At 38.8% G+C, this 243,534-nt stretch overlaps 23 protein-coding genes and 2 long non-coding RNA genes across 66 annotated transcripts; 14 read left to right on the top strand and 11 right to left on the bottom strand.

Moving 5' to 3' along the window:
* The first annotated feature begins 5,466 nt into the window (after positions 1-5,466).
* tph1a (tryptophan hydroxylase 1 (tryptophan 5-monooxygenase) a) lies at positions 5,467-12,013 on the top strand. 3 transcript variants are annotated; one of them, XM_067500017.1, is made up of 11 exons: positions 6,019-6,218; positions 8,151-8,285; positions 8,453-8,636; positions 8,730-8,830; positions 8,925-8,992; positions 9,082-9,278; positions 9,387-9,522; positions 9,610-9,736; positions 9,827-9,922; positions 10,180-10,313; positions 10,472-12,010. In XM_067500017.1, exons 1-11 carry the CDS (start codon positions 6,129-6,131, stop codon positions 10,644-10,646), a joined length of 1,443 nt encoding a protein of 480 aa, XP_067356118.1. In that variant the 5' UTR covers positions 6,019-6,128; the 3' UTR covers positions 10,647-12,010. The 3 variants fall into 3 exon arrangements, with proteins under 3 accessions (XP_067356119.1, XP_067356117.1, XP_067356118.1); XM_067500018.1 differs by lacking the exon at positions 8,151-8,285 and having other exon boundaries at positions 5,467-6,218; positions 10,472-12,013; XM_067500016.1 differs by having other exon boundaries at positions 5,467-6,218; positions 8,453-8,830; positions 10,472-12,012.
* A 382-nt stretch (positions 12,014-12,395) lies between these two features.
* Positions 12,396-22,430, top strand: sergef (secretion regulating guanine nucleotide exchange factor). Of its 2 annotated transcripts, XM_067500027.1 has the most exons (11): positions 12,396-12,502; positions 12,817-12,955; positions 14,561-14,713; positions 15,958-16,052; positions 16,200-16,260; positions 16,339-16,452; positions 16,590-16,652; positions 17,197-17,355; positions 17,433-17,590; positions 18,830-18,866; positions 21,278-22,430. In XM_067500027.1, the coding sequence occupies exons 1-11, from the start codon at positions 12,461-12,463 to the stop codon at positions 21,469-21,471; spliced, it is 1,215 nt and encodes a 404-aa protein (XP_067356128.1). In that variant the 5' UTR covers positions 12,396-12,460; the 3' UTR covers positions 21,472-22,430. The 2 variants fall into 2 exon arrangements, with proteins under 2 accessions (XP_067356128.1, XP_067356129.1); XM_067500028.1 differs by lacking the exon at positions 16,590-16,652.
* On the bottom strand, positions 20,120-35,699 carry kcnc1b (potassium voltage-gated channel, Shaw-related subfamily, member 1b). 4 transcript variants are annotated; one of them, XM_067500007.1, is made up of 5 exons: positions 33,928-35,687; positions 29,384-30,299; positions 28,561-28,734; positions 24,832-24,868; positions 20,120-20,226 (listed from the first exon to the last, which is right to left on the bottom strand). In XM_067500007.1, exons 1-5 carry the CDS (start codon positions 34,489-34,491, stop codon positions 20,178-20,180), a joined length of 1,740 nt encoding a protein of 579 aa, XP_067356108.1. In that variant the 5' UTR covers positions 34,492-35,687; the 3' UTR covers positions 20,120-20,177. The 4 variants fall into 4 exon arrangements, with proteins under 4 accessions (XP_067356108.1, XP_067356107.1, XP_067356106.1 ...); XM_067500006.1 differs by lacking the exon at positions 20,120-20,226 and having other exon boundaries at positions 22,465-24,868; positions 33,928-35,685; XM_067500005.1 differs by lacking the exons at positions 20,120-20,226; positions 24,832-24,868 and adding an exon at positions 25,567-27,495 and having other exon boundaries at positions 33,928-35,682.
* Positions 35,700-36,073: 374 nt separating this feature from the next.
* On the top strand, positions 36,074-44,275 carry LOC137125090 (CD81 antigen-like). The gene is made up of 8 exons (XM_067500046.1): positions 36,074-36,256; positions 37,955-38,069; positions 42,206-42,303; positions 42,409-42,483; positions 42,632-42,745; positions 42,851-42,946; positions 43,467-43,550; positions 43,682-44,275. Exons 1-8 carry the CDS (start codon positions 36,191-36,193, stop codon positions 43,745-43,747), a joined length of 714 nt encoding a protein of 237 aa, XP_067356147.1. The 5' UTR covers positions 36,074-36,190; the 3' UTR covers positions 43,748-44,275.
* A 3,072-nt stretch (positions 44,276-47,347) lies between these two features.
* On the top strand, positions 47,348-63,777 carry pkp3a (plakophilin 3a). 3 transcript variants are annotated; one of them, XM_067499987.1, is made up of 14 exons: positions 47,348-47,579; positions 50,647-50,824; positions 54,717-54,808; positions 55,264-56,051; positions 57,165-57,288; positions 57,871-58,075; positions 59,298-59,472; positions 59,860-59,977; positions 60,066-60,230; positions 60,328-60,510; positions 60,594-60,747; positions 61,437-61,632; positions 61,797-61,884; positions 62,606-63,777. In XM_067499987.1, exons 1-14 carry the CDS (start codon positions 47,577-47,579, stop codon positions 62,645-62,647), a joined length of 2,511 nt encoding a protein of 836 aa, XP_067356088.1. In that variant the 5' UTR covers positions 47,348-47,576; the 3' UTR covers positions 62,648-63,777. The 3 variants fall into 3 exon arrangements, with proteins under 3 accessions (XP_067356088.1, XP_067356087.1, XP_067356086.1); XM_067499986.1 differs by having other exon boundaries at positions 47,348-47,585; XM_067499985.1 differs by lacking the exon at positions 47,348-47,579 and having other exon boundaries at positions 50,437-50,824.
* Positions 47,597-50,560, bottom strand: LOC137125099 (uncharacterized). The gene is made up of 3 exons (XR_010914086.1): positions 50,429-50,560; positions 48,752-48,803; positions 47,597-48,663 (listed from the first exon to the last, which is right to left on the bottom strand). It is a non-coding gene; the product is annotated as an uncharacterized lncRNA (long non-coding RNA).
* sigirr (single immunoglobulin and toll-interleukin 1 receptor (TIR) domain) lies at positions 63,306-70,962 on the bottom strand. Of its 2 annotated transcripts, XM_067500014.1 has the most exons (11): positions 70,792-70,962; positions 70,520-70,658; positions 69,016-69,294; positions 68,604-68,811; positions 68,390-68,517; positions 67,771-67,911; positions 67,540-67,683; positions 67,195-67,297; positions 66,895-67,045; positions 65,879-66,056; positions 63,306-64,703 (listed from the first exon to the last, which is right to left on the bottom strand). In XM_067500014.1, exons 2-11 carry the CDS (start codon positions 70,587-70,589, stop codon positions 64,534-64,536), a joined length of 1,572 nt encoding a protein of 523 aa, XP_067356115.1. In that variant the 5' UTR covers positions 70,590-70,658; positions 70,792-70,962; the 3' UTR covers positions 63,306-64,533. The 2 variants fall into 2 exon arrangements, with proteins under 2 accessions (XP_067356115.1, XP_067356116.1); XM_067500015.1 differs by lacking the exon at positions 70,792-70,962 and having other exon boundaries at positions 69,016-69,204; positions 70,520-70,777.
* Positions 70,963-71,248: 286 nt separating this feature from the next.
* Positions 71,249-72,184, top strand: LOC137125097 (uncharacterized). Its single transcript, XR_010914085.1, has 3 exons — positions 71,249-71,374; positions 71,564-71,742; positions 71,936-72,184. It is a non-coding gene; the product is annotated as an uncharacterized lncRNA (long non-coding RNA).
* Positions 72,185-73,513: 1,329 nt separating this feature from the next.
* Positions 73,514-87,301, bottom strand: LOC137125068 (anoctamin-9). Of its 4 annotated transcripts, none has more exons than XM_067499994.1 (26): positions 87,165-87,301; positions 83,847-83,962; positions 83,613-83,735; positions 82,900-82,974; positions 82,675-82,797; positions 82,466-82,602; positions 82,086-82,135; positions 81,912-81,970; positions 81,147-81,226; positions 80,188-80,322; positions 80,011-80,104; positions 79,874-79,934; positions 79,077-79,159; positions 78,883-78,987; positions 78,164-78,328; positions 78,046-78,082; positions 76,846-76,957; positions 76,675-76,732; positions 76,470-76,567; positions 76,193-76,389; positions 75,959-76,111; positions 75,700-75,847; positions 75,485-75,607; positions 75,088-75,181; positions 74,844-74,956; positions 73,514-74,001 (listed from the first exon to the last, which is right to left on the bottom strand). In XM_067499994.1, exons 3-26 carry the CDS (start codon positions 83,631-83,633, stop codon positions 73,986-73,988), a joined length of 2,337 nt encoding a protein of 778 aa, XP_067356095.1. In that variant the 5' UTR covers positions 83,634-83,735; positions 83,847-83,962; positions 87,165-87,301; the 3' UTR covers positions 73,514-73,985. The 4 variants fall into 4 exon arrangements, with proteins under 4 accessions (XP_067356095.1, XP_067356096.1, XP_067356092.1 ...); XM_067499995.1 differs by lacking the exon at positions 87,165-87,301 and adding an exon at positions 84,445-84,557 and having other exon boundaries at positions 83,617-83,735; positions 83,847-84,142; XM_067499991.1 differs by lacking the exon at positions 87,165-87,301 and adding an exon at positions 84,445-84,555 and having other exon boundaries at positions 83,847-84,142.
* Positions 87,288-106,033, top strand: ano5a (anoctamin 5a). Of its 8 annotated transcripts, XM_067499969.1 has the most exons (23): positions 87,288-87,529; positions 90,599-90,666; positions 91,791-91,928; positions 92,256-92,297; positions 95,201-95,308; positions 96,560-96,628; positions 96,789-97,073; positions 97,394-97,513; positions 97,781-97,896; positions 97,988-98,122; positions 98,230-98,335; positions 98,468-98,528; positions 99,422-99,573; positions 99,920-100,000; positions 100,377-100,451; positions 100,967-101,195; positions 101,355-101,533; positions 101,655-101,752; positions 101,863-101,993; positions 102,286-102,491; positions 102,698-102,897; positions 103,829-103,934; positions 104,154-106,033. In XM_067499969.1, the coding sequence occupies exons 1-23, from the start codon at positions 87,460-87,462 to the stop codon at positions 104,382-104,384; spliced, it is 3,006 nt and encodes a 1,001-aa protein (XP_067356070.1). In that variant the 5' UTR covers positions 87,288-87,459; the 3' UTR covers positions 104,385-106,033. The 8 variants fall into 8 exon arrangements, with proteins under 8 accessions (XP_067356070.1, XP_067356072.1, XP_067356071.1 ...); XM_067499971.1 differs by lacking the exon at positions 100,377-100,451; XM_067499970.1 differs by lacking the exon at positions 92,256-92,297 and having other exon boundaries at positions 87,289-87,529.
* A 107-nt stretch (positions 106,034-106,140) lies between these two features.
* On the top strand, positions 106,141-107,763 carry LOC137125083 (P2Y purinoceptor 3-like). The gene is made up of 2 exons (XM_067500030.1): positions 106,141-106,254; positions 106,536-107,763. Exons 1-2 carry the CDS (start codon positions 106,234-106,236, stop codon positions 107,595-107,597), a joined length of 1,083 nt encoding a protein of 360 aa, XP_067356131.1. The 5' UTR covers positions 106,141-106,233; the 3' UTR covers positions 107,598-107,763.
* A 117-nt stretch (positions 107,764-107,880) lies between these two features.
* On the top strand, positions 107,881-117,289 carry slc17a6a (solute carrier family 17 member 6a). Of its 2 annotated transcripts, none has more exons than XM_067500009.1 (12): positions 107,881-108,767; positions 110,121-110,376; positions 110,696-110,814; positions 111,697-111,811; positions 112,830-112,917; positions 113,141-113,227; positions 113,716-113,858; positions 113,942-114,091; positions 114,464-114,596; positions 114,693-114,803; positions 114,885-115,012; positions 115,484-117,289. In XM_067500009.1, the coding sequence occupies exons 1-12, from the start codon at positions 108,682-108,684 to the stop codon at positions 115,811-115,813; spliced, it is 1,746 nt and encodes a 581-aa protein (XP_067356110.1). In that variant the 5' UTR covers positions 107,881-108,681; the 3' UTR covers positions 115,814-117,289. The 2 variants fall into 2 exon arrangements, with proteins under 2 accessions (XP_067356110.1, XP_067356111.1); XM_067500010.1 differs by lacking the exon at positions 107,881-108,767 and adding an exon at positions 108,896-109,032.
* A 4,612-nt stretch (positions 117,290-121,901) lies between these two features.
* On the bottom strand, positions 121,902-125,260 carry fancf (FA complementation group F). Its single transcript, XM_067500039.1, has 2 exons — positions 125,139-125,260; positions 121,902-124,849 (listed from the first exon to the last, which is right to left on the bottom strand). Exon 2 carries the CDS (start codon positions 124,793-124,795, stop codon positions 123,767-123,769), a length of 1,029 nt encoding a protein of 342 aa, XP_067356140.1. The 5' UTR covers positions 124,796-124,849; positions 125,139-125,260; the 3' UTR covers positions 121,902-123,766.
* A 418-nt stretch (positions 125,261-125,678) lies between these two features.
* On the top strand, positions 125,679-141,761 carry LOC137125084 (growth arrest-specific protein 2). Of its 7 annotated transcripts, none has more exons than XM_067500033.1 (10): positions 125,679-125,995; positions 129,776-129,937; positions 131,983-132,113; positions 135,006-135,147; positions 135,969-135,989; positions 136,296-136,359; positions 136,453-136,657; positions 136,746-136,853; positions 139,410-139,615; positions 141,059-141,761. In XM_067500033.1, exons 2-10 carry the CDS (start codon positions 129,793-129,795, stop codon positions 141,108-141,110), a joined length of 1,074 nt encoding a protein of 357 aa, XP_067356134.1. In that variant the 5' UTR covers positions 125,679-125,995; positions 129,776-129,792; the 3' UTR covers positions 141,111-141,761. The 7 variants fall into 7 exon arrangements, with proteins under 7 accessions (XP_067356134.1, XP_067356137.1, XP_067356139.1 ...); XM_067500031.1 differs by having other exon boundaries at positions 125,692-125,995; positions 135,003-135,147; XM_067500034.1 differs by having other exon boundaries at positions 125,692-125,995; positions 135,003-135,147; positions 140,935-141,071.
* Positions 141,762-141,770: 9 nt separating this feature from the next.
* On the bottom strand, positions 141,771-146,761 carry svip (small VCP interacting protein). 2 transcript variants are annotated; one of them, XM_067500050.1, is made up of 4 exons: positions 145,714-146,411; positions 145,356-145,406; positions 144,414-144,527; positions 141,771-143,987 (listed from the first exon to the last, which is right to left on the bottom strand). In XM_067500050.1, exons 1-4 carry the CDS (start codon positions 145,774-145,776, stop codon positions 143,973-143,975), a joined length of 243 nt encoding a protein of 80 aa, XP_067356151.1. In that variant the 5' UTR covers positions 145,777-146,411; the 3' UTR covers positions 141,771-143,972. The 2 variants fall into 2 exon arrangements, with proteins under 2 accessions (XP_067356151.1, XP_067356152.1); XM_067500051.1 differs by lacking the exon at positions 141,771-143,987 and adding an exon at positions 144,932-144,978 and having other exon boundaries at positions 145,714-146,761.
* Positions 146,762-148,504: 1,743 nt separating this feature from the next.
* Positions 148,505-179,747, top strand: ano3 (anoctamin 3). 5 transcript variants are annotated; one of them, XM_067499962.1, is made up of 26 exons: positions 148,505-148,607; positions 151,437-151,586; positions 161,669-161,875; positions 163,693-163,823; positions 163,970-164,125; positions 164,216-164,316; positions 164,414-164,458; positions 166,548-166,679; positions 167,248-167,354; positions 168,404-168,459; positions 168,548-168,669; positions 169,059-169,193; positions 169,291-169,387; positions 170,092-170,152; positions 171,805-171,887; positions 172,057-172,197; positions 172,576-172,740; positions 172,922-172,958; positions 173,081-173,192; positions 173,479-173,536; positions 173,803-173,900; positions 174,171-174,325; positions 174,487-174,639; positions 175,448-175,598; positions 175,687-175,867; positions 176,336-179,747. In XM_067499962.1, exons 1-26 carry the CDS (start codon positions 148,568-148,570, stop codon positions 176,516-176,518), a joined length of 3,057 nt encoding a protein of 1,018 aa, XP_067356063.1. In that variant the 5' UTR covers positions 148,505-148,567; the 3' UTR covers positions 176,519-179,747. The 5 variants fall into 5 exon arrangements, with proteins under 5 accessions (XP_067356063.1, XP_067356062.1, XP_067356065.1 ...); XM_067499961.1 differs by having other exon boundaries at positions 148,507-148,607; positions 166,545-166,679; XM_067499964.1 differs by lacking the exons at positions 148,505-148,607; positions 151,437-151,586 and adding an exon at positions 153,859-154,103 and having other exon boundaries at positions 163,696-163,823; positions 166,545-166,679.
* A 6,787-nt stretch (positions 179,748-186,534) lies between these two features.
* Positions 186,535-188,457, top strand: fibina (fin bud initiation factor a). Its single transcript, XM_067500047.1, has one exon. It carries the CDS (start codon positions 186,711-186,713, stop codon positions 187,335-187,337), a length of 627 nt encoding a protein of 208 aa, XP_067356148.1. The 5' UTR covers positions 186,535-186,710; the 3' UTR covers positions 187,338-188,457.
* Positions 188,458-190,606: 2,149 nt separating this feature from the next.
* On the bottom strand, positions 190,607-194,256 carry tmem276a (transmembrane protein 276a). The gene is made up of 4 exons (XM_067500042.1): positions 193,354-194,256; positions 192,833-192,946; positions 192,595-192,732; positions 190,607-192,426 (listed from the first exon to the last, which is right to left on the bottom strand). Exons 1-4 carry the CDS (start codon positions 193,751-193,753, stop codon positions 192,179-192,181), a joined length of 900 nt encoding a protein of 299 aa, XP_067356143.1. The 5' UTR covers positions 193,754-194,256; the 3' UTR covers positions 190,607-192,178.
* Positions 194,257-195,314: 1,058 nt separating this feature from the next.
* On the top strand, positions 195,315-198,054 carry spi1a (Spi-1 proto-oncogene a). Of its 2 annotated transcripts, none has more exons than XM_067500044.1 (5): positions 195,315-195,472; positions 195,763-195,853; positions 196,002-196,111; positions 197,149-197,311; positions 197,449-198,054. In XM_067500044.1, the coding sequence occupies exons 1-5, from the start codon at positions 195,446-195,448 to the stop codon at positions 197,754-197,756; spliced, it is 699 nt and encodes a 232-aa protein (XP_067356145.1). In that variant the 5' UTR covers positions 195,315-195,445; the 3' UTR covers positions 197,757-198,054. The 2 variants fall into 2 exon arrangements, with proteins under 2 accessions (XP_067356145.1, XP_067356144.1); XM_067500043.1 differs by having other exon boundaries at positions 195,316-195,472; positions 195,927-196,111.
* Positions 198,055-198,934: 880 nt separating this feature from the next.
* Positions 198,935-204,361, top strand: LOC137125071 (protein regulator of cytokinesis 1-like). 2 transcript variants are annotated; one of them, XM_067500004.1, is made up of 15 exons: positions 198,935-199,098; positions 199,518-199,650; positions 199,747-199,869; positions 199,962-200,195; positions 200,283-200,453; positions 200,555-200,704; positions 200,811-200,958; positions 201,059-201,195; positions 201,283-201,378; positions 201,595-201,741; positions 201,839-201,949; positions 202,076-202,171; positions 202,515-202,688; positions 203,514-203,633; positions 204,166-204,361. In XM_067500004.1, exons 1-14 carry the CDS (start codon positions 199,088-199,090, stop codon positions 203,583-203,585), a joined length of 1,803 nt encoding a protein of 600 aa, XP_067356105.1. In that variant the 5' UTR covers positions 198,935-199,087; the 3' UTR covers positions 203,586-203,633; positions 204,166-204,361. The 2 variants fall into 2 exon arrangements, 1 of the variants encoding a protein (XP_067356105.1); XR_010914082.1 differs by having other exon boundaries at positions 198,937-199,098; positions 203,514-203,700.
* Positions 204,192-207,401, bottom strand: LOC137125086 (ubiquitin-associated protein 1-like). 2 transcript variants are annotated; one of them, XM_067500041.1, is made up of 7 exons: positions 207,265-207,401; positions 206,974-207,147; positions 206,770-206,901; positions 205,564-206,229; positions 205,298-205,468; positions 204,407-204,508; positions 204,192-204,326 (listed from the first exon to the last, which is right to left on the bottom strand). In XM_067500041.1, the coding sequence occupies exons 3-7, from the start codon at positions 206,881-206,883 to the stop codon at positions 204,192-204,194; spliced, it is 1,188 nt and encodes a 395-aa protein (XP_067356142.1). In that variant the 5' UTR covers positions 206,884-206,901; positions 206,974-207,147; positions 207,265-207,401. The 2 variants fall into 2 exon arrangements, with proteins under 2 accessions (XP_067356142.1, XP_067356141.1); XM_067500040.1 differs by lacking the exons at positions 206,974-207,147; positions 207,265-207,401 and having other exon boundaries at positions 205,564-206,224; positions 206,770-206,892.
* Positions 207,402-207,538: 137 nt separating this feature from the next.
* Positions 207,539-218,089, bottom strand: clpxb (caseinolytic mitochondrial matrix peptidase chaperone subunit Xb). 3 transcript variants are annotated; one of them, XM_067500001.1, is made up of 15 exons: positions 217,816-218,089; positions 217,100-217,177; positions 216,208-216,368; positions 215,992-216,106; positions 214,134-214,288; positions 213,859-214,018; positions 213,256-213,297; positions 212,456-212,632; positions 212,163-212,327; positions 211,330-211,418; positions 210,949-211,113; positions 210,543-210,842; positions 209,232-209,324; positions 209,038-209,144; positions 207,539-208,961 (listed from the first exon to the last, which is right to left on the bottom strand). In XM_067500001.1, the coding sequence occupies exons 2-15, from the start codon at positions 217,152-217,154 to the stop codon at positions 208,871-208,873; spliced, it is 1,875 nt and encodes a 624-aa protein (XP_067356102.1). In that variant the 5' UTR covers positions 217,155-217,177; positions 217,816-218,089; the 3' UTR covers positions 207,539-208,870. The 3 variants fall into 3 exon arrangements, with proteins under 3 accessions (XP_067356102.1, XP_067356101.1, XP_067356104.1); XM_067500000.1 differs by having other exon boundaries at positions 217,685-218,088; XM_067500003.1 differs by lacking the exon at positions 213,256-213,297 and having other exon boundaries at positions 217,685-218,089.
* Positions 218,090-219,145: 1,056 nt separating this feature from the next.
* LOC137125061 (uncharacterized) lies at positions 219,146-228,374 on the bottom strand. 2 transcript variants are annotated; one of them, XM_067499966.1, is made up of 25 exons: positions 227,903-228,374; positions 227,298-227,349; positions 227,168-227,185; positions 227,014-227,085; positions 226,601-226,669; positions 226,263-226,391; positions 225,459-225,542; positions 225,065-225,316; positions 224,858-224,938; positions 224,603-224,695; positions 223,882-223,962; positions 222,806-223,057; positions 222,593-222,673; positions 222,171-222,245; positions 221,908-221,973; positions 221,753-221,836; positions 221,556-221,648; positions 221,347-221,421; positions 220,906-220,995; positions 220,735-220,821; positions 220,534-220,614; positions 220,262-220,321; positions 220,030-220,155; positions 219,783-219,933; positions 219,146-219,662 (listed from the first exon to the last, which is right to left on the bottom strand). In XM_067499966.1, the coding sequence occupies exons 1-25, from the start codon at positions 228,224-228,226 to the stop codon at positions 219,200-219,202; spliced, it is 3,039 nt and encodes a 1,012-aa protein (XP_067356067.1). In that variant the 5' UTR covers positions 228,227-228,374; the 3' UTR covers positions 219,146-219,199. The 2 variants fall into 2 exon arrangements, with proteins under 2 accessions (XP_067356067.1, XP_067356068.1); XM_067499967.1 differs by lacking the exon at positions 221,347-221,421.
* A 167-nt stretch (positions 228,375-228,541) lies between these two features.
* Positions 228,542-232,960, top strand: cyp19a1b (cytochrome P450, family 19, subfamily A, polypeptide 1b). Of its 2 annotated transcripts, XM_067500019.1 has the most exons (10): positions 228,542-229,403; positions 230,046-230,349; positions 230,651-230,801; positions 230,886-231,040; positions 231,193-231,369; positions 231,502-231,616; positions 231,709-231,823; positions 231,892-232,054; positions 232,128-232,369; positions 232,448-232,960. In XM_067500019.1, exons 2-10 carry the CDS (start codon positions 230,253-230,255, stop codon positions 232,691-232,693), a joined length of 1,461 nt encoding a protein of 486 aa, XP_067356120.1. In that variant the 5' UTR covers positions 228,542-229,403; positions 230,046-230,252; the 3' UTR covers positions 232,694-232,960. The 2 variants fall into 2 exon arrangements, with proteins under 2 accessions (XP_067356120.1, XP_067356121.1); XM_067500020.1 differs by lacking the exon at positions 230,046-230,349.
* Positions 232,961-233,417: 457 nt separating this feature from the next.
* Positions 233,418-242,654, bottom strand: ap4e1 (adaptor related protein complex 4 subunit epsilon 1). Of its 4 annotated transcripts, XM_067499953.1 has the most exons (21): positions 242,317-242,654; positions 241,821-241,892; positions 241,596-241,719; positions 241,333-241,406; positions 241,132-241,253; positions 240,832-240,991; positions 240,588-240,754; positions 240,411-240,484; positions 240,192-240,314; positions 240,006-240,115; positions 239,784-239,923; positions 239,414-239,526; positions 239,177-239,295; positions 238,570-238,872; positions 237,945-238,056; positions 237,725-237,863; positions 237,381-237,636; positions 236,159-236,695; positions 235,894-236,084; positions 235,652-235,812; positions 233,418-234,856 (listed from the first exon to the last, which is right to left on the bottom strand). In XM_067499953.1, the coding sequence occupies exons 1-21, from the start codon at positions 242,455-242,457 to the stop codon at positions 234,696-234,698; spliced, it is 3,399 nt and encodes a 1,132-aa protein (XP_067356054.1). In that variant the 5' UTR covers positions 242,458-242,654; the 3' UTR covers positions 233,418-234,695. The 4 variants fall into 4 exon arrangements, with proteins under 4 accessions (XP_067356054.1, XP_067356057.1, XP_067356056.1 ...); XM_067499956.1 differs by lacking the exon at positions 238,570-238,872; XM_067499955.1 differs by lacking the exon at positions 241,821-241,892.
* Between the last annotated feature and the right edge of the window lie 880 nt (positions 242,655-243,534).

The raw sequence follows: 243,534 nt of genomic DNA, 5'->3' as shown, positions 1-243,534 counted from the left end.
AGGGCTGCATGTGGTCAGTGACTTGCACTTTGTTTGCTGTTGCATCCTCAGGCCTTGCCGTATCTCTTCTTAGAGATCAGGTTGAAGCCCAGATGCTTCCTGCTGCCCCGCCAAACTTAATTGACAGCCTGCCAGTCTTCACAGCAGGCTGATATGATCTGACGTGAACGCACAGCAGGCTGGTGGGTTAAACACATCAGTGACGCTAAGACATGCCATGCCTGTCTGATACTGATGCTGGATGTCAGTTATTTCTTTTTCTGTTGAAGCCCTTCTACACAACTACAGTGGCTCTGTATACATTTAAAGACCTGATAGTTTGCCCTACGGTAAAATGTGTTCTATTTTTGTCACACATTTGTGGGAAAATGTCCACTTGTGGATTCTTCATCAGAGGGATTAGGGGAGATTAACTACCCTCTCATGATGGAAGTTGGTCTGTTATAAGTGAAGCTCTTGTTTTTCTTGGAGTTTCTTAGAGCCATTTGTGTGTCATACTGTAAAAATTACACTGAAAATAATACAATAATTTGTAAGTCATAGATGTTTGTCAAGGCAGGATCTTCTGAATTTAGGACTCAATAGTGTGTAGTGTATAAAACACCACTGACAGTGGTGTAGTCCTTGTTACAGTCTGAGCAGGAGGCATAATGAATGGAGGAAGAATACGTGTTCAGCGTCATGTTCTCTCTCCTTTGATTCTAAGGCGAAGCCTATTCACAACCACCTGGTCAAGGCATGTTAATAAAGACACATGATGCTGTTGGGTGCAATCAAAGCCCTCTTCAGCTCATTTCCTGAGTTCCCTAGCTTTCTATCTCTTGTCAACAGAATCACAATGAAACTTTCCTCTTCATGATGCCTGAATATCAAAGAGGCTGATGTTTCCTGCCCACAAAAAGTGTGAAATGAATGTTTGCTTTTGCCTTAACTGCCTAACTGTTCTGCTCCTTCAACCATGTTATAGAATATTCTGAGGATAAACCAGTACAGAGTACAACAGACCTTTGGCTACAGCAGAGAAATAATAGCACAGTCTAATTTATGCAGAGTATGAAATGTGCCACACACTGTCAGTTCCAACAGAGAAGTTGAACGTCCCAAAATAATTGAATATTATTTTGATATTTTTGTCTATACACCAACAATTAAAACAACAATTCATTATTTTAAGGCAGGGCAACTTCAGGTAGGTCACACATTTCAAACACAGAAAAATTAAAATGTTTTACAAAGCACAAAAAAAGATTAAAAACTATCAGCAATTAAAACCACATTAAAATCAAGATGAAATGTAAAGTACGAACAGACTAAAATAATAATAGACCTGGAATGCAGTTATAGTACAGTTATAACTTTGCCTTTCAGAGCCTTACTGCTTTTCATTGACAGAAAAAGAAGTGAAGCAATATTGCATTTCTTGAATTTATGTACAAACTTACAACAACCCATAAGTGAACTAACAAACACCTTGACAATGTAGGTCTGTGATGTAAATAAAATGATGTTGATGTAAAGAGTGCTCTGTGTTGCTGTGACAGGTTGAATAATAGTGATCCAAGAATCAGAGGACTGGACCTAACAGGCTGATGAAAGCTAAACACAGCATTATATTTAGTGTTGTTTGAGTAAGTGTAACAGTAACATGAGTCAATGTATTATTTTTAAGGGTGACTCTACGCGTGTTTCTTATGAGTGTAAATTTGAATTTATCCATGTTTCGTTTTTTTAAATTCCTTTATTAGAGAAATTTGTCGTATTTTGATAATATACCTAGTGCAAAAAATGCACATGCATCCTTACATGAACATAAATTCAATATTCCCAGATCATTTGCACAATACTTTGAGTGATCCCCTTTTGATCACCATGTATATAGTTTCTATTTTGAATGTGGCAGGTGTTTATGGGTGCAGCTTTATCCTGTCCTGTCCTTGTGTACACCAATGCCTGTCACCAAGTGACATATGCTGCTGTTTGTTCTGCAAAGAAAGAGTTGGAGCTAATTAAAGACAGGTAGCCCTGCCACAGGAAGTGTACGTAAGCAGACCATTCACTGCTCTGATTAGTTAGTTATTTAAACAAGGCTGAGGATTAGGTGAAAGACTGGAATTCCATCCATGAAGTGATATTAGAAGACCTTGAATTCTCTGGAAATTCAAATAACACCAGTGTTGTAATCATGGGTGGAAAAGATACTTAAACGCCCTGCAAATGTAGAACCATTGTCATTTTGTTGTCAAGTAAATGCAAAACCTATACTCAGATTTAATAAAAATACATCTGTATCTGTTGTAACTACAAAGATACTTTAAAAAAAAATCTATATGTTTCTAAATTAAATGTCCTGTTTATTATAAAAATAATAAAAATGAATTGTTTCTTAAGTTATTAGTTCTAGCTTATGTTGCCAGACCAATGATCACAAGCAAATGTACAACAGCTTTATCACTATTTTAGAATAATATGCATATAACAATATGTTAACTGCAGTGCTTCTATGCATTAATATTCAACTTTAAAAAAATTCTGCAAAAAATTAGATTGGAATTTATCAAAGTACAATACTATTGTCTCTATCTCGGAGAAAACTGTTCATTTATATTTTGTTATCTTTGTTATTTATGAATTATACTTTCCTAATGAGTTTAGAAGATGTCATTATTTCCTACCACACAGTGTTGTAACATATAAAAAAGAAAAGGCCAGTACTTACAATGTTGTAACCCCCAGTTTGCACCTGGCAGATATATGTTAGGTGGTGTACAGTAACTTTTGCTTAGGAAAATTAAAATCAGCCATTTGAAATCATTTGAAAAAATATATGATTATATTAGCAAGTTTAAGATGTTATTAGCTAGTTTAATGACCTAGTAAAGTGTTTTCGAACCTGAGGTTTCTTTGAGCAAGACAAAGTTTATTTTAAAGAACCTTTGTGTGGAGATTGAAATAATACATTTGTAGTAGTATGATTTATCTTTCATATCTGTAAAGGGCTGTGGTGTAGTTTTATGCTTCATATTTCTTAGCACCATGGGTCAGATTAGCCAGTAAGATCTCTTGCAGCTTGATGCTCAGACAGAATAAATCCCTCTGATTAAAGTGAACAGAACTGGGACAGACTGGTCACGGTGCAGCTCTCACACACACTGACATGTCTGAACACAGCATTTGCTCTTCAAAAACCCACACAGAGTTATTGGAAATAACTTGTTCATTAATTTATAGATTAAATTACTTTTTTCACACAAATAAAAATTGTTCATTTCTTTAACACTTTTTGTGAACATTAGATACAGTTTGGTTTACTGGTTGATCTTTGAGTAGTGTTTCCATGGCTGGCTTTAAAAAAAAAAAGGTTTCCTTTCAGTAGTGAGATGTGTGAATGTACTGAGTACTCTCATTATCTAGGGCAGCACAAAGAACCTGATTAGGAGCTGCAAGAGATCAATATTAGTGCAACTGAGTATATTTGTTCAGGTAGTTTACAGTACATAAACATACATTTTGATTAAAACACCTTCCAATGTAACCTTCCAATTTTATGATATTTTGTCTCATTTTAACTATAAGTGAGTTCATTTGGCACGATTTAATGTGTTGTAGATGGACCACTAAAGTTAAAAAAAGACTCTTGAAGGTAATTATCCAGGGATTTACCTGTGGTGACTGTGTCACCAGGACAGCAAACGTCAGTGAACATCTTACTGCACTTTTGTCTAAAAACATGTTGGCTTAAAGCATCTCAAAAAACTCCCTTTGTTAGCTGCCTGCTGAATGGCAGGCGAGATGTGAAAAATGCATAATTTGTCAACTGACTGCAGAATGAAGCCTAATGAGCCTGTCACATTTGATAAAGGAGATCTCATCCAGGACCTGTCAAGACATGACGAGGTCAGACTTGGCCAGAGCATCTGCAGCATAAGAGTGGTGTTGTGAAAATGCATTTAGATGAGGATTTAGATTAGCTTCATCCTGTTCTGTTAGAGCCCACCACAATGTTTATGCTTTATGAAAGAAACAGTTAATTACCGAGCCCTGAAAATCAGACCGTGCCATTCAATCTTTCTTCCCTTTCCTCTTAAATGAAAAAGAAGAAGTCACAATAGCTATTCGTGGGGAAAATACCAACCTTCTCCTTTGAATTAGTCATAAAGTTAACAATGTTTGCTGATGTTCTCTATTTTGCTTTGGGCAGCAGCAGCAGCAGCATATTGACTCTACCTTTGACATTATCTGATGTGACCTGGTGCCAGTGGACTTCTGCAGGGAAGGAAGAGAGGAAGAAGGCTCCTTTCTTTCCCTGTCAGGTGTAGGTGGTGTAAACTGCATTTTGGCAAGCCAAACAAACTCTTTGCAAGCAGAGGATAGCTTTGATTCTCCTAATCAAAGCAGATAGTATTTTTAATGCTATGAGTCTGTGAAATGTAAGAAAAGTAAAAGTGAAAATCAGCGTTTCCTGAGTAGTGGTAAACTCAACTTCAGACATAATCTATCGGATTAACAGAACAAAACCTAGTTATTTTTAATTTACATTTAAACAACAAATTAGTAAATTGGCAAATTCCATTGAAAAAAGCCAAAGCCAAAAAATGGTTAATGGTATTTATTTAAACATGATCCTGTTTGTTTTAGATGGAAGTGTGGTTGCAAATTATCAACAATTTCTTTCAACTTATGAATACAGAATTATATCCATTTCAGTCTGACTCAATAAACAATTAAAAAGACCATCAGAAACAAGTCACTCCTGAGAGTTTCTGTAACCCAGGCTACGTCCTTGTATCATCAGCTTTGGGTAAAAATGTATAATATGTTTAGTGTGTTTATTGTTGCTTAATGTGACTAATACTGCTACTAATTCAGACTAAAATGGGGTTGTACCTTTGTTTTTGCTTCAGGCAGACAGATTGTGGTTCCACTTTTAAGAAGAAATAGTTGTCCTTCTATAAGTGGAGGTCATAGGGACACCATCAGATAAACATGTTTCATGCTGGGGTGGGGTTTCTGTCGCTGTAAACTTTATGAGCAACGCATGCTGGCAAATGTAATCACTGATGGAGAGACTGTGCAGGAGAGCACCAATTCCTCTGTGGTGTAACGAGATGGCTTTTAATGGACCACTAGGACCATAAGAACAGATCAGATGCCTGCATCATTAGAACTGAATTGTGTCTTTAAATTGCTTTCTTTTGCCATTTGCACCATAACTCAATAACGACAGCTCTGTTTTGCAGAGAAAAGGAAGTTCCCTTCACTTCCTTCTTGCTTGTGTAAGGCATCTCTCCATGTCACGAGCGACAAAGGCCAGGACCACCTGAGACAAGCAGCATGTGGATCAGCCACATGTACCACTGTGTTAGAGCTGCAAGGACCTAAAGGTAAAGGCTAATAAAGACATCTCACCTCTCCTGTTTGTAAGGTGACCAAAGCTTAGAAAAGAGTAGTGTTAGCTGTTTAAAGTAATGAGGTTGATTCTGCTTGCAGGGGCCTCTGAAGCCTTTCCCACTAATTGTCTTGATCTTATTAAAAGGCTCAAGGTTTTAAAGAAAGGAAAACATGCAGATTATTAACGTGGTGTGCACAAGAACCTAGAGTTGCTTACAGTGCAGAGACATGGATTTTGAAAGGGGGACACGTTTGGATCACAATGAAGACAGATGGACTACGACTGAATCCTGTTAAACCCTTACCTGCTCTTGATGTCAAGGTGTCAACAAACAAAAAGGAACGAGTGCACAGTAAATGATCAAGTCAGGATTCAGGTGAAATGTGTTCAATCTCAACGGGATGTCCAAATGTCCACATTTGGCTTTTTATTTTTAAATGATTCTAACATAACAAAATATATCAGATTCCGGTTTTATATTTTGTCCCAACAGTGCAAGCTGTTTCAGGCCGTTAGATGAAACAAAAGACACCCCTTCCTCTAATGACGTGAGCGCTGCTCTTTTTCCATTTGCTGCTGTGAGTGAGATTATTGCCCCCTCCTGTTTCTATCTGTGGTTAAATAGCAAAGCACGCTGCTTGTCGGGGTAGACAGCCCACTTTAGATAAACTGGGGTTATCTAGATAATTCACTGTGAGAGGTATCTATCGAGGCTTTAAAAAAACAGCAGCACTTTAACATGTACTCAAACAAAATCGAAGGACCACGTAGAGGAAGATCTTTTGACTCCATGAACATTGGCTTCGAAGAAAAACTGCTGAACAATGAGGTAGGAACTTTATTAGTACAGTAAATACGTTAATTTATAGTCACTGTTGTTTTGTCGTGTGACAAGAGTTTGACTGTGAGGTGAAGAGGTTTACTTATGTGTGATTTTAAAGACCAATACTTTTTTGACTATGGGGAGATCGATCAGGTCATCTTGATGAAGAAGCTTTCACTTTGGCGTCAGTGCAGATTAATTTAAGCCGTTTTGTTATAGTGTAATTTACGTCAAGGGGTTAAGAGGGTTAGAGGGGGATACCTCTGAGCTCCATGGCATAAAACAATAATTATTGCAATCATTAATGTCTACATCTTACTCTGGCTTCCGTAAAGGGCAGAAGAGATAGAAGATAAACCGCACGTGTGGTGTCTCCTTTAAGCCTATTAAGCCTATGGAAACGGATACTGAAAGGAGACAGGGTCCCTATGCGATAGGGGAAGGTTTAATGAGCTTTGTTGAGTGCACACGTTAAGGTATATTTCAAAATTTTGAAATATATTTTATCGCAAAATAAATTACTTTATAGTCTTTGAGCAAGCAGCGACACAGTCACTATCCACAAATGATGAAAAACGACAAAAGAATAATCCAAATGTCCAGGACAACATGTCAGGCAATCCGACTCTATCTGTGTCCAACACCTGAAACTTTTACACAGCTGAACGTGATCTTTATAGATTTTAGGCCTTTTCTGATCAGGATATTCATGAAATTTAAATTATGTTGAAACACGGTACACTTCTGTTTCACAGCAGTAAAAACAAAAATGACTGTAAAGCGTGTAAAAAGGTGTATGACTATATCTGACGTCATAAAAGAGAAAAATCTATTTTATGAGGAACAAGTCTACGTAAAGTCACCCCACGTTGCAGCCTGGACCCTGCACGCTGCAGTGATTAAATGCTGCCTAATGACTTGGTGGGATTTCAAAATGCAGGGAACTAATAATAGGCTTCCCCGCTGTCCAAATGAGATTTCAGTAAGGCGATTCTTTGAGACAGAGACAAGTTCATCTTCGCTAAATCTAGTCGCAAAGAGTTGACCCCGGACACCGTCCTGATCCATGCGTCCTGTCCCCACGCACTGATGTTTTCAGGGATATTACCAACAAGAGTCCACCGAAAACTAGTTTGCAGCGCGGTCTACACAATGTTTGAGGGACGAAATATGGTAAGATATAACTCCAGTGAAAAAAAAAACCTTGTTCTTGTCAGTGGACTGAACGAATCACGTCTATCTATTAGATTGTGTGTATTATTATTATTATTATTATTATTATTATTATTATTATTATTATTATTATTATTTATCTTTGAAGCAAATATAGCATAATGTCTTTGTGCATTACAGGAAAAAAAAAAAGATTACTTTTTCTGTGCTGCTGACAACTGTAGTCCTGCTTCTAAAACCTGGTGACGGATTATATGAATTTTCCTCTGGCGTATGCAGCGCGAACAGCCATGCGTCAACGTGAGAGCTCTGTCCGCGGTGCTGAAATGGACGGTCGTTCAGTCGCTAATCTCCAACCCGTCTCAGCTGCATTTTCATTACTTATTTTATCTACAGGCATATTTATGCCTGTCGCTTTATTTGTTTGGATTCTCGTACATTTCGGTCCTTAGTTATGGCTCAGTCACGAGGTAAATCCACTGTATGATCCTGACTGGTTTGGGTAGATATCAAGTGAACATGAGTTTTCACTTACAGAACTAATGCAGCAGAGAACACGGTCATTTGCACTTTTCCCACACTACGGCCACTACACTAACACTGACAGGGCAGGTAAAACGTCGTGAGGTCAAACGAGATCATATTAAAAATAGCTTAGTATCTCCTCTCATGGCCAGAGAAGAGCCAACACTGGTGGTAGAATGATACCACAAAAAAATAAAATCTTTTAAACAAAGTTGTTTAAAATGTTTTTATTATTTTCAGATAAACAAATCATCCTTTACCAAAATCGAAGAAAACACTGAGAAGAAGAATACATCAGAGAAAGGGAGAGCAACTGTCATCTTTTCTCTCAAGAATGAAGTGGGAGGACTTGTAAAGGCACTCAAACTCTTCCAAGTACGGACAAATTTAAACAGTTTACCTCCTAAATATTTGTCAGTACAGCAGCTATCTTTTGTTTGTTTTTTTGTTTTTTGTTAGGTTAGATTAGGTTAGGTTAGGTTAACTTGAATAATTACTGATCAAGTAAATAACTTAACATGAATTGTCATTGTTTCTTGCAGGAAAACCATGTAAACCTAGTGCACATAGAGTCCAGAAAATCCAAAAGACGCAACTCTGAGTTTGAGATATTTGTGGACTGCGACAGCAACCACGAACAACTGAACGAGATAATCCAGTTGCTCCAGAAGCATGTGAATGTGGTGGATATGGAGCCACCAGATAACTCCTGTCTGCATGAGGAAGGTAGGCTATCAGTCAGTGAAACACCACAGAGCGTCTTTTTAAACCTGATTAGTAGTTGTAATGTTTTTTTTTTTTTTTTTCTTGTCTTCTCAGATATGTATAATGTACCTTGGTTCCCAAAGAAAATTTCAGACTTGGACAAGTGTGCAAACCGTGTCCTGATGTATGGCTCTGAACTGGATGCTGACCATCCGGTATTTAAACACAAATAAAACCGTATAATTGACTTTAAAATGCAAACTCTTAATTTGAAGCACTGTCATATATTTGTATGTTCCTCTCAATCAGGGTTTCAAGGACAATGTGTACCGGAAAAGGAGAAAGTACTTTGCTGACCTTGCCATGGCCTACAAACAGTAAATTTTTGTTTTATATTTAAATTTCAAGATTGGAAATCAGCTTTTTTTTTTTTTATACTTAAAAGATTTTGTCCGTTTTGTTCCAGTGGGGACCCTATTCCTCGTATTGAGTTCACAGAGGAGGAAGTGAAGACTTGGGGGGTTGTGTACACAGAGCTTAACAAGTTGTACCCCAACCACGCCTGCCGGGAATACTTGAAGAACTTGCCACTGCTGTCCAAATACTGTGAATGTCGAGAGGACAACATCCCTCAACTGGAAGATGTTTCCCGCTTTCTAAAGGGTAGGTTGTAATTTCCTTAATAAAACATATTTCTTAGCTTTGAATTGAATTTTTTCAGTTTTTAAAATATTATCATGCACATGTGGTTAAAATATGATATCTTTTCAGAACGCACTGGATTCACTATCCGGCCTGTGGCAGGTTATCTGTCGCCACGTGACTTTCTTGCTGGTTTGGCCTTCCGTGTTTTCCACTGTACCCAGTATGTGCGGCACAGCTCCGACCCTTTATACACCCCTGAGCCGTGAGTAATATACAGAATAAATTGAGGAAATAAGAGTAAATTTTTAAACATGGTATTAGACCAATAATCTATGGTCTTTTATCATAGGGACACATGCCATGAGCTGCTGGGTCACGTCCCACTGCTAGCAGAGCCCAGCTTTGCCCAGTTTTCTCAGGAGATTGGTCTTGCTTCACTTGGGGCTTCTGATGACTCGGTTCAGAAACTAGCCACGGTAAGTAACACTCACACAGGTAAACATCTGTAAAATCCAAATTAATAACTCCATAATAACAATCACATTTTTTTTACTCCTGTGACACAGTGCTATTTTTTCACGGTTGAGTTTGGCCTATGCAAACAACAGGGGCAGCTGCGAGCATATGGGGCAGGACTGCTGTCATCTATCAGTGAGCTTAAGGTAAATACATTTTAACAAGGCCATACTGTGGCCATGTTTACGCAGTCTTACGTCTGATGCATGACACAATTGTGACAAATAAATCCTCCAAAGATAATTAAAATCTATGGATCATCTTTTCAAAAAAGCCCAAACCATTTCAAATATTTAAACCTCATATTAGACAGACAAGAACCTAATATATATTATTGCCACTTATTTCAATAACCAAACTGTGTGAGTACATTTTCTGCAACATCTGCATTTCTCTCTTACAGCATGCTCTCTCTGGTAATGCAAGGATAATGCCTTTTGACCCCAAAGTCACATCCAAACAAGAATGCATCATCACAACATTTCAGGATGTTTACTTTGTGTCAGACAGCTTTGAGGAGGCCAAAGTTAAGATGAGGTGAGCTTGAACACTAAGTATTTTAACATTAACATAATAATATTAATGTATACTGTATGGCGAACCTTACAATTATCTATAAACCAACATTTGCTGCTGTATTATATATACTAAATATTTTCCACTTACTATTAAACTTGATATTGTGTTAATTTCAGAGAGTTTGCCAAGACCATCAAGCGTCCCTTCACAGTCCGATACAACCCCTACACACAGAGCGTGGATGTGCTAAAGGATACTCCCAGCATCAACAGCGTTGTTGAGGAGCTTCGGCATGAGCTTGACATCGTCGGTGACGCCCTCAGCCGACTGAACAAGCACCTGGGTGTCTGACTGCCCATGTTCCAGTAGAAATTACCCACCTACAGCTCATCAACGGTTCCCACGTCATCCCCTAAGCAATGCTGTAGAGATGACTGCTTGTGTACCACCCTTCATCAGTTCAATGAATGTGCACTGCTTTGGCGAAATGTTCTGTGGTCCCCACTGCATGGTTCATGGTATATATGTTTTACAGAGGTACATTAGATATGTTTAGTCACTGACATCAGTACATTGCACAAACCCAAAGATCTGCTTATCCTGAGACACTGTTGTGCTTCAGTTATACTTGGCTGATTTAGCTTCTGTGTTGCAAGCAGTTGATACACTTTCTTTGTGATTTAGTTACCTTTTTAAAGCATCCTAAGCTGTTATAAACACAGGTATGTTGACCTCTACTGTTGTACATGACCATGTGAATTTATTTGTAATTTATTCCATTTGACCTTTTCTTCACATTTAGGCTTCCTCACTTAATGTGTGTGAAATGTACCTTGTTTGTATTCCGATGATGTTTGAATCATGTTCCTTATTTTGCTGAGCTTATGAAAGTGGAAACGGCTGTAAAAGAATGTTTTCATGAATGATTATGTCAGACTTGGCCCAACCCATTTTATTTTACAATGATATTTTTAAATACCTCCTCTTCAAGTGAAAGTAACTGTAGTGGTCTTGGAATCAAAACATTATTTTTCTACTGTAAAGAGACCTAGACATTATGAATAGGCTACATATCAAACTAATGAGAAAAATAAAAATAAAATAAATGTTTATTGTGTCTTAACAATGTTTCAGATGGTTTGTCAACTGTTAACTTATAGGGCATTTTATATCTTTCATCATGTCTTTCATCATGTCTTTCATCACGATCATGTGATTATCATAGTAATGTTTATGTTCAAATTTGTGTAACTTTAATTATATATTGTGAAGTAGCCTGTATGGTGTTGTGGAATTTTGTTTATTAATGTGTTGACCAACCCATTTACTGCAAATCAGAGTAAACAAGACTTTAGAAAACGTTATATAACAGGGTTATTTAAGTGACTGAACTAAACAGTCAAATAAATGTATTTTAGTGTCTTTACCACTATGCAAATGCAGTAAAAATGCAGACACAGGAGCACTATGACAAATAATAATTAATTTTTTGTATTTATTTTTATTTGATCACGTGAATCCCGCTCACAAAACGTTATGTGAAAATCGGGTTCTGCTCTCTGACAATGCACTAGTCATAAAGGAATTCTAATCTGCATGTGATTGTTTACTAATGTTTTAAAGATTTGGGTAAAGTCTTTGGGTCGACAGGTTGTTTAAACCTTTCTCCAGCATGATACTATATAGCACTTTATAACCACATTAGCACTAAATAAATAAATATTTAACAAGGGGTATCATTAATATAATTAACATCCTTATCATTATTAAAACATTATATATGTTTGTAAAGCATTAGTGCCTATAGATGACAGTAAAACATTTTTACAAATTCTACAATAATCCTATACTTATAAGTCAATGCGCTGTTTATGTGTAAACTTTGTTCTTGATATCCTGCAACCCTTTATAGAAGCTGAGGGTTCAAAAGGGTCTCCCTGATGTATGAGCTAAGAAGGCGTGCACAGGTGTCGTGTTAAAATAGAATTTTCTAAAAAAATTAAAAGATTTTAACCAGAAACGGAGTCACTGATTAACTTATAACTGGTTCAAAATATGCTTTAGGAGAGTGAAAGCCTGTATGTCGCAAAGCAAACGTGAATGGGTAGCTTGCTTTACGACAGTGTCGCAAATCGCACTGGACTCATCTGGAGCAAGGATTCTCTATGGAAACGGGTTCACGAGTGCGGTTTTGTTTACACTCTTGGGTAAGTTCGTTAACTTGTCCGTTAAAGTGTTTGTTAGTGTCCATACATTTCGTTTATTTAAATTAAAGCCGACAGCGAATTGAAATTTAGTTGGCAACGTTAATATTGCACTTTAGCTAACGTAGGAGTGACATCAAACTAGCTACGACATAACTTATAGCTAGCTTGGTTATAGGTACCGCTAAAACTAAAGCAGTTCAGATATGTTTACAGGTTTACGAAATATTAATAGCGTATATATATATCGCATATTAATAACCTAATTGGCTGTTTTGGTATCCCATACAGTTAGTAATTCATATCGTTTAACACAGGGAGCCAACAGCTACGGACAGCTAGGACTTGGACATGTGGAGGACCAGTCCTTGCCCCAGCTCTCTGACACCGCTGCTTTACAACACAAGACAGTCCGGACTCTCAGTGGCGGCGGCGGTCACTCCGTGGTTGTCACCGGTAGGTTACTGTAATATTGCATGTTTCCATTTGAGATACAAGCGTCTATCTCTGTTAGTACGTTAATATGAAACAAGCCTGAACCAGTAGTTAAGATGTCAGTTGGCTCCCCCTGCTGGTCAAAGGTGACTCTCCTAAATCAAATCCCCAAATCTACGCCAAGCAGCTTTGGCTGCTCTTTGAGCAGAAACTGGCAAAGGGTTTTGCAATTTTTATAAACTGATCATTTTAAAACCCCCTGAACACTGAATGTCTCTTATGGTTTTGAAAGTCCATGGTCCGTCATTGTAAACTAGAGAATTCAGGTTTCCACATCACTGTTGTGCACACCATGACTGACTTTCAAACTAGTTTTGATGTCACAAAATCCAACTCAATACAAGTCTTAAACTTAGATTACTGACTGTCTTCCTGTAGCAGATTAATATAAAAAACTTCTGTTTTTAAATATACACATACATCATTCTACATAATGCAACATCCTCCCACAGAAGAAGTTTACTTTTATTTTGTTCTCATGCCTCAACATTGAGCTCATCTTGTTTAGCATACTGTGCTTAGATTGCCAAACATAAAAAATATGCAGTAACACACATTGCTGAAAACACTATAGACCAAACACCTAAACACAAGAAGAGCAACGTAGTGTATGTAGTCCAGTGCAATGAAGAGTGTTCAGAGCTCTACATGGGAGAAACCAAACAGCCTCTCACAAGAGGATGGCCCAGCACAAGAGAAGAATCACCTCAGGACCAGAATCAGCAGTGTACCTACCTGAAGGACAAAGGACACTCATTTGAGGACGTCAATGTACACATTTTGAACAGAGAAGACAGATGGTATGAGAGGAGTACGTGAAGCCATTTATGTTCACATGGAGAATCCTTCTCAACAGAGGAGGAGGCCTCAGGCACAACCTGTCTCCCATTTTTCATGAAGCTCTTTCATCCATCCCCAGAAAGATTAAGACCACTTCACACATCCATCAATAGGGCCACACCTAATGACCCCCATCTTAGGGGGTTTAGTTTGGTAATCGTTACATCTTGATGACTCCACCCTGTTCCCACCTCCCACTTTAAAAAGCCTATTCAGGAAAGCCTACTCTGAAAGATATAACTGGGTTCTGTAGCCAATTTATTTAGACTGAGGAAGCTGCTTGGATAAGTGGCAAAATGTTTCTAACCAAGAAGAAAGAAGTCCAGTTGACATGATTCAATCTGTGGATAACCAAAGCTGGATGACTGAGAATCTTCACCATCATAGAACATCATATACAGATAGCATACACATCTACATAATTTTAAATAACATTTTTATATACATTTCCTAGAGAAATTTTACAAATCATATTAGAAAAAAAAATAGTAAATTTGTATACTGGGTACTTTTTTCCTCCTTTTTAAAGCAATATTTTTTTCTGGAAGGCAAAGTCTTCTTATAGTATGGACTCTTTTCAGGTGTTACTGTTAATTTCGATTCTTACTTGTCTTAATCTTTACTTAAGTAATGTTCTAACTTCGTTTTCAATCATTTCTGTTTTAGCTTACTAAGCACTTTAATAAATGATTTCCTAATGTTTGTGATGTATTTTGTGTTCAATAGATGGTGGAGAGGTGTTTGTGTGTGGACAGAATCACAAAGGCCAGCTGGGGCTTGGCTACAATGCAGACATCTTAACTTTTCAACTCTGTCCCTGCCCGAATAAGAGAGTCACAAATGTAGCCTGTGGTTGGGATTTTACTCTTCTTCTCACTGGTAAGCACTATTTGAGAAAGAGAAATGAAACCCAATTTTACACATGCAATAGATTCAGTAATAGATGCCATTTTTAAGAGAGGTTAATTTAACATTTTTCCAGGTTGTCCTTGGTAGGAATGATACATGGGCAGCATGACATGTATCCTTAAGGGAATAATTTGGAGGCAAAAGCACTTAGACAGGACGTAAATGGAAAGGCATTAGAACAGACTGATCCATCAATCCAAACAAACAGATAATATGTAAATAATAAGTAAGTGATGCAAAATTATTATGGAAGAATGTGAACAGAGGATAAATTACCTATAAATGGTCCATGTACAGTATATAAGAATGCTTACAACCAAATTATATTAGATGGCAGTAACTGAACAATGGGAGCTGTCCTCAGAGACCCTCGAGGCACATTCATGTCACACAGGAGTTACTTTAATTAAGATTTTTCAGACTTGTAAATTCCATTATGTTAATGTCCAGTTAGTAATTACGGCTGGAGAAGTTTTCTGGGATGACACTGACGCAAAGCAATGTACAAAACATACAGACAACTATCAATCTTGCTTTACATTGAAGACAGTTGACCTAAATTCTATATAGAGAGAGCTTTTGTTAGTATGCTGTGGTTTAAAGTCTCACTCCTTGCTTGAGAGAGTTACCCAGTTAAAAATGGCAACATATTGCTGTCTTCTACCCATCTATTCAATTCAATTAAACTTTATTTATATAGCGCCAATTCACAACAAAGTCATCTCAAGCCACTTTACATGATAAAGTCAAGACTATACAGATATGTAGAGAAAACCCAATAAGTCCCCAATAAGGAAGCCTATAGGCAACAGTGGAGAGGAAAAACTCTCTTTAACAGAAAAAACCTCCAGCAAAACTGGGCTAAGGGTAGGGTGAGTGGAAAGAGGAGAGAGAATAAAAAAGAGCAACAAGAAGCAACAACAAGCAGGTTGGCTGCACCTGTAGCTGCACACTGGAAACACACAGCTCCATAGCCAAGGACACCTGCAGAAAGGGACAGAGAGAGATAGGGTGTAGTTGAAGACTTGGTGAGACCTATGAGTAAAAAGCAGTCTAAGAGGGATTGGGGCCTTATTGATGATTCTAGCACGGTTGTACATGAAGATTTATCTTTAGGATTTGGGGAGAGGATCCGGTGGTAAAATCTTTGTTTTTGAGTTTTATGTTCTTTTATTTACAGGGTTTGTTTTTTTTTTTAATTGTTACACCAACAGATTGCGGTGAAGCGTTGGCATGTGGCTCTAATGCATTTGGGCAGCTGGGTGTTGGACCAACAGTCACACACTCTGCATATTTATTGTCTATTGAGGTGAGCAAACAATAAGGTATATCATTTACCTTAAATTCTGCCAGACTTTTATCTAATTAGTCATGAGTAATCAAAGGTGCTACAACCTACACAGTGTGTCTGAAGAGTTGCTTTTGCAGTGCATGTTGTTGGGCTGTTTGTTTACAGTGTCTGAGGGAGCAAGTGGTGAGTATATCAGCAGGACTTAGACACTCACTTGCTGTTACTGGTAAGTTTGGTCCATGCAACTCTCCTCTATACATATTCACTTCAATCGACAAATCATAATTTCCTCTCCTGCCTCCAGACACAGGCTGTGTTTATCAGTGGGGCACTGGTCTTTTCACTCAAGCTAAGAGAGCACTCAGCCCACATCCTATCCCATCATACCTCAGCTCAAAAGTGCCAATACTGGTACCAGGCAAGTGAAACTGTGCACTGAGCAGAAATTGTTTCAGAAAACAAAGTTTTTTTTTTTCTTTTTAGCTATATGTGATTTACTGTAAAGTGCCTCAGATTACTGATGCATGTGACCAGATATTTGTGCCAATATTGCAGGTCTAGATCAGAAAACAGCACGCCTGGTAACTGCAGGCTCAGCGCATTGTGTGTGCCTTACAGGTATGACATACTGTATCATGGACATTATGCTATCTTCATGGTACATTGGTTTTTTAACATAATGAAGAAAAAAACTGAGCCACTGATTTAAAAAATTCATTTGTTAGAAAATTGCCAATAAAACACGTTTAAAGTGTTCACATAGCAAAAAACTTAACATAGCAGCCCAAGGGGGAAAAAAATCATAGATTTTACTCCTGATTTTGGGTTTGGGTATTCCAATGAGTTATTTGTACCAGAAGAAAAACAAGAAATGGCTTCTAAAATGTCCAGAGGTTTTTGTAAAATCAAAGAGACTGGAAGTTCCTTGTTGAGAATTAGGTGTTTATTAAAGCCTTTAAAACATATAGGGTTGGTGTATTGTACACAGTAAAGAGCAGGACATAATCACTTTCAGATTGTACAAGATGTATTAAATCGTCTTCCATAAATATTTACAGGGCAACCTTCTGAGTTGACGAGTGCCATTTAGTTAGTACTGTCTTTCTCCTGCTTCTGTACCATTGCTGGATGAAGAGTAATATTTCAACTGTCTTGTGTGCAGGAGATGGTGATTTGCTTGTATGGGGAAGCAACAAGCATGGTCAGCTGACCACCACCGACCCATTTCTGTCCTCTCCCACTATTCTGAAGCGCTCTTCATTGAATGGAGAAAAAGTTATGAATGTGTGGAGCGGCTGGACACATATTGTTGCACAAACAGGTAAAACAAAAATTATTTCTGTGATGATGACTAGTCTTAACAGAGGTAAAGGGACAGTTGGGAATCATTCATTTCAGAGAGTGGGAGAGTGTTCACTTGGGGCAGAGGTGATTATGGGCAGTTGGGCCAACACAGAGCATCCAGACAAAAGCCAGCGCACCAGTCAGAGCCTGAAAGCAGAAATCGAGAGGTTTCCCTCCCTGAAGAGGTTAAAGTACTAAAAGGAGCAACACAGGTAATACCTCTTAATGTATGTATAAACATCTTATCATTGTTTGATGCTGCTGCATATAGCATTGTCTAGGAAACAAAAATCAATAACAATGAAGTGTTTATTAGATTTATCATTAGTATTGACGATTGAGTATATGGACTCTATTTATAGCGCGTGCCTTTGAAAGTATCAATACTGGTCCAGCAGGGGGCAGCAGACATCTGCAAGTAAAACAAGTAGCTGAAGCTTGTTTAGTGTGGTATGAATGAAAGTCAGGCCCACTAAGAGTAGGTTCTTAATGGTTGTTCCACTATATCTACCATGTAATGCGCACACACTCACCCAACCATTATCTTCCACTAGTGAGAGAACCACTCACATTTAGTAAAGGTGGAGGTGTCTTTTCTCATAATGGCGTAAGCATCATGGGATTGCTGCAGTTAACCTATAGTCTAAATGGCAGCTATATGATAGGGGATTGTTGCCAATAGCATAGATGACAGGGATGGCCAAGGGCAAGTACTGGATCATTCTTTCACCTTGCAACCAGTGCAGCAGCAGTAATGTATGTTAAAGTGAAATCACCTTGTATATGTGTAAAGCAAAAGGTAATATAGATTAGCTGAGTGGACTATGAATCTTAAAGCCCATTCTAGTTCCTCTGACACTGTACATATAGAGACAATTTATAGTAAACTGTCAATATTATAAGGATATAAATATAAGTAGAGTAATAAATTATAAACTGTTAGTGGTCCAGGAATCAGTGTGTGCATTTGAATTCATTGGTTAGCAAAAAGTATTACATAATCAATACAGTCTAACTGTTAAAAAAAGGGATATACCTCCTATTGAATGGCTTTTATTATTAGTAAACTATAGATAAAAAGCCATTAAACTGTAAAAGCCCTTGATCGGCAAAGGCAGAGCTGTGCAGCCATCCTGAAACGTGCATTAACTCCTCTGGACAGGCCATTAGTTTGGTTTAACTTTTGTGAATGAGCTACTATTTACTGTATGCCACAGTTTTTTCCTCTGCATTCTGATGATGCGTTGTGGAGTGAGTGATATTATATTGTGTTCATTTTTTAATAAAAGCTAGATGACATCATCTTGAAATTTGATATTTTATTTCATTTTAGATCAGGCGTGGTTATAGCGTACCTCAGGACCTGTGTTGCCATAATAGTTCTAATTACACTCTTAAATTGTCTATGTGCTCTGAACATGCATGAACACTAAAAATCTTATTCTCTACAGATTGCATGTGGATCTGAACACAACCTTGCCATTGTCGGTGAGTGTATTCCCAGAAAGAAATCAATACATTTTCTTATTTAGCTCATGTCATGCTTCTATTCTCATTTTCTTTATATGCAAATAAAAAAGATGTATTCACTAATTCCAAAATGTGTAATGTTGATGGAAGTTAGCATTAAGCATAAACATCAGATAACCTAATACAGTGCATTGGAATTTTACGTTGACAAATAGAGGTTTTAGATAAATTAGGCAGAAATAGAATTGATTAATTTTAGATATTGTTAGTGGTTAAGAGGAAGTAAACAATTTCTGAATTGTCCTGACTCTGGCTTTGCCTAAATAAAAGATTAGGGAATACACATAGGTATGGATAGACTACTTTGAAGTCATTCTCCCATGTCCACCCACAAATTAGTAAGAGAACTGTCTAATACATTGCAGTTAAACATCAGTGTGAAATATTAATCCTTCTGGTAATGCTGCAGAGGATTTCTGAGGTCAGCTCATTGCTCTGTGGCCTTTGCATCAGGAAGTAATTATACCATGGATAGATGGGTATCATTGACAGAAGCAATTACCCGAACAGGCCTGCAAAGGAGCTGAATTAACCACACACACATTTACAGGCATGTTTTTCCAGTTGAATGTTTGGAGATCAATCTCCCTTTATCCACGTAAGAGTAGAACGTACATATAGGCACTGTAGTCACACACATCCCTGAAAGAGTACTAAACAAACACCTGAGTGTTAGTGATCCCACATCAAATTTATGGAGCAATTAAAAGTGCTTCTTTTCTTTCCTGCTGTCCTGTAGCCACCAACAAGCAATATGAAACATTTTTTTAAAGGAAATCTTTTGCATTAAATTTTGAACACTGACCCAGTTTTCACAGCAGCCTGAATATGAACACCACAGATAAACACTGAAACACATGCAGGGTTCCATGCTGAACATTTGTGGTATTTCTACAAGAAGTTGGCCATCCAGTGTTAATGGTCTAACTACCTATACAGTTAACTGGACAGTTCCCACAAAGCACTGCTCTGTGTTCAGAAGTTCAGTGGTGTGATGAGAAAGCAGAACGAGTGAAGGGAGAGCTCTAATGAACCTCCTGCATCTCGATCCTCTTTTCCTTCTCCTGTCTTGACCACGGTGGCAGGAGCAATGAAATAGCAAAACACGATTGGAAGCAGAGACCTGAGTGCTGCTATTTCTAGTGCTGAAGTAGGTCAGGCGGAAAGGAACGAAGAGCATTGCATGCTGCTTATATCTGTTGCCTGCTCAGCTCTTGCCCATTTGCACCTGAGGAAGTGCTCTTCATGTATGAAATTCATCATCGGTGGTCAGAGGTGGGAGAGAGGCCAAAGACGCTGTGGGCACAGTTCATCCAATCTGAGGAAAGATGTTTGTTAATGTGGACATTTTTAACTTAAAAAATATGTAAGGAGAAACATCTTTGATCTTTCTATAGTATGATTTCATGCAAAAAAAAAAAAAAAAAATGTGGCTGCTGCAGATTGCGTCTCTGTGGTGCTGTTAATTAAGTGTGACTTTTTAAACTGAAGAATGTAAAACCACATGACAGGATTTGATTGCAAGGAAATGGCTTTTGGTTTGAGTGTCTTGAGTTGTATCCCTTTGTTACAGAATTTTGTGCATGCACTTTGTTGCCATGGAAACACTGATGTGCTGTACACCAGTCAGTGATTCCATAAATTAGGCACCAAAATAATGTTTTTTCCCTATTGAATTGCAGCAGATCAAGTTCAGTGATAAATAAAAACCACAATGTTTACTGAGTAATGTTAATTAAAGATACAATCCATTTATAAATACATGCAATATCTTAAAGATGGACTGTGTTCATAATGCATCAGCCACACTTGGCAAAATGTCACACAGACATAAGCTGCTGGCCTGATTTCCTAGTCTGTTAAATGCTGAATCCATAAGATTCTGTTGGCAAAACCTAATCTTTAAGGCCCCTGAATATTAGAGATGAGCTAAAAACACAAAAAGACAAAAACATTGATGAAATATGTGAAAAGATGGCATGAAAGACACACAACTGCAGGATGGGAGAAGCTTGAAGATGTGTTACCCTTGAGAAAGCAAGCTCGCTTCTGTTGCCATGACAATGGAGCCTATTAGGTAACTGTGTTGCCATGGCACGTGTCTCCTCAGTGATGCAGACCTGACCACACCCACTAACAAGCTCCCCAGCTGTGAAGATCAGGGAGGCTTTAGTGCTTGTTGAGAATCAGTGGAACAGAGTGTACGTGCGTATGTGTGAGAGAGAGATCATATGCTTTTTTGTGTGTTTTGTTTTTTTTGACTCAGCTATGTTTTTCCCAGCCTGCTAATTTTAGTTTGCGTGCTAATGTGCTGCACCTCTATCTCTTAACTGTCAGCTCCACTGACCCATGACCCCTCTCCTTTTCAGGGGGGCTTCTCCTCTCCTGGGGCTGGAACGAACATGGAATGTGTGGAGACGGCTCACAGACCAACATGTTTCAGCCTCAGGTCATATCTGGTCTCAGACCTCTTCTTGTTGGCTGTGGAGCTGGACACTCTGTGGCAGTGTGCGCAGCAACAACTGGTTCAAGATTAAACTCTGCACCATCTACATTTCAGTAACATCAGAACCATAACATTTATTCAGACAGCTTGAGACTAGAAAAGAAGAATGACTTTGTAAAGTTAGTGGCTGATTGTTGCTTTGCAGATTCCCCAGTTTATTAAAAGTGTGTGAATACACAGCAGCTTTCACTGTCTAAAATGCAATCGGGGTTCTTTGAACAGGCCGGCCTCAAACTGCAGATTTCATAAATACTGTTGCGTGGTTGTTGGACACTGCTTGAGTTATGCTTCATGTGGGCAGAGGCCATACTTTTTCTGACCAGCCTGTCACCTTGATGGACATGAGTGGGGACAATGGCTTTGCAGGACATGGCCATGCTTATGGCCCGTGGTCCTCCTGCCATGTTTATCTTCTTTAATATAATAGTTATGGATCATGTGAAGGATGGACTAGACTAGTGCTATACCTCCATCTTTCCATGTCAGTGGTTTTATTGCAGTAATCCTGAGTGTCAGGAGGCAGTCAATCTGCGCACCATACTGAAAATCTGTCCTCTCACGATTTACTGCGGACTCATATACGACTGTATTTTTCTTTGCTAGCTGTCAATCTCTCATTAATATTCTTTTCTGTCTTTGTAATATTGTTTAGTATTATGTTTCTCCTACTTACACCATTTCCATGCTTCATTAATCCTTCTTGGGAAAAACTCCACTGCATTTGACCCATATTTATAAGTTGTGGGCATCCACCGTGCAGTACCTGAGAAACAGCTGCTACAAGCCAGTGCCTTGGTCAAGAACAATGGCAGTATTCAGAATGGCTCAGGTATCATGTGACTGCATATTGTTTATTATTTATTTAAAAGATTTTATTTTATGATTATGGTTTATACAAATTAAATGTGGAAAACATCTGTATCACTGAAGTTCTGCATTAATGAAAGCTACATTATTGTGCTTTTACCTGGATTAGTTTGAAAAGTAAATAAATCAACACTCATTGAAAAAACATATTTTCTGTGTTTTTTATTTATTACTATTTATTGTACAAGCCTGAACTGTATTGGTCAAAAAAGACACAAAAAAGTCTCTAAAGAACAAACCAATCATAATGATCACTGAACACCTTATTTAGATCACTAACCACAAAATGCATGTGTTCAAAACACAAACTCTGAAGTCTCACTAAACGGCACACATTAGTTGCCTCTTGATAGTGTTATTAATATTATCAATGATAACTGTTGTTGTGGTTTTTTTTTGTTTGTTTGTTTTTTTTTTCCTGTGTGGGACAGTGATCAGCACACTGTGTCCCCATTTGTGCCCTACACTGTACCTGACTGCACACAGATCTCAGCAAGTTTTTGGCAGTGTGTTTGCAGTTGTTTGGTAAAAAAGTTGGTCCCTTTTTCACTAACTTTTCCACACAAACACTGAATCTGTTGTTCCATCCAACATCTGTTCTGGATGTTTTTTTTAAGTACAACCCCAATTCCAAAAAAGTTGGGACGATGTATAAAACGCAAATAAAAACTATGCAATGATTTGCAAATCTCATCAAAACAAATTTTACTCACAATAGAACATAGCATATCAGATGTTGGAACTGAGACATTTTAAAATATTAGCTCATTTTGAATTTGTTTACAGCAACAGATCTCAAAAAATTTGGAACAGGGCAATGTTGACCATTGTGTAGCATCCCCTCTTCTTTTAACTGTCTGTAAACCTCTGGCAAGTGACGAGACCAGTTGCTGGAGTTTAGGAGAGGAATGTTGTCCCCTTCTTGTCAGATGCAGGATTCTAGTTGGTTAACAGTCCTGGGCCTTTGTTGTCAGATTTTTTGTTTTCTAATATGCCAAATTTGTTTTCTATTGGTGAAAGGTCTGGACTGTAGGCAGGCCAGTTCAGCACCCAGACTCAAACTGTTGTGATGGATGCAGTATGCAGTTAAACATTGTCTTGCTGAAATCTTGCAAATTTGGGTTCATCTGACCACAGAACAGTTTGCCATTTTGCCTCCAACCATTTTAAATGAGTTTTGGCCCAGAGAGCACGGCAGCATTTCAGGATCCTGTTCACATATGGCTTCAGCAAATGGTCTCCTAACTTCCCGGACATTTACAGACAGTTCTTAAAAGAAGAGGGGATGCTACACAATGGTCAGTATTGCCCTAATATTTTCCATAAAATGGTAAAATGTCTCAGTTTCAACATTTGATATGTTGTTTTTGTTCTATTGTAAATAAAAAATGGGTTGATGTGATTTGTAAATAATTGCATTCTGTTTTTATTTACGTTTTACACATCGTCCCAACTTTTTTAATTGGGGTTGTAGGCATTCTCACATTTGCCTTTAGAGGCTGGTCTGCACAGGGATCCTTGTTGTATCTGTGTGCTTTCTGAAGTGAACTGAACTGGTGGGTATTTAAAATTGCTGGTGAATGATGGCTAATCTGAAATAAAATGTAGTTAGTGCATCATGTTGGTTAAATTACTCCTGAACAGTAAAAAGGATTTGCATAACAGAGGCACTTGTCTGGTATGATGTGTAAAAAGTTAGTAATAAAAATAATATACCTTTTGCACATGCAGAAAAAAGAATAATAATCCAATTCTACATGATTGTCAATTAAAATGTACTACAGAGTAATTATGAATGCTGTGATATGAGATCATGTATTTTATTTTTATATTTAAGTCTGTCATTCAGCTAATGCTGAATATTATTAATTTCTGAATAACATTAAAAAGATTTACCAACTGAATGTTTACCAACTCCTAACAGCACAGGTTGCCATTTTAATGCTTCATCGGTAGATTTTAGACTTTTTTTGACTTTTTTGTTTTCATTTTTTGTGTATGTTAGGTCTTTGATGATCTGGAAACTTATCAAGGGAATGTTAAAAGTCCACTAGTGCAAAAGAGTGTAAAAGTCTACATAGATGTGATCATGACAGTGCAAAGTTAACGTTTAGTTTTCAGTTGTTTAGCCTGGCAGGCATGTCAGGTTTTTGCTGAGGGATGTTGGGGGGGGGTCTATTAAATCGGAGCAACATTTTTTTTTCTTTTACCAGAAGAAGCACACAGATATTTGATGATCACTCAAAAACATTGGTACACACAACTTGAGCACACAAAAAAGCGTATTTACAGCACTGGCACACACCAAAAATAGGCACACAGATTACAACACAGTAACCAGTCACAGATACTGAGCTACATAAGGCTTGACAACAAAACTTCCTCTGTGCTACATCTATGCTGAGTTTGTGATGTACAAGTTCTCACTGTCACACCCATTTAAAAATACTAATACACACAACAATGTTACAGCACTATCAGGTGGGTGATGGGCCATTATGGGTCATACACATAGTGGTTGGTACACCATGGTTCATAACACAAACTGACTCTGTTGGTTGTCTGCTCCGGTGTTGTCGCTGGGTCTCTATAAACATATAAAAAACAATAATAAAAATAAATTATTACACAAATAATGTATAATGGTGGAAATGATGGCCATGATGGACACCTCACAGGTGCAGGGCGAGGTGAGAAATGACAATAGCTTGGAGAGTAAAGAAAATGTGCTCCGTTAGTGTCTCATGGTAAATGTCAAGTTTACCATGTATGTCCCATGCTTAGCCAAGGCATCAGACAACAATGTACTGTCTGTGTACAAAGGCTGGAATCTGAGTCGGTTAATAAAAACATGCCCGATCATGCTGCGTTTTACGAGTTGATGTACTGTAGTTCAGTCATTGTCATGCGTTTGTATACTTAGCGTCATGCTCTCACAGTCGCCCTTGTTTTTTATGCTCTTTTTGACCCGTAAACATGTAGACAGAGGGTCAATCAGCGGTTGAAAGTACTAGCCATAAGCTAGTCAGAAAGGCAAGATGTATGTATGCATGTGCTGTTGAATAAAAACGGAGTCTAAACGCTGATTGTGTATAAAATTTATTTCATGCAAGGACTTATATTTACATATTTTATTTGAATACTTTTCTGTTGCATAAATGTAAAACACATGCATTTACCTTTCCCCAAGTAGAACCACATCCCATACTGCTTCATTATTTTTCCCACTTGAATTGCATGAGCAAACAATTCACCTGCATCTCTTCATATCAAATCTTCACAAGGTTGTTTTTTTTTTATTTAATATATAACGTCCATTAATTACCACAAGAGACATGACTCAAAATGTAAAACTGCTCATTCAGAATAAAAACAAAATTTGATGAATTGCTATACTTAGATGTTCTAGAAATTAACATTTCTGATTGGTCAACATAGAATTTGTTAAAGTGCCCTGAATGATTGTGCATAATTATTGGGACAGTATCAATACATGTAACAGTAAAAGTATTGATGTTTTAAATTAATAGACAGACGTACTGCAGGAGTTATCACGATGGTTGAGCATAACTCAATATATTTTGGCTCTCTAAAGTTTCCTGGTCCCCTTAAATATTTTGTGCTTTATAATACAAAAATGTTCTTGTGTTGGAGACTTTTAAGTCAGAATTTTCTTTCTTTTTTTTCTTTTTTTTTTTCTTTGCTTGGAGTCATGTATCCTACCAAAGGCTAAATTCTAGTATAAGTTGGATGGTGTAAGAATAATATCCAAGAGGGCATTTTTATTGTTATTACACAAGGGTGGTGCAAAAGGTACAAAACGCACCTTATAAAATAAAGCTTTTGTTACACTGTTATGAGCATGTTATAAGGTGAATTGATGCTACACTGGGAGCACTTATGTAATATCACGTCAATTTATAACTCACTTATACTTTGCCTCACCAAGTATAAAGGCACCATTGTTTTATAATTCATGAGTCTCGCCTTAATTTAGGCATCATCATCAGCAGTATTAGAAGTTGCTGCAGACTACTGATACGGTTTAAAAACTAATAACTACCTGTAAATATAGTTGTATAAAAACTATTTATGCTCATAACAGCATTGGTTGGCTTTATAACAGATCGTTCAAGTTAAATCACACTATTTTAGTTGGAGGACCCTGTCAAATAAATGCAAGAAAATAAATATATGAATTTGGGGAAAGGCAAAGAATGGCAGCTACATAAAAATCTCTGCTATGACTGAGTCTCTTGTAAAGCTGTCTCAAAATGCATAAAAAATTACAAAGCTTCAGAAGCTTTTGAAATCAAACGTTTCTTACAGGTACTGCGATACATTTAGCTTCTTGTTGAACATAATTTCTCATGCAGTTCATGCAAATGAACAAACAGTTTTAGTTCTTTTGACATTAGATGTATTCATCACTAGTATCATAGGAATTGTCATCATCTCCATATTGCATTGGACATTATGAACGCCATGTTCAAATATTTTCAATGGCCACTCAGAAAACATTAAGTCTTGTCTGGATTGCACTTTCAGAATGGTAACGTCTCTACTTTGCAACGTACAAAGCACTTAAGAGGAGATACCTTAACAGCTGGCAATGGTTTAGAAGCAATGTATTGTTAATGTCCAGCATATTATTAGCAGGGGTTACATCTTATGAAAAATTCTTTCACAAAATTGTAAAAAGCAGATGAGATAAAAGTTATTGACAGAAGAATATGCGAGATCAAAAGCAACAGAGCAACAGGCAATGATGTAAACACAGGGAAAGAGTGGGGTTAGCCTGTGCTAGAAGAAAAACAGTGCTTTGTATGCAACTTAAGTGACCCATGCAGAGTGGCATGTGCCAATGTTTTCTAGTCTAGGATATGATGACACACCCAAGGATAACACTTGGGAAGCTTGGGTAGTAGCACAGGTAAGATACAGTTTTCCAGAAAAATAAAAACAAAAATTAAAATGAATAAAAGCAGGAGCGAAGGCAAGTGTAAAAGCAAAATCTGACAGGAAAGAGTGTGGACTGGCCATCCAATGGCATTGTGTCTGCTACTCAACCATGCTACATAATGGATGGGATGGGAGAATGTGAGTGCTGCATTAGACAGGGTGGGCTGCAGGGCAGGGCGGACACTGAGGACACTCCAGAGGCATCCCCGCTCATGCCAGACATGCTGTTAAGGCTCCAAGGCTTTTCATAACCTTCAGTTGAAAAACAGAGAACGTTCTGAGTACACTGCAGCACTGAATCCATGACAAAATGTTTTGGTGTTCCTCACTGATAATACTACACCTGTTGCTTTCTTGTTTTTGTCTCCAAAGAAACAGGTCAACACAGACTTGAGACACATTATTATTCTCCATGCATTGAGTGCATCAGGAGTACAACAGCATGCACCGGGTGGTACTGGAATGGTTCGGAGTATAACACTGTAAAAGATTCGAAAAGGTAGGCACCTCAGGTAGGGAATGTTTTCTCAGCTACAGGTAGAATTTCCTACCGTATGGCCTTTGGTGCTGATGTGCTGGCTGCACACACAGCTGGACACTAGCATGACTTTCTTAGGAATGTTTTAAACATTAATATTGAATGAAGTAAACGAGGATTCAAACTGCTCATTTAAGTGTAAAAATCTGTAAACCTAGAATTTGGCTTGTCACAATACTAATAATATTTAGCCTTCCTCCATTTGTGTTGTTCTCCTTCACCATACTGATAGCACCCATCAGCAAGACAGTTCATGCACCATTATGGTCAAGAGCAATGTACTCATAAGTCAGGATCCCGCATGGTAATTATAATTTAAACACATATACATACATAGTACACACATAGCACAGAAAAACTTTCTTAGGCATGTAAGACAACACATTCTAGATCATATAAATCTCGAAAATAGCTTTTTTTTTTTTTTACTAGTAAATAAATAGGGGTATTGCATTATGCATGGTATCAAAAAATATAATATGTAGATGTGGACAATTATTTTTGACATTTGTGGTGATTGTGCTTGGCCTTAAAAGATGTTGTTGTGAATATATACAATTCTCAATGGGATGATTGAGGAGAAGCAGCTGCTGTGAGTGTGTAAAGGTTGTAATATGAGGTTTTTCAATTGTTTGCGTGTGTGTTTGCGTGTGTGTGTTTGCATGTGTAAAACTGAGGCGTAACACTCAGCAAAGAGAGAAAAACGAGCTTGTCCTGTCTACGCTCTATAGGGTGTCAGTGTCTTACAGGGGCCTGTGATTGGCTATTACTGTACGTACCCCTCCTCACTCTGCCCCCTATGTGGTTGGGGCGTTCAGCAGTGGTAACCAGGAAGCAGGGCCGCTCTCTCTCGCTGGGGCTGAAGATTTCCTCTGGAGATATGGCCTGGTCTATATGAGGGCAATCTTCGTTGGCCAGAGCTGCATTAGCTGCCTCACCATTTAGCTTCGAATCTTATAGGAACACAAATATTTTTAAAAAGAGGAAAGTAAACACACACAACAATGGTTTCATATGCCAGCCATTTCAGGAGTACTATGTTTTTTTTTTAATATATCCTCTATTTTCTAGCTTTATGACCTGAATGGACAGGGAGTAACTCATACAATAATACTATATGTATAGTTGTGAATATTTGCAATGTGCCTGTCATTCTATATATTTATGAGCTAAAACTGTATCAGTGGTCAAAACGTCTTTGCACCTATAAGACCAAGAGTTCAGGAGGGAAGAGTTCTCCCCAGAGTCTTGTTACATGTTCCAATTACAAATAAATTAGAAATATATGACTGAAAACTCTCTTAGGAGAGAGGATGAATGAGTCACTGCATTAAGAAGTTCAAAATCAATAGCAAGATTACTCACGGTCTGCCTCAATTTCTATTCCTCTTTCCAGAGTCAGATATGCTTTTCATCACATATTTTACTGATTATGTTTGGTGGGAAACTCTTTTTTTTTTTATCTTATGCCTGAATCATCAGCTGATTGAAGTGTGGGAACAGACAAACAATGAAAAAGTTGACTGGTGATGTGGCTGCTTCACAAAGACAGAAATGATGAGACAACAGTATATCAGAATAGATATTAAGCTTGTTTCCTACCTTGAAACTTTATCTCGAAAACATCGTCATGGGCGATAGGGCTCGGGTGTTGGGAACTGATGCTTGTCTTACAGAAGTTAGGAGACCCTGGCTGGGGTGCCCGAGGGATATGCCTATTTTTTTTCTTTGGTAGTTTCTGTTTTGCCATGGCCAGCGAGTAATACATTCCAAAGTTGTTGACAATCACAGGAACAGGCATGGCGATGGTCAGCACACCTGCAAGGGCGCACAAGGCTCCAACCAGCATACCAGAGGTTGTTTGAGGGTACATGTCTCCGTAGCCCAGGGTCGTCATGGTCACCACAGCCCACCAGAATCCGATCGGGATATTCTTGAAGTGCGTGTGATCGCTGGCTCGAGGGTCGTTGGGGTTAGCTCCAATCCGTTCGGCGTAGTAGATCATAGTAGCAAAGATGAGGACACCGAGGGCGAGGAATATAATGAGGAGCAGGAACTCATTGGTGCTGGCCCTCAACGTGTGGCCCAGCACCCTCAGCCCTACAAAGTGACGTGTCAACTTGAAGATACGCAGGATCCGCACAAAACGGACCACTCTCAGGAAACCCAGAACATCCTTAGCTGCCTTGGAGGAGAGCCCGCTGAGGCCGACCTCCAGGTAGAAAGGCAGGATGGCCACAAAATCGATGATGTTCAGGGCGTTCCGAATGAAGTCAAATTTATTAGGGCAGAAAGTTATTCGCATTAAAAATTCAAAAGTGAACCACACCACACAAACGCCTTCAATGTAGGTGAGGTAGGCCGCAGTCTCAGGCTCCTGGTAGGTGTGCTCCACTGTGATGTTGCCCACCACCTCCGTTTCCGTGCGGTTGATGATGGGGTTGAAGGCCTCGTGGGTCTCCAGACAGAAGGTGGTGATGGACACCAGAATAAAGAACAGCGAGGCCAGAGCCACCCACTTAGCAGGAAACATATAGAGGGTGGGGGAGAAGAGAAGGACAGAGAGGAGAGTGAGCACAGTGATAGATGCCATGTAATCAAGCTTCACAGCCCAGGGGCCATTCTTAGCAAGACCCAATGCAATTCAATCTATTATCTGAGACAATGGAATCTTGTCAGTGACAGTGGCATTACCGCACTCCCACCCTCCGTCGCACCAATCTTAAGTCCCCCTGTGTCTTAATTCACATGTGCCATTGTAAAAGGGACTATCAATATGAGCTTTCCGTTCTTGCTTCCTGTCCCTCTATTGTGTCTCAAGGTCATAGCATTTTCAAGGGTATATGCTACATGCAGAAATACAAAGAGCCAGCGCACGCAGCAGCGGCAGCAACAGCAGCAGCAACCAGGACATTAGTGTCAACCCTCATGCTTAAATTTAGCTGGGGCTCTTCCCTTCAGCATCCTCACTACGCTGGGTCTTTCCTACACAAGGCCATACTGTCCAGGTGATCAGCTCTTTGGAACTGTAGGGAGCTGAGAAGTGAGCTAAGCTGAGGACAGACTTTTTGGAATAAACTGTATTTCCCTTAATAGCAAAAAAGCACTTTAGTCCTCATATAGTATTGATCGGACGATCACATTTCAACACATTTAGCCTTTAATATTTCTGCATGTTACATGGCTGTAACAGTATTCTCTCCTGGGTATTGACAGCTGTCAACCTTTGCTCGTGTTATCCTCCTCTGATCACACTGTACTGGTTTACGCTATGTGTTGCGCTCATGTACATTACTGGATTAAAGATAAAACAGCCATATCTTCAATCTGGAGTCACTACTGAGAGCTGTTGGACAGGCAGGCAGTAAGAGTGGATATCTACTTAATCATTCAATTAATGACAAAAGATGGATCGATAAGACATTAGTATAAACAAGAAAAGGCTCTGTGGTTTTTTCAGACTTATGCACAACATTGTTCATTAGCTGGGAGGAGTAATAAATGCCACTAGGGAGGAGTTAGGTTGGAATAGGGCGTGTCTGGACATGAGGAATCCTCATATATATGTTCCACTGAGCAGAGGAAACGTAGTGCTAGTCAGTCCTGTCCATTCACAGTGTGTCAGTGAGGGCGGGCATGTAGCACAGGACGGAAAACAGGCCTTCGTCATAACATCTCATCACTGGCATTTCATCACACTGTGTTTAGGAAATCATTACGGTTTATGAATGTCTGCTTCCCCTTCATTTTTGTGTGTGATAGTCCAGTGGGAAACTATGTGTTAGCGGTGGCTGCGGCACACTGACTTCTGTCATCGGGGCTTTGCTCATAAATCACATGGCGATAAATGTTCGCCATGTGAATCTCAGTTTCTGTGAGCAAAGGTGGGAAATTCTCTACCAATAAATGCAAAAGGTTTGTCGGGATTTTAAGTTGCTATCACATTCAGTTAAACAACTACAATGCTTTCTTGACATTTTAATGCAGACAGAAATGTTTTCCCTTTCAGTTTATTCGGAAACGAGATGTGTCCGTTGTTCAAGCATTAGTATGTGGTGTTGTTTTATCAGATTGCATAATAATGTTTTGTCCACCCCCTCTACAGTATGTGCTGTGTAAAATAACAAGTGCACCCTAGACTATGAAACAGTCTAATACAACCACACTGCAAACTATGAAGTCAAAGAATAACAATGAATGGAGTCGACACCAAAGGCTGGATTACTACCTGGGAAAAACACCAAATACTCTGTGGTCCCCAAACGACCAGGGGTCCAAGAACTAAAACACAGATTCCTTGTTAGTTTGTATGTGCCAGGTTTACACATTGCCTGCTCATCAATGCATTTGAGTTTAACTACACTGGTACTGAAAGAGGTCCAGAGTTTTTTTTTGTCATTGGCCACTAATGTGTTTAACCACACAGATGTCGTCTAAATATACGTGTTAGGGTTTTAAGCTTTACCGGAGCTTTGACATTTAACTAGTAACGTTTTTAAAAATTACATTTCTGAGCCAATCATTAAACAAAAAAGCTTTATTAGACATTCATTACTGGTTAGAGTTAGTTTGTTTTGGTATGTTGGACTTTTCGATATTGTGCTGTGCATTTCTACTAGTTTCTTTTATTGGCCAAATTGTATCAGAATAACCCTTAGTAGCTCCTATTGTTTTGTCCAGCTGTTCCACATCAATTAGTCAAAGAGAAAAAAGAAAAGAAACTCATAACTGCGGGCACCCTCCAGCATTATAAAACCAAATTCGCTGAATGCTACTTTCATGCCGACCACTGATGCTTCCTGACACACATGCTCACACAGCCCTGTGAGCACACCATCCTTCCAACTATTAAACAAACGCTGCATCTTATCAGACTGCCTCCTAAATTGTGTGTCTTTGTGACAGTTAGGAACAGTGTGGCCTGGAGGGAGGATGGCTGGCAAAGACTGTTTGTTCCTTATTGGCTAATTCTCACTGTTGCTGGCAAGCCCACAGTGATATGCAGTGACAATGGTGCACTGATGTATCCACTGTGAACAGAGTCTGTAATTAACTCTGAGGCTCACTTCTAATTAATCTTCTTGCCAGTCTTAATGGAGCTTTGTCACTCCTCACTCTGCTTTTGTCTTAAATGTAGGACACATCTGAGGAGTTTCCTGCTTTGGGAAATTTCCCCGTCTGCAGATGGTAAACTTTGAAAGAAGTATATCTGTGTCGGTGTGTTGGTTAAACTGCTTTCACTAATCCTTGCTGTAACAGTGTTAATGCAGTTTACTCTTGCTGGACAGAGCCTGATAAATCATTACACAAAGTATGCTACTACAGCTGTTAGAGCAGCATGCAGCACAGTGGTCTTTGTAGGGGGCACTGGTAAAAAAAACAAAAAACCGAACCGTGTAAAGTCACTCCATTGTCACCAATGAGAGGCATTGCGCCCAGATGGAAGAGTGCCCAAAACGAAGACCAAAAAATGTGGCCTCTAACAGCAACCCATTTTTGTCTGGAGGTCTGCCACTTAAATTCTGGTGGTGCCAAAGATCTGGCTTGCTAATGTGTAGCTGACCTATTTAACCAAGGAGCCAGCCTGCCCAGGGATCCCTGCGTCCTGGAAATATCAATCCAAAGACCTGTGATTGTGGAAACCAGTGTCATTTTCTTATGAGAGCAAGAGAAGGTTGTCACTAATGATTTTTTTTTAAATGTATACTTTTAATTATTTTAATCGTTTTGCTTTTATCTTTTTTATCATTGTTTTTATGCATTTGTGTTTTTGTTATTGCTAGCTTATATCTTGTTTATCTGTTATAAAGCACATTGGTCAACTAGTGGTTGATTTTAAAGCGCTACAGTATATAAATAAAGACTGAATTGAATTGAATGGATTTGCGTGGGGTCTTTTTTTCCCCTGCTTCACTGCTGTGGAGATCATGAGAGCAAAGTCAAGGTCATCTAAAGCCTCTGCAAAGACCCCATATCCGTAAGGTTCTGTTTCACACTACAGAGACAGACCAGTTTAGTAGCTTTTACTGTTTCCAACCAGTGAAGAGTTTTACCTCAGAATGCACCTGTAGAAATCAAGTTTTGTGTCCCATCAACTAAGTGTGTGATGTTTTAGCACACGCAAATATCTTTATCAATCAACTCACCCTTGCATATTTAGAGGAATAAGGGTCCTCAAACAGAGCCCACACACGTTTCTGCCACCGGCTCCACAGGGTCCCACTCCTGGCGTCAGGTGAGTCTCCCTGCGCCAGCCTCCTTGTCATTTCATCCACATCATCCTCAGTATGCTCCGGCTCTGGCTCCGGATCATCGCTCCCCAGGTCTAACAGGCCTCCCCCGCTGAAACTATCAAGGGCCTCCTCTGCCTCCCGGTGCTGGCGATAGGTCATCCAGCAGCACGGCTCCACGTCTGTCTCATCAATGCCCCAGAATGCCAGTTCCTCCTCATACAGGGGCCCGCAGACATCGGCCGGGCAGTGCAGTTTACCTGTCCTGTAATAATTAAGGATATGTGCAAAAACGCCAGGGTGGCGGTCGAAGAAAAATTCCTCGATCTTGGCATCATAGTCAAAGTGGTTGGGTGCATCAGGCTCGGCCAGCCAGGACAAGCGAGTGCCAGGTAGAGTGCGCAGGGTGCTGCGGTATGTCTGATGTCTGATCCCTCCCACGTTTATCACAATGCGATCCTTGTCGTCGCTCAGGCCCATTGCGTCCCCTAGGCATTTCTCCAATAAGTTCCCTTCATCGCAAAGGTAAGTCTAGTCTCACCGTGCAGCCATGCACGGCAGCGATCAGATTGAAGGGAAAACAATTACATAAGGAAAGCAGCGCGCAAAGCAACCTGTCGTTTCTCACCAACTAGGAAAAAAAATCAAGGCTGCTTGACACGCATCAGGCTACATCCCCTCTAAGCCCTGGGTGTTCTACATGCACATACAATGCAACTGGAGGACCATAAACGCTCGGAGCTGCCACGCTCACAGAATCGAAATACAAAACGATCGCAGTCAATGACATCACATTAGGAATGGACGTCACATCGTCGGTAAATCCAAGATGTCGAGATAAAAGTCCAAACGCTGGCCATTCTTCCTCCCGTCAACAGAATAAGTCCAGCTCGTTTGGACTCCACAGGTTGCGTCAATTGGTCAGATCAGTCCTGTGCAGGTTTATGACTTTCACAGCAAGGTGACTGCGGTGGTGCTGAGAGGACAGCGCCTGTCCGGCAGCTCCTGATGGAGACTCGGCTCTGCTTCAGTCCCTCCTCCGCTGCTGCCTACAGACTCACCTCCTTTACACCGACGCTCAGCTCTCTCGCTCTCTGCGTGTAACGACACCGTAGAGCAGGTCTTTGTCTCAGTCCGCAGATGCTCTCCAGCTCGGAGACTTTCGCTCACCCATGCATTGTTGGGAAGAGCACATCCACAACTACAGAGGAGGAAAATGTTCTCTGTGCTCCGCGATTACAGATCTCCTCCCCAAAGCGCTCAAACTGGTGCTATTCACACCGTATGCCCAGCTCCTCTGTCAGATTACATGGAGCATGCCCAGTGGAGGATCCTGCATTCGTTAAGTTCTCCAACTAAGGTTGCTCAAATTGTCGTCGCTGCAAAATGTTTCTTCTCCCTCTCAGGTTTACCGTCGGTCAGAGGCTGCCGGGGGGAGACTCATCATGTTCACGCACAACTGGTTGGAAAAGGTGTGACCCAGGAGCCATGAACGCGCAAATCCGCGTCAAACGCCATAGACCCTGATTATATAGGCAGTAGTTTCTCAGGGCTTCACGGTTTATGGAAGTAGATCTTCAGACTTAACGTGTATGTCTCTGTATTTCATTGAAAGTGGAAATAATTCGGATTATTTATGTTTACGCACCTTTAATGAGATTTGCATGATAATTAGGGATCATGCACTAGGGAGCGCTGTTGCTCTTTGCAAGGACGTTTACGTCAAACCCCCAACTGCAAATAACATTTAAAGTTTGTTAATTGTCGTGAGTTCTCCCAAACATATTAACACATTGCAGATATGAAAAATCTGTCAAAGATGTAAAGAACCAGTGTGCTTTATTTCCATTTTTTTTTCAATTTTCTTTGCTTTCAAACAAAACAAGGGAATGCTCCAGAGGTCGTCCTACATTTTATGTGACCAAAATAGATGTTTTAACTTGCAGAGGCAGAAAGTAGGGCTCCATTGCTAACCCCTACAGATGGGGAGCGTGTTGTTCCCTCTGCCTTCCTCTCCTTTTGTCCGCCTTTCTTGGTGGGCAGTACTTAGTCTCAGTTTAGACTTTTGACTTAAAAAAGGGGTGGGAGGTCCAGCATAGACGCACTTCTCTCAGACATTACACTACTCCACAAAGAGTCTGATTTAGGCAAAAGGACGAGCTGATACAAATCTGGAAACATGGCTGTGGCAGGCTGCACGAAATGCATTAAATATATGTTATTCTTCTTTAATTTTATTTTCTGGGTGAGTTTAATACCATTTTTTCTCAAGTAGCTTTTGCTTGTGTGAGTGTAATTCTACTTTTCCAAAATGTCATTTTATGTTTGTTTGGTTGGTTGGTTGGTTGGTTGATTAACAGACACGCCTTTGCACTTTTGTGTAGTTTGGGGCTTTTCATGACTCAAAATTCATAAAGAATAAATCAGGAGATACACAGTTTTCATTCTAGGGATTTTAATTGTGCTGCTAATTGTGCTATTTTAATTGAGGCTGATCTGTCTCTTAAAGAGTAGAACAGGAAGTGATCAGAAAACCTTGGTCAGGAAGAGATTAAAATGCTTTTACTCATCATCAATGGTTATCTGGCCAAGCACTGGTACAAACAAGCCAAAGAGTGAGGAGCCCTTAGAGGGTTTCAGTGTCCCCAGTCTTCTCATGTGATGGGACTGTTTTTTTAACCTTTAGTGATAATCATATTCATCCTACCCAAGATCCATCATTTTACTGAAATAACACATACTCGTATAAATCCAGCCAACTAGATCTCTTTTGGAAGAAAAAATGAACAAATTATACCTTATTGTTAATGGTTGCTTAAACAAATCAATCGGGTTCTCGCTAAATTAAAAACCCATAAGGAAAGAGATTTAATATCTGGGGTGGGGAAGATGTTGCCCTCTCACATTTCCTTTGTTCCTACCTGCTCACCAAAGTCTAGTACGTGCTGCTCTTGAACCTTTGAAATCTCAGGAAACAGCTGCAACAGCCTGCAAAATTACCTTGGTTAATTGTTTTATGAAATGTTATTTCAGCAATAAAAGACTTTGCACCGTGGTTTAGCAGCAGCTGTCTGCCTTTAATGCTTCATTACATCTCATCAGACTTACGCAGATGTGTCGTTCACTTTATGTCTTCTCTTTTTGCCTTGCACAGTCAAAATCTGTGTGCATTTCTCTTTGGTTTATCTCCCACACCCATCATTTTTAGCTAAGCACAGTTTGTTCTGGACACTCCATGCTTGATTAAGTGTTTCCTCTTTTGGCATTGCTCCATTGCATGTGATTGTGAAAACTCCAAACTGTCTCTTCCCCATTTTGCAGTTTTTCATGATGAGAACAATAGACGGTACTTAATCATTTCGTGTGCAGATATCGTGATATAAGCATTGTCTTACAGAAAAGGAATATCAGCATGTGAACAACAAAGTGAGCCTTATGCCTTATTAGCTTTTATAAGATAACACTTTAATCAAAATATTCTCTTTTATTAGACAAGTAATACAGGAGAGATAAGGGGAGATAACTTTAGAATTGTTGAGCTGGCTTTTACTAGTGCTAGGACACAGTTGTCCTGTAGGTCACTGCAGTGTCAGGATATCCTTTCATCACTTCTCTTAAAGAGCAATGGACAGATCACAGCCTCACGACAGAGCTGAAAGCACAGAGAGTAAAAATATCACTAAGGCATGGACACGGATTTGATCTTGGGAAAATTGGTCTTTGTGCCATGTCACTGCACCCATTGTTGCTGAGATATTAAAACACCTTGACGGGTCATTTTTTTAAAGTCTTAAAAATTGATAACTACGTGTTTGCTTTAATATTAATTCTAACAACTCTCCTGAATGTCAGAAAGTTGAAATGACTCTGATTCTCCTCAACTTTAGACCAAAGTAAAGAAACATGCAACAGAATATTTAAAACCTCTTTCTCTTTGGGACAGCTGGCCGGAGGTGTGATCTTAGGAGTGGCACTGTGGCTCCGCCATGACAGTCAGACCAGCAGTCTCCTCATACTGCAGTTTGAAGGCCAGCAGGCACCAAGCACTTTTTACATCAGTGAGTATACATAAAATTTCGCAAACACACCAGAGTTTAAATAAAAGATGCACTTTTGGAGTTGGTCGTTTCACATTTTAGAAAAGCAGCATCTTTCCATTGTTTAGATTTCCGTCTTTTAAAACTAACCCAGAAACCCTGAGTCAATGTTTTCACTACATCTTTAGATTTCTTTGTCGAGATTGAGAAATTTGCTATTTTACACTTCATGCTAAATGTCAGTGGAGTGCAAAGGGGATAATTATCTGCTCCGAAAATAACATAAGACTGGATTCATATCCTTGTTTTCACACTCTTTATTACGTCTGAGTGAGATCAGCCATTATCTTGTGTCCAACCTAGGTCCTTTTGGAGACATACCTCTATTCAGGAAGTTGGAGGGTAACAATGTGATGGAAGTTGACTAATTTATCGTGATACCAATCTTTCATTCTCGGCCAGGAGAATGTGAATAATATCCAGAAATAGTAAGAGCAGTGTAGTCTCAAAGAAAACGCCTGAGCACAAGCAGGACAATCGGCGTCTAAAGTGTTTTAACTCACAGTAGCTGGTAGCTTGAAACTGAGGACCACATACAGACCTCATACATGAACAAATCAGATGAATATACACCTTCACCTTTAAAAAGTTCAGGCTTTGAGCTTCTCTTAGGAGAGAGACCAGATGTTTCAAACAGATGTTCAGGCATATGTGGAGTCTGAGGAAACTAACAGTCTGTGAACAAGATGCAATAATAAACACACTGCACTATAACAACAAAAGAGTTTTTATCAGTGCATTTTCTCTCTATACTTTGAAAGTTATAAATCATCATCATGTATTTTTCACTGCTCCACAGATTGGCTCTGTAAGCTACAATACACGATGTGTTTTAAACATTTCAAAGGTCCATCGTCTCGGTTTGTTGTGGTGGTGAACTCTAGTGAGCCCATTAATTTACATTTGGGCTTCTGCTGCTCTTCCATATTTACCCCTCTGTAAGTATACAGAGTGAAGTCAAACCCATGCTTTTTATAGAGGAGAGGCCCTCTCATGATTTTAGGGGCAGGGCAGCAAGAGGGGCCCACACAAGTGAGATCAAGGGAATGTTTTTTTTCCTCCCTTGAACGTACGCCCTTGCATAATTCAAATAACCTTGTACATCTGCACATTACCCCTGAAATTAAAGTCTGGGGTGGTTGTTTTTAGCATGCTGGAACACAAACCGGTATTTACGTAAGGCCGAAAATACACATTCTCTTAGTAACCCAGCAGTCCGATGTGGTCAATGCTCTAGTCTTGCATACTGTAAGAAATAACAAGTGACAAATTTTGTAGAACAGTTTCAGGTGTTTTACACTGTATGTGTGTACAGTGTAACTGTACAGTCATTGTATTGTTTCATAACTGGAAAAAATAAACCTTAAAGTTATTTATTGAAGTTCAAACCAAAGCTTAACATTTGGGATTCAGTATAGCTCATGTTTTCTTTTTAAAATAGAAAATGTGCCGCACTTTTTTGCAGTTTTGGGGGAAAAGAGTAGAAGTATGCTTGTAAATATAAGTACTGACTTAATGAAGTTTTATAGCATGAATTGCATTTGGTTTTTTGTTGCTATTGATGACATCAATTTGAAACAAAAAGTCAAACCCCGAAGGAAAATAACACTCCAAGCAACTATGAGAAACATTTAATGAAAAGCACAAGTTATAGGGTGGATACAAGATCATTACAGAGTCACTGAATATCTCTCGCAACACAGTCATTAAGAAACGGAAGGAACTCAAGTATAAATCTGTCCAGAACAGACGTAACAAAGTAGATAATGCAAGAGGGAAACTAGTGCGGGAGATTTACCAAGATGCCTATGACTCCTCTGAAGAGCTACAAGTGTCAGCAGCTGAGATGGGAAAGACTGTACAACACCTCATGCAAAAAGGCAGAATGTTAGATGACCTCGGGGCTGGACACTGTCAAAAGGCATGTGGGAGACTCTGAAGTCAAGTTGAAGAAGGTTCTGGGGTTTGATGAGATTTGAAACAGTACTGTGTTAATCATTTTTTACATCGTCATAGCTGACGATGGATGAATGTAATATCAATATTCCTAATTACTTTATTTACTGCTGGTTTGCTTGAAAAGTTTACATCAGGGATCGACAAACCCTCCTGTTTCCAGTATGGTTGGATTCAGTGTGGACATGGCTTCACAGCTCCTGCCATTTTTTTAAATAATGTATGAGAAGAAAGTCCAATTGTGGCTTTAAGTGTTTACCTCCCCCCTTTTCCCTCTCTGGAGATTACGCTGGGAAACAAGAAATAAATGAACTTCCCTGGTGGCATAAAATTGCCTGTCTCCCTTAAAGTCTCAATAGCCTTCAAACCTCAAAGGGTGTTGTCATAGTAATGGAAGGCAGTGGAAATAATGCCTGCTCTGCCGGGTTACTGGCCCTAGGAGCCGTTTCCCACCACAACAAAATCATCACATGCAGAAAGACAAACAGAGAGGGGTTGTCGGGTTGAGACAGAGAGAGAAAGACCGAGTGTGGGTGTCAATATGTGAGGTACGGTGTGAGGTGTTGTGAGGTGCCTGCAGATACAAGAGTCAGAGAGTCAGAGGAAAGTAACTACTAACTCTAGAAATGCAGTTAAAATGTTTAAAGCAGCCAATGAAAATAATAAATGAATAAATAAATGTTAGTTTCACAGTTGAGTTGTATTGGTGAAAGATTTCCATTTCCAATAGCGTTTTAAGATAAATTTTTGATCTTTGATCAGTGTGGATCTTTATCTATCATAAACTTTATTTGTACAGATTATGTGTAGGTTTATAAATACATGTTGGAGCCGATCCAACCAACCGTTAAACTCTGCCACACCCCATCCTTCCTGTAACTACACTACATGTATTTTTATTTGGCCTCTTTATCATATAAGACAAAATTGTGTTTCAGTGATCACTTCTGAATTTTATTAAAAATAAATCGCTGTCCATTTTTTAACTCAAATACTTCTGGAGCATCCAGTCCCAACCGTTATGTAACGGTTTTGCCAGTTGCTGCAATAGTTTTTACCTCTCGTTAACACACAAACCATCGACAAAACATTGATAAAAGTGTTTTTTCGGTCCTTAGGGATTTTACAGACATGGACAAATTTGGTTTTACAGTAATATAAAATATTTAAGAATTTGGTTTTTGATTCAACAGAATATTTAAAATAATACAATAAATGAATATAACCCAGATAGGTTTGTTAAAAAACATGACAAATAATTCAATCATAGTGATATAATTCTTAATTGTGTAATTACAATCACTCATAAATAGATTTTTGATTTGGATTTTAAATACATTATTTAAATTTATAGTCTTCAAAGTATTTGTTAAAACAAAATTTTATGAGCAAAGTCGGATTTTTGTTTCCTTTTTAACTCTTCAACTATTATTTAATCATGAATTATGTCATGATACCTGTCTCTTCTTTCTCACTAGTACTACAGAGATTCTTTGTGCTTTTAACTGGTTATTTTTTGCAATTTTTGCAAAACATAAGCCAGGCCTCTGATGTCAGTGCCCCACCCCCCCCCCCCACACACACACACACACACACACACACACACCTTTTTTTATTTTGCTATTTGTTGAGTTGTTCTTGCTCCTAATCTGGTCTCCGTTGCACACTCTTGTTTGCCTGTTTGCCAAAAGTTGTATTTCCAACTTCACTATGGTTAATGGCCAAAAGCAGGTAAATATGGTATATTTTATAATAATGTCTTGAGCTGAAGTAGTACAGAAGTAGCCTTAGACTCATCATCTTCAGTTCAATCACAGAAGGATTTGTGTGTATATATATTCACATGCTGCCCGCCATTTCCTGAGGAAGGATATTTCTCAACGTCGGTGCAGAAAAGGTCAGAGGGGGACCGGGGGCTTCTAAAAGGCATTTCCTGCCCTGATGACTGAACAGTCAGCCACCACGCACTTACAGCCTGGAAGCTGTTTATCTCTAGGATGTCAATAATGTCGTGTCATCACATTGAGAAGGTCTGACACTGCTGCCCCCTAGTGCATTTGAGGACACAGTGGCGACGTGATGAACCACAGCTCTTCAAACTGTCTTTGACTGCCACTCGTATGTTGTATCTGCATTAACAGGTGTGTACATACTGATAGCTGTCGGGGCTGTGATGATGCTTGTGGGTTTCCTTGGATGTTACGGTGCCATTCAGGAATCTCAGTGTCTGCTGGGGACGGTGAGGGACCCTCTTTGTGACCATGCAGCTTAAAGACCTGTAAATCATTTCCTGCTCCAATTAAATCAAATAATTGAGATATATTTCCTCCTTTTCCTTCCTTAGTTTTTCTTCTTTTTAGTAATCCTGTTTGCCTGTGAAGTGGCTGGAGCCATCTGGGGTTTCATGAACAAAGACACAGTAAGCAAACACACACACACACACAGTATACAGTACACTTCCCTTCAACACTGTTTGATGTTTGCACTGACGTCCCACCTCTGCTCCAGTGGACCTACTCTGTTTGTTGTTGTCTTTGAAACACTCTTCTTGATCCCGATGTCCACAGATCTCTAAAGAGCTGATCAACTTCTACGACTCTGCGTACATCAAGGCCTTGGATGTCTCAGGGTCTCCCAGTAAAGACTCTGCAATCAAGGTGCTGGATGTATTTCACAATACGGTATGTCATGGTGGAAAACTCTTGTATAAGGGTTTGAAAATGTGTTGGCATCAGGCATCTGTTCAGTGATTGACATTTTATTTCTGCTCTTGATTTCTTTTTTAGCTCAACTGCTGTGGTAAAAAAGACAACACTATGCTTTTCCATCAAGTTTCCATCACCTTGTGTCCCAAAAAGTCTCCAGATTTATTTGAGTATCAGGTATACACACATTCATAATAAAATCCATAAGCTCTTTGATAAACTGGTTGATGTTGGGCCACAGTGCCTGTTATATGAAGGTTTTATTGGCTTTAGCTGCCATCCAATCTATTTATATTTTATATTTCAGTAGCTGTCAGACTCATTGGTAGGATCGTTAGAGACAGAGATCATTAACACTGGTTCAAATCAACATATTCTTTGGTCTTTGGTCACAACGTTGTGTTGGTGGCGATTTGGCTCACATTTCTCACAGTCGACACTAGAAGCTATAAAGAACTGTGTCATTTTCAAACTCTAAAAGTGTTTTTTTTTTTTTTCAAATACCAAACGTGTAATTAATTATTCAGACATGTGGTCGGGACCAGTGGATATTCAGCACCTTGTTTAGACACCAGGCCAGTGCTCTCTTACAGGACATGTCATCTATGACAGTGTCTGTACATCCTGAAGCTCAAAATGTTCTCAGTCATCATGTGGACTTAAACAGCGTCTTTATTCTGTTTCTGGCTTCTTGCAGAGCTGTCACGACAAACTGGTCGAGCTGTTCTCGGAGAAGCTCTACCTGATCGGTCTGGCTGCCTTGGTAGTTGCTGTCATCATGGTGAGTGTTGGACTGAAAACAAAGACGTACATTTAACACCGCCGTGGCGTGCAGAGGCTCCTGCTTTTATCAGCGGTGATAAGAGTGTGAGACATATTGAATTAAGCTGTTCTGTTCTTTTTCCCACTTAGATCTTTGAGATGATCTTCACCATGGTGCTCTGTTGTGGGATCCGTAACAGCCCTGGTGTGTATTAAGGCCATATCCATCAGTCCTCATCTGCCTATAATGGGATTATTTTGTGTTTTCAGGCATCAGCTCCCTCTCCTTTTGATTATAAAACAACAAGATGGATATCTCTCCTTTTCTTTTAGTTAGAGATTATGATTTGTCTTTAATGCTGTTTATCTATCACTACTTTTCTTTCTTATACAATAACTGAGCTTCTGTGAGTCAGATGTTTTTTTATTTATCATAAAACACTTCATAGGAATCTTTTATATATACAGTGTGTTGTGAAATATTTCTCTTATGTCACTGAACTTAATACTATTTTTATGATGTATAAATTGTACATAAACTCCACATATTCCCTGATTGATTGTTTTTGCAGTTTTACAGTGTTAAAATATAATATAAGCAGCAGGGTTTTGGTAGTCTATGGCCATGTTCAGTCTATCTTATGCTGTTTTACCTTTATCAACATATGAAACACCTCGCAAAATAATGTCAAACGCTGTATCTTTACTTAAATTATGCCACTTCTGGTGTACTGTTGATTGTCAGCCTTTATTGTTCTCGTCTTGTGTTCACAGTTCAAAAAGGTTTAAAAAGGGATTTTGACATCTCAGATTATTTCATATGGCCTAAAAAGGAAAAACAATATGTTGCAAAAGAGAAGCAAGAGTAAACACAGTAAAGTCTGGAAAATAAACGTATGTTGTGCATAAGAATAGTTTTTATTCATGTCATTATCCCTTATCTATTACATAAATGGTTCAAGAAGTAAATTATACAAATACTTAATTAAATATTTACTTTCATGCATCGATTCAAGTCCAATCCTAACAATCCAAACCATCAAAGACAGTGTTTTATTTCCTTCAAATCAGTGTTTCCTGGTGATACTCTGTACAGTACTTCATCCATACAACTACCTGTTCCTCTCAGCCTCCCCCTGAAGCGTACAGTATGTCACCACAGGGTGGCAGTGTGTTATCAGCACCATCTTTACTGCTGGAGCGCAGCTAAATACATTACAATTCATCTGACTTGAATTTCTAGTACTACAAAGCCACACCCAGCAGCTTGTTCTGACAACAGGTGGCCTGTCTCCTCAGAGCACACAGCGCTTATGTAATGACCGGCGTGTACTGGTGTGTGCCCTATGGTATATTTGGTCTGATTTGGTTTAAAATGTTGCCTTTTATTTTCAATTAAGGGGAAATCTTAATGCAACAGCGGTTGAAGGTTGAAGTTGGGTATGTGGCCTGCACACACTCCAACCTCAACCCCGCCCATCACCTTTGAGATAAACTGGAACAAACATCAATATTTGGCTTTCAAAGGTAAAAGGTACAAAGTACACAGGCCGTACTTTTTTAAAGAAAGTCTACTTTACTTAAGTATTTCCATTGTGTGTCTCCAGAAATTCTGAGGGAAATACTCTACTTTTTCTACTACACTTATTTATTCAACAGCTTTAAACATGCAGGAGGTCTAGAGGAAGACCAAAGAGGAGATTTATAGATGTAGTGAGAAAGGACATGAAGTTTGTTGATGTGAGAGAAGAGGTTGCAGAGGACAGGGTTAGATGGAGGTAGATGTTTCGCTGTGGCGACACCCGAAGGGGAACAGCCAAAAGGAAAAGAAGAAGAGTTACCGTGTGGATGTAGATTCAAAATACCGGCTCAACAACCTCATGCCAAATCCATGTGTCGTGACCCCTGAAGGGACAAGCTGAAAGCTTCCTGGTTTTTGACTTGCACTTTTACTTGAGTTATGAGCTAATTTCACATCAGCTCCTAAGGCTGGATTGGAGACATTCCATGTAAACAAAATCTTGTATAAATTCTTTTAAAAAGAATATAGGCTGTTTTAGCAGCATATTAATACACACAAAATGCTGAGCAGTCACATATCGGTGTGATCAACAATCATCAGTCACATATGGGTTGTAAACATAGGAGTCATGTTCAATTCAGCATAAAATTTTGAAAGCAAATCAGATTGTCAAATTAAGATTGATCTCCAAGCCCACATGTTCATTTCATTTCATTTTCACGGATAATGCTACACCATGTGTTTTCTAAAATATAATTGAAAACAGGTGCTTCTCTTACCCAGATTCTTTGAACAGCCAGTAGCAGTGCAAAGATACTCCTCGAGCCTTGGTTCATACAGAGACATACTAACGTGGATGACGATCAGTCTAGGAAGTTTCTAATTAATTCAAAAAGGAAGGAATTCTAAGAGCTGGGTCAAATGTTTTGGCCTGCTCATTCATTTTAAATAGGGTGCCAAAACATTAGAATATTCCAATATGACTCCACCACCCAATACGACCTCAGTAACAAACAGAGAGTAGAATTATCACCTGTCTGACAGTTTAAACTTAAAAACTGAAAAAATATAACCTTTTGTGTATTGTACAGATGTCCCTAAAGGTGATGATCATCGTTACTTCACTGACACAAGGCAATCGAGAAGTCAAGAATTTTGACATGCGTGGTTTATGCCCTTTCCTCGCTGATCTGCCCATTTGGCTTCTATACATCACTTTCTGAACGTTCCAGCTGTTGTTTACGGCACCTGTCATTTAGCATTTTGCAGTTTGACCTTCTTTCCTACAGACTGCCTGCCTGTTAAGAATCTCTGTGTTGTCTTTTAACAAACTAAACACCTCTTTTTTTTCCCACCTGCCACCCAAGATTCTCTGACCACAGTCTCCTCCTGAAGCAGGGGAAAAAAGATCCTTTACTCAAGTAAAAGTACAAATACTGCAAAATAACCCAAAGAAAACAACCAAAGGTTCTGCGTTTAAAATTGTACTTACATGGTAGTACATCCGTTTTGTTAGTTATATGTGTATGTGTATGTAGTTTCAGTCATGTAGTTTAAGAAATTACCTCAGACAGACAGACGGACAGGTGGAATCCTGACGCATGCGAAAACAGGTTGAACAAACATTTTACTCTCACTCATTAATTCAGACACTTTCTCTGACGCATACACAAGTGTCTCCACACACACACACACACACACACACACATCTGTATATCTCAGGAGAATGCATTCCTAGTCCCTGACCCTAACCTGTCTAATGCAATGCCAAACCCAACCCCTTTTACCTGAAAACCCCGTCTTACCCCTTAAGCTCTTTACAAAGTCAGAATGTCCAAAGTGTCCTTCTGAAGACAGAAGTACACATGCAGATTGCCATGCATGGCATGCATCACCTTTACGGTGACTTCTTCCCCTCACTACGCCCAGTGCTCCTGAACTGTCCAGGAAATCAGTAAAACAGCTGCTCCAAGGCTGCTACTCAGTGAGTCATGACTGACATGTTGCAACATCCTAAAAGAAAACTCAAATCCCAGCATTGTGAGAATATGTTGGAGTGCATATGTGCGAAATGAGGGCATGTTAAATACAAAGTTGGAAAATATCGTTCTGCTAAAACCTATATTTTAAACCTTTGCCTTGACTTCTCAAGAAGACTCTCCACCCCATTTCACAAAACTGTTGTACTCACTCCCAAGTGAGGACATTTTTGGGAGTGAGTACAAAAGCAGCTACTCACCTAAACAGCCAAAATATTCACTTGTATTTTCGCTATCTCAGTCACTGTCTGCCCCTCATCTGTAACACACCCTGTGGTGTCATTGGGTGTCTCTTTGACTCATCTTCTTTTGTTCGGTGTGTGCCCCGCATGTACCAGTGAGCCAAAGCAGAAGATTAATTGTCAGGGCGGTGACTGTTTAAATGCACTAAAAGTTTTAATACTTTCAAAATCGGATCAGGTCGTCGGACAAGCAGGTACACAACTTTAGAGAGACAAGAACCTCCACAATCAGCTCAACTTCAATGGTAATGGTAAGTCGAAATCCATGATTTTCATATAGGATTAATCTGTTAAATTGCTTTTTAAATAATTAAGTAAGATTTATGAGTAAAAATTACACTTATAGAGCAACTATTGTAAGTGTTTGCATGTTTCAATTGTGGTGTGTTAAAACTGTAAAGCATTGTTTCTAATGATGCTGTTACAGGGAAGATGAAATATCAGCATGATAAGAGATCATGTTTCTATATTCTACCGAAGCCTACTGACTTTGATCTACTTTAGGGAGATGAAACCCTAAGCTAACCTCGAGGGAACTTGTGTGAATAGCCTTTAGGCAGGCTGCTCTTCATTTCTTGTTTGTCTCCTCAAATGAATCTGAACACCGGAAGGCAGCGAGGAGTCCAGGAAACAAAGCGATTAGAGTAGATGTTTATTTATGATTTGATGTAGAGATTGTTAGAGATTACAGATTATATTTTCTGCTCCAAAAGGGACCTTTTTTACCTGAATGATAACATAAATTATATATATTCCTGAGGGGAAATCATGCTTAGATGCACCAGAATTTAATAGACAGAACAATGAGAAGAGGTTTAAGATAATAAAATAACATATCCAGCCAGCACAGACATGCTGCAGTTAACAGGGTTCACTACCATTTTATATCACTTCAGTATTGGTAACAATGACTCACAGTTACCAATCTCAAACACAACAAACAAAAACTAGGTGTGGCTCCAGCTTAATAATAGAGTGAGACTGTGCCACACCTTGTAACAGTCCTGTATTTGTACTTAACGTCATTTGTGAGAGTCGATTTGATATAGCACCAATTTGTGAAGGCATCATACTTAAAGCTTTTAAATTACTTGGAGCTCTTAATAGTCTTTTCTGCTGCCAACTAAAGTACTCCTTATGATGTGCAGGTGTATTCATCTAATTGTTATCGCCTTTATTAAAACAGCACCTGTGTAAAGAAATCATAATAATAAATATGTTATGAAATTATTTTATGCACACTTGTGCAATATCTTTGGATTTGTTTGCAAATTTTCTTAAACCGAGTGTAAATCCATGCACTGTAGATGAAACGTGGGCTCTTTGGCTCTGTAGAGAAAAGAAAGAACAAATCTCAGCATAACAGGCAGTGAAAATATATTTTGGACCTGCTTTAATAAACTGTAAGTGGACGTACTTGTGCAACACATCCAGGGCTGTGCGAGATAATGCAATGCATCACAGAAGCCCTGCAGTGGAAAAGGAACTGTATGAAGCATCTAGTGACACAGAGACACTGATTCAGCTTCAACTGCTTCATGAGAATTTCAGAATTTCCATTAAATTCACTCTCTGTGCATAAACAACTATGCGTGTAGTTTCTCGATTCATCTTAATTGCAATGTGGATTTTTCTGACTCATTGCGTCACTCAAATGCGTATATAAAAGTCAATGGTTTATGCAAACTTTAGGACGTAATGAATAAGAGCTTTATGTTTTACGTCAGGGCTGAATGACCGAAAGCTCCTGAACCGGGTTCTGCCACTCTGTCAGAATTATTGCCTTTGTTTTTTAAGTGACAAGACCAATCAATATGACTTATGATGTAGCTGTAGGTGAAAAGTTTAAAGTTTAAAGTTATTTAAAAAAACATTTAAAAAAAAGTCTCCAATCTCCAAGATCCAATCTTCTTTGTAAAAACATGAAATACACAGGATAACGAACACAATATGCATTCTGCACAATATGCACCTCATTAACAAGCTTTGTGCTTATTAATATCAGAACTGTCCTATCAAATATTCAAGGCTTAAAGTATACAGACCTCTGACATAATATGTTACTAACATTAGCCCTGATATTATTACTTTAATCAGTTTTTATTTATTCTGCTCAAAATTACAAATCACAAATTTGCCTAAAAAGAGTTTAGATTGAATCACTCTACACCCAGACTTCATAGGACTGAGGGGACATAAATAATACTTCAAATATGCCCCCTCCTCCTAATAAAGTTCAATTTAGCGTTATTTACACCAAAATTAATGAATGTAAATAAGAATGAGTGAATGTAAATATCTTTAACATCCACATAAACGTATAGCTATGTTGGAGAAAGTATACAGATCATGTTGCGTATGTAAAATCCTAAACTAAAAATTGTGACTAATATAAAGGATAAATCTCGTAGTTTCCCCCTAAACTGTGGGGATTAAACTCTGGAGCGTAAATAAGTGCATTTACTGCAAGTACAACTGTCAACTGAAAAACTGAAATATGTCTACTCTTTTACAGGTAAACTGTTTGTGTTGACACTCAAGTTGTTTCAAGATAAACCACTTGATAAGTTTTATTATTCCACTAACATGGACTAGTCAAGTACAAATACTGAAAAATAACCCAAAGAAAACTACATATATATCGTGTAAATTCTTAAAAGCACATCACTTTTACTTTTCTCATTGTAAACTGTTCGAAACAAGAAGTCATTGTATGCGCTCCGGAGGTCATAATCCTTACTAGCTTTCAAAATATTTGGGATATCGCAAACCATGTTTCTACATGCAAGTCTGCAGATGTTACGTTGAGCTCAGATAAACTTTAGAGTGAAACTCTCCACAAACATTATTCTGATTGGAAAACGGAGCTCAGTCTGGTGAAATATCGTCACTGGGGTGTTAAGTAAAATATTTGATGTGAATTACAGGTCATTTCCGGTATACTAAGCAGAAACGTTACCCAATCCAATTTTGCTTTACTTTGATTGGGTGAGTTTTTGGGAAATCTAATGCAAATGGCTTACAAATATATGTATTTGGCAGACATGATTCACCTCGCTGTGCGTAAAGTCATTGTTGTCTGACCGGCGCTCACCTGTGAGTCAGGTGGTCTCGGCTCAGTGAAACTCCACCTCCCGCACTTGCGTAGCTGCGCTCGCCTCTCGCAGACTCTCAAGACACTTCGCGCTGCCACGACGCACACAACGAGCTTGCGCCAGTGTTTTAGTCCAGGCGCCTTTTTAGCGTGTCGCTCCTGAAATTCTCACCATGAGTACCGTGGCCTCAGAGACCATGTTTTTGACCTCTTTGCAGCCCAACACGTCGGTTACCACCTACGCGCTCCCATCGGAGATCCAGCTCGGGAACGGGAGCTCCCTGCCCAATGAAGTGGCCAGAGCGCGGCGCGTCCAGCAGCAGGTCCAGATGAGACTGGCGGAGAAGTCCACACTTCCGCGTCAAAATGGATCTGCCTCACACTACGCCATGTCAGGTAAACATCAACAAGTGTCTTTACGCACTTTGTAAAGGAACTTCACTGGATTTGTCTTCTGTTTAGTGAGAGCTCCGTGTGTTTCAGCGCTACGACCAGTTGCTGAATTAAAAGTAGAAAAGCAAATATCCCCCCACAGGTAGAGGCACAGGTGACACTTCCTGATTGTCAGGCTTAGTTTACAGTAATAACTACGAAATGTGTATCTGTGCTATATGGGGACTGAAAAACAACCAGACGCCAAATAACTGAAATAAAACTGAAATTGGATGAGGTCAGATGCTTGAATTTGTGAAACCGTGAGATACTACGCATCAAATACTGGACACCACTCCTGGCTAAACTGCTAAAACCACTTTTATCATCTCAAAACGTATACAGACACATCACACATACTTCATGGGGCTTAAAATTAACAATGGCGGCAGGCATTCTTGATTATACAGTTAACTGTTTGGCCTGTAAAATGTCACCAAACCGCATAAAATGCACATTACAACTTCCACAGGACTCAACATTATGTCTTTAAATGTCATGTTTTGTCTGAACAAGAGTCCCCAAACCCAAAGAGACTGAGTTTCCTACAGCAGAGGACTAAGAAAACCAGAATATTTATGAGTTTTGGCTTAGTGATTTTTTTTTTTTAGGCATATTAGTTTAAAGGTTGAGCATTGACAATTCAAAAGGTTCAAATAGAAAAATAAACTTTCATCAGCTCGTAGATTCATCTGCTAATCTAACTTCACCCGAAGTTAGTTTCTCTTTTTATTTATTTCACTCTAGCCCAAGTAAATATTTCTCAGCGTGACTCAGGACTGCAGTGTACCTTTTAAAGTCCAAAGAGTATTTTGGGTGAATGTGCTTTGCATTGTGGACTTGTCTGGTGTATGTTTCTGTGTGCGTCCCAGCTGCAGTCCTATGAACATGTTTCTAATGAGGGAATTTGTCCATTTTGCTGCTCTGCTGCTACAGCAGCAGCAATGATCTTACCTGCACAAAAAGAGAGGGTTAATGCGTAACAGGCCCAAACAAGAACTTCTTTCATGAACTTGCCTGATAGCAGACTAAGGTGAAAGCCACGCTCTGTGGGATTAGGTTTCAGGTCGTACTACGCTCTACGAGGTGAGGGTTCAGAAGCTACCTGTGAGATGGCAGCAGTGTCATGAGAACCGGCTCCTTTCTTATCTGTTTGAAGATGTTGTGTTTGGCCAAAGGTGTCTGTCTGTGTTGTCTTGGCACACAGTCAAAGTCGAGGTGGATGATTGTTATATAAGCAGCAGTGAGACTCCCATAGCCTGACTTATGTTCACTCGGTCCTAATGACATATTTGTTAAATTGTGGTTAAGAAGTCGTATCAATGTCAAATGTAAGGTTACTGAACAGAGTCATGTGTTGTTTTTGATGTTTGGTGACATATACTAGCCTGAAGCATGAAGACAGTCCCACAATGTCCCATAATCATTTGTGTTCAACAAAACCACAGGAAGCAGCTCCACATAGGAACCTTGTTTGGATGTATCATGGTGGCAAAATTAAAAGAATCTTATCACTTTTCTAGTTTCAGCTTTTCCCTGAGGCGCCAACATTACCTGCCTCAACAACAAACGCACTGTATGTCCTTGTTGAACACTTCAGCCAAACATGGCCACGCTGTGTAAAAAAACTAGACTCACACAGTTATCTGTGCGCGTCCTTTGCCCTGGGCTTTGCTGGGAGGAAAACAAACAGTGATAAAATGTTGTCTTGTCAAATCCATCCTCTTTTGAAACCTGTACATAAGGGAGAGAAGAAATCCTGGCAACATAATGGAGTGATGAAACTTTATTTGTTTTTGGCTTTAGAGAAGTTCATTATGAATTCACTGAGTGCTCACACAGAGGAATCTGTAGGCTACACCTCCTCTTTCCAAATACTGCAGCAACTCTGCATTTCTGGCAGTGACTAGTTAGTGTTCACATGGTGGACAAGTCTCAGCAGAAAGTGAGAGCAGAAAATCTGGAATATTTATGAGTGTGTGTGTTTGTTGAGTGTTGGTTTATGATCTTAGTACATCAAAGAAAGGAAAAAAAAGTTTAGTTTCCTTGCTAAAGGACTTTTTAGGGTGTGTTTTCAGCATGTTGCAAAGGTGTGTAGGGCGTTGCTAAGGTTGGGCTGGGGCCAGGACAAGAACATGTCAGTCATTCTATTCTATACCAACTGGTTTTGTGTGCGTGTGTGTTTGTGTGTGCGTGCCTGAGCAAGTGTGGGTTTGTGTGAGTGTTCTAGTGAAAAAAGTAGTGTGAAGCTAGTTCAAATCTCCCCTCTGTTCACTTGAGAAGAGTACACAGGCATGCAGACATATACATTTATACTGCACTCACATATAAACATAGACACAGCCGTGCAGTTTTAAATATTTTAAATATGCCAGACTGTATTTAAGTGTTTGTGCTCTTTTGTGACAGTGAATTGGTTAGTTTTGAATTATAAATACTATTACATGCCTGGCGTCACATATCAGAACGTTCAACTTGTACTTTTAACATGTTACAGATCTAAATACACCGTTTGGCTGCAGGTTGTATTGATAGTGTGTCTCTGTAGCCTTTATCCAGACTGAAATAACTTTTCCATTGCCATGAAATATTGTACAGACATGAATAATTAACACTTTTGAGTTAATGCTACAGTTTAACTATCAATTAATAAATTAATACATTGAAGATACAATACCCCTTTAATTTCAGCCTCACACAGATGGAAGCTTGGCTGTTGACTCTTAGTCCTCAAGTAACATTTCTTTGCATCACTGCATTTCACTGGAAAAAACAAATTCTTTGAAAGAAAAGGACACATGTACAATTACTTCTAAGAAAGTCATTAGTGAATGATGAAAAATTACATTAACCTCAGTAAACACGTAAATTGTAGAATTATAGACATAAATTATAGGAGAAAGTGTTTTTCCAACTGTAGTGGTGATAATGCTACATGTATGTTATCAGCGCTCACCTGTCAAGTGTGGCTGAGTGAGACAAGCGAATGTGTCTGTGAGCTGCTCTGTGAGTGAACAGAAACCAGAGACATCAGAGCTGGTGACTGGTCAATTCCTTTGGTGCAACAGGAAACCTACTATTTAATTTGTTTATTTTTTTTTTATGCCAGTCATTATGGTAAATCAGCAAGGCTATTGTTAAATCTGCCTTCAGAAAAGTTTATGATAATGTTACATTTTGTTTAACATTTTTCTCTTTTTACTGGATGGTCATAAAAGCTCTGTATCAGTTAAACCTGATTGAATAACAATAAATCAGTCAATTAGATGACAACAAACTATAGAAATATTTTTCTGTAATGTTACACACAGTTAAGGTCAAGGTTGACTTGTTGCTGAAATATTTATGTATGTGTCAGAGTTGACACAACAAACACCATTAACAGCATTCATTTAAAGGACTTTATTCTCTTTGCAGTGGCCAGGCTAAGAGAATAAAATCCTAGGCATGAAATCAAAAACACATTTTTCTGACATTTGAAATGTCCAAAAGTCCCAGGATTGATCATTGCTGAGGAGTGACCTCACTACAAATGAGAAAGAAATGGAAAGACTTACAGCAAGTTACATTTCCTATCAGCTCTTGACCTGTAGGGGTTGGTTCAGGAACACAGTCAGCAGCTGAGTCAAGTGGTGTCTAAAGTCAGAAAAAAGACATGGAAACTCCTTGTTTTCAAAAAGTGAAAATATTTATTAACCATTCTGATGTGTACATGTCACTTGAAAAAAATATATGAAGAGGGGCTTTAACATAACATTCAAAGAAGTAAACATTTGCACAAAACATTTTAGTGTTTTCTTATTGTTATAAATGTGATGACGTGGTTTTTTTATTTTTTATTTTTGTTTTATTCCAGATTACGGTGGCTCTTCAACAGTGAAGTACCAAACCTATAACCCAAGTTTCAGCTCTAAATCATCCTACGTGTACACAGGCTCCAGAACACTGGTGAGTACAGCAGTGTTATCTCAATGTTTCGGCATGTATTCATATATATATCATAGAAATATCAAGCTTCTAATAGCAATGGCCCAATACTGGTGTCACAGCCCAGGATGCAGCATGTGTGGTATTTCACAGTAGTTTGTGATGAGCTCAGCCCAGGGTTTTCAAGTCCACGCTCTAGATTCCTTCATTTTTAGGAAGTGAAGAAAGAGGCTTGACTTCTGATTGTTAGACCTGAAGTTACATGTTGTTTGACTCAGTTTTTTGTCTGTAATTATTATAAGTAGGTACCGAGGCCATGAGCTCTTGTTTCTTGTTATTGTATGGTGATGACATCACTGGGATTAACTTTAAAAAATCATTTTATAAAATTCAGACATGTATGTGGCAAACTAAAACATAAAGAAACAACTCTGCTCACAAATGTGAGCTTAGCATTAATTTCTCTTCATCCTCAGGGTCCACGTGTATCCCAGAGGTCGGGCTTCAGCTGCCAGTCTGCTGCCCCAGAGCTGGCCAACTACCACAGGATCAGTGTTGGAGGTGGAGGAGCTGGTGTCGGAGTCCCTGGTGTCGCTGTTGGCGGTGATGGTTTTTACAGAGACGACATGCGCATGGGCAGCTACCAAAGCGGTGCCAGGCAGCAGAGCCGAATGGAGCCAGAGACCATCTCTGTGCATTCAATGCGGCAGCAGTCAATGCAGGCAGGCCAATGGATGGTTGATGGCAGCGATGCTGGCAGCTTGGTGTCAGACCGGGATGCCACCTACAGCCGCCCGTACAATCAGGCCACAGTCAACGGCTACGTCAGCCAGGTGAGGCAGGGAGGAGGCAGCATGACCTTGCCGACACCTATGCGCCGAAGTCTTAGTGGCACTCTTTCCCGAGGTGGAGGGATGGCTGGAGGTGAGGCAGAGATTGTCCAGCAACATTCCTTCAAAGGCCCAGCCCACCGCACCATCAGCAGGATTACAAACCGAAACCGGATGAGCATGGGCTCTACGGCTGGGACCCTTCAGCACCAGATGTCCTCAAGTGGGAGCACCTATGGTGGGGGAGGAGACAGAGTGGACAAGGGGTTCATCGCATCTGCAGTGTCCTCTGGTTCTCAGGGGAACCTATATATGCAGCGTCAGGGAGCCCTGTCCCGTGCCATGTCAATCAAAAGCATGCATAGTGTGGGCAAGGGCATGGACATCTTCAGTGGGCAGATGGAGATGGGAGCCAGCATGGGCAACCTGAGCGGGTGAGAAGTTCACACGACTCCAGTTAATTCTGCTTAGATTCACTTGAAGTACAGGAAATGTCCCCTATTACTATTGATAGATCCTCTGTGTGTAACGGGAATCTGCACATAACAATCAGCATCAGCAAAATGTTCACTGTTTAGATTTAATCTACCTCAAAAACCAACTTACATACACTTTTGACTTTGCTGACGTAGGAAAATGAAAGTATAAGTCTGGTCATATTCTATGATTTTTCTGCCAGGAAAAAGCCAAAACCAACAGTAAATTGATCCTCTGTCGTATATACAGTAGCTCAGCTGAATGTGCCTCCATTGTCTTGTGTCACACTTCTGCATTGTGTGACATGCTTCTTCATTACCATAAATATGAGCACTTCAGTTTAGTTTGAGTCAGTCCCACATACACCGCCTTGCTGCTGCAGCGCACCAAAAGTGTATTAATCCACCAATGAAAGTAGTCCCCAACAAATCCTCTGTTTACTCTTGGTTCAGTGGTGTTTGCTGAAAACGGAAATTCCCTGTTGATTTATAGATTTATTTAGCCCATTTTAAAAGGAAACGGCTTTTTGTGTTTAGTAGGTAGAGAAGGGGTGGGAGTGAGGAAGTATTGAGTAACATTTTGGTTTTGTGAGGAGCAAGCTTTAAGCTTAATTAGGTCATAGCACTCACTTATCAAGCGAACAGCTCAACTCATCCTAGTGCCTCATTTCTCCTCGACGTCACAAAAATTTGAGTGAATGTAACGCACCAGTATGATTGTGTCACAAGATTCGTGTGTCAGAGGGTTTTCGTGTGCTTGTGTGTGATAAGAACAGTGTAATCCTTTAGCTGTGGATTCGGAGGTGGCTGCCTAGTGGCAGGACTGGTTTTGGGTGTGGCAGCTTAATTCCTGGCCTCACATTTCACACGCCCCACAGCATGTGGTTGACTGAGGGGTTTTGCAGACCACTGTGTGATTTGGAAGAAATTCAAGAAGCTGAATTGTTCAGACAAGAAACAAGTAGTCTATGAATTATGGCTGTGGCTACTCTGTTTGCGCTGCCACATATAACAGTATAATTAAATGTTTTACATTCTTTGGCTGATTTTGTCTGTTTGCTCCTTCCATAGGATAACCTCTTTGGACATGGCCAGTGCAGTGCAAAACCTAAGAGACCCCGATTATGATGTGCAGGTCCTCGGTGCTGCCTACATTCAGCATGAGTGCTACAATGACAACAATGCCAAAAATGAGGTAGCTCGAACAGATTAAACATGTGGTTAGAATTCCTCTGGGGTTTTTCTCTCTTCAATATCCTATTGAGAAACTTGCTTTTGAAAATTGTTTTCCCACAAGTCTCCAGTAATGTTTAATGTTTACATGAAATTGCTGCATTTCTCCTTCTGTTCTGCTGTTCTTCTGTTGTGCGTAATTTCAGTTTTATAAACCCTGTAAACGTGTCCGGACTCTAACCTTTATAGGTGTTAAATAGCAGGCATACTGCAGAGATTAAAACTCATATCTGGTGTGACTTAGTTTGGAATGGAAAGTAAAGAATGGAAACAGCAATCCTTAGGTAGCATCATCTCAGGACCTCAGATTTGGCAAGTTCAAGTAGTGGGTAGTACATTCATGTGCTATGGGTCCAACATAGGAAAACTGGGGCAAATGGGATCTTCTTCAAACAAAAACTTAAGATGATTTGAAAATGGCTGTAATTACAAAAATTATTAATTTACATAGTTCCTTAAGTTAATTTTTGTGAGGTTGTAATGAAAATCCAACCACTGATAGTAGAAATTAAATGAAATAATGCCCAAGTGTTTTTGCCTTTAGGTGCGTCGCTTGAAGGGCATTGCCGAGCTAGTGAAGTTGTTTAACAGCGACAACATAGAGGTGCAGCGTTATGCCACTGGTGCCACACGCAACCTCATCTTTGAGAATATGGAGAACAAGGTGGCCCTGATTGAAGAAGGAGGCATCCCATACCTGGTCAGTGCACTTGGGGAACCCGACGATGAGCTCCATAAAAACATCACAGGTAGGAAGATTCTAATGATGGCAGTTGCAATGAAAACATGACAAGTCAAACAGGCTTGATCTCAGTCTGCTTGTTTAGTACTCTTGGCCTGAACACACACAAATGCAAAGGGGTTGACATTTGGATGCAATGTGATCTTGGCTGGGGTGTCTTTGGAATTCTTTGAGAAAACAGTAGCCTTTGAAATGTTAACGCTCGCTCAAGTTGCATATTGTAGCTTTAATGTCTGTGGGCTGTTCAAGTCTCTTTAAGTCTTGTTTCCACTTGACTCAGCCTTGAGCACTTATACATTCTCACAAGTACAACTGTTGTCATTATTCACAGCAGAACTGACAGTTATGCATTCTCATTAAATAAGTCCTTGAAAATCCACAAAATGGGTTCATAGTTTAGACATCAGTGGAGCATTTTGTGTGAAAACAACAAGATGAGGGTTGAGCAACTATCTATTCTATAGGGTACGTACTATGGGAATGTGTAGGAGTTGTTGGGGCCTGTGGGCCAGTAGCACTATATCTGCCACTCCCTTTTATAAGTGAAGGCCGTGTCATTTTTTCTCTTAGCCGTTACACCTTGATTTTTATCTGTAGGATGAGTAAAACTATTAATGTTTTTTTTTTTATGAGTTCAGTAATAAATGTTGACAAAAAGATGAGTAACAGAGCAAATGTGCCTGTGTAACTTCTGCCAAAGGTGACAGAGGTCTTATCTCAATGACATAGTGTGTTGTCCTTTGAGTTTCTCTTGTAGGTTCCTATTCACAGGTGATGTGTAGTCCACTTGTTTTAGAATATTTTCAGCTCATGTATGATTGTTTTATTCAGCATTTTGGAAAAACACTTGGTTTGTCGATAAGCAGACGAGCATTTTTTATTCTTAGGGTAAACACCAAGCTTCAGTTACCATGGTTTAGTGCAAACACTGGAAATGGGGGCAAATAATCTCGGCTTCACCTAAAGATAACCAAATCTTTATGTTTGCTAACCAGCTGCTGGCTGTAGTCTCATAATAAACTAGTCAAAGTGGTAAAAACCTTCTCATCTAACTTTTGCCAACGAAGAGAATGAGTTCACTTCTCAAAACACTTAACTGTGTCCTTAAACTTAAACATCACTGTACAATAAAGTCACCAAGACTTTATTTAAATGAAACACAAAGAAAGCTACTACAATGTGAAAAGTTAAGAATAAATTGTAAGTTTTTCTTGTGTGTGTTTGTGCAGGTATCCTGTGGAACCTTTCATCCAAAGACAACCTGAAGGAGAAACTAGCCAGAGAGACCCTATCCGAGCTCACGAACAAGGTCCTCATTCCTCTTACAAGTGTCAATGACTCTAACAATATCTCTCTGAGCCCCTCTGAGGCAGACATCTTCTACAACACCACAGGGTGCCTCAGGTAAACCACATATATCTGTGCCTTATCTCTTTGGTTGCAACACACTCCTTCGTTAAAATTTATTTTTTTTTCTCATTAATCCGCCATTGCTTTTTCTCCCATGACCACATTTGCATTTGTAGAACTTGTTCTGGCAGAACATGTCAACTCACATGTTAGCTAAAAGCTACTGGAGCTTTTTACCACGCCCGTCACTTTTTACTTTTTTTTCGCGTTTGAAAAGGTTTGCATCATTCCAGCTCCCAGATACTTTGGTTCCACTCTGTTTGTGTGCACCCTAGAGTGATTTTCATGAAATGGTGTATTACTGAAGCACAGTGCAAAACCAAAGTGTGTTTCCATCATCTGGTCAAAAATAATGACATAATTTTCTGTTTGTGTGCTCAGGAATCTAAGCTCTGTGAGCGAGAAGACCCGTCAGCAGATGAGAGAAACAAGCGGACTGGTGGATTCTTTGGTGACCTACATCAAGGACGCCCTTGAGAATAGCAAGGCAGAAGACAAGGTGAGACCAGATGAGATGGAGCTGAACTTACACTGTCTCATCTTTACTGTATGCATTGATTTATCTGTGTGTATGTGTGTGTTCCTAGGGTGTGGAAAATGCAGTGTGTGTCTTGAGAAACCTCTCCTACCAGCTGTACAGTGAGTTGCCTCCATCTGTTCTTTTGCGCCTGGATGGACCAACCAGAGCTCAGGACTCAAAGAAGGGTGAAGCCATTGGTTGCTTTACACCGCAGAGCAGGAAAGCCAAAAATGTGCGCACTCGTCAGATGCATTCATCAGCAAATAGTTTGTTATGGACCTGACCTTCCATCTCAACACGGTCTTCTTGTATGCTTCTTCCTTTGACAGAATAAGAACCAGGATCTTTCCACCTTAAGTGAGGTCGCTCGTTCGCCAAAGGATATGGAGTGGCTATGGCACCCTCAGATAGTGGGGGTGTATAGCCGTGTGCTAACGCTGTGCGAGATCAACAACACAACTCGCGAGGCGGCTGCTGGAGCGCTGCAGAATATCACAGCCGGAGACAAGAGAGTGAGTAGCACATTAAAGAGACCACATTCAACATTGTAACCTAAGGCTGCCTTGTGTATGAACTGTCTGTCTTTGTCCTGCAGTGGGCTTCAGTGTTGAGCCGTGTGGCTCTGGAGCAGGAGCGTGTGCTGCCAGTGCTGCTGGACAACATGCGTACCACCAATGATGTGGAGTTGCGCTCCCTTACAGGCTTCCTCCGAAATCTGTCCCGCCATGCAAGAAACAAGGATGATATGGGTCAGTCTTTCATTTTTCATTTACCATTGTTACAAAGTTATTAGTTACTCTAGGACGACCTGCATATAAGTGACATATTTCTGTGAGTGTCTTTTTAAATTTAAGCAAATAATGTACATCATATGAGCCTCTGAATATCTATTTAATAGAAATATACAATCTAAAATATATTTAATGTTGAAATGTAAATGGCTATGAACTCAACATTGCATAACAGACCTAATAAACAATGAAAAGCATTTATCTTTTTTTGTTCTAGTTTCTGCTTTTCATATTTTCAGCTTCGTCACAAATAAATTGTGATCGCAATATTGGTATTTTTTTAATAAATTGAGATTAGTCTGATTCTGATTCGGTAATGGATTAAGTCAATGTGTGGAGGATTAGTATTTATTAGTAAAGCGAACGCAGTCAAACTATTTGAAGTTAAACTAGTAAAATACTCTGAGCTAGTTGATTGTGTGGGTTTATTAGATTTCACTGCATCATTACCTTTTGGTTCAAGAACTGTGACATCAGCTGTTTCCAGACAAGTCCTGTCCACTCAAAACCAGTAAAAGACTTTCACGTGAAACTACAAAACTGTTCAAACACTGATATGAAATTACATTTTCATTGCTAATAGCAAACATGCGATTGTGAAAATTGTTGTTTCATATAATCCTAACAATACATGCTTGTTTATTCAGCTTCAAAGGTGGTGAACAACCTCGTGGGTAGGCTGCCTAATGACGGACGAGTCAAGGACCCCTCCAGTGATGTGGTGGTCAACATCTTGGGTGTTCTCAATACATTGGTGACATACAGCTCTATAGCTGCCAGAGACATAACCTTCTTTGACGGGCTGACTAAACTGATGGGCATCAAGAACGATCACGATAACAGGTGTGTGATCTGTAATACTATACTGGTTAAATGTGTTCTCACATGAGACCAGGTGCAGATATTTACCCATTTAAAGGTGAATGTTGCAAAAAATATTGTAGACTGTCTTCTCACACAAGGTAATTATACCAAGTGCTAACCTTGGATGAATCTTTTTGTTGAAGTACTGGGAAGCTGAAAGCAGCCAAAGCAGCATCCACAGTTCTCACCAACATGTTCCAGTACAAGAAAATGCACAAGGCATACAAAGAGGTAAGATACTGTAGAAATGACTAACGAAGAACTCTGCACTTTTCTAATTTGAGAATAAGTGTTCTCACTTCAGTACAAAAAACTTTCAAGTCAGTGAGTAAATTTCTGCATGTCAGCTGTTACGCAAAAGTCAATTGAAAAGCTCAATTGAAAAAACACTCCACCCTCACTCTGAGCATGTGTGGTGTGTTTGTATGTGCCAGAGCGTGAAAAAGTGTTAAAAAGAGTGAGCGTGACGAAGGTGGTGTTGCCTGTGTATTTGTGGATGACATTCCTCCTTCCCTGAAATTCCCTCGTCAATTGGGCAGCAAATGTTCAAAACTCAGATATCGCTGATTGTTGCTCTTCCAACGCACAAACACTCCCACACCCATTCAGGCAAGCCCAGGTAGGTTTATTGCGTTGTGCAGATCATGACTTGCCCCTCCCAAAGGTGCAGTGTCAACTTATTTCCTAATGAACAAGTCCCAGCAGAACAGAAAATGTTTTAACACTTGTCTTACAGTTTTAAATTTCGTACTCGCGTACATACACAGCTTTTACAAAAGACACGCACATATGCAAAAAGTAAACAATATGAAATTGAATTTCATAACATTGCTCATTGTATTCTGAGCTCAACATGGATTAAATCTTTTTAACAGTAGTGTTCAGTTAAGGTTACAATTGGTTACTTTATTATAGAACGTAATAACACTTTCCATTGCTCTTTGCTTTACAGAAAGGGTTTTCAAGACCGGATTTTGTGGATATAACTATCTAAAACAAAGGCAATGTTGTCCTGCACTTGACCAGCTCCTCACTGAAGAAATCTCTCCAAACTCTTACTACTTAATACTCTTAATACTTTGTGACAAGAAGTAGAACACACATGCGATTGAGGATCTACCCAGCAGAAAATTCCATTCCAATTCCAGAAAATTCTATGCCGCACAACACAGCGCAAGAAATGTGGACCCACTGTGTTGGACTGTTGATGGACTCCTAGTACAAATGTATGCACCTTACCCATTTATTCTCTGTTTGAACACAGTATGTGTTCAGGGATCAGGGATCTTCTGTCAGAGCAACATGTAAACAGATGAAACACTTGTGCCTAATTTTCTCACTGTTGCACTTAATTTACAGCATTGATGCAACAAATATGATACTAACACAATATTTTTGTAAATATTACTTTCACATTTATACAGAAATTACATCAAGTATTTTATATACTGTAGCTATGTACTTGTAGCTTTTGAATAAACAAATGTGTTTTTATGTGAGTTAGCATTATAACATGTAGTTATAGATGAATGTAAACCAGAGAAAGTTTTCTGGAGAAACATTTTGTTGACATGTAGATGTTAAAACATTTATACAGAATACTGGGGAAGATTCTTGTGCTTTGAAACTGACATTTGTTTTTGCTCATGAGCTGATGTGTCAGCTGTGATAGCTTTGTTAACAGGACTTAAACTAATAAGCCACAACATGAATTCTCATTGGTGTATAATCTACTTTTTTTCCCTTTTTATCTGCTGTTTAGTTAATGTAATAAATGGTGTGAATGTAGAATTCTGGTGAAAGGTTAGTCCAAGCCTATGCAATAATTACTTTTTGTTAAAGACAAACTTTTAATTGTGACCCCGTTGAACCTGTTCAGATTGGCAAGTTAAATATTTTTTAATCAGTAACTTGTTAAAATGTATACAAAAGATAAATTTCTAAATTTGGCTTAGGGTCAATAAAGTATCTATCTATACAATATGGTTTAAAAACCTCATTGCATGAATTTCCTATTCTGTGGCATAAGCGGTTTCTGTGTGAATTAAAAAATTGTTCATATTTGCTTTTGTGTTGTAGAAAGGAATATTTTTAAGCTAATAAAGAGACAGATTTTGAAATGGAGTATTATTTTCTCAAGTGTGTGCTGTAGTGGTGTAGCTGTAACAGTCTTGACACTAATCTAGTAAAATGTCTGCCACTCCTTGTTTACATATTTGCTCCTGTTCCGACAGGAACAATACCAGACTTTCCCCACTGCAGTCTTTACACTTACTTTTTTCAATGACTGTCATCGTTATTCTGCGAGAACAAAAATATCTGAAAGAAACATCCTGGTATTTAGTTAGACAGCTTTATTATTGTAATTGCCATGTTGAGTTGGTTTACGTCACAAAGCGCCCAACCTGGGCAGAAAGGTTCAGATGCCTGGAGTGAGAAGAGTTCAACACAGACTCTCTTAACAACAATCAGTACTGTAAGCTGTCAATAAGACAAGCTGCTTAAGATGCAGATGCATTTCTTCATACTTTCGGTAATTTGCTTGATGATGCTCTGCCCTCTGTTGGGGGACTAAACTCATTTTACTTGCCTATGAGATGAGAATCTTATAGGCAAATGAGTGTGGAAATTATTTCTCATCCTGATTGACCCTAAAAGTTTAGATAGTTTCAATTTACAGTTTCCTATAAAATATTTCAACACTAGAAAATACAAAAAAATTGAACCTCTCTTTGGTAAGCAGGAATAGAACACTTTTAACAAAATGTTTTAAAGAACAGAAAAATAATTTGCTGCTTGACATAGATAAGTGTAAATCCCTGGTATCAAGAATGGGAGTCTCCATGTTGGAGATCAGCAGACGTGAGGGAGAAGTGTGGATCAAATGTCCTCAGTGACCAGGCAGTAGAAGTCCGAGCGGGCTTCATAGTTGCGTGATCCCAGATCAGATACGTCTATGTCTGAGGGTTTGGGCTCTGGTGTCACGAGTGGAGCAGGGGGAAGGACAGGAGCTCTACAGGCCATGGGTTTGTACACAGGGAGACGTAGCCCTACAGAGAGAAAAAAAGCACATATTATGAAATACACTTCTTGATAGTTAAATTGATGCCACTCTTCAGATATGAAACTTCAGCCAGCAGCCTGTTAGCTTAGCAAAAGACAGTTGGAACCAGCTAGGCTTAGTCTGAAGACAAAGACAAACAACCTACTAACAACTCTTAACTTTATTTAAAAACACAGACTTTAGTTTTAAATGGGGCAATGTGCTGAACTTTTTTGGGGCGGCACACCAAGGACCTTTTGATTATCTTATGGTCACCAGGAGACAAGCAGAGAACAAGTTTTTTTTTATTTGAACTTATTCAATTAACAAGATATTATGTATTAGCTAGTAAAAGCACTGTGAATGCTTTGATGCTGAAAAAAAGCTGATCAGCAATAGCTGAGATAAAATGTTGCTTCCTTATATACTGGTTAGGTAAACGCCAAAGCCAGTTAGCCTTTGGCAAAAATCTCAAAGGCAACTTTGCGAAGTCATTGATGGCGTAACCGATGACGTCGATTTTTTTAAAGTATAAAAGCATGAGAATCTTAAAAAGTATAAAAGATATTAAAAAGCCATATGCAGGCAATAATGTCCTTTTAAAGGACATTAAAGTTTGTTTCTAGCTGAAAGTATGCCAAAGTAGTTAGGTCCCAAAAAAAAAAAAACATACAGAAGACGGAATAATAAGTCATAATAATAGTAATAATCAAGATTAGAACATCTACTGTGATTAGTGTGTTTTAGAAGTCTTTCCTGGTTTCCTTGCAGCTGTACCTTCATATTGAAATTAAACATATACTTACCTGTTCATCTCAGCCAATAAGCAAAAGGTAAAATTATTCCTCTGAGGAGAAAAAGGCTCATGTCTGCTTGGCACAGTATATCTTCCTAGTACTGAAGTTAAAGAACCGTAGATAAATGTATGTTTGCTTATTCAAACTAGTCTCAAACTTAATCAGATACAATAGGTTTCAGTTAAACAGTTATCTATGTACCGAATTTCAAACAAACCACTCCTCGCTGTCATCTGTGCAAGGCAGTGCAGCTTTAATAAACATTTCTTTTAGGATATATGTATGTGCATTTTAATTTGTGCAAATGATTTGGAATATTTATCTTTGTATGATGAATGAACCTAAACACTGAAAACTTTGCTGGACCCAGAACTGGTACTCTTACCCAGATCTCCTGCAGGGTCCGTGTCTGAGTGGCAGTCCAGGTAGTCAGTGTCCACAGTCAACATGGGGTCTTTGTCATCTTGCAGCACAGTCTGAGGGTCGCCTGCAGACTCACTGTGGAAAACCAGCTTGCGAGGCATGGCTAAAGACAGCTCCTTCCAGAAGTCTGATGACGGAGTCTGTGAGCACACAGGAACCAAACAAACAAGCAAGCCACATTACAATATGCTATTACAATCAAACAGGATTGAATCTTTGAGCAAGCGAGGCATCTGCAGTTCAGAGTATTTAAATGCAATTCTTCAAACTGCAAACAGGCTGTGGTTTTCATGTGAACCACCAAAATCTGACCGATGGTGTGATGACATGAACATCCCTGAGAGGTCTCCTGAACCTTATTAGACTGAGCTTTGGCTTGGTATTGTCTCCAAAGCCTCTAGTGGTTTCAAACAACTTCCATTTCACTTCTATTGAGGCCACTGTGCTCCTGCATTGGGTGTGTAAAGGAAAGATTTTTTTTTAAATTTGCAAAAAAAAAAAAAAAAAGTTGTTTATTGATTATTTTGTTTGACTGCTAGTTTTTTGTTTTCAAGTTAAATTTACAAGATAGTACAATTGGCAACAAGTGAGGGGGTATGAAGTGCAAATATAGGCAGAGTAAAAAAAAAAAGTGATTTCCTGTACTTCTGTGCACAAATTAGACTTCAGCAACATGTCAATCAAACCACACCTACGCAGGTCAATTAAAAGCTTACAACAATTTAAGACATTTTCTTTTATTTAGTTATTAATATTTTATGTTTGCACAAAGTCATGTGTATGTGTCTACACTACAAACCTGTTGTGTAACACACAATGGTTTCAAGATTAATTTATTGTAAAACTGGCCTCAAGAGAAAAACCACGCGAACCCAGTGGGAGTATTCTAATCATAAACATTGCAGATACTTTGCATACTTTGCATTTCTTATATTCAACATACAAATCTAATGGTGTTAAATTTGTATTAATACTTACCACAGAGTTGTGCCTCCATGTGAGTACAGTAAGGCAGTGCTGGTGCTCACTCAGCTGCTGCTTGATCTCAGGCCTCATACGCTTGCACTGGCCCTCCAGCATAATGAGAATGGGTCGCTGACATATTTCCAACACGCGCAGAAGGCCTTGTCTGAAAACACACACGTCTACAGTATATCATGAAAGGACATAGACACTGTAGTGCCTGATAGCTACATCACCTCAAGTGGTACAAGCTGTTATTATGTATGTATGTATGACACAATTTCTACATTTGTTTCAAAATTCATTCAAGCTGACCTGAAGTTATTGTCACACCAGTCCTGCTCGAGGTAAGCATGAGAGAGCAACACAATTAGACGCCGAGATCGACTCATGTTCATTAGCAGCTCTGCAGAAGGCTCTGGACACACATTGTTGGAAGTAATCAAATCACAACTGGCTACGCAGAGTAATAGATAATAAATTCACCATCCTGGATTGTGAAGCATCACAAATGGCATAAACAACGTATTTATATAATGTAAAAAGTCCCAGCAGTATTTGTTAATAAAAACAAACAACAAAAACATTGGTTATAATTCTTGCAAAACAGCAAACTTAGTATAATAATACAGAATATACAGTGAAATAATGTGAGCTTACCACCACCAGGTAGAATATCATTTTCATTAAGATGCACTTTGTACGCATTTTTATTTTCTAGGTGAGGTTTGAGAATGAAGTTGACAAACTTCCTGTCATAGTCATTGTTCACATAGGAGATGTAGGCATCGTATAATTTCCCATCTGGAAGCAAAGAGACACAAACTGCAATGTAGCATCTGAACATGCTGATAGCTACAGTACAATAAATCACCTCGGTAGCAGTCTCACCATTGAGTTCATAGTCTCCATAATAGTTCCTGTACCACAGTTTGATGTTCAGGTGACACCTGGAGTACACAAGAGCCGCTACACCCAGGAAGAGAAGGAGCATGATGGCAGCAATAACAGCGGCTGCGTGATTAGGGCTGTCTGAGCACACACACACACACACACACACACACACCAGAAAAATAACATAACCAACAACACTTCTTTAATTAAAATGAATCATCAGAAAATACTAATGTAAATTGTAGTTGTAGCTACTATTACTACTTTCAACTAAATAAATGTACCAGATTAGCAAATGCATTTTAAATCCATTATTAGGTCTAAATATTAAGAACTACAATGAGGTGCAAGAGTTTGTACAACCTGAATGTGCAATATTATTTTATTAGGGTAAGGTTTGCATCCCTTTACAATGTAAAGGCCTAAGGGAATGCAAACATAACCCTAAACCTAACATGCTGATGTGCATTTAGCTAAAAAATGTTATTTTATCATCAGAAGTAACAAAAATGGCCAAAGAGGTCAAAATAAAGCCATTTTAAAATAAGGGGATGCAAACTATATGTTATTCTTTATCAATTGTCAACTTTTTCACGGGTCTATTTTTATTTCTTACTTGAATTCTGTAGGCTGAAATCAGATGAAATGTTCCTCACTATGCAGCTGTAGAGCCCAAAATCTTTCACTTCAGCAAGGTCAACCTCCAGCAGACTGTTTGTCATCAGTTGTCCAGCACGAGGGGACCTGTAAGCAGGCCAGAAGACTGCATCTTAACATTTACATTCAAATACTTATATTGATGCCCTAATGATTTAAAAGCTCAGAATTACCATGAGGAGGAGTTCTGTTTGTAAAGTGTGAGGTTGGTGATGGGTTCGCCATCTTTTCTCCACTGCAGTGTGGTGTCACATTGCTCCTCGTTTGGATCCCAGAAGAGGAGAGCAGTGCAGTTCATTTTCACAGTGCAGCCGACATTCCTCCACAGTTGGGTTGGGCCACTGTTAGGTTTAAATTCTGGGGGTTTTGAGCACTGAAATTCTGTGTATAGACGTACCATTATTGTCTGTGTTCAGTGCAAGAGCTGCAGACAACATAAGCTGGCTGGTACAACCTGACATCTTCTCTGGCAGGTACATTAAACATAAATTCTCTTGGCCAACCAGCCCCTGTGCTCTGTTTACAGCAGAGGCAAACATCAGCTTTAAAGTGACTCTTACGTTTACATGAGGAACTACAACTTACCCTTAACAATGAGGTGCACAGTGAAAGAGGCTGTGGTGTTGCCCTGTTGCATACAGGTGTAATTCCCTTGGTCTTCGTAGCTAAAGCTGGCAAACTCCAGGTAGGTTTTCCCCTCCTGGCTGGGGATCTGCTGACAATCCTTCTGCCAAATCAGCTGGATTTGTGGGGTGTTCTGGGGCTGAAGAGGCTCTAGAGGGCAGCTTAAATTATACGGAGGCTTCTGCTGCCCCACATACAGCACCTGTTCCCTGTATCTGCTCTCATCAACACAGGTCTGAGCTACACAGAAGACAAAGTGAGTTTACACTAACCCACAGGTGCAGCAAAAAAAAAAAAATAATAATAATTTTCCTATAGTGATACCAACAAGTTCTCAATGGGTGGATGCCAACAAAATCCTTCTCTGTTGTCATTTGATAAGGGAGTCTACTGACACTGACTGAAACTAATAGATAAAACTAAACAAAAAAAAATATTTCAAATGAATCAGTTGCAGTGTGGCTAATACATAACCTACAGAATAAGAACAGGACAACACATCTCTACTTCATGCTGTTTGATAAAACACAGTAGGCAAATTCTGGAATCCAAAGCAAATAATGTTGCTTCCTTCTGAGAAAACACTTTGCATAACTCGGTAATACTGGACTGTGTTCAACGTAGCTTTTGAAAGAAATTGAGTGTGCATCAAGGTCTATCTCCCTTTAACTCTTTTACTTTTTCATCCTGGCAGGCTGTAAATGAGTCTTGTGCTAACAAACACACACACACACACGCACACGCACACAAACACACACACACACACACAGAGCACTTCATTGTGTACACCTGTATAATCGAATGCAACACAATACAGCAGCTCTCCCATGAATACTACATTTACAAGGTTATTATCTCTCACTTTTTAGGTTATGACTGTCAGGGAGGCCAAAACTATGACCTCAGCTTCAACCCCAAAACTGAGAAATAATAACCTTGTAAAATTAGAGCTGCAGTATTGGATTGCATTAGATTGGACAGGTGTACCTTATGAAGCGGCCAGTAAGTGTGTGTATGTGGCCGTAGCTGTAGCTGTTCTGCGCATGCGCTCATCGTAGTTACCTCACCAAAATCCATAACTATGCTGCACAACGGCAGGCTTTCCCTTTTTGTTTATTTTACTCTTTTAACAGATGGCCATACATAGGGTCACATGTCCGGGTCCAAAGTCCGGGTCTTTCCCCCCTGTTGCCAGGCAACATCATGTGACTGCCCGAAACTCTGACCCTGACCACAGTGGCCACATGCTCCGACCTCGTATCATTTACCCATCCAGCATCACCCAAAATCTGACGGACTGTTTGAGCCCGACAAATGTATCAACAAATACTCATCATTAATACGAATTGTTAAACTATGAGCAAAGTCAATGTACTTAAAACTACACCAACTAACCTGTGGGTTTAACCTGTCCTGTCTGACACGGTGAATTAATGTAAATGTAGGTAAAGTTTGTACAACCTACCGACAGTGAGGAAAGACGTGTCCCATGACCTGGCGCACACCAATATGAAAGCGACTAAAATCACAGCCATGAGTCGCAGTTAGTCTCCTTTTTCCTTCCTCAGGTAAATAATGAACCGAAAGGAGATTCTTCCGCGTACCTACACATCACGAATAAGTTAATAACCTGTTAGTTTGTTACAGATTAGTTACATCGCGTTGGGCCGTAGAGGTGCTTACGCAGACGTCAGCCTTTTGGTTGATCGTCTGCACCTGAAAAGACCCGAAACTCACCTGGCTATTGGGTCACCGAGGTCACATGACCCTCTCCCCGGCTTTCACCTGCCTTGTAGAGAAACTTGGCAGGAGACGGCAGCAGAGAACTCAGTGAAAAGCACGGAGGCTGTCTAACCTCCATGACTAGGATTTTCTGTATCAGTTCTTTCTCCACCATCTTGTTTGTTCTGGTTTTATTTTCTGGCGGTAATGATTTATAGAAGGCTGGGCTAACAAATAATATCCTAGTTAAATATTAGAAATCCATTGCCCGTATTCAGTGTTTCACACCTTCTAATATACACTCCGTATTGCAGATGTGAATGTCAAAATAGTTTTAAATGTGGGGTAAATGTAGAAGGTTGGAAATGACTACATGTTTGGTTTAAATATAAACATCCCTCTATTTTGAGGGGACAATCTTGAACTTACAGCTTTACAACTAAAGACACGCTTGATGCTATAGCGTATTTACGTCAGTAGATGGTGCTGCTGTGCCTTTGTGGATCCACTAGCTGCAAGTCCCTCTACAGCTACAGCGCATGTGCTGCTTACTAATAAATACGATGGATAGTGACACATTCCTGTCTCCTCTTCACAGGTACTGCAAAGCTTTACATTTAATACTGTAATTTCTTACTAAACTGATTTGTATCGTCTTAAGATGCTTGTAGTTGCTAACGTCACGAGCAGAGAGCAGAAGCCTAGAAGCTTTCCTTGTTCATTGTAACTTTGTATTAGTGGGTGAGCAGCGATAATGTTTTGTAAAGGGAAAATATCTGTTCCAAAGGCTGAGTGTTGACCAGCCAGCTGCTTTACGTAAAGAGGGAAACGCCGTGCGGAACGTGTTTGTACACAGTCGTGTGTGTGACATAGAATTCAGCTGCCGCCATTACACCGAGTAACGTCACCGCATGGCGCCAGTGGATGTTGTACCTTGTGTAGCAGCCGCAGGTCAATATGGTTATTGTAAGTTTTTTAAGAATTGATATTATTTTGGGAACTATCTATGTTTTAGTAAGTGAGTATCTTTTTTATGGTTTTGTAACTTATTTTCCCTATGTTGGTTTTATTTCCACTGTTTAATGAATTGTGTTTTAGTTTTGACTTTTGTTTGAATTTTCTGTGTTTTGATTTGAATATTTTTGTATTGTTTTTATAGGAGTTGCAGATTGCGTCATGAGATAATGTAACTGAAAGGGTATGAGGATATGAAGTATTTACGAATAAACAAGCGCTGGCGTTGGAAAGACACTCATTCCTGTCTCCCCTTCATTGATCCACAGTGCACTCAGGCCTGTGAGTCACTGGTTGCCTGTCCAGATTTCCCCTAGGTCTGATGCCAGTAACATTTCAAGTGGCTAAAACCAGCGTAATGGCTTTTAAAAAATAAATATTTTTTTAAACTATCTGGAAACTGAACAATTGTGGTTAAATCAATAAAGTATCTTTTACAAAGTGTAGGCTACTTTATAGTGACAGACACGTTTGCATAAGTATAACCTAAAATGTGATCAGAATTTCTCACGCATGCCAAAACTTGTTCTTGTTTATTCATTTGCTAAGGAAAAAGATCATATCTCACTAATTTGTGTGTGGCAAGTATGTGAACCTCCTGGAATATCAATCCATTCCAAGGGTAAAATGGAGTCAGGTGTTTCACATAGTGGGACTACAATCAGGTGTAGGTCTGGGAGACCCTGTTTTATGTTAAAAAAAATAAAATAAAAATAATAATAATAATCATCATTATCTAATACTAATCTTGAAAACACGGGATTGTGTAACTCAAACAAAGGTGATTTCTGAAGACATTAGAAGAAGGGCTTGTGATGCTCACAAATGTGTAAAGGGTTACAAAAGAATTTCCAAAGTGTTTGGACTCCACCAGTCAACTACCAGATGGATTATGTACAAATGTTGAACATAAAACACCACTGTTACCCTCCCCAGGAATGACTGAACAACAAAGATCAGGAAAAAAGGCATGTTGTACTATCCAGTTTAATCTCTAACTTCAGGTCCCTCTTGCCTTGGCTAATACCAATGCACTGTATCAATCCTACACTGATAAACAAAAATGGGGATGGCTGAGCTACAAGGAGAAAATTACTACTCTCCAAAAAGACAACTGTTGCCTGTCTACAGTTTGCTCAAGGCCATGTGGATTAACCAGAAGGTACTTGGAAGAGCGTTCTGTTGAAGGATGAGACCAAAAATCTGTTGGCTTTAACAAGAAGCGTTTGTTTTTGTTTTTTTGAGGGGCAACAAACACTGCATTCAAGCATAAGAAGCATCTCATGTCTGTAAAACAGTGTCGGCTGTGTCATGATTTTGTTTTGATGCCTCTGGACCAAGACGTTTTGAAACAGAGTCAAAGGATAGTTTGGGGTTTATACATTTTAAAATACAACTAGTTTTAAGTCTTGCTTGAAAACCAATCACATTTTACTTCATATTTATACAGAAATAGGGTCATTTTAAAAAGGTTTACAAACATTTAAGTAATAATGTATATACATATTAAATTCAGCCTTAAAGATTTAGCATGTGTCATTTCAATGTAATTACAAAGAGTAAAAATCCGAATTGCCAAAAACAGACGATATGACCTAATGACATATACTATTTCTGAAATAGTGTACCTTAGATATAAAAATATATTGCACAAATCTCCTCAGTCTGAATTATGGCCCATGTAAGATGTTTTAACTGGCAAAATTAGACTTTAAATCAGGACAAATGTTTCTTCCTTTATTTCTCTATATAAAATATAATAATGCAAAACATTCCTAGCCCTGACACTGTCAGATTCTATCTGCAATAATGCAACAATCATCACAGCGCTTTTTACGATATAAGGCAACATTGTAACACAATTGGTACTGTATTTGCAGTAGCAGTATAACTTTAGGCATTCAATAAAAACGATCACATACGACTCACAAATATAGGGATCCAACAGAATGCTGTCAGTGCATTAAAATAACAATTTCATGAAAGACATGTCAGTTTCTGTACACTCTTCTAAGTCCATTTTAATGGATGTGAATTCAGATAGCCAGCACTTAACATTTAACTGTAAACACAAGAGAGTGATGAGCGGCTCTCTGAAATCTTCACAGGGATAATTAATAGCTTTCAAGTTGACTCAACACTGTAGTAGTCTGGACACCTTGTGCAGCACTTGTTTCTTTAGAGTCTGAATGTTGTCACACGTCAAATGACCTGGAAGAAATAAAAGCAAGGAACGGTTAGATGCTGTATCAGTCCTAAAAGAAAGTGGTCAAAACACTGCAAAGTGCATGTTAAAACCAGACTTTTTAAAATGTTTTATTTAGCATAACCTTATTCTGAAAGCATAATTATAGTTACAAACTACAATAAATATGTCAAAAATGTATTCAGAGAGATACAAACGGAGCAATACTGGCTGCATTTTGTACTTATTGTGCTTCCACTCATTGCATGTGTTAACTCGGAGGGTAAAGTCACTGCAGATGGCCCATATATGAATGGGAAGAATGTGGATTGAAATTGAAGACTTAAAGGTTTAGAGATTTTGACTTGTCAGAATAGGAAAAGCACAGGTGGAGCTAATAACATAATAATGACTCAGTACAGTACTGCGATGCCAAGCCACAAATGAGTGCTTTTGTTAGTCACACCTGGGTTTGACAAAGGGCTCCTCAAACTGATCCTTGGTGACATTAGAGAAACAAGTTCTCTAATGCTAGTAGGGCCAGGGGAGGCATTTTCCAGGTAAAAAAAAAGAAATGAGAAGCACTTAAAAGAAACATGCAGCTTTCCTTTAGGGATGTAGGGATTCAGTATAAAATTTATGCTAGTGCTCTCTCCACATATGAAATGTAACATAATTTAATCTATAAATGGCACCACGTTGAACGCATTTTGATCTTTTTTTTTGTCATATTGGTAAGTGAATTAACTAAAAATATTAAAATAACAGTAACTTTAAAAAATATATTTATTATTATAAATAACACAGCCACATAAGACACATGGTTTATTAGGATACGTGGTTTGACCATATACTGTGTGAGACTCACCTTAGTTCCTCTTTTAGTCTGTGAAGTTTGTCAAAGAGTCTGTCATTTTTGACCTGCATCGGAGCACTTGGTACAAACCAGGCAGCCACAAATTTGCAGAAGACAACAACATGCTGCAACAAGAGAGGCAAATGTAAATGAAAAGTTGGGGCTTTGAGCATTTACTGTTGACTGCTGTAAACTGCTCCAAGAAAAGAAATGGAAGAATGTGGCTTTTTGCTTGTGTATGTGCAAAATGATTTACCTCAAAGAGAATCACAAATGCAAAGCGCACAGCTAATATTAGCCAGAACTGTGGGGTGAGACTGTAGTCCTCACTGCTCCTGTAGTCCCTGTAACTGTAGAGAAGAACAGACAAGAAAGATGTTTTCTCGCCTAACAGTGTTTTCTTTTCATATTAACAATCAATTCATGATTGTGAAGAGCAGCTGTAGTGACAAGCAATCATTTTTACACAGCCTTTATGAAAACAGTGTAATACTAATACAGTAATTCTAAACATCTGAGGTTATGATTTTGCTGTTATAATGTCAAACAGTCAAAATGTCATTAATTACATTTTTTGATTTCTAACAACATTAAAGTCAGAATCATAGCATTGGCATGCTTTAAAGGACAACGATAACTAAACTAGAACACACCTGCAAAAAGAGACGTTTAAGCCACTAGGCGTCTTCATCTGATCTATTGAAAACTCGTTTTTCAAATTTGTGTCATCCATTCGCGCAAAGGAGAGAGTGTTGTTGATGTACCCAGCCATGCAGCTTTAGAAATACAAAAGGAAAAAAATATTTAAAGACAGTGTTGCACACAACATTGCAAAACATAAATATTTTGTAGAAAAATGCACACTCACTCAATATCTGTTACTGTGCCATTGGCGCATGGGCCATAGCGGTACTGGTACACCAGTCGAGGGATGAAGTCCGAAGATACACCAATGACCAGGCCATTTGCAATGACAGCTAAGACACCAATAGCCTCTAACACGTCTATCCACACCCCTGAAGAAACACATCATTGGTATGAGGAGTAAACGTGTGTACATGTGTTTTAGAGACACACTGCAAAGTAAGAGGTAACAGGTTAATTATGAGTCTATCAGTGATCCTCACCAATATCGTTGGTTTTCTTGGGAACCATTCTGCGCTCGAGAGTGACCATTTTAATGGCATCCAATCGTATCTCAATAATATTATTAATGAGGGCTAAGACCGGAGCAAGGGGAAATGCTGCCACAAATATAGTGGTGAAGCTGAACTGGATCACTGAAGAGAGAGAACAGTAAGATATTATTGGTCTAAACTAGTCTAAGCTTTTGACATTAAAGCATTCTGCAGAGTACAAACCCATCTCCAGGAACTCATTGAACAGGCTAAAGGAATCAACATCATTGAGGCGATAGTTGCTGAGCCAGTCTCGAAGTTTGCAGTTATCACACAGTTCAGCTCCATATTTGGCCTCTGACTCATCTTTCAGGTAGCAGTGGGCACATTTCCTCTGCAGCCTCTGGGTTTGTCTCCTTTTAAACCACCTGCAGAACCAGCTAATGCAACCAGGGGACAGTTTGAATCAGCCTGTACTAAATGTTAGATTTGTTCATGTGGTTTCCCAATGTCTACTTACGGGCCAGTAAATTCAAAGACATTGCTGATAGTTTGCTTTAGTACCATAATGATTGCCATTTGGATAAATAGGTCTGTAAGACATCCACTAGGGTGACACTGCAAAAAAATAGAGTAAAAAGAAATAAAAACAAAGCTACAATATAAAAATGTTTTTTCAAAGAATTGGATACATACAGTTACTACTGTACGGTATGTTTACTCACCTCCTCCAGCCTCCATATCCCTGCAATTCGCACATAACCACCAGGATGGCCATTTATCCTGTGATGTACGTTACAAAAACAAGTCATTATTAGTATGTTGATATCAAACGGGTAACATGGTATATTTCCCACAAAAATCAATAAACCGTCAATAAATCATCAGGTTCTTACCGCCCAAGAAAAAAGGCCACATAGAAGAGTGAGGAGAAATAAGTGAAGAACTGAAAGGTGAACATCTTGACGGTGAAACTTTTCTCAGTGGCAGCAAATGATCTTGTTTCCTCTGGTAAAAACAAACTCGTGTCATTGTGTTAGTGTGCTTGAGATGCAATATTTGCCCAGTGGATGGCACAATCTCACACACCTTGCAGAAACCATATTACACAGAATATTAAATTTACCTTGATAATATTATTACCCTGGTTACTCTCAATTTTCCTTAAATATTACATTTTTGATGATGTTTGAGTGCTAAAATCTGTGTGTAGAAACTCTAGTGAACTGGACACATCACAGTTGGACTTGACTACACTCTGGCCACACACGCTTTTTCCACAGACACAGTTGTAGTGTTCACCCTAAGCCCTATAGCCCAAAAACCCTCAGGCTTGCTGTTTGTTCACGAACACGGCCTTTCCTACACCATATTAAAGACTCTAGTTGCTGCTACATATACATAAATTTGCCAGGGGCAGCTCCATTTGGAGTTTTTTTCATATGATCTGACTTTGACAGTAGACCGTAAGGAAAGACAGGAAACCAGTGCAGAGAGACAGAAGGGTATAACATGCAACACAAGCCCAGCAGTCAGGACTCCCATCAGAACCGTGGATGTTTTAATTATATAAGACACATCTTAACCACTCGACTAACAGACAAAACATTTTCTGTAGGTAATCTGCGCACAAGACTAAATGTGTAAAATGGGCTTAAATAAATCGTTTAAAGAGCCAAACTCCTTGACAAAACCATTTGCAAATTGTGTTACAGTCTGAATCTGTAGCTTTGGATTTGGCCCACTGAATAGTAGAGCTTTCAGTCTATTTTGTCCTTGTCAATCATGCTGTTAAGCTGCCTTCCTAAATCTGCTGCCAGGTTCCTGTCTGTTATCTGTTTGTCAAACCAGCGCCCTCTCTGATTACCTTACTTCCTGCTGCAGCTCTCCTGGATTTGCTTGCCTGTTCTCCCTGCCCACCAGATGACAACTGCTACCCATTATTCAAACAATTGTTCATTTCACATTTTCTAACCCTGAAACACATCATATTTCAAATTAAATCATACTGTAAGTATATTATGGGATTTGTAGAGCTAATATATGGTTTTGCTACTATGTAAAAATAGGAAGATGAACAGAAAACATAAACAGACCTAATTCACAGAGCTTCATGGCTACAATCCTGTTAACCTGCAAAACAAAGACATGGTCAGAGTCAAAGAGAATACTACTAAAAAGACAGAGATGCCGTAAATTTAGAGAACTGTGTACCCGTGTCATGACAGTGATGATGATGTAATGCAAAACGGCCCCCAGCATCATTGCTGCGCTGGTGGAATAGTTGCTCAGAAACTCCCACTGTCCATTAGCCAGCAGCACTGCTGTAATCACCCTGAAGACCACCAAGACATGGGTCAAGCCAATGATCACCAGTATCTGACAGAAAGAAAACACAAGCCAATCAATGAATAGAAATGCATAAATAGATAAATAAATATGGTGTCTTGCAGCTCCACTAAATGAAACGCCTGCTTAAAAAGGTGTGTTTTGAGTTCTGATTTAAAAGACATTAAATCTGGGGCCAGACCCAGTTGTAGGGGAAGATTGTTCCAGAGAGTAGGAGCTACTATAGAGAAAGCATGGTCACCCCATCTCTTGTATCTGGTGCGAGACACTGCCAGTAGGCTCTGCTCCACATGGCTTTAGGAGTTCGGATAAATAAGGTGGAGCAAGACCTGTCAGTGCCTTAAAAAAAAAAAAAATCGACCTTGGATTTGACTGGTACAGAGAAGATAAAACCGGGGTAATATGTTCATGCTTTGGAGATTTTGTTAGAAAACATGCTGCAGCATTCTGTGCCAGCTGCAGACATCCTAATGATGATTCGGAAAGTCCAACATGAACCTTGTAACCTAATTCTCACTTCATGCCTAATTAACATAAAGATTTAGACATTGTACTGTATCAGCTCTTGAAAAGCGAATACCCACCATAACTGTGACACAGATTAAAACCAAAGTGCTCCGCAGATAGGAGTGCTTATGTTTCCTGGGTTTACAGTTTGCATTGTTCACAATTTCCAGGATCAGTTCCTCCTGTAAGTGATTTTAACAGAATCACAAATCAAGCACTGATCTGTTGTTACTAAAATGGGATATAACGAGCAAAGCTGATTACACTGTACCTCCTCTTCACACCAGTCAGACACTTTCCATTCACACACATATGAAGCTCGATGTCTCTTCCAAAATGCCAAAAACAGTGTTGCTGTGCAAGAGAAGGATTTATATAGTATGAGTTAATAAAGACTTATTAACATATTCTGATTGAAATACAGTGACATGTTTCACTTTTCTGTTCTTTATACATTCTCTTTCTTTAACTCATCTAACCCTTGCACACTTTCCCGCAGTTGTGCTGATAAATTTTACTGAAGAAAATCATAATTTTTTAAGTCCTTTATTCAACAAGTAATACAGTATGAAATTGAAATTAAATGCAAGCATTAAAAAAAAAAACACTAAATACAGAGATGCCCAATAGAGGAAAAACTGAATAACAAAGTAATTGAGCATTTAAATGTGTTCTTATAGATGACTGCTCGACCACCCCCACGGCCAGATGGCCCAATCTGATTCAGATGTAAGTAGCCAAGAGGAGTAGGTTCTCTAACTGATGTGGTATCTCCTTGGCAGTGTCTGTCTCAGCAATCATTAAAACATCCAGGCAGTTGGATAAATATATTTAAAGCAGAAAAAAAAGATTTGTCTGTACAAGTTGTTCACATTTACGTAAATGCACAACAGTACTTAAGAAGAGTTACTGTGTCAGAGCACCCTGATTATTGTTTTTATTTTATCAAACATGACAACTGTATTGGTTTTAATGGGGGTAATAAATGCTTTGTATTAAGCCTCTGAATATTGAAAATACATCACAGTTTCCATCAATTCAAGAATGAAGTAGGGATTGGTAACTCACCCCATACTGCCATGAACATTGCAAAGAACACTGTGCCATTGTTGTCAAACAGCAGGCTCATCTAATAACACAGAGACCAGTGGTGAGCATCAACAGAAAAGAACAGCATTTAATTAATAGTATATGCATTCATGTACCTTGGCGTATGCACAGGTGTCAGAGAGCTGCCACACTTTGCATTTATTGTCACACAGTGGACACATGACTGTGTCAGTCTCACAAACCTCCTTTCTACAACACAACAGGCATTTTAGTTGTTACTTTGTAAGCAGCACTGTGATGACACATACTGCAGAGCTGTGAATAAAACTTACATGAGGGGTGAGCTGTTGAAGAAGGCAAGGCCATAAAGGAAGACAACAATGCCAATGACAGCAGGAGGGATGAGCAGAAATGTGTACCAACCCAACCACAGGTAGTACAAGGCCACCTTCTCCCCAAAGTAGTTCCTGACATGCACAAGTACACGCACACATCACTGTCCACTGAAAAGTACATATGTTGTATTTTATGTAAGCAATATGTAAAATTTCTAAATGTTGTTCTAAAATGTATTATAGTTCTAGTTATGAATTTATTACAATATTAGCCCCAAATCTTATACCTCTTCTTTATGCAAATATACTTAAGAGTGGGAGACAGATGATGTACACTACGTGTGTTGCTGTATATGACATTTACAAACAGTATCTAGTTCTACAACAGTTCAGCATTAACAAAATATATTAGTAAAGTCTGAATAAAATTTACTTTTATCACCACATATCCATAAAAAAGCAATATAAGTGTTTATCTAAATTTCATGGGAGTGTCCAGACTTACATCTATTTAAAATACCAACACCGACGATGGCAACAAGTACTGGACTGATTATGACAAAACTTCATGATGAATCATGATCTTGTCACAGATGTGTAATGTTAATATTACAATAAAAGCCAATAAAAGGACTTAGTACTCCATACTGTAGCTAACATATTGGCGTGAATCTTAAATATATCAGTTTTTCATCTAAAATTTGAGGCATGATGCCACTTTATATTGTGTTCTACATCAACAAGACATCAACTCTTATACGTATTATTGTAGAACATTTTAAATAATTGGTCCAAACAAAGATTGCATAATGCGTAGTGAGGTGACATGTTTGCTGTGTCTAGTTAACCCTTGAACTTACTTCACAGTAAGGGGACATGGAATACAATAAAGCTACAATAACTGTAACTGTATGAAAAGCAGAATAATGAATAGGCTGTTGTGTTGCAGTCCAAACCTGACAGCAGTTATGGGTTGCCCTTGGAGACAGGCTGTCCATCGTGCCCAGCTCTCCTTCAGCTCTCTTTGTTTCTTTTTCTAAAGCAGAAGCACACAAAATAAAATATGAAAAAAAAACAAACACTAAGACGAAGAAGCACTTAAAAAGAAAACAGAAGCTTATGATGTAATATCATTGTGCTTATATCATCATACTGGCATACTTGTAACAGATTTAAATGTATACAAGTAAATATCCTCATGAATTAATTATTCATCATATTTGGAATGACATTTAATTTTATGTAAATGCCTTTTCCTCTCAGAGAAACACACATATATGTGCACAGTTACAGTTGCTTACACTGCACATAGTACAGTATGCCTCAGTATTCACTTACTCCCAGTATTGGATGACTCACTCCATTAATATGACCCACATTGCATCTCTTTGAACAAATACTTTTTTGGCAGCTAGGCATTGTTTTGGAAGGCCACTGCCAAGTTTCAGCTCTTAAATTTAGAAAATCTTAAGAAGATAAAAAACACTTTAGTGGCCATGTGAAAAGCAGAGATCTATCAGTAGATAATAGTGTCACCATCTTTAGTGTAAGAATGTGTGAGAAGGGAAAAACAATAACAGATAGTGTCTTAAAGTACTGTATCATCTAATAGATATATTTATTCATTGTTCCTTTGTTATCAGTTTTTATCAGGTTCTGTCACAATCATGCGCAAAAACCAGGACTGATGTGGTAACTATATTGCTGTTGTTGGGTTTTACCTCATGTAAGCAGAATCTTGCTTCAAAAACCTTTGTCTTTACGAGATCCCTCAAACACTCTGTGAAGATTAACAGGTGAAATGAAAAACGTAACAAAAAAAAGAGAAGAAAAAAGAAACAAAATTGGAGTCGGTTAAATGAGAATAATTTGAATTTTAAGTATGTCTTTCTCACCTCCTGAATGGATAAAGGTGTGATTCAAGATGAAGTGGACGATCCTTATCCTAAAAAAATGACAAGCAGGCTCTCACATTTTACAACATTTAACTTAAGAGGTAATAACAACTTTAATCAAACAACCACTGCTTTATGGACTGTTTTAAAATTTGCCCTTTCACAATTATAAAAAAATTTTGACTAAGAGACGACTAAAACTATAATCTAATTCATACACACGGTGGGAAGCTATCTGCATATATGTTACCTGGGAAAACAAAATGTAAGTGTACAGAATTTAAGGAACAAGTACCGTGAAATTATAAGATGGGATACAGCACTCAAACAGCCATGGATGCTATTTAAATGCCACAAATAGTTACAGCAAAAAGTTTTACCTGGTGCTGAGAGGCACGATGTTCTGATCCGAGCTCCAGTTACAAGCATCAGAAACTTTAAGCAGATACCTGTACTTCTCAAAAATTTCTTTAGGTGCTTGAATCCCATAGAAGACAAGATCATCATCTATAATTTTCTAAAGGGAAGAAAAAAGACAACATGAATTAATTAGTCGTGTAAATTTGCATCATTAAAGACAAAGACTTACTGTGACTCTCATGTTCTTTTTTTTCAATTCTTCAATGTATTCGGTTTGCTTCTTGAAAGTCCCTCTCTCCTGGTTTTCAATTGTTTTGGCAACCAGAACATAGTCATACGATAGTGGAGTGTGCTGTGTGACAAAAGATACAATATATATTAATTTGTATTTTACAAATTACTGAGCGACAACTAGTTAGCATAGTTTTACAGTGGTCAAAGTAACTGGTCTTACCACAGGAGGAAGTGATGTCTGTTCATTGCCATTCTCTTTAACCACTCCCATGATTTCCAGTAGTTCAATACTCGGCTATAGAACAATATTTAACAAAACAAACAAACAAAAAAAAAACAAAACAAGGAAAGGTCACCAAAACAGCTGTACACAAGGTCCACACCATGTAACCATTTTTAGTTTTGACCTATAATAATAAATGATTAGGTTTAATTGTTCCATAGATATGTAATAAAAGCCTGGTGAAATTACCATTGTCATTCTAAGAACCCTATCTAAATATAACATAGAGGTGTATCAGTGGATGCCATAGTGCCCTGAAACACCTGTACTGATCCTGACTCACCCTGTACAGCTCAGTGCAATAGGTGGAAGGTGAATTCATATGCATGTCCCCACTGCATTTCACTTACATGACAGTCTAAACATTGTTATGCCAAAAACATCAAAGGTGTGTCGGCCTTTGAAATGCTTTCTAATAATTACGATCCATTACATTACAGGCATTTCATTCACCGGTAATTCCGATTAAAACATCTTTATTCGTACACGAGTGGGCTTGTTAATCACTGAGGCTGACAAGTGCAGGGCTGCCAGTCACGGTAAAGACAGCAGGCCTATGGCAACATAACACAAGATCGTAAAGTAGGAGATGGCCTCAGAACAGCTTCGTTAGGTATCGACACAATCTCTGTATGAATGTGATCGCCTACCTGCCTCTTGTGGACGGGCATGATGATGGAAAGGGGCTCAATGCAGATGCGACTTTCCGGAGTAGAAGAAACGCTCCAGTCACTGATCCCACAGCCTCGTGCTCAGCTCGCAATTACGCCAAACTATAAAATGAGATGAAGGCTCTTGAACAGGTAGTTGATAACTTCCGTACTTCCTCTAGGGAACAAGCCGGCTGTTGTTGCACTAGCTAAGGAATGTAAAAGAGACTCTACCTGTTGCTGGTGGTGTTACAGCGTTTCCCTCCCCAGCCTCCACCTTCCTCGTGGCCCAGTCTGTTCGGCGGAGCGGTCAACACAGCGACAAATAAAGCGCCCGAGCGTTTCAATAGCTACTTGGGAAAAAGACACAATCTCGGTATGGCTCGTCAGGTGCGATGGCATGGCATGTTTTTCATTGCCTCCTCCTCATTGATGCAAAACGCCATTAATGCGCCGCTAGATGGAGGCAAACTCACTAAATCACGGCGCTTGGCTGTGGCTGAATCATCCTACACACGAGTTCGCGCTGACTGTGACATTTGTTAAAAGGAAAAAATAAATAAATAAAACATCTCTTCTACACTTTGAGTCATGAAATCGCAATTTGAGCATTTCAAGGTCTACACTGGAAAAGCTGTGTCATTATCATTCACAGCACAAAATTAAGCCTCGAAACAGGAAACAGCAGGACAAAATGAAGTCAAGCTGATTCATTCTCAGTATTAAAACCTGGATAGGCTATATCTTTAACACTATTTGTAGCCATGGATGTTTCTAGTTTACGTGAACAGCCACAGGTTAACTTAGCATCCAATGTTGCAAATAAACTCACCTTAGATGTTTAATGGTGGGAGCCTAATGTATATACTTTAGCCTATAATAATTGTGCCTCTGTTTCCTGTATGGGGTGCTCCCAGTATTACAGTAGCTTTGTAAGTTGCTACATCAGCAGTTTTACTTCTACTGTTAAATTCCTTCTTTCAGAGACAGACTCAGTCAAGAAGGAAGTAGTCATTTATACCTTGAGATTCACTTCAAAGAATTGAGATTCGCTTCAAAGACTTACTTCCTACAATTTTTCAACTGAAAAATTATGTGGGTAGGGTATTTCAACTATACTTGAAGTATAACTGGTTTCCAAGGAAAGTGTAACTCTTTGCTCCAAAACTCCAATACAGTTGAGCAGCTTATATTTTTTTCACGTGTCATTAAATTATTATAGTATTATTTACAATACTACACATGTGATGTATATTTTTAACTTTAAACCTAACATGTGAAATGGGTGGTTTCATTGTGCTTTGTTATTAAATCTGATTGACACCATTAGACTTGGAAACCTGGTAAAAGAGTGCACACCCAGGGAGACCCACATGTCATTGAGGGGAGGCACTAGAAAAAGTGGTCTTGAAAATAAGCAGCTGTATTTTTGTACTCAGCCACACCCCACAGAGGAGGATAACATAATTACACCAGCACAGGACTATGTAAACCACTTGAAGGGCAACAGAGAGGGACACTGCTACTAAATTTGACCAGAGTTGAAGACCAGACTACAGAGGTGACTGGGAGGAGCAGAAAAAAGCTGCTGACAGACCCTTTGCTGAACTCCCTTCATGGAAAAGACACACAGACATGTGAATGATTGGAAAGTGAAACATAAAGTTGTTTTTAAAAAACAGTAAGAGTCCAAACTCTGAGTCCTTTAAAATGGCCCTTCTAGCAGTGTTTTCACTGTTTACCAGTGTTATTAAATACTTTCAAAATAATTACCTAAAAGTATAAAATGATCACGGAGGGCAATTATAATTGGACCAGATGTTTCTCTTAAGCTATCAAACATCTTCTCACTAGGAAGACTACTTTAATCCCTTGTGGATCCTTGATATGAAACAGTTTTGGAAATGCATGAGTTAATAGGCTATGTGGTTGATTGTGAAGGAGTTCCTGGCAACTCTCATAGGCCTACATTTTTGCCAAACTAAATACATCCATAAGCAAACACATTACGTAACCGAACAATGCTAAAGGCCATCAGAGCCCAAGAATCCCAAATCATCTTCCTGTCTTTGTTTTACAGATTCAATACCTATACAATAAGTGTTTATAAGCTGTGGATAATGGTTATATTACTGGTTAATTATTTATTTAATTAACGTGTAGAATAGTAATAACATATGAGTTTTGGAAATAAGTCTTCGAGCATGACACTTATGTTTTCTTCAACTTCTTTAAAGTGGCTACAGAATGTATGATAACTTATCTAGGCTTTAAATACCTTAACAGTCACAGTCTTGACAGATTATATAGATAGATAGATTTTTATTATTTAACTAAAAGAATAATTTGTGATTGTGTTTATTGGAAACTGAGAAGCCTTGTTAAAAATAAACGGACATGATGGAATAAGAGGGGTATGTCTAATGAGATGTAACTAATCTATAAAATAGAATTATTAAAACCATCAGAAAAATGCCATATCAGAAAAATGATACCCAGTTACCAAGTGGTGGTGGAATGTAAGGCCTATATTTAATTAAGTACTCCGCACTCATACATGTGGACTAGTACAATGGTGAGGTAATTCAGTTTACTTCTAGGTGATTTATAGGCATTTAGCTATTGATACTAAATTTAAACAATTTGAAGCATCCCTAGGCAAGCCATTATCAAAAAGCTGAACACAGGGCTGTTTTCTGACTTTTTAGGGATGTGTGAACAACAGAACAACAAGACTACATATTTGTATACAAGATGATCCACATATTAATAGCCAACAATATTCTAAGTGCATAAGATACATAAGGGCAAACTTAAACAACTACAGCAGTAAAATGCTGAATAGACAATAATACGCTATATTGGTCTTCAAACATACTAAAACACTGATATGGACCATTTTTCGGTCTAATGAGTACTTGTGGTTCATCTGATGCTAATAATATTGCACCTTTACTTAAGCAAAATTTTGAATGCAGGCGATTTTAACATATGCTATTGTTTGTGGTATTGGTAGACTACATTTACTCAAATAATGTTCTGAGGATTTCAAAAATCACAATAAATCATTCTGTACACCTACCTACTGTACAACCAATTTCACAGGGACAGCACATACTCGCGTATACTTGCTATATTATAACATATTGCATCTATTTACAGTTTACGGAGGTGTCATCACTTCCTGACACCAAAACCTGGATAATACTCCTTTTTGATTGGCTGGTGGGTGTCAAACCTAAAAACTGCTGGTCTCCATGGAAACAACATCCTTTACGAGCACTATTCTAAGTGAACCTCCACTGACTGTTGCTAGAAAAGAAATGAAATATTGTAGACTTAACCTGGCTGTCTTTTCTTGTATTTTCCTTCTTTACAAGTAAAGAAAGACATTTAGAAGCCAAACTGGACCCCTTCCCCTCGGCCCTAATCTAAGGAACTCTCCGGAGGAAACTCCAGCTTGTCTAGATTAGCTAAACAGCTAACTTGTGTGATCAACGCTATGTCGTTTTTCTTTTTTCTGTCCCTTTGTGCTCGTACGGTTTGACATACCTAACTGCGTTTTGGTACAGTGGCTGCACACAACCAGGCCACACTATTGGTCTGTGGAGAGGAGCCACTCCCCTCATGAGCCTCCCTCAGTGGTGAAGTGATGCAGTACGAGTCCTCGGTCAGCGGGTGAAGGAGGTCTGTCTGCAGGGTAGCCTGAGGAGCTAACTTAGGTGGCTCTGTCGAGGACGGCTGCGCGGAGAACGCCCGGTTTAGACAGTATACCAACCGTCTGATTTGGGATTTTATGGTTTTCGATCAGGACCAGTAGACGCCGGTTGTCTACACGAGGGTCAACATGCACCGAATAACGGGAAAAACAGGAGGGGAAAACTTGATTGAGATGAGCCCCGCGGAATCTTTTAACGGTGAGCACAGCTAGAAAGCCGAAGCGAGTTTTACATTACAACTCAACGTTTCTGTGAAGTTTCTGTGCTGGGCTCAGGATATCATTAAATCATGGCTGGTAACCCTAGTAATTACCCAGTCTGCAGGGCTTAAAACAATTTTAAAACAATTTTAAAAACTTTTTGCAGGACTAACAACGTTTAAAACATTTCAAATAGCATTATTGATTTGGAGCATTGATTGACAACAGCAGACTGAAAGTTTGTAAAACTTAGCATTTCTTAAACATTTTAGGTAGAAATGCCTTAACCATCCCTGTAACAGTACCCGTGTCCACATTCACCTACACGTGTTAAAATCACTTTATGTAAGTTTAACATCTGCTAAACAATTTAAAAATGGTTAATTTGCCCATTAACACCTTCACCAGCTCTGGCTTTCTTCTGACGAAAGCAGCAGTGAGTCAGCCAGTCAGCCTCTAACAGCTGGCCAGCCTAATGGAAAGATTTATAGAGACACTTTATCCACCAGCACAAACCCCATATTTCTCACTGCTCCTGGCTAATTATGATATGTAAACAATAGCTTAGACAGAGAGTTGTGATTTTACCCATTTTTTGGATAGTTGGAGAGCAGATGAATTACAGTGGATGCCCTCCAGCAACTATTATCTGTATAAATCAATGTACAAGTGAATTGTTTCATCTTCAGCAAAGAGAAAAACATATTAAAGTGGTCTAATTGAAAATTAAGTGTGAGTATTCACTACAGGATCATGAACTATAGTTACTGTTACCTTGGTGTTGTGTGTTGTGGTAGCAGTGTTGAGTACACATCATTCTCACAGTTACACAAATTCATATTATTTAAATATGGAGACACAAGATAGACAATGGTAACTGCTGATGGACAAGAGCCTCTGTCTGTCTTCCACAACCAAACAAGGGTGTAAAGGCTGTATTCCTATTTTGCTGTAGGCTACCAGCAAACTTGAATTTCTAGATTATAAATACATTATCAAAAGTTTCTAATGTCACTGTAACATATGCCCATAGATATAGTATTTAAAAAAACAAAACAAATACAGACTACATTGAAAAACTACCAAAGAGTAGTAGTAGCTTGGATATTATGTACTGTATCTCTCACTTTAACAATTAACTGTGTTTGTTGTCAATGTCTAGTATAGCTGAAGTGTGAGGTCAGCGTCTTTGTGTATATAATAGTACATAAAGATTACTCTCACAAGTTTGTTGGGTTGCTGTGGTAATGAAAAAAGAGACAAAAGCAGCCTTGTGGGATTTCCCCTGTGATCAGCTGCTCTTTCCTGTGGAGGCTACTTAGGTGAGAAAAGACTGTTGGCATAGCTAAGTAGCTAATACTGAGTGCTCCAGTACTGGACCTAACTTTGCAAAGATATGCTAAATCATTTGAGAGGTTGTGAAAGAGATATTATATTTCAGAAACAAATCAGCAATTCAGACCAAAGTCAGCATCATATTTTTTGTCTTAAGACAGATGACACAAGAACTTATTTATTTTGGAAGAACCTATTCATTTATTTTTATTGGTAAAACACAATGAAAGTCTACCGTAACAGATTCGAGCTTTAAATCCAAATCTACTGATTGTCAAAGAGTTAACCCTCAACTCTAAGACTCTGCATTCTAACACAGCCTAAAAGCTATTAGTAACAAATCATAAGAGCAACTTTTATTTCCAGATTTTAATTATAGTGGCAGGGGGCCTGGTGGATCAGTGGTAGAGCATTGGGTTGGGATACAGAGGGTTTAAATCCCTCCACACCAGCCACTAAGGGCCACCTTGTTGCTGTTCCAGAGCCCTTTTAAAAAGGGAAGGTTGTGGTAGAAAGGGCATCTGGCTTAAAAAAAAAAAAAAAAAAAAAAACTCATGCCAGAGCAACTTTCTATTCGAGGTTTCTTCTCTCAAAGTGAGTTTTTCTTCTGTAATGTTGCCAACACTTACTGTATCTCTCACTTCACAAATCACAAATCACAATAATGATTATGGTAATTATGGCAAAAGATGAACCATATTTTGACTATTTTTGTGCTGATAGGTGGTTAACCCATAATGATACATCAGCGTTTATTAGAAAATGTTATGAAATTGCAGGGTGGTATTATTGTTTTGGCTGATCAGTATATAAATAAACCTTAAGACAGTGCTTTTAGCCAACAAATAAAAGCAAAGGTCTGCAGTGAGAAAAGCATTACAGGTTGTGTGGTATTTCAGTTCAGTAGTGGAGCTTTGGTAATAAATCTAAAAACATTGAGCTTTGATCTACTGACCTATAGCCTTCTATGTCAACTTGGCCTGATAACAGGGACTGAGATTTACTTATTACAACTTATGAGGGCTTCGTTCAGGTCTGTGTATGCATATTTTCTGTGTTGAGTCCAGATTAAATATAACCTCAAAGAGACTATAATTAGGATTGTTGCAATTCTTTTTAACAACACAGACACACAGGCTAAAACCAGCTTTTGCTTAACTCTTTAGTGATAGTGGCGCCGATCTTGATGTTTATCTTGTTCTTCCATGTTTCCTGACATTTGTTTATGTAAATACTTTCTAAGAATATCTTTTGGAACATTGTAATTAGATTTGCCAGGCAGTGAAAGGAAGTTAAATGTGGAACTTTATCCTATCTAAAACAATGTTCCAAAGCACACTCAGCTCTCATATTGAGGGGGTTTACCGGACTCCTCATTCTTGTTTACTCCAGTAATTCTTGTAGTAGCATATTCGCAGCACAGCAACATGGCTGCATGTGTTCTTTCATCATGATCTCGTTAAGTCATGCTGTCTGGCCTGGGGATGTGCTGCTACAAAAAGCTGTACAAATATAGACCACAGCATTGGCTGTCTGTCAGTTCTGTTCTTTTGACTTAGACAACTGTTCAAAAGCCTGCAACTTAACTTCACTGTTACCAACTCGCATATTTTATTTGCATTTTATTATGCTACTTACGACACTACAATTCTGTTACAGTGAATAAAAAATGTTGCCATAATCATTGGAATTCTATCTTCAATTTGGGTTTCTTTATGTAACTGTCTTCCAGATGACTTAAATGGCTACAGCCAACATGCCTCATCCAGCACAGGATCCTTCCAGCATGGACAATCAGGGGTAAACACCAAACACACAACATGCTCATAATAACACAGCACCTTCATACAGACCTTTTTGTAAACCCACTTCTTATGGCCTTATTACAGACAGTGTTAGAGTGTTTCTTGTCATAAAATTCCTAAATATAAATTAATAATATTTCTGTTCTTGAGTGCCTCAGAATAGCGATAATGATTTTAATTTCTACAAGATATTAAAAAATGAAATATGTGTTTTCCATACCGTAATATTAAGCTTTTCAAGACCATTACACAAAAACATATCATATCTCCAGCTCACATCCTGTAAACATGTTAGCAGGAAGAAGAAGCACAGTACACATAATATGACTTATTTAGATTTCCTTCCTTCTCTCTTTGCAATTAATCAGTGGTAAGCATTGTTTTTGTTGTTGACCGAGACACTGAAGCAGTGAGTTAAGTTTGTGTATCTTAGTAGAACCCATAACTAATATTGTCAGTTTAGCAGTTACCTCAATTTTTTTCATTCTAGTCATAACAATGTACAACTTGCAATTATCATAAGAGACTCTAAGGTCTGTGATACACCAAGCCGATGGTTGGTCATCAGCCCTATTGCATGTCGTCAGTGACCATGTGTTGCCCTAGTTTTTGCAGTGTATACCACACTGTTGCCACTAGTTAGAGCCCTGTCTGTACCTTATCAGCTAATTTCAGTATGTTTATTGCCATCAGTCCTATCAGTGAGAAAGCCCACTAATTGGCTGTTCAACTTAGTTAATCAGTGCATGAGAGGAGACCATGGTATAAACAACAGTAAAAATTATAACTTTATGTCAGATCAATATGACTTATCAGACATATTTTCAATTCATAGCTAATGAACAATCCGTAGTGTGTGTGAGGGGTGTGAAAATTGTAGACTAATGCCGTTTTGTTTACGGTTTGTTTATCTGTGATCCTAGGTCTTCCGCTTTCCCTTTCTCTCACACAGGTGCAGAAAGTTCATTCTAGTTTGCATTGTGTGCAAGTGCCACTTGTCAGCCCAGACGAAGCTGACGTGAGGCGAGCAGCATTTGGTCCATTGGCCCTATTTTGGCTTGGTGTGTCACAGCTCTAATTTCCCTGTCTATTCTTCTCCTTTCACACCATACTGCAAAGTCTCCTTTAACACCTGATGTGTGTTTAGAGACTTGTGAGTCTCTCAACACCAGCCTGGCCTCCCTTGCTTCTTCTGACCACAGCGACAGCCCTCACTTTGAAGCTCAGACCTCAGAGCAAATCAGTTCTTTGACTGGGGTAAGACACCAGTCAAAGGCAAAAATGCATGCTGTGTCTGTGTGTTTGTATCATCATGCATCATCTGCAAGCTCAAACCTGCAACAGAGCAAGACCCGATTCTGTCTGTGGCTAATATATAACATTTATGTGAGTGTTTTGAAATGTTTTTGGAGATAATCTTAAAGGACATTTTAATGTAAAGCAAGTGTCAAGAGTCTACATATGTATGTCATTTGATACATTTCGATTACCTGTGTAAGGTTGCCGCTACAGTTTTTAGCTGTATACTATTGAATTTGTCATGTTGTTAGGTTTGCCCTCACTGTCCACTCGGTTGCTCCACAGCTATCAAGAAAGCGGGCTCTATTCTTGAAGTTTCGTTCCAGGGTATGGCATGGTAAAACAGGCATGTGATGTGATGCAGCTCTGTGCATATGTCTGCCTGCTTGCCAGCATTCTTTTTCCTTCCTCAAAGATGTCTGTGCAGTTCTGAGTTTCTCCAGCAGCATCAGATACTCAGAGAATAAAACTTGGACATTAGAGCTGGAATCAATACACACATCTTCGTAGAGGGGTTCTAGAGAGCATGTTGTTTTCTGCTGAGAGTAATGGAAACCTGGTGGCATGAGCTCTGTGTTGATGTGTCATAAGAGTTCATTAAAAATGGAGCAGGCCCTTTTTACTTGTTTTCTTATCACCTATGATAATTGTCTGCTTCACTGAAGGTAAAGCAACAGCCTGGTCGGTGTTGTATATGTGCTTTTTGTGTGGATATTTTAAGCGTATAATGTATATGCTGTAATCATGCCATGCCCTATCCTCTCAACAAGACTGAACTTTTTTTGGCTAACCACATGCAGTATGCATCTTTTGAATGCTTTAAGATGTGGTTGTGTTTAAACAGTGTGCAGCCCTTTTTTATTGAAAAGTGGAGTCACCCTTTTTAACAGTAGCTAATCTTAAGGGGGAGAAAACCCTGTAATCAGCTTTTCTAGTAATCTGTGTCCCTCCTACTAAAGTATATAATTTAACTGAATGGAAGCTCACATCAAGGAGTTTTTGATGGGCAGTAGCTTCACATCTATATATTATTGTTTAAAATAATTGCTCATGCTATCTTCCTTCTTTTTTAAGCTCTGGGGGGAACAAAAGCACACAATCTTTGAGAACAGCAATTAATTGCTAAAGATTAAAGATACATTGAAGTGATACATTAGCTACAATCGCTTGATTGTTGATGAAACAAAATAATAATGAAGAAAGCTGCATACTGTAGACCCTTCCTCCTATATTTTGTAGCATTAACAATTGTGTACACGAATATTTTACAGGACTCTGAAGAAATTAGGCTAGACAGGAAGAGACACATTGCAATACTATATTAGCATAGTATATATGCATAGTATTATATACTTAGTTTGATTTTCATTATACCACAGTAATATACTAAGTGTCCAGTCCAATAAAACCTCTGTTCCCTAATCTTCACACCTAAATGGAGATCTCTTGAACTCGACCCCTGAAACTTGAAGCCAGCATATGTCGTATATGATGTGATGTTCTATATTTACTCTCATTTGTTAAGATAAAAGACAAACATCTGTGTAAACACCCAGGAGTTAGTTTAGTTTGTAAATGTATAGAACTATGTGGCCACTGCCAGCTGCAAAGGCAGGTCCCCAGAGATGCACGTATTCCATATGGCTGAGCTGTAATTACAGCAAATTAGAGAGTATCTGCAGCAGTGTCCCTGTTGAAGAAAGCACCCTCCCTACCATGGTCGTCATGGTCAGTCTAGGCTGGCAGGTCGAGCAGGCAAGTTGTTTGCACAAATAACATGAACACGTTGACAGAAATGCCTGCACAAGCTAGTGCAGTAGGAACTATGGGGACAGATTCAGCTGAGAGAGCTGGTTTCTATGGTCTATTGCTTTGGTTTGTACATGTTTGTGGTAGGGTCTCCAGATGGTTTAGCTGACTGAGCATTTAAACACTGTCAGACTGGGGAGATGATGTACTATTTATCAGCTTTGAGTGCTGTTTTCTCAGATGTCTCAGTAGATTCTCGACTGACGTTTTACTCGCAATCTGAGGTATTAGACAACATGTTTCCGGGACTGTTTCTTTTGCTCTAGTGATGGTCACTGTTATACAGTGATGTCACCTCCTCTTTCTGATGCTCTCGTCTTATTACATTAGCTAGCAGTCTAGGACCAGTTGTGCTACCTCCATGCTGATGTAATCTGTAGTAGTCTCCTGTATTTTCCCCATTCCTTTCTCCTCTCTGTCCCTGTCTCTCTCTTCGAGGGGATGTCTGAACGAGCGTGGGCTTGTTCTTGTAGATGAGTGGACTGGATGAATCTCCTTTGGCCGGGGCATAAGTGGAGTGTGAGTGAGAGAAGCCGTGCTTTCAGTGCTGGACAGAGAAAGGAAATTTTGCTCAGGCAGGCAGCCTTTCCGGCAATAGCCATAAAGGGAGAGTGACATGGAGGTAAATTGCTCTTCCTTTCCTCCCTGCCCCCACGGCACTCGCTTGACAGAGTCTAGTGCCTAGAACTGCAGTATAGTAGTCGAAGGTGCGGTTGAGTGCAGTGTTGTAGCTGTTCTCTGAACACTCTGCAGTCATGTGTATACAGCTATTTTAGTTATGTGTATCAATGACATTAGTACCTGGTTATTTTTAGCTTTCTGGACAGCTGAAGCAGCACTGACAGAACATGCTCATGCCTTTCTTTCCTTGCGGTTCATGTCTTCTAAACCCTGTAGCTGCTGAAGAGAGATCAGCAATCGCTAGCAGGGTTAGCCTTTGCTGATACACAATGCAAGTTTCTTAGCCACTGTGAACTATGGGCTGTAAAGAATCCGCAACTAAAGTCCAATAATGTTGGTGAGTATAATTAGAAGTTGCGATTGATGAGCAACATATACAGAATTCTGGTCATAGTTCCAGATTTAATTTTGTGGTACAATATAGATTTTTAAACATGCATGTTCTGTTCTTATTCAATGCATTTTATTTAGGCACATGAGCAACGTAGAACACCTTGGCCATAGTACATTAACTGCCCTCTAATCAGCACGCCACTTGTGTTTGGAGTGAAAATACAATAATCACTATTTTTGTGGCTTTAGACAAACATTCAAGTGTGATGTGGTGTGGGGGGCTTGTTCCTTGGATTTTGCTGTTAGCCAGTGACATATTGACTGATTGTCTGGTTTAAAAATGCATTCAAATGATTCATACCAGTGCATGTTTTAAATGTCGTTACCAGTCTTTTATGGTTTTATAGATTGACAGACAACAACACAGTAAAGACTCAGTGTTCTTCCGTGATGGAGTACGCAGGATTGATTTTGTCCTGTCCTATGTTGACGATAAAGCCGGTGAAAGAAAACAGGTAAGAAATCGCTTCTAGGTTACTGCATGTTAAATTTCTATTTTTAGCAGAGTGACAGTAAATATATTTCTTTTTGACCAAACTAAGGCTTTTGGAATCCTAAACTATCACACAAAAGAACAGCTGAGTGTAATTGACGTTTTTGTTTTTACAAGATATCCTCAGTGTTTACAGCATGTGTCAGTGGCATACTCTGAATACCACAACACTGATAAAGCCACATATATCATCATTACTAGTTTTGTATCAGTAATCCTGTAAAGGGGTTTTCTGAGAAATGACTCACAGCCCTGTTTTCCTAAGCAAATCAATTTTGAAGCACTTACATACAGTGGTTTTGTGACCCGTCTTTTTATCAGCTTTGAAGTACTGAAAGACATTTACTGTTTGATATCCATCCAGATGTGAAGCGGCTATGCTTCACATTTGGATGTTACAAATTCTCTGGTATGGGGGAGTTAACACAGTTGAATCACATATTGCAAACAGCCTGATCAGTGAGTCAACCCTCTGGCCTGGTCCGGAAAACACACATTTTTTCCTGTGCATGAGGAAGGGAAACAGGAGACCAGTTCCTGTGTATTGCTCACATCGGCAGTAACAAGGAGGTTTAATCTTCTTGCCAGTTTTTACAGCAGTGATATGTACAGTTATTTTGTGAAAACTTGAAACTTTATTCCAAGTGCTCAATAACCACTTATGTCAGACTGCCGCAACACAACTAATGAATGTATCTACCCGTTTGCACTGTCATAACTGCTAATAATGAAATTGAGTGGTAGTTTCCTTGACTACACAGGTTTATAATGTACTTGTTTAGTTGTTTGTAGTATTGTGGTAAGTTAATTCAAAAGTAATTCAAAATTTTGTTCATATTAGCTTTGCCAAATGTACATTTTTCTGTATCTCATATTATTGTAAGATTTGTGTGGGTTCAGCAAAGTTGTTATACTGACTTCATACATTTTACTTGAATGTACTAAACAAAATTGTAAAAAAATTTTCAGTAATTTGTCTGACTTCATGTGTAGACAGTTTTAAATTAGCCTGTTTTCTTTACACTTTTTAACATATGTCAATTTTACAACCTGCAGTATATTCTGACTGTCTGTCTGTCCGAGTAGCTCTATGTATATAAAACGTAGTATGTTGTGCAAATAAATTTAACTAATTAGGTTAGATAGTAACAATTTAGATTGAAATGAATAAATATGTGTATACAATGGTCATTTTTTATTTTTTTCTTCAAAGGAGAGAAGAAAGGTGTATGAGGCCAATCTAGCAAAAGTTGGTCTAGAGCTGGAAACTGAAGATAAATCTGTAAGAGGCCTGTTTAATGTTGATGGATATGTCTGATGCATATATCATTTAACATATCTATGTTCTTGATTGTTTCCTTTTCATTGTATTTGTTTTTATGGTTTATGTATCAGTAGTTAAACAAATTGTGCCGTAAAACCTAATTTCATGTCATTATCAGGAATCGGAAGATGGAAAAACGTATTTTGTGAAGATCCATGCTCCATGGGAGGTGTTGGCCACCTACGCAGATGTACTAAAGATCAAGGTCCCATTTAAAGTCAACGACATCCCAGAAAAGAGCGAAATGCCCATGAATTGGCTGTCCACCCCCTTTCGTCTACCCGAGCACATCATGCAGCCTGAGCCAGACTATTTCACAGCTCCGTTCAACAAGAGCAAATCGGACTTTTTCCTCATAGACAACAAAGAGACATTCTTTCCCCCTTCTACTCGCAACAGGATTGTAAGGATGCTTTCACTATGAATTTCATGAATTTTGTGTTTGTGACCTTAACACTATAACATTCCCCAAAACATTCAAATTTCTTACAAATCCAACTTTATGCTCTTGCTCTGCCTGCTTGAATTAGCATTTTTTTTAAAGGAGTTATTGAAGTGACTAACTTTTAAATTTAACAAATCTCTTTGTTGAGTAGAAGTAAATGTCCATTATCAACATTACAATAACTGTTTAAAACAGAGTGAATGAAAATGCTGGTTTTTATCCATACATATTGTAGCCTCTGAACAACAAAGCACCATTATTCTGTTTGTCATTACCAGGTCTACTATATCCTGTCCCGCTGTTCGTACTACAGGGACGAATGTGATGATAAGGACAAGAAAGGAATTAAGAGGTTACTCAACAACGGCACCTACACTGCTGCCTTCCCCCTGCATGATGTGAGACTCTTGGTGAACTTTTTAATACTTTTAATCTAAGTATTTTATTAACTAAATAAACGAGGACTAACAAAGACACGAAGGACTCAGTTGATTCTTTCGTGTTCCATGTTTTCGCCAAAAAAATACAAATGGTTACCATGTATCTATGAATTGTATTTGTAATTTACTTTTTTGGTAAACTTTTGGCATTTTTTTAACAGTTTAAAAAAAAAAAGCATTCAGACCTATCATCTGTCTTGAACCGTGTCTTCTCTATGCATGCAGTGTAGATACTGGATAAGATCAAGAGATCTTAACTGCGAAAGTGAGAGAAACAATCTCTACAAACACTGGGCCGGATTCTGGTATTTCTTCAAGGAGCAGCCCCTTAACCTTATAAGGCAAGACTTAAAAACAAAGTGTCTGATATGTGCTTACTCAACATTAATCTGGCACAAGAAGATTTACAACAAGAACTTTTCCCTTCAACAGGAAATATTATGGAGAGAAGATTGGTATTTATTTTGCGTGGCTGGGTTTCTACACTGAGATGTTGTTGTTTGCTGCAGTAGTAGGGACAATTTGTTTCCTCTACGGGTTTCTCACCTATGATGACAGTCAATGGACGTGAGTTTTCCATAATTGCTAGTCTGTTTTGTTACTTTTCACATGTAATTGCAATGTTATGTACTCATGTCATTGTTCCTTTAACAAAAAACAAACTTATCTTACAGTAAAGAGATATGCAGTGAGGAAATTGGAGGCAATATCATCATGTGCCCATTGTGTGACAAGAAATGTAGCTACTGGAAACTTAACACAACATGCAACTCCTCATGGGTGAGACATCATAAACTGTTTTTGTTAGTGATTTATGTGCTTCTTACAGTATGTGAAATTACATGAGCAGTTACAGCTCAAGTTCAACAATTAGTTTGCCACTGTCTCATTTTTTTAAACGCATTCTTTCAGCAATCAAATCTATTTGACAATGTGGGAACACTGTTTTTTGCCATATTCATGGGGATTTGGGGTGAGTATAAATGTCTGCTGTCTGCAGTTTATATATTCTAACCTTATTGGAACTGTTGTTTAACTATTATCATTTAAAATGTTTGTTAACTGATACTCCATAACCTTTTAACCGAAGTCATATGCAACACAAACCTTGGGTTTGGCTTTGTTGAGATGTGGAGATTGGACACTTTTGTCACACCAGTATGACAGAGCTGAATAAGATCAAACCACTGATACATGTAAAAAAAGACTCCTTTCTACCTGTATCATGTGGGGGAAGAAAGGAAATTTAGTCATATGGTTAGATAATTGGCAAACAGTCAACCAAGATGGGCTTATTGAAGAGGTCACAAAGAGGACAAGAAGTCACAGGCTGGCTCGTGTTTGGAGGAATGTTTGAGATGACAGAAGGCACTTTGTTGTTACAAGGCCCAAAGCAATGTAGTAGATAGTGAGTGCTGGGGTCACAAGATCTACAAGAAGGTGCAATGAAAAGGGTTTTATTGCTTCTCAATTGACATCTTCAGATAACCTAGATAGGGACAAGAGTGATGACTGTCAACTGCATGCACCTGGTTTCTTTAGTCATGTTTTGTGAGGGTGGTTCCCTTCTTGGGTTTGAGTATAAATAGAAGGGGTTTGAGAGATACAAGTCAGAAGAAGACACCAACATCCATGTGTTCTTCTCCATGCCGGCATGTATTAAACTGAGATGGTTCATCACGCTGAGTTCTATAACAATTCTTCCAAGAAGGAAAATTTCTATCACAATTATCAATAACATTTGCTGCAAGCAAATTAAATTGAACAAATCAATGTTTTAAACAAAGAAAAGATGTTTGTCAGGCATTGCCAAACATTATTATTTTGCCAGTATAAATCTGGTGTGACTTGTCAAATACCTCGTAGTGACTCTCTTCTTGGAGTTCTGGAAGAGGCGGGAGGCTCGTCTGGAGTACGACTGGGACCTGGTCGACTTTGAGGAGGAGCAACAGCAGCTGCAGCTTCGGCCAGAGTATGAGACCAAGTGCACCAAACGCAAGCTGAATCGCATCACTCAGGTGTTTGTGTGCTCATGAAACACTAATATAGTGTATAATACTATTCTAATGTACCGGTCTATGTGTCCACAAGGCTTTGAAAGGCAGGTATACTGAATTATAGGAGCATCATAATAACAGATTAGAGCATCTCTTTTATTTGATGGATATGTGATCTGCTCACTTATTTTTCTGCCTGGGTTCGTTCCTGCACTAAAAAGCTAGTTTGAATATAGACTCTTTAAGATCAGTTTAACTCAGTTAAATTGGTAGTGAATCGATAGTCATAGTATCAGGTCACAGAGTTGTGAAATGTACAGAAACAGGCTGCTGTAATTTGCTATGCCCACATCCCACCCATCTTTAGGAAACAGAGTGGGTTCTTGAAAGGACTTCTACAGATCTAATGGGGAAATTGGTTCTGTGCTGGGCTACTGTGATTCTCTGGGTAAGGGTGGCACCTAATGTGAAGTACCAGTTTGGTGAGGAAGAGCATTTGGTGTGATGTAGTATGTGTAGATATTGTCTGGAAAGCCTTAGAGGCACAGGTTTCTTTCACTATCGCATTACTGCTGGGTGGTGGATTAGTATCTTGAAAGATGGTTTTTGCAAAAACATGGCTGCACCCAAAGACAGCTATAGGAAAAAATTGGGTTCAGGCTGAAAGCCTATGTGCAAAGAATTCTGATTGGGCAACTTTAGTTCTGTCTCACATCTAAGGCCGGTGGTAATTAAAAGGAACCTGGCCTTTCAGAGCTGTCTTTTCAGGATATAACATAAGGTGACTGCCTCTTATGTCCATGCTTTGCTTGCTTACAATGTAGGAAATGGAGCCATACTTACCCATAACAACCAAGTGTGCACGCATGTGTCTGTCTGGAGCCACAGTCCTGTTCTGGGTGAGCACAGTATCTCTGATATACTTAATCAGATAAAATTGATCATATATCCTTTTCCTTCAACCTGTTTCATTTGTCTTTCCCATAATAGTGTTTGTCACCTTCTCTATTATCATGTAACAGTTGTATGTGTAAAACATCTAAGAAATTAAGTTAATTTAATTGATTTAAGAGCTGAGACGAAGCCACAACGGATGCTTGTGACCCATTTTAGACCATACATTTATGTTTTCATACATACTTGTACAGAATTGATTACTAAAACATGTAGCATGTGAATAAGCTAATGGAAAGAATATGGTTGATTATCCCCCCCAACCCCCCACCACCGTGGGGCATGTGTGCACACTTGAAGCATGACAGTTCTACTGTATATTGGCCATAATTTTGCTGACTTTATTCATAAATCTGTTTGTTTGGTGTTTGCACTTCTTGATCAGTGTGGTGTCTTGTCTTGTCATGTGCTGTTCCATGCAGTTTTCTTTCATGTTATCACTGTTGTCTCTGTCCTGAAGATCTCATTGATCATTGCCTGCATCATTGGGGTGATAGCATACCGCCTGGCTGTATATGCAGCCTTCGCCAGCATCATGAAGGACAGTCCCACCAACAACCTGCAGGTGGTTGGCCCGTTCATCACTCCACAGCTGGCCACCTCTGTCACCGCCTCCTGCATTAACTTTGTCATCATCATGATCCTCAACCTCATGTATGAGCGAGTGGCCATATGGATCACTGATATGGGTGAGGGCCAAAGAGATGGATCATGTCCAGTGTTATTACATGTCTACCTTTATGTATTAACATATTAGTTTATATCATGGCTGTCCTAGAAATTATAAAAAATTGTTTTTAGAGCTATGTATTTAAAATGCATGCTTTTTGCATTTTACTATGCCACAGAAATTCCAAAGACCCACTTGGAGTATGAGAACAAACTGACAGTGAAGATGTTCCTCTTCCAGTTTGTCAACTATTACTCCTCCTGCTTCTATGTGGCTTTCTTTAAGGGCAAGTTTGTTGGCTATCCTGGAAATTATGGTTATATGTTCGGAAAGTGGAGCAAACTTAGAAATGAAGAGGTAACAGATAAAACTGCATTACTTTTTTTAAGATTACCTCTGGTTTTTCAGCTTCAGCTTGAATGTAAATTTGTTTGTGTCTTTCCAAACCCCCTCAACATCTCAACCTGTCTACATTCAGTGTGACCCTGGTGGCTGTCTGATTGAGTTGACCACCCAGTTGGTAATAGTGATGACTGGTAAACAGGTGTGGGGCAACATTCAAGAAGCTCTGGTCCCGTGAGTACAACTGCTGAATCTGCCACAGTCACTGTATAGCAACCTTCATTAAGGCTATCAAAGGATTTATGTTCCCAAAAAGCTCTCTGACTTGCCTTTGTGTCTTTCAGGTGGTTGATGAACTGGTGGGGCAGCAGAAAGGCACGAAACCACCCAGAGAGTCTGTACAGCCGCTGGGAGCAGGACCATGACTTGCAGAGCTTTGGACAGCTGGGTCTTTTCTACGAGTACCTCGAAATGGGTAATCATCCAGTACACTGTCAACTCCTTACACCCAGGGTGACTCCGGTCAGTGTAATGAATTACTGCCTAGTTGTGTGGAATGTTAAAAAGGTATCAGGCCTATATCCATTCAGAAACTAGTACTCATCTGACCATAAGTACAGATTCTTATAAGTCAAATCTTGAAAGTTATAAGTAGTGTTAGAGACATGGATACGTTGATAGATGTGTGGATGCAGTGGCCACTAAGATCCCACAGATGGTGCTGTTTCTGTTGTACCATATCTTACTAGCTTCTCTTTGCTTTCCAGTGATCCAGTTTGGTTTCATCACACTGTTCGTTGCCTCCTTCCCCCTGGCACCCCTCTTGGCACTTATTAACAACATCATTGAGATTCGAGTGGATGCCTGGAAGCTCACGACTCAGTTCAGACGCCCTGTGGCAGCCAAGGCCCACAGCATTGGAGCCTGGGAGGAAATCCTCAGTGGGGTGGCTGTACTCTCTGTAGTCACAAATGTGAGTGCTGGACTACGTCTGTCTGCATTTTTTTCTACGCTGAGGACAGACAACTGGTGTGCAAGCACTATATTGGCTGATTTAAACCTTAACAGGGCTCATGCTTATTGTTAATGTAATTGGACAATATCAGGCCCATTGTGTTCATTACAGTGTAGTTCCTCATTTAATTAACCCGGTTTAAAAGGGTTATTTCCATTTTTCAGGCGTTCATTGTGGCCTTCACTTCTGATATGATCCCTCGGCTTGTGTACATGTATGTCTACAATCCAACGGGTAAGATGGACATGAAAGGCTACATAAACAACAGCCTGTCTGTGTTTAATATCTCCGCATTTGAAGAGGAGAACAAACCCGAGAGCGACGAGTACCCTTCCTGGTTCAACAGCTCTATCACTACCTGCAGGTGTGTGTGTGTGTGTGTGTGTGTGTGTGTGTGTGTGTGTGTGTGTGTGTGTGTGTGTGTGTGTGTGTTTGTGTGAGAGAGAGAGAGAGACACTGTTGTTATAAAGATCTGGATGTTTCCACCTCTACGTTAGTATATTTACAATTATTTTAAACTTTTGCTAAAGTAAATCACTATAACTGATTTTTTTTTTTTCAAAATTCAATTTGAATTAATTATTGTATTGCAAACTGTATTTAAAATTTCTTTCATTATTATAAGGGCTTATTTCAGTGTTAAATATATTGCAATGGTGGATTTTTGCATCAAGAAAGTATTCACATAAGTTTTTACAAATGATCAAATTCATTATTTTCCTCCTAAACAAACTTCTTTCACATTGTCATTATGTGGTATTGTTTGTAGAATTTTGAGGAATACTTTCTGGATGCACTGTATTATGTCAAGCTCATTTTAACTGTTTAACTTCTCCTGTGTAAACATGCACACCCTTTAATCTAAAATAATTTACTATACTATAATAACTAATCATATGTTTTTACTGAGTGTAAAAATAAATTAAGCTTTTAAATCAGTGTAGTAGAGAAAAGAAAACTTGTTGTAACTTAGAGTACAGGTACCTCGAAAGTGTACTACTAGCATCTGTGTGTGGTCATTGGAGAGACTTAGAGTTTGCAACAGACTTTAATGTTTTATGATAAGAATTTAAATAGAATACAATAAATAAATAAATTGCAACTTAGCTGGTAGTACAGCTACTTTACTTAGATTACTGTTTAACTTTAGATTTAAATGTTGTGGCTAAATAATGCTTTTGTACCTTTTGGTTGTTTTCATTAGACCATCTCCACAGTATATTATTTAGTTGGCACCATAGCACTGAAATCAATTAACAATCTTAAAATGAAGTAGATCTCTTCTGTCTTTGTAGGTATCGTGATTACCGCTACCCTCCTGGCCATCTGAAACAATACTCCCACAGTTTGCAGTTCTGGCATATTTTGGCTGCCAAGCTGGCTTTCATCATTATCATGGAGGTAAAAGCAGGTTCTTCTACCAGCACAACCAACACTCACTGACCATATGAACTGAGCGCCACATTGTTACGTTGTGGAGTAGTCAGTCTTTCGCTCAATAGTAGCATCCTACTATCCTACCTCTTACACATTTTTTTGCATATAATACAAGTTTCTTCTGCAGCTAGTTATTCTGAATCTACTTTTGAATTAAATAAACTTGTGCCTGGTTCCCCACAGCATGTCGTGTTCTCTGTGAAGTTTTTTGTGGCCTGGATGATTCCTGATGTTCCCTCGGATGTGAGGGCTCGAGTTAAGAGGGAACGCTACCTGGTTCAGGAGTATCTCCACAACTATGAAGTGGAGAAGCTGAAGGTCCAACTCAGCCAAAACAGCAACAATGAGTGTACCTGCAACCCCATGATCTATCCATCTTTAGACAAACATGAGGTGCTGTCAGAGTGTCTCTAGCCCAGAGACTGAGCTAGATTCACTGCATGTGATGGGAGTACATGGTGATATTGCTTTACCCAGCTAATATATTATGACATTGACCCTCACTCTTGCTGTATGTGCACACAAACAGTACAATTCATTAAAAAGCTGCAGTTTTGTTTTGTTTTTTGTTTTTATTCACAGCCATCCCTCTGTTACTAATCTGCTGATAGAAGTGTGCACAGGTAAACGACCAAGTCTCCATGTATGAAAAATCTCAAGACACTTGAATTTAAATGCCTGTCTCATTATTATGGATTTTTACTGTTATAACTGTAGTGCAAAGAATTGTGAATATTTGCTATAAGGAAGAAAAGAAGAAATCATATACACTGTGTTTAAACCAAGACAACCTATGCTTGTTTTTAAACAAGACCATATTTAAGTGCCACTATAAGTAACCAAAGACTAGATGCCTTAATATATCACATGCTTTTCATTAGTTTTGTCTGACAATAGAATAATAATTAATAATATTTTGCAAATATTACTTATTTTGGCTTTTATTGTTTTTGTTTTTATTGCAACAAATGTGAGCCTTGTTTGACAGGACTGATGTCACAGCCCAGATGTAACACAATTTTACCAACACCTAACATGTGAAGGAGCTTTTATGAAGAGAAATCTGTGCAGCTGTTATTACTATGAGTAAGGTTAAGTAACCTGTCCTGCAGGGGCCGGTTGTTGAGCAGCCGCAGCAGCAGCTGGTGCTTGTTGGCTGTTGACAGTGAATCCTGTTCCTGGAGATGGGAAGTGAAAAGCCCTGAGAGAGTGACGAGAGCGCTTTTTAATGTGCTACTGTTTACCAACATGTCGGAGCTAATGAAAGCCTGCCCCCACCTACTGAACTATGTGTGCTCCATTACAGAAAGCACATCAGCCATCACCTATCTGTTGGGCATTTAGTTTCCTATGTGTAGAAAAGGAAAGATACACATTCTTTTTTTTTATTTTGCACAAAGCACTTAATGAGAAGCAGCCACCAAAAACATAAACACATTATTCTAATTCTTATTCTATTCTTATTCTCATGACACTACATTTACATGATCAATGTTGTGAAGCCACAGTGTGTGTGATCATCGTGTAATGGAACAAGATTTGTAGAAGCTCCTTATTCTGATTATAAGTTTATGTTGAGCTTTAATGCCTTTTTGAACAAGGGTAAAGGTTTAGTTTTTGTTCTGCAAGTTTATGGACATTTCACAATTTTTAGGTTGCCTGCACAGAAATATTTATTAGAATTTTCTGTGTAGAAAAAACCTGGCTGCTCAAACTCAGGCAACTAAATTTTCTATTGGAGGTTTTAGTTTTTGAAAAGTTGGTTTGCCTTATTATGCCCTGTGCTTAGCTAAATGAATGCATGTCAATGCCTTAATACACCTGTTAACTTTACATTGTTTATGTGTACTTTGTACATCATTCTTGTTATCTGTCTTATAATTTTACAATGTTTTGCTTTATACTGTCACCATATGAAAAAGTGAATCTGTTTACTGTATGTTTTTAGTTACATTTTTATGCTTTTAGTCACATTGTTTTATCATTTTTGTAACTCTCCCTTATATCAAAATGTGTAATGTAACAAAGATGTTTCTCGAAAATAAAGTACCATTTCAACTGCAGTATTGCTCCACATGTTTGGATCAGTCCTGAGGGCTGTAGCCCATCGGCTTCTTTACTGAGGACATGAAAGTTTCTGTTCACATGACAGATGGCCTGAAAGAACGCTGATAACTATGCAGTGTTTGCTCACACTGGTGGGTGTGTTTTACACTGAAATTTGAAGGCAGGGTCGTTTCTCTTGGCACTTTCACAAAGCGACATGGGCAACACTCATTTTCAGGTAGGCTGGTAAAGTTATTTGTGATTTCAAATATTTTGTCTATGAGGTAATTAGATTTTTTTTTTAAATAATTAGATTCTAGTTATTACAGAGGATGGTTAATAAGCTTAGCACGTTTTTCTATGAGGGCAAATACCTTTGTATTTGCAGTGGGCTACCATCAGTTTCCAATTAAGCTTTTCCACAAAGGAGATTTTATTATATAGCATCAGTTGGCAAACAAACTGTCTTTACTGCATATCTTAACCCCAAACTGAAGCTCTGTGCCTGTGACCGTCCAGCCTCCAGAGGAAGTCTTCTGTGACCTGGACACTCATCAACGTTTACCGGTGGTCGTGCTCTACGTGATGCCATCCTTCTACCTTGTGGTGCTGATCCTCGGGCTGCCCCTAAACCTGATCTCCCTCTGGGTTTTCTTTCAACGGCTCCGGCGTTGGACCCGCAGCACGGTGTTCCTTTTCAACCTGACTCTGGCTGACACCTCCTGGCTTCTGGCCTTACCTTTCCTCATTAACTATCATCTGGACCATCTGTACTGGAGACTGGGGCTGCCGCTCTGCACGGCCGTGAGGATGCTCTACCACAACTACTTCTACCTCAGCATCTTCTTCGTTACCTGCATCAGTGTGGACCGGTACGTGGCCATCGTGCACCCGCTGCGCTCTCTAGTGCTGCTGGGCCGAAGGAAGACTTGCCTGCTATGTGTGGCGGTCTGGGTGGCCACTCTGGTCCTCAGCATACCTGTTGCCAGCATGACTCTGGTTCAGACTTGCCCTGGGAGCAATCGCACAATCTGCACGCTGTACATTCTGCTTAGTGAGACCACTGAGAGCCTCCCTTTTTCCCTTTTATGTTCCATTATCGGTTTCCTCTTCCCGCTGCTCTCCATCTGCTACTGCGGCCTGCGCACGATCAGAGAGCTGCGCAGCCGGCGCTGTCGACATGACCCGCACAACAAGCGGCGGCGCCTTCGGCGGGTGCTGTGCGCGGCGCTGGTTCTCTTCGCCTTGTTTTACCTGCCCTACCACCTGAGCCGCAACGCATCCATTATGATACGGTCAGTCTACCCTGACAGCCCCGCCTCGTGGCAGCCCCCAGACCTGGCCTTCTGCCTGGAAATCTGCTTCTGCAGCCTCATCACATGCGTTAACCCGCTGTTCAGCTGCATCATAGGCCGCCAGTTTAGGAAGGAGTTCCAGGCCACTTTTGCTGGCATGTTCTCCCAGTGTACCGGCATGCAGGTCGCCTCAGTGATATCTAAGAAGACCCGGATGAAGATGAGGAAACGACAGAGGGTGGCTTCTGTCACACCTGTGTGCGCACCGCCTGCACCTGAATCCTAATAAGCTATAGAAATGTATACTACTTGTGTCAGACATCATTAAACTGTATAGAAAACATTTGTGTTATCGGTGTATTCGCCTGTTTTGTTAGTTGAATCAGATAAATACACAATTGTGAACAATGGTTTTCAGTCTCCTTTATCTCACTTCATCTCATCAGATAAGGGCTGGGCTTCTTACACAACACTGCCTCTTCGTGGTTGACTGCGTACTGTACTACTGTACAGTCCGGCTCCACATGCGTGAAAAGCGTGTGTTAATTCATACATGTAAAAAATGTAAATTCCCAGTTTGTTCAGTTGAGTGAAAACAACCCATTATTGCTAAGGTAAAGTGTTAACGCAGCTTGTAAACGCCAAAGGATGAAGTATCCTGAACCCTATAAAGAAAGACGAGATGGTGGAGGATGATCACTGCTTTGTGTCTGCAGATTAATCTGTGGTTTATAAGTGGTGGGAGCTCATCCTTAAATCCTTGTATGTATTTAGATACGATCGGAGGACAGGGGCCAAGCAATAGGTGATTGTCAGCGTTACAAGGTTTTTAGTAGAAGTAATTGAATAGAGGAGAGGAGCGGTGAGAGCGGAGGGAGGAGGAGGGGCGCTGCGCCGCACGGAGCCGCTGACAGGTAGACGAGCTGTGCGCTGTCCACGGTGCTGAAGCTGCTCCGGCTGCACCGGAGATCCTCACCTCTGATTAGACCGGAGCCCCTCAGACCTACCCCAGTGGAAGCTTTTCTTGTTTCCCAACAAGAGAATACTAAAGAACTTCAACTTTGATTGTATTTTACAGTTTTCTAATCGCTGACTGGATCTTAAGATGGCACTGCACGGAGTAACGCAAGGCGCAAGGCAAAAGCGGACTTATTTGATTGCTGTTTTGTGACTGTGAAACCAGCGCTTTCAGACCGAACGTGTTTCTCCTCTTTCTCCATTTTCTGGCTCCTCTTTTTCGGTACACCGAGGCGTTTTTTGTTTAAAAGAAAGAGGCGCGTTATTTGGAATAACATCTGAACAATATGCTAATTATTGCTGCATTTCCATTTGTTATAGTATTATAGATTTTTTTTTAAGAGAAATTGGATATGGAGCCAGGCAAGCAAAGAGCTCTTCCTACCTCTAAAGAGGGATTAAAACAAATCGCAGGAAAGGCCCTGGGGAATCTGTACAGGTAAGACTAATAAACTAACATGGAACCATGTCTTTTAATCACACAACAGGATCTACTGGGAGAAATTAAAAGCACAAAATATCCAGATGTTTTGAACGCCCTTTAAACATCTGGAGGGTTTTATTCCTGAATTACAGTTTAATCAAGAGCAAAATGTCGTCTTCACGAGATGAATCACGGACAGGATGCTGAAAGCAGAGTCGTGTGGCCCGAATATTTAAGGATCAGCTATTTCCCTGGAGGATGATCCCCTCCACCAGCAGCTGTGGGTGTTTTTTAATAATTAATGAATCAGAACGAGTCGTGACACATGGTCGGAAGATATCTATACCTTATGTATCTAAGAGATCGATGGACTTCATATCAGTTAACTTAGTGTACATTATTTTTTATCACAATTAAGTGTAGTCCAAAGAAAAGCTGATAGGTGAATGCAAACAGATTTTGAGTCAAAATCATAGCAGGGAGAGGAACAGATTTTCACACATATTTAAATTAAACGCTGTCACTTTTAAATAAACGTCCAGCGGTTAAATCTTTAATCAGAATATTAACGAATTTTACACAGATCCTCTGAAAACACAAAGCATGTTTAGGATCCACGCCTTCTAGATGACCATATCCACATTTTTTCGTTTAGTTTTTATTTCTTAAATGTCTTTCACGCGTTGAATTTGATTCCAAGCTGCAACATTGAAACGTGACTCAAAAAATCAGTTTGTTTCCTTTAAGCTGTAGCAGGCCTGGGATTTCATTGGAAGGGGCCTTTACATTTCACGTTCAATTTTATTTTTAAAATAACCTTAAACCTGTTTGTTCTAAGCCCGCGTTTGAGCCAAAGCAAAAATGCCAACGTTATATTTATGAGTTAGTCAAAAAAATATAACCTGAGAAATTAACTCTAAACAACCGGGATGCTGATGTTGCTGCATTGCGGTATGAAGGTCATTTTCTCTTTATTTGCCAGTTTGTTTCTTTTCTTTTACAGAAACGTGTAAGCAGAGAACGAAAAACCCATTTTGAGCTGAACTAAAACGGTGCAGGCTTTAAGGCCTAAGTGTCCACTTAAAAGAAGAAAATAAATAGGTTTTTAAGGCCTGAAAGAGCGCATTTCAAAGAAAGGGAGCAGCATTTCTGTGTATAAGCATAAGCGGGAAACGAGGGTTGGGAATAAATACTGAAGTGTGTAGATGGGATTTCTATGCAAAAAACGAATGCAATCATAGATTTCCAGTGGTAGTTCTCGGTTTTGCTTCTTTTGATGGATGTTTGATTTCCCACATCTAGGTTTAGACTATCGATTAAACAAACTACATACACACAAAAAAGGCATGAAATCGGTTTGTTGTGCAGGAGGTTGGAAAAGCGGCAGCAAACAGGTGAAGCGATCGAGCTGACAGAGGATGGGAGACCCAAGGCGGACCAGGAGCGCAAGGCGCCCCTGTGCGACTGCACCTGTTTCGGGCTTCCGCGCAGATACATCATCGCTATGCTGAGCGGTCTTGGCTTCTGCATCTCCTTCGGTATCCGGTGTAACTTGGGTGTGGCCATTGTCAGCATGGTCAACAACAGCACAATCCATCAAAACGGCAAGATCATCATCAAAGAGGTGCGTGTAAATCCGCCCATGAAAACCATGCACGTGTTAGGGGTGTTGGGGCCAGAGGTAATAGAGGATTCACTGGTTAAACACACCTGGACCACCTGAATCGAGCCTTCAGGGGCGCATGTTATAGTTCAGTAATTGTTATTTGTAATTGTCTTGGAAATCTGCTAGACGACCGAGCTTAGAAATGCCTTAAAACTTTAGATTAAATAGATATATTTTTGAAAAAAATTGCCAATCGACAGCCCTACACCCTAACGGATATGTCTCCGCATTTTAAACCTGTTAAAAATATGTGTCTTTATTTTTGTGTGTCTAAAAGAAAGCAAAATTCAACTGGGACCCAGAGACTGTGGGGATGATTCATGGATCCTTCTTCTGGGGTTACATAGTTACTCAGATTCCGGGAGGATATATCTCCTCAAGACTGGCTGCAAACAGGTGAAACACTCAATTTTGTCTGGAAATAACCTACGAACAAATAATGTGGGAGAGCTATGAATTAAGTTTTCCTAATGTCAGACTCCATTTTTGAAATGTAGGTGTGATATTGTGTTAGTCAGCCCAGAGGAGCTCTGGTTTAAAGAAAGGAGCCTGACCTTACAGCAGATAAACTGGGGATTTGGCTGACGCCCGCCAGGCGTGCCTCCTCATGTTAATGAGCTCCCAGGGGACGACCATGTCTAATCCTTTATGTTCACAGGCATGGCAACCATACCAGCCAAAGCCTTATGTAAAATATGCTTCCAGTTAATGATTTTAGTATGATTTCAATGGACCACAGCGCACATATATCACATTAGAAAACCCCTAACTACATTTATTCAAAAGGAGCAGAGAACAACGCGTCTGTAAAACTTGGATGAAGAACAAGTCATTACGACAAAAATTTCTTAGAAAATCATGTAAATACAGGAGCAGATAAACTCGGCTATGGCAAACTATATTTTAGGATTATTGAAGACATTTTTTCTCAGAGAAAATGAGCATGAATAAGATGCAAAGATGAAGAGCCTCATCATGCCAAGTCAGCTGAGCCCACTGACGCCTTCTGCTGCAAACACCTCCTGTCTTCACTCCCCTGGAAACTGAATAACCGCCTGCTCTATGTGTTTGGCAGCCAATTAGCATTGATTTATTTTCCTTATGAGTGTGTATTGTGAAGAAATTTAGATTTAAACTATATAGTATTCTATATTCAGTGTAAATCTATGTGATGTAGTCTACATTGATCAATATTTCTCCCATTTTCCATGCTGAATAATACAATGATTTTGTTTTGATGACATTTTGACAAATAACACCAACACACTGTTTATCCAGAGTCTTCGGAGCTGCCATCGTGCTGACATCCACCCTGAACATGTTCATCCCCTCCGCTGCCCGAGCACACTATGGATGTGTCATCTTTGTGAGGATATTGCAAGGGCTGGTGGAGGTAATGCTGCACAGTTTGCACATCAAACCTTGACATTTTGAAAGACTCAGAAATGATACCTTATTATCAAACAGAGAGCTCAACTCATCCTTTAATGAATGATGTTCTGACATTCAATATTTAACTGGGTTTTACTGAAATCTTCTATTCATACCAAACTCCCAGGCTTTCTCTTTGGCCTGGACAATTGAGCCCATTGTGAAGAAATGCTGTTCATTATGGTGTATACAATTGTCAGAGCAGCTCAAAAACAGCAAACAGTTAAAAAAAAAAAAACCTGAATAGAAGGGCTTGTGTGTTGGTTTACCTGGCTGAAGCAGCTCCACGTTCACATAGAAACCCATGGAACAAAAGGAATAAAAAGCACTTGATGTAGGCGTCTCCCACAGCTCAACAGAAAGGAAACAATTTCAGAAAGAGACGCTATCATCAGACTCAAGGTCATCTTCTTGCGTTTTTGTTTAGCTGCACATGGATGCTGTTTCAATGGCAGCTCATGACCAGAGAGACGGAGAGAGATAGACCGTCTGTGCCCAGCGTCCATCGACTTATTACTGCAAATTAAACATTAGCAATTCAGGGTGCCCCCCACTGCAAGCCCCAGCAATTTGTGTCTATCAATAGTTGATTGTATGCCACTTAGACTGTAATGAAGATTTAATAGAAGCAATTCGCTTCTTCTCTGCAAAGTAGAAAGTAAGCCTGAAATTGTACTGACTCACACCCAGCCCATTAGTCTTTATTAGAAAGGTCAGCTGCAATGCATGTCAGTTTGTTTGTTATTGACTACAATTTATCTTGTGTGTCTTTGGGAAATAAGATCAAACTATGTCAATCAAGCAGAATATCTTCCCATTATGTGCTATTGACTCAAAGAACAGTTACTAGTCTTTTTTGATGAATTGTAACAAGTCAAACTGGGACAAAACATGTCAGTTGTTTATAGTGTAAAATGTTGTAAAACGTGTCGAAACAATCTGATCAAATGAAAAACGTGGCTGTAATGTCATTTGCGCAGGGAGTGACTTATCCCGCCTGCCATGGCATCTGGAGTAAATGGGCTCCACCGCTGGAAAGGAGTCGTCTGGCAACCATCTCCTTCTGTGGTACCAAATCTACACACATAGTCATGATTTTGTGAAAATGCAACAAAGCATTAGTGTTCTCACCCTTTTCACTTTTATACAGCAACGCAAAGACACAAATATTGTTCTTAAAATGGGTGTAAGTGTGTGTACGTCACACATTTGTAACACTGGGACAACAATGCTCTCTTAACAAGCAGCCAGGACCAAATTCTGCCTGCTCGTAATATTTTGTGTTGTTTAGGGTCCTACGCTGGTGCAGTGATCGCCATGCCTCTGGCTGGGATCCTGGTCCAATACACTGGGTGGTCCTCTGTCTTCTATGTGTACGGTGAGTGTCACAGACCAAAGACAAATATCAAAAGAAATAAAAGACTTAATTATAACACGCAGCTCCTTTTTGGTTAACGTTACATACACGAGTTCCAACTTTATTTCACTAAGTTTGAAAAATAATCATATTTTCCACGCTGTCTGACAGTATTATAATTAATTCTGTATCCGCTTGCTGCAGCTTTTGACTGAAGTTTTATGATGTTTATGGCGAAATATTCAAACCCAAGACTCCATGTTTGTTGTGGCAGCATTATTCTGTCATTTGGAAATGTTCTACACATCTGCTGCATGATTTTATGTAAATTTCTCAAAATGTCAGACAGACATCTGGTGTCTTTGGATACTTTGGACTCTTTGCTAATATTTGAAATAGAAATTTATGGCGCTGAACTACCTCCAATAGTAAAAATTGACCCAGGGGCAGGTGACGTGTGAGGTTAAATACAGGTTTCATTGTTAAAACTAGCCCTATGATCTGTTCAGGATCTTTTGGGATAGTTTGGTACATGTTCTGGATCTTGGTGTCCTACGAGAGCCCAGCAGAGCATCCGACCATCACCATTGAGGAGCGTCGTTACATCGAGGAGAGCATTGGTGAAAGTGCCCAACTGATGGGTGCGATGGAGGTGAGTTCGCAATCTGTATCCCTTGATTGATGAGACCACTCCAACTACTGTACATCCAGCTGATTCTCTGCTTGTTTTCATAGAAATACAAGACCCCCTGGAGGAAATTTTTCACTTCCATGCCTGTCTATGCAATCATTGTGGCCAACTTCTGCAGGAGCTGGACCTTTTATCTGCTCCTCATCAGCCAACCAGCTTACTTTGAAGAGGTGTTTGGCTTTGAAATCAGCAAGGTAAATAAATCCCCAATAATGCCTGGAATCAGCCCTAAAAATATCTTTAAACACGTTATTTTTGTGGACTAAATTGTTAATTTTAGAACATTTGTAAATTATTGTGCCCTCCAAACAACAGAAGCAAGCTAATCTTAAACATGCAATAAAATTTAACCTCCTGTGAGGATGTGGAGCATCAGTCAAGCCGGTCTGCCAGCTGTAACACAGCTTTGGGATGAGACTGTAGGGATGTTGTGATTATTGCAGGTGAATTATTGCCCTCGTGCAATGACAAAGATTTTTTCTAAGTTCCGGAAAAATCACATTCGTTGTGACAATCTCTTTGTAGCTCTCACATTTTCTCCAGACTAGTGTTTGATGTTTTCTCAGGTTGGAATGCTGTCAGCTCTTCCTCACTTGGTCATGACCATCATCGTGCCCTTAGGAGGCCAGTTAGCAGACTACCTGCGGACCCACAACATCATGTCCACCACTACGGTACGGAAAATCATGAACTGTGGAGGTAAGGCTTTAATAAGCAGGTCTTTTACTCTCACCGTGATATTATAGATGTATTCTGCCTTAGTGCACCAATTAACTCTTGTCATGTTGTTTTCAGGGTTTGGCATGGAGGCCACTCTCTTATTAGTGGTTGGTTATTCTCATAGTAAGGGGGTGGCAATCTCTTTCTTAGTTCTGGCGGTGGGTTTTAGTGGTTTTGCAATATCAGGTAAGTCTTAAATCAAATTCTAGCTCAAATTCTCCAGACAGAAGAATGCAAAACTCAGATGCTAACTCTCTCTTGCTGTAGGTTTCAATGTCAACCATCTAGACATTGCTCCTCGCTATGCCAGCATCCTCATGGGCATATCCAACGGTGTGGGTACCCTGTCAGGGATGGTCTGCCCTCTTATAGTGGGAGCAATGACAAAAAACAAGGTGAGTATAGCAGAGAGTTTTCAAATCTTCAAGCCTTTTCCTTAATTTATATTTATATTCATCACCAATTCATTCATTCATCACCAATTGTGCAACATTCGAGGATGAAGTGGTTTTGTTAATAGGTGTCATTATTAACCCCCCTAAAACTAGTCTGCTTCATCAAGACTATGAGGATGTGGTTTGATCCGATTTGCTTCACAGTGGCTGGGGAACGCAAACACTACTACACCTGTTGTCAGATATGTGACATCAGCTGCTGTTGTCTATAAAATTCAACTATATAAGCTACTACTTAGGAGACCAATACCAGAGAAAGAGTTTTTCATGGTAAATAACCAAAACTGTTTATATTTTGACAGAACTTTGTGGAATCCCACTGCTCATAGTAAGAAAGGGATTGAGAAATTCGGTGTCAAACGATTTTAAGGACTCAATCAGGCTACAACTATTTTTTTTTTTTGTCCCTAGACCCGGGAAGAGTGGCAGTATGTCTTCCTCATTGCTTCCCTCGTGCATTATGGGGGCGTTGTGTTTTATGGGATCTTTGCATCTGGGGAGAAACAGCCATGGGCCGATCCTGAAGACACCAGCGAAGAAAAGTGCGGCTTCGTTGATGAGGACGAGCTGGCCGAAGAGACGGGGGACATCACGCAGAGTTACGGAGCCATGGGCGGTCCAGCTAAAAGCTACGGGGCCACAGCACAGCTCAACGGAGGATGGGTGCAGGACTGGGATAAGACAGAGGAGTATGTACAGGAACCTGCAGGAAAGATGTACGCTGAGCGAGGCTACTCTTAAAGCCGACAGCTGTGGTGAGTCTGCTTACAACAACAGACTCTCCAACCCTGATTGCACAAATAAGCATTATAATAGAAATTTAAATCCATGCTGTGTGTTCAAGTAAAACAGTTACTAGTTTCAAAAAGCCAATTTATAGAAATAGTTAACTGCAATGCAGAACAGTCCTCAGTAGATCCTCACACGTTTCTCGTCACATCTACCTACAGTAGGGATTCACTATACAGATAGCGGCTGCAAACAAAAGTGCAGGCCTGTGTTGTGCTTTGTAGGCACCCAAACCTCATCTATCTACTTGAACAACATGAGCCAGATGACACTGCAGCTGACCATCATATACAGTAGGGTCTTTCTCTGAAACATCACTCTGATTGCACTGAAACTATAAGTATTCTAAAAACAAGATTTTATTGTTTCTCAAATGTGTTTTATGTACTGTATATATCTGTATACTGTTTCTGTGAGACTATTGTGGATTTGGGTCGTTGATCTGTGTTAACATTAATATAAAAGGCCATATTTTTCATGGACAGTACCTTTTCAGGGAGATGTCTGCTTGCAAAAAAGGTCTTCTTCTTCTTGAGCGAGGCCTGTACGACACGATAAGACAAAAATAGCGTGAGTGAACTGTAGATTTTAGTGTGTGTTTGTTGCATGAATTTGCTCAGATCAATGTTTCAGATGCAGCTGCCTCGCGATCCTCATTCAGCCTAATGCTTTGTTCTTAGATAAGTGTCTTCTGCCGTTATAAATAACAAAATTAACTTTCATAATCAGGTTTTGGTCATGATGTGAGACAAATCAAAAATGTTTCTAAGGCGATTGCTCAGAAGACATTGTTTATTGATGTTTGGTGTGCACTGCAATAAATTCTATGTACCAGCCGCCACCCATCACATTCTGTTTTGTAATATAACACTGGCTTGCTGTATCTAACTGTAATTGTTTTGGAGTCATGTGATGATCAACATTAAGTTGTGTGTTTTAACAAATTACTAGTGTCCGGAGAATCCAGCTTTAGTGCTCATGATGCGGGACATGTTGTTGCATTTGGACAGCGAGGAATGCAGTACTGTATTTGGACAACCAGGTTTTGTGATCTCTCTGTGTTTCTTGGTTGTTCTCACTGTCACCAAAAGTACTTTATTGACACTTTGATATTGTCACGTTTGAGTGGACCACATGAATTAATAGCTGGCTCTTCCACCTGACTTTATTTGCTATTTGAACACTTTCTTCATATGCTGTATGAAATTTGCAAGGATGTTTAAACTATATGAATATTTACAAATGTTTAAGATAACCAAAAGATGCTATAATGGCGTTGTGCCTGAAGTTTACGTAAACAGATAAATGTGATTTTATGGCTTCTAATATTGTGTTTAATGAAGAGGTGTTGAATGTCAAAAAGTGTTATAAAATGCTCATATCATTTTATAAAAAAAAACCAGAAAAAATGTTTTCTGTCATCTTTTTTTGATATGTAACTGTAGCACATGTGGAATGGTTCTCTCCAGCTGTTCACTTGAAGGTTAGAGGGCCTAAGAGACTGGAGGCAGACTACCTAAACAGATCAATCACCTACCCCAATCGGTGTCATGTATCTCACATTTTATCCAGGTTTGTCGTTAGTAAATCATTGGCGGGGGTCTCTGGAGTCCACTGGAGAGCACTAAACACTGTGGCTTGGAAACTAAAAGGAGAGAAACAGGAGCAATGCCATCAGACTTTTAACTAACAAAATACATTTTTTATAATGGAACATTTACAATGTTGTATTTTATACTTGCAACATACTCTGTTTTTATTCTATTTTTTTCTATTTTTTTTATTCTATTTTACACCTCTGAGGTCAACAGGGTCACACTGAGCACATCCTGTGTTGAATCTAATCACACAACAAATCAATACTGTTTAACTCTAAACAACAGAGTTTTAAAACAGAAATGCCACAGATGAAGCCTGAATTCAGAAAAAAAAAATTTGGCGACATGGAAGGTTATGCTTCTGTGAGTTAACATATTTATATATTTTAATTATTAAGCTACTATTTTAGCCTCACTTAAAGAACAATTCACACAAACACATAATATAAACAGTGTGCACCTTAATTTGCATTTTAATCTGTTGCTGTTACTTGTTATTAATGCAACACATGTATACGATTTGACTCCTGATTTAGCAATATTGCAGCAACTATTAGCAATGAATGCTATTAGTTTTATGCAATGTGTTTGGTGAAGATGCCTTCCAGTGAAAATCTGTAAGGGATTTATATTATTTTGAACATTTGGTAGTTTGGTTTATATTAAAGTGACTGAATGAATTAAAAAAATGTTTTCATTTGACCTAAATATTTTTTAGTAAAAGACTTAAGGTAACATGAGTAAACATGAGTTTTTTTACCTGTTAATGTCAACCTGATAGTCAGTAAAGGAAGTGATTGTGAGGCGAAAAAGTGTCCTATAAAACAATAGCAATATAAAAACTATATATAACTATATACAACTTACATATTATGGTGTCATATACAGGGTGATTTGAACTAGAGCTAAAACAAAAAAATTTGTTACTGAAAACACTAAAAAACACACACAGCTTTTAAAATATGATAAATTCAGATGTTTACAGAATTTCCTAGTCTCTCAAGATAAATAGATTTGATTCCTAAGTTTGAATTGTGTATAGCGTGAATAACCGAGTTAATATTACCTTCTGTGGCAGCACTGCCCTGCAGCAGGACCAGTACACTGTTCCAGAGGTCAACAAAGCACAGTCTGTCAGTGAGGTGGTAGATAGTTATGGGAAACCAGACACCCAGGCATTCACATGTCACTTTGAACTTTTTCCTATAGCAGGAAGAGTTTAATGGTGTCTGAGACTCTGAAGAAATCCAAGCTCCTGATTCTCACCAAGTCCATAAGCTTCTGCAGATGGGAATGAGTCATATAGGAAGCAGACAAAGAATCTGAGAGCGAGATATGTGTCCATCATCAGAGATCTGATCAGCCTTATGTATGAGCAGCTGGTAGCCATTAAATGTAGGTTTTCCACTTTTAGTGACTGTACTGCATGAATATCTTCACCAGCCTGTGCAAATCCAATCTCACCTAAGAAAGTGATTGACAGGCAACAAGTCTGTGGGAGTGTGGGTTAAAGTTGATTTATGCATCCAATAAACAGTCTGATTCAATTGAATGTGCAGTGGGAAACTAGAGTCAGTGTTGATTGATGCTCCTATCACAGGAAGCAGCTCCGTGTCTAAAACACTTGCAGTAGCAGCAGTGGCAGCAATTAAACTAAACCTTGGCTTCTCCTGCAATTGTCTGCTCAGCTGAGAAGGCAAACCATTAACCCTCAACACTGCCTGCTCCTCGGTGCACATGTTAATTTGACAGGAAACACAACTGTGTCACCAGCCACGTGGAACATGTTTTCTCATGCCTAACCAGCCCTAGTGGTCATGGCTGTTGCACCGGTGATGTGCCTGTTAGGGAGCACAGTAATTGGTCAAAATGTTATGTAGACATTTCATTCATAGGTGGAAATTCTTCTATCATTTACCTGCCTGTAAACCCAACCCTCTGTGTTTTTTGCAGGCTCTGTCACTAATATATATTGTTGCCGTTGTTTGTGCAGTTGTGTAATGAAGATGGCAAGTGAATGGGGACTGAGTTGTCATCAGTCGGCGGGGCAGGTGCAGTTTGGCTCCTGGGGGACTGTAATAGGATGAGGCCCAGCAAGAATGAGTGTTTGATGACGAGGTTGCACTCGTCCCCTGAGAACGAACCTGCATCCAATTACCATCCTGATCCCAAAATTTACAGATTATATTTTACACAGCACTTCATCCACACTTTTGCATGAATTTCCTTTAAATTTAAATCTCCTTCACATGTTAAAAGTAATCATAACCTAGGATTTTAAACCAGTAATGAATTAATTACTGTTTTATGACACCCTCCAGCATGACATCACACTACCACAGGGCAATTCAATTTACACACACAGCCTTCCCCCGCTTGCTAATTGCTTTATTAATGGAGAGCTTGGCACCCCAAATCAGATGAAAGAACGCATTATGACTCTCTGGTCTCCACCCACTGATACACTAAATAACATGAATAATTGTTGTTGTTCCTGAATCGTCATGAATTTTAAAATTCGTTTTTTTGCAATGAGTCTCTGCTTAAGATGCGCAGTCAGGACAAAAACAAGACAAAAATTCTGCGTTTGCGATTTATATCCACTGTAAAACGCCTCCATCTTAGTCAGCTCAAAACAGCACAGAACTGTGTGCTATCATTAGTTTCATCTGTGCTTAGTTTCAGCTTCTACTGAAACATTTATGAGCACCAAACTAGGTTTTATAACACCCATACCACCCACAGTAATAAGCAGGGAAACAATGCTACCATATATGGAGAAACATTTTCAGACCTGTTATATGTGGAGTGAGACTTGTATCTTCCACCGCCAGAAGAATGAGATTGCTACATTCAATTGTTTTTCATCTGGTTTCTGGCTTCCTATAGTTTTATGTAAGGTAATCTATCACAGGTCACTCCAGCTCCCTTCCCCCACATGACGTTACAGCTTCACACCCTCCTGTGTCCAACATATTCAGAGCATCACACACAAAGAACAAGAGGCTGATAAGATTTTCACATGATACTCTCAGTAGAAAAGCACTGCCAGATCACAGAGACAGAGGACAACAAAATTATAAATTTATTCTGCAAATTTTTCCTCTACATAAAGGAAAAATATATAATGTACTCTATATAACAATAAGTCTTCTTTAAAGCTGCATCTAAGGAGTATTTTAATTTTTCAGTTCTCCACATTATTTTCTCAATATAGCATTAAAACAATTGCACATCATACTTTCCTAGAGCCAAAAGTTATCAAGTGTATTATGAAAGGCACTTCTTTAAATTTGTAAAGCTTAAACAAGGTAATATTTTGGTTTTGTACTTTTAAAATAAGATTAAACAATACTCAAAATATTTGATTAATTATTTGGCTTTTTTGTTGCAGCTCTACTTGCCCTTTTAGATTTACCGAAATGTAGTTGCTGTCTGTTTTTCCCCCATGCAGCCCCCCTCGCTCTCCTCCTGTGCTACAATACAGAAATGTTTCTGCAGCTACAGCAGTAGAGTCTGACAATGCAATTTGATGGGATGGCAGAAGACAACATGAATATCCTTCATCGGTTTTCTCACAAGCTGCACCAACATTTGATTCGACCCTGTAGTATCCCTCATCTTTTTCTCACAGCTTCACTGCCACAAACCAAAATTAAAGCACTATGTCTCGGTGCAAGCATGATGATGGTGGCCGCATCAGCATCCTCTGAGTGGGTCACAGGTGTGCAGTGGGGCCCTCCTGCGTCTGTGATCTGTCACCGAGGCCAGACGAGGGCCAGGCTGGAGCGGCTTAGGCACGTGCCAAGGGAGGGCTCTAACCCCCTCCCTCCCCCTCTAACCCAACCCCTCAGAGGACTCCCTATTCACACCACACCAGATGGGGGCTGGATTTGAGTTTTAATGAATGCTATCCTTCACAAACCTTTAGACGGCACAGAACAAGTCGCCCTCAGCATGTCTCAGTGCCGTTTGTTGCCTCATGCTGATTCAGAACAATACTACACTGGACTGAATATAAGACACAAGGGAGGAGATGTGAGGGGAGGAAATATTTCAGTTGTAATTTCAAATCCAAATATGGTATTTCTTTTCTTGCAGAAGTGTTCTAAAAACTGTATCACCACCAAAATCTGGGTCTAAGAAACTAATGTGAATTTAACAATGTAGCCTCCAATTATAGGCTGGTTGTGCCTCCTATTGTTAGAAGTGATACACTAATAATACAACCCTGTAATTTTATCTCAGAGGTTAAAAGCAGAGGGCAAGTCACTTCTCTTTATATGTCAAAATCACCAGTACTTACATCTGCTTTATATTAGTGAAGTGGTCTTGATGCTTGATTAGAGGGATCCTCTGCAAAATTGAAAATGATTATTTACATTTAAATAACTCCACATTTAGAAATCAACGACTCTACAAGGCTAACAATAATAGCATTTTTTTTAATCGGTTGTTACGCATGTGGGTTTTTATCCCATCAAAAATACTTTCTAAAACATGTTTGGATACAGGTTTTAATTGTGGTTTGTTGTAAGTGTGTTCTAACTGGAGTCAGACAGTAACACATCTGAATCATCACCCTGGCTGCTCACCCGTTCTGCCACTTGTGTGTAAAGCTGCGAAGAAAGAGTGAGAAATACAAACTCTAAAAAGAAGACTGCCAGTGTTCAGTCCCACAGACTAAATGATCCTGTGCTGCTTGATAGCATGGAGATATTCTTGTTAGTTTGTTAAATAAAATGTTCAAATGAAGTCTTGAATGAGATAATATTTAATTACTTTCTTCACAGTCTTCTGACTCAGATCAAATCTCAAAACATGCTGAAAATCTGACATAAATAAATTTGCATTTATTTATGACACGGGAGGGAGTGAAACCCCTTCAATCACTGTTTGTTTCCACCCAGCCTGATGCATATGTTCTTCCCTGGTTGAAAATAAATTGGTTGTGTACAAGCTGCCCCTTACTCAGTGACCCTTATCTGTCCCTATGTGAATTACTTTCACGGTGTGTTAAACGAACCATGGCTGTGTTGGCGTTTACCTTCACACAGGGGCTGGGCCTCTAATACGCTTTCAGAGTTATGTCACATACCAGCTATTGTGGCCAGTTTGATTGAAGATACCAGATCTCAGTAATTGATCCCTCGCCGCAGAGGTGCTGTGACACATGGGTGAGGCCTTAAATGTGTGAATTGGCAGTCAAGTCACATGACTAGCATAAACCAATGCAAATGGTTAGAGTCAGATCTGGTGCAGCTTTGTGGTGAAGAGGCGATACTGACAGATGGTGTGTGAGAAGTTGAACATGATTTGAGGTGAAGAAGAAATTAGATTACAGAAAGCTTCAGCCTCCTAATGCAATTTTAATAGCTTGTTGTCTTGAAAAACATTTTATTAAACTCATTACTCTCAGTACAGGTCTGCGCGTTGTTGAAATCAGCACAAATAGAATGATTTTAAAACAGCACATCTGTAATTACTTGGTAGTAAGGTAGAATTTATATAATTATTGTAAAATGAAGCTTTGAATCTCCAGAGATCAATTTAAAGTGTGAACTATTTGCTGACTGACAATTTCATTCCATTTAATTCAGTCAGGTCACGTGCTGCACGTGATTACAAGGGAGCTTATGATGTTATCTGTTCAAAGCTTGTAAGCGGTGCCATTTAACAAACATCCAATTGTATTGACTAAAGGAAAAAAATCAATTGAGTATCATGATTCACATGGTTTCAGTATTTATTACAATTAAGCCTGTGAATGTATTTTCAGGCATTCAAGTCGACAAAAGTGAGACTTATTTACGTTATTTTTTTTCATGTGGTAAATTTAAATAATGCAAATATGCTGTTGGTTTCTGTGATAATTTAAATTGAACGAGCTGTTAAAGATATACTTCCAAGTTATTTGTTCACATGTAATTACCATGAAAAATATAAGGCAGTCAAGCAGATAGCATGGTATATGGACATGATACCAAAGTTTTTATGCTGATCCCACAAGTGTTTTTTTTTTGACACTTTTTCAAGAGTCAATATTTATATAATAATAATTTAATAATAACAGTAATAAAAGGAGGCTAAGGTTTTTGTTTTTTATCAATGTTTCAATTGTTGCCTAAATTTCAACACTGTAATTAAAATGTCTGCCTAGAAGCAAAGAAAAGATCCTATGTAAGCTTCTGATAAAAACAAAAATTAAGTTAAATATCCAGAACAAGTAACACACTGCATCAGGATATATAGACATTTCAATATATTTAGAAAACCTTTTACAACTCTAGAGAAAGCCCAGTTCTCGTCACTTGTTTAAAGCTGACAAGAGGTCTCCCCACACACTCAGACCTCTGACATCAAAGTCTCCATCAGAAATTTTGAAAGCATTTAGCTCTTTTTCCATATCATCCCTCAGAGAGGGACAGGCCTCAAACAAGGCGAGAAAACGCTCAGTTAGTTTGTAGAAGGACATGGTGGTGTTTGTGCTGGTGTGAACCCATACCCCATCACTTATGTTGTACTCCATATCAGAGGCCCATTTTTTTAGAAGATCACAATAAGTGTCTCTGAATTTCTCATGTCTTTTGGTCAGGTCCATAAGGAGTGCAATAGGTAGAGCTAAACACATGTGCTGCAGCACACTGGGTTTTTTCTGCAGCCAGTTCATGACAAAATCCTGTGAAACAGATTCTGCAGCTGAATTTTTGGGTGTCAGCAGAGCTGCAGCGATGACCATACAGAAAAGTTCTGCTGCTCCTTCATATCCCTGGAGGATCGAGTCTAAAAAATGCTCTGTCTGACAGGCTTCAGTGCTTTCGCTGAGCAGAGCACCCATCCTCTCTATCAACATACCCCCCTGCACCTCAGCATCAGCACCAACCCCTGACAGGTCTGTGAGAGGACTCAGGACTTTGCACGCTGATTTGCACTGAATGATGTGGCTGCAAAGGCCAGTAACATCCTGAAATTCACTATTTTTGGTGTTCACGGGAGTGGCGTCAAAAAGTATTTTCATAATAGAGAAGGGTAGCTCAGGATTGTTCAACATCCCAACGAGCAAAAGGTGCTGGCACCGGGAGAGGTCCGAGAAAGAGACGCCTGTGTATCCAGGGAAAGCGACTCGCAAACTGTGATTAGTGAGCTGCAGCTGCTTCTCCATCACCCTCCGCACGCTGGGTTTATTGTGAAACCTAGAAAACAGATGTTCGCAGTACTGGGCCCAGTGAAAAGCTCTGTTCACAGTTTGCTTATCCCACTGTGACACCACATCGCTCTGTGCAGCCACAGCCAGCAGCTCCGCCGTGCTCATCAAGTTTTTCAGCACCGCCTCCATGTGGCGCTCTATGTGTTTAGATTTCACCTTCTGAATCCTAGTATTCGACACCCACTGGGGAAGAAAAACATAATCTAATGAGCGTTACTTCTTTCGCATCAGAAGTAATGTTATTGAGCTAGCAAGTTTACAACTTAGTTTATTAGTTAGCTAGCTAACTAACTAGCTAGGTATAAACAACTGTAGCTAATGTTGGGCAGGACTTCCGGTGGCACGTTTCAAAACAAAATGTTTTAAACAAGCATGGTTTTAAATTGCTAAAGTTACCAACAAATTTGATTTCACAAAACATTTTGAAACAATGTTAGGCAATAAAACATGTTGTTTTGTTATATCAACTCACTTGTGTTTTCTCTTGCTTTTCTCTCGTTGAGCTGTGGCTTGCAATGTGCCGCTTCCGTCCTCGCGCATGCGCCCTTGAATGATAACGTTCGCGTCCCCTTCAGAATAAAAGCCAACGAAGTTAAAGGGAAAGGGATTTGTATTTACGATTATTTTCTAGTCTAAGCCAATGTTTGTAATACACACTCTTTTGAAAAATATATTAATTTATATCAGTGTAAAAAGCCACCTAACACGTGGGACTGGATTCCAAATTTGTGCATTTGACTGACTAGATTGAGTAGATATTTTAGGTTTTATTTGTCATGGTATTGGTCATCGTCATCATTCATTATGAATTTCCGACCGTTTATTCACACACACAAAAAAAGTCACATTCAGTACTTTAGGTCCATCTAAATAGCCTACCAGATTTAACACAGGGTAGTTAGAGTCTGTCAGTTGGATCAGATTACACGGGGACACAGAGGGAAAAAAAGAAATCCATTAAATAAAAGTGTTTTGAAGGATTGAATTTCTTGGGCTGACCTGCTGAATTCAGTCCAGAAATGTCACATTGAGACAACACAATGAGCAGGGAGGAGGGAGGCACTGCCAGCAGGATAAAACTTCCCTCCCATCATCATCATCATCAGCAGCAGCGTGAGTGTAAATGCATGTGTGTGTGTGTGTGTGTATGTGTGTGCAATCAGATCCGTGTGCATAAGCGCAGTGAGAAAGACCTTCCCGGCGCACATTGGTTCAGTGTTTTGGAGAATAACCAGTGGATCGGTGCACCGATGTGAAAGGCATGAAAACTGGGATCCAGCAACTCGTGACGTGAGAGGAAGGTGCGCACCAAGGAGCTGAACCTTTTGGGTGAGTACAAACGTGGAGCTTCTTGGACTCAGAGACATTCATTACTTTCCTGTTGCCAAATGAACGTTGGACTTTTAAATGTCTTTATGCATGTTATAATTTAGACGAAAGTTTTAGTTGTAGCCCTTTGCTGTTCTTACCAAAGGGATGTGCAGACTAATGTAAGCATATTTCAAAGTTGGGAAGTTAAGTAGGACTTCCTGACAGCTAAAAAGAAATCAGATTTCTTGCATCTTCTGTCTTGCTTTTTCCCCTTGAAATTAATTTTCTGTCAGTCTGATGAGCTCTGAGCTCCCAGTCATGTCATTGGTTTTAATAAATGGGCGCTCAGACATTTAGTCATAACTCATGTCCTCGCTTGATCCTATTTTCTGAGCAGTGAAATGTCTGTAGTGGCTGTTTTTATTTGTGATTGTAAAATGGGAAACAGTTTTAAAATCTTATTGCAGCTGCAAAACCATGTGTTGCCAAGTGTTGTAAGGGACCAATGCAACATAGTTCAAAACAATTTTATTGCACCAAATTTAGACATAAGACTATGTTTATAAGTCTAGAGCTTGACATATTGTCTGACTAAAATGATTGTGTTGATGGTGCAATTGTTTATGACACAGGGCTTTATAAAAGCCAGTGACAGTCTATCAGATGTTAAAATGTATTAATCTGGAATAAATCAGCACATAATCACCCAGACATTTTATGACACTTTCATGTTTGGCATTGTTAAACACAAAAGCAGTGATATTAGAATGTGTAAAATGATATTGTGAATAGTAGCACTTTAGGATTATTGTTGGTTATACATTTGTTGACATTTATACTTTATTGAACACGGTTGCTGACACAACCTGATATCTAAATACCACACTTACAAAGCCCAGCACATATCTGCAGTATAGAAACGTGCTGAGGTTTCTGGTTTTATTGGACAAACAGCTACCAGATCAGTTTACTGTTGTAGAGGAGAAAGCAAGAAGGGCAGTGAGGATTAGGACAGAGCCACTTTTGTTTTTTCTAATTGATGTGATTCAGCAGTCAAAATTCCCATCCATATGCCTTTCCTGGAGCAATCTGTGGCCAACTGTGGCTGTGACAGCTTTCCTAAAGTCATGAGGCCACTCAGACTGAGAAAATGTATATTTGAATATCTTTGAGCTATAAGGTTTTCTTTTACTGATTCTAATCCAGAGTCTACAGTCTAGCTCTGAACCTGATTCAGACAATAACAGATGAAGCAACAAGTTCAGCAGTTGGTACAAGCTCCATAAAGTCTAATGTGTGTGTGCACGTGCATGTGTGTGTGTGTTTGGCCCTTAGTTCAAGAGGTCAGGCTACAGTGTGGTGACAAGAACCAGGTATGTTTTACAAGCTGGTTGTTTTTTTTGGACTCTTTCCTGGGAAAATGTAGGGTGAAAGGCAGCAAGATGTTTATTTATGATTATGTTGAGTAGAATCAATCTTTTCAGTTATCGTGCAGCAGAAAATTATATATAATATATATGTACTATGTATATAATTTTAAAAACATGGGATAAACAATACCTAAGATAGCATTTCAACCATTGCAGAGGATAAAAATAATGTAAACTTTACTATTAATTTTACCTATTACTGAACTGTTAGAGAGAAGTTGTCCTTGTGTCCTTGTTCTGTCTGTCCACCTGCACCACAGTGGAGATGGGAATGTAGCACCTGTGTGTGAGTGCTGAACTCCAGAGTTTAGTGTGTGTGTGCAATACACAACTAGGAGGATTTTGTTCTTTAGGGGGACCACCTTGGTTGTACATCAAGGTCTTGATGTCCAGTGTTGCACCACAGTGTCATTTGGTTACAGCCAGCTCAGGAGACCTTAAAATGTTACACAGTTTTAAAGGTCAGATTCCTCACATTGTATTGCACTCCTTCGGTACTGAGATGAAATTTTCAGCCATCACAGACGACGAACTACTAGTTCATGACAGATCTGCTTGTTTGAATAGCTCTCCTTGTAATTTGCATCAAATATCTTTTTGCTATTTGCTTACTATGGTAAATGCGTGTCCAAGATGTTCCTACTTGTATCTAGGCTGAAGGTAAAAATGCGGAAATATGACAACTACATTTAATTACAACTTTGTTTCTTTCAGCCTCAACAATGAAAATCTATGTGATGATGAGTGTTGAACATAATATCATCATATCAATCACATCAGCTCAGTCATGTTGCAATCTTTAACAAAAGTAAACTTAAGATATGACTCCAATCTTGGGCAATATAAACAATTCATAAAACAACCAATTTTTAAAGAATTCTAATTACTTTCTTCTGAGTTTTTAAAATAAAGTGCCTTGATTATGTGATTATATGACTTCAGCAGACTTTTGCAGTAATCTAAGCCTTAAAGAAACGTTTTAGTGTCATTGTGATGCCGCAGTCTTTATACGATGAGGCTGTCTCTTCTTTGCATCACAGTCTTTCCATTTCAGTGATGACTATGGAGACGTAGTAATTGCAGCACCCGTGCTTTGAAGTTGTGAATATTAACTGCAGGGCTGTTGATGTGTTATTGCTCTGCTCAGGTCTTACATCTGGTGCCCAGTTGTTTTGGCAATTACTTCCTCTTCTCAGTAGAAAACCCATTAATGGAGTGACACTTACTGAAGGATTTTCACGTTAATGATCATGCAGTGAACCCTTGGCACAATGTACCATGATATTGGCCTGTGACTGTGAGAAATGTCTCATTTACTCAATGACTTCACTTTATATGCAGTAAGTGGCTGTTAAATATTGCTCTGACTATTGAAGTCTGTTGCAGACTCTCCACCAGGCAATAATGTAAGACCAGCTGCAGTGTTGACTGGACTGGATTGGTTTAGACTGTGTGATAGACTGTATCACAGATGGCATTGTAATCTGAAGGAGCTCTTTATTTGTGTTTGGTGTTTGTTGAACAATAGTCCTACTGTGCGACACTGACTGGCATAAAAGTGTCTCTTTTCCAACAAAGAGGGAGACAGAAACTGCACTGTCAGGGTCCATGAGAATGTCTCATGTCATCAGGTAGTCTGTAAACCACACCATGGTTTGGAGGACAAAAGCTCTAAAATCTCTCATCTTTTGTATTCATTTCATCCTCCTCTGATTCTTTTCCAAATAATGTGTCTGAATGTCATTTCAGTTATCTGTTTGGTCTATTATTAAAGAATGTTGTCACACAGATTCATTTAGATCATGAATCTGAGCACACACAGGGTCAGTGGTTCAATCCCCGATCCCGGCTCTAAGTCGAAGTGTCTCTGGGCAAGACACTGAACCCCTAACAGCCCACTCCCATCCCCAGCTGTGCAGTCCCAGTCCAAGCCCTGTAGCAATTGGGGAGGGTTGTGTCAGGAAGGGCCAAATCAACATGCAGACAATGATCCACTGTGGCGACCCTGAACACATGGGATAAGCCAAAAGGACAAAAAAAAATAGCGCACATCTTTAATTAGAGTAGTATCCTATTTTATTGTTCTTTGTATTACAAGTCCTGCACTCAAATCATACTTATGATATGAGTTAGTCTGCATTTGTGCCTTGTGCTAGTGAAGAGTAGCAAACATGGGGGCAAAGATGAGTTATGACATGCAGCGACGGTCACCAGTTGGACTTAAACATTGTGTTCACACATCATACTGTGATGCAGGTGTTGAATCAACATCTTAGTGACACAAACACTGTTAACAGACATGGGAGGTTTACACTGTAGCACTATCTTAAATGACTTATGTGTTTATTTTCATGCTCTCCTCCTTCAGGCTGTCAATAGGGAACCATGTGCAGCTCCTTGAGCCCCAAGCAGCCCAGTGGCCCCAGCCTTGCAGATATGCAGCAGTATCAGCAGTGGCTGGCCAGTCGACATGAAGCCAGCCTACTGCCCATGAAGGAGGACCTGGCCCTGTGGCTTACTAATATCCTCGGTAGGCAGCACCATAACACCTATAGTCTGGCAGCTGTTACAAACATTAGAAAGTTTGTATTATATAATTTACTACATTGAGCTGAAATATTTAATTGTAGTCTGTATTTGTTACAGTTATTCATTGTCAAATTTCCTCAATCACATATGTCAAACAGTCACATTCCTTACATTGTATAACTTTATATTGTATTATGCCTTATTTCCCATAGATCTATTAAACTTTAAAATTGCTAACAAATGGTAAGTGCTGTCAATTAATCTAAATCACAGACCTAGAAATAGCTTCACTTTGGAAAAAGCTGCAAATTTTCCTATTTGTAACATTAAAGGAGCAGGTACAAGTGCTGATGTAAACACCTCTACAGGGGATTGAAATCAATCTGCACCTCATTACGGACTATTTTAAAGCCACCGTATTTTTTATGTTCACATTCTCTCCCATAGATTTATCTTAACTGAATAATGAGACTCATTAAAGGTTCTTGAATAATGCACAGCCAGCTTTGGAGAATGAATACCGGGGGGAGTATTAGCAGAAGCTTTGTGCAAGGTTGAAACAGTATAATAAATCACCCTGTGTAGCATACTTCCGCAGACATGTAGTCACAAAACAAATTCACAATTTGAATTTAGTGATTCCACTTTATTTAGACCAAGTCTTGGGCACATGTTGAGAAAGTTGCAGGTTAACAGCTGACTCAAAGTTCAGGTATATTTACAGGAAGACCAGGCGGGCAAACTCCTAACCCTGGGACTGGTAGTTTAACTGCTGCACTAGTGACCAACCAGACCAGGACAAAACATTTCTTATTTCTCTGTTTAGAAAAGCAAATTGTTTAAAACACCTAAAATCTGTTACAGACTGTAGAGACGAGTGGAGTAAAAGGAAAGTCTCATTTTCAACTTGGTATGGCACTAAATATGGTTCACATAATGGTTTGGGTTTTATCAGACATTTCTCAAAGCAACCAGAAGCCAGTGAAGTTCCTGAAACTGACTCCTACCTGTGTGGCTTAAAACAACTTGAGTATCTTCCCTGTTATCTCTATTGTTCTGCTTGTTTGCACAAGAACCAGCTGAGCCAGAAAACTCTAGTGTTTTGTAGTAAGGGATGAATAAATACAAAGAGTTCAGAAGCACAAGCATGCATTACATGTAAATATCACACCAATTTGTTAGTTTGAACTGTCTTTAGATCTATCATGTCCAAAGAAATAAAGATCTTCTGGGCAGGGCTTGCAGTTTCAGGTGGGGGGAGTGGTGCGGCAAAGGATGAGTGCACTGATTGAGTGGGAGGCGGATGCTTGGTTATACTGATGAGTCATAATATTGTTGTGATAGTTGGAGGAACTATTCATAGGTGTATTTGAGATTAAATGTCTTTGTAAGAATCCTTTGATGTATATTTTCCTCAAACAGAGACGTATGAGGGAGAGTATGGGTATAAGAGGGGGATTTCATCCAATATTTTTCGAGATTTCAATCTCTCTATTCTAGGCTCAGTTACAACATTTGGAACTCATTAAGAGTCGAACCCCCAGACCCCTCCTCCTATAAGAAACAGAACAGGGATAAAAAAGTCTCTCCGGTTTCTTTCCACAGTCACCCCCCTGCCACCACCTCCTATTTCACAATGATCTAAGTAAGAAAGAATGGTCCTCTGGAAGTCAGTCAACTGGACACCACATGTTGATCACCAATCTATTGCTGCAAAGCGCAGGTTGATGAAGCACCACTATGCTGCCTTTTCATGTGCATGTCATTATTATCACCCCATGGTATACTACCTAAAATCCCCCAAGATTCCCCCAAATCATGTTATAAAAGTTTACCTTTTGGCTCCTACAAAGCTGCCTGAACCCAGTAGCACACGCCAAGCTCAATCAGCCGAGTGGTTTCAATAACATTGCATCAGGTTCGGTTTCAAATGGGAGCTGGAGATTTGATTTGATTTCATTGTTGTATATAGATTTTTAAATGACTATTTTCATGAGGAATTTATGGTTCTGGATTCTCTGTTTTCTTTATATGTCCCCTGGTCAGGTCTGGAAATCACAGCTGAGAGCTTTATGGATCGCTTAGACAATGGCTTCCTGTTGTGCCAGCTGGCTGAGACACTGCAGGAGAAGTTCAGGCAGACCAATGGAGACCTGCCCGCTCTTGGCAACAGCAAGGTACAGAGAAACGTGAGGGTTACATTCTGGTATGATAACGGTTACAATAAAAGCAATAATCTGGAAGACAGGATTGGCTGAAAAAACAACTTTGAGCTTGAATGACTTGACAGAACATTGTTTCTGAGAGGGGAAACAACAGTCAGGCACTAGTGAAAGATTATATCAGACTGAATGGCAATTACTTTGGTCTCAAACAATTAGAAATGTGAGATCCAGAAATTCAGACATACTAAGTAATACAGGTTTTGCCAATGTTTATAACTTAAATTCTTGTTTACATGTTGTTGTGGGTCTTGTTTTCTGAGGGGGGTCTTTTTCTGTATAATGAATTCGAACCAGATGGCTTTAAGGCAACAGTACTGAAGTAGTTTAGACTCTCAGTGAGATGGCTAATATAGGTTTCCCAAAATAAGATTATTACCAGCGATTCTTTAATCCTTTCCATCTCAAAGAGATGTCAATATCAACATCTCTGGATGGTAATATGTGACACAAAGTGACAACTTGGTGAAATTAGTAAATAGCAATGTATATGTTGTCCACCTTTTGTCTCAGATTTTACTTGATGGGTTTTTCCAGCTATAGCGACCATGTGCTTTGCGTGGAGATTCACAGTTTCAAAAAACAGCGCACAAAAGGTTGGATGGGGATGGGGGATGGGGGATGGGGGATGGGGGGCCTGCAGTGTTCAGTGGGGCAAAAAAAGGTAAAATAAAGCTGGCAACGATATGTCTATTGATGGGGGCCCACATCCTATGTGAGAATAGGTACAATGTTGTTTATTTTTCAAATACCAAATGAGGGTTTAAGGAATTGTATAATATTAAAAAGTAACCTCACAGATGGTTTTCTCTAATTTAACCCAGGCAGCTGAAGAGCTATTAACCAATCAGAAGAAAGTAATAGATTTATTTAAGTAATGTAATAATATAAATAATGTAAATATTCCATATTCCCATAAATATTTATTTGCAATCATAGACTTTTGTAAGAGAAAAATATGACAACATTATTATCTTGTATATATGAACTTCTTTTGTACTCTACAGTAGATATATCCAGTACTCACAAATGCATGTGTAGTAAATGTTAGCAAAACAGATAAAACACGATTAGGTCATGTTTCTGCTCAGATGGAGAAAAAGAAGCAATGGAGTCTTCTGTTGGCTCTCCAGTGAGAGTTGTTGATGTTTCCACTGAGGCATTACTGCGCTGATGACGGTGGGTCTCCTGATCTCAGTGTGTGTGCAGAGGCACAGATGTGAGGAAATATTTGAAGTCAGTGACCGTGGGCACTACTGAAATAGACGAGCCTATTGATTGTGGAGGCCAGAGAGAGCGAGAGCAGAGGAGCCCTGAGACAGGCAGGCAACTCTGACTTCATGGTGTTTTATTGTGGGCATAATTTATTGTTGTTTTGTCTATGCCATAGCTTGTTACGGCTTATATTAAGGGCTTTCAGTTTAATGAGCTATGAAATATTAATGTTCCTGGTGTCTGATACACTGTACTTCAGCTTAGGACACTGCAGGTTTACATTTCATGGAAAATAACTGTTGCTCTATAAGCTTATCGTTGCATTTTAAAAGCTAAAGTTGTTTATGGTCATATTTTAGATTTTACATTTACATTTATATTTTAGAGAATTTCCATCCGCTTCATAATAAGTTGATATGGTGTGTTGAGTGGAACTAAGTGATTCCAGCACAGACAAATGATAAATCAAACTTTACAGATGCCGAGTCTTGCACGTCTCCCCATGTGTTTACATCAATCAATATCAACTACAATTAAATGAAGATGATAGTTCTTTCTTGTCATATTATGGCCACATGCCAAGTTCGAGACAACCACCTCATTAACTGTTTTAATTTATTGCCTTGGTACTGAAATTTAATGCTTGTGCAGACAGTTTGATGAAGCAATCATGCAATCAGTGCAGACTCCAGACAGTTTGTGCACAGGAAAAAGTTTGCCACACAACTCCCTAAGCTTTACAGGTGATGGTGGGCAGATTTTATAACTGCTGAACAGCCTGTTTCCTCCTTTTTTTTCAGTCAATAAGTGAAGCAAGAATCAATTCTTTAAAAAGTGAACATGTTAACAATATGTTGCAGGTCTCCATAAATCAGGAGTTCATAATTTTTCCTCAATGAAAGAAAATTGGGACTTTTAAACACAGTACTTTATTTGTTCGCAACCATTAAACATGTTGTCTTTCAAAGCTTCTGTGCCTTCTGTGCAATTATTACACATTTAAGGTCGCAGATAATTCAGCGAGTAACCGCAGAAATAATAACATGTCATGCCGATTGTTAGATCAAATGGCACTGACAATGTGGTCAACATTATTTCTCCAGGAATGCAAAGTAATTCAACAACAGAAAGGATCCCAGACAAAGTAAAAAGGAGAGCCTGGAAAGAAAAGAAAAATACCCACAAAAGCCTGCATATTTCCAGCATGAGCTCACTGCACCTTTCTCATAGCACGGACGCACATATCCTGTATTAAAACCACAGCAAGGCGCATAAATCTCCCCATGTGGGTGTTGAAACCCATAAGCATGTTATTTGATCCCAAATCATTGAACCTCTGGTAAAGTAGCTCTGGCTTTCTAACCCGCCATCTCCCATATTGATCTGTATGACAAAGGACCTCAATCCTGTGCTGACACCGAATGTGCAGATGAGAAGTGTTTGGCTCCATGTTTTGACAGAAACTCGGGAGGTTGGGCTGAACAGTCACTCTGATGGATGTTTGTTTTCACTCTGTCAAACACAAAATAAAAGCTCGTGTTCAGTACTATTCATCAATGAAAGTTAAATGATTATCTCCATCGTAGGTTCATGACATGAACATAACTACTACTTGCTCTCTGTCTGCAGCAGAGTATTCCCTATCGAAAAATCCCCTGTCGTCAGAGTGCGCCCTCAGGGTCTTTCTTTGCAAGGGACAACACAGCTAACTTCCTGGCTTGGTGTCGAGAGGTTGGAGTTGGAGAAACATGTCTGTTTGAGTCAGAAGATTTAGGTGAGTCTGCAATTGTTTGCCATAAACATCAAAATTGTAGAATCTGAATGTAGGACAAACAGGACATTTGGCCTTCGGGTGTCAGTGCCACTACCAGGGCTTTTGAATCTGTCTCCTGTTAATGGCCTTATTGTGCAGGTAAAGTATCACCCTGGCTGGACTGCTTCCCTCTCCTCTGTGTAACTAAGAGGACCTATATCTCCAGGCTCTGCTTCAACTCTGCACAAAGCTCACAAGGGCAGCATTCTGCTGGGAGCACTGTGATGGGATAAGGTCTAATACTGTGCTCATGCACATAAGTTATAGAGTTAAACAACAGGAGCAATGACAGAGGACTGCAAGTTTGTGAGAAAGTAGGCCAACACTATGCAAATGTTTTCCTCAGCTCAGAGCAGGGATATGTTGCTCCCTTCCTTATTCACACACTAATCTACTGCAAGGATTTGGTGCCTGTTATATCACTGAAAATATGTTTGGAGTTAAGATGTGTCTGGACTGAAATAGCAGTTGTACAGTATTTGACCTTGTCTGTAACACAAATACCAGTAATTTATGTTCATTCTTGTAATTTCTGACTAGTGTCTGGTCGACTATCACCAAGTAATTTTAAACTATTCAAATAATTTTCGAAGACAAAGTCACACACATACACACATTCTAAAATGCTGATAGATCCACGTTCAACTACACCCACTTTCAAATGAAATATTTGTCATTTAAAGTGTTGCAGAAATACTGAAAGGTAAACAGCTGACATGTCTTCTTCTTTCTGTCTGTCTCTCTCTTTCCTTCTCCCTTTCTCGACGGATTTATCAGTTCAGCAGTAGATGTAACAACACCAGGTTTGCTATCACGTAGTGGATATTCTTTCTATAAAGCATGGTGTGGTGTATCACATGTATTATACATCTTCTACCCACTCTTACTGTTTGATCAAGTCTTATTATATATCCCACGTTTGAACAATGCTCATCTTCTTGTGATTTGGGACAAACAGGATTGTAGAGGAAAGAAGGTTTGGATGCATGTTCAATCCATGAGCCAGTTTGATCTTGCATCGTGTCATTCTCCATTGTCACTTTCATTGCTGTGTTATATTATGACAATGCCATAATTATCCAATGCTTAAAGTCGATCTCCTTCCATAGTTCTTCATAAGCAGCCACGAGAAGTGTGCCTCTGTCTTTTGGAACTGGGACGGATAGCCTCACGGTATAGTCTCCTTGACTATCCTTGACTATTAAATATGTGGAATTATTTATCATGTTTTAATTCTAAACATTACTCTTTGTTTGATTGAACTAGGTACAATGTGGAGCCTCCTGGCCTTATAAAGCTGGAGAAAGAGATTGAACAAGAAGAGAAAGTACCTCTACCTCCTCTATCACCTGTATCCCCACCTCAGCCGCTCTCTCCGTCTCAGTCTCCCTCCACGTCTCCTTCCCCATGCCCAACTCCAACCAAAGTCACCTCTATCAAGAAAAGTACAGGGAAGCTGCTGGATGATGCTGTATGTCAACATCACCGTTGTACTTTTTTTTACATTGGAGTTTTTAAAGGGAACACATCATTCACATCCTTATCGTTGTGTGTTACAGGTGAGACATATCGCTGATGACCCACCCTGCAGGTGTCAGAGTAAGTTCTGTGTCGAGCGACAGTCACAGGGTCGATACCGTGTTGGAGAAAAGATGCTCTTTATCCGGGTGAGTTTTTTTCACTATGGATGCTTTTGAAATAATAAACTTTAGTCGATATATTATATATTGACATTATATTGTATATTGACATTATATTATTACTTTTACTTCATTTTACTTTGAACTTAGTAAACAGTCTGAATACTTCTATTACTTTACTTTATATACTGTTTGCTTTTGCACCTTATAAATCAAATATGCACCATACTGATGCAGTGCATTGAGAATATGTTCTGCTAATTGACTAATAAGAAAAATGTTTTACATAACAGTTCAGACCAGGCCTCTGTTCATTCACACAGCATATAGCATGTCGACCCGTAGGGCTGGCTTTGGGATGAAAGTCCTCCATTGTGTCTGAAGAGCCCATTTCTGCTGCAATGCCTCATTCACTTAAACAGAATATTCAGTCTGCAAAAGGCAACTAACATCCACATGATGAGATCACCATACATATTATTATTTAATATCTTACTGAGCTGCAACAGTGGAGAATGGCTGTTGCAATTGTTACTTACTTATAATCAACTCAGGAATAGACAAATGGAGGCTAAAACAGATTAGAGATGTGGCTTAGTCCCCCTGGGATTCTGGTTACTTGGCAACCTACAACCAGGATTCACACCTCGAAGAATGTGATTCATGGAGTGGCATGTTTAGGATGTGCAGACATGCATAGGAGAGTTTACTCTTTGATGTCCTCTGCTGTCAGGAAGTTACACTGCAACCAATTTGAAATCTAAATCAAATCTCATTGGAAGATCTGGATTTACAAAGCTGCTTTAAAATAAAAATCAGAATGTAAAGACTTGTCCATTTGTCCATGATAGAATAAAATATAATAAAAGTTAGAACTGAATCAAATCTGAATGTGTATAATTTATACAGTTTGACTTTATGCTTAGTCCTCATTGTGTTGCTAAGCAACCAAGGACAAATGGTTAAAAAAACTAAAAGTGTTGGTTGGAGTTTAGTCTGCACTAACTTACCTGTCAATGTAGTTTTTTTATGACTTTATCAAGCAAATTCCCATTTTTTTCCAAAGACTATTAGACCCTTGGTTCAAATATAAAAAGCCTAAAACCTTTATCTAAATACCACCACCCCCAAAAGTTTACAAAAAGAACAGCAGCCCAGGGAGAGCCACAGAGGAGGGATTCAGATAGAGCTGCAATAGATGGCATATATGTTAACCATAGTTAAACATGGTATGTTAACCACATCATTTGATCAGGCTAAAGCTGATCTCTGTCTCTCAGCCAGCGCTCTTCACACTGAAGCTTCTTTAATTAAAATTCCTCAGATGCCCCCCACCCCCCAGCAGAGGCATCCACTGAAAAGGCATGAATACTGTAAAGCCAGTCACTGTCTGTAAGCAGAGCAAGGACAACAGTGGCATATTTCACATAGTATAAGAGTTTACTTCACCATAACACGTTCAGGCTGAGAGGCTGACCTCCCCAGCTCCTGGAATAAATGAGGTGACTGTAGCTCCAAGGGGGCCGAGTAAAATCACATTGTTTGTGAGAAGTGTTGTCCCAGCTCAGCCCCAGGCCTCTGCCCTTCCCTGGGCTGCTGAGGAGGAGCTCGACTGCAGTAAGGGTCTCGTCCCAAAGCAAGTGTGATTGAAACCCATCTAGATCACACAGCTCTATTAAATCCACAGTCACCAAGCCTGGAGGCCTGGTCCTGGTGATTGGAAGCACTGCCCCACTGTTGCCCTCTAGATTGATTCTTTAAAGAGGCTTATAAATGTTGCATGTTATGCTGCTGGAGGGCAGGAAGCCTCATGTCTGGCCAGACTGAGGTGACAATGTCATAGAGTAGTTTATCATTTTATTGAATGATTTAGTTTGGTAATTGTCTGAATCATTCTCCTACTGTTTTCAAAGGCAAATATAGCATCCTGATAATCTTTACAATAGCCTGTTTATTTATTCTTCATTTTAGAAGGGCATTCCTTAAGCCAGCTTGTTATGGGGGTGTAATAATGTGTTAATGAGGAAGGGGGTAATATGGCTTCACAGTGAGGCAGACATGTTTTATGTGCATGGCCTCTGGGGAATGCAAGTGTCTGAGCATCCAATATACCAGAGTCTTTTATTTTTCCTTCTCTTTATTATAATGGCAGATGTTGCCATGGTACCCAGTCAGGAGAATGTGTGAGGTGGCATCATTTTGAGTGTTGAAGGCTGGCAATGAACAAAATAGTTGCAAATAATTCTTTAAAGGTTTTGTCCTTTATAGTGATGAAAAAGACCCTCTGGGTTGACTGACATATACTGTAATTATCCACAAGTGACCACCTCCACCAGATGTGTGACATTTGTGTTTCTCCTAGTGACTATTTAATAATTTGATATTGTAATAAAATCCTACTGACTTTGGTGGTCCCCTGACTTTGTGTTCAATGCCACCGAGAGATTTGCATTTGTTGTACTTATTAAGAAAAATCAGTCAACAAGCTGTGACATCAAAGCCAATCTGTTCATTCAACTTCAGACCCATTGACACTTTAACAATAGAATTGACAACACAATCCTATTTCATTTCTCATTGCAGATGCTGCACAACAAACACGTAATGGTGCGTGTTGGTGGAGGCTGGGAGACCTTTGAGAGCTACCTACTGAAACATGACCCCTGTCGTATGCTCCAAATCTCCCGGGTGGAGGGCAAGGTGTCCCCTGTCAACAGCAAGTCCCCAAACATCAAGGACCTCACCCCTGACAGCTACCTGGTGGTGGCAGCCCACTACCGCAGCAAAAAGTGAGGACCTGAAACTGAAACCTGTCATTAAAAAAAGACACTGCCATTGTTTCTTTCATCAAAAATGGATGTGTCTGTCTAACATATCATCTTTTTAAAATAAATATTGTGGCTCCAGATACAACATCATTCATAGTTGGCTCATTTGTCTAATAGAGATGTCCAAGTTTTCCACGAATTAAAGAGAATTAAATCAAATGTCCAAAAAAATAACAAAATAAGAAAAAGTATTACCTGTAGCTGGTAAAATAGTTTGTTTTTAGCCCATAAACTTTAAAACTATAGACAGATCTATAACTGTAACGTGTTCAAATTCAAAATCTTTTTGAATGAATTTAATTAATTGGATGGAGAGTTAAGGACTTTTATAAAGCCACTATTTCTTGGCAACTTCTTTTGGATAATTACATTTTTGTGTGTGTGGTTCGTATTTGTCAATTTAATTTTAACGCAATGTACTGTTTTTCTTCCTTTTTAATTTTCGCATAAATGCCTAATAGGATATTGAATAATAGGCAGTTTTGGTAGACACCACCTTCTAACAGCAAATTAAAGTTTACAACTTCAGTGTAAAAGTTCAGTGTGTGTGTATGTTAATAATAAGCAACTGTAATGCACTTTGGGTACCAATAAGGTGGAAAAGCGATATGTACAGTAAGTGCAGCGCGTATTTTACAGCGGAAACCATCCAACCAAAAGACATGTAATAAATCTAATTCTAAATGATACTCCATTGTGTTCTTGTACAAACTGCCAAATCTCATAGGTCATGCAGTGTATTTTTTGCCTTATGACGTTTTCTCATTAGGTTAACAAGGTGACAAAATACCAAAGGTTTCTTTACATGTCTTCAATATACTATATTTTTTGAGTAGTTTTTGGATAGTTGCTTGTATCAGTTTATGCTGTAAAAAGATGATAAGTCACAAAAGAGAATCTCAATGAAGGTTCTGCACTCCACTTTGTTGCAATACTGACCTCTAGAGGTGGTGAAATGTCAGAAATAATATTTTTTTGTTTAGATTCATACAACTAAGATACAATTCACAGTGTACTTTTCCTCTAGCATGAAATTGTGAAAAAAGCGGTTATGTTGTTTAACCCACAAGTTGTTTTCTGTTATAATTAAAACTCAAATCTTTACAATTTGTAGTCAACTTGTCTTGAGCACTCGGTCAGCTGTTTAAAAATACATTTAAACACAAACAAGCCCTCTTGGCTCCTGTTTTACTTAAACAACTAAAAGTTCATATATACACCTGTGAAATTCTATCAGGAAGCATATGTCTCTATTGCGTCTTCTTTTCCTTTTCTTTCAGGAGTCATCACAGCGAATCGTCTGCTTCCATCTAACCCTGTCCTCTGCATCCTCTTCTCTCACACCCACTAACTTCATGTCCTCTCTCACTACATCCATAAATCTCCTCTTTGGTCTTCCTCTAGACCTCCTGCCTGGCAGCTCCAACCTCAGCATCCTTCTACCGATATCTTCTGAGTCTCTCCTCTGGAAATGTCCAAACCACCTCAATCTCCAAAACATCTAACGTGAGCTGTCCCTCTGATGTCCTCATTCCTGATCCTGTCAATCCTCATCACTCCCAAAGAGAATCTTAACATCTTAAGCTCTGCTACCTTCGGTTCTGCCTCCTGTCTTTTCTTCAGTGTCACTGTCTCTAAGCCGAACAGCATCACTGGTCTCACCGTCTCGGACACCCACCTTTCATTCTTGCTGATACTCACACCTGACACTTCTCTCCACCTGCACATTCTTCCATGCCTCAATTGCTTCATGTTAGATATTTTGCAAACAATAATTTAAACTATTTAAAAATCTTACCTGAACTAGGATCATCACTTTGTCGAATTTTACTCCTACACACCCACACAAGAGTAGCAGAAATTAGATTTATTGTAGCAAATAACATTTGTTAGATTTACTTTTCTACAAAATGTCAGGAGCACCAGAAGCATTCAATGGTAAAGTGAAGGCTGTTAGAGATGCACTCAGTAAAGCATGAAAAAGTACATATTTCAGAACATACACACTTCTATTAAACCTTGCCTTCAGTTTCTTCAAAATTCCTTTATATATATATATATATATATATATATATATAAAGAATATTCACAGAATATTGACAGACTATGCAAACGGGTGTCTCACAAAAGCTTATTTTATGGCAGTTCATAAACATTTCATATCTCATTTAAGTTAAGCAGGCATACCCTTGGTGTTTTGCATACATAACAATTTTATACAACAAAGTTAAACTGTGCAGACAGAGAAACAAAAAAATATATATTGAAGTAACAATAGCAAAGACCAATGCAAATTGGTATGCAATAGTGTGGTATATGCACAAGGTCATAAGTGCATCCTATTGCACCTACTTTCAATTCTACTAACCGAATAAATAGTTGTTTAGGCTGACTTAGCAGTATGCTCTATGCGCTGGACATTTACTCAAGTATGTAACTGTGCTTAATGATCAATAGCCAAATTAGCAGCTACATGCCAAAGTGCTGAGGCCTAAAAATATGCCAAACATATTTTCAGCATAGGGTCAAAGACACAATTCCTCCAAACACTAACGCCTTGCTTTATATCTGTCATTTGTTTGATGGATTTTAGAGAAGTAATGTGGCCCCTAATGGATATACAGTGAATACTATGGCTATGAAAACCGAAAGAAAAGTACAGTGATGAAGATTTGGAGGGCAGCTCAGTCAGTAAAGATAAAGATAAGAATCTGTCTAATCTCTTTCAAATTAAAATAATGCAATGTATTTCCTTGCACTTTTGTCATCCCCATCTTGTCCAGAATGGTGTGAATGACTTGGCAACAAAGGGGCTAGTCCTAATGTTTTGTCAGTCATCACTACTGTGCGCACAATTATTAGGCAAGTTGTATTTTTGAGGATTAATTTTGTTATTGCAACTATATACAACTAAAGTGCTCTTGGTCAATCCAAAATGTGTCAAGAAGAACAAACCCTCAAACCTGAACCTGAAGTTTTGGCATTGTTAAGAGAATATCTACATGTACACCATTATTAGGCAACTATTAGTGTGCAGAATTATTATGCAACTAAATGAAAAACAAAGATTTTCCCATCTATCTTGTTTATTTTCACAAGCCTTCCATTCCCAGATTCAGTCAGTTTCTTGATCTGGTCAGAATCAACTTTTTGTGCAGCCACAACCACAGCCTCCCAGACATTGCTCAGAGAGGTGTACTGTTTACCTTCACTGTAAATTTCCTGTTTAAGAAGGGCCCAAAAGTTCTCAATAGGGTTTAAGTCAGGTAAAGAAGGGGGCCATGTCATTAGTTTCTATCTTTATGGCCTTTACTGGCCAGCCAGGCAGTGGAGCACTTTGATGCATGTGATGGAGTGTTGTCTTGCATAAAAATCAAAGTCTTCTTGAAAGACACAGACTTTTTCCTGTACCACTGATTGAAGAAAGTGTCTTCTAAAAATTGGCAGTTGGTCTGAGAGTTGAGTTTGAGTTCATTCTCAACCCAAAAAGGTCCAACTAGCTCATCTTTAATAATACCTGCCAGTACCCCACCTTCACCTTGCTGGCGTCTGAGTCGATGTGGAGCTCTGTGTCTGTTCTGATCCAACAACGGGCCCATCCATCTCAACTTATGTGTCTTGCTCAGAGGTGGTCAGGGTCAGCCTTTCTTACCTTGGCCATGTCTCTGAGAACTGAACACTGTACTTCTTTACACTCCAGGTTGCAGTTGTCGAATGTGGCAGCACTGGAGGATAATGAGTTCCTGGTAGCATTATGTTTGATTCTTCTCAAATCTTTGGCGGTTAATTTGAGTCTTTTCTTCTCAACACGTTTCTTGCAACCCTGTTGACTATTTGCTACAAAATGTTTGATGGTTCTGTGATCACGCCCCAATATCTTAGATATTTCAAGAGCGCTGCATCTCTGTGAAAGAGTTTTTACAATTTTCGACTTTTCAGAGTCAGCTAAATCTCTTTTTTGGCCCATTTTTCCTGAGGGGAAGAATCTGCCTAATAATTATGCACACCTTGATATAGGGTTTTGATCTCCTTAGGCCACACAAATACACATCACCTGATATGCATTAAATCCAATAAGCATTCAAGTTTATACAGCTTGGACTTGGAAAATATGGATAAAATGATGATATGGTCAAAATAATCTCTTGCCTAATAATTGTGCACACAGCAGATTGTTTTGCATGAACTGTAACAGTTTTGTCATCATACCATCATAAAAAACGAAACAAATGGACAGCAGTTCAAATGTCTTAAGTCTCCATGCAGTATTACTTCATGATGTTTCTAGTCAAGACTTCAGGCTTTAACATCAGTTTCTTCAACCCACCTGCCACTAGAGAAAACACAAACGGGGTAAAATTATTACAAAAAATTTGTTTTTAAGAAAAAGACATTGTTGACAGACACCGTTCACTGAAAGTGTGTCTATCATAACATAAACTAAAGTTTTCTAATATTTTGGTCCAGTTATAACACATAATATGCAACTTCAATATTACCTCTTAATGTGTTTAATATAGCAGTATGTATAAATTGAATGTGAAAATACCATCAACAAATAAATCAAAATGAATCACTAATGCAATGTTGTATATTTAAGAATGTTACTGGCACACAGAAATTGTAAAATGCCTGTTGTAAATATAGTGGAAAAAAAAAACACTCAGTCAATTAAAACAACTTACAATGAGAATACTGACAGACACACATTTGCACTGTTGTTATAGTAGTCACACACCTTGTGGATGACAAAACTAACCTTTAACCCACCACCACCAGACACAGAGGAGGTCACAGCCTGTTTCTCAATTTCTTCCTGTTTTTTCCTTTTCTTTTCAACTGCTTCTGGGTTCTTAACGCCCCTGTATGCTGTCTGCAAACAAAGTAAGACATAATCAAGTGCAAACAGGCAATGGTTTCATTTTTCAAATCGTTATTTCTTTATCTATTAAAAATGTACACGTTTTATAGTTTAAAACATGCATGTGTTTCAAAGCCTTTTATATAAAAAAAAATTATTCACCAGTCATTTCAAAAAGCACAAAGCATGTTCAGTCAGAACTCACACTCAACTGCCAAATAAGGCAATTCAGTGCTGTACTCCTATCTGAACAGCAACTGTGTGTGTTAACTGTGTGTGTTAGGGTTCAGTGCCTTTAGCTCCTGTAGTAAAAGGTGATTTTAAGATTAAAATAGGGATTAAGATGTGCAGAAAGATGTGGTGGGGAAAACAATCAGGTCCATAAAGAGCTTTCATTCTCGTCCATGTGTACTTACCTTGATACGACTTTAGCATGTCTCTTACGGGTTTGCAAGTGGTTTCTCTGTACAATAGCAAAAACACTCACCCACTGTGAAGTGCATCTATCTTGAAATGGGTGTGTGTCTTAATATAATGCTATATGTTACACTAATTTCCAAGTTATTAGGTACACCTGGTTGAAACTAATGCAATCAAATAAAACAAGTATACATTTTGTGAGACTATAATATATGTTGCTATTTCATTGTATTGCCTCATGAGCTTTAACTGTAATGAAGATAAACAAAATTGACAGAAACCTTAATGTAACATAATACATTTCAAACTACGGGTTACAATGAATCCTACTTTGATGATGGGGCTGTCATATTTGTTTGAGCTGGATGTACCTATAAGGCAAACACGCAAACTGAAGCAACCAATAATTACTTCACGTACCTCTTTTTGTCTCTTTTCTGCAGCCTCAGCTAGTTGTCTTCTCCTCGTGTCCTGTTAAAAACAGAAAAGTCTGGCTGTGAAAAGACTGTCTCTGCTTAACTGCGTTGAGAAGCAGTTTTTGGCAGCCAAATCACTGTTTTTGCACAACGCCGGTTCGGGCCTGGGGGATTCTCAACATGCCGACTAGCCTAAACACAGCGAACACCTCCCAAACAATACCAAGTACGGCCTGACGGACAATGAATCAAATACACCTCATATGAGCTATTTTATGTTTTCTACTCCATTACACGCAGTGATTTCACATGTTTCTAGTGACACAGCTGGTGAAAAAGATCCGTTGCTTAAATTAACTCACAGGATCTGGAGTGAGAACAACGTCGTCCGCCGCCCCACCGAGGCACGGTAAGCACATCCCCATGCTGACTTGTGTTATTCCAGGCAGGAAAAGGCAACGTAGAAAAAGACTTTTCAGTGTCTCGGTATAACCTTGGTACTTAACTAATTAGCTAGCGAGCCCGTTTTAAATATCGAGCCGATAGTCAAGGCAACAAATGCAGCAACGTGTAGCGACCTTTGATGTGGCGTATAGCAGTACGTTATTGTTAGCTAACGGTAGCGTGTTTGCTACGCTAACGTTAGCATTCTAGCTAACAACTAGTGCTGAGTTCACTATTTACACCACAAGCCCAGTATTTTCGCTACAGCCTGCCTAATAACGGAGTTCTCCTCAAACCTCTTGTTTAATCGCCTCGGCATTTGGAAAATAGCTGTTTGAAAGCCAGACGTCTGCGGGCGTTACACTAAATATTTCCCCCTTAGAGTTTGTTTAGGTCACTGATGAGGTGTTCACTGACGTTACGTTAATGATCGCAGTTGGTAGGTATTTTCTGCTAGCAGGCTACAAGCCAAACACGAAAATAATCTATCCGTCATATCAATAAAGCAAAGACTGCTATTGTGGAACCATTTATAACAGTCGTATCTTCATTGCTTTAAACTATCTATAAAAGGTGTTGTCAGTGTGAAAGGGTTTTGGACGCTGCTCATTGTAAAAAGAAGCCGCATGGTTGTCCAACAGCACCACCATGTGGCGATGGTCGAAACTAATGTAAATCACCATGGAAACTTTTTTTTTTCGTCCTTTCGGCTTATCCCGTGAGTTCAGTGACGCCACAGCAGATCATTGTTTGCATCTGGATTTGGCAAAGTTTTTTTTTAAAGCAGTATGCCCTTCCTGACGCAATCTTCCCCAATATTTACTGGGCTTGGACCGGCACTGCACATGGATGAGAGTGGGCTGTTGGGGGTTCAGTGTTTTGCCCAGAGACACTTCGACATATAGCCGGGACCCTGTGGTCCGTGGACGACTGCCTTACCAACTGAGCTACAGCCGCCACCGATGCAAGTGAAGCAGAGGGTCAAATGTGCAATAACTAATGTTCTAGTCTTAGAACATTACATAAGTACAAGTACAAGTACAACATTGCACAAGTATGAAAATAAATTACATTAATTATAGTTTGTCTGTTTTGTATAAAAGGTTCAACTTATTTTTAAATGTCAAGTGGAAACAAATATAAATATTTGTTTCCGCAGATGTGGTAATTTACCACAGGATCAAATGTAATTCATCACAAACAACATTAAAAATACTTTGTTTTTACTACTATGTGTTTATTATTGAGGTCAAAGAAATTCTAATATTTTGGACACCTCATTTAATTTTAAATATTACATTAATATATATGCATTAGATTGAACAGGTGGTCAAAGTGTTATAGTGATGGACACATCAGTGTTTTAGTAAATATACTACTTAAATACAATCCAATATTTTGAGTATTTAGTAGATTTTTTAAATAACATCTGGATATTCTAATTGTAATAGAGTATTTTAATACTGTGACCTTTACTGACTATTTCTTACTGGGACAGGCCTTATTTTTTGCAAAACACATTTCCATATATATATATATATATACACCTTGTGTATATATAGGGAAACAAAAGGTCAAGAAGCTGCATTTGTTCCACTGAAAACTTGATAACAAACTAATTTCTGGTGCTAATATGAAGACAATAGGATAGAATTTAGAAAAAACTATGAGTTTAATCTTTGTATTTGTTAACACGTAATTTCTCTTGGCCCATTGCTCCAAAATAAATAAATACAATGCAAAACATCTATTTACCCCAACTGGGGTTTTGTAACCAAATCAATTCAGACTTAAATAAACATGTTTTTCCACCTGTGAAACAGTCCTTAGAAGATTGTGCTGAATAAGTACTTTTTTGTGGAACAACACTCATGTCTAATTTTCTTTACACATTTGTCCCAGTGTCTGATTGATTCTATCTTGTTAATCATTTTCCCATCTATTATGAATTATCTGGTTAACCAAATTATAATAAAGCCTAAACCTTCATACTTAGTTTTTGATAGATTTTGTGAATTAATATTGTAATTATTAAATTCCTAAATTTTATTGCACCATTAGGGTACTTTTTAGGGTACTTTTAGAGTACTTTCTATTTTAAAATAGAGCAAATTGTGTTTTTCCAGGACATTTTTACACCCTGTAGCTGCTTGTCCCTTTTAATTCTATTTAACAAATCTTACTGACTTTTTGTCTTACAGGGTTTCTAATAGGTTTTGTCTATTAGGCAAAAGAAACAGTTAAGATAATGGCCTGCTGGGATACACTTAAGGTTAACTGGATACCCTGAAAATACAGGGTATCCAGGGAAACAAATGGTTTCACACTGAAAACACTGAAAAACTACCTTGTTTTCAAAATTGAAACAAAGTTTGAGCAGCCGAATCTTTTGTGACAAATGCATTTATCAGCCAATGCCAGTGTAAACCAATAAATTCAAGTCAAACCTTTCTTTAACAGAGTTGATATGTTATCATCTCTTGTAATATTTTTTTTGCTAGCATTGACAAAGCCCTATGATACATCACACAGCAGTTCTGTCCAATCAATATTCTACAATCAATAGCCTGAGAATTTAATGTTCTACTATCATCGCCCAACAACACTACTATATACTCCACCCATCCATCTTTGCTGCACCTCCTGTACTCCTTTCCTTCTCAAAGTACTGCACTTGGGGAATGATAGGTTCCTGGGTGCATAGCTTTTGTAGTTGTACAATTTGTAATTCAGAAACTTCTTGATAAGGGATTTATACTGAAACAGCAAGCAATGGAGGGGAAGGAGTCACAGGCTCTTGGCAGCTCCTCAGGTAGGCTTCAATCACTTCTACTGAAAACAAAGTCAGACATCATTTACTAAATGGTGGTAGACAGCTGAAAAACTAAAAAGATGTAATATACTGAATGTGTTTGATCTGTGTTTATTCAGATATGTTTTTAGTGTTCTTGTCGTTCACTGCTTATGTAGTATGTTTATTTCAAATTAATATTCAATTCTTGTAAGTATTTTGAATGATTTCTTTAAAAACTGATATATAACCATGAATAACTCAAGAGTGCAGTTCAGTCTGTGAGACATTTGTTAATCAACTTGATGAAAACTGATCCTTTAGGATTGATTTATTTATGAATTCAGATATTGAATGGATGAATTAATAAATGAACAGGCGAGCTAGTGAAGCTTCATTGGCTAATGTTAGTTTTCTTTAGCATATAGATGTTTCCTACAGGTCATTCTCTCTAAATGGGAAATTAAGTAGTCATATAAATGTGGAGTAATAAGGAACTGCTTCTTGCTTCTAAATAATGTTTATTTTATTTGTGATATAAAATGAACAAATTTTGCTTATTTTCTGATGGCTAATAGGATTTTTGATCTGTGTTGTCATGTAAATAATTTTCCGTAGCGTGCAGAGACTCTGAGGAGGGTCTGGGGGCAAACTGTGAGCCTCTGCTGGAACCTGGGTTAAGTGTTTACCACAATATAAATCACCAAGTGTTTGAAGCTGCTTTAGATACCTCAGCGTGTGCCCCCTTGCCACATGTTTTTGGTAACCCCTCACTAATGACTAATGTACATCAGAAATGTCACATTTCTTACTGTAGCTAGCAATGTGTGCACTGGAGATTTGAAACTCAGCTCATCCAGCAGCTTCTTAGTAAGAGGAATTGCAAAGTCTTTCGTATATGTGCTTTGTGAGAATGGATTATGCTACTGAACGGTTGATATCATCGTTTTGGAATTTGCATGGTATTTTACAAGTATGAACACAGTTCGAATTGTTATAAATGGTGTTTATTAATTATTCTATCTGCACTTGGTGGAAATATAAATGAAGGAAAGGTGTTTTGATTTGGGGGAATCGCTGTATCTGGATTTAACTGCTGGCTAATGTAAGCAGTTTAAGATATATTAGCCACACACTAGGGCAGAGTAGCCATCAGGTGATGGAAATACTGCAGTTCAAGTGCCCTCTAGACTGGATACACACCACCTTTACTGTAGATATTTTAAGGCTAATTCAATTAAGAAGTAGCATCAGATGATGTCCATCTGGCTGCACTTAATAAATTACATTTGTTCTTATTATCTGCTTACATTTCCATGTTGTAAAGTGTTTGCGCACATACAGTTCACTGATTATATTATACAAACAGGTATTCTTATCAGTGGGCCAAGGATGTGTTAGTGACTTACTCTTTGGCTGTAATTCTAAATTAATAATTAATGGTTAATGAAGTCACACTTCTGACATCTTTCCATACTATAGTTCATTACTTGAGAGTAGAACTTAAGTGACCTGGGCCTTTGAAATGGATTTGTTTAAATTAATAATCATCAATGTCCCAGGAAGCTCACGCAGGAAGTACCTGCTCATCAATCGATCTTCCTAATGTCTATATACTTTTGAAATTTTCAGGACAGTGTATTACTGCACTTAAGCTATGCAGATTTAATGGACAAAGCACATTTTGGCCAAAGTGATTTTTTTTCAGTGCTCTAATGACCTAAAGGCATTAAAAGTCAGTATTGTTTCTATGACATTGCTTTGAGGTGCAGTGAGCTATTGGAGATGAAATTTTTGGATTTGTCAGTCAAGCGCGACAGATTTTTTAAAGAAAAATGCACTTATTCAGTGTAAATACACTAAATGTATATTTTAATTTACATGTGCACACTTAACTGTGCACATGTAAAATTTAGCATGTCAATAACATACTATGTGGTCTAGCATGTCTGCCGGCCGTGACTGTTTACTTGTCTGCTCCATTAAGTAGACGTGCTGAAGTGAGATGTTGCTGTTGAATCAACAGAGAATCGTTTCTGAAATGCAAAATAACTCTGAATGCTGCTGAGTCACAGTGTTTGGACTCTGAGTGCAGCCCCCCGGCTCTTCCCATTCGTCTTCATGAAGCTGAATGCACACGTAAAATGTTTACTTGGTTTACCTTGGAGTTGACATGCTTAGGATTCAGACTGATTGCCTATAGATTATGTCATAAGGCAATTACCCTAATGCCTCAGTGGTCACAGTACATGTAATAAAGGCCTAAATATATTGTTCATCAAACCATTTTCTGTTTTCAAAAGAGCCACATTTTCAGAGGAAATTACATTTAACATTGTTAATATTATTTAATGTCTTAACTTTGAGTGTTATTATTTCGTGCATGTAAATTCAGTTACTGAACAATTTATGCCAATTTTCAATATTTGCAATCTTTCTGTCCTTTTGGAAAAACAGTTGGCTTTTTTTTTTCTGAAGGTGTAAATAAAAACCACAAATAGTAACACACATTTTAATTTAGTCAGATCAAGTGTCTTGTTTTGAACAGAGCATCGTTTCGCATTAGTGTCAAGTTACCGAGGGTAAATGGAATTTTTAAGATGTGTTAAAAATGTATGAGTGCAGCAACATGAGAGGGAGAGAGCTGGGCTGCGGTGATCACCGACCAATTTGACTGATCTGAACGCGGAAGCCACTCATTTCTTAAACAACAGATCGGGGTTAGGAGTGTATCTGCCTTCAGGATAGAAGTAGTAATAAAAAGACTTCAGTGTGATTTAAGAATTGTAGGATCAACACTGTTATCACCACTTTGTCTCTCCTGATAATGTGTGTGTGTGTGTTTGGCAGAATCATGTCTTCAGGACAACTGTATGTCCGTGTCCCTGCTGAAGAGTCAGACCTCCAGCTCCTCTGGAGCCGACAGACATGTTCCTATCCATCCAGCCCGCAGCCACTCAGTATCCTGGAGTACGGAGACAGAAACAGACCCACACTTCAGTAAGTTACTGTGAATCAAGCTGTTAATCAATAGTCTAAGCAGAACCCATCTTTAGTAGGTTTATGTCTGCCCACCTAATGTTAGTAGTGTTTTAAGTGTTAGTTAATACTGGAATTTGAAGATGCTTCCTTTATAAAGATGACCCTTTGTTTCACTGTACCCTTATGTCCTGCTGAGTGTGCCCTTTTACAGTAAGTGCTAATGAGGCTGTCAGCCACAGTAGAGCTCGCCAAGTTTTCATGCTGTGGCCACTGTTCTCAGCAGCACAGTGGTGATTGGCTGGTTTCACCTCAGTACGAAGAGGAAAAGATCGACCCTTAGATAAAGTGTTTGATCTTAACTTTTAAAATTGCTTCATATGCAGCTCCCTTGGCTGCTGACCCTTGAACCATGAGTAGTCATTCACTTTATTTTGCTGCTGTTGGGTGTCATTTAGGCAACCACTAAGCCACTGGAGAGTTCTACTGCTTCCATGGCTTTCATATGTTATTAAATATCTGTATTATCTGTAACTGTGATTTTTTTAATAGCATGTTTGGGGAAAGCAAGAATATCATTGAACAAGAAGCTTTATAGTTTTACTATACTAAATATAATATACCATATTACTGTATTTGTATGCACAAACCTTCTAGTGTATGCGGTTCTTCAGTCAATCACTTTTCTAACCACAGGATGGCAGTGTTTTATTTATCTGGAAACCTTCTTCTCTCTGCAGCGCTGCCATCTGACCTACATCTCTAAACTAATAGGCAGGAATGGAAGAGATAAAATTTTAAATGGGACTGACCCTATAAAAGCTGCTGCTTTATTTATTTATCGCCCCGGTGGAAGAATGCATTTGCCTGGTGGCTCAACGGGGTTGGCATTCAAAGCCCCGCCACCAGTTCTCAATAAACATCAGTTGGAGGAGGAGAGGCATGCCGAGCTGTCAGAAAACAGATAGTATTTCCATCTATGACAGATGCCAGACTACTCCCCTAAATACCAGCATGGACTGAGACTGATAGGGTCTGTGCCCCTAAAGTTTCACCTGGGTTATTTTGACCAGTGGAAGACTGACCACATCGCAGCAGTGAGCTCAGTGTGTGCTCGACCAATACAGGGTCTCCCCGCATGCCCATATGGGGTTCAGAGCCTTTTAGAGGTTTGCAGTTCTCATCTAAGTGTGGTTTAAATTGAGATAAGACCAATGAGCTTGCAAGATAGACTATGATAATATATGTTTGTATGTAGGCTATGCTGTGTCGTCATATAAAACATATCGAGTAGTACAGCATAAAATATCTTTTAAATAAGCAATAGGTTTTTAATAGAACAACATCTTCTATAATGTGCAGTCTTACTACTCCTACTACTATCACTTCAAGGTCTATAATAAAATTATTTTTTTGTCATCAAGCCAGCAGCTTGATAATGCTATTAAAATTATACTGCATAAATCTTAAGACCCTGTTCAGTTTTTATGGCCGATTCCACATTTACTCTGAGACAAGGGATCCCCTGCCACTCCAGCAGTGGCCTGTCAGTGCTCAGCTGTGCACCATGTAGTAGTGAACTATAGTATTGATTGTTTGGAGTTTTTCTCACAGACTCAGAGTCTTAAATGCCTGCCAAAGCAAATTGTTCAGTCTAGAAAAGGTGAAATGGTCCACTATTGCATTTAATGGTACTTTGGTGTATAATGTCACACTTAAGCAACAAACTGGTGCTTCTGTCAACTATGCAGATTAACATAGCAATAATATTAACAATAATACACAGCCATTTGTATAAAAGCATATACAAAATTCATCATGGCTTTTCAAAGATTCCAGGGTCTAAGGACAGAGGGTGGTGTAAGACAAATTTGCGCTGTTAGGGTACATAAGTAACGCTGAGCCCACTTAATCGGTCAAGTTTCAGTCTTCACTTCAAGGCAGCAAGATGACCTGATATAACCTTTACAGTTTCTTAAATGTGAAATACAGCTAAAATAAACTTAAAAAAGAAAGCAGAAGAAATGAAAATCCCTATTGAGGGCTAAAATATATCGTAGTGTAGCCTAACTATTTGTCGTTCGTTGGACTATATGATGCCATTGGCTACGAGCAGCTTTCAGCAGACTGATGGACGAATCAATACATGACTTGTAGGTCCATTTGAGATCTGCTGCTCCTGGTAATTTCCCGTAGCTTATTTGGAGTCAGTAAATCAGGACGGGGGTGGGGGGGTGTCCATCTCAGGACCTCCCCCGCCATCGTCACCATGACAACAGCCGTGGATGATTGCGATAGGGAGCGGGGGGGTAGGGGGCATGCGGAGCTTAGACAGGTGTTGCTTGGGTTTGCGCATCGCCCGTGAGATCGTTTGGCAGGATGGGAGCTGAGAGAACACCTACGCAACCCCACCACACTTTCCCATGTATTCTGCAATTTTGCTCTTCGAAATACCGAATTTAGTAAACACTGGACACCGACTAAACGTCGCAATGGTGCATCACTCGGGCTCCATCCAGTCCTTCAAGCAGCAGAAAGGTTGGTCGCTAATGGGACCGTTTCGCGTCAAATGAATTGTTTATGAGCTGAGAGTGATGTGTGGGGACTTTTCCTCTGTAGTTTATTAGTTTCTGATGTAAAAACCTTATTTAGGTTTTGGACTCTTCACTTGCTGTAAGTGTGACGCAGAGTTGGGGGTTCTGCAGCTTGTGTTTGAACCTTGTGCCCTTTGATTTTTTTAAACACTTTATGTAAAACTTTATGTTGCATTGTTGGATTACTCAAGTCATTAATATTGTGCTTAGGTTACAAGAGATGCAATTACAGGAGGCATTTCGGTTCGTAATTGAAACATCACAACTGTTTTGTTATAACACAGTGGATGGTTGCAGTTATAATGCTGCACAGACTGTAGACATGACCTTTTCACTTAGTTCAAGCAGTGCAGATTTTGGAAATGTTGTTTCAACGTACACTGAGGCATCAGCTTTGAGGGATTTGCTCAAACAGAACAATGAGGCTAGTGGGCATGTGCTTTGAGGAAACAGGCTACAGGATGCAGAATAGATAGCACTTATTTGGATCCAGACCATATCAGAAATGTCTGCACTCATAAGGCTTTGTGTTTTTGACAGTTGTAAAAACAGGTCTGAGCCTCTTTAAAGTTTCTGTCATACAGTGAAATGGAAAATACTTCACCAGTCAAGTTATTGAAAAAGGAATATAAGATATCAGGCTCCAGCTCGTACGGATGTCCATCTGGCCTCTTTGTGTTCTGGACTGGCAATAACTTAAAATAGATCATGCAAAAAACTGCACAGCGAAGAAAATCTTATTGGTCATCACACATTGGAACAAATTTGACCTGTATCTTCCATTCAGTTAGAATGCACTGATGCCTCAGTATTGATTTTAGTCTTTGGGCTTTAAAGACCATTAGTGGTTCTTTAACACCCAATATTAATTATTCATGTGCCGTCTAAAATTAGACAAGAACTGTGAGGAAAGTTCTTGTTTTCATGCTGGTACAGGCTCATATATGAGGAGGCATAACCTCTGTGGTTGTATGCCTGAATGAGGAGGGTGAGAAGCTCTGTCCCCTGACTTCTCATCAGAAGCCAGACATACAGAGGACAGAGGGGATGCCCTGCTGCAGAATGTGTTAAAGTAGCTGATATGTTCCAGTTCCCTTAGCTGGGTTTAGTGTGAAAACATAACCCAACAAAAGAGAAACCAAACTCAGTCCTCCATTGAGGACCCATATGGATAATGTGGACTGTATGAATCTATATTTGATAGTAATTTATTTGATAATTTAAATGTGCTTGTATTGTTTTGTTTTATTGTATGAGTTGTGTTCTATGCAGTAGTTATTTCTGACTGCGTGTTTCAAAGAAAATACTACGTTATATACAGTATTAGAGACAACTTCTTGGCTTCTATCCAGCACACAGGGAACAACTGCACATAATGTTATCAGATTTATGTAAAAATCTACAAGCTTAATGTTTTTCAGGAGGGATAGAAAGTGGTGAAAGTTACCTCACAAGTCCTGCTAAGCAATATTCATAAATTAGATTGCACCTCTTTAAACACAACCAGCCACAGCATATGAGAATATTAAAAAGCTGAAAGATGAAAATCCCTTTTCACCATTTGAAAGCTGATTCAAGCTTTGTGTCACGTCGCTGGGCCAAGTCAATATGGTTTTCATTAAAATCTGAAAAATGATTCCAAAATCAGCTGGACGCCTATAAAGTAAGTTATGTGGAAATTACATGTGTGAATATGCAGCCTTTCTTGGCCTTATAAACTGACAAAAGTTTAAGACGACAGGACAATCATAAATATCAGTCTGTAGGAAATAATCATCATTAAAATAATTTAATAATCAATTAAATCAACACAGACAACACTGGGGTAGTAGCAGTGGTAGTGATAGTAGCAATAATAAATGGTCAATGTGTGTCCTGTAGTTGGTGTTCAGGGGCAGCTGCAGGACTGAGACTACTAACCTCTGTCCGAATACACTGCACTCAATTTTGCATGTATGCATATAGAGGAAATGTACACTAAATATGTACGAGTAGCTTTATGCATCTGTGTGTTAATAAACCTTTTGTTGCACACTAATAAGCAGGCCACCTGTCCTCTTATGCAAGCAGGCAGATGGTTTTATAGATAGAAATGTTACGGGACAGATTTGTGGAGAGCACATATACTGTATCATCTGTGAGTTAAACAGGCTACTGTAGAATATTAGGCAGAAACTAGTTTCATGTGAATTGATCCATGCTACTTAAAAAGTGTCTTTTTATCAAACTATAGCAAGCCAGGCAGACAAACAGTTTACAGAATGAGGAAAAAAATACACTGCTGTGTTCTTCATGTGTGTGTGTATAGTCTGAACACAAGCTTTAACACTTTCAGGCTTTAAATAGTCCTTAGTTGTTTTGTTGCTAGGCTATAAGAACAATACAGGCAGGATTGTTTCTGGATCCCAAAGTTATTGTACAGCTTAATCGCATTTACAAAACCCACGGATATTGGCGACGTGGTGTCAACATGGAACTAAAATGTTCTTCTGTGAACTTTCTGCTTTGTATTGTTTACAGTGCTATTCCTGGGCACTCTCAGGTCAGGTGTGTAGGCATGCTGAAAATCCCATGATGTGCAGAATTAAAATGGAATGTTGAAAGAACGTAGTAATATAGAGAGTGAGAGATAAAGAAGACGTTTAATCTGCTCAAATGATGCAACCCAGAGGTTGTGCCAGGATTGTATAATAGAGTCCTGAACCCTTAAAACCATGAGTAGACGTACCATCTGCTCTGAGGTGTGTTTATGGTCAGGCTGTCAGGCTCAGCTCTACAGACAACATTGTCTGTGGAGCAAATTATCACCTATTTCAGGCTGTTTTCACTTTCATGAAACAAAAAAAACAAAAAACAGTTTTTTTGTGTTATATGCCGTGTGATTCATTTTGAAAGGGGTAAATATATATTTCTCACTGCATCTGATGATTTGCGTTATTGATAAAAAATAATTCACATCATTAATAGTTACCAGATCATTAATATGTTTTAAGAATATCAATACAAATAGTATTGATATTCTTAAAACATAGCCCCATCTTTTAATAAGCTGATTTGTAGGAAATGTACACATTTAGTAGCTGCAATAAATAGTATGTCATATAAATAACTTGAGTCAATAGCTAAACTACAATAATCTGTTAAAAAGCAAAGCTGTGTATAAATGTAACACTGAATCAGAAAATAGCAGCAAAATGAAGATTTTTTATATTTTGTTATTTCTTTAAGCCAGTGGTTTTCAAAATACATTTATTTAGCTTCCTCAAATTCTGCAATACAAAGTTTACTTTCAGATATGACAGAGATAGGCCCTGTAAAAAGTACTCAAATCTGTGACATTTTATCTTCTGGTAAGTAAAGCCCCTGCATTCAAAATGCAGATTATTAGAAAACATAAAGTAGTAGCTAAAAATAAAGTACAAAAAGTGGTTATTATACATAAATACATATTATTGATATGATTATATTATATTAACTGATGCACTAATTTATTCATCACTTCAATATTGTAGCTGGTAACAATAGAGCTGATTTTAACACATTATTTTGATGATTATAGATTTTGATGTTGCAGTTACCTTTTTAATTACTTCATGTGCTGCAGAGTAGCAGAGTCATGCTATTATACTGTGTTCTGTATTACCAATCAGAATCTGAATGTAGTTCATGTAGCAGAAAATGGAAGTAAGTAAAGTAGAAACATCTGCAAGCTGTTCTTAGGTAAAACACATTAGTAAATGTGATTAGTTACTTTACACCATTACATTTGAAATGTAACTCATTAAATGTAATTTAATGTTTAAAGGAAGTTATTTTTTTGACCAGTTAACCACTTTAGCTCAAGTTTACAAACAAAAGTCACAGCAAGAGCATAAAACTGTCAGATGTCAGTGTCATATGATGTATTTTTACTTTTCTTTCATGGATTAAATTGAGAATCTAGTAAAATTCTCACACAATCCATGAATTCGCTACTGCTACTCCTTGGTCAGCAGGAATAGTCAGTGTGCACGGAGTATTAACTATTTCACATAAGATATGAGCTGAATATTCAGAGGCTGCTAATGATACTGTTCTAAACCCTTCTGGTAAACTCCGTTCCATCTATGTGTTTGTTCTTTGATATGATGCCAGCCTGAGGATGAAACAGACTAATTGCTCAGTCTCTATAGGAGAAGCTGCCAGCCTTGCCTCAGCCCCGCCTCAATGTGATCAGTTTTATAAATGCATTGCAGAGCTTTTATAGACATAGGTGTGTTTTATTCTTTACTTCTTTGCCCTCACATTTATAGCAGGGATCCTCTGAAATGCACACCATAAGGGAAACACCGTAATGTTGTGTGTTACATTTAAAACGCCATTAACATGCATAAACATGCATTATGCTAAACATGGGTGAATAATTGAAGGATAGAATGAGGAAACATGAGGCATGATGGGTAACATCCCACTGACCTGAATTTATCATCTGTGCACATAATGTCTGGATGTTTCAGTTTCTCGCAGGTCTCTTACTAGACAAATGTGCCTTTTTACACATCTCGGGCAATTCTTCTTAATTTTCACAGCATTGTTTGGCTTCTTCTGGGAACTGGTAGCTTGTAGTTGATCTCAAAATGTTTCTTGTTTTTATCAGTAAATGTTTATTCTTCAAGCTGGGTCAGAGAAGTTTAACTAGCAAAGAGAGAAACATAGAGAAGTAATGCTGTGACACTGCCAAGAATACGTTCACATTATATGGCCGAATTAATCAAGAGGAGCTTAATAAACCGATAACTTCTGTTCTTTGTGTCACAACAACAACATTTGTAGACAGCATTCAGTCACTGTGGGATATTTGTGTGTGTGTATGCATATCTATCTATTTATCTATCTATATATACACACACATGCCCAGACCAAAAATACTATTAGTCTCGCACTTCAAGACTGTCATAGACAAACCGCACAGGAAAGATCAAAATCCCAGATCACAACCTTCCCTGAAGCTGGTCCAGCTCCCCCTTGGATGAGCGTATGTGAGAGTGCATGCGGGATTGTCGTCAAGGCCCTCTTCCTGCTGATACAGAGAAAATTCATAAGCCTTTTTTTTTTTCATCTCTCAATGAGTGTCCGCCTCCTGGGCTGTTTGAGCTGTTTCTTTTCTGTTTTCACCTGGCTTCTACACCTCTTCCAGGATGTTCAGTGACAACCTAAAGACACACACGGGGAGATACTGCACACACGCAGGATTAACTTTCTTCTGATAAACCAGTTTTAGCTAGCGCACAGAGAGATTAAACACAGGATTTCACATTGGATGAACCCTTTTATATATTTATTTAGATTGACAGAATACGCTGTCTTCAGATTGTATGGCAATGCTCTGCCTCCTGCTTTGACACTAGGACAAATTACATACTTGCAGGAGAAAATAAAGCCAAATCTTTGGAAGCAATATTAAACCATAAATATCAACAAAGGAAAGGACCAGGGAATCTAAACAGGTTCTAAAATTCTCATGAAAGCAATTTCACACACCAACAAGATCCACTTTATGTTTCTATATTAAACTTGGAGAGTCCTTTGAGACCACCAAGCCTCACCCCTACATAACCATTAGCTCACTCTGCTCGGATGATGATGATCTTAGACATGATGAGTCTTGCTATGTGCTTGGATTCACTCCAGTTAATGTACCTTTTTAATAACATGTATACAGCTACAAGCCAGTTGCCCTTTCTGTGTATTGATCTGTATAATGGAGAGAAAGTGGGCCCGGTCTTCCAGCTAGATGGTTATATTAAATAAGAATGCATGCACTCTTTTGTGGAATCAGTGGAATCATTAATTTACCTTTTAGTAATGTTGTTGGTGAGAAAAACAAAATTTTACTTCCCTTATCATAAAATTCCAGGTTTTTAAAATGTCACTAGAGGTGTAATTGGCACAGTATAACTTTACAGAATAATAAATTAACCACCTGCAGCTCAAAGTTGAACTGGAAAAGTTGGATTTAATGCCATTGATTGAAAAATGAAAAGGACCAAGGGGAGCAGAGGAACACACTGCTTGTTTACAGTGTAGAAATAATTAAAGCTCTGGGAAATCACGCTTTGTTATTAGCCTGAAGACACGTTCTGACATGGACAAGTACAATAATTCACATTTTACTCTTGTTGTGTTTTTGCTGAGCAGTCTTTATTTTATATTTGAAAGATTGATTTCAATGCACATCAAAATTTCTATGCTTTTCATTTATTAATTATTCACTGTGTAGTTTTAGTCGGTGGAGCTCTTGACTTTATTTCATACCTTTACTGCACCGAAAATAAACAGGGTGAAGTGTGGTTTCTCTGGTCCCACAAGCTCATAACATTAATAGGCTCCATTCTGACCCCAAATCCTGTGAAAGTCCCATTAAGATCAGAGTTTTTAGACTGAGAGCAGGTCATTGTGCAGCTCATAGCGTGCCGCCTTTAGAATGCAGAGGGAAAGTTATCAACGCAGCTGAAGCTTTCAGAAAGCTCACTGAGAGAAGATATGATACATTCCCTTTTAAGAGAGTGCGGGTTCCTTCATTTAATGAGTGTAAATATGTCAGGTGCTGCAGCATGGCCCTGCTGTGAAGGTCAAGTACAATAATCAGTTTTTGTTGCTGGAGATTTATCATTCATAACCTTTGAATCTTCGGTTTATCATTGCAAAATTTGCTACATCACTCAATCAAGAATCTTGTCAGCCTTGTCTCCTTGCTTCATCTTTCGTTGCCAAAATAGCCTTGAAAACAACCTCTACTAGTATACTGTATATAAATGCCAATAAAAAAAAAAACGATGCAAAAAAGCCTTTGTGGTGCACCGTCACGCTGCTTATTGGTGAGCTGGGTAATTTTATGGATGGGGCAGTGCTGACGGCATAATTGCACTCTAGTATGAAGGACAGACCTTATCACCACCTTTGTAGCACATAAAACGTTGGGCCAGTTCATTACTAAAGTGATTTGCTTTTCTCCAATCACTCCCTTGATTTTAGTAACTAGAAATACTGTAAAGAGATGTTCTTACTGCTGGATTTGGTTTCTTTTTGTCATTGCATATTTATGCAGACCAGTGACCGTTTTGTGTTGCTATATTTTGCAAGATAAGTAAAGAGATATAGATATATATAAGAGCACAATATAAAAAACATGACAATTTTACAAAAGGACAAATGCCATTATTGCAATTCTGCTTTCTTCTATAGTTCATGTTACCAAATCTGTATTTTGGCAATTCTTTAGTACTGCTCACTTCACTATGATATATGATAATATATGTGGCGACAAACTGAGCAGAATCACTGTTACTGGAGCTTGGTTTGTTTGAGAGCTGCATTACAGATCAGAACCTAATCCAAGCCATCAGAGAGGGATGGCTAAATTCTAGCTTTATTTATTTAAGTATTCATATGTACAGCAAAACATAGTATTTATGTGGAGATATGTAAAAGTAGTGACATGACAGTCCACTCCTTCCCTCTCATCCGCAGGCATGCACACCAGCATCAGCGAGATCCTGAAGGAGAAAAGCCTGAAGCCGTCTCGCCGCAGCCTGCCCTGCCTGGCCCAGAGTCAGACTCATCCTATCAACCTCAACCACTTCCTGTCTGTGCCTCTGAGCCCAGATTCCAAACCAGCGGTCGAGGATTTAAGTCAGAGCATCAGCACCTCCTGCAGCCTCCTCCCTCCACAAACAGGTCAGTCCACTATTTCAGGCATCTGTTATATTGGTCAAAGAAGTGTTGTAACTTGTCCTCTAATCAACATTAATAGAAAGATGACTAGTCCCTATTTTTTTTAAAATAAAGATTTTGTGGGTGTTTTTACAGCTGTGCCTGGTTATAAACTAGCTTTGTATTCAGCCATCCTGTGATCTATTCAAAGTTGAGAACTTTTTCATGATCTGTTTTGGGTTTTTTTCTCTATTCAGTGTAAATAACTACAAATAATCTATATTACGTCTCTGAGGGAAACTATTCTTTCAGGTTTTATAATGATGGTGACATTTAGAGTGTAGGCATAATATTGATTTAGCATTTAGAATGCAAACTCATGTGTCCGGGGTATATGCAGGGGGAGAGGGAAAGTGTGGAAAAGTACTGTGCAAAGCAGAGGAATGCATCTTTGAAAATTATTCCGTCTTCTTAGTAACTTCAAGAATATTGACTACGAGGGCTCTGTTTTTCTCACAGCACAAAGACTCACACATGCAGCTCTTCAACATGTCAGTGTTTTCCTGACCTTGAAATGGCCTTGGTTTGACCTGGTGTATTTTGGTGCAAACTAGTACAGTCTGCACAAGCAAAAAGACAGATGGAAGTTTAATGCAGATGAGGCCCCGCAAGGTGATGTGTTGCTATTTTGGTGGGAACAGGCTCTTTGACGTTGTGCTGAGAATAGACTTCTGAGGAATCGGGTTTGTTTTCTTCTTGCCTGAGATGGGTGTAGACAGAAGGTGAGAGATCAGAGAGACTAACCAGGAGAGGTTGAAAGACAAGGATGTGATCCTTCACCAACAACACAGCTCTGAATAGTGCTGCACTATATGTGTGCACGTTTTGGTGAATAATGGAACTCATCCACAGCTGGGGCTACTTTTTCACTATTCTTTACACATAAAGTGATTCTTAAGATTATCATGCTTCTTGGTTGAGATCTTGGAATGGCCAAAAGAAAGGATGGGGTCTTTTATACAATCCCAGCTTTTTTCCAAGAAGATAACAAAAACAACCCGTTTTGTTGTTGTTGTTGTTGTTGTTGTTTTGGTCTTTATTAAATGCAACATTTGTGTTCTATTAATATTTTTATATAAGGAACCTACTAGTCATTTATTTTGTTAGAATATTTTGATTTCTTACACTTGGTTTTGACATTATTAAACGTAATAATGGTGTGACTACACCCAACTGACCTGACCGGAATCAGGCCTTCACCTCTTCCCATAGTAAGTCGTGCAATTTGGGTACACATTTATGAGATATAGAGTGTATTGATGAGCCACCCAACATGTCCTGTTGCAGTCTGATAGATGGATTGCTGTACATTGTAAATCCCATTTCCCAAGAAACTGGAAAAACCTCAGTTGTGAAGTTGCAAAAGAGTTATTGTTCTTTAGCTGTGTATGCATTTTTGTGGTATAAAATGTCGTCTGCTCAGGTTTCAAAACGTTGAGCTTCTGGAACAGTTGGGTAATCTTGGTACAATCTGCCTTGTTTGTCTTTGCTGGCTGTGAGGGTTTAACAAAATGTGCACATCAGGGGAAGATGTAGAAAGATTCAGAATAGAAAGAAATAAAATTGGCACACTTTCATCCTCTGTACAAGAATCTGAAATTGTTAAATTGCATCAAGATGTAGTTGTCAAGCTGGCACTCACCTTGATTTTTATATAGCTCAGATCTAATGTCAGTGCTGGCAATCGGATTAGGGAAAATACTGACTTGAGACAGGGTACTTTGTGCGGTTCTTTAGCACTTTAATAACTGTCTCATTGATTGTGCTGTGTCTGTGTGCAGCAGATGATGGCAAGGATAACTATGTGGAGGAGTCAGAGGTGACTACACATGACACGAGGCCAGACGAGTCAATTCTGGTACATAAACCTGTCGCTCGCGCTAAATTAGGGGCCCGCACAGGTTCACTTCAGGTACCACACATATAATAATGTACAATTATTCCCATGAATATATTCACCATATTGCACTGACGCTATTTTTTCACTGAGAAGCTTCGAACATTAGCTGACCTGTGTTTAGCATTTTCCAATTCAGAGGTGAAATTTTGTTGCTGCAGGGAAAGAATCCAGCTGATTCCTCTGGGCTTTTTTTCCGAGATGGGAAAAAACGTATTGACTACATCCTGGTTTACAAGAAGTCCAGTCTACAGGTGGAGAAGAGGTGCACATTTGAGAAGAATTTGCGTGCTGAGGGCCTGATGCTGGAGAAAGAAGTAAGATTTTATTCGTTTGGCTTTTACCAGACAGTTGTTGGTTTCTCGACTTAGTTCTCAATCTCCTGTGTTTGTTTTTCATATTGAAAGCCCTCCTTGACGAACAATGACATCATGTTTGTGAAGGTCCATGCTCCCTGGGATACACTTTGCAAATACGCAGAGCAGATGAACATCAGAATGCCTTTCAGGTAACTATAGTTACAGAAACACAGACACTCTGAAGTGTTTTGTCATTGGCTGGCACTGTCTGACTTATACTTTTTGTGTATATTTTTTTTATTTAAGGAAGAAATGTTACTTTACAGACTGGAAGAGCAAAACCTTGGGCAGGTAAGTAGAGTTACAGTATAAGATTATTTTTCTCTGAAAAATATGCTGAATGATTCAGTCTAATGAAATTCATGAGCAGCACAGCTGTGAGGCTCCACTAATGCAAGCTGTTGATGTTGATTTAAGATTGAAGTAATCAATCACCTCAGTGAAGAAAAAGAGAAAGCTTGAGTTAAACTGCAATTGTCCCTTTGACCTTGTGTCCCATGCCATTGGAAGTCATTTTAAAAATCCATAATTAAGTTTGCTTTTTCATTATTATTTGCAAATGATTTATATTTTTGTTAAAGCATGTTTAATTAATCTTTCCAACCTTTTCAAAAAACACAGCATTCAACACGTCAGGCACATTGTTGGGAAAACAACACAGTAAATCACCCACATTAATAAAAGCTTTCTTCAAAATCCTTGTACTTTTTCAGTTCTATACAGTAAATGGAGCTGCACAGCCTTATTTCCACACTATTTTTAGAGAGACGCACTTGCACTTTCATGTGATGTTCAAGTGTTGACCAAGCCTGAACAAAATTTCCATCTCTACTCTGAGATTTAGATAGAAACAGCCCAGCGAGAAATTACTGAGAGAAATTCAATCCCACCTCTTTTGTTTGGTAGATTAACACATTTGGTTCACACGCTCCATGTACGTTTTAAGTCTGCAGAATCAACAAACCCCTCTGATGGGTTAGGGACCCTAAAACAGTCTCACTTAAGATATTAAAGTCAGATATGAAATATCTGACTTATTTATTTTTTGGTTTGATTGTGCTCTTCTCAGAAATGGGCAGGACAAAGTGACTTCTTACTTCTAGTTTAATACACTCATCAGGATTTAGCAAAACTGGAATCCAAAGTTGTAGACGGTTTTAGGTTTGCTTGTGACTAGTCCACTGTCATTCAAATGTGTAATAAATGTAACAGTTTTAGTGTGTTATAATACTTCACCTAACACAAACACATTTTGGTTAGACATACTGTAGTCGGTAGATGGTTTGAAAGATGAAGGAGTTGGAGGAAACACACACACGCAGAACAGACAAAAATCACACGGACAAGAATCACTCGCCCACCTGTCCAACTGAGAACAAAGCATTTTTAAATCTTGTGGGATCTTTGTCATTGTGAGGAATGAGGACCATTATATTTTCATCATAGGATTTTTTTCACTAAGCTGTTGTTCTTAAAAGAAAAATGTACCTGAGAGTAAATAGGGTTCATGTTCTACTAATGGTCTGTCACTAACTCTTGTCCCCGTAAAGTTGAACAAATGGAACGTGGTGTGCAAGTATTGACAGCTGGTGGTTTTGTGCAGCGTACATAAAATTTTACCATCCAACATAAAATACTTTTCCTGTCCCTCAGAATTTCTATTTACACAGGATGGTTTGTAATAACTCTGGTGGTCCCTGAACATTTCCTAGAGCACCATCATCAGATAAAAACTTTTCTTCAGACTTTTTTTCTTTTTTTCTTCAACATTTTATTCAGCATATTTTTTTGGTTTATGTGAACATACCTGTAAGGGCAGTGGCACATCAAGCCCACAGTCAGTGGTTGGCCGGTGTCGGGCTGTCGTCAAGTGTCCGTTGGCCAAACAGACCTGAAGAAGACACACTGCATAATGGGACGCAATAAAGGCCCATATTAAGAAAACAAAAACATTACGCGATTTTTGGAATTGTTTTGGAAATCATTCAACTATTGAACCCAGAACAAAAATATAAACTCGAAATTATGCATAATGTGGCTTCTTAACATTAAATGCAGAAATGATTTGGGAAATGAAAACTGCATCATGACAAAACTGAATTATTCTTTCTGTTAGAATTACCGAACCATTATTTTGGATCAGTGACTCAGAGGCTCATGAGTCATAAGCAAAGTGAAAATGATAAATGATGAGGCAGGGTGATGCCAGTGTGTGTGTGTGTGTGTGTGCAAATGTGGGTTTGCTGATGATGGGTTGTTTGGAGGTTGTCAGGGTAATGTCAGCTGAAAATGTTGGAAGCATCTGTCCCACATCAAAGAAAACAATCTTGGTGAATAATCTGTGCCGTTAATCCTGTTTCTCTTTGCGTCCGTGCAGCAGGTTTCATCTGAGATGTCGTCAGATAAAAAGCTGGCTTCCCAGAAATCCCATGAAGCTTGACAAAGAGGCCTTGCCCGACCTGGAGGAGACCGACTGCTACACAGCCCCTTTCAGTAGAGCACGCATGCATCAGTAAGGAGGATGTGTGCACACTCAGTCATATACACATGATCAGAGTGTCATATAATTGCTGTGTCTGTATGAGTGCAGTTAGCTGAGATTCATCCTGATCTGTAGCATCTCTCACATCCTTCACATTCATGTTCTGAGCTCTGGATGTGGAGCTTGGACTTGGGATTAAATCTGAAATTAAATTTGCACTATGAAGTCTTGTATATTTTAAAGCTTTGAGCAGAATGATAAAGGATCGTTGGTCATAAATAAGATAGTGAAATGCAGCAGCAGATGTCGATGATATAATTCATTTCTCCCTCATTCATTCCAATTTTTTTGTTTTGTTTTCCAACCTTCTGCTTGATAAAAGCCATTATCTTATCTCTTTTGTCAGAGAATCACTTCCACGTTTCTTTGTTTATCAGTCGTGACGTATTTTATGAAAAATAATGATGCTGGAGTGAACTAAAACTGCACAGCACATTGTGAGTTTTAATGAACGATGTTGGCCAATGATGTTGGCTCAGCTCAAAAAGGCCCTGATATCGATATACTGTTAGATGATGAATTGTTAATTTCCTTCCAGCTTCACAATCAACAACAGAGAGACCTTCTTCTCCAATTCCACCAGAAGCAGAATAGTACATCATGTCCTGCAGCGCACCAAGTACGAGGACGGAAAATCAAAGATGGGTAAGACACTTCACTCACTTCTTTACCGTCCTGCTACTCACATTTTATGCAGTGTCACATTAGTGCTTTCCGGCACTCATTTATGTTTTAATATGGACATATATCTATCACAACGACCCATATTTATGTTCATTTATGAATGATGAGTACTTGGAGTACAGAACATTTCATCATTTCTATATTTGTAATTTTCTTCATGTTATTTTGAGGTTTAATTTAATATAAATATAGTCTTTTAAATATTTTTGTTATTTAGAATTGTGTGTAAGTGTAGGGTACCGGGGAGAAATCCCACCATTTTGTTTTTGCTGTGAGATGATTAAAGCGTGGGGTCCCGCTGAGCTGTGGCTGATCTCTCCTCTCCATCTGGATATTCCTTTTTGGTGTCGGCACTTACCGTACTCTCTGTCCACACCCACTCGACTATGTTGTCCTGACATCTGCTGACATGATTTGCTGATTAAAATTTGGCCTTGAAGGGCCGGAACAGATTTCCAATGAATATTTTAATACTCTTGACCACTCTACTTTCCAGCAAACATGAACCGCTCCACCATAAGAAAGGAAAATCCTTTTCAAATCCACCCCTCTCTGCTCGTGCTATCACAGTTTCCACAGTTGTCAGTGGAAATGAATGCACTATTGTCCTGTGAATACAGCACTTCATTCGTTGCTTTATACAATACAGTAACTGCAGCCATATCAGAAGCACTTTGGGTCAGTTTATTGTGACTGAGAACAGTTTACAACCTACAGCAATGATGGTGTGGACACCAAGTAATTAAGCTTTAGCAAAAATGGAGAGAGCTGTTTTGAAGTGCTTGCAGTTATTTGAAATTCTAACCTGAGCAATTTACGCCTTAATTTGCTTGTCTAATGCAGCTTGTCCGTTACATAATAGAGTAAATGGTTATGACTTCGAAAAAGTAGGTTTAAATCAATCTCTTATCCGTCACTCAGTTATGACTGGTACGTAAATTTTAATGAGGTGCTATATCCTAGCTAATACATGTGGGTCCCCTGACATGATATACTTTATTTAACTGTAGGTATCAACCGGTTGTTGGGCAACAACACATATGAGGCTGCATTTCCTCCTCACGAGGTATTTTTATTTGTGCAGAGATACAAATATTTACAAATTGTACAGTACTGTCTGTAATGTTTTTTGCTGTACTGTTTTCTCCCGTCAGGGTGGTTACAAGAGCAGACACCCGATTAAGACACATGGTGCCCAGAATCACAGGCACCTTCTGTACGAGCGCTGGGCCCGCTGGGGCATTTGGTACAAATACCAGCCGCTGGATCTCATCAGGTAATCAGCTTTGAACATTTACCAAAGCTTTAGTGTCCTGGTTATGGGCAACATAACCCGTCTTTGCTCATGCTCAGGATGCATTGGTAAATGTGAAATATGACGTCATATCACGTGAGATAATAGATGTTTGTTAGCCAGTTAGAGATTTTGTTATAATGTTTATGCAGGGGCACTCATCCCTGTCTGATTTTTGGTTAATGTTGCAAATCAATAAGCAGGACTGGTTTATGGCAGTGTGGGATTTACACAGTGTGTGCATCCTTCTGAGGACCTATCTAAATCAATTTATCACGTCCATTACAGCAACAGCTGCTTTCTGAACAGGGTAACTGGCAATCATCTAAGTTAGTTATTTTGTCCACTTTGTCTCTCTGTTTCTCTCCCAGGCGATACTTTGGGGAGAAAATAGGACTTTATTTTGCATGGTTGGGGTGGTACACCGGTATGTTGATCCCTGCGGCCTTGGTTGGCGTCTTTGTCTTCCTCTATGGTCTCTTCACAATGGAGTCCAGCCAAGTCAGGTCAGTTCACACAACCAGCATACCTTTCAAGTTTATGCACACACTCTGTTGCTTTGCCTTGAACATGGATCATAATTTACAATTATTGTCCCAACAGTAAAGAGATTTGTGAAGCCAACACCACCATCATGTGTCCAATGTGTGAAGAAACCTGTGAACCCTGGACCCTGAGTGACAGCTGTGTCTATGCAAAGGTCAGTGCAACTCTGTCATTCATTGTTTGTTTCTCAGCCTTTTATTATTTTTTTAAAAACTTTTTTAGGTTCGAGTTGTTGTGGGGTTATTTAAATTTAAAGTTTTTCACTTATTGGGAAATGCATATGATTTCAAAAAATCATGTAATTGAAATGTATTTCCTAAACTTGTTTGTTATAGATACGTTAACAAAAATAATATTTTAAATTAGTTGTTAGACTTTTTAAAAATTCTTTTGTATATACTACTTGCCAAGAGTTAAATGACCTTGTGAAGCTTCAACCAGCGGCTAATTTGCTTAGTTAAGTATAAAAAAGGGATACAGGAAGAGCAGCCTGTCTGGCTTTGTACCAAGGATAAAATCACAACTTGTCATTTTTACTCATTGTTTTTCTACATATTAAATAAATTAGTCATTTGGAGTGGGGAGAGAACCAGACGAGCGGTTTCTTTATGTCTCCAGTTATTACGCTAAGCCAACGGGCTGCTGGCTACACTGTACTGTAGGTTCAGTTTAACAACTAATAGGAGTGCTATTGATTTTCTTATCTGTCTTTTGACAAGAAACCAAATACATGCCAAACTAGAGATTTAGAGAAGAGGTTGAAATTAAAAAGCCATCTAAATCTGAATTTTATTTTCCCTCTCATTGTTTAAAGACATTGTTCTTTTCAGAGCAGCCCTTTATTTGCTTGTTTTCTAGGTGACCCGTCTGTTTGACAATGGCGGCACTGTATTCTTTGCTATCTTCATGGCTATTTGGGGTAGGTGGAGACTGTTTTTGTGTTTGTCCACACTCTCCACCGAACACATTATCCTTTCCTAACTGAGAATATACAGTATATATAAACACTCTGCAGCACAAATACAGCACATCTTCACTCTGTTATACATTTGAGAGTAAATCATGGTCAGGTTTCTCTGACTGAACTACTGCAGTTACACTCCCAGTCCTATCCTGATGGAATAAGTCAGCCAATTAAACATCTGTGTGGAGGGAGATATATCATGTAGCTGTCGGGGTTGTAGAATTGAACCACAAAAGCCATATATTGCAGCTATGGTTCCAACATCTGTAATATCTTTGTAAAATAGAGTGTAAACATGACTGTGCAGAGTCTGGCCCAGATCCATATTTCTGCCATGGTGGTAAATAATCACCTTTGTCCAGAGGGAACTGTTGGAACATTGTGTTCTGTGTTTGGGCTAAATGGAGGCCAAGGAGAGCTGGAGAGCTGAGGGAGGTCCAGCCGGCGTCGCTGACTGGGGTCTGTAGCTCTGAATCCTGCACGGAGGCTTTTGGCAGCATAAGACCAAAGTAGCAGTATTGCACCACGGAGTGAGTGTACTCTAGGTCTAGTGTTTGTGTGTGTGTGTGTGTGCAAGATAGAGATGAAAAATTTGTTAGCCCAAGGGACCTAATGTAGGCATCTTTTCTCTCGCTTTAAACAAAAGTGGGTCAAGCTATATAAAACTTCAGCATCTTTAACAGCAGTCAACGTTATTGTGACTGAGGATTTACATTGTATTGGTTTAAAAAGCCACTTTTGGATGTTATACATTTATATTTTCCACTGGAATCATTGTGGTTTGCTCTAATCATCTTTTAAAAATATTATTTATAGAGGATTTACTGGACCAACAAATTAAAGAATTTTTTTTCATCATTGAACCAATTGATAAATTGAATAATAATTTCAACTGCAGACACTGTTTGTTTAGATGTGTTTTGGCTGCACAACACTGTAGTTTTCTGTCCTTTTCACACATTAATTATATGTATAAATCCACATACACAGCATGCATTGTGTTGTCCATCATAGATCATACATGCCTGAGGTCTGTCATTATGTTTGCAAGATTTTTGTCACATATCAAACCACAGAAATATTAATTATGAAATGTGCCTGCAATGCAGCCTTTAGAATATCCTTCACTGGTGCCATGTATCTGTGATAAACCAGAATTAAAGCCTTCACAGATTGTGGTCTTCATTTTTGGAGTTGTGTGCAGTTCAAGTCACAATAGAGTGTGACACAAGGACATAGTGTCTGCAGACTGAATTCCGCCCAAAGAAAGCTTTGCTTTTAAGGTGTTTTGGATCTTGTCTGACAAATATATCATTTGAAGGTTTAACACTGCACAAGTTAAACCTATTTCCTGTTGGCTCTTTCTTTAATTTCACCACAAAACAAAGCAGCTTGTGTGAACTGATGGCTGTTGTCAGCTTCCATAATGGGCCATGCACGTCCCTGCAATCCGTGTTTCACTCAGAATATCTGAAGGTGATGTGGTGTTTGGTTCTGCTTTGTCTCACAGCGAGGGGGGTTCTGCAGTGGCATCTTTATCAATCGCAGTGTGTATTACACATCAAAGTTGGACAGTAATGTGACTGATTCCTGATTCCCATCTACAGCCACAGTATTCCTGGAGTTCTGGAAAAGGAGGAGGGCAGAACTGACATATGACTGGGATCTCATTGATTGGGAGGAGGAAGAGGTATGTCAGCAATATCTGCTTTTGTTTTATTACCTCACAGCTTTAGCGTGGGTTCAAGCTGTATGGCTGCTAAATTTGACATTGCCTTCATGATATATAAACAAGAACCACTTCTTCAACGGGCAGATACAGCTGCAATGCAACGGTTCACATCTGTTTTTTTAAACAGGAGGAGCTGCGACCTCAATTTGAAGCCAAGTACTCGAGGGTGGAGAGAGTCAACCCTATCTCTGGCAAGCCTGAGCCTTTCCAGCCCTTCTCAGACAAACTCAGCCGGCTCATGGTGTCTGTGTCTGGAATATTCTTCATGGTAAACCCTGAATAATCGGCCCTTCTGGGGTTTAGGCACAGAAAGAGCTCACCCGTTACTTGTGTGCCACCGCTAGGCCAGTGTGGTGCGTTAGCAGTGGTATAACATCTCCCCCTGCTGGACAAACAACATAATTGGAGGAAGAAGTGTTTTTCTCAGATGCTTTTTTTAAATTGGTTGTTTGTATTGTTTTGTTTTTTACTAATTACATGTGCATAATGAGTTTTATTTGTTATTATGCAAATAATGGCTAATAATCAATAGTTTTTCCCTTATTGCTGTCCAGTTTTTATATGATCCTAAATGTGGCCTTGCTTACTGTATCACAGTTTTCACCTCTTTCAGACGTCTGCTTCTGCTTCTGTCATGTCCTTTTAGATTTCCCTCGTTCTCACAGCTGTGTTTGCTGTGGTGGTTTTCCGCCTCATTGTGATGGAGAAGTTTGCTTCCTTCAACTGGAAATTTGTGAAGAAGAACTGGCAGTTTGCCACTTCTGGCACTGGCGTCTGCATTAACTTTATGATCATTATGTCTCTCAACGTGGTGAGTGTCTGGACAAGCATGTTCTGGCACGTTTACATATTCTGTCGAACAAATGTTTCATGAAACATTTATTTAGAACTTTGCTCCAGCAACCACCACATCTGCAGCCACACAAACTTTAGTTTGCCGATCTTTCTCATGATAATTACCCTCCTGTTGATGTGTGTTATCATCTTGTCAGGTGTATGAAAAAGTGGCCTATCTGCTGACTAATTTGGGTGAGCATTGACCACACGCTGCATGCATTTATATCTTTATTATTATCTCTAATTTTCCAGGTGTTGGCATGCATTTCCTTGCTCACCCATCCACCCTACATTTCTTGTTTCTTTCCCTGCAGAACACCCACGAACAGAGTCCGAGTGGGAGAACAGCTTTGCTCTTAAGATGTTCCTGTTCCAGTTTGTAAATCTGAATAGCTCCACATTTTATATCGCTTTCTTTCTGGGAAGGTAGGCCAGCTGCTGTGAACTTTACAGTTCCTGTTTACAGTGAATGTAATGAGCAATGCTGCAAAGATGTTGTGTTTCAAACTTCCGTGTCATCAGATCTGCCAAGACTTTTCTTTCCTCACTGTAAAGTTATTATTACAAATTATACTGCTGTGTTTAGAAACATGACTAAGCCGTGGTTTATCACACATAATGAGGAGCTTCACGTCTATTTTTTCTGCTCTGAGTTTATTAGTGTTTCTCTGATTGAATTCTGTGCCAATGTTGCCTATCTCAATCGGTTCAGGTTTGCTGGCAGGCCTGGAAAATACAATAAACTCTTTAATCGATGGAGACTGGAGGAGGTGAGTTCAATTTAGCGAATGATTATTGCAGGAATGGCTGGGCAAATTAATGAGTTCAGATTTAGGATATATTTAGAATTTTTCAAGTATGTAATCTTTTCCATGTATATTACTAATCTCTATATTATTATAGAGATTATATATACTGTATATTACTAATTACTAATAAAAAAAAATGGGATGGTGATTCCTATTTAAATGTCTTTAAATGACCAAACATGAAATATGGATTTGAAAGTGTGATTATTTGACTGTATTTATTTCAGTGTCACCCCAGTGGCTGTTTGATTGATTTGTGCCTGCAAATGGGAGTCATCATGTTCTTCAAACAAATCTGGAATAACTTCATGGAGCTCGGTTATCCGTAAGCAATATGTTATTATAGTCATGCTTCGTTCTCTATGAGCCATTAGAAATGCCACATTTGAACTTTAATGCTGTCAATTCAAGTGATTGGCCTTTTGCAAACTGTGTGTGATTCGAGTAAAGTTGTAGCATCCAAAAAAAACCTTTCTCCTGCAGAAACAAATCACATCCTCTTGCGTGCAGCTTAGTAAAAGAGTCCCTGCAGTGCTCAGTACATTGTCAGAAATAATTGCTCTGACTTGACAGTTAGCTGCTTGTTACATTTCAGTTTGCTGCAGAACTGGTGGTCTCGTAGGAAAATGAAGAAAGGAGGCGGTGGAGGGCAGAATGTGGAGAATAAAGCCCAGCTTCCACAGTGGGACAAAGACTGGAATCTCCAGCCCATGAATGCCCATGGACTTGTGGATGAATACCTTGAAATGGGTAAAACATTAGCATCCTTTGATGTGCTATATTTGAATTTCTCTGAAAAAGGAAGAAATCCATGCAAATTGGGGCTATTATTCATTCTTTAACATTGTTTGTGCCAGTATCAAGACAGACATTTCCTCTGAAGTTCAAACAAACAGTTCTTTCCTTTACAGTTCTCCAGTTTGGCTTCACCACCATCTTTGTAGCGGCCTTCCCATTGGCTCCTCTCCTGGCTCTGCTGAACAACATCATTGAGATTCGTCTTGATGCTTACAAGTTTGTCACGCAGTGGAGGAGACCCATGCCTGCCCGTGCCACAGACATAGGTCAGAGTGAACCCTGACGTCTTCTCACACTGTGTGCTTTGATTTCTCAGCCACATTTCACAGTTTACTCCTTGTGGGATTGAAATATGTGTCATCCTATGAAGATAGATATGTTGTCATATCCACTGTTTCTAGATTGCCATATGCTACCCCTCTCTCCACTAGCCCACCTCCCCATATGATTACAAACACCAAACGCCAAATATTTCACCAAATGCTTCTTGTGGCATGTTGCCCTCTAATTAAAGGGAGAATCCACCCTGAAACATTTAGAAATTCCTCAGCTGTAATGAACACAGTGTGTGTCAGTTGCACATAATCAAAGAGCAAAGCTTTTTAGAAGTTTTTAGCTGACATTTACTGAGGCATACGGAGGCAAGTTTAATGAAGAAAAGGTGGAGAGAGGATTTGTCTCCACAGACAGTAGCCTTGAAAGACCAAGGAATATGAAGGATTTTGGGTAACACAATATACAAACTATTTGTATATAGACAGTCATTATTATTCCTGCATTTTCTCCACATTCTGTTTTTTTTTTTTTGACTGAAAAGAAGTAAATTAACCTCAATGAAGCAAAGTGAGCACATAAGGAGAGAGAAATTACAAGCTTTCTGAAATCATAAATGAGTGGATTCATGACATTATTAAGAGTATAAATCGACAGACATTTCCTTTCCAGTTGTCATCTATGATTTCTCACTAGGTGCACTTAAATATTTTATCCCTAAAAGACTTAGAGATACAGTAATATTAAACTGCAGTTTAATGCAGTTTGTAGCCGTACTGACTGATCTGTTTTGCCTGTCAGGTATCTGGCATGGGATTCTCGAAGGTATTGGCGTGCTGGCAGTCATCACCAACGCCTTCGTGATTGCCATCACATCAGACTACATCCCCCGCTTTGTTTATGCCTTTAAATATGGTCCGTGTGTGAACAAGGGACACCACCATGTGGATGAGTAAGCCTTCAAAACAATGCACAAGCGGTGAAGATATCTGGCTGAGTACCTTCTGTTGTGGTCTGATAGCTTCTTGTTTTGGCCTCAGGTGTTTGCGAGGCTACATGAACAGCAGCCTGTCGGTGTTTGACATGGGCAACAGCAGCCAGCCCAGATACTGCAGGTACAGAGACTATAGAGCACCACCCTGGAGCCCCATGCCATACGAATTCACCCTGCAGTTTTGGCACGTTTTAGCTGCCAGGCTGGCCTTCATCATCGTCTTTGAGGTATGTCAGCACTCCCTGCTTCCTGTTTGTTTGTTTACTGGCAAGGCACGCAGCAAATACCCCGTTTCTCTAACTCCATGTAACTGCAGATTTTTTAGATTCGATTTTTGCATTTCCATTACCTAATGTGCTGTCACTGTAAAACTAAAACCTCACAGGGCCATTTGAGATGGTTTTCATGCTTTAATGTGATTTTGCTGCTGCAGAAAGTGAAAACTCAAAACCCACTTTACAAATTCTACATCACATGGTGGGTTAGCTAAACAAAGGCACCATGTTTCTTCTTTTTCTATAAAATCTTTTTCTTGTCCTTATAAAAAAATTATATAATTATATATAGATTATATAAAAATTGGGGTGCAAACAGTGCTTACCTGTGCATGGTCAATGAATTATGCATCAAGTACTGACACCTAAAATGTGTGAGCTTCGTGTCAGAAACTCATAAATGGTTAATGCTTTCCTCAGCACCTGGTGTTTGGGATCAAGTCCTTCATAGCGTACCTTATTCCGGACATGCCAAAGGATCTCTGCGATCGCATGAGGAGGGAAAAGTACCTGATGCAAGAGATGATCTATGAAGCAGAACTGGAGCACCTGCAGATGGAGAGAAAGAAGAACGGGCGACGTTATCACCACGAGTGGCCTTAGTTTTACCCCGATGTCTCCACTACATGCCGCAAAGCCCTCAACTCACAGGCACAACCTCCCCTGCCTGCTTATTTATGTATTTAGCTTTGAGAGTTGATTCCGCTTCTATCAGCTGATTCTGTACACCAAAGACTCCCTTCTCTGTGACCAGATCTTCCCCCAGTCCTGTTTGGCTTCAGCCAAAGTTCCATCCCTGACTCCTTGCTCACCATCTGTTCAATGTCCATTGTTGGCGCTGCTCTTCGTTTTTGGCTCTGACCCTTTCAACACATCCCCAATCCCTCACATGGCTTTATCCAGCAGATTTATCTTCGTTCTTTGGTTTCGCTGGGATATGTCCTGTCAAATTGTAATGTTTACTATGCAGATCAAGGGCTGCAGATCACCACTGTTCACTTCTGGCGTCCGTCCTGCACTCTCACTGTGTGGCAGCTACTACTCAGCTTTGACCCTGCAGTCTGGTGCATCTTACAGCATGGCTGTGTTTTTCTCCCGTGAGCATAAGCAGAGCAACTCTTCTATTGGTTATATGACAGAGCTACTGTGGCAATTAGCGTATTCCTGTTGCTAAAGTGATTCTGGTGATGTGGCTGCCAAACAAAAGGGACATCGTACCTGCAAAGCAACTGTATATTGCCCTTGGAGCATGCTGGTTAATATTTGCAGTCTTTTGTTAAACTGCAAAGAAAACACTAACAAAAATAAAAACAACAGCACTTATTGCAATGGATGTTAACATCCATTCAGTAGATTTGACAAAGAATTCTCTATGAAATCCTATAAAGTGCATGGTAATATTGTTTTGTATCTTTTGATGAACCCAGTGTTGAAGCCTGGTTCGTGTGTGTCATGTATTCGGTGTGAGCTTTGTGTTATTTTATCTGTGCTACTGCTGAAGCTGACTATCTTGAGTTTAGGAAATGTGAACTTAGTGCAATTTGATTGTGCCTACAGTTGTTGTGTGCACAACTGTGTCACCAACATCACGTGTGCCTGTGTGTGTTGCACGTGCTTTTTCAAGTGCAAGACATATTCTCTCTTCTTGTTCTGTTGTCTGATCTGCTGTAGACTCTCTGAACCCTCCTGGATTTATTTTGGATGTGAGTCCCACCACAGTACCTACTCCTGACTCAGCTAATTGCTCTGAAACATGTCAATGGTATACGTTGTAATGCGACTCCCATCATGAACAATGTATACGCTCGCATGTAGGAGTTACAAATCCGCTCTTCCATTCTATGCTCACAGCCTGTTCTTTATTTGCTGTTGGAAACCCTGAAGCGTGGTTGAAACTTGGATCACTTGAGCATACCTGTGGCTTGGATGTTCAGTTTGCAAAGAACATCCATCCACTGTTCACCGCTCACAAAGTACAAGAACAAACTTAATTAACTCATGGCAGATGTGCTTTCGGCTGCTTTCTCACCTTTATCGATGTGAAACTGAAAAATTGGGTTTTGTTGAATGCACAGTCATGACATTGCCTTTTTTTTTTGTGGTCTGTTCTGATGTCATGGATTAGAGCAGCATGTTTTCCCCCAACAGGAAGAGCAACACATGCATCTGTGAGTACAAGTCAGAATCATAATAATTTTCTGCTTCATTCATGTTGAGATTAAGAGTTATGAAGAATGTAAAGTGAAGTTGATGAACACTTTTGCCCCGACACTGCAGTGCAGATCATGTTGATCATAAGTAAAAATGAGTAAGAGTTCTCCACAGTGTGCGTAGTAAACATGCAAGTAACACCAGTCTAACATCTGAAGGAAAAGAGCATCACTACCCACAGTGCACAACACTGAAAAGCTTTTTTTTTTTTTTTATTGTACAAGAACTTTAATTTTAACTTGTTAATTTATTTGTGTGTTTTTTTTGTATATACATTTTATGTAATGTTTTTATACTATTTTGTGCTACCAATATGAGTTCACCTGCTTCCACCCTCAGAAAGACAAAGCAACGTCCACATTTCTCAGGTGTCCTCTGAATGTTTTCTGATGTTCAACTTTTTAGCATATTTTCTAAGATGCAATCAAAGATATTCTGCTTTTTAAGTATATATCTTTTCACTGCAATACATTTGCATGAATGTAATGCACACTCAAGAGCATGTTTGGTTTTCTTTTTGCATAATAAGTATACACTAGTATAGGTAGTTAGAGACACGATACAGGTTGGTGGCTACAAATTAATGATGTGTTCAGCTTATAATGTTCAGGCAAATCTTTCATAATGATTTGATTCAGAATTCAACTATTTATTTATAAATGTGATTCGAGTATTTAGGAAACTATTCCAGGTTTTTCAAAACATCTTCCCTGCTATGTGAACACTAAAAATCTATGCATGTTGTTATCTCTGACGGATACCTTTAATTTAAACAGATGCAGATGTAAATGTTCTGGTAGAATATGCATGATGACACCGAACACCTGCTTTGAGCTCACGCCTGTAAAGTTGTTAACAGAGTCTTAAAACATATCAGCTCTCTATTTCAGTGTTGATCATTTTTGAAGGTCCAGGTAAGACGTGTGTTCTTTGACTGACTTTTATACTTTAGGTGTACTTTCTAAATAATAGCTTGAGCTCCAGACTGATTATTATAATTTCAAGGAGAGTCTGATTAACAAACCTCAAACTTGCATTGTTTCAGCACGCAACAGGGAATTAGAATTACCCCTTAACAAGTGTTTAACCAAATGGGACAGCAGTGATTTTATGAGTGAATAGCTTTGATGCTTGACTTGCCCAGCTACTAATAATTTCCAGATTGATCTTTTTTCCAGCTATCGTCTCCTCTCTGAGAGCATTAGTTCACCTTTTCACTAACACAAATGCTGCACAGAGGTGAAAAGGTGCTTCTCATGTCTTCTGCTGTTGGCAGTAGCACAATATGGGTATTGTATAATAAGTAATAATGACATGACCTTGCACATCTTTGAAAACATTCTAGTCTGGAGGGGGATTAAGCTTTCTGTTCTATGCTATGCTTCCTAATAGGATTGTGCTTGAGCAAGTGATACTTGACGTGGAAGCAATGTGATGTTAGATCATAGTTTTACCTGTACAATAGGATGGTATCAGTTGTGACATAAAGTGTATCAGTTACATTGTTTACTTCATTCCTGTTTACATGCAAAAACATATTGAAATGTATAAAAATAATGTAACATAAAATAATTTGGATATCACTCTTTTCTGTAATAAATCATGGATTGTATCTTTTGAATTACAACTGCTTGTCTATTTTTGTTTCTCCTATAATTTAAAACAGCAGAGAAGCAGCCTCTGAGCCGAGCTGATATCATCTTCATGACTATCCAAGTTTAATTTAATCGGCTTATGGAAAAAAACAGAGCCCGGTGGAGTGCAGAGATTGTTTTTTTTTACCCCACTATTATCGCAAACCACAAATCTTCTTGCCAGAGGTCATATAACATATTGTTAAAAAGATTGTGTTTCTATGTCAGAGCCACTATTTGACTTTTGTTGGATTTCCTCACTGTGCTATACTGTTTACTGTCAGTTTTTACAGTCAGATCTAAACACCTCTGAAGAGACATGCAAAGATTTGGTTTTGTTAGAGCTCTTGTGACAGATGTGTAATACTTCATTATTTCCTGTGTTCTGTCTTACTGTTGCATGCCCAGTCCGAGATATTTCCTGTCAGCTCTGTGACCAGAAGCATAAGACATAACGTACTAGGCCAAAAAGTTGTGGTTTCACACACTCACTCACACTACTGCTGAGTCGTGTAGAAAGTTCAGAAATTCACTTACGCTGCCACCCTTTCTTAAGGATGGTAGATGTGGCAGGGCACTGGAAAAGTAAACTGCTGTAGCATATTTGTTGGTAAAGTCTTTGTAAAAAAGAAGAATTTTAATAATACAGACAGAGACAAAATAGGACAAACCAACTTAAAATTGAAAAGAAGAGGAGAATCAAAATCAACTAGCCTCACAGTTGTACAGTGTGACAGCTGGTGATATTTCTACAGTGGTGGAAGTTCTCAACTCTTTCCACCCAAATGTAAAATACTCAATTCCAAATAAAAACTCAGCATTTCATATTCTACGTAAGGACTGCACTAGTAATACATGGGAATCAGAGCAAAACAGTAAGAGCAGAAGCAACCCTTTTAAAGAAAAGGAAAGATGTTCTGGTTCAGCATAAAATGTATGCTGCAGCTCAGCTGCACATTGCTGCTAACAGCTGGGGTTTTTCTTCAGGGCACCAAAGTAAAACCTGTGAGAGTAACAATAAACCAGAAACAGCAAAATTCACATTTTATGCAGTGCAGTTTTCCAGAGGGGACATTATTCCATAGTTACTGCCTAATAATATGTCTGTGATTTTTAACCACTCTCTCTCTCTCTCTCATGCTGACTCCAGACGTTTGTGCTTAATCTCCCTCACTGAGCACCTTCAAGTGTGTGATGTTATTCATACTCAGATTTACAGTGCGGGATAGAATTGAAACAATCGTCATAGAAAATAAGCAATTTATTTTTTCTCCTATTTCTTGTGTACGGTGTGCTGGGACCTACAATAACAAAATGTATTTAATTCCTCATTACCAACACATAACGACTCCCGTCATTTTTTAGTCATTCAAGGTAACTTTTGATGTTGTTGATTCACTTCATTTCTCTGCACCATGATGAGATTAAGAGTTATTGTCTAGTTGTCTTAACAATATACATGTATTGTAGATAATAATCATTCTGGCCTTTCCAGACTGAAGTTATGCTGTGTTTGTTTTGTGGCCATGTACTTATCTAATACTCCGAACACACTAAACTTAAATCGTAAACATTATACTGTACCTGCATGTAAGCACCATAAGCTTCTCTTATTATGTGCTGAGGTTCAGGCAACATGCATTTCTAACATCTGGCACAGCAGCACACTCAGAAAACTTAGTTTGAATTTTGCAGAACTGGAATTGGAACATTTAATTACGGTCATACCTTTTACTGAAAAGTTGACCAAAGGACTGATCCCTACTAAGTAATCACATTTTGAAAATGCATCATTGCATTTCAAGCAATAAAAATGCATTAGAAGTCTAGTGTTTATTTATTCATTTTATTTTATTTTTTATTTTTTGCACAGCAGCTGGGGAGAACAGCAGTACAGCAGGCATGGTGGTAAAATGCCTTGCTGGGTAAAAGAGGGTAAGATTCAGACATGAAGCGTGAGTAACGGCCGTGACAGATGAGCTGACCTGAGTAAAGCCTCCTGCTCTGAGAGGGAGCAGACTCAAATTACCCGAATTGACACCTCGGGGCCAAGGCAAAATCTGCTATCAAACATCCTGCAGTATCAGGAATTTTTCTGCATCACAAGTCAGTTTCGACAAATAAAACTTTCTTCACCTTCATCGCTTTTATTGTTGTTGTTACTGCTACTAGTTGTAAGATGAATATTAAATAAATAATGTGTGTGCTGCTAAGAATTTATAATACAGGAAGAATTACATGTTATCTTAAATTACATTATGAGGAAAATGACACAACACAACGTCTTGATAGATAACCATTACATATATTCAAAGGGTATGTGGTTCTTTTCTGCTTGTTTGTTAACATCCTCGGTTCAAATGACAACAACAAAACAGACTGCAAAACCTCGGAAACTATGTGATACATCAAGTGGTGCAGCACTTAATAAAATCAAAATTCTTGGTTTAACAACGAGAGCACACTCATTAAAAAAAGACAAAGCATGTCTTTATAAATCCTGCACGTATTTATTGTGGAAGAGCAGAGTCTCGGTCTAATCCTGGTAGAAGCTGCATCTCAGGATTATGGGCTGAATGAAAACAATCTCCACTGAAGAGGGTCCAGGGATTGGGCTCAGAGGTTATTTGTCATCAACATTGTTCCATTTAACAACAGCAGCAGGGCCACGATGGAAACAGCCTCTTTTATTTGCACCGTTGAATATACACTAAATTTTATAACCTTCCATTTCCAGGGGATCCATTATTTGATGCTCCCACTTTTCAGGATATTTGTGACCTTGGTGCTTTTAAATGTGGGCTTATGATAATGTCATCATGCAGCTGTGATTCATATGCGTAGGAATAAAATGACTGTGAGGGTAATTACAATACTGTAGTAGGTGATAGATAGTGGGTGCAATGTATTATGAGTGCTGGAGACTTCTGACAGTAGAATAATTACTTCCTCTGCATCATTCCTCTGTATCATACGGAAGGATTTCTCCTTCTGTATTGTATATGATTGTTAAACACTGCGGAATAGTGAGTCTCTCGAGAGTTAGCACCAGGTTTATTTTTTACAGACGTGTTCGATTGAACAACTTTATTATGTTTTAGCTCTTTATCCTACACACACATCCATCCATCCATGTATTATTTGCCACCGCTTATCCTATTTGGGTCGTGGGGGGGGGGGGCTGGAGCCTAACCCAGCTGTCATAGAGCGAGAGGCTGGGTACACCCTGGACAGTTCGCCAGTCTATCGCAGGGCCACAGAGAGACACACACAGATTTAAATTCACACTCACATTCACACCTGTGTGCAATTATATTCACCAATTAACCTAACATGGTCTTTGGACCATGGGAGGAAACTGGAGTAACCTAAAGGAAACCGACACAAGGAGAACATTCAAACTCCACACAGAAAGCCCGCGGCCGACCGCTACACACAAACATATATTAAATTAAAGCAGAATTAAAGGATTGTGCAAAGGTTTGTGCTCTCTCTGCTTGTTGATCATGTGTTAATCTCTTAAAGCTGTAAAACCTAACCAGCTGTATAGAACTGACACAAAAATTTAGATATGAATTACCGTATAAAGTTAGTGGATATGTGATGGTTGGTGAGCATGAGGTGGCTGAGATTCACTGAGAGACATGAGAAAGTGCTGTTCCTCCCACGCAGCCTGCAGGCCCTCGACCCTCCTGCTCCCTCAGATCAGCTCTGAGAGGAAAACCCATCACCAGCCTATGAAAGGCATCAGTCCGAACTACAGCCCCTCAGGCCTCTGTGTACACACGAACACTGACATTAAACATCACACAATGGTGGGCAAACAAGAACATGCCTCACAACTCTTCTCTAAGTTATATTTGTTGTTACATCTGTTTTCAGGCAGCTTCTTCCCTGCAGAATCTCGCCCTGCTTTGGCAAGCTGGTCAGTTTACACTGTCAGTGTTTATGCTGAGAGACACTGTATTTATTCAGGTGTGTGACTTATGAAAGCCTGCGTGCCGGGAAGCCTCAAGCTGTCTTCGCCTGTATCCCTCATCCAGCAGTGTGTGCAGCAGTGCAACAGTGGATTTCAAACAAACTGCTCTGTTGACCTGAATTTGACTGGTTAAGAACAGAACACATGCACATCCAGCTTTTCTGATGGCCAACTGTAAAATATGTTTTCACAGTGAATGTTATGACTGTGCTGTTTCGCTCCTACAGATGCCATGATACTGACTTTCTTTTATACAGTGTTGACCTATTTGTGACCCATTTGAACTCTCCCATGATTACTGTGGAGTCTGACTCTAAAAATAAATGCAACAGTTCAAATATTTAAGTCAGTCACATTAGGGAATGTCAACTTGAGAGTTCAAAATAAAAATGAAATTCTGCTTAAAATATTTAAGGAGTGACAGAGTTATACAAGATAACATTTTTATGGTTGCAATAAATACTCTTTATTTTGTATCTTTATTAATTATTTACTCCACATAGTTTTTTAAAATGCACAAAAAAACTGCTTTTTGAATAGGGAAACTTGACTTAAATCAGGAGTCATATCTAGTCACCACTCATATTGTTTTAAAATCTGCCCCTGGCCGTCTTCATTGCAGATAATAGTTCCTGACCTACACTACATTTACCAGTTGCCCCCACCAGAGTGAAGGCTCATTGACACGTTTACTGAAACAACATGTTGAAAACGAGCCACTGTTAACATTATTAATCACACCAGCACTTTTCCTGCTATGACAACTCAAAAGGCCTGATGTGAAAACATTTGCTGAGCAGTTATTTCTCTTTCCCTGTCACCTGATCTCCACGCCTGCCTGAACACCTGCTCGCTCATCCTCCTCCACAAAGATCAATATCTGCCTTCCAGCCCTGGTTCCGTGACAGATTTTCTCCTTGGCACAGTATGATGAAAGAATTATGTTTACTTGTATTCGATTTCCTTTGTCTGATTTAACCCAGCCTTCTTGATCTGCTTTGGTTTAGCTCTTACTGTGCTTTTGACAAAATAAACCCTGCTTTTATCCTGCAGTTCGAATCTGTTTCCATCAGGTAAGGTAAGGAGAGGAACATGCACAGCACATTCCTTTGCCTTGCTTCATGTTGTCCCATATTTCAGTCATGAACTGTGTTTCTTTCTTTTATTACATAGCAACAAAAACAGAGACCACCCCTGCAGATACTGTATAGAGCATTAATGAAAATATCAAATGAAGGACGAATCTGGACATTTCCAGCACTGTGTTTATAGCTTCGCCACATGTTTCCAATTTGTGTGAGTATTGCTGACATGCTCAGAGCCACATCGGAGACCACCCTGTGATGATTTAATTATCCAAGACAGGATGTGCAGAAGAGGGAATTGTTACCCAGGGGACTCTCTCTCTTCACGTAGTAATGCATTCACCTGACTGAAGCCATCAGATTGAGCTCTATCTGCTCTCACTGTCTTGGAATCCAACAGGAAGCTGTTAGCTTGATAAAATCTGTTGTTTAAATTGTCCTCAAAAATTTAAACCCTTCTAATCGTATTCCTGTGAAAGTTCCATAATAATCAAACTACAGGATTTTTTTTTATTCTTGTACTGAATATTTTTGCTTGACTTTCCAAATTAGTTTAAAACAAAAAACTGAACTCTTTTTGACAATACAATACAACGCAACATAAAGCAAATGCCAACCCGACAGAAAGACATACATCTGGACGCAAAACACTTTGCAGCTCTGTAATAACAAATAAAAGTAAAATATTTTGGAAGAAATGTATCTATAGCATAGTATTAATGGGGTAATAACAACATATTGGGGACAGTGTTTCCTAATAACAAGCTATTGCCTATATTATTTCCGTAATAATGATGTAATGGGTTTGATGAAATAATGTTATGGTAATTACTTCGGATATAATCAGATAATCGCTCGGTACAAGTAATGATATAAGGGTCTAAATCACGTGGGTGTAAAGTGAAACCAAACAGCACTCAGTTAGCTAAAAATCATCCCAATGTTGCTTCATCTATAATATTACCCTCTTATAGCCCTGTTATTAACAAGCTGTGATGTGCTGCCAAAATATAATAATTAATGAAGATTTCATGAAAGCTGTTCCAAAATTGTGTGATTATAGTGTCAAAATGTAAAAAAGAAAAGGAAATTCGCCTTGTTTTTGTTTTTTGTTTTATTTGTTTTTTTATTTTGATTAGGATCAATCCAAAGATCAACAGGTCTCGGCTCGTCCCTTCAGGGGAACATGTTCAGGGGAACAGGTTTGGGGCCACCAAGCGCCCAGTGACTAGGGTAAATTAGACTTAAAACAAAACTCACAGAATGTGTCTGATAGTATAAACTTATGGGAGAAAAAACACAAATGAATCTGCTGATGCAGAAAACTACACTGAAACATTAAGTCACATTGATGGTTAGAAAATTTGCTTCAGGAAATGCTTGTAAACCAGAAACGTCTTATTAACGTTCCTTCTATATCTGGACTGAATTTGGTGGCATAAATTTTAATTTGGTGGCTTTTGATCACACAACACTAAGAACAAAAGGAAACCTGAACTTACAACTGTTTAAAATAGCTGACCAAGAAAAAGGGATTTGTTTTTTCAATGTGTTCAGCATTGGATGAGGAAGACCATTTTTCAGAAGAATTGGTTTTTACATTGTACACCAGCCTTTAATCTTTGGTCTTAGCCTACACGCCCCCTGTTCAACACGACAACAAACGTGTAGCTTTTACACTTAGTTACAAAGTTTGGCCCCATGAATTTGAGCGGAGTACTTGCAGCAGGGGCCACTGGGGCCCCTTTAACAGACAGTCTGTGCCTTTTAGGTGACGGGTGTGTGTGTGTGGGGGGGCTGTGTAACATGAGTCGGGATGAAAACCGTGCGCTGGATCCGACTTCCAGGGCAGATGCTGTTCAACAGAGAGCGCGAGGAAGTGCATAATGGATCCAATCCCACTGCTGCTCATCATAGTCACATCTTTGCCTTTCTGCTCGGCGGTCTACGCCGGGCCCCTCCAGCCGGAGATCTCCAATGGCACTTTCCATCACTTCTTTGTCCCAGACGGGGATTACGACGAGACTGAGGACCCGGAAGTGTGCCAGATGTTGTTTAAGTTCTCGGATGTGTATCCATGTGGGGCTAACGAGGACAGCGACTCTGTGGTGCGGGACGACTTCATCATCACCAAGCTGCAGGCGGAGGACGCGGCGCGTCTGCTGGAAAGCATCGGCCGGACTGTAGCGCACGACCTGGACGGAGAGGATAGCTACGGCAAGTTTCTCCACAGGGAGATCTCCCAGATCAGCGAGTCTTTTTCTAACGTGGACAAGTCTCTGCTGGAGCTGGAAGTGAAGTTTAAACAAAGTCAGGAAACCGAGCTGAGAGAGGAGCAACAGCTGAACGGCTATGTAGTGAAACAAGTGAGTGACATCCGGAGCGCGCTGAGGGAAACTACGGACATCTCTCTGGGACTCAAAGATAAACATGAGCTACTGTCTCTCATCATTCGCAGTCATGGAACTAGACTGAGCCGCCTGAAGACGGAGTTTCTTAATGTTGGTTCATAAGGGAGTTATGTGTGTGAGAGAGGCAGAGATGGAGACAGACAGAGACAGAGAAGACCCTCCAGTTCAATAAACAACTGGAAAGTTCAACTTGGCTTATGAGTACCCATCCTAAGTATTTGAGTGTCTCTGAACTTTGGTTTGCCCCATTCCGTGGAACTGTGTCATTAAGGGAGCTGTGTAAAAGAATCAATACATTCCTCTGAAACAAGAGTGGAAAAGGAAATGTGAACATACTCTGTGCCACTTGTGAGAAAGAAGTTTATGCAGTAGAAAGAAATTATGAAAAAAAAAAAAAAACACTCCAGATGGCTTTATTGGCTTTTGGATTAATAAAATGTCCAAAAGTAAGTCTGTTTGGTGTAAATTATCGTGGTTACAGAATTAGGTCTGTACAAATATGTAAATCATATATTTTTATCTCCTTGATCTTTTCTTTTTTCTTGTCTCCAAAATTGTCATTTTTGACAAATTCATAATTTGTCTGATGCAATGCTGAGAAAGTCACTGTATTGTAAAACCACCTCAGTCCTTTGGAGGTTCAGTTTGCATAAACACTAAGCCTTTGAAATTTGAACATTTGATTTTTAGCAGTGGAAAGTGACCCTCCTACCCTTGTTATGTCTTTACGTCACCGTGTTTGTTGTCGGCAACTTAACACTACAAGTGTCAGACTTCACTGTCCCGTTAATTGGCGTCTGAATTCTGCCACTGCTTCCATCTGGAAGTCATTTACTCAAGTATAAAAAAAGTTGGTATGAAACCGGCCACTGTCGTCATTATATATTCTTTTGTCTGTCACAAAACATTAAGTCCCCAGTTGGTATGAAATGTTTTTGTTTTTGCGTTGAGAGTCTGTGTTGCTTTGGATGATGTCATTTCTCCTAAAGCAGACTTCTTGTACAGCTTGTTTGAATCTCTTTCCAAAGGCTCCAATTTTGTGTCGACATACATGTAACTTCAGACACTATGGGAAGAAAGTAGTTTTGCGTTCCTGGAAGGCATTAACTCTGTCCTCATGGGTCACACGCACAAGACACTGTTTTCATTTTCTGTGCCTTGAATGTAATCATTTTTTTGGTTGTAATATCTGTATTCTTTGTCTTTAACTGTCTTTAAAACCCTTTTATTTCCAGCCAACCACAAAGTAGCTGCCATAAGTGTGCCCACTTTTTACAGAGATATTGTCTCTGCATCTGACAGGGAGCCAGATGGGCTGCTGTGGCCACAACTGGGTGTGATTTCCTCTGTCTGGATTTCCTCACAGTCCAGCTTCCCCCGAGGGACCCCTTTTTAAAAACAACCCTCTGTAGCTCTCTGTAGCCAACCCTGTCAAAAACCCAGAGCGTCAGGAGCTCCATGTGCAGGGAAACCCTATATGTCTATATGGCTATTAATTTCCAAGGCTGCTGCACAGGCCCTGATTAAAGATTTGGTTGAAATTTCCACTGTGCAAGCAAAGGTAGAGTGTGTCACGAAGACTCTCGAGCACCAATCTTAATTTGTCTATTTTGGCTAAAATCATTAATTCCACCTATAGAAAAATATTTTTCTCTAGATCAGTTTTGGCTCCATGAAGCAGAAACAGGAAGGCCTGAGTGTTAAGCCCGCTGTTAGAAGAATGTATTTTACTCACTGACATATTAAAGGACAAACAAAGAAAAGGTCAGGAATGCAGACCAGTGTTGACCCTGGACCACAGGGACCCCTTTCTGCGCACAGCACACGGTCACAAGACCCCATGTCTCTGTAGCACTGTTATTAGAAAGATCACAGATGGTTGAATGGTACAACTGCTTATTATTACCACTGCAATAAATACTTTACTAGCTGCTACCACTTCTAATATTATTACCATCTTTGAGCAATATAATGTTTTTTTTTTTTGTTGTTGTTGTTGTGGTTGTTTTTGAGGAAAAAGTAAGTGAACTAGTAGAATGCTGACAAAATGATTTTAATCACTTTGTTATAATTATTAGAGGTTTCAGCCATGCCTCATAATCTACGTCAGCAGGACAGCTCCACCACAGCAAAGCTTTTCGAGGAGCTTCTAAATGTATCTCAGATGACCAACTCTGTGTGAGCTGAGAAAGAAACTGCATCCTCTGATAAAGACCTTGTGGTTTTAATATGTTAGAGCCCAGCAAGGAGGCCTTCATTTTAAATCTTTTCCAACTGCACTTTTGAAGGACAAGAATGAATTTTCCCACACAATAAACATTTAACGAATGTTACAAAATCAACAATACAAATATAAGCTGCAGCACCTTCAAAGTTTTACTTAAGGAAACTATTAGATTACTATTTCTATTAGCATCAGCAGCATAGCTACTATAAGTATCAAATGTACCAAATGTAAATCTACCCAGATGTAAATGATCCATTTCAGAATGATTTACATATACTGATTATAATAAATGCATTCATGTGTTGAATTACATTACTTTTATAGCTAATTTAGATGCTACACTTCATTAGTTTGTCATTTGTTTGTTTGCTTGTTTGTTTGTTTGACTCTGCAAGGGAAGTAGTGGCTCAAGCTGTCAGATGGAGGAGTGAGAATACAATATTTTTGTGGTGTAAAGTTGGAGTTAAAGTGTAAAGTAATATAATAAAAAGTAATTGCCCAAGTAAAGTAGAAATACTTCCAAATTGTACTTTAGTAACCTACAGTATTTGAGAAAATGTATTCTGGTCGGACAGTTCCTAGACACTGCACTCATGTTCACAATTGAGCCATTTAAACTGGCCACTTTTACTAATCTACGTGTGAGATAAAATATACATTTTACACCACAGCATTGACAGTAACAGATGTAGTACCTAAAGTGTATTAGTCACAGAGTAGGTCTTTACATTAAAGCACCACCTACAACATTCAATTATTTTTTAAGCTGAGAGTAAATCTGTGACACGTCTCCTCATGAAAAATATAGTCAGATGTTTTGTGTTATTGCACTGCAAAAGGGAACTTATTTTGAGACTGAGTTTTGATTTGTTTTTTTAGAAAATACGTTATTACATATAATAAAATAAAAACTGTATTTTTATCAATTATTTCAAATTGTAATTGATTAGGGGTATTGGCAAGAATCTGGCAATATGATATTTATCATGATACAGAGCTTACAATTCAATAGATTGTGATTTATTGCAAAACTGTAAACAATTTTGTATATATCTAATTTTAGGAAATCTGTTATAGTCAACATGGTATATAACTGATTGTTATGACAGTTGTATTATAATGAACACACCACGATATGCAAATCTGAGTTTAAAAAAAGGTTAATATTTATGCAATAAGAGCAGCAGTAAATCAGAGCATCTATCTCGTCATCAGGGGTTTCATCACAGCTCAAAATTAACCACTGTCTGCCACTAAACTTGTAAACAGATAATAAAAAATCAGTAGTGTTTTTAAGAATCGATACAGTATCGCAAAACATGATACTGTTATGCTCAAATGTATCAAAACAAAATTAAAAAACTACCTCCATAGTTGAGAAGTTTCGACTGATAAATCCTGCACTATCTAAATCAATAATTAAAAATTGTATTCAAAACTACTCATCATTCAGCCCACCGAAAGCAAATGACCTTTTTCTTTGCATTTATAATATACAACACGTTGTTCATTAGATCACACACTTGGACTTATGAGTGGTCAACATGCTTTCAAATACCAATGTGGTTTAATTTCGGCACTGAGGCTGTACATAAAAATTCAATATAGGTTACATGAAAAATTTGAATAGGAATGAGAAGATGAGCAGCAAAGAAACATCTGAAAATGTATGAAGCCTGCATAAATTTCTCATTAAAGCTGCGGTGAAGTAATTACATTTCACAATGGCTGGTATGTTGATAATGGAAAAACAATATAATGGATCGTAAGTATGAGACTTTTGATTTGAAATATATCATCAGTGCTTTGAACGTGAAGCTTTTAGGAGATGATTATTTTAGTTTTTTCCTTTTATTTTTCACTTTTGTCATTCAGTGTCAGTTACAGACTCAATTTTTGGCCAAAGACACTTGCACTTTTAAGTGTTCAGAAGTGGTTGAATAAACCAGACGCCTGCTGGTAACACAAACAGCTGCTGTTTAAAAACAATGCTGTGAAAAGTCCTGACTCCATTAGCAGGCGACTCTGCCTGCTGACATGCCAGCAAACCCATGTTATAATCCAAGGGATAAAACAAGCTCAAAGAAGTTTATTTGATGTCTGTTCATTGTGTAAATGGGGGGAAATTGTTTAGCATGGCTCTTTTATTTTTCAAAAATATTTTTATGTGAGTAAGACCTCAAGAACAACAAAGCATTTCCCTCAAACAGAATTTGGTCTTAATGCTCATATTTGATTAAACACAAATGCATCTGCATACATACGATTCAAAAAGTACATGTACATATCTTGTCTTAAATGGGTACATGGTGATACACAGTTTCCCTTTGAAATGTGATAGCACACATCCATAATTTGATCCTCAGGACAGATTCCAAAGTTGTGCTATTGATGATCTGCCAGTATTTCTTTTTCTCTGTTTTCTTTTTAAACTAGCAGATTTTACTGGGAGAAATGTTATATAACTACTGTCCTCTTGTGGAGCAAGCAATAACACTGAACAGTTCATTCTTAAAGAGGGACAGCAAAAAGCACCAGAGTAACTGAAATCATCTTCAGTCACACATCTCCTCTTTTTCATGTTCACATGTGTGAGAGTCCGGTGCTTTGTGAGATGACTCTCCCTGCTCCGAGTCTCTGGGTAAAACTGTCCCTGGTACAGGGCTTGTCACTGTTTCAGGATGAGACAGGTGTCTGTTAGATGCGAGCCGCCCTGTCACACGCAGCCGTTCTCCTGCCTGGGCTTGTGCACCACAGGGGTTTGTGGAGGATAAAGAGAAGGAGCCAGTGTGCACAGAAAGCCAGCCAGCAATGTAAGGCCCAGTCCTCCCCATGCACAAAACATGGACCAGCCATAACCGTGACTGACATCCTCTGGTATACCAAACATGTAGCGAGGATAGCGGGACAGCTCAAAGTTGATCCCGGCCACACATGTGCAAAGGGAGATAATGCAGCATGTCCCTGCCAGAGAGGATGAAAAAAAAAAAAAAAAAACAACAAGTCAGACACAACAGTCACCCTACTCCATCTCCTCTCATGCCACCCTTCCTCATCCCCCTCATTAACAAAGACCTTACTGCCCCTGTGTGGTGACTCGGGGTAGTGCTCTTCATGTGAAGCACATCTTACCTCCCATGAGAAAGAGAAGTCCAGCGACATACTGCATCAGATCATGCTCTTTACAGCAGCCCAGCACGCCGATGATCCAGCCGAACAGGATGATGGATATGGCCATGCCTATGAAGCTTGCAGTCATCCTCTGGAGGTCTGCAGAGGCACAAGAGGAAGTGGTCGTGTTTGTTTGTGCGATGCCAAGTTTCTCCACACTAATGCATCACATTATAAAAGGGCATTTATGGGGACTCACGGAGCGCGTGCCACTCGTCCTGCCTTATCGTCTTCGTCAGATTGATTGGCAGAATTCTGGGAAGCGCCGATGATGAGTAGTAGTATTTTATTGGCGCACAGCGCGGAACCAATCCTGTGGATGTAAACAACACACACAAAACGGACACTCACAAGCACTGAGAAGACATAGAGAGGACATCACAGGGCTCTCTGCTGCCCCCCCCTCCCAAAAAAAGCATCCAACCCCCTTCCACCGCCGCCCACCCATCCACCCACACCATTGTAGCTTATTGTACGCATCTCGAGGCTTCTGTTACTACAGCTCGCTCTTTCGCGCTGGAAGATAACACAACACGTCGACTGTGTTGTAGCTGTACTTTGTGTTGTACTGCGTAGGCCTCGAGGGTCTGTGCGCAGCATCAGCACCTTGGATAGCGCATTCGCGCACTAAGTATTTACATATAGCGTCTCACACACAGACGTCCAAAACTATGGCACATATTCTAACACTAAATATGACCCCCACCCCCCGATCCAAACCTTTAAAGATCAGATCCTCTGTCTCTAAGTCAAACCCCTCTCGGTGGCACTTTCTCCACAGTCCTGTGATGGTGGAGTTGAAATGCCGACTGCAAAGGGACTCCATGGCCGGAGCAGGAGGCAAGAAGTGCCGCTTGGCCCGCAGCAACATTTCGCTGACACTGGATCCTTTCCTCTCCACGTTTTTCTCCTTTGGAAACATGCGAAGCGGGAGGTTGTTGTTGGAGATGTAAATGTAGCCGGGATCGTTTCTTTTGTTTGAATAATTCTTGCAGCGTTCCCGGTGCCTCCTCGCATCGGTCTCGTACCAGTTATCAGTGCTGATCGCTATTGCTATCAGTCCCATAGCGCAAAATGCCAAAAACAGACCTGCCACGGTTAAAGTCCTCATAGCAGCCATGTTCCATGCGTATCTCGCCTCGGTGCCGTGATAATTCACGGGACAGCAGGACTCCTCTCCTGGCTGCTGCTGTCAGTGTCTGAGATGGGGAGGAAATGTAGTAATATATGGAAATCCAAAATGTACATACATCCCCAAAACCCTCATTTCTCTATTTAGCCAACCTTCGCCAAAAAGGAACCGAATTCGGAGGTGGAGGATAAAGACATCTGCGCTTCTATCAGCTATTTTGGTTGTCTCCCCTATGCCTCTGAACTCAGTCTAGCCTAGATAGCCTTCTGGTCAGTCCAACGTCTGTTTTCCAGTAGATGGAGACAGAGCAAATATTTGAAAGCACAACAAGTCCCAGGGCTTCATTGTGCTGCTCTGTAGTGAGAGATTGACAAAGTTTGCTTGAGTTACCTCCCAAATCAAGTATCTCTCAGGTTTATTAATAGATTACATTGTCTCTCTCTTTCTTTCACACACACAAACACACACACATGCACACACACACAAACATACTGTAAGACTCATCACAAGACTCCTTTGCTGTGTGGTGAACAGGAAACAGTTTCAACACATCTAACAGACTGTCTCTGCAACTTTTTCAAAACACTTACAGGCGTTTTAAAAACACGCTGTAATACAGTTTCAAAATAAGTATGTGTTGTTCAACCACACTCAAGTTGCATCGTGTAGGATGTGAGTATTTTAGTTGGGTTAAAAATCAGTCCAATGCTTTGGTCGTGTGGCTGTGACAGATATTTGTGTGTCTGTGTTTTGTTTCACACTTCATCAGGAGGAGGGCGGGGTGGGGGGGGGGTGTATTACAGTCCAAGCAAGTTACTGGGACATAGTGTCTCCAAACCTTTCAGTTAGGTTTCACTGGTTTCATTCTCATGGTCAGTACTTCCTCAATTGAAACCAAAATGCCAAAGTAAAAGAGGAACAAGGCCCAATCCAAACTTCACTTTTGGTTTCAGCTCCTGTGAGCAACTCTTGATAAAGAATTCAGCTGCTGTTAAACTCTGCTTTTGTTGTGATCGAGACACAACAAACACGTCATATTTCCCTGCACAGAGGTGTTTTTAAAAGTCTGCTGTGTCTTATTAAGTATGGAGTGATCAATTAAATAACAATGTAGGTTAAAAATAATTCTATGTAAGTTTTAGGTCAAATCACAGCAGCACTTGAACTGTGGGGAAGTTGAAGCCTACAAGGGAACCAAATTATGTGTGATAGCAAGTAATGTTTATTTTATGAATATGACTATGTCACGAATATTTTAGGTGGTTTATATACCTCAAATGGATATTAATGCATAAAGATGTTTTTTATATGGGAAAAAATAACATTTTAGTCCTTCAGATACCTATTGCTACTGCAGCCACAGTGGACCACAGTTATGTCAGATACTGTATACATGTATTTCTTATATTCTATTCTTTTGTTGTACACTTATACAGGAAATGTTTTTGAATACTACTGGCTCGTACATGACACTCGACCATCAGGAACTAGCTGATTGTATGAATTTGCTAATTAGATGCTATGAGTCTATAGGTTCCAGCTTGTTTCTCACTTTCAGTTCCCATTTGCTTAGTGAAGTCAGTGCTCAGCGACATTGCGTGTTTGTCGGTGAAGCAACAAGAAAAAGTTAACACTCATCACCAGGTTCGGGAACCAAGATTCTCATGCTGCCTTGTTTACATGATGGACGGCTTTGTCATATCACATGTAAGTGCTTTTGTGATTTATGTGCTTCGAAGAACAAATCTGGTTCTCTAGTCTGTGCGCTTTGTTACAATGACAGGGTTTTCCCTGTGGTTATATAGCTGGTATACATTTTTAAACAAGATACAAGATGGTAACTGTACATTTACAATTGCCTCTGGTAATCTGGTCCGTTTTATTATTTATTTTATTTTTAGAATTAATTGTGATATTTGACATAGCTTTTGTAGGGTAAAGAAACACATGCTTTTACTATCTCTCGAAGCTAAAAATCTTATTTTCCCTCTCCAAAGTCAGAGGAAAATATTCCAAGTGAGACTGAAAATTATCGACCACCTGCAGAGCTCTACCCCTACCTCACTAATGTAGGGGAGAATTATGAAGGTGAGATTTTTTTTAATGTTTAAATAAAGGCTTATGTATTAATTTGAGTATTTAAACCCCCATTGTGGTTCAGACCACAGATGGACCTTTCACTCTGAGCGAATCCAGCCAACAGACTTTGAGAATTCACCAGTGAATCATCTTACAGAGCTTCAGTCTGTGTCTCCTCAACAACTGATCCAACCATACCGCTACAGCAGTGAGTCCCTGCCCCTTCACCTGGATCCTCCACTCGTATCTCTCCCTGTGTCACCACAAGTAAGTTCATGTGTGGAAATTAACAGGCTTATAGGCTTCAGTGCTGACAGGGAAATAGTTTAACCCCCACCCATCACCACCATTTTAAAGCAGGAAAAGGGCTTTCAATTGTGACAGGAGGCCAGTTTTTATTGTGACATTATTGTCAGCATGCAGCTTTGGAGGTTTGCACTGATGAACAATTGTGTCAAACATTATTACATTATGTGAGTCACATAAGCCAGATGACTCATATGTCATGTCAAAGAGATCTTGCCCACTGTTGTTTAAATTCTGGATAAAAAAGGAGCCAAAACATAATAGACACTTTCAAGGTAAACTTTAGAGAAAGATTCTATTCATTTTCCAATTTCTTTTAAGCTTTGTATTAATTTGATACTTTTACCTTTCAAGTGAAAATTATCCCAAACAAGGTGTTAACCATGTTCCCCACTGGTATTTATTTTCCCCATGCGTTAGTCTGTTGTTTGTTTTCTAATTAATTTAAAAACTGGCCATCACAAGTCCAAAGCCCCAGGAACATTTACTCCTACTGCTCGATTTAGTCAATCATCAGATTCAAAGAGTTTTACTTTATTATCATAGAAGACAAATACAATAAGCAATTATTCACAGTTAAAAAGCTAGAATCATCTTCGAACATTGTCGTGCTTTAATTTAAAAAAGGCAATTATTCAGTCATAAAATTAATTGCCAGTTAATACAGTTCTATTGATCAACTAATTGATCAGTGAAGTAATCATTTCAGGTATTGATTACTAAATAAATATAATGGATTCACAATGTTTATAAAAACATTTAAGTTTGACAAATAAAGTAGATGATGTTGAGATTTGGGGACATTTAACTGAAATGTCATCTACACCACGTGGTCTTGCTGAGTATTGAATTCTATTTTGACACAGCTACTTCCCCTTTTAATACAATGACAGCATTTAAAAGAAAATGTCAGACGATGAATAATTGCAAAACAACACAAAAAATGTAATCTTTTCTGTGTTTGTGAAATTTTGACCTGTTTTAAATTTATCCTTAAGATCCCATATTACACCCCGTCCCTGTGCTACCAGTATCAGTCCACCTCACCTGGGCATTACTACTCTGAGGAGGAACAGAGGGGAATCAGTCCCCCACTTGAGGTGTCAGAAGGGGAGGATGAATTTGAAGAACGAAACCACTCCTCCTTCAGGAAAGACAGTAGTAAGTAATTCCAATACAAACATTCTACTGACATCCAATCTCATTGTACAGGAATTCACCCTGCAGCCTAGAAAAACTAATACAAATACTCATACCAGGCAGAACAGCTTAAAGAAGTGTCATATTTTACACTCTAGACAAGAAGAAAATCCGCCTTTACCAGTTCCTGCTGGACTTGCTAAGAAACGGGGACATGAGTGACAGTATCTGGTGGCTGGACCAGGACAAGGGCATCTTCCAGTTCTCCACTAAACACAAAGAAGCTCTGGCCAGCCACTGGGGTATTCAGAAAGGCAACCGCAAAAAAATGACTTACCAAAAAATGGCTCGGGCTCTGAGAAACTATGGCAAAACTGGAGAGATTAAGAAAGTTAAAAAGAAACTAACCTACCAGTTCAGTGAGGAAGTTCTGAGGAACCTCTATTTACGCCAGTATCCTCACTGATGAGGGGAAAATGTTTGTTTATTTACTTTGCTGAGATCACTAAAGTACCCAAAATTGTGTTTTGCCTGTAGATTTGCTAATTCATTTTTTTTCCAACCAAGTTTTTCTCAGTTATTTATTTTTAATAATGACCTTCCTTTAACTTTCACATAATGTAACCCCCCATGTTTCATAGTCAAGATAAAGTTTGTGGATTAAGTATGATTAAAGATCAGGAACAGGTAAAAAAATAAACATTCAAATGTCTTTTCATTAATGTTTTGTCTTGGATATGTGTGAATAAATGTTATGTTGTGTTCATTTTGTACATTTACTGAAATCACCTGAACTGCCATTTAACATTTTCTGATCCCCCACTGTAGCTGTAATTCTATACAGCAAGATCAGTGTTCTTCATTCTTGAAGAACCTGAAGTTTAGAGATATATATCAGTGTCTATAGCTAATATTGTCACACATGGGCCTATAAACTAGAAAAAGGCTGTAGTAAATTGCAAAAATCAGAGGACAGAGAAAATTACTGCATACATTATGGTTTAATCCCTATAGGCTCTTTTCTGCAGATAAACTTTTAAATACATTTCTGCATCACTTTACACTGACAGAATCGCTTGGGGAGATCTCTTGAATGGTTGGACTAACAGAAGGAAAAATTATGGGGAGCAAACCTGTTTTAGTGTGGGCACTTAAAAAAGTGAATCTATCCTGTTTTACACACGCTATACTGTAACCTTTTTAGCAATATCTGAAATATCAGTAACATCTGAAATGTTTTTTTAAAAATAAAATAATGCTGTATACATGTATATGTATACCAATAGATGTTATTTAAATGTTATTTAAAGCAATTTGTTGTTATGGTTTGGCATTGTATGTGCATTTAAAAAAAGACCAACCTCTCAACAACATCCGGTGGCAATAGAACGATTTAGCAGATATTTTGGGAAAGATTCCGCACATGATTGTTATACGCATCTATTCCAATTTAATCGATCAACTAATTTCACAGATATTTTTTTTAATAATCTAAACGTTAGAATCCTTATCAAACTCCATTCCAGTTGGTGGCAGTAATGCGCCATTTCGTTGTTGGCCAAACGCCATAAAATTTCAAGAAGAGGAGGAACAAGAATTACGTCCGGTTGCGTCAATTCAATCAACCAATCAGAGCCCGGGAGTTGTTTTGGTGCAAATTTCAAACGCCGTCGAGTTGACAAACGAACGGGCTGCAGAAAACCGAAGCCACACCAAACTCTGTCCGGTGGTTTTAACTAGAAAGAGACTGGTTTGTATAAAGGAAGATTTGTTTTTTTAACTTTCTGCGGTGGCAACATGAGAGTGAGGTTAGTACTTCTTTAATAAAAAATGGAATCTTAATTTAATCTTAACAATAGTATGCTCATTTAACGTAAGCTATTTCGGTCCCTGATTAGCCTGGCGAGTTTAGATAACGCTAACTGTTCACTTTGCTGTGAGCAGACACAACTTATATCAAACGTTAAGACAAAGTGCCGCAATGAGTAATTGTAAATATTATTTACGTTTTCTGTTAATCTAATGCTTCTGTTGAGCGTGACGTTAAATGCGGACTACATCTAAGAAAGCCAGGGACCTGGCTAATGTTAGCTAGCTGAACGATAATTTAGTGCTAACAAAAAGTCTCATTAATTATTAATTTCACGTTGGCAAAAGACTGGTTTGACTGGTAGCAGGTGTTTACGCTCCACAAAGTCCCCTACTCGACAACTTGCTTTTCTTCCAGTGAGGTCCACGCAGCCGAGTCTGTTGCCTACCTCAACAGGGCACTGGTCAGGTTGCAGGATATTTGGGAAGAAATTGGGATTCCAGAGGAGCAGCGTCTACAGAGAACCAATGATGTTCACAAGCACATTAAAGTGAGTCATTCTTCAGTTTACAACAATTAGTTTCTATTCGTAGACCCTAAAGAACTAACAAACTGAAACATTTTTTTAAATTTCCCTGACCTGCAGGGTTTGTTGGACTTAATGATTGCTGAGGAAGAAGACCTCAAGAAGAGATTGCTAAAAAGTGTAGAGTCCTGTTACAAGGAGCTTAAAATTTTGTGCACTGAGCTCCAGCTTCCCCCCTTTGAGGTACGGTCATGTTAATATATATATAAAATATTCTCTATCAGACTGGGTAGTTGCTTATGGTATGTGGTCTAACATTCAAAATTTCTCTTCAGGAGGAGGGTGCCTATACTATTTTGCAGAAGGAGAAAGATGGCCGCACACGTCTAGAAATGTTCAAGGCACAGAAGAAACAAAGGATGGAAGAACTTCAAGGTCTCATTGACAAAGACCAGGAGCTGTGTGGTATTTTGTGCACTAACCTTTTTTGCATTGAGAAGGACTCTGTTCCATCACTGAAAGAACTAGAGACGTACCATGCCTATATTGAAGATCTGACAAAAGAGAAGGTATTACTGACTTTCTATTTTCTTTCTTACTTACACCTTTTGTAAAGTTTGGGTTATAATATGTTTAGCTTTTATCTGTCGTAACAGGATCGTCGTCATGAAGAATTTGTGAGGTTAAAGAAAGAGGTTGTTTCATGTATGGATTACCTGGAGCAGCCCCCTGAGACCAGCTTTGAAACGGATTTGATGTGTGAAGATGAGGATGCACTTTGTCTGTCAAATGACAACATTGCTGCTGTTAAACTTTTCCTCAGTGAGGTAGTTTAGTCATGTCACAATGTTTATTAATCTGATGCTGTGATTTGACTAGATGTAGTACCACATTGTTTCAATATAATTTATGTATGATTTCGTTACAGTTACAAGAACGCAAGGCTCAGAATGAACTTCGTTGTTCAGCCTTGCGGACCAAGATCCAGGAGCTGTGGGAAAGACTTCAGGTTCCCCAAGAGGAGCGAGCAACACTCTCTGATCACATGGTTAACTCAAAGAAGAAAAACGTTGAGGCAGTAAGAAATCTTAGCTTATTTGGTCTAAGATTACTGATTAAACAATTTCAGAGGCGCCAATGACCCCTCTAGATCATCTGGATTAATGTGTAAATTGTGCTTCCAGCTACAGACTGAGCTTGAGCATCTAGAGATGCTGAAAATTCAGAGCATGAAAAGTTTCATTGAGGCCATCAGAGCTGAGATTGCCCTTTTGTGGGAGAGATGCTTCTACAGCCAAGAACAGCAGCATGCTTTTGCTCCCTATTATGATGGTAAATAGCTGTTGTTTAATCATAGAGCCCTTGCACTAAATATACGCAGCTGTTCATCACAAATTGAGTGCGAATTTCAGTTTTTGTTTTTATTCAACAGATAATTTTACCGAAGGGCTTCTCAACCTCCATGAAGCCGAGGTCAGGACCCTAAAGAAGTATTATGAGGACCACAAAGAACTCTTTGAGGGAGTCACAAGATGGCAGGAGAACTGGACATTATACTTGGAACTTGATGTGAGTATACTTGTAATTTTAGTTGTAGTAAAACAAGCATTTCTAGTGTGTCATTGTGTTTCTAAATTCATGTCCTTTCTATCTCAGAAAAAGGCCAATGACCCTTCAAGATTCAACAACAGAGGTGGGAACCTTCTGAAAGAAGAGAAGCAGAGAACAGACCTGCAGAAAAGTTTGCCTAAGGTGAGGAATTTTGTCTTTTTAATTGTTCAGTAAATGCATATGAGGGTTAAAATTTAAGCAGTTCTCTTTGTGCAAGTGAACATGTTAGTGGGAGATTCAAAGAATTAACACATTAGCTACATGTAGGAGTGAAAACAGCTGAGGCTGTTGATTCATTGCTTGTTTTGGCCAGCAGGTGGGGATATTTCAATGTAAATTTTTTGTTTGTTGTTCCAGCTCGAGAAGAGTTTGAAGGCCCAAATTGATGTTTGGGAGGAGGAGCATGGCAAGGAGTTTCTTGTGAATGGACAAAAATTTCTTGAGTATGTGCAGCAGCAGTGGGATTACCACCACACTGAAAAGGAGAAAGAGAAACTGGAAAGGGTACATTTATTACAAAAAATGTAAAAGTCCTTTTCACTGATTTTGTCAATAATATATAATGGGAATTTTTTATTTTATTATTCATTTTTTTAAATAGCAAATGAAGAAAACCAAACAGATTCAAGAGGAGATGTTTTATGGAACTACAATGAGGACACCATCCAAAAGGCGGATAGCAGGAACTCCCACTCCTGGAAAATCAAGAAAGGTCAGATGCTGCTACATTTTTGATAGATTAACTGTGTGATTATTGCATGTGCATACAATAATCCTGACTGGACTTTATGGTGATTGAATACAAAATTGATCTCCCCATTTGCCTCTTTCCACTTAGCTCTACGGTACCTCAACCATTTCCACTCCTAACAGTTTCCTCAGCGGAACCATGTGCCAGTCCTCCATTCAAAAACTACCTCTGTCTGCCAGCAAGGTATGTTTACTACAATCCTCTCTAATCACCCCATTAAACAAATTTACATTAACTTTTTTTAAGTTGAGCATACATTGAGGCATAAAGTGGTACTGCATTGTATGCAACCCTCATGCTGAGTCAACTTATTTTAATGTTTTAGACAGGGAGGATATTTTACATTTATTGCATACATCTACTAGTGATAAAACTGGTGCTGACTTACTTAACAGCATAGCAAATTTCTGTACTTGTGTTACTTGCATACGGAGAGTGAATGGTGCCATTTAATTTTCATGTCAATTAAAATGTGCAAAGGTCGTCCTAAAGAAATACCTCATCATTCTAATTGATTTTGTTGTAGGGTCTTGGCTTGCGAACCCCTGGACATGGAAAGACTCCCCGTGCACTAGACCGAAACAAGGAAAATATCTCTCATCTTAATAGAAACACTCCAAGTGGGTCACTAAGGACTCAGGGTACTCAAGATCACACCTTCACCCTAAACTCTATTGCTGGCTCCTATTCTGAATTTGCGGTAAATGGTTTTACTTCTATTTAGTCCTTAATTACAAAGATTAAAGTACAAGCTAATTGATGACAATTCAGAGCAATGCTGGATTATATCAGTACCGCTAAGCAAAAGTCTGAGAATATATTGTTAACCCTTCAAATTCAGGGTTTACCATGTTTTGTAGTTAGGCGAAAATGTTCCCATAGAATTTTCCCATCGTCTTTGCTAATGTTTGTTGACTAAAGGAAATCTAAGCAGTTTTGTGTTTTTTACTGGCCTTTCAGCAAAAATGTTGGCAATTTGGATAACTAAGGTTGTATACAAAAGTTTTGGTATTCACTGTATGTTGGTCTCCTTTTTATTTGTATTTTTTTACCTATTATTGGAAAGTTCACAACATGGCCTCCAAGATATCAAACATAAAATACAGTATCCTACAAACATGGTATGGTTATGGCAATAATGTATGTTTTCTGGTATTAAAAGACTGAATTTGTGCCAAAGCTTTTGCATACAACTATAAGAACAAACCTTAATAAATTCCTGCATCAAAATTAAAAAAGACATGCATGCATGCATTAAAGGTCAGATTTTTTTAATTTAACATTAATATTAGTGCAGAAGCTCTGTAAAAATGGCAACAGAAAAATCCCTATGTACCAAAGACTGCATCACTCACTCGTTTATGCATGCTCAAGTGTTGCTCAAGGTATGTCATAAACTTTTCCAAAATTAACATAACATAGATGCATTTAATATTTTCACATTACAGAGTAACACACTGTCTTAAGTATTAAGTTGTTTGACATTAAATCCTTTTAACATGGGTGTTGATTTCTGTCTTGACAGAGAGACCTCACAAAGGCTTCTAAATCGACAGTGAATTTGGGATTGCTGAACTCCACCATCAGTCATCAGTGATGATTCAGAGGAATTGCACCATCACCGAAGGAGTCCGCTAGCTCAGTGGTATTTTTGGTGGTTTTCTTTTTTTTTTTGTGCACAACGGGGGACTTGAAACATTCTATGAAAAAATGTAAATATCTCAATCAGTATGAACACGTGTTTTTCTTAGTCAGTTTCAGAATAACTGCTGAAGTAGTTTTTTTTTCTGCCGTCTGTGTCTTTGTAACAAGTTACTGGTATTTATACTGCAGCCATTGTGGCTTTTTGGGGGGGAGGGTTAAAGCTTATCTATGACGCCATTAACCATATCTAGAAAACTTTGATTAGTACTGTGGCAGTCAGCAAGCGTGCCGTGATTTTCTTCCAGCTGGAATGACTGCTAACTATCTCTTCACAAAGATACATGGGTGTTTTCTTTTAAATCAAGTTGTAAATAAACTTTAAAAAAAAAAGGCAACTTCACTAATTGTACCTCCTTTATTTTACCAATTTCTACCTTGCATGTTTTATTCTGGCCCCTATCACTGAGGTGGGTTCTTAGCTGAGTCAGAAGGCAGTGCCTAAGTTTTTTTTTTTGTGTTTTCTCACACTGTAGATGGGAAAATCAGGAAGGCGGTCTGTTTAAGCCATGTGTGTCATGAGTTCTTCAAGAGCCCTCTCACGATGATTGTCGTGAACAAGCAGCACTTCTTTGATTGCACTTTGCTGGAAACCCATCTCATTAAATTGAGCCAGGAGATGCAAGAACTCAGCAGCCTGTAATAAAAATATTTTAGTGTTGAAAGTTGAAATTGTATTTTCTCTGGATCTGTTATTAGTATCTCATAAGTAAATACCTTGCTCTCACAGTTTTGAAACATCTCTAAAGCCTCCTCCACCTGTGCTTCATCATAACCCAGCTCACAGAGACGATCACAGGTAACCAGGTATTTTAAGATCTGTTGATTAAATAAGATCTATAAAAATTAGTCTCTGGGCCTGAATAACACACAAACAGTACAATTTGGTTTCTATGTCAACTAACAACAATGTTTACAGTATACAATAATCAGGCATAGTGGTTAGTGTAGTTGTACTGGAGTGCATGTGCATGCCAAAACATTAGAACCAACTCTTCTCATAATGCATCAGTACCGACTTTAACCTCAATAATAAACACGTAGTAGAATTATCACCTTTCTGACAGTTTTCCTTGTAAAAGTAGAATTCATGAGCGAGCAATTGCATTAAGTGGCGCAGGTGGTCATAATGTTATGCCTATAAGCAGTTTGTTTACTGTTTATAAGCAGCTTCTAAATCAGTAAGTCATTAGAGCTGCTTAAATTCAACTGCTGTGAACCCACATAGAAAACAAGTAGGTTAATATATATATTTGTTTTTAAGTGACCAGGATGTTCCTCTTCTAACGGCTATTTTACCAGAAGCCTTCATTAAAACATTTTGAATATTCAAAAGCTTATACTGTGTTCTGCTGTGCAGTTACTGAAGGAAATTCTGTAGTATTTTATGTTGTGACAGTACGTAGTAATAATCCAGGAGTGAAAGCACAGAAAATACTTATGTACCGAAATTAAATGTACACATTATGCAAAATTGCATAGAGAAAAAGTGCATTAGAGAAAAAAATATTACTTGATCAGTTTTAATTTTTCATGCATTAATATGTGGGCATCATTTTGATACTGCAGCTGATAAATATGTAGCTGGACAACAAAAGTATTTTCTACCTTGTCTGGGCTGCGATAGCCTGTCTTCTGCAGAGCCAGAATGGCTGTGTGTACAGTGTAGCCCTTCTCTGTGATGGTTTCAAGAAGCTCTCTCTCTTCCTGGCTGAGTGCTGACAACAGCTCTGCTGCTGAGTCAAAGAAAACACCTCGAGAGCTGCCAGTCCTTAGCACCTGATTCCGAAAAAGACAAGTATTTTGAGTTATGAAAAAGTGGAACAGTGGTTATGATCTGATAAATTGAGACAGTTAAAAAAAAAAAAAACAACCTGTCTGCGGTTTTTAACAACAGGCCCTGCAGAGGAGGGTCTCTGCCGCTGCTGCTGCAGCCTGGGTGGAGAGAGACCAGCAGGTGGTATGTTTTGGTGATACTTTCGGCCCACACAGGCCAGTGGCCGCTGTCTTTTCTTGCTGTTCTTCTGGCCATGTGACAGGGGGCTGGCCTGTTGTGACCTTTGCTGCTCCAGCACTCGCAGAGGTGGTCTGCAGTCTTGGTGTGAAGATAAAGTGCCTCTGTGGTCTCTGAGGGTCACAGGTGAGTCAGCTTTACAGTGGAGATAGGAAGGGCCATGGTGCATGTCTTTGACTCTGGAGAGTGGGTCTTTGGGTGCAGTGCTTCGGGGCCTCTCTCTGCTCTTGACGGGCCGAGGGGCATCTTCAGTGGAGGAGCCTTCATTATCCTCATAGTAGCCGTCTTCATCCTCAGTGTCAGATACAAGGAGCTTGACAGTGCGATGGTGCAGCAATCGGGCATCTGCAGAGTTCAGGCTGTGACTGCGGGGTCGAAGGCTCGGAGCCCACAGGTGGCTGCTCCTGCGATTTGCCCGGTGACTCTCCTGAGGGCTACTGAACATCAGCCAATAAGGGGGGCAAGATGGAGCCTGACACACTGGCTGTTGTCCAGTTAAAATCCATTTCTCCAGGTGGAATCTATACTGTAGTAGACATTTTGACTAGTATTGAAGTGACCATTTCTGATGGCCCCAATATATTCTGTGACAGTAAGCCAGCAGGTTAGATAGCAGGACTCTGAAACTAGACCAGCAAAATACAATTTTTGCCATAAGCAATTTTCTTAGCACATGTGCTTTTTTTCACTGTGACAGGTCAAAATGGCTTCTATGACAAAGGTGTATTAGTTAGCATAATTAGTTGAATAGTAGGAGATAAAACAGCATTTTGACTTCTAACCCATAAAAATACATCTGGACAATATCAAGTTACAAAAGTTTCCAATGTGGTTATGCACAAAAGATAACCTTTAAACAAATAAAAAATACATTAACAAGAACTTAGCACCCAGTACTAGAAACCACTGACTAACTGAAGCTGTCTAAGAGCACAAATAATAATTAAATGCCATTTAGCAACTGCGATAAATTCATATAATCTAAAAGAAGCAGAACTCTGGTAATGAACAGGAAAAAAAGACAATAATCTTGGTAAATATGTAACTGATCAGATGGATGTGTGACCTCAGTTTCTCTCAGAATCCAGTGACAGTCTGGTACGGTAATATGTGGAGCTGTCACCATGTGGACCTCCTGCCCCAGTGGACCCAGAGAGGTCTGAAACGGAACATCCTCCATAACGTATACTGTGGCGATCTGTATCAAAAGGACCACAAACTGTTTAATGAGTGAAAAGCTACGTCTTGTTGCATTTTAAGAATTTCTTACCTTTGTAAATTGTGGTATTTTTTCTAATGTCCACAGCACTCTGAAGCATTGGCATGTGTTTGGAGTAAATGGCTGATCCACAGTTATCGTAAATTATAAACCCCTTCATCACTAAGCCTCTGACATCATCTGAGGAGTTGTTTACCAGTAATGTCCGAGACACCTGTTGGAGCCCTGCCCACAGACAGGTACAGTACAAACAATAGAGCATTTTGATGTAGTAATATCTAAAAAGGTACAACTAAAATTCAATAAACATAAAATAAAGGATATGTAAATTTAATACTGTACATAAATAATGTAGGATTTTCTTCTTTAGTCTTTATAGTTGGCTGCAGCTTTTCATCCATATTTAAACGCACATTTCAGACAGGGATTAGGGAAATGCTGATGTGATGGGAAACCAAGAACAGCAAGATACTTTCCAGAGATTAGCAGATTATATAAAACGCTGATGCGTGTTGCGTTCATTTCCTGCCTTATTATGTGCTTCATGTTTTACTGTGAAGGAAAAATCCTCCTCTGCACATTTAATCATACTGTGGACAAATTCAAAAGGTAAACGTTATTTTGTACAGAGATATACATTTTATTTATACATTTTAAACAATCACAATAAATTTAAAATTCACAAACTTTGTGGGGGGGTAATCGGTTTTGTAACAGACCTCTGAAAACAGAAAAGTAATTTGGAAACTCAACTGAAAGAAATGGAAACTTAAAACAAAAAAAAAAATCTAATTTTATAACAAACAGCTTTTTAAAGAGCAGCATGGTTCAGGCAGAGAGCTTTTAGACATTTTTAGAGCGTTTGGTTACATTTAGGTGCCATTTAGCAATAGGATATTGTATCAAAGGTGAGAGGAGTTTCCAAGGCTGGTGCAACCACAAAAAAAAAATAATAATAAAATACCTCTGATATTCTGAGGGGTGTTTGACAGAGCAGGTTTAGAGATGCAGCTTGCCAACTTAGAAACAGATGACTTATCTGATAAGGATATTAATCTATTTGGTTTAGGATCAGGATTCAGTCATGATCATTGGATTGTAGCTACAACAAAAATTCATAGGATATATATCATTACCACTTCATAATGCCTTAGTTAACTTTCTAATCCTGCTCTGTCAAGCAGCCCTTAAATCCTATGAAACAGATCTGTATGCAAAGTCATATGCATTCCCTAGTTTTGAAATACTTAAAGATATAACCATTGTTGCTCTGTAAAAGGTCCATCATTTTTCACCTGCTGTGTTTAGTGTGCTGCTGCATTACACAATATATTCATCTATTTTGGAGGTCATGTCACTCAGATATTTTACAGACGCTGGGCAGTGCAGCTTAACATTTACAGCCTGATTTCACTGTGATCACCATTAATACAATGGTGGTAAAGAAGACAACATCAAAATATTGATGAGCTCATAGAATATTATGCCTGTTTGATATAAGGCATTGACTGATATGGAAACATTACATCAATTTCCAAATGCCCCCATGTTTTCAAGTGTTGTTATGATCCCATCATTTCCATTTGCCTCTCGTGCCTTTACAGCCCATCGCCACAAGAGAAAAACTAGATGCTTATCCATTCATGAATAAAATTGCATTATCTTTAGATAGATAAAATGTTAACAATCCCCAGAGATTGAAATATTTTATAAAGGTCCACCCTTTGAGTGCACCACAAAAGAATTAATAGCTAATGCACAGGACCAGGTTTTCACTCAACTTGTTCGTCATGAAAACGTTCCTCGGTAACAACGAGCAGCCTTTAGTACTTCTACTGTTATGTCCAGAGTTTGTTTGTCAGGGGCCGTAACAAAACTGAGAGTTGGTTCTTAGTAATCTAATAATTTCAGATAGCACTGTCTGTAGGTGAAATGAGTGATATACAGTTCAGTTATTAGCAGCATCCGCCTGCCGAGGCCAGTTCTCCTCTTCAATGCCAGCATCATATTCCTCTTCTGTCGCCTCCTTGGCCGGAGCTCTGAAATTCAAAGAAGAATTCCAGTTCACATTTCAAACATCTCAAGAATAAGAAGTCCAATGAGTGAGACACTGACCTGATATATCTGGGCTGTGATTTTTCATAGACAACATCTTTGTTCATCTCAACAGCCATGATGTCAGAGTGTGGCACCTCAAACATGGGCTCAAGAAGGAGCTTTTCCTGTAAATGGGGAAGAAACAAACCTTTATCAATGCAAGAAATTAATGCAAAAATTAAACCGTTAAAACATATGGCATATTCACATACCATGATGGATCTGAGCCCACGAGCTCCTGTTTTTCTCTCCAGAGCCAGCCTAGCAATGGCCTTCAAGGCATCTTGAGTCACAATGAGTTCACACTAAAACATATAGAAATCAGATTAAATTCTAAAAATGTAATAACTCAGATGTAAACTACAATTTAAATAAAATGACTGAGTAGCAGATCCATGATTCTTAAGGTTATGTAACAAAATTCACATTTAGTTAGTAAAAATGTTTCATCATAAATTGATGAAACACTTGACCATTTTTCTAGTTTCTGGTAATGACTGAACATTTTTCAAGCTGATTGTGTATTGTTATTATGTTAGGTTTAGAGGCAAGCTTGCATCCATTTCAATGTAAGAAAATGCAAACTTATTCCTTGTGATGGCCACAACCTCGGCCACGCCCCAAGATTGTTTGATGTTTTCACTTACCTTTTAATTTTAACTTAATTTTATTTTCTTTGCATTATTAAGTTTAAGTTGTATTGATTTAATTTCTCTTTTTCTGGAGTTACCGTTCTGCTGGTTTGTGGGTGTTGGCCATCCAAACAAAACATTGGATTGAGGCCCTTATAAAGTTTAAATACTTTCTACTGGGTCCAGACTGTACCAAGTACCCTGTTTGATGCAGGGAGGGGGAAATATGGGGAAAATGTTTCTTTAGTTGTTATGGGTTATTAAACTTTATTTGGTATATTATTTTGTTATTGCTTTTGCATATTTAAGAAATTGGATCATGTTAGTAAACTGTCTGTCTGGCGTGTGTTTAGAATTTGCTCATTTACAGTAATGTCTACCCCTTGTGCCACATTGGTTTGGCCAACCAGTATATACGTTTCAGTTTGATACTTTTGTTGACCTCTTTTAGGGCCACATTTTGTTAGTAATTCAATTTTCTTTGTACGTGTTACATTTGGGTAAATAAAAGCCTTTTTTTCTTTGAGACTTTATTCCCTGTCCTGTGTCTACCTGCTTGGTAGACACCTTCACCTAGTACAAATGTTTCCTCCCCCTTAATACATTTTTTTAAATTTAAATTTGTGATGAAACTAAATTTGTACTAATTGTCCATTAAGTTATGTTGAAAATAAATTTACACTTTTTGCCATTTTAAAATAAGATGCAAACTTTTAAACCCAAATGTAGCTTATGTTTTTGTTCTGATACTATATTATTTCATCCTAATGTTTTCTTATAGTTCCTCAGTAAAAAAATAAATACATAAATAAAAAAAAATAACACACAGTGAGACTGTCTGAATATGGCCTTACACTGTACCTGTAGCAACCACAGTATTAGAGCCCTTACTTTGTCCATGCTGAACAGAGCCTGGTACTGAGGTACCACAGCATTGCGTGGCTCTGTCAAGATTCGGACCAGCGTCTCTTCATCCAGGCTGTGCAAAGGAACGACCACAGGAAGACGGCCAACGAATTCTGGGATCATTCCAAACTCAATCAGGTCCCGGGCCTCAACAAGCTTCAGCAGCCTGTCCTTCTCCTCAATCTCTGCCACAGTATCTGTCTCACCACTGCTGTTTGCCAAGTCTGCTGCAGCTGCCGCACGCCGCCCTTTCCCCAGGTTGGAGGGAGTTCCAAAACCCAAATACTGAAGAGTAATGAAACATGAGGATCGAGTCAGAGACAGGACTTATAGGATAAATAGGAATCTTGGCTCAACACTTGCTGACAAGTCTTTGCCTCGGTAAATTTACCTTTTCATTTTTTCTTCTGCTAATGATTCTGTCAAGTCCATTAAAGGCACCAGATGCAACAAACAAGATGTTTGTTGTGTCTACCTGCACAGTTTCTCCTCTCAGTTTCCTGGAGTTTTTCTCAGGAACATTAACAATTGTTCCCTCCAAAAGTTTGAGCAAGCCCTTAAAGAAGAAAAAGAGTCAGTAATAAACAACATCTATAGGAAGAGGGGGGGGGAATAAGAAACCAGTAACAGTAAAAAGCTTTAATTTTAAAATTCACAAAACATAATACTGTGAAGATGTATTTTATCATAAATCAATTTCTGAGTACTCAATGTCTATAAAGTGAATGTTTTATTTAAGGCTGTTTTGTGAAATTCTGGTTAAACATCTGACCTGCTGGACTCCTTCTCCACCAACATCTCTTAGCTGATGAATTCCAGGAACACTGCCAATCTTATCAACCTCGTCTAGAAACACAATACCTGCGCATGGGATAAGAGCACAGGGTCAAAGCAGTATACATTTTTACCTCTAACTAACTGAGACAGTGCCTGTGTCTGAACTTTGTAAGCACCTGTTTTATAGCGTTTATATTTCATATGACCCCACTACACAATTCACCAGTATTCAAGTCAAATTCTTGCAAATATACAGAATATATAACAGTTTACTCCACTGTTACTACAAGTGATTTAGGGATTCAGACACTGGCGGAAGTATTGACTTTTACGAGGGTCAAGGATCTCAGAGTTATTTTAGCACCTTTCCCACTGATTTTTTTCCACAGGATCACAGTTACCAGGTGATAACGAGGTGATAAAGGGGTGGTGGTTTTCTCGGATTTACCAATTTTTATTTCAATATTTAACTGCTTATTGCTGTCAAATGGGTACCTATACAATACTTAACTCTACATTTCCTGACAGAATCTTTGTCGTCAATAATCTTCACACCTACTTAATTATGTTTATGGCTCAAACTATGAAATTAATGCCATGCTTTTACAATTGCTTTATGTGTTTTTTTGTCAGCTCGTTTTTGTTTATTTTACCACAAATCAACTTAAGTTATCTATTCTCCAAAGGGTTTTCACTTGTAATTTGTCTATGATTAACGAAAAACTAAGATGAAGAAAGCATGAAGAATAAAACATAATATGATACACATTGTTACTGTTTTTAGTTTGGATGTGTTAAAAATAAAAGACATAGTACAAGTTAAAGCACCTTGCTGTGCTTTCTCCACAGAGTAGTTGGCATCTTGCAGCAGTTTGGCAATAACTGACTCGATGTCTTCTCCCACATAACCAGCTTGGGTTAGCGTGGTGCAATCACAAATTGCAAAGGGAACATCCAGACAACGTGCCAGTGTCTGCGCCAGCAATGTTTTTCCTGTGTAAAATTAGAGCATCACAAAATAATTTGGCATTCTAGCAAGACATTTATGTTTTCAAGTACACGGCATATTTTACCATCTGATAAGTGTCACTGTGCAATATTACAATTTCTTCAACACTAACCTGAGCCAGTGGGGCCAAGAAGTATGATGTTGCTCTTCTCCAGTTTAATGTCAGTTTGTGTGGAGTCCAGGACCTCTCCTCCCCTCTTTTCTTGAGGTGCCTGCTGGCTTGCATGTTGCTGCATGGACGCTCCAAGAGCATTACCATGAGGACTGATCCCTGCAATCTGCAGCAGCTCTGCAACGACATAAACTGCTGGGTTAGTGACAGCTAAGAAAGAATATCTCTAGGATCTGGATTAATGACATTTCAAAAACTGAAGAGCAAATGAACCCTTTCCACTCTAACATTTGTAAAGTCTAAAAATGGCAGTCATTGAGGGACTATGTTAATCTGTGCACTATTAGTAGTTGCAGTTGCTATGTACAAGCTAAAAATATACATGCCCCAGTCAGAGCCAGTGTGGAACTATTAAATGAGGGGGGCAGGACTGAAAATAGCAAGGGTACAGATGTGAATGTAGGTCACTTATTGTCTGGTCACAAATCAACATGTTTAACTGTATTGCTTCAGTTTCTGTGGCTTATTGCCGAACACAGCAAAGGGAAATTAAATGCACAGCTCCAGTACTGGACTTGTACTGTATTTCCTGAATAATAATTTTTATCAATTACTCCTTAGGTCGACGAGCATTACTACAACAGTTCCCACTGAAAAAACTAAATAGAATAACCAGAGGTCTGTATGTTTTGGCATTTGTGCAACTGAAGAAAATAAAACAGACAAGCTGTTTTAGTGTTGACTTTTACAGTCACCACTCACAAAGATAACAGCAGCAGTAAAGAGGACCAGTCACTTACTTGTGAATCTGTATTCATCCTCTCGTCGTCTCATCTCTAGCTCTACGGGGAGAGGATGAAAGTACTCAAATCAATATTATTGACCATTATTGACATTAGCATTGTAATCCTGCAAATACTTTTATACAATAGTATGACAATTATTGAACAAATGCCAAATAATACAGATTATGATGACATTAAGAGATAATCATGTGTCATAATTGAACCTCACAGATGCAACCACTTATTAGACATCTGTGTATGTTTTGAGTACTCTTAATATTTACTATTAAGTGTACTACTAATACAGTCAGACTCTTTGACTGTAAAATAACATATTGTGCCCTAAATTCTCGTACTTGCTTGACTAAAGAAAAACTGCTCAAAATTCATTTCTGCGCTATGGTTTCATCCCACTGCAAGATACAACACATGAACATTTCTGAATTCGTCAAATCACGAATTTGCTTTTATATGCACTACAATGGCAGTCTAGTGTGCAATTAAAGAAGCACTGATGAGATGATGCTAAATACATTAGAAATCATGTTTCCCAGTAATAAATTGGGAGTTACACAAATAACCAACAGAACATAATCTCCAGACAACAGTAACACTGACCACGAGGTGTCAGAGAGGGTTGTTTGTCCACTTCCACCTGCTGTCGACTCCCAGGAGGGATGTTGTTGTAGATGCGCTTGTAGTGGTTGTATACTGCCACGGCTAACACCTTTTTTGCATACGACTGGCCAACAACATACTTGTCGAGATAAGCATATATCTGGTGAAAAAGTAATTTATACATTATAAAATAGAATATAATATATAATTATAGCAATATGATAACAGATTGTGTTACACAAATTTTAAATACTTTGGTTCCCACAATTTCTCACCTTCTTGGGGGGTGGTGGAGGTTTTTGTGCAAATGCCAGCTTGACTGCCTCCGCAGCAGATTCTGGTTCTTTGTTTAGCCCCTTCTTTGAGTCCGTTTCAGATAAAACCACAAAAAAGTGATGGCATTTCTCACATTTTACAAATCGTGTTGATGCTACAAAAGAAAAACACATTTACTGCTAAAATATTTCACAACCAGACTGAAAGAAAGGGTACAATGCTTACAGTATGCTGGCTGACACTCAAACTATAAATAAATTTGTGTAGGGTAAAATAGTTGCTCTAGTGCCGTATGGGTTCACCAAAAAAACTAAACAAACAAAAAAAACAACAACCAACATGGGTTTCTGTTGCAGGATGTCCATGTGACAACCTGATAGTTAATCGAAAACATAACAATCACCTCTTGATATAATGCACTCTAGTACGACTCTAACAAACACTATGACCTTAAAAATTAAACTATGATACAACTGTGTAAAAGTAGAATTCATGGCTAAGCTGCTGTATTGGATTCCATTGGATTGTACAATTGTACCTAATGTGGCTAATCAGTGTAAATAACTATGGATAAAATTTACTCTTTACAGTTGTGCAATAGCTAGAAGTACATAAAAACAAATTACTTTGTACATATGGTGCTTAGCTCCGCCTCTGATACAATGCCTTCAAAACATCAAATATTTCAATGTTCTATATGCTGCTGTTTTAATTAATGACATATCACCAAGCAACTTATATGTATGATAAGGCAGTGAAAAAAGTCAAAAGATGATTTGTGCATGGGCTGGGGAAACAAAGTTGCATAACATGCACTAAACAGCAACAATGAGTCAAGGTTTTGATCAATGTTCAGCTCAAAAATTTACATTTTAATACTAGTAAAACTACCGTTATCTTGTGTCTGTGGTCTAAAAAAAAAAAAAAAAAAAAAAAAGGACCTAACTGATTACGCAGAGCTCACAAACGGAACACTTCAAAGCTACGCTTGACTTGGAAAGTTTATTCCAGACAATGGAAAAACGATCATATGAAAAAACATGTGGAAGGTGCAATCAGAAGAATAAAAAGTATGCAGAGATTGGCGGACACAAATATTAGTTTTTACTTTTTGACGTTATGTTTTACTTTAGTAAACCCAACAGAAATTTTTGGTTTTAAGTAAGCAGAAACTTGTAATCTTGCACAGTTGAAGTGCAACACAAAGCATAAAGTGTTCATTAGACAACCACCAGCAAATCAGCATTTAGTTGCACATCTTTATTTTTAACAAACTGTGCAGGAAATTATGGTTGATGTTTGTGTTGTCCTATGTCCTATGCTGTGTGTTTACACTGTGGTTAAAGTTATTTTAGTTTAACGAAAAAACAAAGCATACAGCCAAAAACAAGGAAAACTTATCAATGGTTTACTTCTAGTCCACTGTGCTGTAATATCCTTTCCTTTTATTTCACTCAATGCACTATCCAGCATCTCTTATTTTTCTTGCATTCCATCCATGTTGCATGTGATATAACCATCTCAGCAAAATTAATTTAGTAGTAATAATGCCAGTTATTTATATATGATACTGTATTTCCATATAATAGACACAGAGCTTTCTATTACATCTCATTTCTATTTAATTTTTTGCCACCACCATAGTTCACATAATTATGATTTTATTTTCATCATCTCGAGGTTGGTAAGTGAGAATTCCACATAACATCTGTCATAGATGTGTTTCCTCAGTTAACCAAATCTCACATTCCTTTACACCTACTCCCGTTGATTTAAAAAATACTTTTGACATATTTTACCTAATAATGCAAACCAAACCATTTGTCATGTTTGTCCAAAGCTTATCAGTTTACTCACATACAAAGGTCTCTACATGTGTGCAGGGATCTCCACATTTGGGGCAGCGGAGCTGGCTTCCCCCTTTGCCTGACCCTCCAGAGCCAGAGAGTCTCTTCCCCTCACTGATGCTTTTCTGTGTAAACATGACTGGTGTCAGCACATACTAAATTATTACCATATCTGTGGTGTTTGGCAGTGGATGAAAGGTGCAAATAAATTATCCCCCAAGATTACCTTCCCACCATCACTTCCACTGTCTTTTGTTGTACCATCTTTAGAGGCATAGCAGACAGCAGTCTCTGAAAATGACCTCACCCGTACCCGGAGAGGTAAGTGAGATTCCAGAGACCCGTGACGACTCAGAGAAAACCACTGAATCCGAGAGCAGGTCAATCCTATAACATCAGCAATAACTTTTAAACCCTAGTAACATTATGAATTCACAACAATCACAACAAAACAAATGTACATATTTGTAAAATTGTAACTACAGTTTAAACAAGTAGCTAATGTGATTGTCAACATTTGTCCTAACAAACTATAATGGCCATTTTGATCATTTATTTTACACTTAAACTAATCAATAAATAACTAAAAATAAGTTAAAATAAAAAAGCTTAAATGTACTATCTATTTACTTTACAACTCATCAGGTGTCAAAATGTGTCATCTTATCAGTTAGACGCACTGCATTTTATCAAGAACAGTTCATAATGAGGAGCATACAATCCATAATATTCATAAGTGTTGTTGCAATTTCACTGTTTTGTATTTGTGTTTTCAGCACATGAGCATGTGGGTATCTAGCCGCTAGCTGAAGATAACGTAGCCATAGCCATAAACACTATTTTGTGTTTTAAGTTATACTTTAAACTATTTTTGCATCGTTGCTCTGAAAATAGGTGACGGCTGTAGCTGAAGGTCTGTGAGAGGCCAAGTTGTGTAACACCGTTAGTTTAGCTGCAGGTATTCAACTTTAAAAGATACGTTTTCCACCTGCTGTTGACACTGCAGGTCTGTCATAACAAGCAGCCGGAGATCTGCTTTACGGGCTGTACTATAAGGCACAATGTCATGAAGTTTCCGCCACCTGACAGGCGGTGTACATTACTTTCATGTTTCTTACCTCTGTTTACCGTGTTTAGAAACAACCTGGCAGCCGAAGTACATGGACAGGACATAACTCCTCTTTTGTTCCAAAACCCTGAAAACGAACATAAGGTTATCCCCGTACACAAAGACAGGAGAAGCTGGCAGTATTAAACATGAGAGATCAGCTTTAGCAAAACAGATCTAGTGAAGGTGGTCGTCAAGTGTTATTTAGCAAATTCACACAACCACATGAAATGTAATAATTGCACGAGCTACTGAAACAAAAAACATCCTGCCAGTCAACACCAACGGAAAATCGCAAAATAAACAATGCAGCTGGTTTTACTGGCGCTAAATAAACAGCTATCCTATCTGCTGGCTGCTCAAGCTAGGCCCAAGCGAAGCCACCTAGCGTTTTCCGTCAGTGGAAGTGAAAAATTGTTGTCGTTGGACAGACCACGCAGTGACTTACGTTAGCTGGATTACAGCAGTGTCACGGCCAGCAATAAAACAACACCATAGTTGGCCGAATTCGAATCGGTATTTTAACCAATTACACCAAAAAGTGGCGAGGTAACCTGCAGCCGTTTACTAGCTAGCTAACGTTAGTTGTACTCACGAGCTAGGATGAAACCAGTCGACTCCTGACAGCGACAGTCTCTTCGGAAATAGAAATTTGCTAAGTCACTGCAGCCTTTGCTTTTGTGTTTCGGTTTGACAGGTCAGTGTGTCATACTAATATCACAGTACCTGCACATGAAGTGTTAAGCGCTGAGTTATTTAGGCCGCTGTTTCCCAGGTGGGAGACGGACCAAAGTGATGTAATGCTAGCTGTTCTAAACTAGGTCGGTCACTCGGCTAACTAGCTAGCCAGCCCTCTTTCTGATTACAGTGTGAGAGATGGGATTTAATCAGTGTAAACGGTTTAAGCAATATGACGGTTCCCTTTACGTCTATGCATTTAGGTCTATCCAAATATATAGAGATCTAGAAGAACAGCTGGTGCGTTCAAAAAAATCTTCGCACGTAGGAACCGTGTTGCATTTGGGTGATCCTTGTAAATGTGTATGTCTCTCTCGCAAAACGAAAAGTGGCCTTGGAAGTTTGGGTTCGCAAATATTACAAAAACATTGATTATATATTAGCTGCAACATTCAATTTGCAAAGCACCAGGCACCAGCTAATTATACAGACTTCTTCAATTAGTGGATCAGAATTTTTGAATAAAAAAACAAAAAAACAAAAATAACCCTGTGTTACTTTGTTGAATAATCTCTAATGTTCCTGCTGTTGTCTTCTGTGACCCGTGTTTGTGCCAGACTCTTTGCTGTGGTCCTGATTCCACTCTGCTGCTGCCACACAACTAAGCTATTTGAAACATGTAGATTTTCCTGAGTTTTCAAAATTCTGAAAAAGTTATTTTCTCTGAGCTTTTTATCCATATCTTGACTTTTTAAAAACCCTGTTATTCTTATTACTGTTGGTGACTTATTAAGAATAAGTCACCAACAGTCCACTGAAGCAGGGACCACACTGATCCATTTTGGCTACTGCAGCAAAGCATCTTAGGCTTTTCACATAAAAAGCATTCACTGATATTTCATAATATACATTTGTGAAGTTTTAGACTTACCTTCAACTTTGAATTGTCATTTATATATGCATCATAATATATATATATATATATATATATATATATATATATATATATATATATATATATATATATATATATATATATATATATATATATATATATATATATATATATATGCATCATATCATATATATATATATATATATACATACACATACATACATATGTGTGTGTGTGTGTGTATAGATATATATATGTATATATGTGTCTGTGTGTGTGTGTGTGTATATATATACTTTGTACATATATATGCGTATATATACATATATATGTGTGTTTGTGTAGATATATTTGTATTGTCTTTGTTTTAAATTAAAGCAGACCGTTTGATTCCGCAAATCCCAACAAAATTATTTTGCACTATGATATAAAGCTCAAAACCCCCCACTACCATTTACCTCCTGTGTTAAAATCAGGTCACCGTTTCATGACATAAAAAATACTTTATTGCTCACTTTACAAAACATTTGGTTTGTTTTAGGTTATTTTGAGTTTAACACTGCAGGTTTTCAAACTTCTGTTGTCCCACATATACAAACTCCTTCTGTTAGGATAGTAAGACAACATAGCCAAGATGCCATCAGCTGGCCTTAAATCAAAACTTACATTAACAGAAATCTCTTTCTTTAAATCAAAGGCGTATGTCACTCTTCTGTCATTATTATCTGTAAAATACAACACCCCACATAAAATAAAAGCATTTCCAGCTTTAGTTGTAGGATAGGCGGTGCGAACAACAGACTCCAAAGAGAAGGTGTCAGGGTTGAGCTTTGCAACCATTATATCATCATCCGTGTCTGACCCAAAAATGACCCAAAGTCCATTTTCATCAACGGCAAACTTGAAATAGGTTTTAGAGTTGCAAAAAAGATAATTCCGGTCATTATATCTGCTTCCTTCCAAGACCAGAGTATTTGTTCTCCTGGTGTTAAGGTCAAATCTGTAAAATCAAAATATTGATGGGTATATTATTGATGAGTCACATGTTACATAACATCCATAAAAACTCAGTTTGGAAAGAAAGAACTAGTGTTATTATGTGTTTACCACAAACTCGTACTTTATGAGCCTATTTGTTCCTCCATGGTGGAAATAAAATGTCCTATTGTAAACAACATGACCACACCCCTGGTAGTACTTCCCAACATCTATAGTGCTGTTTCTTCTGCTGTGAAATAGAGAAATATTGTCGTACTCCACCAAAATGCGCCCTGGGAAAGAAATGTTTACACAGTATGTAAAATCCACAATAACTTAGGAAACTGTGATGAATGACTTGGTTTTAGCTGTTGTCTTCAATAAATCACCTGAAAAATGATCGGCCATCCAGTATCGAGCTTCATCCAGCCATAATCCATCTGACATCCAGGCTCCAAATGTGCTTTGCATTTTGTTGTCTCTCTTCGGACATTTAATGGATTTAATTCTGCACCCTAGATAAACATAGATAGGTATTTCAGTTTTTCAATAAATCATTTAATAGCTTCATAATTGGAGAACATACGTAGTTTGAGGCTTATTATAATTTAATGTTTTAACCTGTTTTTTTCAAACTGTCATTGGTTGTTACATTGATCTTCTGTAGTCGTGAGGAAGAGCCTAAAGAAAAAAGAAAAAGCCTATTGAATATCTTAAATTTAAAATTGACAGAGAATGTTTACTCTGTGTCAGTTCTGCAAAGTGATTACAAATCATACCATTGTTAATGTATTTTATTCAGCCTTGGAATACATTACATTTTTGAATTGTTTAATGGATGATGTACTGTATGGGGTTTTTTAGAAAGGGGGAATAAACGGACAGTTTCTTACCACTTTTCATAGGTATATCATTAAAGTTTTCACTGTTATTGAGGATGCCCTTCATTTGAGAAAGGTCTACAGCATCTGCAACTGTGAAATTAAATGAAACAAATATTACATAGAGACACTAATGGGGTTACAGTCCAGTGCCAGATATTAAAGACTAAGCACCCGTTTTTTTAGGCCGTTGTTACTTGTAAGTTTTTCTACCTGTTGTTGATTTTATTGGTGCTTCTGTAACATTCTCTGTGTTGGTGTCATTGGAGATGTTGTTGCCGATTTGAAATGATTTTGACTCTAGAAGTTAAAACAGTATTGGATTTAACAGGTTTTTGAGATTATGAAGGGTTTATCTCCCTGCCACTCAAAATGGTTGTTTACCTGGTTCAATTTTTATTTCAAGAAGGTTCTCAGATTCAGTAACATACAAATCATCCCTGCTGTTGTCAGCTGGATGTGACGTTGGTGGTTCTGCAAAAAAAAAGGACATAAATAAACAAATGAAGGATGAGATATTATGTACTTTAAATATTCTGTTGAAATCTTAAAACATTGAATATTAAAAGTTAAGCTGCACCAGGTGACTTCATCTGATTTGAACTGCAGCTCAAGTATAATTGTGAATATTTTTTTTCTGTTTGCTGCCACAGTAGGCCTATTGTATTGTGTACAGTAATTATAACTATAACTATATTTTAAATTAACCCTGAAATAACTGAAAAAATCTTTAAGTAAGCCTTTCAAACATATTAGCAAATGTTAAATCTTAATGTGTATTAGATAATATCAATATTAAATACAGTATTACTAAATGTTTCTTACCACTTTTCATAGGTGTTTTAGTCATGGCTTTGCTGGCATTGAAGGCATCACGGCTTTGTTCCACATCAAGTGATGCTATAGAGTGAAACAATATAATAACCTTTACCGCCTCTACTCGTGCTACATTGCTGCAACCTTTCAGTTTAACACAAGAGACAAAAGTGCATTGAAGTTAACGTACATAAAATTCAAAACACAGATCCTCTTACCTCTTACTAATAACACTGGCACTTCTGTAACGTTCTCTGTGTTAGTATCATTAAAGCTGTTGTGGTTGTTGTCTTGGTTAAATGATACAAATTCTAGAATATGAAAGAAACAGGTTTTAATAAGTTAACTTCTCCAATATTAAAAGTTAGACTTGTCTTTACAGTATTTACATAACTAGAAATAGTTATTTATTTACCAGGTTCCAATTCTCTGTCAAGAAGCTTCTCAGAATCAGAAACATTTAAAACGTCTTTGTTGTTGTCAGGAGGTCTCTGTGATTCTACAGGGAAAAAAATCAGCTTGAAGAAATGAAACAAACAAACAGAAATGCCACCTGCAGGATTTACTGACCAGTTTTCCTCCATTTTTCATTGGCAGTTAAATTCAACTGCTTGTCCTGGGGTAAATATGGAGAGCCTAAAGTAATTATAAAAAGATTATATTAAAAATATTTTAGACCGATTTTTTTTCTTTCACTGATGCTTGGAAATAAATCTTTAATTTAGTAAATTAAGAATAGTGGAAGGGATTTGATGGAAGAGAAAAACTGCTGAACCAAAATATATGAACCAACACTGATACCAATTACACATAATACACATACAGTGTCTTACCACTTTCCATAATTTCACCAATAATAATCCCACTCCCATTAAAGGCATCTCTGTTTTGATCTTCAGAGAGCAAAGCTGTAGAATAAAACAAAACATTATACTTAATGTAAGTTTTGGTTATTTGCTTCACACATAATTCTGTCATGATTTACCTGTTAATAACTATAAGTCTATAAAAGATAGTAAATGTCTGCATTACATCACACATTTACTACCACAAAATCAAGTTTAATGTGAAACTCTACTTTGGGCGATACTAATTCTGTAGAAAATACTAATTGGGGTTATACAGTACACTCTCATTACAAATATATGAGTACATCAAGGTTGAAATTTAGTTTGGGGAAATTACTGTATCCTGTCATCTAAGTTACTGGTTAAACAGACAACAAATACAGGAAATGAAGAGGGACAGTTCTTACCCCTTGTTATGGTCGTATCAGTGATATTATTAGTGCTGTTGACGACCTCACTGTTGTGATCAAAGTTTTGAGGAAGTAGTGCTGCAAAATGAAACTACATGTTATATACAAATGCAGTTATTAGGACACGAGACAAACATGGAATAATTTAAAATTATAGCTACATTTACTCAGAATTCAGTACTTTTATTGTATGAGTACAATAATTCCCACCTGTTGATAATTTTACTGGTGGCTCTGTGACATTTTCTGTGTTGGTATCATTCATCATAAAGATGTCGTTGTTATGTTCTAGATGAAATGATGCTGACTCTGTAGTAATGGCTTTAGTACCATCTTCTTCCCATGTAGTCAAAGATAGATTTGTTTTTGTTTCCTCACTGCTCAAAGTTGTTTTACCATATTCAGTGGTTGTGTCTAGAGGCTTTGCAGAAACAGTAACATTGATGAAATTGTTTGGTGATTCTGCAGAAAGACAAAGATAAGAGTCACTTAGCAGTGATGGTACAGACATCACATAAATGCTAATAGCAATAAAAGCCACTAAGCTTATAAACGAAATCAGTAAACTCATGAAATTGTTTAATCTTTTTCTGATCTGTCCTACCAATCTTGTAATTCGGCGACCTGTTAATAACTATAAGTCTTATGAAAAAATACTGACTCTGGATGAAGGTGAATTTGACATGTTTATTTATATAATGAAAATAAAGTTTATATTTTCTGCATCCTACATCAGGGAAAACATTCTGTGACTAGCAGTGTGAAAAGCAGCGAGATTTGTGAGAACAACCAATTTTTTTTCCACAAAAAATTTCTCTTTACTTTCCAGATTGTGTTAGTAAATGTCTTCTTCACATCACACATTTACTACCACAACATCGAGTTTAATGTGAAACTCTACTTTGCATGCATAAGGTGAGATTGCACAAAAAGCACATTTCCTGTAGTTCTTTAGTAGATAAACTAAAAATTAACATGCTTGTAGAATGGATTTAGACATTTTCAGTCTGGTGGATGGCATGTGCGTGCGTGGTCAGAGTACAAAAAGAAAAAGAAAAAGTAAAAATTTGTGATGTCGAAACCCTGAGAAAATGTGATTCATAACAGTAATGTTTTATAATGCATCTCTTCATTTATTCATATTCAATAATAACTTAAAGTACACTGTTCTCCAGCATTAGAAAACGATGCAGGATGAAATGATAACTGAAATAACCCCATACAGTCAATAAATAGGTCAGTCAATTAAGTATTTCTATCTATCTAACTATCAAATAGTTACTTACCAAATTCCGTAGAAGTGGGACGTTTTTTAAAGTCAGTAACATTCAGGACATTTTGAGTTGGATTTGGTGTTGTTGAAGAGGCTGTGAAAAGAAATGTGAAATTCAATTAGATAAGAACAGGTAAAATATGCATTTACATGCATTTAAGGGATGAATATAATTATAAGTGGTAGACAACTAAGAACATTCACTCAAGCACTGTAATTAAGTAGAATTCCGAGGTACTTTTCTTTTGTGTTTCCATTTTATCACATTTTTATGTTTACTCCACAACTCAGAGGAAAATATTGTACTTCTACTCCACTACATTTATTTTACAGGTTTAGTTAGTAGTTACAGTTTGCAGAATTAGATTCTTCTAAAAATTTTATATACCAATAAGTGTAGCATTATGAATTACCTATCAATCAGAACACAAACTGGATAAAACCAGTTCCACCTTTAATGACTGCTTTGTTCTACAAGTTTGTAGCTGACTGAGATCTTAGACCCTCATTTTTATATTGATTACTGTGTAATTTTTGACATAATTCTCAACCTTTGAGAATTGTTGTTTTATGCCTTTGTACTTTAGGTATATTTTAAAACACAAGTAAAAAGTGAAGTGGTTCTACTTGTAGTGGACTATTTTTAGGAAAATACTTTTATATGAGTATTGAGTATTTCATATGAGTATTGAGTTTGTTTACTTTTAGCAGCTCTGAGTACTAGAAATTCTTACGTGTTAATGAGTTAACTGATTCTTTTGTCACATTCTCTGGGTTGGTTTGAGTCCAGGTGTCAAATCCGTAGTCTGGACTGGGCGATACTAACTCTGTAGAAAATACCAACACTTGGGGTTATACAGTACACTCTCATTACAAATATTACTGTACATCAAGGTTGGAATTTAGTTTGGGAAATTACTGTATCCTGTCATCTAAGTTACTGGTTTAACAGACAACAAATACAGGAAATGAAGAGGGACAGTTCTTACCCCTTGTTATGGTCGTATCAGTCATATTTTTAGTGCCGTTGACGACCTCACTGTTGTGATCAAAGTTTTGAGGAAGTAGCGCTGCAAAATGAAACTACATGTTATATACAAATGCAGTTATTAGGACACGAGACAAACATGGAATAATTTAAAATTACATTTACTCAGAAATCGGTACTTTTATTGTATGAGTACAATAATTCCCACCTGTTGATAATTGTACTGGTGGCTCTGTGACATTTTCTGTATTGGTATCATTCATCATCAAGGTGTCGTTGTTGTGTTCTAGATGAAATGATGCTGACTCTGTAGTAATGGCTTTAGTACCATCTTCTTCCCATGTAGTCAAAGATAGATTTGTTTTTGTGTCCTCACTGCTCAAAGTTGTTTTACCATATTCAGTGATTGTGTCTAGAGGCTTTGCAGAAACAGTAACACTGAAGAAATCGTTTGGTGATTCTGCAGAAAGACAAAGATAAGAGTCACTTAGCAGTGATGGTACAGACATCACATAAATGCTAATAGCAATAAAAGCCACTAAGCTTATAAACAAAATCAGTAAACTCATGAAATTGTTTAATCTTATTCTGATCTGTCCTACCAATCTTGTAATTCGGCGAGCTGCTCTGGTTTTCTGCTTCTGTTTCATTGAAGTCCTCGTTGGTCAGGAAAGGGGGGGATAAATCTAAGTCAAAGGGTTAATCTTTAAGCTACTGATCATAATACCGAGATATATCAGAATGCATGTGAAAAATCAACAACAACAACAGAGGTTTGAACATAATGATCAGCTATTATAAAAAATAAGAGAGAATGCTGAAAGATTTCCCCACATTTAAAAGGTGTCAATATATTGTGTGTTTTTATCCTTAATGAATATTTGGTTGTGATCAGTGTAACATCAATCACTGAGGACAAAGAGATCATGTATTTAACATTTGAGGAGGAATATGTTTTATTTTGTCGGGAATTATGCTGCTAATAAGATTCAATACCTGATGGATGCTTTAATGCCATGATTTTGCACTTGACGTTTACGCCTAGAAATAAATACAGGTTTCACCAGAATTGTTTCCTGTCCAAAATTTTTTATTTACTTTCTGGTAACTGTTCTTGGGTTTTGCTTTGTCCTCTCAGTCCTCAGTAAACATCCTGACTACAACCCCTTGTATTTTTAACCTAAAAAAAACATGTGGCGCCACTTTTTAAAAAAGCAAATTTTTATAACCAATTATACAATGAACAATACGATTTCAAGGTTAACCCAGTTACCCTAGCAAGTTTACAGAATTTTGATATTACTGAAAAGATTTGTATTTTCTGATGAAGATTTAAGTAGTTTTTGACTGTAAAGATGAAACATGCTGCTTTACTGAAGATGAAGAAGCTGTCAATAAGCTCTTACCCATAGCCATGTTGGTTTGACGAATCTGTTCTCTGATGGTCTTCTTTCTTGTTTTATTACAATGACAGGCAGGACCAGCTGGACCAGGTGGGCCTGGCGGGCCAGGTGGACCACTTGGACAAAGTGGACCTTCAAATATATACATGGGAACAAGTCAGAAATTGTATCTCTCAAACTGAAGCAACAATGCAACAAACTACACTAAAACATTTTAACCAACACTATTTGGACAAATGGGCTGGAAATGGGCACAACCTGAAAGATCTTGTGAGATGTGTTGTTTCTTCCCTTTGAGACACAATATTCATATCAGGTTCAAGTATGGTGTTGTTTCTCACCCTCAGTGTAATTGTTGTAGGTTCCACAGTTCCCTCTAGGTCCTGGGTCTCCTTTTTCACCTGGGGGCCCTGCAGTATACATTAACATGTGTGTTTTCTTCAGTTAAACTGACAAAAAAAAAAACATTACGTGTAAATGTAACTACTGTGAACCTGTAAACTTGTGATTAAACATTAACAACTAAATGAAAACAGAACTTGGCCTGAAGGACTTTTTCCAAACACTGGAAACAACAAAAAAAAGCATAATTAAGGTTTCCAGTAAACATCCTCCAGCGGTTGAGTGGGAGTCGTAAACACTGCATCTCTTGTTGACAGTGAGTGGGATGCTCATGTTATGTAACCAACTTTCACAATGGAAGCTTGTTTCAACCTGTGGCTTCTGTTTGCGACTTATTTGTCTTTTCTCTCACCTCTTCTTCCTCGTTTGCCCTCCGGCCCAGGTGCACCCTGTGGTCCTGGGGAACCAGCTCTACCGGGCCAGCCTAGCAGGGAAAAACTTGTTATGTAGTAGTAATTTAACTTTGTTTAATGACTGATCAGCTTAACTAAAACGTTTGTTTTTACCTGGAGGTCCAGGTGGACCTGCAAAAACAAAACAGAAAAAAATATATATATTTGACTCTATGTGGAAACAGTGGGACAACCAGTAACCATAAAAACATATGAGCAGTAGTGGAGAATTTTTCAAGTGCACCTGTTAAACAAACTCCTTTGGAGCTACCACACAGATCTAAGAAGGCTTTGACCTGAAAGTCAGAGAAAAAACAGAAAAACAGTAAATTAAGAGTTGTACTGTTAGTGCACATGGACAAATAAAGAAATGTTGTCATGTACAATTTAGAGTAAGCTTTGTAAAGTTACACATTTTGGTCTTTACAAGTCCATATCCACCAGGGCAAGAGAGAAAACTCTTGTGTTATGGATTTTATTTCTGTATTAGTCAGAAATGTGTTCGCCTCATCAGAGAATACAGTAGTGCCCTCTGAAGAAATGTCATTTCCCAGAGGACATTTTAGGACAGTTAAGGGAGGAGCGGTCACGCTTCACTACTCAAAAGTGTTTATAACGGAACCTCTCAAAAGAAAACAGACGTCTTCCTAATCACTGCAACAGACTGATTTGCATTAAATGTGCTTCTCATCCCAAAGGAGACCAAGGAGAAATGTTTCTATTAAAGATTAATATCACTCTACTATTACTCCTGCTCTGTTTTTCTTCATGAGTTCAATAGAATGTGAGAATCTGTAATATTCACAATGTCCAAAAAAGAGCCCACAATCAAGCATTTTGGTGACTTACAGGGACCATAGAGTACGTCATCAGCATCATCATATCGTTCTTCTCATCGCTTTCTTCTCTTGTTTCTCCCTCTGGGTTCCTTCTGCTGCGCTGGAGCTTCTTCAGCTCTGCAGCCTTTTCAGAGGCTTCAGGAAGAATCGCCGCCTGCAGCCTGCAGCTCTGCGACAGCTCCTGCATCTGTGCATCCAGCCTGACCAGCTCCTCCGTAAGTTCATTCTGCCAAACCAAGAGGAACACTAAACCCGTGGAGCTCAGGAGCAGCAGCACACATATCCCCGCCAGCAGTACCTTCCACGCGAGATAAACTCCATTGCCCTCTTTCATATTTGTGCTTTGATTCCTTGTCCTGCTCTGCAGAGTGATCTAAACTCTGAAATCCACAAGCACATACAAGACATATCTGACTGTCTGCCAAAAGACAGCGACGTCAGAGGACAACTACACTCAAGCTGTTGGAGAGGAATAAACATGTCATGATCTGTCTGTAACTACAGAAGCCACATGATGCATTGCGCAACAACCAGCATCTGGGAAACAGTTATAGTAAAATCTGTAGGCCTGCCTGATTTAGAAGCAGCTACAGTAATTGACATATTTCTAGACTGACATATCCCGCAGACGTTGAAGTTGTGAACAAAGGCAACATTCTTTGGATCCACAGAAAGAGCTTTCAGAGTGCTTTCAGACTGTGTCAAATGTCCTCTTTATTAAAGAAGGGTTGATCATTTCGACATGCAATAAAAAACAAAAGCCTTAATTATTCCAGTTTAGTCTGTTGCAATGAAGAAAGCTTGTTTTTTAAGCTATTTTAGGATGAAAGCCCCATTTAAATGTCTACATGTCTGACAAACAGCTCATTATAACGACAACACCGCTGCATAAACATTTTTCATTTTGATACTGTGTCCATGATATATCATGTATGTAATGCACACTTCCTATGTGAAGTTCTTATAATTAGCTTTATAAAATGTCAAAGACGACATTTTCTTGTACCTTGTTTCCCCTTTCTTAGCTGCCGAATAGATCCCTTCTCCCTTTGTCACAGGTCAGTCTGACCCAGCTAATTAATTTCCCCCTGAAAAGCCTCCTTGGTTGATGAATTAGACTGTGGGGTTTCTTTCTACTGAATAAAGCTAAATGTGAAGCAAGCCCAACTAAAAAATATGCAGAGTGCAGCCAAAGAAAGGCCTACATTTTTTGCATTACTATGAATAGAAAACTGCTTTTTTTGTTCGTTTTGAATCTGTTTTGTGGTTTCAACGAGCAATGTTATCTGGCCTGTTCAGTGTTGCTGTCATGTAATGGTACTTGTAGCCCCGGAGTGGCAGTGTCTAAGCAACCAGTATAGTGAAGGCTTAACCAAGGATTTATAAATACGTGAATCAGTGCAATTTCTTTAGTTGGAGAATACCGATCATCTTTAAAACAAGTGGAGGAAGCGTCGTGTTCTTCTCAAACTGCACCCTAAGCTGTCAGGAGTAGCAACACAACAGAAGCAGTAAGTATTCCTTTTTGGTAATTTGTTAAACAAATTTCACTTAGAATTAATTGGAAGTAAAAAATAAAAGATAACTACTAAATATTCAGTTTCAGCGTTTTAGCAATCTAACAACCTTTTAGTGAACTTGGCTGTTTTCTGTCACTTACTCTTGCAATCATTCATATGTGACATTATTATATTTCTAATATATTCAGGAATTCAGTTTTGACTCAGAGTTTGCCACAATTTTTACAAAACTCTAATGAGGGTGGCAACAATTTGTGCTTTGTGAAGTGATTTTCAGTTTTTACATTAAGAAAGGGATCTCTTTAAACTTGAATTCATACGAACACACCTTAATGCAGTTTCTTAAAGAAGCTCATCACTGTAAATTGTCAAGGAAAACATTCTTTCCCACTCAACTTTCTCGACCCACTGTGCACAATTTGAAAAATGATGAAAAACCTAATTTGTTTTTTACTAAAATTAAAGTTTGATGTGAAACACTAATCACACGTCAGAGCATTATGTGGGTGCATTTTGTTGCGTGCAGGTGTAAGTACAGGATGGTGTTGTGTTACATTCCAGCATTGAAGAGTATTATTAGCAGTAAATAGAAACACTGTCCACAGATTAAGGTTCTTCTGTTGTGCTTGAAAGAATGAATGAATGAATGAATGAATGAATGAATGAATGAATGAATGACAGGGGGTTGTACTGGTTGTACTGGTGAGAGACACTTTATGAGCACAAGCAAAGCTTCATTTACAGACAGACAGCAGGCGTAGAGAGCTGGCTCAGGTGTGTGTGTACTCGGCTGGACTTATAAAGGGAATCCTGTCCCTGGGGAAGCACACCATCGGCCCCATGGTGGGTGATACGGTCACTGCGATTCTGCTTCTTCTGCTGCTGCTGCTGCTGCTGTTTACCACCTGGAGCAGAAGAAACCGCTCACATATACCAGGTCAGAGATAACAGGTTCTGCTCCTTCACACAAATTCACTGTAGGTGACTGTAGATGTACGCAGACTAAGGTATAATGGGGAATGTTATAAAAATGTATTTGAATTTGTTTTTTGTAGAATATTTCATACTTTTTTATACTAGCACCGTAATTATTGCTTTACAGACGTAGAGAAAGCCCTTTTGTGGCTTTTTGCTTTCACTGTCTACCCGCTCTTTTGCTTGCTTGGTACCTTACCTGTAAGGAAGGAAAGTGTACAGATTATGATACAATTTATTATTTGCTTTTTTTTTTTTGCCAGGTCCTCGTTTCCTAGCAGGACTTGGTCCTTATCTCTCCTATGCTAGATTTATCTGGACTGGGATTGGAACAGCAAGCAACTACTACAGCAACAAATATGGCAGTGTTGTCCGGGTCTGGATTAATGGCGAGGAGACCCTAATTCTGAGCAGGCAAATGTTTTGAGTTTAAACTCCTGAAAATACTCACATTTTATTCTGTAATGAGATAAAGTCAAAGCATGAATTCACTTGCAGGTCCTCTGCAGTGTACCATGTTTTGAGGAGTGCCCAGTACACAGCCAGATTTGGGAGTAAAAAGGGGCTGGAGTGTATTGGGATGGAAGGAAGGGGTATCATTTTCAACAGTGATGTTCCTCTATGGAATAAAGTCAGAGCATATTTCTCCAAAGGTGAGCACAACGCCGGAAGAATCAGCATATTGCCTTTTTCCATCTACCTTTTTACACATTTCCCATTTATAACAAACTTGTGCACATTCAGATCTGACCATGACTGAAACAGTGCTGCTGGGCATCTGTGTTAATTTGCTATTGTTTTAAAGCTCTGACAGGCCCCGGCCTCCAGAGAACAGTGGCAATCTGTGTGAGCTCCACAGCCAAGCATCTGGACAATCTGCAGGAGATGACTGACTCGTCTGGACATGTGGACACTCTCAATCTGCTCAGAGCCATAGTGGTGGACATATCCAACAGGCTTTTCCTTGGAGTGCCGCTAAACGGTCAGCTGCATGTTCACCATGTGCACATTATACACTCATTCTTCACTATGTATTTTCTGCCAGCAAATAATATTTCCAGTTCTTGTACTGATGCTCACAGCTCCTGATTATTCTTTCTTCATAATAACTCAGAGAAAGACTTGCTGATGAAAATTCAAAACTACTTTGACACCTGGCAAGCAGTTCTAATAAAGCCTGATATATTCTTTAAGATTGGATGGCTGTACAACAAGCACAAAAGAGCAGCGTAAGATCCTCACACACGGCACTAATTCATTCAGCAACCTTTGGCCCGTGATTGCTTTAGCCCAATCTTTGTGTTGTGATTTGTGCCAACAGCCAAGAGCTGCAAGATGCGATGGAGAGCCTTCTAGAAATCAAAAGACAAGTTATTAATGAATCTGAAAAGCTGGATGATAATCTTGACTTTGCAACAGAGCTCATCCTTGCCCAGGTCAGTTTCTCATTTGCAAAAATTGTGTGTTTGCTGTGTTTTGTTACCTTCGTGTTTCTGTTTAACAGAACCACGGAGAGCTTTCAGCTGATAACGTCAGGCAGTGTGTGCTGGAGATGGTGATCGCAGCACCTGACACACTTTCCATCAGCCTTTTCTTCATGTTGATGCTGCTTAAACAAAACCCAGATGTAGAATTGAGGATAGTGGAGGAGATGAACACTGTCTTGAGTAAGTGCGTTTCACTCGACGGTGGCTAATGATCAAACTGTTCCAACATTTGATAGATTCCTTTCATTTCCAGGTGAGAAAGCTGTTGAAAATATTGATTATCAAGTCTTGAAAGTGCTGGAGATTTTCATCAATGAGTGTTTGAGATTTCATCCTGTGGTCGATTTCACAATGCGAAAAGCTCTGGAGGATGACAACATCGAAGGCACAAAAATTAGAAAAGGAACCAATATCATTCTCAACATTGGTCTCATGCATAAGACTGAGTTCTTCCCAAAACCAAAAGATTTCAACCTGATGAACTTTGACAAAACAGTAAGTCGACTGAATGGCAGACAACAATATGTGGTTCTGAGAACGGAACATTTTAGTCGTTACCTTCACTGTTTCCAGGTGCCCAGTCGTTTCTTCCAGCCCTTCGGCTGTGGGCCTCGTTCCTGTGTGGGCAAAAACATCGCCATGGTGATGATGAAGGCCATCTTGGTCACTCTGTTGTCCCGTTACACAGTGTGTCCTCGTCAAGGCTGCACTGTCAACAACATCCGGCAGACCAACAACCTGTCGCAGCAGCCTGTGGAGGACGAGCACAGCCTGGCCATGTGCTTCATCCCTCGGACAACACAACACAGTCAGCTCTGAAACACAGGGATGCTGTTACACTTCGGATGAAAACTGTAGTATTGTTTAAGTGTCATTTAGGCCTGCTTGGCAGGTAATACTAATGCTTAAAAACAAAAAAACAAAAACAAAAAAAAAACGCACAGTTAGACTCCAGTACTCACTTATACTTTTGTATTTTCTTAGAACAGGAATCAGCAAATTAGCAGATGTAAACATCAGCGCAAAGGTGATTTTTATATGACAAGCAAGTGTAGTCATAAGTAAAAGTTAACAAAAAAGGAAAAAGACTTTTTAAAATGTTGTACATGTTAAATAGAATTTGCCTATCAATATTTACAGTATGTAATTGAGATGCTTTGTTTCCTTTGCATTTATAGCAATTATAATCAAAGTAACAATTTTGTATAGCAAGCAATGAAAGCTCACCTCCATTTTCAGCATTTACTAATGAAGTCCAGGTAAATCTGTTTTCATTTACTATCTCTTATTGAATGTAATCCTGATGCTAAATATGTACATTAAAGAAGCTGCAAACAACAAAGATGTTTTCTTCCTCCAGACTAAGAAATGTGAAATGAAACGGACACCGGAGGGAATCAAAATCAATAAGCCTACAATATAACCTTCTTTAAAGTTTGAAGTAACCAATTCTCATTCGGGAAAATCTGAAAAAGTTTCCCTCATTTCCTCAAGTCAAGCCCATTATTACTTCTACTGAATGAATCAATGACGTCAAGTGAACTGAAGTTACATTTGTAGAATTTATTTATAAGTTAGCAGAACCTAGGGACAGGCACTCTTTGAAACATTTTCTGTACCACAGGCACAAATTAAACACATCAACTTGGCACTGAAACATAGAGATGGGTTAAACTTGAGATCAGGACACAGGCAAAAACAGGCTGAGACTTGTTGTACAAACTGAAAATCAAATCTGACACAGCACAATGAAAACAGTACATGAAGCACAATCTTCTTTTTTCCTTTCAGTGAAAATAATATAAAATGTTCTCTGTAAGAATATAAACCCAATAAATATGTTCATAATACTGCATTGATACAAAAATATAACAGTCCAAGAGCAGTAAAATCCACCTCACTGAAACAACCAACCAGGAGTAGTGCATAGATCATATGACAGAGAGGGCAGCATCTGTGAAACGTAATGAAAAACAAACAACAGAAATCCCTGGTATACTGGAGACAAAATACTCATCATGGATGTAAGAAGTAGATGCTGCAGTGGGAGGTTCAAATCAGCATAATGAATGAAACAATTGTAAACTTTTCTCACAGTGCTGAAACTTCAGCAGAAGACCAACGGGTTCTTCTTGTAAAGAAACTCTGTATATTAATCTTCTTCAATGACAGGTACTGTGTTTGAAATTCTCCTATGATGTTGCTTCTAAATCCAGGGAAAAAAAAAACATTTAATTTGGTACTTCAAATCAAATCTATCTCCCCTCCGATTCTCCCAAAACACATAACAAATACCACTGACTGATCCAAACTGACTGGTGTCACTCTTTCCATGTCTGATGATATGGAAAAGAACAAACGATTTATCAAACAGCAAAGGTAAACTCAATATTAAGCCAAACATTTATGATTTAAATGAATAAAATGGCCCTCACTGTTAAAGTGAGTTCTAAACTAGAAAAAAAAAATTTTTATATTGCATCAGTTCATCAATTAGAATTCATGATATTTTCCATATACCATTAATATTACACCTAGCATTGACTTCATCCATAAACAGTTCTTTATGGAGCCCTGTGATCACTTAAAGACATTAGTGTTATTTGGAAAAACATCCACAAAGAGTAAAATGAACAACCTGAGGTTATTACCTGCCATGAATTTCCAACTGTTACTGTTAAGTGTTCTGTTAAAAACAAGTGTCTCGTGGACATAAAACTGAAGCCTACCAAGTAGGGAAAGAGAGAAACAAATGGTACATAAAGTTAAACCACTGACATAAAAATGTGAATCCACACCACTAAATGTGTCCAGTTGTGGCTCAGTGCTCCTGTAAAGCTCTCTGACAGTGGTAGATCAGGCAGTCGGGCAGGTCGGGGACTGGAGAACGCAACCACACAGCCAGCTTGCCTGCATGCACACGGCAGTGCATCAGACACGGCTGATCCTGGAGGAGCTGGCAAGCCACAATACCTTCCATATCTGTGGGAAAAGTCATAAAGTACATAACAAGGGGAGGTCACATGAAACACATATCAATCAAAGTCAAGTACAGAACTACTGCACCTTTTCTATATGTGTGTATGTCAAGTTTAAAATGTGAGGATGAAAACAGTCAAGAAACAAAATGATGGACTTGAACTTGAGGGGTACCTCTTAGTAATAAGTAGTAGTAGTTTTTTGCCTTAAACTAATAATAAATCACCTTTAGAAACAAATGCACAAATTTGCTTTACAAAATAATGTCACAAGGTCCTCAGCTCTTTATGAACTCTGTCATATTTCAACCGGAAGATGATGAGATACTAATTAAAGTTCCAACATAGCTAGTAAGTGGAGGTTTTGTTAAGATTATTTAGTAAAGCTGCTATTTTAAAAAAGTTGGTTCCTTCTCCCAGAGCAGCCCTGTTTAATTAGATGTGTGCACCATATGTACATATATGTGGGGCATGTAAACATTTGGGCATGAATGGAAATGTGCATACAATATATAAGACCATATATTCACAATTATAACTTATTTCTAGTTAGACAGTAACTTTTCTTTTCTAGGGCAAAAATCCTACCCATTTCATTGTCAGAATAAATTAATGCATTAATCTATAACATGTTATAGATTAATGTATAAATGCTATTACTGATTATATTACATGGGGGGCAGCTTCAATCAAGCATTCTGTAATGCAAATTAAAATCTTAAAAGCTCAACTTTTACATCACAATTAACTAGGTTAAATCCAAGGTGACGATGAAACTAAGTATAACACAAGTATTTACCTATGATTTCCACAATATGAAGCTGAAGTTTCTTCTTCAGTACATTCAGAGTGGCTGCGAGAGGTTCTTGGGCATCACTAACCAATGTCAGATTCTGCTTTGTGTCATTAGAGAAGGTCAGCCACATTGTCCCATACTCCTCTGTGGACACTGTCAAAGGTCTGTGGGAAATGTGACAATAATGTGAACAGTTCTTGGTCCATGCACGGTCACGCTTGGGATAAAATTTTAAAAAAGGTCACCTGATGAAACTGGTCAGAGGAAGTTTGTATGAGAACTGCACTTCCTGACGCATCCCATCAGTTAACTGGTAAGACACCATCCCGACCGTTTCAACATGAGCTGATGGCCTCTTCACACTAAGGAAATACTGACACACTGCTACACTGTGGCTTCTCACGTCCTTGAGTCGACTGTCAGATGCACAGGATACCTAAAAATAAAAATGTTGTTAATACTTAAGGACAGCATTATTGTTCATTAATAATTTTCAACTGAATGCATTACCTCAAGTTGATCTGAGTGAATATCCAGCAGCATCTGCTGAACAGAAGTGTCAGAGAAGTTGGTAATAAAAACAACTTGCACTACGGAATCATCTTTCTGCACATGACAGGCTGAGAGATCCAGGTTTTGGTTGGAACACAGGGGAGTGATTTCTGAGCAGGAGAGTCCAGAGAGTTCAGCAGGAAGATGAGAACTGATAGAAAAGACTTCATTTCTGTTTGGGTCTTCATATGGAATAGGAGCAGCAGCTGCAAAGCCATCTTTGCCAGTGTGAGATAATTTTTGTACTTTTGTGTCTCTGTCATTTAACTTAGCTTCACCATCACAGGTGCCGTTAGCATTAGTGAGGCCCTCAGGGAGTTCAGATGTTTGTTCAGAGGTGATGTTGGAGCCCAGCTGGTTGTTACATAGCAAGCTGTCCACATCAGTAGGATGAGAGACAAGGGAGTTGGATATTTGGACGATGGCTCCCAAAGATGAGCTGTGACCTTTGGCTTTTCTTCGGAATCGCTGGGGTGTTGGCTCAGATTTTCCCATCTGTGAGAAGCAAAACGTCTATTACTACTATTTCTTGACATTAACAAGGTAAATTTTCACAATAAACATAGCAAACAAATACAGTACCAAATATGGCTGTGATCTACTGTCAAGAGAAAAATAATTTTTTATTTTAAAATGTTTTTGTAATTGATTAATCATTTAAGTAAGAATGTTTTCAATTACAAACATTTTGTTTTTTCAGGAGTCTGACCAAAGGCTATGAGATGTTTTACAATTTATAGATCAAACATCTGGGATTAGTTCAATAGATGTATGTATGTCACATGAATCTTTGCAGTAAATTATTTCCAGCTGCCAGAAAAAGGCCCTTACATCTTTATCTAATCTCTTGCTAGTTTTAATATCTACCAAATGTATTACAATTTGCATTTTGTCTCTATTTAGTGCAGCTTAACACAGATAAGTAAGTAAGTTATTTATACAGCACCTTGCAAAGATAAAATCACAAAGTGCTTTACAAAATGTAAAAAAGAGAAAATAGTACAGACTTTAGTACAGTAGTAGTACAAACTTTAAATATAAATTTAAACACAACTACAACAAGGATGCAACCGTAAGAGCCCAGTCAGCTAAAATCTTGTCTGAAGAAGAGTGTCTTCAGTTTCTTGCAACATGTACAGTCACGGGCAGGTAAAGGTAACTCACACAGAAGCAAACTCACCAAACACAAAGAGCTTTGTGAGCTGAGGCCAACAAAGAGTGAAGAAGCCAGTTGCTTTTTCTCTTGTTCAGGCTCAGGGGCCTGTGTAGGAGTGGAAGCCTGGGTGTGTGAGCTGTCAGCTACGCCCTGCCGGCTGGGGGACTGAAGGGGACTGGGAACCTCAATCTGGGCAGCCTCGTCTACGTTCTCCCTCGGCACCAAATAGCCCTCCCTCCCCCACAGCCTCTTCACTCCATCCAGCTTCAGAGTTGTAGAACTGAAACGAAATCACAAATCACCAGTGTGAGTAAACAAACAATAATGAACATACCTGCCAGCAATATGTACAAGTGGTGTTTACATACCCTCCTCTGTGTAAGACATCTGTGCTATCTCCTGACAGACCAGAGCTGATAGACAACAGTGTGGGCGACTGTCTGTCTGCATTGCTGCATGAAGACATGTTGATCGGCAAGGACAGGCCATATGGCTCCAGGCTCAATGCTGAGATAGATAACATTCAAAACAAATCCAAACAAGGCAATGAACACACTGCCAAAGGCCAAAAATGTTAGTTAATTTTACCTTTTGCCTGAGCTAGTTCCTCTTGACGTTGATGTGGAGGCTTGTATGGAGCGGCGCCAGCAGCCAACGCCTCCGACACAAATCCATCCAGAAAAGACAGAGAAGAATCTACCTGAAAAACATCATCATCAAGTTTAAATATTTCCTTTAATAGAGTTTAGAATAGCTTTGTAGGATTTACAAACGAACTATGTTATATGTACTGTAAATGCTTGCAAATACATTACATATTTATATGCTATATTTTGCTAAAGGATAAGGAAGTATTCTTGTTCTCTTAATGGCACTGCATCTGATACTGAATGAAATATTAACAGTTCTGTGGTAAACCCCACCTTTCTAACTACTTCAGAAATGCTAAAAGGGCTGTTATGATGATTCCCATTATTCTGGTAACAACTGTCATTAATCTAATTGACTCTGTGTTATTGAGGGCAAGTGTGAGCAGGATTTTTCCAACCATTAGATAATGAGCACTTTTACTCTGGGGGGGGGTAATTTAGCTCCCAACATCATCTGTTGGGAGCTAAATCATTTTACATTGTTTCTGTGTTACTCATACAATCAAAACATACTCTAGACTTAACATCAGTCCTTTTATTCCACAGCTCTCTATGTGTGTTACCTCCAGTGGCTCCGAGCCAGAGCCTCTAGGCAGTACTCTGGCTCGTAGATCAGAGTGTTGGCTAAGTTGCTGCAGCTCATGCGCCTTCTGTCTCAGCACTGTGTCCATTGAGCTGCTAAATGTTTCAGAAACCTCCTGAGCAACAGAAACATCTGCCCCACTCTCACAGAGCTTTGTCATTGCCACAAGGACCCAGCTTTTAGTTTCACTGCTGGTTTGCTTCATGTCCAACACTCTGGCTAGTAGCTGCAGAACTCTCGCAGGTTCAAGGTCCCCACTCAAATAGGAGTATTCACCGAGGACCTTAAGATAATAGAAAGTATACCACACTTCAGTATATTTAACAGGTACAGAAGAGCATTGTCTATCTTCTGACAACCACGTTTTCATCTGCAGAAGTATTAGAAATAATAATCTCATCATCTAAAGTTTTAAGATTAATTTTGTAGTAAGTAAGTAAATTGTATTTTAATCTCTTAAATCTGGCTGGTAGAGTTTGCTTCCAATGAAACACTGTATTGGTTTTATTTCTGCTTCCTGTTCTCATTCTTATTACATAAAAGTTATCCAAAGTAGTCTTAGAGCTCAATGTGCAAACAGCACTAACCCAGCTGATGACTTGGAGGAAGCACTGTGGCAGTTTGCCAGGCTCTCCTTGGAGCAGAGAAACATATGAATCGACAGCAAATAGCCTCAACTTCCTGTCTTCCTCCACACTGTCAAATCCTGGGAAAATAAAGAGAAATTATTACATTCTAACCAATAACAGACACAAACTACTTAACTGAAATATCCCAATACAGGAACACTGTTGTAGAACAAGTTGAGTGTGTCATTATTTTACCCTCAGAGAGGAGTTTAAGAAAACTGTTGGGAATGTCAGGCTGCATCATGTCTCCACCGACTGAAAACACTGTGTTCATGGTCTCAATGAACCATTCATTGTCTGGTGCATATGTATAGTGTTTATAAGAAAAAGCAACAAAGCATAAAGAACGAGACAAGATACAAAAACAAAAGCCTGTTGAATCAGACCTTCTTCTGTTGAAGAAGGTCTGGATTTCACCTCAGAAGTATTACAAACATTGTACTTCCTTCTTCACCTGTAGTATCAGGTATTTTAGGCTGCAACAATAACAAAACGTTCAGCAAAATCCTGGAGGGACTAACTATTGGACATCTAACAGAGAGCATTGTAATATTCAAAAGGATATTTTTCTGCCAGTTCTGCGACCTTCCCCACCAGGTCAATGGTAGTGTAGTCATCTTTACTCATGCGCAGAAACTCCAGCATCTTCTCTACAATGACTGTGACATTCTGGCCATTTGTGATCCGAAAGAGCAACTCCAGTGTCTACATAAGAACAAACCATTTATTATATTCTGTAAACATGTCTATGACACCAAATTCCACACTGCTTTAACATCCGCCTTACCTCACGCTTGATGATGAGGTCGGGGTGATCCAGACACTCAATGATGGTCATCTGATGCTGCAGCGCCAGTTTAGGATCCTGCTGGACCACATAGGTGAGAGCCTTCAAGCCTAAAATGCAAATAAGTATAGTTTATATGTGACAGATATTAAAATATTATATAAATTAATTTAACTTTTTTCTTACCTAGATATTTGAGATTTATTTTTGGTGACATAACAAAGTTCCCAATGCACTTTGCAGCTTTTTCCAAAAGTTCAGACTTAGGGTGTATTGTGTAAATACATTTTACACATTCATATAATATTGCTGGAAACAAAGAGATTTATATAAGTGGTCGAGGTAATTATTAAATCATTTAAAAGAACCAAATGTATATGACATGCTGTTCTAAATTTGATATACCGTAAGTGATGTTATGGTTCATCTCCGCTCTTCGTATAGACTCGTCAAGGACTTCATACATGGTCTCACTTGTACTGTGAAGACAAAGCAGACCCATAAAAACCTATATTTGCAAAAATGTAGTAATAAAAGTATAATACCTCATGTTCATCCAAAGACAGAATAAGCATCAATTACCTCTGATCATTTTTTCCGAGCAAGGAGAGAATTCTGAGAAGCTGGATTTGGAGCCATGGAGCAGGGACACTGTGATAATTGAAATCCATGGGCAGTTTTCCTCCTACCACCTGCTTCAATATGGTGACAAAACTTGCTGTCAGGTCCTTATAACCTTCTGGATTCTCCTGAAACAAAAGGAAATATTCTATGTCACAGGGGTAAATTATATTACAAGAGATCATAATCCAGAAAACTAAATTACCTGGATCATCTGTAAATAGATATGTAGTGAGGCTGTCATCACACCAGGATCCCTGTCACACAGAGCTTTGCGAAACTTGTTGTGAATATGTTGAACTTGATTTGGTGCAATCAGGTAGAATTTGTACAGCGCCAGGACTGCTTTTCGTCGTATGATTTCTCTATAAATGTGTGACAAAATACTTAGAAAATTAAAAAGTCAAACAAACTGTTCATACTTTTTTACCATATAGTTAAATACACCTGAAACTATGTATATACAGTAACTAATCAAATAGGAGAAGCAAATAGCATTTCTTACTTTGGGTGATTAAGTTTCTCCTCTACTAAAGGGAGGATTGCAGGTATCATATCTTTGGGGAAAATTTGGCTGACAACAGTTAGAGCCATGCACACTTCAATAAGGTTTGTGCTCTGAAGATCCTGTAAAGATAAAATACATCAACATCCCTTATTCTCATTTAGAATGAAAATAAAACAAGCCATCAAGACTGACACCCACCTTTAGTACAGTGTTCACAAGGAGAAGCAGTAGCTCGTGGCTTTCATTCAGAAACAAGGACACAGCAAGGTAACCTGTAAACCGCACAGGAAACTATTTTCACCTGAAGCAGTTTGGGAAGATTCAGTGAAGTTGTGATGATAAAAGACAGATTTCAAAGATCACTACTTTGAAAACACTGAGTTACTAATTACACACCTTGACTGGATAAAAATTCTGAGGGATGACTAAACATTTCAGCTCATTAGGAAAAAAAAACATACCAACTCTTTTCTCCAGAACGGTGCCTTGTTGAGCCAGTTTGATAGCATGAATGTAGCTGAAAGATGCCTCATAACCCAACATTTCACAGTAAATTGCTCTCACCATGAGCTCCTTCATCTGCCTCTGAATTAGAACATGACACAAACAGGAAGTGACCATATCAGTAACTGCACATTACAGTAACTTCTTTATAAACAAACTCAAACAAATTGGAAGAACCATACCATGGACGTGTTAGGGGAGGAAATCTGTTCTTTGAGAGACACTAATTCACACTGAATCAGTTTCTCTTCCTCCTGGACAGGGAAACACATTGAGGTTAATCTAAAAAAAAGCTGCTTGGTTTGTTTGTGTGAAAACTAGAGATTTGTCTGGATCTGTTTTTTGCCTCAAATGTTTCCCTTCCTAACAAGACAAAGAATGTCACTAGCTAACAGTCTGAGCTTATCAAAAACACATGAACACACCAACAGGATACGTTTTTAAGTGGTACCAGGTGTATTTTCACTCAATATATCTCATTATAACAACGTAGTGGAGGCAAACTATACGCTATTTGTTATTTAGATCAAAACTTAGCAAAGTAACGTACGACGTGCATTTGTTTAGTGCATAAAAATACACATACTTTTTTAGCACAGTCAACTTAACAAGCTATCGTAAGAGTTTGAGATGACTGACGGATTTCATCTGAGCGCCAGTTTTAAAGATAACACTCACATGTTTGGATGTTAGTTCAGTGATTGCTCTGATAAGGTTTCCTAGCTTTGAGGTGGAGGACAGTTTTGCAGAGCCCGGTTGAGGATCTAAAGACAGGAGGCTTGGCAAAGCAGTCAGGGTCTTCTCCACAACATCGCTCATTTTGGCAGGGAAATGCAGGCTCGGCAACAGCTAGATTCCACTTTTCAAACGTCACGTATCTTTTCTATCATCTGTCCATCCCAGTTTCAGGACATTTCACAGAAGTAATAAAGTTTATTTGTTAAACATTTAGGGAAAAATGCTAGCTCGACAGTCGGCCATTGTTTTGATTCAGCAAACGAACCATGGGTCGTGGATGATGTCACTTCCGTTTGGATTTGCGAAACTTTATTTAAAAACCTAAACAAATAGGCAGGTGTAGGTCTAAGCAGCATATGAAAAGGACTGTAAAACTATAAGACAACACAAAGAACAGTAATGAGACACAGTTATGATATTCAAAACTCAGTTTATTATTTTAGTAATATTTAGATAAACAGTCCCTTTTATAACTGTACACTAAACTACAATAAAATAATTACAGTAAATATGAAATTACAGCCATTGGACATCTGCATAAAAACGAATACATTCTAAGAATTTAATGTTCTTTATTTATTGGTATTTAGTTGTCTAGTGGGGGACTACCAGTTCACAGCAGTGCACATGGAGCAGTAAGTGGCTTCCACTGCTGGAAACAAACAAAGATGAGAAGTAAGACGTATTTTAAAATCATAGGGGTGAAACTATAAACAACTAGGTTTACCTGCATTGGAATAATATTGGCAGGTAAGCTTCTGTCAAGAATGGATACAGCTTGAGGTGCACATGAATTTGCTGTTTCCATCTTTAATACACTACAAATGTGCATGTTCAGTGATCATTTTTGTTATATTTTATGCCAGTTCTCCATCTAATATTACTTTTAATTGCTTCAGAATAACTAATATGGATTCATTCTACAAGCCATTCTAGTTATCTTCTTCTCAGTATGTGACATGACTGCTGATGACTAGCCAAGTGAAGCTTTCACCTTCATATAAACCGTACTGCTTCTCTTACAGATGTATTGGTATCCCATTTTCTTCCATAAACTGTTATTTCTTCACAATTGTTTGTGCAAAAAACAAGTAACAAATCATATCTTAAGTGGGCACATACAATATATCACCTTAATGTGTCATTTCTATCCTAGAC

Source organism: Channa argus, chromosome 4 (genome assembly GCF_033026475.1).
Source record: "Channa argus isolate prfri chromosome 4, Channa argus male v1.0, whole genome shotgun sequence".
Taxonomy (NCBI): Eukaryota; Metazoa; Chordata; class Actinopteri; order Anabantiformes; family Channidae; genus Channa; species Channa argus.
This window is presented reverse-complemented; position numbering and strand designations above follow the sequence as displayed.

Excerpts from the sequence above, each read along its gene's own strand:
- tph1a (XM_067500016.1), top strand. The coding sequence starts at position 6,129 with ATGTACTCAAACAAAATCGAAGGACCACGTAGAGGAAGATCTTTTGAC. Across the intron at positions 8,831-8,924 it reads AACTGGATGCTGACCATCCG|GGTTTCAAGGACAATGTGTA; the intron begins GTATTTAAACAC and ends CCTCTCAATCAG. Across the intron at positions 9,523-9,609 it reads CCTTTATACACCCCTGAGCC|GGACACATGCCATGAGCTGC; the intron begins GTGAGTAATATA and ends CTTTTATCATAG.
- LOC137125061 (XM_067499966.1), bottom strand. The coding sequence starts at position 228,226 with ATGAAAGAGGGCAATGGAGTTTATCTCGCGTGGAAGGTACTGCTGGCG. Across the intron at positions 227,350-227,902 it reads TGACGTACTCTATGGTCCCT|GTCAAAGCCTTCTTAGATCT; the intron begins GTAAGTCACCAA and ends TCTGACTTTCAG. Across the intron at positions 220,996-221,346 it reads TAAAACACCTATGAAAAGTG|AACCACCAACGTCACATCCA; the intron begins GTAAGAAACATT and ends TTTTTTTTGCAG.
- svip (XM_067500051.1), bottom strand. The coding sequence starts at position 145,776 with ATGGGGATGTGCTTACCGTGCCTCGGTGGGGCGGCGGACGACGTTGTT. Across the intron at positions 144,979-145,355 it reads CAGAAAAGAGACAAAAAGAG|AGAAACCACTTGCAAACCCG; the intron begins GTACGTGAAGTA and ends GCTATTGTACAG. Across the intron at positions 144,528-144,931 it reads CATGCTAAAGTCGTATCAAG|ACAGCATACAGGGGCGTTAA; the intron begins GTAAGTACACAT and ends CTTTGTTTGCAG.
- sergef (XM_067500027.1), top strand. The coding sequence starts at position 12,461 with ATGGAAACGGGTTCACGAGTGCGGTTTTGTTTACACTCTTGG. Across the intron at positions 12,503-12,816 it reads GGTTTTGTTTACACTCTTGG|GGAGCCAACAGCTACGGACA; the intron begins GTAAGTTCGTTA and ends CGTTTAACACAG. Across the intron at positions 16,453-16,589 it reads AGTGCCAATACTGGTACCAG|GTCTAGATCAGAAAACAGCA; the intron begins GCAAGTGAAACT and ends CCAATATTGCAG.
- slc17a6a (XM_067500009.1), top strand. The coding sequence starts at position 108,682 with ATGGAGCCAGGCAAGCAAAGAGCTCTTCCTACCTCTAAAGAGGGATTA. Across the intron at positions 111,812-112,829 it reads TATTGCAAGGGCTGGTGGAG|GGAGTGACTTATCCCGCCTG; the intron begins GTAATGCTGCAC and ends TCATTTGCGCAG. Across the intron at positions 113,859-113,941 it reads AACTGATGGGTGCGATGGAG|AAATACAAGACCCCCTGGAG; the intron begins GTGAGTTCGCAA and ends TTGTTTTCATAG.
- sigirr (XM_067500014.1), bottom strand. The coding sequence starts at position 70,589 with ATGGCTGTGATTTTAGTCGCTTTCATATTGGTGTGCGCCAGGTCATGG. Across the intron at positions 69,295-70,519 it reads CACGTCTTTCCTCACTGTCG|CTCAGACCTGTGTTGATGAG; the intron begins GTAGGTTGTACA and ends TCTTCTGTGTAG. Across the intron at positions 64,704-65,878 it reads GGACCCTGCAGGAGATCTGG|GGCTACGTCTCCCTGTGTAC; the intron begins GTAAGAGTACCA and ends TTCTCTCTGTAG.
- kcnc1b (XM_067500005.1), bottom strand. The coding sequence starts at position 34,491 with ATGGGCCTGAGCGACGACAAGGATCGCATTGTGATAAACGTGGGAGGG. Across the intron at positions 28,735-29,383 it reads TTTCGAGATAAAGTTTCAAG|ATTCGAAGCTAAATGGTGAG; the intron begins GTAGGAAACAAG and ends TGTTCCTATAAG. Across the intron at positions 27,496-28,560 it reads AGGGGGCAGAGTGAGGAGGG|GTTATGAAAAGCCTTGGAGC; the intron begins GTACGTACAGTA and ends TTTCAACTGAAG.
- LOC137125084 (XM_067500031.1), top strand. The coding sequence starts at position 129,793 with ATGTGCAGCTCCTTGAGCCCCAAGCAGCCCAGTGGCCCCAGCCTTGCA. Across the intron at positions 129,938-131,982 it reads GTGGCTTACTAATATCCTCG|GTCTGGAAATCACAGCTGAG; the intron begins GTAGGCAGCACC and ends TCCCCTGGTCAG. Across the intron at positions 135,990-136,295 it reads AGTAGATGTAACAACACCAG|TTCTTCATAAGCAGCCACGA; the intron begins GTTTGCTATCAC and ends CTCCTTCCATAG.
- LOC137125086 (XM_067500041.1), bottom strand. The coding sequence starts at position 206,883 with ATGGAGGATGTTCCGTTTCAGACCTCTCTGGGTCCACTGGGGCAGGAG. Across the intron at positions 205,469-205,563 it reads TTGTTAAAAACCGCAGACAG|GTGCTAAGGACTGGCAGCTC; the intron begins GTTGTTTTTTTT and ends TTTCGGAATCAG. Across the intron at positions 204,327-204,406 it reads TTCAAAACTGTGAGAGCAAG|GCTGCTGAGTTCTTGCATCT; the intron begins GTATTTACTTAT and ends TTTTTATTACAG.
- fibina (XM_067500047.1), top strand. The coding sequence starts at position 186,711 with ATGGATCCAATCCCACTGCTGCTCATCATAGTCACATCTTTGCCTTTC.
- LOC137125071 (XM_067500004.1), top strand. Across the intron at positions 199,651-199,746 it reads ATGTTCACAAGCACATTAAA|GGTTTGTTGGACTTAATGAT; the intron begins GTGAGTCATTCT and ends CCTGACCTGCAG. Across the intron at positions 201,950-202,075 it reads CTCCTGGAAAATCAAGAAAG|CTCTACGGTACCTCAACCAT; the intron begins GTCAGATGCTGC and ends CTTTCCACTTAG.
- LOC137125068 (XM_067499994.1), bottom strand. The coding sequence starts at position 83,633 with ATGCCCGTCCACAAGAGGCAG. Across the intron at positions 80,323-81,146 it reads CAACCCATAACTGCTGTCAG|GAACTACTTTGGGGAGAAGG; the intron begins GTTTGGACTGCA and ends TGTGCATGTCAG. Across the intron at positions 80,105-80,187 it reads TTCAACAGCTCACCCCTCAT|AAAGGAGGTTTGTGAGACTG; the intron begins GTAAGTTTTATT and ends GTTGTGTTGTAG.
- LOC137125083 (XM_067500030.1), top strand. The coding sequence starts at position 106,234 with ATGGGCAACACTCATTTTCAG. Across the intron at positions 106,255-106,535 it reads TGGGCAACACTCATTTTCAG|CCTCCAGAGGAAGTCTTCTG; the intron begins GTAGGCTGGTAA and ends GTGACCGTCCAG.
- pkp3a (XM_067499985.1), top strand. The coding sequence starts at position 50,602 with ATGAGTACCGTGGCCTCAGAGACCATGTTTTTGACCTCTTTGCAGCCC. Across the intron at positions 54,809-55,263 it reads ACACAGGCTCCAGAACACTG|GGTCCACGTGTATCCCAGAG; the intron begins GTGAGTACAGCA and ends CTTCATCCTCAG. Across the intron at positions 59,473-59,859 it reads AACACCACAGGGTGCCTCAG|GAATCTAAGCTCTGTGAGCG; the intron begins GTAAACCACATA and ends TTGTGTGCTCAG.
- tmem276a (XM_067500042.1), bottom strand. The coding sequence starts at position 193,753 with ATGGCTGCTATGAGGACTTTAACCGTGGCAGGTCTGTTTTTGGCATTT. Across the intron at positions 192,947-193,353 it reads AGAGGATCTGATCTTTAAAG|GATTGGTTCCGCGCTGTGCG; the intron begins GTTTGGATCGGG and ends TTACATCCACAG. Across the intron at positions 192,427-192,594 it reads ACTTCTCTTTCTCATGGGAG|GGACATGCTGCATTATCTCC; the intron begins GTAAGATGTGCT and ends CCTCTCTGGCAG.
- ano3 (XM_067499961.1), top strand. The coding sequence starts at position 148,568 with ATGGAGGGGAAGGAGTCACAGGCTCTTGGCAGCTCCTCAG. Across the intron at positions 169,388-170,091 it reads ACAGCTGTGTCTATGCAAAG|GTGACCCGTCTGTTTGACAA; the intron begins GTCAGTGCAACT and ends CTTGTTTTCTAG. Across the intron at positions 174,640-175,447 it reads TGCCCGTGCCACAGACATAG|GTATCTGGCATGGGATTCTC; the intron begins GTCAGAGTGAAC and ends TTTGCCTGTCAG.
- cyp19a1b (XM_067500019.1), top strand. The coding sequence starts at position 230,253 with ATGGTGGGTGATACGGTCACTGCGATTCTGCTTCTTCTGCTGCTGCTG. Across the intron at positions 230,350-230,650 it reads AAACCGCTCACATATACCAG|GTCCTCGTTTCCTAGCAGGA; the intron begins GTCAGAGATAAC and ends TTTTTTTGCCAG. Across the intron at positions 232,370-232,447 it reads TGATGAACTTTGACAAAACA|GTGCCCAGTCGTTTCTTCCA; the intron begins GTAAGTCGACTG and ends CACTGTTTCCAG.
- LOC137125090 (XM_067500046.1), top strand. The coding sequence starts at position 36,191 with ATGGCTGTGGCAGGCTGCACGAAATGCATTAAATATATGTTATTCTTC. Across the intron at positions 38,070-42,205 it reads ACCAAGCACTTTTTACATCA|GTGTGTACATACTGATAGCT; the intron begins GTGAGTATACAT and ends CTGCATTAACAG. Across the intron at positions 42,304-42,408 it reads CTCAGTGTCTGCTGGGGACG|TTTTTCTTCTTTTTAGTAAT; the intron begins GTGAGGGACCCT and ends TTCCTTCCTTAG.
- ano5a (XM_067499969.1), top strand. The coding sequence starts at position 87,460 with ATGCACCGAATAACGGGAAAAACAGGAGGGGAAAACTTGATTGAGATG. Across the intron at positions 97,897-97,987 it reads CAGCCCCTTAACCTTATAAG|GAAATATTATGGAGAGAAGA; the intron begins GCAAGACTTAAA and ends TCCCTTCAACAG. Across the intron at positions 98,336-98,467 it reads CAACATGCAACTCCTCATGG|CAATCAAATCTATTTGACAA; the intron begins GTGAGACATCAT and ends GCATTCTTTCAG.
- spi1a (XM_067500043.1), top strand. The coding sequence starts at position 195,446 with ATGATGGACGGCTTTGTCATATCACAT. Across the intron at positions 195,473-195,762 it reads ACGGCTTTGTCATATCACAT|TCAGAGGAAAATATTCCAAG; the intron begins GTAAGTGCTTTT and ends CCCTCTCCAAAG. Across the intron at positions 195,854-195,926 it reads TGTAGGGGAGAATTATGAAG|ACCACAGATGGACCTTTCAC; the intron begins GTGAGATTTTTT and ends ATTGTGGTTCAG.
- ap4e1 (XM_067499953.1), bottom strand. The coding sequence starts at position 242,457 with ATGAGCGATGTTGTGGAGAAGACCCTGACTGCTTTGCCAAGCCTCCTG. Across the intron at positions 238,057-238,569 it reads CTGGCTCGGAGCCACTGGAG|GTAGATTCTTCTCTGTCTTT; the intron begins GTAACACACATA and ends GATGTTTTTCAG. Across the intron at positions 237,864-237,944 it reads GGAACTAGCTCAGGCAAAAG|CATTGAGCCTGGAGCCATAT; the intron begins GTAAAATTAACT and ends TATCTATCTCAG.
- clpxb (XM_067500001.1), bottom strand. The coding sequence starts at position 217,154 with ATGTCCTGTCCATGTACTTCGGCTGCCAGGTTGTTTCTAAACACGGTA. Across the intron at positions 214,019-214,133 it reads CTCCACCACCCCCCAAGAAG|ATATATGCTTATCTCGACAA; the intron begins GTGAGAAATTGT and ends CTTTTTCACCAG. Across the intron at positions 212,633-213,255 it reads GGATGAATACAGATTCACAA|AGCTGCTGCAGATTGCAGGG; the intron begins GTAAGTGACTGG and ends ATGTCGTTGCAG.
- fancf (XM_067500039.1), bottom strand. The coding sequence starts at position 124,795 with ATGGAGGCGGTGCTGAAAAACTTGATGAGCACGGCGGAGCTGCTGGCT.